Source organism: Cygnus atratus, chromosome 2 (genome assembly GCF_013377495.2).
Source record: "Cygnus atratus isolate AKBS03 ecotype Queensland, Australia chromosome 2, CAtr_DNAZoo_HiC_assembly, whole genome shotgun sequence".
NCBI lineage: Eukaryota > Metazoa > Chordata > Aves > Anseriformes > Anatidae > Cygnus > Cygnus atratus.
In genome coordinates, this window is record NC_066363.1 from 97,085,522 (window position 1) to 97,373,307 (window position 287,786).

Here is a 287,786-nt window from a genome sequence, read left to right on the forward strand (position 1 = left end):
TATCCCTCAGCATTATTTACAAACAGGAAATGAAGAAACCTAATGTCTTGTTCTTAAAGGAGAGAAGCACAGAACAAAAAGGAGAGGGATGGAAAGGGACTGGTCACCTCCTGGCAAATGAGGCACAGGACAGGGTGGGCAAATTCCCACTGGTAGGACAGGCATGTTGGGCTGACCCTTGTGAGATGCCACCTTTCTGCCATGTGCCATGGGGTGGAGGCACAAGTGGCAGCTTGTACTGTAGTCAAAACCATGCAGACGTCACTTCTGGCTCTGCTGAATTCAGTAGAAGTCTTCTTAGTCTGCTCTTAGCAAGCACTTGTGAAACAAGGGGTAGCACAAGCTTAAGCTGACACTTTAAAAAGTGTTATAGGCCATATCCTGCTTGGAAAAAGTGGGCACATGGAGCAAACGCTACAGGTGGCATTTTCCCAGTTACTCTATGTGTTTATCTGTGGAAAATCTCCCATTTGTACAAGAAATGGACATTTCCTTGAGTGCCCCGAGACAATCACAGCTGATTTCCTGATTTGTGGTTTCAAATTCTTGTTCGCACGAGGAATCGTGTCTGCAGGCAAGGCAGCTCGAACATGCAAGCAGAGGCTGCTGTGCATCTGGGACTGAGAGTACTGGCAAAGAGCAACCTCACCAAAGCACTGAAAAAACATGAAGCTTGAGAGAGATAGCATGACCTTTAAGCGACAGCATTACTGACAGAAAGCATAAAGGGAAGGAAATGGGGAGTCATGTAACTTGGGTTGATTCTCAGATATAATGTCATCCATTTAAAGTTAATTTCATTTAACGTTAATTTTCATTAGCTCACATCTGTTGCCGAGATTTAACCTGTGAACTCTAGCTGCTTTTCCTGGTGGTCCTTTATATTGATTACAAAACCCCACCACACCAAACCACGGCAAACCCAATTGCTCCCAAGAGAAAGGCTCGGCGAGACGATGAGCTGTTCATGACAGGCATCGGTTGCATTGGTGTTCAACGTAGAGTTGCAGGTAGGTTCTCAGCTGACAAGAGGGAAACAGTTCCTACATGTAGAAGGAAGAGCCTAATACAGCCCAGAGCTGTAATTTGTCTTAATATTGGCCCAGGCACAACTTTATGTAGAAGTGAAGATGTGAAAACGTTTCCATGAGCCCTGGCTGAAATTTAAAAGGGCTCCAGCCACTAGTCTCAGCTGTTTCTCTTTGTGTACTATTACAGCTGGCTGAAGTCTGCCTTTGACACTTGGTTGAGGTAAGTGAGCTTCAAGACTGTGAAATAGTCCGCGCTGGAAAATTGCCCTAGGGACTCAAATAAGCCAGGTGAAGATGCAGTCAGGTTTTTCAAAACTGGTGTTATGAATTGTTTTGACTTTATACGCATGTAATATTGTAATTTACAGTAATGTCAGCAGAACTGAGATCTGGATGCTCTAAGTACCCTTAACACCACTCTAAAATGAAATGTGCAGCGATTTAAGATAAGCAGTCACTAATTTCCCTCTCTTTCAAAGAACTCTCTTTACTGTAATAATACTTCCTAAAAAATGCATGTACATGAAGCTATTTATTTAGTGGCTGGGCTTAAAAGTCTCAAACAGGACCATTAAACCAGACAGGAACAAATGAATGGTGCAGCTACACCCAAAATGGGCTCTGGTAGCTGTGTGAATTTGACAGAAGAGAATTAAATGTTAGCTCCGCACCCAAGCACCACGTTTTATAGCGCACTCATTTTTCTAAGAGGGTTGCCCAAGGCAGGCTGACACGGCCCTTAAAGAAAGGCTTTGACATTTTAAAAATTTCCATTTCTTCCTAGATTGAAACCTAAGCCTGGCAGACTCATGGGCTAAATTAATTCCTTAAGCCCTCTACCCAATGATAAAACTTATCTGAAGCAGAAAATGGAAATGTACAGCAGCGTGCTGTATAAAGCTGATCAAAGATCCCCAGGAAAGTGCTGGAACAATCAGAATGAACGATCTGCTCCTGTGGATGGAAAAAAATGGATATTTAATTGCATAAATTATTCACCACCAGTTATTCGTGAGAAGCCTTTTATGTCCTGGAGATTGAGAGGCCTATCTATGCTTGATAAAATAAGCAGAGATTCCTATTATTTTCCTGCGGACGCTGAGTTTGCAATGATGGTGAGTCAAACGAAGAGGTGGAAGGAGCCTCCCCAGGTCTGGAGCTGATGGCTGCTGTGTGGGTCCTTCCCTACCAACACTCTGAAGGAATAAGCAGTGTGGTAGGAAGCTGCTCCTTACTGAGCCAGCCTTCAATTTAAAATAAGTAAGAAAAAAAAAACAATAAGCAATCTCCTGAAGAAGACGACCACATGCTGTACTTTATCATACTAACGTGTCATTATCCAGCGGGCATGTGACACACACACACACACACACACACACACAGAGGATGCTAACACAAAACATTTATTTTTGCTATTCTTCCAGCAGGGCATCTTTGTCACCTACTATCACCCATCCCAATCCATCACTTGTCTCAATTCAGTCTTACCCACATACAGCAGGGTTTTTGGGACTCCTACTTCCCAGTGGTTTTGCCAAACCATTAGTTGCTGCACAGGAAGGACAGTGCCCATCTAGTTATGGGAAGGGACAGTTTTATTTGTGCTATAATGTGCTATAATTTAAAATGTGCTATAATTTATTAGAACCTAAAAGGGGTTCACCTACCAGGGACTTGTAAAATTAAGCAATTTCTAGCTTTTAAAAATCAAAACATAACCATCCAAATGTCATTAATTGTAAGCCAATTGCATCTTTTACTTTTTTTAGGTATAAAAAGGAATTCTCACTAAAAAAACGCCATCGTTGTATTATGCAGAGATGGTAAAAGAAATCCTGGAACAAGTCTTTAATACCGTCCTGACATTGTGTCAGTCACCTAAGGTCCTTGCAACAAGACATGCCTATTAGCTTTTTATGCCTTATGACACATATGCAAGTATCTATTGATTTTTATGTAATCTTCTTCCACGTGGCCCAAACCCAAGCAGATCACTCTCAGCCTAATGACCAGGAAATGTCCTGGACTCATACCCACGCTCCTGTGCACATTTACGCACATCAGGAAGGAGGAAACAGTTGCCTTTGACCACCTCATTAATTAGCTCTTAGGCAAACAATCAAGTTATTGTGGAGCACTTGGCAAGCACCGCACGCCATCCGAGCCCTCGCGTGCATGCTCTCTGCTTGCAGGAAGACATACAACAAAGGGTCAGCCTGGGCTTCGTGTGTGCTTGTGGGTTTGCGAATGGCCCCGACAGTGTGTCTGGAGAAGTCCCCGCTCTTCCCCGTGCCACAGCCATGCTCTGCAGGGCTGCCGGCTGATGCAGGGCTCACCTGAAGCTCCCCTGGGGCAGCAGGGACCTTGGCTCCTCCAGGCTCCATCACCCAGCTCCCCCTTGGATATCTCGCTAAAACAAAGAGATACTCTCCAGATACATCCTTGTCCCTCCTGGCAAAGGAAGCACTGGCAGTCTGCTAGCTCCTAGTTTTTGTCTTCCGGAGAAACAAACCTGATTCCTAAGGCTTAGCAGTGATAAATAAAAACTGTGTTTGGCCACACCATCAGAGTTAGACACACGCTAGCCAAACTAACGGATGACAACAATCTGCTCAAAAAGCAACCTGAATGGGATTTTTGAGCATATTTCTCTTTCTCCATCTTCCTCTTTATGAGGCGTGGGGAGTAATGTCTCACACAAGACTTTGCAGGGAAGCAGAGAACACGAACATGCTATCCTTAGCTTGAACAACTGCAAGGAACCCTTGCACAATTTGGTTGCATGAAGCTCATGGCCACATCTGCTGTCCTACACTGGCCCAGCTCCACTGGGGCCAGGTTGTCCCATCTGATGGCAGAGACCCAAGTGTTTTGGCAGCCTCATGCAATTTCTACTTCCACAGCCACATTAAAACCATGCTTTCTCCTGACTCCACCGTGACCCATTTCTCTCTCTTTAGGCTCTGGTGTTGATTATTTTACCAGGCAGCACCATGAAGAGTTGGCACAAATACTGATACAGACCTCATCTGGAGTCAGAATTAATTGAGGGCTTGAGTTTCACACATTCCCCTCCTGTAACATCATTATTTTATTGCTGCCCACCCATAGCTGCCTTGAGCTGCTTCCCTGGGCTTTGTCACCATAGTCTGCTGCAGAAGGACCTCAAAAAGTGGCTGGGGTATGCCCTGCAGCAAGTGGCTCTCATGCTGGATGTGGAAACCAGCCCTGGAGAAAGCAGCTTCAGCTCTCCTGAAGTTAGAAACTTGATGCCCATTATTTTAAATATACCCACTGCAAGTACCCTTCCAAACCAAGACATCTAATTTCCAATGTGTGGTTATGCGCTGTCATCATCCACAGCAGAAACCTTCTCCTGGTAAGGCTGAGCTGGTCAAAGGCACTTAAGCTTTACAACCATCGTGCGGAGCAGAGCAGTGACCCCACAGCAGGTCTTTCACAGCCTGAGGCAGGTGCCCATTCTCCAGGCTATGTTACCTAATAATAAATAATAGCATTAGTGGGCCAAAATGTGGTCTGTGGTGACTCTGTCAAACCCAAATGATTTTTTTTTTCCTGAAACATTGTATGAAGAGTTGCCAGATGAAAAAAAAAAAAAAAAAGAAAAGAAAAGGAAAAAAGGAAGAAAAAAACCAAAAGGAACAAATCCCATTTCTGTCTTGTTTTTCTTTCCCCTGGCCACCTGTGGCAGCCAGAGAGCTCATGGCTTACATCCTCTGGGGAGCGTGCCCCGGCCAAAGGATTGCAGAGTTGCTGGTCTTACAGCTGGCACCAAAAATTGCCGTATCCCAGAGCAATTAGTATGGAAACTTCCTTGTCAACTGGCTGGGGCTTTGAGACGTAGCCCAAGAATTTGCCAGTATGTTGTGTGCTGTGGTGCCAAACGTTCTCCCTGGGCAGAGACTTCTGCTCCATTTCTCCCATTACCCAAGCAAACTTGGGAATGGTTTTAACCCCTGGGACCCAGTGGGAGCTCCCTGCAGGTGCCTCTTGGCATTAGGCAAATGGTTCCCTTGTCTTTTCTCATAATTGGTGTAACTAGCACTCTTTTCCCCCTCCTATTCCCAAGTGCATATGTTCCTTAAAATTAGATGTAATCCTCTGTGGGTTTACTGAAAATACAGGTGCAACTAAGAGCCAGAAAATGGGAGATTTTCACTGTCAGTCAGGGTAGCCCTCATGCAAAAATGTCATTCATAGTTACTTTAGCCCGTGTAATTACGCAGCAAAGTCCCATTTAACATTTCACTACATAACGACAACATGCTCTTTCAAATCAGATTAATGCAAGAGTTACCCAGCCCTTTTAAGAGATAATAGCTGTAATTAAGGTGTTTCTCCTGATGGGTTACTATTATAACATGGCAGATGATCCCATGATAGTCTTGTTGGTTGCATTAGTAACAATTGTTTTCATTACTATTGACACTATTCTCTTGCCACACAAACAGAAAAGCAGGTTGATCAAAATATTGTGCTGGTTCCCTGTGCTCTGAGCCCTTTGTTGGGGCTTATGCTCAACTCTTAGCTCTGAGTAGGAATAAAATGCAGTTTTCATAAGAGATGCAGGCAGCTTCACCTACGTTGTTTAAAGCCTTGTGGTGAGAACAAAGGAAAAGAATTCTTTCACTGAAAATTGGAAAATAAAGCAGTGATGGAACTTAAATGTTATGCCTTGTACACACCTCATCTGGTTCCAGCTCCAGCGTCAATGATGTGAGACTGCTGCGGTGTGTTCAGGCTGGGGAATGAATTGAGCATGTATATTTGGGCTTATTATTCCAGGGAAAAATTGCACAGACCATGGGATGAGATGGGACGTGAGCAATGCGTGACTGCAAGGCTGGTCCAGGAAATTCTGTGTCTCCAAGGGCAGATCTCCACAGGGATGGCTTGGGAGGCGGCTTGTTGAGGTTCAAAGTGACAGGAGAAAAGATTGTGTCTCTATAACACCATTTCCAGGGAAACCAATGGAGTTAAACGAGGATGGATTTGAATTAAAAGCCCTATAAATGTTCATTTTTCCCCAGTATGAGTTCTGCACATTCAGCTGAAGCTGTCAGAGACAGCATCTCCTGACAAAGTTGTCATGACAAGTCATCCAGAACAAAACTGTATCAGGTGCTGAAAATGAGAAGGGTCCAGATGAGCAGGGAGCGTGACAGGAGACCAGGGCACCATCTCCAATAACTCACAGCTGGAGGGAGGCAAAGGAACAGCTAAGAAACACTGAGGAGATTCACCCTTTGATTTCCAGATCCAACAGTTTGCCAATTCAACAAGCAAGGGGAGAAAAAATGTAAAATTTTACATTTGGGAGCGTGGTGAATATTGACCACTAAGCTTGTCTTAGCTAAAAGTATTGGAAGTATACCTATTAAATATGATAAGTCACATAAAATTGATTTTGGCAAATTTGCATACTCCGAACAAAGAGAAAACTGTGAATCCATTACTCACAGTTTTCTAGAGAAAAACATGAAAATACCAAGGGAAAATATCTTGGCAAACGTTTTCATTCACTTTCTGTTATCAAATTCTGCTTACCAAGATGCAAGCTCCTAAACAGTGTGATACTGGCAGAATTTTGTTGGCAGAGAATATACTGATAAAACAGCCCCAAACCTTCCTTGCGTATCTTCAATATATTTACAGCACTGAAGGCATCATGGTCTGTAAGTGCCTTTGGTTTTGTAGGCAAGGTGTTTTCATGTAATTCATGCAAAACAGGTATTTTCGTGTAACTGTTCAACTGTGAAACTATCTCACATTTTGGTGCATAAGGGAATCCACGCTGCACATAAAAGTACCTTTTTTGTTTGCAGAATGGGCAATAGCAGTGTTTCATCAAAATGTATTATCTGTCCATGTATCCATAGCACTTCAGAGGGATGAAATCACCAGGGCTACCACAGGCAAGCCTGGGACCAAAGGGGCTTACAGATCATTCATTATTTAAGTGAATATAGTAATATAAAAAAAAAAAAACAAACCACAGTTCTGCAAGCAAGGAACACGTTTTTCTCCACAGGAAGTTTCGAAACGCCTGCCTCCTGTGATAACATTGACTTTTAGAGGGTAGAGGGCTATAAGGCCATGGCTCGTTAATAATTGCCTTGCTGACCTTTCTAGCCTGGGCTCGAATCCCACAGCATCACCTGACATTTTTCCTTGCTTCTGGGGGACCCGCAGCTCGCTGGGATGCGGCTCTCCCCCACGGTCCTTGAAAATAGGGCAGGGTGCCTGCCAGCCATCCCAATCCCTCCTCTCTGCTCTGGATACAAACAATTCCTTAGGGGAATGTGGAACTGCATACACTTACATAAAAAAATGCTTCCGAGGCCCTCATGTGAGGTTTTCATCTACCATTCCCAACTACTTTTTGATTAAGTTTTATAAAATACCCTTGTAAATGCACCCATTTCAGGCACTTAGCTAAAGCTAATAAAATGAGTTGCATGAACTTGCAGAGAGGAAGGTTTTTGCAGACTCAGCACTTTAAAAAAATCCACAGATTTGTACAAAAGAAGCAAAGTGCATTGTGACAAGAACATATCAAATTCATTACCACTTAGTGCCTGTCAGAAAAACTGTTGGCTAAGGAAGATGTGAAAAGCATAAGGTTTCAGTAAAGGTGCAGCGTTATGCAATGCTTTAAAGAAGAGCTGTGGTTGTATACAGTCCGTAAGAGACTCTTTGCATTTGAGGTTAAAATTTGCTATATTTTTGGTGAAGCAGGGCAGGATACTCTGAAACATTACTTTAATAAATGAAAAATAGTTCTACTCATATTGATAGGATTAAACAGGGGTGAAAAAAGTAGACCTTTTATCACTGAAAAGTGAAAATAGCATAAAGATCATACAAGTGGAAGTTTTCTGTAGGGAATGGTACAGGAATTCATCTGCTGTCCAAATTAGTAGAAACTGTAGTTTAAGAAAATGGAAATAACAATGAGAACAATATAAAGGCTGAAAGAAGAGAATGCAACAGAAGAATGTACTTAAAGGCATAATTAAATAATTATTATTATTATAAATTATTATAAATTATTATAAATAATTATTATTAGGCTGGCAAGTCATACCTTTTTGAGGTATGACAAAAAGATGTTTGGTGACGTCCCCCACAAAATTTGTGGCAAATAGTTCAGGATGGTGGTAACGCACGTCTGGTAAGCAGCAGCATGTGGAATTTTTCTGTTCGGCTTCCTCTCTGCCATCGTGCACTTCTGAACACAGCTCTTCCCTCAGATACAAGTGGCCGGGAGTAAAAGCACGTCCCTGGTGGCTTGTGGAGCTGTGGCTCAGGTCTGATTTCTTGCTTATGTATTTTCTGAACTGCTGTGAAGCTCTGTTATTGGGGTTGTGATTTCAGTTGCTGCCACGGGGATAAAATGCAGTTTAGAGCTTAAAGACCTAGTTCAGTGCTGTGTTTAAACACGCACTTAGCACTTTGTCTACGAGCTTATCATCATGGGTGTAAATGGAAAATGAGCATCTCCCTAAAGCTGTGTATGTTCTTCAGTGCTTTACTGAATCACCATCTCTGTATGTGTTGACTGAAGGCGATTTCTGATTAGTTTTGATAAAGGAGAATATAAAGGGAGTGTTTCATTTTGCCATCTTGTGCAAAGAACATAACCAGAAAGAAACTTGTAGTGTCACGTCTGGGTCCCTCATCTGCAGGAGACACAAATGCTGAAGTGTGTGCTAGTTTTGCTGACAGCCCTACCTCAGCAACTGTCTTTGGAAACGAAGAAAGTATTACCTGAGCATGACAGTGTAGGTGTGGCACTTTCTGAATATGTGGTCAAATCCTTTGGAATAAGAAAATATGTGGCACAAATGATGCTGATGCCATTAAGCTCAAGGATTACATTTATGGTCTGGGAGTGAGAGGAAGCTTCAAGTTCAATAAAGCTTGCAAGAATCTGCTAATTCCTGTGGATTTAAAAAAAACCATACACTTGTGTTTATGAGCTTTTCTTTAATTAGACTTCTGTTCTTCCAATTTCTCAATTTATGGAAACCTTGTTTAATACTTCAGTATTAAGAAAGGCTTCCTCCAGAAGTGGTGTTACTCTGTGACTTCATCCTAGAGGTAATATTAATTTCTGTTACGTGTGGTTTCTCCATGGGAAGAACCTACCGTGTTTCATTTGCTGGCAGACCTGAAAACCACCACAGATGATAGGCGTTGCAAAACCTCTTGCCATTTGATTGGTTTTATGTAAAATGGCTACTATGTATGGTCTGTCAGTCTGCAACATATGGCTTTCCATACATAACACATGAACTCCAGTCTTACTGATTTTCTGTAACTGTCTTTTTTTTTTTTCTTTTTTATTTCTGCACAAATACACTGTCAACCATCCAATATTTTAACTGCACAAACAAAAGCACAATGCTCACCAAAGTAGTGACTTCACACAGTAGGCAGCCATCAGAAACACAGAGCAGCAGCAGCCCAAGAGCACTGACATTAGGAGATGCTTGTCCCTACTCTAGCAGACAGGCTGGGCAGTGTTTCACGGGGGCAGGAGTAGGCGAGCAGCCCCTTTTCTGAGCAAATGGTGTGCTTGTGGGCAGAGAAGCTGCTGGAGGGTCCCACAAGCAGCGGCATCTACTGAATATCACCCACTGACACTTGTCACAGACTCACAGCATGGCTGAGGTGACCTCCGGAGGCCGCCTGGTCCCAGCCCTGCTCCAGCAGGGACACCCAGAGCAGGCCACCCAGGGCCACGTCCAGGCAGATTTTGGAGATCCCCAAGGAGGAGACCCCACAGCCTCTCTGGGCAGTTGCAACCGGCACAGCACAGAAGTGCTTCTCTTGTTTTCCAGTTTGTGCCCATTGCCTCTTGACCTGGCACTGGGAACCACTGAAAAGAGCCTGGCTCCATCCTCCTTGCACCCTCCCTTCAGGTATTTGTATGCACTGATAAAACTGTCCTCCCCAGTCTGCTGCCCCTTCATACAAATGCCCCCCTGCCCTACCACCTGCCTGCTTACACAGCACACTTTTACCAGGAGTAGCAGGCAATCTCACAAGGAAAACACAGCCACAAGCACCGCCACAGCTATGGGGTCATTTTAAGCCCAAGACACAAGGCCAGTTCCGATTTTTGAATTTTCCCGTCCCTGTTCACATCGCAGTGGTTGAGCAGAATCTGGCGGAATTTGTCCAGGTCCACCCCGCTGATGCTGGGCTGCAGGCAAAAGAGAACAATGTTGTTAAGAGGGAAAACAGCTCTGGATTTCAGCAGCTCTGAAAAGCAGGAGGCAGTGCAGCAGCAGGGAGATGCCCCAGAGGGCGAGCAGCAAAGTGGCCTGACCCCACATGGAAAATGAGCAGAGAAGTGGTAAATGAGGTCCTGCAAAAATGGGCATGGTTAGATTTATGGCACAGTGAGTCCCACAAGCAAATGTGAGATGGTTTTTGCCCTTAGTCAGGATCAGCAGTATCTAGTCTGCATCAAACAAGTGTCTGCGGAAAGGTCTGGACCTCTGCTTTCATTCAGTTTCCTCTCTCAGACCTGCTGCCCATGGAGGCACGTGTTGCATATGGCATTTTTGTTGCCAGGTCACCATTTTACAAGCCAGTCAGCAACCTAGACATTCTTTTAGTGGATCAAATGAATGCTAAAGGCATGCTTTACAGGCCACCTTGCCTCTGCCTGCTCTTAATGCTGTACCACTTCCCTGCTCTCCACTTCCTAACGAGGAGATCAAATGCATGCACACAGCTAGTGGTGCCCAGGAGTGATGCTGATGAAGAAAGGCCCCTAGGGCAAGTACAACCCTCACTCCTTTGCACACACATGCACAGAGCACAAGCCCAGTGGTCCATTTGTCCTCACGCCCTTCCCTACGTGCCATGGCTATAACATATAAAGACTCTCAGCTGCCTGCACACAGGTGCGGTCTTTGGTGTTTGCCAAATGGACTTGGGACTGTAGGGCGATCAATACCAATACAGGTATACTTGCTCATCATTGAGAAGGCAGAATTTAGGAGTAACAACTGTTTTTTTTTTTTTTTTTTTTTTTTTTTTATATATAAACCTTTGTACTTCTGTTACCACCTCCTAAATATGAATTGCCCTGTCCTCTCTAACAGCTGCTCCAGCAGCCTGAAGGCAGGATAACGAGGGAAATGATTTGCTCTGAGTCAAAGAAGATTTCTATTGCAGAGGCAGCTCTATCAATATCGTCCTCTAAAGCTGATTGTGTGGCCTTACAAAATCACAACCATCAAGGATCCTACGTATGAACTTCCTGAAGCTTCAGCCAAGCTTGATGATGCTCTGGGAACCTTCATTCTGCATCACTGTCGGCAAGAACTGAGGGCTCTCAGCTCTGACCAGCATTACTTTGCTTTGCGCTCAGATATGATATGAAAAGGCAGAGGCACGTATTATTCATTCCAATTTCTCTTTCAGCTAACTCAACACCCTTCAGCTATTTTATCCTAAATACTTGTTTCATTAGAGCAAAAACTATGTCAGTGTGGGTAGAGTAGGTGGTGACTAAATTTTCATAAACTCTTTGTGATACCATAATGTCTGCTCAGCTCAGAGCATGAGTTAGAATGAACTTTTCTTAAATATAACTGCTGAGTCAAGCTGTGTTAATTTGTCAGGCAGAATTTCTGTGATATGGTGAAATGCTCTACGGTGTTTATGCTGAGATGATGACTTTTGTTTCTGCTTCTGATCAAAATGAAATTTGACTCTGTGTTCCCACTACCCACTCTATTTACATAACCTTACCAGAATAAGCACTGCATTATTATAGGACATACACAGTGTTAATAAATAGTAAGAGCCATGAAGATACCTTGACCAGTTCCATCATGTCTTTGACAAACCCATCCACTTCTGGGCCTTCAAGTGCTCCCGTTTTACTCTGAAAGATGGAATAAACATCAAAACCCTCCAGAAAGTCAAAAACACAGAAATGTTTACTAGTCAGTAGGTCCACCTGGTCACTGAGCCCAATAATGTTAAGATCCTTTCCTTTTCTCCAAACCATCTCTTCCCCTCAGATGGCAGCAACATCTCCCACCATTTAGAGGCTTGCTGGTCATCACACCACACTATTGTGTGAATGGCAGAAGAGGCTCTGGATTGCTGTTTTCTAACCAATGGTTGGGCAGTTCTGTCTGTCCAGGGCCAGATTTAGAATTACTCTTGGCTCGGTACTGGAAGGGATTTCATTTTTCTGCAGCCCTTGCATCTCCTGCAGAGAGATATTGTTAATGCAGCGGTACTGGCATGGTGATTGAAAAAGTGAAAATGTGTCCTTTGTCACGTGGTCTCTGAGCTTCACCCAGCTCTGCTCTCCCCACCTGTACATGGGCACCTCTGGCCCATGGGATCTGGCACTGCTGCAACCCACAGCACCCACCAGGGAGAGGAACTGTTAGCAGCTTGTATCTAATCAGTGTCATGTAAAGACCACAAAGAAATGGCCTCTAGGACTCACAACATCGTAGTGTGCAAAGATTTTCTCAAAATCTCTTCTCCTTTCCTCTGTGCTGCAAGCCTATATGCAGGGAGGAGAAACAAATGAAAAAGAAAGAGAAAAGAAAGAGATTCAGGTTTTGGCCCAGGTTGTCTTAGCTGAGAGAGATGGGAGGAATGCATCAAAAATACTTACATCCATTTTAAATTGAAGAAGGAAATTTTCCTGAAGCGCCAGAATCCTGAACGGAGAGATTTAAATTACAATCTTGCCACTTTGTCATCTACACACAAACTGCTCTGAACTATTTCAGTTCATAAAACATGGGGATTTGAGATTACAGGCCTTTAAAATAGAAAACCTCCTGCAGGGTTATTCAAGGGTGCTGTTCAGTAAGCACGTGCCTCTCTCCCTGTCTGATGGGGAGCCGCAGGTCTTCCTCGGCTCACGGAAAACCATGTTTCTTAGCACTGCCGCCTCTCACAGCGCATTTATTCCTGGTGGACCACCGCAGTGGAGGCTGCCAGCCTCTGACACAAGAGCTGCCAGACTATTATTCCTCTGCGACTGGGTTGCTGTGCTGCATTACAGGAAATTGTAAATTACCACCCCCTTTTCGAGGAAGAATTGCTGGCTGGAAAAGGAAGGGATGAAGTAATGCTGGCCTGAGTGCTGAGGCCACACAAATTACTCTGCTTCCTCCACCTCACTCCCCAAGTCCCTCACAGCCCAGATAAAAGCCTTCATCATTCCAGCTGCTCTGCTTGCCCCGAGGCTCTTAGAGCCAGTAGTTTTGGGGTGTGCCAAAATGCTTCCACAAACTGAAGGGCTCAGGGTGCAAGAAATATGTTACATTCACAAGCATCTTTGCCTTATATCTCCAAATCCTCTCTTGTTGACGTGGCCAAACTCGTCAGCAGTGGTGCCTTGACTCCTCAATAAAGGAGCAAAAACTCTTTGCCATCCATGCTGCACATGGTGATATGAAACAAATGCTTGTCCCCTGCTGACAGGGACTGCCAGCCTTACGGACAAGCAGTGCTACTGGCTTCTTCACTACCTCCTGGGGAGCCGTGCTGAGGTGTCACGAGCTGTGACAGTGCAAATTCGTGACCGAGGACCACTCCTAGCATTGCTCAGTGTCATCAGCTCTAAGCACTCACAGGCTATCAAAGTGGGGACCACGTGTCAGAGACCTGAGATGCCTACATGAGAGTGCCTGATGTAATTTAGGATTCAAATGCATGTCCCCAGAGAGATATTGCTGCTGTAAGTTGTCACCTTGCCTAGATCTGCATTGCAAGCTGAAAAAACGCATCATTGTAATTGAAGCCTACCTTGCCAGGTCATTCAGGTCCAGCCGTCCATCCTTGTTTTTGTCAAAGATTTTCATCTAAAAATCAAGAAGACAGTGTCACCATGAAATAGATAGGCCATGAGGAGAAGACACAGAAAAAAACTGATAGACATTTTGCTGTGCCCTGAGAAAAAAATGGCTAGGATTGGGAAGAAGATTCATGCTGCCAATCTCAAGAGGTTAATTTGGGTGACTGCAGAAGTTATCCTTTCCTGAATATTATTTTTTTCTAAATGCAATCTTTTTGGTGAGTCACCACCAGATATTATCTGTTTATTTAATGTATTTGGTACTGTGTTTCCCTACAAGGAACAAATAAGAGTCAGTTATGGGGGTAGAGTGTAATGGGTTGCAAACATGAAAAACTTATGGCTCAAAGCTAAAAGGAAAAAATGCATTCAATATTGTAATGGGGGAAAAGTCAATATTTTACTAAGATGGATTGCCATTCTTTGTCAGATCCTCAGTAACAGAACATGCATTGGTCTTACTTCCATGAACCTCATTTCTTATTTGGTGGGTACAAGCAGCCAAATCACTGAAAACCTTTGGTGTGGTAACACACTGCTGGGGCAGGCACATGCCAGTCCTCAGCTCCATAGGTTCACAGGGACCATCCTTTGATGTTTCTTGGGGTGCCACTGAGTAAATAATATGCCTTTTTTTGTCAGCACTGCCTCCTCCCTGCCCTTTGCTCTGGTGCCTGTGCTGAGGTTGGTGAGTCTGTGGTAGCCCTCTGTTGTGCTGGGAGTAAATAAGATACTGCAGCAAGTTTTAATTAATTCTTCTGTGATTTACACTACTGAGGTTTGGATGGGAATTTTGATGAGCACTTGGTATGGGCCCACTTTTCCACCTATTGATTGAAAGTGTAAAACTCATATGGACAACTGAAGATCCATACTGAGATCTTTGGAAAAATCATGTCCTGAGATCAATGCAGATATTCAGTGGCACAAGGAATGCCACTTACCGACTTTTCTTTTTGCCTAGAGCTGGAGAGACAATTAAAGCTGCTGAACCATCCTGAGGACTTCTCTCAAACAGGGTCAGTCCACAATGTCCCTCTCCATCTTAGCTGACCACTTCCACCTTGCCTTCTGCCCCTTAGTTTGTCCCACTGCAATGCGAGGACATTTCCCTGTTGTCTGCTTGGGCCGCAACAAGGCAAAGCTGGAGGCAGAGTTGGGAGTGGGAGCTGCTCATGCTGGTTCCACTAAGGGATGAAATGTCCTTGCAATGACGGCACCCCACTGCCATCAGAGAGAAAAAGCTGAACTTTTGGTTCTTTGCAGATAAAGTAGTATTTCTGCAGGCAATAGAAAATGGTTAATGTTCCCTGTGGAGGTAAATCACCACAGATAAGTTTTTAAAAACCTCTTTCCAAATGGCCACATTAGTGGATAAGCCATTTTTGTATGTTGTATGAAGAGAGAGGGAGATAAACCATAATAGCTCCTTCTGCAGAGGAGCCCTCGCAGGCTGCCTTGCAACATCCAGCTTGCACAATTACTCTGAAAAATACTCCATAAAGGAAGTTTATGGAGATGAACTCCTATTTAGCCAGCTAAAGAAAGTGCCAAAATGTGAGTAGTAGGGATGCCATAGCCCCTGGGCTGTATAGTGACTCAACAGCTTTTGAAAACGTTTCTCTAAATCTCTCCATGTAGGCCACTGAGGAGCATTAGTGACCCCCACAGTATCCACAGGTCTGTAAGAAACCACCATAAGATGGATAGCCTTGCATGGTGGGAGAAGGCAATGTTTTGTGGATGCTCTGCCCCGCTGGGATGAGCTCAGCCTGCCCAGGACAGAGCAGGCCATATTGAAGGTGCTGGCCTAGTCCTCACGTAGAGACACAAGGCCCTTATCAGAACACGCTGGAAATTACTGCCTTTAGAACTCCTTGACCTCCACCCAGATCCTCCTGCATATGTTTTTTGAGTTCTCGAAGAAGTTTTTTTCTGCTATTCTCCGTGGCAATTTCAGAAGTACTCTCTTGAGACTAAAAGCCAGTGTTTCAGCCTAGATTTTGGATTCAAACAGAGTTCCAGATGTGCCATTCCCACTGTGATGCCTCAAGAAAGTAAACACACAGAGCTTCTGGGAGAAGCTCAGCTCCATGACGATGTGGTCCTGACCTCTGTACAATCACAATAATAAACATATATAAATGGTAACCATGATGGCAACTTCTGGGACCAGGACGGAATTGGTCTCCAGTTCAAGAATCAGACTTAGGCCTGTTTTTCATTTTACATAGACCTGTCTGAGACAATCCATGAGTTTCTTTTCCCATGAAACATCTTAAGTCTCATCTCATTTATCATAAAAAATAAGCACCCTAATGTAGCCATTTTTCTTGGGACTTTCAAGTGTCCCACCTGCCCTGCACTTGCTTTACATTGTGGGTACAAAGTATTTTCGTGGTTTCAGAGGTCTCAAATAGCTGTGAGAAGCTGAAGAGCTTTTTGTGCCCTTAACGAAACAGGCTAGATTAGAGGTGATGGTTTAGTTGTGAAAGCCTTTCTGCTTCATTATCAATTTTCTGAGCCAGTGGTTTTCAACTTTATCCATTTCTGAACCCTTTGCAATTTTCCAGAAGCATTGCAGACTCCATTAAAACAAATTTAACTACAGAGATAATACATCCCTTAGTGGAATGCTTACTGAAAAGCTACGTCCCCAATCAATTTGCTTCATTTGCACTCAATCTTTGAGCTTAACATTAAACTACCAGTGGTTTACCATGTCTACTTATATCTAACCAGCTCCCCTCTCTGACCTCTTTCATTCATCTCTGTTTTTGCAATAACAAGAGAGAACCTTAGCATTTTTAAATTCTTTTTTTTTTTTTTCCTGCAACAAACCTCCTAAATGAAGTTTTAAAACCTATGCAATGTTTTTGCTGCCCATACCAGTCAACAGAGAGCAAAAAACGTCTTGCTGGAAGAGCTAGGTTGGTCTAATTCTTGCATTGTGAATTCCACATGAAAGATTGGAAACATGTAGAGAAGATGGAATAGCATTCACTGAATTAGTTCAGGTACCACAGCTAACAAGATAGACCTAATCCTATTATTTGGACAACTGTAGCTCATGCATACACGCTATATGGCAATCTTGGGATGGAAAAGCCTAGGGAAATGTTCATTAATTAAACTTTCAAATTTCAAGCTTGCAGGTGTTTGATCTGATCTGCTAATTGTGTACATAAGTACACAAAGAATGACAGAGGGTACCCACCCCATATGATGATGCATACCTCATGGGAGAAGTAGATATTTTAAATTGTTATGAGATTGTTTCTAACTGAAACTTTTGCCGTTGCACACCATCTTGATATGTTAAACTTGATGGATTTTCAGTTTACATTCTTGAAAGGTGTATTTATGCTGCCAGGCTGATATGCAACATCTCAATGTGGTTAAGGATAAGGTCTGTTATGTTTAAATAACACTCAATTTCATTAAAAGCTTTGTTGCATTCAGCAGTATGCTTTACAAAGTGATGCATTTATTTTACTGTCAAGCTACCCAATGTTTGCACAAATTAATTCTCTGATGTTTTAATGGCAGTGCACCAGGGAAGTCTTAGCTCTGTTTGTCTGAATTTAGTCTGTGTACTCTGAGGCAGACAGAGTGTAAGTGAGATCTGGTTTCACAAAACGAAAGTTGCTACATCTTGCATTTCAAGTGCTAAATTAAAACTGCCATTGGCTTTGAATTCAGGAAAAAATATTTCTGCCTCCTCAATCAGGTGTTGTAAAGAAGGCCACTGAAACACCAAGATATGACAAGCTCACACATGCTTTGAAGAGCTATATAAGATTATAAACCCGAATTATTTTCTGTGACAGAGATAAGGAGAGAAGTAAACAACCAAAATAAATAGGTTTGTGATCAGTGGAATTACTAAAGCTGACTTTTAAACACTTTTCTGTCCCTTCTCTGATATGTAATGAAGTGTATTATCCCTGGGGGGAGACACAGAGAAAGTTGTCTCTTCCCTGACCATCTACCTTCTAAAAATGTACATCTCGACCACCTATATTGCATCAGCTATAACTAAAATAGCCAAGGAGTAAAAAAAGTTACTGCATGTGAATAAACAAAGACCAAAGACACACATCCAAGCAGTAAGACTGCCTATGTCTTGTTTCTGTGGGGAAGGATGGTGGCCCAGAGGCTTTTGCAGAGCCCTGGAGGGCCCTGTGGGACCCCTGTGACAGAAGTTCAGTTCTCTGCCCCACCAGATTGCCTATATAACCTAGGTAAGTCATTTAGTGCAGGACTTCAAAGAGTCTTTCGGTTCTTGAAAGACCAAACTGTTACCTGCTGGGATTTTCAAAAGCCTGCAGGCACCTATGTTTCACAGGTTTTGATCTTTGGAAGTGAACTTTGAGCTGAAATGTGATTTTCTGCTTCTGTTGGCTTATGTCACAGCAAGCATGGTGCAAAACTGGAGACGACAGAACCACTGGGATTAAGTCTAGAAGTGACATAGGAGCCAGATTTCTCTCCGTGGTGTTCATGAGGTACGTGGGAACCCTTCAAGAGCTATGTGGGAACCCTCTCTATCACACACAACAAGGCAGACTTTTTGCAGCAAGAGGAGTTGCACTGACTCAGAGCCACGAGGAAGCTCTCAGGGAGGGCTCCCAGTGTGGTGGCTGGCATTAGGAGGCTTGATGGCTGCAGTGCCAATGCAGAACTGGAGATGCAGTCTTTTGGAGTCACAGCATTCATACAGAGCAACCTGGGCTGAAGGCCAGCATGGACCACTGCTACGAGAAGGGAAGTACAAAGACCTCTCCTTTAAACCACCAGTCTTAGGCCATACTCCATCATCGTATTTCTAGGGCTTTGGGAAGTTGGATTAGAATGTGTTAAGAAACATAACAGGCTCTGTTTAGGCTTTCATCATCATAACAAAGATGTCTTTCCATTGCACTATACCTTTGGTGGTCTTAAAGGACTTCATTTATACGGATAAGCAAGCTTGCCCATTAAGGTGTAAGGAGGTAAACCACCTGGATTTTCCCTGTGTAAATACACAGGTATTGGCAAAGAACATGGACAGACAGACAGGCTTTCACAGATGAAGAAGTAACCACTTTGAACCTCCAGCACCGTCCTTGCAGAGGGGACAGCCAGCAACCACAAAAGCACCAACAGTCCATCCAACACAAAACAAAGGTAGTGCACAATTCACATGGACACAGAGTGTCTTCAGGGAGAAGTGAGACTGTTTCCCTTCGCACTGAGAAGACCAAGAGCCCTCACCTAGTCAGCTGTGGTTTCACATGTGGGGGCAGTGACTGCTCAGGATACACAGCTCCATCTTCAGAACTTCTGCAGATAAGCGTGGTTAAACTATGGCAGCATTATCGCTGGGAGGATTGCTGTATTGACTTCTCTGGAGATAAGATTTCATCCTCAGCCATATCCATATACTAATTTTCTTCAGATGTTGCAGTTCATGACCAATGCTTATTGAATTACTAGTCACTGCACTTACATTTTTGCCTTCCTAGAAATTTAGTTTGTGGTGAGCAAAGAGTGTATTCTGCTTTGGTTATTTTTATCCTTTATGTTTTGCTAAAATATAATAATGCTCAAATTACAGGACATTCTAATGCTCAGCCTGATTATATCAACATAAAGCAATTCAAAAAGTGAGTATCAGTGTTCTATGTGTGACTATTTCAGCAGTATATGTAACATAATTTGCTGAACTGTGCCTCAGTATTGAGCTTTCCCCTGCATGTGGCTTGTAGACACTGGTATTACCAATTAGAGTAGTATGCTGCTATCTGGGAAGCTATCAACTCCTGATGTTTGTATGAACAAGGTAATAATATATGCCAAAAATGCAAGAGCTGAGTGTGAATTTTGTTCTTACAGAAGACAAGGGATGAATACTTAATTTCATCAAAAGCTATGTCTTAAATCTGGTTCATATTCAGGCATTTACAACATTCTGCTGAAGTACACAGCTATGTGCATGTATGGAAGCTGTCACTTGTGACAAAATGCTGGGAAATGCAAGCATAAGCTGGGTAGGCTTGGACTGAAACTTCACCAGGAGCATGGGAAAGGTTGTTAATACTACTGTCATCCTCCACACTCTCCTTCTCATGATGAATGGGGCAAGTTTTCATTTCTCCATTTTCTGTTGCTTAAAGAAGGCATAATATTCTTACCATGCTATTAAAAGCTTCCACTTTCAATTAATTCCCTCCTTCTTCCCCACCCTCCCCCAGACATCTTCCAATTGCCCAAGAGGCTCAGAGCAATACAAAGCTTTGCTTTTGCCTCTGAGCACCTTGCTCCCTTCCCACAACTCAGTATAGAAGTCATCTGTGGTTCGTCTCTTCTGGAAGAAGACAAACCCACAGACTTTTTTTCAAAGATTCAGAACAGCACATCGCTGTTTATATTCTCATGCAAATGCCTGTGTGTAAGTAAATATTAATACACCCTTAATGACTATCAATACAAGCATATATTATACATATACCTATATCTTTAAGCAAAAAACTAACAGAAACCCTGCAAAAGGGCTTCCTCAGCACAGAATTGCTACTTTCATTCCCCTACCAAGAGCCTTGAGAACTCAGATGTTCTTTCACAACATTTCTCAGTGACTTTGGTGCTCCCTAAGATTTGATTTAACAAATTCGTGGTGCTTGTGCAATGCCAACAAATACCCTACCTCCTTTCTTCCCAAGGGTTCATTATTTGTTCATCTAATCCCTGATCTAAATCAGTGTTCTCTGAAGAAAGTATGTCAAGGTCACAAGGAAATAGAATAGTCTGCTAACAAATGGCTTTTAAGCAACCTGATAAAGTGATGCTACTTTCTGCAGACAGCCAATATACACGTGTTAAAAATGGGAAAGTGCTTCAAGTAACAGTGAAGCAGAGCAGAAGCGCTACCTCAGATACTCTGGTTTCACCTATGTCTGACTTGAAGTGGCTAGATAAGGAATGAGAAATGTGTTCATACATATAAATATGTAAATATATATAAAATATAACGTTAGAATGATATAAAAACATTAATATGTATGTGTGTGTATACATACATACATACATGTATCAGTCTATATATGTAAATGCATCTGAATCTGAGAAGTCTGAAGAGCCTACACCACAAATTTGGAAATAAGACTCGTAGCTGGGTCCAAAATCCAGTAAGCCAGGAGAGAGCCTTCACCAATGACAGTGAGCATTAATGTCACTCCCATCTTCTCTTCCCTATTCCTTCACATTTGCTCAGGACCAACATTTGCTGTGCTACATTAAACCGAGGGCAGAGAGAGAGGGGTACTTCTTTTTTGAGGCACTAGTGACATTTCTGGCTCCTCAAAGCAACAAACAAAAGCAATACTTTCAAAATGAATACTTTCTACCTCTTCCCAGCTGTTTCTTTTTTTTTTTTTTCCTTTGTTTGTTCATGCCCTGTAGGATCATTTATAGCAGCATAAGCAAATTGCAAGTAGTTGCCATTCCCTGGTTAGTGTGATACCTGTTTATACCTCTCACAAGTTAAGGCCACAAATACCCAGCACAGAATTGTAAGGGACTTTTTTTAATTTTTTTTTTTTTTTTTTCTTTTCATGCTTGGGCTATCTTCTTTACAATGATCATTTCTATCTTTTCCCCTTCATCCCTATTGCCAGAAAGCTCGAGGGCCTACTCAGCATGTCAGTAGCTGCTTAAGACATATGCAGCCAGCTGTGGAGTGCACGGAGAAGAGGACAAAGATCTGTAAATGCCTGTGGAGACAAATGGGATTACAGCTCCTTGGGATGCTGCTTCTTTCAGCCAAAAGTTATTAGAGTGGCACCTGAAAGCCTTGAACAGGATGGATGGGACACCATCAGACGCTCTGTAGCTGTGGTGGCAAAACCAGGTCCTCATCCTGAAGACCTTGTGCTCTAAACAAGGGTGGAAACAAAGTAGTGGGGAAAGAAATACAAGTATTTCCGTTCTGAAGTAAAGGAATTGTTGATGGTGTTGATGGTTGCTAGAGATGCAACAGAAAGCCTGTAAAAGCCTCAGCAATGAAATGTGAGGCTCTGGCTTTCCAGCCAAGTATGTCAGGGCCTCTATCACCCTGACAGTGGTGATGGAAGAAGTTTCCTGGCGGGACTTTCCTGCTCTGTGCAGAAAGCAGGAAGAGAAAGCAGAGTGCTCTCATCACCTGGGTCTTGGCATCATACCTTTGTTCTTGGCACCTCAAGTCATTTTTTCTCCCCTTTTTAATACAATTTTCTCTCTTTTTAATACACTGATAATATAAGACTGAATCTTTTTTCCCTCCCTATAATTTTGCACTGCTGCTTCAGACAACTTCCCATGCAATCACCTCTTGCAGTGCATCTGCTACTGTAGAGATACTGTCCATGTGGATGCTCTTACCTTGCCGTGATACACAGAATGCATACCCTCCAATTTACTGCAGGATATTGCAACACCTGTGATGTTACTCTGTGATTTCACATCCTACCTTAGCTCCTGGGATCAGGTGTGTTTGTAAACATCCTCAATCTTTATAACAAAGAATCATAAGGGGAAAAAGTCATCTGCCATATCCTAATTTTCTAATAACATCCGTGATCCTTTTGGCATTATGGCTTTGCAAACTTTTGTCCTCACGAGCCAGACTTGCATTTCAAGTCTTAGATTTTCCCAGATATATAAAGCATTCCCTTTCCCAGATCAAATCTTATTCTGCAGCGTAGAGACTAAACTGTCTCTTCAAAGACACAAAGCCAATGTATAAAAAATATGGGAATAGAAACCAGACCCCCTGGCTGTCAGCCCTGGACTGCATCACCACACCACATTTCTTCCCAACTGCATTGCTATCTAGCTGCATTGGGGTTGCAGAAATCACAGATATTTCTTGGGAAATTATTGGAAAGGGAAAAAAGTTGGAGGAAATGAGCCGCCCAATGTTTGTGAGCTTCAGATTGCCTATCCACCAGCAGCTCTTGGTCAGAGATGAGCCGCTGGGGAAGGGAACCTTAATGGAGCAGCCTAAAAGCTGTTTGCTACCTACAAACTGCTGGAAAGATTTTCGTTCTGGCTGTAGCTTCTGGATTTTTATTGTTTTCAAGCTCTTCCAGCTGGAAAATAATTTCTGCAGTCTGCTTTCCTCTCCCTTCACTGTTCTATAAATACGAAAAGACGTACACACTTTTGTACACCATTAGGTACAGTTTTTCACTTTGCTTTCAAGGGTCACATTTTTAGTCACTGACGCTTCATGCATTCATAACGTGGTATTGCAAAATATGTGGGCAGCTCCTCATTTGCTTGCATACCAAGCTTTTCTGTAGGTACAAACACAGATTTTGTGCCAAGTAGAAAAAAGTCCCGTGTGAAAATCATTTAGAAAATTGCAACGGTAGAAGTCTTCTGGTGGAACTCAAATGATACCCTTGATAATGACATCAGAAATGGGCTTTTTCTTTCTTCCTTGTTTTCAGATGGTTAGATAAAATAAGTTGCTCTGAAATCGAGGTGACTGATGCTAAATTTACACCAAATATTATGTTGCTGATGATTGCAGGATAAAAACTACATTGTGAGAAGGCAGGGGAAGAGCCAAAGCCTTTAAGCCTTCAAGCTCCCAGCCTTTCAGGGAAGCAGCAGGGAGCCAGCAAGACTTTCTAGGTTTTGCAGAGGAGAAGAGATGGATACCTGCATCTCTTGAGGGCAAAAGACTTTGCTAGGAGGAAGTGAGAGAAGGAGCTGGGGACCTGTGTGAGACTGAACCTCTCCCAAAGAAGGATGCATGCACCTCACCCATTTTTTTGAACAGGTTTAGGGCTTAGTTTGCTGTGGCACAAAGTCAAACTGTTTTCTCATAATAAACCATTCAACTCAAAGGAAAAATAACTGAAATGCAGCTCACGGCTGATGTCCAGTACAGTGAAAAGAAGCAGCAGCAGCATGTACTGCTTAACTTCCCACAGGGATCTCCTGGAGAAGAAGTAGCCTTTGAGAGGGCATCTGTGGCACCGTATACCAAGACATTTACCCTCAGGGAGATTTTTAGGCAGCACTACAATCCAAACAATATTATTGCTCTCTTTTCTTACCATCGTGTCAGTATATTCTTCCAGCTTTACTTCGGCAACCACCTTGTTATGCTGCAAAAAGAGATCTCGCAGGAAATCCTGTAGTCAGGAAAGAGTCAAATGTTACTCTTCAGAGGAAATTCAAGAAGGAACAGTAAGAAACTAGATCCAAATTCAGCAGGGGCACATGAATCTAATTCCACATTCCTGATTAGTACCAGTGCCTTCAATTTCATGTAAAACTCACATTTTAAGTTGAAGCATGTTTTTTACAAATAAATTAGAAAATAACCAAATTTCCACTGAGCAGGCATAGCAGAATCAGTTGTAATGAAAAAAAATCACCTGCAAAGTACGTAAAAGATAACATAAATCCTGCAGTATTTGCTAACTGATGTCAGATGAAAATAGTCTCCATTCAGCAAAACACTTCAGTATCTGCCTGTGTGGGGCTGCACATGGAAGCTGCAGCCCAGGGACTGCTCAAAGCGTGTGCATGGTGGTTTCTGAACAGGCATCTGCCTCAAAAGCCATAGCTTTAAAGCAAAATCAGCATAGAGAAAATCCACAGATTCAGAAAGAGGTTATGAAGAAACCCCATTAATAAAAGACAGCTCTGTTCAGCAAGGCTGGGAGAGGTGCACGAGCAAAGCCAAGGTGAGGCAGCTCCTCAGGGGGGCACGGGGCAGGGCAAGGGGGCAGTGGGACAGCAGGGGTGACAGCAGAGCCTCCTCCAGCCCAGCATGGTGCCTGCAGCTGTGCCAGAAGGCTGGAGGGTGCCCTGCCCTTAAACTGGCTGTGAACAAGCTAGAAGTGCCATTTGTCATCTGCACAAAAAGGCAGCCAATTGGTAAAGGCGACGGAAGGGCTCCCGTTGACATCTGTGAGCTGTAGATCAAGCCCAAGGAGACTGGTTAGAATAACTTACTTTGAGCTCGCCAGCTGAAATAAATCCACTGCTATCAGCATCGTAGCTGCGCCAGATCTGGATGGGGATAGATGGATACAACTGCATAAATATTGCAATTAATCACCTAAGCTGGAGATAGTAAAGATCTGAATCGGGACTTCCCTAACGAGCAAGCTGTTGTGTTACCCAATATTTAACTAATTGTGGACAAAATAAAATAAACTTTCCACACAACAGCGTTTACTCTCATTTGGATGCTGTACGTGTGACACGCTGCAATCACGTATTTAATGCAGACATGGTTTCTATAAATGGAAGAAAAGACTGAGCCACTGGCCTGCATTTCTTACCTAATTTGTACACGCAGCTTCTCAGTGTGATTATTGCCTTGCCTATAGGTTGGTACACAGCTGACCATGGATCTGCAGGAGCCCCCAGTTTGAATGTAAAATAAAAGCAACTGCAAATAGTCTTTGAAATGTCAAAACTTTCAACTGAAGGAACTTGCGGAGAAAAAAACAAAAAAGGAGTTTGTATTTCACAATTTTTCTTGCGCCCATTCTGCCAAAGATGAGTTTCTCAGTGTCCCTGAATAGGGCAGGGATGCGTTTGTGTGCCTTCACAGCCTGGCCTAACTCTTCAGGGTAAGGTTGTTGGTGTGCGTATATTGAAGAAGCTATTGGTGTGCAAGGGGAAAGGGCAAAGGCAGAGATACAGACCCGCATGAACTCCACGCTGTTGTCCAAGGGAGTTTCTCGGCGGAAAAGCAGCAGGAAGTTTTCATCATCTGGCAAGATCATATTTGCAAGCTGAAAAAACAGGGAAAGTAAAGATAAGGAAAGCTTGGATGGCTGCAGATGCAGTATGAGAAATAGAAGCTGCCATGGAGATAAACTCCAGAGCAAGAGATCTGGCTATGTAGTCCCTCCGTGATTCACCCCCTTGCCACCCAGCTCTGTCTCCCACATCTCCCAAGTCTGCTCCAGGCCCTCATCCTCCCTCCTTCTGTAAAACAAACCCTGGGCTGGGGGTGGGGATAGATACCTCTTGGATTTGCAAGCGGCCATCGGTGCTGACATCGTAGGCGGACATGAACTGCTCCTTCATCCTCTGAACTTTTTCTTCCGTGATGGTGTCCTGCCATGGGGAAAACAACACGTGCATGCAAGTTGCTGAGGGCACTTCCAGTGCACTTCTAGCCTCCTGGAGGAAGTCTCACCCGCAGATAACCACCAGGAACACTGCATCCTTGCAGCTGGGGACTAATGCTTCTAAAAGTCCACAAACACATCGCCTCAGTCGAATATCTGGAAATAAGTTCTACTCATAACTTTGTGGTAACTAAGTTATCAGTTGGGAGACCAGTGCTTGGAGACCCTAAAACATTTCAGTGATGCCGCTTCTTTAGCCAGCTGTTCCCACTGTATCCCCGGGGTTTGGTTTTGCTTGGGTTTGTATTACAGCAGTTCTGATGCTGCTCATTCTCATCTTGTTTCATTCAAGAAGACACCCTTATCCTTGAAGAACATCTCTGTAGTTCATTAGATCATCAGCCTTGAAAATTGTCTGTGGGGCAAGATGGCTGCTTATTATTGCTTATTATGCTTATTATTATTGCTTATTATTGCTTATTATGGCACTAAGCCCTGTCAGCCTTTCTGGGTTAACAACATAGGATTTCAAGCAATTCATGTTCCCTTTGCATCTGTTTAACCCCATAATCAGTTCATACGTAATGAGGAGTTTTCCGGATTTGTCAGGTTATATGTTTTGACAGGCATTGCTGTGACAGGTGAAACACAACGTGTAGGTTAACCAGGCATGACTTCTTCTTAAAACAGTAACCTTTAGGGTATCTGGTCTGACTTGGCTACACAAAGCCTGACCTCTCCACCGTGGGGAAAGCCTTCTGGTGAGACAAGCTTCATGGCTGGGCTGGGAAGCCCAGCTGGCAAATCCCTCAGCAGCGGTCACCACGTCACGTTGCCCTCTGCACCTGCACGGGCCAGCTCCTGGCTCCGATCCCAGCCTTTCTGGGAGGAGGAGAACCCCAACAGGCTCTCTGCATACTTTTCTATCATTTTTACAAGAGCATAAATTAAATCCTTGCCACCTCTGTAGAAAAGCCCTCAAAAGGTTTTATCGTCTCAACATCTGGGTGGAGTTACGGATATAGCAGTGTCGTTCTGGGTCTCCTAACCCAGCTTCTCTTTTTCGTCTACTTTTGGAGCCCCTCTGAGCAGAGTAACAGCGCTGCCGGTGCAGCTCATCTTCTCGCTTGAGATGGGTGTTTGAAACCACCACAAAGGGTACTGAACATTCCTGATGTTCTGAAACCTTCCTGGCCTTGCCCATACTCAGTAGCAGCCAGCTGACAATGCCATTCCCAGCTGCTCTCAAGCAATTCTGCTGCAGGGGATTTGTACAGTGACTGGGCTGGAGAGAAACACCAGGATGTCACAGATGAAGTCATTAGAAAGGCAGTGAGATATCATATCTTCTGATTAAGCTCATTAAGCTAAGGCTTATTTTGACCCCCACGTTGTCACCAGCTTTTCCCACATGTTTAGGTGTGACTGGTATTTTCCAAAAGCCTTAATTTGCTGCTAGTAATAACACAAAAAAAGACATCTAGAGTTAAATGGGTAGTCAGATGTTATGACTGATCGTTTATGGTATCATTTAATTTGCCTTCACCTTGCTTCAGAGCAGACTCAGAGCTCAGGAGCATCTGCCTGCACATGGTCATTATAGGCTCACACAAAAACCTTTCACAGCATTGTGTAATATCAATCGCTAATCGCATGATCCACACAGAGGATCCTATGTTGAAATCAGGGAGAAAATGTTAATTGGCTTCAATTTATAAGTGTCAAGTCAAAGTAACCGGGAGGGGGGGCCCTGCTTAGAGCAAGCGAACCTCTTTTATCTTGTCACTATCTGCAATAATGGAGGATGAGCCAGATGAAGGAAAATCTGGGGATCTGGGAGGGGGAATGGGAGGACGGGGCACCCAGGTGGCTCTTTGTAGGGCAGGTGGAGTGCGTCCCTTGGGGCAGAGCGCCGCAGGGGAGATGCCCCGGAGGGCCATCCCCTTGGCATTATAGCTCGCAATCCTCGTGCCATTTAAATTGCCTCCTGACTGCACCTTGATGCTTCCAGACACTTCCCAGGCATTAGGCAAGCCTATCAGTTGCTGACTTCAATAGGCTTGCAAAGTACTCTGAAATTATCCTCCTCCAGGCCCAGTAGGATAAGTTATTTCTGAAACTATAATCAGAGCTGATATTTTACAAAATGTGCTGTAGAGTTCAGACTAGTCATTTGTTAAATGCTCAACTTCGTGTCAGCTTTTAACCACTACTTCATTGAACTTTGTGTGGCAGGAATGTTATCTGCATGAAAATAAGACTGCCTCCTTTTCTTTTGTTTTGTTTCTTTCTTTCTTTTCTTTTTTTTTTTTTTTTTTTTTGTTTTAAACTGATTCAAGCTATAGAATACATTGAGTAAATACCCCAAACCTGGAATGTACAGAAACACAGCTCCAATAGGTTTTAGTCCGAGAGATATAGTGTATTTTTGATATTGGACATGTTATATCATAAATACGCTGCTTATGAAACACAAAAGGTAGTGGCATCTGCTAAAAAGCAATTTTTGCTTTCAAAGAATAAAAGAGAAGTAAAATATGCTGTACAAATGGGCTTCCCCAAGATGCACACTCAAGGCAAAATAATTTTTATATTACAGATTTTTTACATTGTGTATGACATATCTTCTCAGAGTATGACCATTAGGTTTCAAAGGTGATGTTCACAAACCAAGGTAGGGAGCAAGCAGAGCAGTAGGTTGTTCCAATTCCCTCTCAGTCACAAAAATGGTGGAAAAAAGCCTGCATATAGTTTGCATGACTTGTTCCACTTGTCCAAGCAAGGACAGGAACTGCAGACTCCTGTTGTACTTGCTCACTCTGAAATCTGACTTTGGAGGTCTGTAGGTTGCTGTGGGGCAGCCTGAGCAGGCTGCAGGGAAAAGCCAGGACCATGGATGGAGATGTCAATCCCTTTCTTGAAAATATTTGGACAAAAGTATTGTCTGTGTTATATTCCAGTTGCCTTTAGGCTCCTACAAATATTTCCTTGCCTCCCAGATCAGTGCAAGTCTTATAATACAGGGAGAAAAGGCAGAGACTGAAGAGCAAGAAGGAGAGCCCTACAGACAGGCACAGGCAAGGATGGATGCCATTTACATATGTGCTGCTCGCAGTGCTATGGCCACCAGATTCCCCAGAAAGTTTGCATTTCCTTCCTTCCTTCCTTCCTTCCTTCCTTCCTTCCTTCCATGTTTCCTTCCTTCCTTGTTTCCTTCCCTCCTTCCTTCCCCTGTAATTATTAATTTGCTGTTCAATTAAAGGTTGAGGCAAGTAGGAAAGCCTAAGCCAAACACATGCTTGTTGCAAATACCTCAGGCTCACACTCTATTTATTCAACCCTCTATGGATTATAAGGCGAGTGAGGAAAAAAATCCAGTCTCGAGGACACCATTCTCTGAGGAGTGATTGCACTGTAGTTGAGCACAGACTTTTTTTTTTCTTAAAAGCTAATGCTGTCTTGACCATGTTGCCTGTCTCAAGCATCATCTCCATTTTAAGCATCTCTCCCTACTTTCAAAGGTTTGCAAAACTTTTGGAAGTGTTCAACGCTTGGGCTAAAATTTTGCCAACTTGTTAGCAGCTTGATAAACTTGTGCTTTTGTGAAAGCTTGTGAAAGCAAATGCTGTTGCATCCATGGGGAGGCCTTCCACAGAATGCAAGCTGTCGTTCTGTATTTTCCCTGCTGTATGCACCTCTGTGAGTTTCTGGAAGAGAGTTTTATGAAGAGGTAATAATCCTAATTGACAAAGGAGCACAATTTCGACCTGGATTGCTGCCCACTTAAAGCAGAAACAGCTATAGAGATTCTCACATTTAGCATCCATCCACACTGTAATGAAGAGTGGAAAACACATCTGAACTGGGACTGGCCTCCGGCTTTGCTCAGGGCTGGGCTGAGGAAGAGTGTGGTTGCTGGGAGAGCAAGTACTCGGCTGGGAAGGGAGGAAGGGCCCCTCAGTGCACTGAGTGCCCTGCAGCAGAAGGAAACCTCCAGCAAAGTCCTCCCCCATGCTCACCTAAGGGGGAAAAAAAAAGCAATTCTCTGATAATCCCAAGAAATACGATCTTCATTGAGCTGTAATGAGGATAAAAACTAGCCTGGAACAGAGGGATGCTCTAACCCCTTTGTAGGTTGCTTCATATGAAGGAGTATAAAGCTCCAGCTTTATATAAACTAACATATATATGTATTCCTTATACATACGAATATCTATTCTATATGAATATAAAGTCCCTCACAGGTTGGATGCTGCGTGGTTTCCAGGCTCTGTTGCATGCTCATGCTTCCCGGTCAAGGAATAAATCCGTACTATGCCCTATGAGAAGGAGGACACATCACTTTTTTCCTCATAAAAGTACAATTTAAAATATTACTGTGACTTTGTTCATACATATCTCAGGGCTGAGCAGCAAATTTCTTTCTACGGATGCTCTTCCACGTAGTTTTGCAGACGAGAGCTTCTATAATTGAAGTTGCTATAACAAATGAATTTTCTGCTTTCTCTTTTCCAAGTCCAGTCTTCTTCTTTTGTGGAAACCCTTTAGAAATATTTAGCATCACAAAGGTAATTTAATCCTTAATACAGTTTGTAATAATGGAAAGGGCACGTTCACATTTTTTTAATCCACGCAGCATTTAATTTCTTTGTCATGGTTGATTATGATTCTTCAGAAACCTGGCTGTAATCTGTCTCCTTCGTTAACCTACTCCTTTCATATTGTTGTACCCTTGCCCCATGCTTTCTGATTAAGTTTTTACTCCTTAAGGGATCCATGTGCTTGTCAGCAGCTTTTCATGATGAAAATACAGCTATGAGTCATTTCTTTTGGGGGAGCAAAAAGCGAATGCATGGAGCGCTAAGGAGACTTGACTATTTGATGAAAGGGGCAGCCTCATTTAATCCCTGCTGATCAAGACAGCCTTGTAATAAGTGTTTTTTTTTTCCTTCTTGACATGATTTTTGGAAGCCAGTCCCTATACTGATAACAGTATAAAAAGCAAGAAGAAATTAAATGTAAGTGACTATTATAGCCTGTTTCTTGAAAAAAAAAATGAAGCTTATCTTAAGCACATGTTTCTCCTAACAACATTTCAGCCAAATTTGACAGAAGTGCAAAGGGTCTCAGAGATACCAAGTTCCTACAAGATCTATGAAAATAAATTACATCTGCCAAGAATGATAGTTGGAAAACAACCTTGACAATAATTACCATGCCAAAAACCACACAGCAATGATGGCAGGCCAGAGAAGACCAGACGAGACATCAGAAACATACACTTCGACTTTAGAAGGAGAACTTTTTTTGGCCAAACATTTGTTCTTTAAATCCTGTAGTGTTAAAAAAGTATATATTCATGAATGATTTCATTTCATCCATGCAGTTGTATGCTGGACCATTTTGTCTTCGCTGGCATGTGATTTCACCCAAAGCTACCAAGCTACCGGGCCAATCTTGCTTACTGACCTGCATTGTTATTGCTGGAGGACTTGGCCCTGTACTTTGGTTAGGATTTACTACAATCCTGCATGCTACAATAGATGAGCACTTACACTGTCATCCCTTGCAGGCTTTTGTTGCTTATTTTGCTTTAGCTCTCATCAGCACATATGTGGGAAATGTTTTTTTCACATAGAAGACACCAGCATTGAACAAAGGCTATTGCAGCCTTCCCTGTGCCATCACGTTTCTGTGGTTAGGCTTTGGACAGGTTCTTTGTTCTGCCCTTTCCAGTAGGCTGAATGTTTTTTGACATGCCTTTGGGCAATGAAAACACATCAGTTTTGCCTGTTATTCCCATGGGCGTGTTGAGCTTGCAATTATAGATACTTCCAGGTGTTTGCAGTGCTCTGCCTTAACTTGCAGGAACTGGAATAGGAATTGGTCGGGATAATCAAGGCTGACAAAAGCCACACCTAAACAAATCAACGTATTTGGGCAATTACCAGAATTGACTCAGGGTTTAGATTTCTGAGTTAGCCTGGAGGAGGCTGCAAGATGAATGTTTTTTGCTAGGGGTCTTCTTGCTCTTACTTGACCTGCTGGTCATGAGAGACCTGCTCTGTGACCCTGCCATTATTGGGGTGGTCCAACATAGAGGCAGTCTGCTTTGGGTGACTCTGAGGCTGGCTGATATTTTGGACATTAAGTTTGGTTTGAGCAACTAGCTGTTCCTGACGATGTCATCTGACCACCAAGTTAAACACACGATTGAGACAATACGTTGTGCGAGGCGAGGCTGACATGCACGAGAGGCTGGGGGCTGTTCATTTCTGGTAGTAAAAATCAAAGACAAACCCTTTACAGCTGTTCAGGCTGAGCTCCTGAAGATTAACTTCAGTCCCTCCCAGTCATAACTATCTAGGTGGTTTGGGGGAGCGGGGATTATATCAAGGCTAATACCTGTCTTACCTGAACAAACTTGCACTTCGAAGATTTCCACGCATGGCCTCTTACACACTTCCAGTTGGGTGATGGCAACAAAACTTTCATCTGAAAGTCTGCTGTTCCTAAATCTCTGCCTAATTTTACAATAATTTAAACAAAGAGCTTTGTGTGAAAGAACCCTGAAAGTGCAATGGTAATGTACAATTCTTTTTGTATCTGCACAGATATAATGGATTTTATAGAAATTTTCAGTAAAAGGCTAATCCGAAATTTACAGCATTCATCTAGAAACCTCTCCTTATCTAATTATTAACAGAATATACATAGAGCTTCAGTAAAACTATAGAAAAGAAGCAAGGAAGATCCTAAATAATTTCTATAAAGAAAGATGCATAGTGATGTAAGAGAGAAATATAGGGGCGGTACTTCCTGTTCCAATAAAACTTCTTCTTCAGTGCTGCAAGAAAAGTAAATTTTCACTGCAGGATAATGGATTTTACAAATGGAAATGTGTCCATAATGTAGAAGAACGAGGTTTACGAGCAAGCAGGAGAAGAGAGCACAGGCAATGGCACCCATACAGTGAAGCTGGAGGCTGAAGTGGTTCGAGAGAAGTCATAGGAGTGATAACAGATAGCAGCTCACAAACCTGGGCTGGTGTTGGGCTGAATTGTCCCTCATACCCTGCAAACAAAACAACCCACTTCTTCAGAGAAGCCCTGCCAGCTGATGGAGAAGTTACACCGACTGGAGTACATCAGTGCCATAAATCCACTGTGTTGCACTGACAACTTCTATACATGTAATGCACATCTGGAAATCAAAGGCATTTTCTTAGAACTGCCCCTTGCTGGAGGGGGAGAGACAGAAAGCAGCATCTGGGATTCGTGTCTGTTTATTATAAGGTTAAAAGGCATTGGCAAAACTCAGGTCTACCTTTGCCTCAAAGTTTTCCCTTTCTCCCCAGCTTCCTGATGGTTCAATAAAAGACACTGCAGTAGCCTCCCTCGCTGGATGGCATTTCAAGTTTCCTTCCTTGCTCAGCCCTGTCACCGAGAAATCTGACTCCCAGATTGCTGAGGGCTCACTTTGCATTGTTTTCCCAGCTGCTCTGATCCCCTGGCATTTAGTGTCAGCTGGGGATGCTGCGGAGTAGCTGGGAAGAAAAACAGAGCTGAAGGACTACAGTGGTCATTAACAGAAATAACAGCTTAGAGAGTGCAGGCTGAAAAAATATAATTATGAGACCATTTGCTATTCAAGGAGAGACAACTTCCAGAGCTGATAACATTATTTATCACTTGTAGAGCACTTCAGACGCAGTCACTAATTAATCCTTGCGACACATCTGGAAGTTAAGCCAGTACATATTACTGTCTCTCTCTTTTACAGTGAAAGAGAACAGAGATGTCAAGAAGCCACAGAAGAAATAAGTGTCAAAATGAGCACTAAAGCAGAGGGATGCTCAGCCCCAACTCACTGCTCGTATCACCAATGCCATTATCTTTCTGTAGGGCAGTGAAAAGCATTGCAGGGGGGAATCTTTACCCCTCCCGCAATAACCACAAGCCTGCACAAAGTAAAGCATGTGAAAAAGAGCAAAATGGGTGAAAAATCATTACAAAAACTCATCATACAAAGCAGGTAGAGAAGTATGCTCTATGCAATGCTGCAATCTCATACACGGGGCAGCTATCCCCTGCAGGCAGAGCAGGAGGCAGGCTGCTCTGGTGCTGCCTGTCCCCAAATAAAACTGTGAGGACAGCAAACAGGCTGTCAGCAATGGGAAGAAGACAACAGGTTGTCTTACTGCCCAGAGTAATGCTGCCCGAGTGGAAATGCTGACAAACGTGTGACAGAAGACCAAGGGAGAACACCAAAAACACTTGAGAGCCTGTCTGAGCGCCCTGGCAGCTAGCAAGCACTTTATTCCAGATTTAACCTATTTGTTTCTTCCATTTAAGAGGAAGGGGGAGAGATGGTTATTTCTTCACTCCTTTTGCGCTAAGCTTTTTCTTTTAATGGTCAAACCTAGAGAGCAAAAGTAAGCGAGGTGCAAGCTAGGTGAGCCCAGTATAGCACAGTTCACGCTGACAGCAGCAAGGCTGCCAAAACTGCTGTAACGCACCAGGTTTGCACCCAGCTGGTGTGAGGTTGCTGCCAAAACCCCACATGGGATGCGATTTGGAGACGGGCAGCTATGGGATCGAGCAGGGCTGGGAGATTCCTCTGGACCTCTAATTGTCAGGAAGCTGCCTGCAGTTTGGCATCCCTGTCCAAACCCACCATGAGGTTTCCAGTTTCTCTTCAGAACTGCTTTTCTGGGTCCCTAGTGATTCTTAGTGCTTACCTTTGAGTCTTTTCTGATTTGCTTTAAACTCTATGTGCTTATCTGTTCGTCTAACCATCTGAGCTCTGGAGAAACACTTCTGCAGAAACTGCCAATATTTCAATCCACACTTACTTGCAAGTTAAACAAAAACTTGATGAAAAAGTGATTTACAGCATCTTCTCTTATTGTAGCCCTGAAGACCCAAGTATCCTACTCAGCTTGTAAGTGTAATTTTGATTTTACACTTGATATTCATGACTTTATGCCTTTCATTAGCTACCTTTTCCCTTTTCATTAATTACTTGTTGCTTAAATGTCTGGTTTTTGGCATACCCTTCCCTTCCATTTGAAAGACACTTACTCCTTTTCTCTTACTGGCTGACCATAGGCTGTATAGTGAAAATGGTAGGAACATTATCAATATATGTCCTTCAGATACTTCTGATCAGACAACCAAAGAGGCAGGATTTGTGCTTAACTGGCAGAAGCAGTCAAAGGCAAAGTATGGTTGGAACCAGGAAAACCAGCCCCTGTAAACTGTTGTGCAACCTCTGGTAGTAGCACAGAGAGTGAAAGGGGGGAAGGCTGCCACAAGTAGAAAAGTAAACCAGGGGAGAAAATCAGAAACACTTGAGAGCCGGGTCTTGACCTTATGAGCAAAGTAATTGACTCCTATCTGGCCTCTGGCCGTTTTCAGCCATGCAGACGTCCTTCTTCTTCCTAAGCACTATTTAAAATTAATGACAGAATATTTGTTAAGACGTGACCTTGGAAACAAACCCCTCGCATTAACAAATCTCATCAGCACTTGCTGGAATAAAACATCACCTTTGTGCTGCCCCTCGCCCTGCCAGGCTGCGTGTCACTGCTTTTTCACGTGTTTCGGCAGCAGTAAATGACTTTCTCTCCACGCTTCCTATCAGCGTCTTTAGCTGGTGCCAGCTGCAGCCTCACGGCGAGAGCAGACGTAGGACCGAAAACAAATGCTCCAACATTTTGCACTTGTTGCTTTACCTGCCTAAATGCCACCTTGTTGCTAAGCGAAGAGCTCTTTACCTCAGGGATTGCTAGGGAAGCTAGCAACCCGAGGACAATAAATACAAATAACCTCTAATATAACAGCCTTTTGAAGTGGTGCATGACGAGCATGGCACGGTACTTACTTCTGGTCCCAGTTTCTCCAGGAGATGATGAAAGAAGTCGTCGAGCTCCTTCCCTTCTATGTAGCCGTTGTCTAAAGGCAAGTAAAACATCTCAGCAGTGGAGCATTACGGGGACCGCTTGCTTTGCCAAGGCTGCGGGGTGGGGTCCCCTTTCCTGCCTGCTCATGGGATTTCACCTCACATTTGATTGTTTCGGTCCTATGGGGTGGTGGGCACAGCACCGCGGGGATCCCGTAGGAGTTTTCCTTACAGAAAACTTTTCAGGGCAAACGCAAACGGGGAACCCAAGAGCCAACAGAGCTGGAGGGGTGGGGAGGTGATGAAAGAGGCGAAAACTTTGGGGGCGAAACGGGGGAAGTTTGGACACGACGTGGGGGAAGAGGGAAGCCAAACCACCCACGGGATACCATGAGTGATGCTTGGTGGCACTGCTCACCGACCACTCATGCTCCCACCCGGGGGGACACCCACCCAGGGGGACACCCACCCCCTCACAGGCACCCCCCCACCCGTCGTGGGGTCCCCCCACGCGTGTCCCCCCTTCCCCAAGAAACTTGCCGTCGGCGTCGAAGCGGCGCCAGGCGCCCAGGAAGGCAGCGGCGTCCAGGCGTCCGGCCGCGCCGCTCTCCATGGTGCTGCCCGGGCCGCGCAAATGCCGCGCAAGGACCCGCGCAGGCTCTGCCCGCCGCCCGCCGCCCGCCCCGGCTTTAAGGACGGCGGCCCCGCCCCGGGGGCGGCCCCACGGGGGGGCAGGAGGAAGGTAGAGCCCCCCCACCACGCTTGTGGTGTGGCCCCGTGTCTAAATCACGGCGTGGGGTGTGGAGGGAGCGAGCCCGGATGGGTTTGAAAGAGCCGGGCTACGCGTAACGCTGCCTTCAAACTCTTGAAAAGTCTCCGAATGGAGGCAGAGATGATGGGGGTTAACGTGGAGAACTTCCGAGAAGAACTGACGTTTCGGGAAAACAATAAATAAGTTTGCTAAAAATTTGTAACCCTCTTCCTTGGTTTATGAAAATGGAGAAGCAGCAGGCAGGGATCTTGTGCATCCTCATCCCTGCCGACAGCCAGGAGGGTTCCCCACGCAGGAAGGAAGAGCCCCAGAATGAGGAAAGCTGGAAATGTGCATCCTCTTCCTCCCATGATACAAATCAAAGGAAGAAACCTTGGTGTTAGGGCTCTCAGTGCTGGTACAGAACGGCTGGCATTTACACTCCTTGGGACTACAAGTGATCTGAATGCCACCTGCATGTCGGTCTGCAGCAACTTCGGCTGCGTGGGGCTGGACTTTAGCGTCACGGTACTTTAGCCTGCTCCCCACATCATCTCTGGCAATGCCATTCTCTCCTCCCAGTCGTCTTACAGAGAGTTTTTTCCAGGCTTATTTTGGTTCGTGTCCTGGTTTCAGTTAGGATAGAATTAATTTTCTCCTGGTAGCTGGTAGGGTGCTATGTTTTGGATTAGGATGAGAAGAGCGCTGATAACATGCTGATGTTCTAATTGTTGCAGAGCAGTGCTTACACCAAGCCAAGGACTTTTCAGCTCCTCACTCTGTCCTGCTAGCGAGCAGGCTAGGGATGCAGCAGGAGCTGGGAGAGCAAGGTGCAGCAGGAGCTGACAGACCCAGGACAGCTGACCCAAACTGGCCAAAGGGGTATTCCATACCATCTGATGTCATGCTGAACAATATATAGGGGGGGCTAGCCAGGGTGGGGGGGGCCGGCTGCTCGGGGATAGGCTGGGCATTGGTCAGCAGGTAGCGAGCAATTGCATTGTGCATCACTTGTTTCGTACACATGAGTAGTACTATTATCATTATTTTCCTCTCTTTTCTGTCCTAAGAAACTGTCTTTATCTCAAGCCACAGGCTTCATTTTCCCATTTCTCTACCCCATCCCAGAGATTCCCCATGTCTTTGCTCCCTCAAATCCTGCCCCCAACATACCCTGTAAATGTAGGGGGGAATGCTGCAATGGACTTGGGTGACAATCCAGTATGAGAAAAATACATGTTGTTCTTTAAAGCATGAGCAAGTACTCAAACACCCCTCTGAAACATCAGTAGGTCCTTCTAAATACAGGTGGCACTGAAACAATCGGCAGCAATATCTATTAAACTACGTTAAAGCTTAAATTCTGCATGGTTAAAATGGATTTAGGCTTCTCCAGCTGCTTTTTGTCACCCAGTAAAGCATGAATTAAAGAAAGGGGCTCAGAGCAAGTTTCACCACTTGGGCAGGACGCTGTGCAGGGTACTGTAAACTTGAGGAGTGTATTGAACTGTGGGTTTATTGCCATTGGCATTAAAGCAGCGAGAGGAACATGCCTTCTGCTGTACGCACAGCTCATGTACCAAACTCCCATTGCTCTGCCTTGCCTTACTTCCTTACAGGAATAAATAAGAATTAAAGGTAGGCAGCATTTTTAAAAGTGGGGGATGATTTTGATTAATGACTTCTTCAGCTCTGGCTTTGCACTATGCAGGAACTCTTGAGGTAGAGGAACTCAAACCCTTGTTTTGAAAAGCTGAAAAAATAAAAATAAAAAATTGATTTTTTGTTCTTTATAGCATTATAGATTTTTTTAAGATACATCTTTAGAAAAACACACCACTCTTCTTTCTTTTTAAGTTCAGAAATGGCTTTAATCTAATAATATTTGACGGGATTATATTTTCCATTAAGCCTTTGTGATGGCAGATCATTTGTTCAGATGTTTCTTTCATCGGTTTATTTTCAGGTTATGGCAATTACACATCAAGGAGTAAGAAATGCCTCTTTTTGTTTTTTGTGTGAGCCTGGGTGTATAAAATAGGTTTCAAGCAGCATAAATGCTATTTCCTAGTAAACTCGTTTCCTGCGTGGTTCGCGAGGCTCACGGAAAATGCAACCATCAATCCAAATGTTTCGGGGAGGCACAAGTAAGATCCGCTGGCAAGAGGGAAAGAGAGAAGGCGGTGGCTGCTGCGTGGCCGAGCAGGGCTGGCTGCTGCCTCCCTCCCTTCCTGAGCACCCACCGTGTTTTAACACAGCTCCAGGAGAAGTGAAGAGCAGCATCAGTCCTCTGGATGGAGCAGAGGATGATCTCCAGAGCCAGGACACAGCCACTGCCTACACCAATGTTGGCATCCTCGTGCGTGGGGAAAACCAGCACTTGGAAGAGGAGCAGAGCCTTTCTGGTATTTTCTTAGAAAAATAATCCTTCTCAGCAGTTCTTTTCTGTACAAGAGGAGAGCACAGCCAACCCCGCATTAATCAATTAATAAGCACACGGTATGCAGTGGCAGCATGAGCTAGCATTGATGACAGCTCCGTTAAGTGCAGCGGTCGCACAGAGCACGAGGGCTGCAATTAATGGGCCACGCCAATGCCTGAATCAGCCCAGGGCGACTCTGCTGGAGCAGGGGGGAATTTAAGGTGATTGCTGTTCTCATCTGAGGAAGCAGATATTTGCTGTTGTTACTGCTCACCATGGAGCACTTGAGAACACTCAAAATCCATCACCTGGACTTCAAGCTGCTTTAGCAGGGAGCGGGAAGCAGGTCCTGATGACACGGCGTGGGGCTGGTGGGGTTTGCAGCAGCCACAATCCTTCCCCAGCGCATTGCGGGTGCGGAGGTGCTCCGGCCGCATGCGGCACCGGCAACGTTCTTCTCTGGCAAAATGGGAAAAGCAAATTCAGGAGCAGAAGAGCCCAGGTCAGCTCCCTCTCAGAGAGCTTCTTGACTCTTTTTCCCCAAGACGGGATCAAGGAGGTGCTGATCTGAGCAGAGCTTCTGGTGCTGGTACCCCTTCCAAGCAACAGCGCTCGTCTCTGGTGGTATGGCTGGGCAGACTTTCTGGGCTTTGTCCACCTCCAGCATTGTGCCAAGCACTGCCTCCTACATGTGCGATTTGCCCTTCCATTCCCGAATTTCCTCGGGCAACAAGCCATCCTGCACCCCAGCACCACTGAGACCCATGGAGTTAGAAACTGGTGTCTGGCAGAAGGATGGAAATCTGCTCGTGGAAGCTGCTGCTGCTTACCTGAGGCCTCTGCAGCTCAAGATACTGGAAATCAAAGTTGGGATTTGTTAAAGGATGAAGAGCTCCAGTGAGGTGCTCTGGATGCACCACGAGCTCCTTGCAATCAGGCTGACAGTGCCAGGCTTGCCAGGCAGGCAGCACAGAAAGGAAAAGTGACCTTCCTCCTCATGCCCAGACACACGCACACGAGTCCCAGGTCTCTGAGAGCTCGCTAGTGCTCCCTTTCATGCTTTCCCCACCATCCAGCCTGCCCAACACAACGATGTCTGGAATAAATGCTGGAAATGAGTTACATCATGAAGAAAAAAAAGCACTGCTGTCTAATGGAGCCTCTATGCTACAGCAGACAACTCCTGTAGTACTACAGCTTTTCTTCTAACACACACCCTTTCTCTACAGCATCTCAGAACCCCCCCTTCTTTGGTTTACTAATGCTAGGGCGATGCGCACACGCTACTGCCAGGTGCCTCGCAGCAGGAACCGTAAACATGTGGATGGTTGGTAAGGGCTGCAAGCTCAGAGAGGTTCTCGGCAGCTGAAAGTCAGAGCCTATTGTTACTACTTACTAACACAAACCTTGGGGTTCAATAAATCTTCTTAAATTCATGAAGCCCGCAAATCAGGAACCCTTCTTGAATACTTACATGCATACAATTGCCTTTTCCACATCCTGTGTGAATGACAATTGCAGCAGACTATTCATGAACTGTTTTTCTTTTCTAATATAATCTCAGGTTTTTCAGAGAAGGATGTCCAACAAATAAAGACTGAATGTCTGTGGAAACGGATAATTTCTCTTAATGATTTTAGATGGGTGCGGAATTCCAAAACAATGCAAAACCCGTGGCAGGTAGGTATGAAACCCCAGGCTTTACAGCCTGTTTTCCACTCCTACTTTACTTTGAGATGTAAATCTCTAAAAAGTGCCTCTGGAAGGTCTTGCTATAAAAGACCAGTGTTTTGCTGTAGCAGCCCCTCTACAGCAGGATAGCAGGGGTAGCAAGAGTATGTTCCCAGGGGCAGCAGAAAGCTAATTTGAGAGAGGCACAGAGGCATCTGAGCCCTTCTACCCATGCAAGAGGCCACAGCAAGCTCAGGGCAACTGCTCTTGGGAGCAAGTCACCGACCCAAGTTTGCTCTGTCCTATGGATCCAAAACAGAATGAGGGAGCAGACACCTCTGGCTCACGTGAAGGCTTCTTTGATTAAAATCACAAGTGAGGAGACTAGCAAAGAGATCTTCTTTCAGCGATTTTATGAAGTTGATGTCTACGTTGATGTTGATGACCCTTTAAAGAAGAACAGACTTTTTATCATGAGCAGAAGACGACGGACGATATGGCTTTTGTCTTGACTGCATGCTTTGTCTATCAAAAATAGCGCTACAAAAACGAGGAGTTACATTTCAGTTGTAAAATCATTTTATTGTTACAAATATACATATGAATAAAATCCCTTCAACCTGTAACGTAAGTGGATACCTGTGAAATCTGCGCCCCCTCCCCCCAAAGCAGAAATGTTTTTACAGATGTCAAACTGTTCTTCTCGGAGAATTACACATTGAAAGGAAGCGAATATGCAGACAGAACTGAAGAAGGCCTCTAGAAAACACCAATATTAATAAAATTTCAGTTGCCCTCATTCCAACCAACTATGTACATTAATATATGAATGTGGAAGCATAACAAGATTATATATCATTCAAATCCTTCTCTCTTGTGCTTTTTGACAGTACACAAATGTAAGCGCGGGAGCTTTATGTACAGTACAATAACAGGAAGAAAGAAGCTCCCGGTGGGAGAATGTAAAAACCATACCCAAGCATTTAATATATATAATCTATACAAATTATTTTATTAGTGTGCTCTCTTAATATAATTACAATGTGCAATTGCATACCGCAAGGATATATTTATAGGTCAGTCACGTGCAGATTTGACACATTTACATTCAGCAGTACGACACATTACCTGCTGTACAGTGTATTAGTGTACGACAGTGTCCAGTTAATTTGCTTTGTTTTCTAAATGCCCTAATGCAGGGCACTTCTTTGTAGCTGCTTCGGAGAAATTCAAGTAGAATACACGAAGGAATTGCTGGCTTTAGCAAAGGCATGGGAAGGAAGGCCTGAACTGTACGGGACAGAGATTAAGGGCCGAATCAATGCCAACCGATTGCACAGTAATTCGTGTTTGGAAGATCAGCTTTTCTGCATGGGAGTGTACCTGTGGTGACAGAGCAGCTGGCTAGGAGGGCTGTCGATTGCTGTACCCTGATTGTTATAAAAGCTCTCGCACTACAAAGCGCTTGCACTGATTGCTAAACAAAAATAAAATCTTTATCTGCTTCTTCGCCAGAGTCACTGGACTTGCTTCCCTGATGGCCGTCTTTACTCAAGGACCTCTGCTTCAGCTCCTGGAACTCGTGAGGCTGCTGCCCGGGGCTTCTTTTTGCAGCTGCACAAAACACAGAAATAGGTCTTACTAAAGACTGTAGAAGGGAGGAAGGGCAGAAAATAAAGTCACTCATGCATGTAGGACCTGCTCCCACTGAATTAATTCGAACTAGTGGGAGTAACACAAATTTGTTAGTTCTTCAAACCACAAAAAGGTGAGAGAGAGGGAGAGAGGGAAGGAAAAAAGTGGAACAAACTTTACTCTGCCGTTGGCTGGCAAGCAGACAAACCTGGAACATGAAAACCAGCACTTCAGTGTGACACAGATTACATTTCTGTTCTACATTACAAGTAGAAAAAGGCCTGGAGACTTCCTTCTCATCACATCACTTCAAAAAACAACAGCACTTTTTTCCAGCTGAGCTAGGTTACAGGTGATGGCCACCTGACTGCTTGGGTATCTCAGCTGGGCACTTCTCAGATCAGCAGGGCACATCCCAAGCCTTTCTCCCCTGCCGGACACCGAGCCCGACCTGCATCCTTCCAGCCGAGACCACGGCTCTGCACCTCACCTTCCCTGCTTCCCTTGATCTAAAAGAAAGCAGCACCCATTCTGTTCACCCAGCACAAATCAATAAGGCCAGTGAAATGGAAAGAAAGGTTTTCAAACCTTGTTAACATCTCTGATTGGATGGATCAGTGGTCTAAAATTGCTATGGAAATAAGATTCTTATTGCACACATCAGTTGGAGTGAGGTTATGCAAGGGTTGATGGCTTTGGAAATCTCATGCTTCTGATCAAAACAAACCTTTACACACACAGTGATCCTCAGATGTGTCTTCGCTGCAAGTTGTGTTAGCTACAAGAGTTTTGCTCCACCGCTTCAGGTGAGGATGCCTGGCTTTGGTCCATGCTGGACCTTATGGCCACGTGTGCACATCGCGGAACAAGGTGCCACCAGCCACAGCGGCTACAAAACACCTCCTGTCCCTTCCCCTAGCCCCAGCCCTGCCCAAGAGGCCATGGGTCAGGCCTCAGGGCCACCCAGATGTGCCAGAAAGCTCCGTCCGATTTTCATTTGGCACAGACCTCGTCCAGCTCCACATCTCTGCTGGGACAAGAGCAGAAGGGACGCGTCCAGCACACATCCTGTGAGACCCACCTCTGCACACATGGCACACTGCTTATCCAGATAAGCCTCCTGACTCCAAAATAGCAGATCCTTTATTTGTGCTGGCCAAAATGAGGGATGAAACAAGAGCCAGCAGCTACAAAATCACTGCTTTCTTATTCTTGCTTTGCAAGTTGGGAAAGAAGAGAAAAGGATTTTGAGAAAGTTTTTTCTTTTAAAGCTATTTAGTTTAATTTGACAATTTAAAAATACCTAAATTCTGTAGGAATAAAATAAAAATAAAAATAAAATAAAAGGCATTTCCATCTCCTCAAACACCACTGCTGTTCAAAGAAATAGGTGCCTGGTGGTTTTGAGTCATTTTTTATAATTATACCTGCTAGTAATTACCTGGCTGTTGTTTGAGCTTCCATTCACTCTTCAAACAAAACCCACAACACATGCTGCAGCAGCTGTTCTATTTTATGGCCTAATAAAGCAAGATGGGTAGTTTGTCCCCCCAAAATGCCTGAAAAATACATTGGGCATTTAAGTCCACATACTGCAACCAGGTTTTTGCCAGCAGTGCTGCCTTTTGCTCATGTGTAGTCCCCATGAAGCCACAGAAAGGGGACTTGTGTATATCTGTGGCAGCATCTCAGCTTTTGAAACTTACTTTATCAGTGTGCTGTCTTCGAATTAATTAAAATAATTTGATTATGGTGGTGAGTAGAGATTCCAAATTTCAGTGGGCTAAGTTTGATTCAACAATATGAAAATAAAATCAGTTTATGCCTTCTGGGCTAAGGGTAGAGAAGGGCAGATGGGGTGTTTCTTTCCTTTTCCTCAAAGAGATGGAACAAATGATGGGAAATTTACAGAAGGGGTACAAATTGCCTTGTAAATAGAAGAACTGGCTGTAAACACAATTGCATTAGATATTCAAAACACCTCATTTAAATGCTGTAGAAAAAAGAGTAATATTGAATCACTGTTTAAGCAAACTGGTTAAGAGGTAAAGAAGAGTATGTAAACACATACCATTTGGGAACAAGAGTTTTTATATTTTAAAAACACACAATTCAACCAATTATTTTATAGTTTTCTGAATGAGTTTGCTGTAAGTCAAAGCTGCTCATCAGGAGGTGCAGCACAGCGTTGGGTTTGGGGTCTTGTGCTTCTTTGTGGTTTTGTCGTGTTTATGCCAACGAAGGACAAGGTGCTATAACAAAACAAGCTGATTTACCCAGTTCTCAAATGGCCGTGTGAGTGACTGTACTGAAGCTGGCACTAACAATTTGGAGGCTGAAATGTGGTTTGAAATACTTCAGCAAATGCATCTTAAGAAGGAATTACACACAAAGAGCAGCAGAGAGCCTCAACCTGGAGAGGACTTACAGAACAGCATGCCCCTGCCGCTGTAATGAGCAGTAATGGTTTGCAAGGAGCCCTCTTCCACAGAGGGCCTGCAGGTGCTACGTGGTACTGGTAACTGGTGCTGCCATGAAGGTGAAATGCTAACACATCTTCCATTAGCAATTTTTTTCAAATCCTTAGGTTTTGAGGTTTCTACCCTTATCATACTTCAGGGACAGACCAGCACCATTTCAAGGCTTCTCTGCTATTACCGTATCCTCACGATTGCTAGTGCCAGCTGTCGAGCACCGTCGTGATGAAAAATGAAATAAGAAACTGCTAACCAGGAGCTGGCTGTGCCTTCCTCTGCCCAAGCTCACTGCCTTCCTCTTCTGCACTGGCAGAACACTGCCCCGCAGCGGCTCCCCCTCCGCCAGGCGGCTTTGCGCGGTCACGGTCTGCATCTCTCTTTTGCCCATCTCCTGTTTGCTCTAGCAGGGAAAAGGATTCGTTTATACCCCTAAGCTGTAGGGCCGTATATGGGAAGTAATGAGTAGTGTAAACAGTTTCACTTATTCATCCCATTTAATCAATTATTCAAAGAGTAGCAATCAATACGCCGGAGGCTTGCTTAAATTTAGGCCAGATATTTGCACGTGTTGGTAACTGCAGCCCAATCTTACAGGTACTCTGTGTAAAGAGGAGCACTTGGAGATTGTCCCATGCAGCACAGTTAAATCATTAACGTAAAGCAATTTTATAATTAAGTATCATCTAATGTGCAGCTTTCTTTTGCAGTAGATGTAATTTCGTTTACTAACTTAGGCAGATTTGTAGTGATTTACCACTTGCAGAAGTAAATTGAGCATGGCAATCTGAAAGGAAGCAGAACGCAAGGAAGGAGGAATGGCTACAAGAGAGAGGGGCGCAGTAACAAAGAAGGATAACTTGATGAAGAATAACAACCAAAAGAAACAGAATTTAGCCTTTCCCAAACAACATTATGCAAAGCATAGCAGCTCTGTGAGGACCCAGAAACCCAATTTTAGCCATTCCAAGCTATTATTAAAATTCTCACAGTGCAATGCAGCAGCAACTAGGAAACTGAGTCTCAGCTTGGCTGAATCTGCTGTGGAGGCAAACTCTAAGTGAGCAAGGAGTGAGGAAGGCACAGCATCCAACCCCCTTTGCACAACATTTTGTGAACAGCAAACAGATTTTAAAAATTAAGTGACGGTCCCTCTTCTCACGTGACAATCACAAACAGCAGAAACTTGTCGAATCTCTGCTGTATTAGAGGTTGCTGTAATACAAAAGGCCAACCAGATGTGAAAGCACACCTGCAACAAGTCCCACTATGTTGTTTATCTCCAGCTATGTAGCAGCAAGTTCTCTCTCTGATGAAACGCTGGCCAGAAAACAAGGGCTCTAGCACATGTATTTATCAGACAGCAACTGGAAGAGTCTGTTGTGGCTAGAGCCTTTGATTGCAACCATTCTCAATGTGATGGCACCAATACAGTGAGTCTGGTGCCCAAGCTGTGGCTCAGTTCACCTGTCTCAGCACAGGCTCTGATGGGACTAAAGGCAGCAGCAAAACCAGGCTCTGTCCTGCCCTGCAGCCTTTATAACGCCACAGCTGTGGCACATAAATGCCACTTTAGACACCTTGCTGTGTTTTTGGGATCCTGAGCCACAGACTGTGCAGATTTTGGCAAAACAGACTGTCCAAACCCTCAGCCCTTTCCAGGCACAGGGGAGATCTTTGGGTGTGCCATGTCCTGCTAGCTCTACACACCTCAGCAAGACTGTGGTCATTCTGCTGGGCTACCTTTACACCACAAGAGCAGCCCAACAGATGGCTAAAGGGAGAGCCAAAATCTGTAGACAGACACGCCGCAGCATGGTCTGACATGTGGTCACCAAACTGGAGCCACCACACCAACAATTTTCCAACAAGAGCATCAACCAGACTGGGAGGTAGATTGTTTCATAAAGGAAATTATAGTTTTAGGGGAGAAAGGGACAAGCTTCTCAAAATATACCTCTGGACACTCCCGTTCTGGGGATGGCTTTGCCCCTCCTCTCATCTAGAGGGTAATGGGCTCTGCAGGCAGCCCAACTGCTCCCTCTTCACAACCCAGCATTACATATCTGCCCTGACTAGTCAGCCCCTATCCTATACTCCAAAAAATTGCTGGCAGAGTACTGAAAGGGCACCACTTCATCTCAAGACTTCTGTGATTTTTCCAGTCTGGATGTGATGGGAATCATGTTGGGATGGAGATGGGGCTCACTGTCTTTCTTGAGAACAGTCCAGGAAGGAGGAGGTCTCACACCCAGATTTCCAATATTGTTTTTGTGCCAGCTAACACCACGCTGAACAGTATTTCTGTGACTATTTCTCCATATGTTCTGTGCTTTCAGAGGAAACTTTAGCTCTTCTGAGAGTCAACTGTGGTTCAAGGAAATGCACCAGTGAAATTAGAAATCCAGATCAGATACAAAAAGCAGCGAAGAGATGGCAGCAGTCTATTATCGTGCGTAAAAGGCACCAAGCCCTGCCCTGGCACACAAAGACAAGGGTGAGTTGAGCTCAATCATGTGCATCGATCCCACGGAAAGAAGGAATACACACAAAGCAACAGGCTGGCTGCAAGGAACAGGCATGGCTGCTCCCCTGGAAATCTGCTAATCAACAGAGCTGCATTTCACATTTACGCACGACCAACACCAACCAGCATCTCAAATCAGACCAAACTAAACTAATAAATAATAAACTAATAAATAATATACATAATACAAGAGGTCCTTAATAGTTCAAATACATTATTAATAGCAAGGGATTCATCTTATTTCACTTGGTTTGATGAAAGGAAGAAAATGTAGAGCACCAGCCCATGGGTGAAGGGGGAGGGAGGATGGGACCAGATGATGGATGGGGGGCAGGTGACCAGATTCACTCTCCTTCCTCTCTTTTCCTCAGAATGAATAACCCTCTTCCCTTTCAAGGGGAAACAAATCAGGGAACAATGACACACTGATTCCTAGTAGACGAAAGGCATGCTGGACCAACAGTCATACCAGCACTCCTACCTTCTTGAGAAAACGATCTGATTGTGGGGCTGCTCTGACCATCCTTTTCTTTATCAGAAGGAACCTTCTTCAGCACCGCTGGAAGCAGGGCAACTTTGGGGGAACTGGGGCCAGAGGGAGACTCTGGAGCATCCTCTGCGGAGTACCATGAACAAAAAGGTGAGAAGTGTTATTTAGTTGACAGAAAGGGCACTTTTATGACGGGGCTGAGGCTCAACATAACACAAAAATCAAGCAACAGCTAGAACCTGTGTCAGAAAAAGAAGGAATCAGGAATTTACATCATGTTAAGAGAACACATGACGGCTCTCAGTCCAGCTGCAAGAATTTTAATAGCCAAAGCAAAGATCTCAGTTTCAGCATTTTTAATGTATGTTACTATTGCAGCACAAACAGGAATCTGATGGGACCAACTGAATTTCATGCAAGATGTAAGCATGCAATTTGTAAAGAACAGCTGAAAATTGTTTGGATTTTTGGAAATATTTGTTCTATTCATGTTTTTATTTTTCTCAAACATAATGAACTGATCAAGTTAGATGTCCTGTTTCACAGTTGTAAGGCATAAAAGTGAATCAGTGGAACAAATTCCATAAGTAGTCTACAGAAGCCTACACTTCCAGGAATAAATTGCCAGTATATATAGCATGAGAGCATCTGTAAAGATTTTCTAAACAGAAAAATAAAATAAAAAGCCTGCTAGACTCTCAGGAAATCTGGAATTTAAATTCAAATCTATAGTTTAAACCATCTGGATATGTTGTTTCTCTAAAAGATTGGATACATTTATATATGGCATATTGACTACCATCTTTACAGTCCTTATAAGAAGACCTTTTCAATCTTAAAGCAGACAGGGACTTCCCTCCTGTCCAAATGAAGGCTATAATGGGTCCCTTAAACTGCTTGTATGTTTTCTTTCCCAAGGAATAAACATTGGCATGTGTATCCCACAGAGCAGCTGGGAAGCTACATTAGTATTGACAGGAGAAAAAAGGAGCTCGCATTGTCGAGTAACATATATTGTATACTTGGAACATGAGTTAATTCAGTTGCATATCGGAAATTAGTAGGGATCTATCTCACTGTCAACATAAATCGGCCATCACAAAGGAGTCAATCATTTTAATTTTTTCTGAGGGAAGCAATGACCTTCCAAATGCAACTTGGTCTGAATGGACACACTAATTCTCAGGACCTTCTCCACACATTTGACGTGCCTGTGAGGCCACGTGCTTTGGGAAGCTTGGTATCAACACGTGCATGAGCACCATGCTTGGCAAACACAGCTGTGTGTTTCTGAACTAAAGCTGATATACCATGCTTTAAAAGCTGATATACCATGCTTTACTGAGGAACCACTCTCAGTCTTTGCTAATTTGAAGACATCTGAGCTGTGCTCCTTTGCCCTCAGATTACTTTGCTACCATTAGTTTGGCCACATCACCATAAGCAACAGCAGGAGCAAGAATGTAAATAGGATTATTGCTTGGCTTCTCCATCACATCCCCTGGATGTGCTTAGCCAGCAAGTTGATACAAGCACCAGGACTGAAGTTAGACTGCAGCAGAGATGGTGCCGCTGTTGCTGCCACCTGAAGAGCTGGCCTATTACTAGCAAATACTAATTGTTCTCTCTGTTAAGCCCACAGTATGCTCTCTCTGCAGGAAGCATGAGCTGGCAGAAATAGATAGCTTAGGTCTGTTTGACACAAAACATTTTGAGATAACATGCTGCTTATGTTACAGATTAAGCATCACCAAACAAGCCACGCTTTCCTATTGTATTCATCTTCAGGAGCACCTCGCCCAACACCTCTCACTTCCGTGACCATTTTTTAAATGACCAATAAAATAAATACCCACTAGCATGCAGAGACAGACCAAGTAATGCTCAGGTACACACCAAGGGCAGGGAAGAGGCTGTAACATCCAGCTGCCCCCTTACCTCCAGCAAAAATAACATCTTTCTAAGGTCAGTGGTGAGGATGGGAAAAGCCTGGAGGTCTGAGAGCTCTTACAAACGGCTGTGCTCCCATTTTTCAGTCAGCAGTAATTGATAAGCTCTATTGGCCGTAGCCACTGGGAGAGTGAGTAACTAGCATGTAATTCCTCTCTACTGCAGTGGTTATGCTTTGGAAAGAAGGGGTTGTGTCATTGGCCTATTAAATAGTGAACAGACAGCATACAGGAAATTGCCAAAATATTTCATGCTACTGGAAATCTTCAGGTAATGTCTGGGCAGGAGGTTAGGAAAGAGCTGAAGTTAACAGCCATTCAGCTGGCAGCCTAGTAGGGTTATAAAAGCACAGCTACAATTATTTCCAATCAAAAGCAATAAGAAAAGAATCACGGGCAAAACAAGGGAAAAGAGAGTGAGAAACAGTAGCTTGCGTTAATTATTAAGAATAACAGGCATTTTCTCAAGGGGCTAAAACCAGCCTGCCAGAAAACCCCTAAGGACTTCAGTATTTAGAGCCAGGTGTTATCACAGGCTAAAACGTTTATTTGAATTAGGACAGTGGGAGATGGAAAAGGAGGAAACAAGTCAAGAGCAAGTGACGGAAGAACCTCTCCCTCTACATTTAACTCCTGTCCAGGATGTGGCCCTGGGTGTCTCCTTCAAGGCCCACCCAAACTCCACGCAGAAGTACCCAGCTGGGGCTAACGAACGCCCAGAAGAGCTCCTCACCGGTACGAGAGGCAGAGCGTGGTTTCTGTGGCACCGTGGGTCGTCCTGCCAGACTGGGCTTTGCGGACTGCAGTGGGGGTTTGGGGCTGGTTGTGTTGGAAGAACCTCTTGCTTTTGCTGCAGCTTCTGCCTTTGGTTCAGCTTTTGCATTTTTTTCAGATGATGCTGAGACAGAGTCACCTTTATTGGAGGCAAACCGACTCTCTGGAAGGGTCTGCTGGAGTTTAGGCACTAAAATAAACAGAAATGTAAATTAAAGTTTGCAGCATGGAAGGCTCAGTGTACGAGGTACTGGTACACAGAGCCTTCACGTAGAAAATACCTTTACTCATTCACATACGCACTCACACAGCTGTGTAGTGATTGTAAAGTGACCCCTCATATCTCATTTAAAATCACCACAAGAAGAGCATCTAGACACACCAATTCTACGCATGCTAAACTTCATAATTCAATTGCCTCAGAGGCGATGGCACCTCCAGCCTTTTTAATACATTTAGGTTGATGGCTGGCTGGACTTTACTCTCCCTTCATCTTTGTGGGAGCAGATGGTATGGCCTACTTGCTGAGAAAGCAGCATTGGATCAGTAGAAAAGGCAGCCCTTGGCTGTTTCGCACCTCTACAAACAAAAGGTTGGCTGTCCAAAATCAACAGAGAAATCCTGGCCCAGAAAATTAATCCTGAACCTGTGAACTGCAGGCTACGGCTTGTTATTTGTTGCTTTTAGCAAGCGCTAGAGGAGATTTTGAAACTTAGTAGAGATTAAAGTATTCTTTAGATAATATTTTGATTAATGTAATAACACAGTATAGGGACTATAGTTCCTACACATTAGCAGGCTTATCAACATATTATCCCAAACAAAGACCTAAGTATTTATGCATAAAACTACATTCACTTCCAAGAGATAAATCAGTTTTATTTAGCTACGCCAGTTGGTAGAAAGCCTGCTGGACATCAGGTTGCAGACAAGCAAAATGCCTGCCCCACTTTCCTCCTTTGCAGCTTTGAGGACACCGAAAGCTTGCACATCTCAGCTATAACGATGATCTTGAAACTTGTATGCTAGCTTGGGACTTTCAACAACTGTCCCATCTTTATTCTCAGGAACAGAATGACGGACTAACTGAAATGCAGACTGGTTGCCTTGGTACCTGGCAAAGCTCACAGACTTCCCTTGACCTACCTACCTGCTATTCCCATTCAGAAACCCTGCTTGTTATGAGAGTGCTGAGCACAGACATTTTAATGGCAATGGGAGGGGAGCATTGGATGTATTTTGTTGCAAGCCAATCTCCAATACATTCTTCTAGCCTACATGACTGTTTTTCAGCCCGGCCGGAGTTAAACTCTTGCTAACCAGAGAGTTGTGTGCTTACGCATACGTATTTGTGTGAGCGTGTGAGAGGGGGAGTTCATGTCTGCAGGCATGCAATAGACCTTTGAGCTGCCAGCAAAACAGCAGGATGCTTTCTCCACCTGTGTCTATGTGCATACAAAAGAGCAGGTGATACCCAGGCATGAAGAAAGGAATAATAACAACTTATTCTCCTTCTGAATCACGATCTGTAGTTTTCCTGTAGCAACATCCAGCAATTATCCATTAACTCTCTTTCTTGTCTTCCTAACCTCAGGCCTGTTAATATTATTAGAACCCAGTAAGTTGAAATAAATTAACCCAAGCCAAAGACAAACTGTAGCCGCAATAGCGAAGAGCAGCCTTGGAGAGCTCTCAAGCAAGAGTGGTAAAGAAAGGACTGCCATTCCAGGGCCCAGGACTACAGCTTGACAAGGGCCCTCAGCCAGTACACAGCAGGCCTAGCTGCAGAGTGCTTCAGTGCTGTAAGTACCAAGTTTATTTATGTTATTTTCTGCATGCAGGCAGTGTCCCTGGGCCTCCACAGCTTTGCAGACAGCCCTGGCTTTGCTCAAGCCACTTAAAGCCTGGGAAGAGCCAGCCTCCATTGCCTGTGGGATGTGTCTTCCGATAACCAAAAGCCAGGACTACTCAAGCAGGTACCTACACTGACTACTATTAACCTTGCAAACTGGTCATAGTGAGGTCTTCAGATGTATTCAGGAGTTTCACTTCTTTGTGTGCAGACATTTTTGCTGGCTCCTGGGTTCAGCTCCAGCTTTGCCAATTCTGTTACGAATCAACACCCGTTAGAAGGAGCCTCAGGCACGTACACTGAGTCCTTTCCCTCCTTTGCAGTGTGAAGCACAGGAGTAAAACAACAGCCATCAACACAGCTCTGGAGTTGACTTGACAAGCAGTGCTGTCAAACACAGTACAAAAGCGAGCTTGTTTCTAATCTTGTTCACTTAGCATAAGTTTGTGTTTTGCTTAAGCAATTGTTAGGTACACAATTCGGAGAGGAGAGTGATTTTGAACTTTTTTTTTTCTTTTCGCATTTTCCAGAAAGAGGTTATACCAGGAAACCCAGACTGTACCTGTACCACTTCCATCCAATCGTTCTGAGCTCATCGCTGTGTCAGAAGACTCCCTGGAAGCTGTGTCATTTCCAAGTTTCTGAAAGAGTGAGAAAAGCTCTCATGTTAATAATAGATCTACGATTAATACAACTCGGTGGTTCTGCTAGAAAAAAGCACCGATTTGGAAACCCTAAGGCAAAGAAAATTGTGCAAGTACTGACTGCTGAATGCACTTCCTTGTTTATTCTTCATGTCCTGGAAATCCAAGTGGAAAATAAATTACACTGAATTGATCACTAGCATTGATGTCTAGCAAAGCTGCAGTGACACCTTGCCTTCTAAGTGACAGGTCTACTAACGTGCAGGAGTTGAAACTAAAGGCTCAGATAATGGACTTGAAACTAACAAAGTCTTTTCTCCAAAGACAGCTCCATATTTAAAAATTTCTCATTTAGGTTTAAAAAGTATTTTTTTTTAAGATCTGCATTTTGAATATAAGATTGCTGTGATGGATCTTATGCTCTTCAGTGTACAAAAATAACTTTGTATTTTAAACTTACAACTCCAGAAGTAGCAGCACCCATGTGTTTACAGGATTGTTTTAAAAACAAATAGATCTTACTTTTTAATAAATGTTTAAAGCGACACATCAAAAAGGCTGCTGGATTTTCACCATCTCTAAAAAAAGTGAGGGTTCTTGTCCTTTGGAGCTTATGACCTAAAGGTATCCTATTTGTAGATAAAAACTGGACAACAGGAAAGGCAGGAAGGAAGAGAACAGCCACAGTAGCAGGAACAGATTTAGAGTGAAATAGTATTGTAAGTATAAACATAAAGGAGTGATGTCTAAATATCCCTGCTGGCCATGTGTCTTTCCCCTAGGGTGGCAATTCAGCACAGGCTTTTTAGGAGAAGCAGATTTTGGGGGGTGATACAGAAAACAGCACGGTTGGCCTTACAGATTTATGGATACCTCCATTTTGCTCATATAATCGCCCATCTCCTAAACAAAGCGACTCTTTAATACAACAAAGAAAAGGATGGAGGTGCTGAACACCTGCAATTCCTGTATAGGATGTGTCTGTCTTCCTACCTCTCCTCTAAGAATAGGTGCACACTTAAATGGCACACTGCATTAAGGAGGATGTAATTAGAATCAAAATTAAACTTCCTGTACTGTAAAATTACCTTGACACCATACAGCAATCCAGTCTAAGGGACTGTACTACAGGTTTTAAATATAAAGTCATCTGTATGTTAAAAACCATGTGTAAGCAAAACAAGTTGTTTTCCCATCAGAAGCACTCTAGAAACACGATGACTTGAAGAACTAGAGTTGTAAGCTACAGCGCCTGTATCAACACAATAAAGTCCCATCCAAATCTAGCAGGAATGTTATGCTTTGTACCACCAGGTGAGAGCTCCAGGTTTATTTTTATTCCTGTTTCTTTTCTGTCAATGGCATTTTGGCTCAATTCTCACCCCTCTATCTCCTAAAGCTAGGTATTTGTAAGACAATCTTGGCTATATATTTTTGAAGGGAATGCCACTCTCCATTTACTGGATCATTTTCCCACACCTTAGCAAACAAACTCTCTGAGAACTGAATTACTAACAATTTTTTCATGGAATATGAATTCTCATGAACTTTCACCAAAATACTAATTTTTCAAGGTACATATTGAAGATATATGCTTAAGGTTTAGCTACAGTAAGTGACTTTAAGAGAGCTTTAGGACAATATGAAAACTAATTTCTCTATAACTTCCCTCTCTAGTTATGTGATTGCTGGGGAAATACTACCACGTGCAGAGACGAATACAAAAGCCAGTGCTTGCATTTAACGTAGTACTTAAAAAAATGCAATGTCAGCATGTTTGGCTAACTAGTGTACACACATTACAAACTGCTTACAGTCCTGAGACAATGCTAAGCACTTACTGCAAAAATACACCCTGAGAAGCTGTCAGTCATGTCAGATAAATGCAGGCAAATTTATCCTGCAAATAAATAGTAACCAGGCTCTACTTTTATGAGGTACGTGCGCAGGATTGGGAAATACTTCTGTTGGGTGCAGCGGCGAGTGAATAAACAGGTTACAAATGAGCTTGGTGTGCTCGCAGGTCTTGCTCAAGGTATTTAAAAAGTCAGCCTGTAAACACTAGATGGAGCTAAAAGATCTTTTTAGGCGTGCCTAGCAGTTACACTAATTGCACATATTTATCTCCACCATTAATGCCAATTCTCACGTTGTATTCTAAGCAAAAGAAAACAAAAAAGCATTTACCATCTTTCCATCTACTGTGCACCTGCTCATCACTTGTATCTGTAACAAGACTGCAGGAGGGTATGAATGGAATAGTAAATTCCTTCTGGCTTTGTTTTCACGTAAAAGAACTCAGAATATAAGCAGCCATCTGCACCTTAAAGGAAAATACAATTTTCTGTGACTCTAGAATTCTGATAAATTCGAAGATATTAGGGAAGTTGGTGTCATACCCATCCTAAGCAATTTCACAGTCGTGGGATGCTTTCTTCTGCAGCTCAACCATCAGGATACTGTATGATTTTCAGCTTCACGAATGTCATAAATGAAAGTGCAAAATTAAACTGGTTGCTGTTGCAATCTAGGATGAAGTATGTGAAAAATTCTTTTGAACGGCAGTTCAGTTTTCTATGGTGGGGGCAACCTTGAGAAATGGCAAGTCACTACCCTGCTGTGTAGAGATTCCTATTTCAATTCAACTTTCTTGTTATTATTTAAGAAAAAAAAAAAGAAAAGAAAAGAAAAAACACAACCCCAAATGATCTACTTCTGAATTTTATAAATATCATTTTTTGCAAAAGACAACAAAAATAAGGTAAGTTTTGTGTTTTGGTTTGTTTTTCAATTCCAAAACTACTATTTTCTTAAATTTCTCTTTTTTATATTCATACACTAACATAAAGAGAGTGGGAAACTAATGATAAACATGAAAGGAGAGGGGTAACCTTTCCAAGCTGACAAAAAAACCTCAAAGGGTGAAAAACATACTACTGGGAAAAGGTAACAGATTTCCTTTTGGATAGCCGAAATTCAGGTTTTCAATCGATGCTATGAAAGCTAATCAATGGAAGCAGATTTTTACTCTCTCCACTTTCAAAAAAAAAAAAAAGTATGCCTGTTAATAGCCTACCTCAACCACATCATCCCAGATGTTAAGAAACTGAAAAGCACCAAGCAAACCATTTATGCAATTATAATATATATATATATATATATATTATCTGGCTTAAGTGTTTTAAGCAGACTGTAACAGTCTTATTTACAATCATGTAGCATTTTACTTGAAAACTTGGTGTCTTAGAAATCAATGAGGCTATTCATGGGCACTACTCAGCACCAGAGAGGTGGGAGTAGGTCATTTCCTCAGAAAATTCATTTTTATGCAGAGGGTCACTTCAACGAGCATATAGCTTGTTAGCCATAGCCTGAGGTCTTATTATTAAGACCTCAGGGTTTGCAGCAATAGTTCAGACATGACAGCAAGTACTGTAAGAGTGAGAAGAGATGTAAAAATAACATTTGAGTGTCTTGCTCAGATCCAGTTAGATAACTGCAGCATTGTAAAGGAAAACATGGCAAAGCTTGCAGATGAGCTTTGCCATGAAGTGATGTCTTCCAAATTGTTGGGGGATAATGGTGGGGAATGGGCAGTATGTCAGAGAGGAAGAGTGAAGGAGGAAATCACTGATCCTTTGGTAATTTTAGAACATGAGAACTGCAGCTGGGAGAAAGCAGGGTCTGACAGCGGGTAAGGTCAATGGGAAACGAGCATCAGGCAAAATATTCTGGTGCAAAATCTTTAGAGTTACATGAGGATATTACAACATGAGGATAACATGAAGACTGTGGAGAATAGGTTGTGTTTTGTGTTTTTTTTTTAAATGTATTATTGTTTTGAGTATTAGTATCTGAAATACAGAAACCCAAGGCATAAGAATAATTAGGCATGGTACAAAAGGACATAAAATTAATAAGTGTAACAAAAAAGCATGAGCTGGATAGCTATAAACAGTGTCTGGAAACCAGATTTACTTCTCTGCATGGGATGTGTAATTTAAAATATGACACATCTCTCCAACTTGCTACATCACCTTCCAAAAGAGAAGCGTGTAGTGGTAGTCTGCCAAACACCTGAGGGTACAGTGTGCAGGGCACCACAGTAAACAGTCATTCCTGGCTTTATGCTAAGCATGCTTCCATTACACGTGAACAAACCACACATCATATAGAGTGCAGACATCCAAACTGTGCTCACTAGTTGCTCCCAAATTACTCTGTAATATGTGCAAACAGTTACGTGCCCTCTTCTGAGCTTGTGGTGGCCTGACATCAAGTGCAAGAGCTGGTGTCGCCCCCTCTGCACGAGGAGAAAAAGTGCAGGCTTAAGGGCATGTCTTCTCTTGTGCGCAGCCCGGTCCCTGGCCAGGGCATTCACGTTCAACCACCCCAGCACTGAACAACCCTCCTTCAGGAACTCTGTAACCCCTGGTGGAAAGCAGGTTGATACGACAAGCCCCAGCTGCCAGCCCCTGTAGCCCCTCCCCTGGAGACACCTAGCTCTTGTCCATTTTTTACAACAACTCAAGAGAAATCAAACTGCCTTCACCTTCTGAGCAGAGGCTGCTCTCTTCTCCTGCTTGGCTTTCATTTCTGCGAGAAGTCCACTGCCCATCACCTGCACGCCATACCTCCGGCCTCCTTGAGGGCTTCCTTTGCTGTCACCCCTCTCAGCCTTTGCAGCATCATCTGGCTGTGCCTCCTCCAGCGAGTCTGGTGTCTTTAATTCCTCGGATCGCTCCGCACCGCCATTCTGCTCTGCAGATTTCGGCTCCTTCTTATTTGTATCCACAGCTGGGCTTTTTGCAGCAACCTTGGGTGAGGAGGGCTCCTCAGCCGCCACCACAGTCTGAGGACGTTCAGATTTGGAGCCCCTTGATTTGATTAAGTTAAGGAAGCCGCTCTTCCTTGAGTCCCTTTTCTTCTTCTCATCACCTGCTTCGCTGGGCTCGCTGCCATCTGAACTTTTAGTCGACGGTCTCCTGATAAAAGACATGGACATTTCAATCTCTTCGTCACTCCCCTCCCCCTTCTCTTTTAAATAGCACAGAATGACTTCTCCTGGGCAAAGCCAACCTTTTGTATGATCTGTGTGTTGCCCTGGGCTCAGTCATTAGCTGGTGCATCTAAATTTAAAACTGCATCTTACAGGCAGAGCATTCATGCTTGAGGGGAAAGCTGAGCACAGAGCATTCCTGCATACAAGCACCCCAACTGGAAAGAGCCACCGGTGAAGCAAATGGAGACAGCTAATGGGGGCTGTGAAAAGATCCTTGAGCCACGCACATGGCCAGGGATGTGCAAGTTCACAGGGACATCTGAAATGAGCGGCTGGCAGGAGCCCAAGGGAAGCACAGGAGGATGCCGCAGCCTGCCAGTACCCTGAACTTAACCTGGCTAATCCATTTTTCAAAGCTACCACGATTTTACCACTACACAGAGTATGTCACACATGGCTTCACATGTCACTACAAATATTTGTAACACACTGACTTTAAAACACTTGCTTTTCCTGCCACTGCTGTCCACCAGCTCACACCTACTATTTTCCTTAATGGACATCTCATACAGTACAGAAGGGGTCACTCCAAGCTGTCCAGAATTTGCCCTAGCTTTCTCATTTATTCATGGAAGTATTTATGTATGCATTTATGTATGAACCCAAGCATGCATTAATGCAAGAACTTCTAGATGCATGCATCTGCAAATATACAACCAAGTACAAAGCAATTGTGTAAGCCAGAATTTTCCCCCTATACAAAGCTAAAGGAGACATATCTTCCAGACAAACATATTTCCTAAATCTGGAGTACTACAAACTGTTTAAATGTATCTTTAACATATATTTCTAAAACAGCATAAATCTACTGTCATTGACCACAACAGTGTGCCCGATCAACCCTTATGAGATAGCCACATCCATGTGTGCACTACTGGCACTAGAGAGGAGAGCCTTGACCAATACACTGCTCTGCTTTAGCTCTAATGAGCTCCACTGAAGGCTGGTATGAAGCCAACTGAGTTATACAAATACCTGCTAGTCAATAATTCTCTCCACATGGCATACCAAAGCAATTTATTTCAAAGTAGTCATTTTTAATGGAGGGTAATTGAATTCACAGTATCTTAGACTATTAAGGTATTTTCTGACTTTTACAAAAGCAAACCTGAATATTGGGAACAGAAATCAAATACAACTTAGAATTGCTATTTTCCCAGCTATCAGGATAGATTATTTTAATTATTTTTTTAAATTAACTTACTTTGAATCCATTTTTGTGACTTTCTTAGTGAAAAATTCATCCACACCTTCATCCACTCTTCCCATGAGACCATTCTGATCCCCTTCTGGAGGCACTCCAGCAGATACCTGACAGAAGAAAATATCTCTCTAGCGTAAAATAATTCAAGTGCATTTGTTTAAATGATAATTATTAATAATTAAGATATTATTAAAGTTGCATGTGCCAGCCAAACCTCAGTCAATGGAAGCACCAGCTCCTTTACTCAGGCCAGTTGCCCCACTATATCAAACACAAAGTAACACAAAACAACAGTGGCAAACTGGGTAGTGCAACCAAATACTGGGTGAGACTAGGAATTGAATGTCTTGGGCTTGTGAGAGTAGAGCACTAATTAAGATAGAAATGAAAAAAGCAGTTAAAAAAAAATAAATCCTACTCTGTGTGTTTGCAGTGGTCACCTGCAGAGAACATATTTTCAACAGCTATTTGGTTCCCTGTTCAGAGAAAAACTATGTTCTGGATTTGGAGATTTAGAAACAGAGCTCCAGTGGGCTAAGAGAGCCTTTTAAAAATCATTCAATGCATAACATCCAGTAGCAGAGAGTCTAAATACAGAATCCGGTGTTTCACTTCAGAAATCGAACACAGATTTTCGCCGAGCATCTAAAAACCTGCCCCCTTTCTTTGGTTTCAGCATCTATATTTTGAACGTGGATGACTAAAGGCATCTAAAAAAGCTGAGTTAGCAGTACCTGCCAACCACCGAGGCCCTGTGAAGATTAGTCGGTGTCTCTGTAGCCTCCCGAAGATGAAACACGCCATCTCCTGGGAGGAATTTGCATGTGGTCTAGCTCCTGCATGTGGCTTTGATGAAAAGCTCTATTACGAGCAGAGAAACTTCCTTCAATTTAAAGGACATATGAAACCCTTTCAGGTGACTACAAAGGATGCCACAAGACCCAGCCCAGTTGTATTCTTGGTAGTACTGATGACCAGGAATTAGTCTGCCACAAAATAGTAGGATTCATGATTTGAAACAATTTTAAGTCAAGGAACCCGCTAGCTGCCGCAGCAGTTCAGAGTAACCCTAGCTTCCCTTTTCAGCTGGAATACAGACTTGTTTCCAAGCCTCTAAAAAGAAAAACAAACACTCTAAAAACTCACAGTTAACATAAAACCCAGCCTCATTAACCCAGGATGACAGCCTGCATATGAACCAAAGCTTTGACACGTCTGTTAAACTTTTTAGCTGCCAGTGGCTGAATCTTGTTAGAAGCCTAGTATTTACCTGGCCACCAGAGACAATAATTAATACTTTATTGATTCTTGCTGTATTAATGTAATTCTAATCAGACAAGAGGCTATCTGGTAAAGACTGCTTTATTACCTGCATGTTTTCAATTAAAAAAAAAAAGCATGATATCTATTTAAAAAAAAAAAAAAAGTTTTTTCCTAAGAAGCACAGTGATTTCTCAGACTTCCAACTCTTGTCACTTTTGTTTTTTTTCCAGAGAACTTGTTTAGCTGAAAGATGTGAAACTAGGCAACCATGCATGCCCTGACATCTGTTTTGGTCATATCAGTGCTCTTTGTCCCAAGGTAAGTGTTTGACTTCCCTCACAAAAAATGGTTGACACTGACATCAGCAGAAATAAGAAAGTATTTGATGGTTTCTAAGGATGAATATTAAACTGTTTCTCTAGACAGTAAGAAAAAGCATCTGTGTATCAAAGGCAAGTCCATTTCCCAGAGCAATGCAAGAATCCAATAATCCACCGCAAATGAGATCTACCTCAAAACAGAAAACATTTTGCAACTGAAAAAGCAGCAAGTTCCTAAAAATGTACTAAGGATGTACACAAATTTTGGGGTCTAATAAGGTATGCAAGGCACAGAATTTTCTTATAGATGTTTACTGTAATGCCTGTTAATGTTCAATGTTAAGGTAAAAGACTAAGCTCTGGTTTATTTCATCTCTTAGGCTCCTAATGCTAGAGGAAGGGGAAAGAAAAGGGGAAAGGGAAAGGTGGTTAGTTTGTGTTTGTCACATTTCTTTTAGCCTAACTTTAAAGGTGAGCCCTCTATGTTCTTCACTAAGGAAGAATCAGGCCTGAAAGAAGAAATAAAGTGAATCACAGTCTGTTTGTTACATGCTCATCTCTTTCTTGTACTAGATCTTCACACGTGATTGAAGAACCCATCAGGTGAAGATCTCACCAAAAACTAAATTATAAACAACTGTTTCATCATATTGTGTAGAAGCTTATTGGGGATGCTGAGTTCTTCTTTTCTCTCTCTCTCTCTCAACACTCATTTCAGGGTATACATTTCAGTATATACCCTGACAGAGCTATAAAGCTTTCTTCTGCCCATCCACCCCAAGTTAAAAATTTATATTTTCTCCTTTTTAGCTTCCAGACTACAGCAACTCACAGAATACAAGTCTGTTTTTCAGCAAAACCAGAGAAATACAGCTATCATCATTTGAGATTCCTTAAATTACCCATTGGAAATAACGGGAACAGGAAACAACCAAACAGTCCTGCTTTAAGCAGTATAAAAGTTTAAGGAAAAAAAAAAAGCTATGCAAATAGTTTAATCTTTTGATTCAGTTAACACACCCCCAAAATATTTGCTCTGGGTGGACATGAAGCCGTAAGTTTTGGCTAAGAAAATCATGGCTTGCAAAGGGAAAAAACAAACAAACAAACAAAAAACCTTGACTGAAATCCCAGATCCATACTGGGCAAAGCGGGGATCTGAGATTGTGCCTCTTGCTTCTCAAGTGCTTCTCCTAACCATTGCTTTCTATAGCATCAAAGTGGCAAAAACATCAGCAAATCAGCTCTGCAAACAATGACAGAGTCCACTCGTGGCTCTAGACTTGAAAATTTGTCTGTCTCATTTTTGGAAGCATCGAGCAAACATCTCGAGTCTTTTAAAGTTTTGTTTAGATTTGTTATTAGGTCTGAACAACTAAGGAATTAAATGGTCCATCAAACCAGACAGGGACAAATGAGTTTCAGTAAAAAAAAAGAAAAAGTTTGTTTCAATTTCTGCAACTATTAACCCCCTGTTTCCTAATTAATTCAATATGGATGAACGTTCCCAGAGCATTGCATTGTCATGGGAAGTAGCACTTCCTCTTAACAAGAGGTAAGCTTTTTGTATCTGTCAAGCACGATATTTTATTTTCTGGTCACCAGCCTATTAGCAGAGCACTTGCCCTCCCATGCCCCCACTCCTTCCCCACGCTTACGCAGGTGGCACAGGATGCGCTGAGTAAGTTCAGATGGGAAGCAAGTGTAGCAACTGGGAAAACATGTGCATTCTGCAGAGTTGGAATCAGATGGAGTAAACACAGATGCGTTTTCCCTACAACGTGAAGTCCAGTCTGTCCTCCTGCTACCTCTATCCTTCTCTGTAAAGGGCAAGGGAATGGAAAGTTGGCTTGCATTTCCCCCTTTGCTTCAAGGTTTCTCCACTCCCAAGTGGTATAAAAAACCTGCCTTATGTGATCCTTCCCAGCATTAAGGAAATCTTCAAGGGTCCTCTCTTCCAACAATCCTAAGGCAGCAGACGAGGCCACAGACATTCATTACTAGGCATTATAATTCAGAGAAGCAATATCTGCCCCTAGATAAGGGTTATTTTATCATATCAGCTCTGCTCTGTTGCCAGGAGATAGCTCTGTAACTCCTCCAGATCTGTCCTTATATACCCTGAGGATATACCATCACAGAAATAAGTCTTCATTGATGTGGTATGCCAAGGAAATGGAACTGTGGGAACTCCACACACGTATACTTGGGTTCACACCAATGCCTTTCACAGACAGACAGTGCTCTGTTTTGCTTTTCTAAGGCAGGCTTCAGCATGAAAAGCAGATCTGTGACTATGCAGATTTGCTGGCCCAAACATCACCTTCAGCTAGGGAGCTGTGGGAAGCTGGGTGTCACAGGGTAGCTCCTCTGAGAGCTGATAGAAATAGGAATCCATGCCAAGTTACCAAGTCTTAAAGCAGGCAGAAAAAAAAAAGATTAAGACTTAGCAAACCCTTGCAATATAATTGAAATCTTTCGTGGTATTTCATGAGTTTCCTGTGAAAGCTCCATGTACTTCCAGAAACTGCTTCCATTAAAGTAAAATAAGTAAAAAAGTAAGTAAAAAAGGATAAAACCAACCCTGAGTTTAGGCTGTGTCAAACAAGACAGAAAGCTTGTAATAGGGATTGCACACTGAAATACATGAATACCAGAAGAAAAACTAAGAAGTTGCTAATAGCTTTTAAAACTTTAACATTTGTCCTCATTACTTTGCAAGACATGACTCATGGCAAAAAGCAATCAACAGACAACATCGCCAACAGGATTTCGATGTAGACTCACTGCTGCTTGGCTGGGCTGCTGCTTTTTATTCCTTTTGGGCCTTAATTTTGTGAAGTGTTCGAGTTTTCTCCCTTCTTCTGATGGCAGCTCTGAAATGAATCCAGACGTTCGTTTGTCCGGCCTGCTGGAAGGAAACGGTGGGTCTTCTATATGGATAGGTACTTCTTCCAGTGCTTTATCTAGATCAAATTCCATTTCTAAGAGAAATCAAAACTTTCTAATTAGACTTAACATGCTGTTTAAAACAAAAGACAATGCCATTCCTTTCTTTTGTGGTAAACAGTTATGAACACGTTTAGAGAACGTGTTCAGCCACAACACGTTTGTGAGCAGACAGAGCATTGTGAGCAAGCACTTGCTACCAGACACACTAGAAGATTCACGAAACAAAGCAAGCAACATGGCCTCAAATGCACTCCGGAAGGAGGGACAGTCTTCTGTGCTTCTGAATAAAGAACTATCTAGAAGAATCTCAGCAAGCAAAGAAGTGGAAAGATTTTATGAAATCCTCACTTACCAAAAGCTCTGGACACCGGCCGGAGCATTCTACTGTGGATGCTTTTCCTTTTTGACTTAGGAGTCATCTGTCAATATAAAATAAAAACAAAGGACTTCAGCGGACAGAAGAAATAACAAGGAATACTTTTTCCTTTCTACACAGCAAATCTGTTCTCGAGATCTGATTGGATTTAATAGCAGGAAGGAATGTTTTTTTTTTTTCCTCCCCTTCTCAAACATTCATAACTTTTTCTAAATTGGCATTTTGTTGAACTGACTTTGAAAATGAAGCAGGGAGGCAGTTATTCTTCCCATTAAAATCTTAGGTTGTAAACAGGATAATTAATTTAATCGTCCAACCATTAACTCATTGATTCCCAACTGTAAAACAAGGTAGCTATTAAAACCACACCTTTGCATATGGGATTACAAGGCACGGAAAACTTAAGTAATTACTGTGGCCTCTGTTACACAGTTAATGACAATACAAGGGACCAGTCCTTGTTTTGGCTTTTACTTTTGATATAAAATACACTTCCTCAGCTAGTGACATGCCTCTGGGAAGGATTAAAATCCAGGTGTCTACGCTTCTGGATACCATCACACAGCTCACCAAGCTTCCCTAGGAAAATATAGTCTAGGAGCATGCAGCCCTTCAAAATACCGTAAATACCATGCCAGGGTTAGCGATACCACCAGGAAACACACGACTTCCCTGGACTTTAGATACGCTAAGGTGTAAAGTTACCTTTACATACATTCAATGTATCTACGATAAGTTATGTGCTATTCTTCTTCTCACCTTCACATTACCAGAAAAAGGAATATGTTGCCTTTAGAGCACAAATACCCAGACTTAAGACTCAGTTTTGTTAATTTTGGAAGAAAGCTGCCCTTATTTTCTTGCCTGAACTCTTGTCTGCGTGGCAATTGCCTGAACTCTTCTGAAAGCTTGCGTGGCAATAAAGACTTTTTGCTACAGGAAACTGTGCATTGACAATTCTGAACCTTTTAACTTAGCTCAGCATTTTAAGACTTGTAAACCAAAAGCTGAGCTGCATGTTTCCTAAGGAGTTAATTTAAAGTTACTTGGCTCCTGTAAAGATAGGCTCTCTTTGTGGCAAAGTCATATTTGCTGGCTTCAGTGACATCTGTATACTTCCAATACTTCCACTCACTTTCTAGCCCTACCTAACGACTTCGAATGTGGAGTGCCAGTCAGGAAGCTGGATTTTGTTATGGCTCACAACTCATGAACAGAATTGTTAATCAAGTTTAGTATTATCAATTTTAAGAGAGCCAGAAAAGGCATAGTTGGCACTGAAACTTCAGACAACATGAATTTTTAAAGTTAGGCATTTAATAGTTTTTCCTTATGGAAAGTTCAGTGCCCACGCTCACACGTACTAAATTTAGGCTCCCATCCAAAGTAGTGAGAAGGATTATTATGTCACTATTCGCAGGGTTTTGCTCGGGGTTTTGACAGATTTTTAGAACAGGAGAGGTATTACCTGTCTTCTCAACGTCAGAAAAGGGCAGCCAGATTACAGAGTGGGCAGTGATAGCACTGTCCATGCAACAGAGCTGTGTTTTTGCTGCCATGAACATCACCGGGAGAAAAAGATACCTTCAGCTGCAGGTTTCTATGTCCACATTTGACAAGCATCAGTTCATGGTAAAGTAACTTTGTGATCAGACAGGAAATAGCTTGCTACCTGAGGAGACGTACGATGAAACTAATGAGCAGGCAAAGTGCTACTGCAGCAAAAGGTCAGACGCTACTTTGAGAGCTAGCAATAAACCAAATGCAGGGTTTATCTCATGATAAAACTGGGCTCATCCAAAACTGCAACAGCCGAAGGCATTTGCACCTCATGCGATGGTGAGCTGAAGCAGCTCAGCATTTGGGGTACAGCAATTAGGAGCCACCACCAGTTGCACTTCCAGCTGCAACCTATTTCTCCTGGTAATGCATATTTACACTCATTTTGGTCTGTTTGCAACTTCTTTCTGGTAGTGCAACTGGAAATTACGTCAGGATAATGCTGCAATTCATGTGCTGAAGAAGATCAGGAAGGAAGACAGGAAACAAGGCTGACGGTAGACTTCTGATAGCTCAGGAACTGCATGTCCAGTGTCCACAGTGCTCTTGGATGAACACAGACAAGCTGAGAGCCCTGCCTTGGCCCAAGGCACCAATGCAGAACAGCACAGGTTAAGTTTTGAGGCTCCTGTGCAGTGACTTGAACACTCCAAGATACCCCTGACAGCCAGGAACAGGATGACTCCATCTTCTTTCCTAAATGAGAAAGAGCCCCCAGATGACCCTGCAGAGCTTGTGCTGGTGCTCAGAACCCTTTATCATCGCTGTAACTTCCCGTCAGCCTGGCACAATCCATCAGCAGCTTGGATGCTGGGGATAAAGGCAGAGGGATACAGATGCTTGCCATTTGTTTTAACAGCATGAATATAACAGCTACACATACACTTTCATTGGAAAACCTTCTGTTTTCTAGCCTGTTTAGGAAGTGCACAGATGAAACACGTCTTGTCAAGTGAACTTTCTAGATAGCACTCAGAACAAAATGGGTCAAAGCACTAATTTAAATAGGCCAGTGTGCTCTTTCTACAAAATACTAGACCATCTCTGCTTCATATCTCAGACATTGAACAGCAGGCTACAGCAGCACGGCACGTCTCACTACCAGAGGAGATGTCTGAACTCCTAGGGAAGGATCTTGGCCCTCTCCAGCCTGAGCTCCATTTCCCATAGTTGAGGGAAGGAGCTCAGGTTGGGCACATGCACACCTTGTGCCTTTGCACCACCTCCGGCCACACAAACGCAACTCAGCTCTACTGCCTCACCTTTCAACCCAAGGCCTATACAGGGGAATAGCTGTTGGCATCAACCTCCCCTCCTTGACTGCTTCCACATCTTCCAGAGACTTTCCACCACAGCAGGCCACCTCCTGAAGTTTTTCCTTGCTTTGCCTACTTTTCTGTGAGCACACTGCAGGCTGCCTGGCAAAACAGCGAAAAAGATTAACCTGTGTACCTCTATTTCTTGGAAGCCCTCATGGGGGTCTGCATGCACGCATGCCGCAGCTCTCTCTGGAGATGGCTCCATGAAGTTATCCCTCAGGCCACTTTAGAGTTAGGCAGTTTCATGTGTCCAAGCTACCTTTAAACTCTTAGGATCTCTTCTTAAATGGATCGCTGCTCACAGATTTCTTCTTGACTCCCTTCTTCACAAAGCTATCTGAACACTCTTGAGTTTTCTTAAGTTATCTTACCAAACGTGGAAGAACATCAGTATCTCAGGGATTAAGAACAACAACTAAGGTCACATTTTAAATGCTTGAAGCTTTGTTTCCAGTGCTAGAAACTTACGTGCCTTTAGCAACAGAGTCTTACACACTACATTCCTTGATTATACAGATAACGGGAACTACTCTCAGTGCTTAGGGATGTGCTCATTTCCATCTTTCTCTCCTCCTCCTCCGGAATCATTTATATTCAATCCTATTAGAGATGCTCCATGACTCTCCTGTCATTCTCCTCTTGAAAGACTTACATTAATGAACAACTTCTCCCTCTCTCTCAAAATTCGGCTCCCCAACCCATCTCTCCCCAGCCCTCCTTCCTGCAAAACTACATATGGATTTTCAGCTTTGAGAAGGCATTAGGAGTGACAACAGGTGAGAAAAACATTCAAAATCTCAAAGCGATTCAATCAGACAAAGAAAACACACCTGACCAAACTCAGAGATAACCCATGACATCTCTTCCACCTGGAACTTGCTATGTCAAGAAAACCCTAGTTTATGCTCACTCTTAAGCCATTGTTTCATCAAGCTGTGTGATGCTTGAACATAAAACCCAAGCGATAGATTCTCTTTCTGAGCAGTAACACTCCTGCTTAGATCTCATCAGCACTCTGCTTTGGTTTGGTCTCACAGTCAAGAGATGCTTTAAATTCAAATGCTGTGCTGGCTGAGCCTTCTTGTAAAATCCAATCTCATTCCTAAACTACTGCCTATTTCTTTTTGTAAGTGCAGATGGATGGCACTAGAGTCTCCCAGGAGACTAACACAGTAGTACAGAGGCAAATGGAGCAGAAAGACGCAAACAAGTAGGCCAGAAACAGCAGAGCTAAAAAAATACTTACACTTGTACAGCAGAGAGTCTCCATGCAGCAAAAAAGAAAGAAAAAAGAATATGAATGGGGAAGACAAAGCAATAGCAGTTTTCAGGAAAGGAGGCAAAACCAGAGCTCACCAAAATAAAGAAAACTAAAGCCAAAACACTTAAAAGTCTTAGCAGGAAAGGTGACATGCAAGAATGAGGTAAAAATCCTTTGCATTCGGAGGTGCTATACACTTCGTGTTTCCAGGGGCAATCAGAGACGGATGTGATTTCTCTCGCTTTATCTATACTGGGACAAACTCAGATTTTCAGATGTTTGTTTCCAATATATAGCACTCACCAATGGTGCCAACCTGCCACCTGCTGTCCTAATTTACTGTTCTTTTTCAATTTGCTGTAACCAGTGGTGAGAGAGGTTTTATTCTGATACTTCCTAGTCTGAAGGAGGCTTCTAAATTACAGATTTGTAGTTTGTTGTGGAAAGTGGGAGACTGTGGAAAACAAAACAAAGCCTCTCTTGAAATACTGAAAAGGAATGTGAGTATGTTTTTTTAAGGTTGAAATAACCCTACTATAAAAAAGAGGTCCAAAGTGACAGTATTTCTCCTTTCCATACGAAGGTTTAGAGGTGCAGACCATTCAAGCACTTTTGGCACATTAGAATGATGCTATGCCATTAATAACGTGTGACCTTTCCTCTCCCCTCCAAAATTTATAAAGAAAAAAAAGCACAGCCATCATATGAAATGAAGCGATCCCATAGCCCATCTCTTTGGTGGCAGATTACACATCCAGTCACACTCCTTCTCAATTTAGAGTAAAATTGTAAGAGGAAACAGTTATTAGGAGTGTGGCTTTGTCTTCAAGTCAAATGAGAACTGCAGATATTTGTACAGCGTCTGTGCTAGAAGTCAATATTCGTGCTCTGGTTTAAACTACTCAGCAAGGAAGCGCTGCATTTTTAAATGTATATTGCACTGGGGTTTAATTACCAGCACCAAAAACAGTCTGCTCATAACACGAAGTTCATCATTTAGTTGTTGAGGAGGCACTAAGGTCAATTATGCGATGCTTTGACATTTTCAGCAGTAACGACCAACTTGTCCCAGTTCATACTTCTAAGCTTAGCTGCAGCTAGAAGTTTTAAAGATCAGATGGCAAACTTTGAATGGCACGAGCAGCACTGGCACACAGAACCAGTCAAAGGACTTTTTTTCCAACTGTCCTCAGGGTTTTTATTTTTATTTTCTCTTACCATCCAAAAATTTGTGCAGAAATTCTCAGCTAACAGTGATTCAGGCAAACCTCCTCATTACTCCTTTTTTTGTATGCTATCCTCTCTCCCTCTCCCCATCTCCCTGCCAGACCCCACGTTCTCTCTCTTGCCCATCTTCTACACTACCATTTACTAGGGCTAGTCTGAGGCTCCCAGAGAGACTGCAGAATTGAGAGAAACATCTCTGAAACCAAAACCATCTTAAAAATAAATCTCCAGCACACTTGAAAAATCATTCTGCAACACAGCTTCTCTTTCAGGCAGTGCTCTTGGTAGTACTCCGGTATGTTCTGTGTAGGTAATGCACAGGCAGGGAAGTTATTTACATTATACAAGCAGCTGGATGTGAGATTAGGACCAAAGTGCAAAGCTCTGCACATACCAGGAAACAATCCCAGGTCTGGGGGAGTTTGCAGCCCACGGTCCTGGTCCTAGCAAGGACCTATGGAAGTTCCCACCTTTCAGGCTCCGGTGATCTCACCTGAGCTGCTTAAAAGCTAAAAGGTGCTAAACAGCTTGAGTAAGGAGGGAGAAGGAGGAGGGAGAAGCACGCAGCAGGCAAAAGGCTAGACAAGGAACACCATTAAGCAAAGCAGAGGTGAAGGGACTTGCCTGAAGCCACCTAGAAGTCTGACGGCACCGCAGGGAGCCTACTCCCAGAACATTTTAAACCACCGCTAAATTATTTCAGATGCATGTGTTTTGCAGGCCATGTCTTGGTAACTGGCATCTCGTCAAAAGTCCTTGTTTTGTGTTTTGTCTTTTTTTTTTTTTCCTGTAAAGAATCCTGACCTGCTAAGCTGCCACGATACCAATCACCATTTCCCACAGTTCCTCTAGTAACTTCCTTTGACAGAGATGTCACACATCTGTTGTCTACTTCAGAAACATAACAAACAACCTTCAGGTGCTTGTCATAAAACAGAGCAGTAAATTGACCAACTTTGCTTTTTTGCATCTCAGTCTTTGGACACACAGGTACTTTACTCTCCCAATAAAAGTCTTAGAAAGTTGCTACTGCTTGCTTCACCCACTGAAGGTTTTATAACGTGATTTCCACGGTAAAACCCTCAGCATAGCTTGCAGAAATTCAGCGATGTATTTTCCACCGGCAATGCTGATGTCCTGAACCACCACCATCCCTAGAATCCCTCCCTAGAGTGCCATTGTCCTTGGGAAGTTAACTGCAACGCCAAAACACAGGACAGCCAGCTGAGTGTTTTAGAGGAGGGAAGGGTTTTAGAGGAGGGATGAGAGCACAGCCACAAATAACACAGTTTGGAAACCAAGGCCAACCTGTGACTGGCTGCTGTTTGTTGGCACAGTTGTCCTGAATGCACGGGCTACGGCATTTTTACACCAGCAGAGGACCCAGTCCTGACCTTTTATTTCACGGTTTCGTCTTTTGTATGGAAGTACTATACATTTTTATATAGAGTAGATAAATATGGCATACAAATAATCCACGCATAAATTTAAGGAGTCTGCTGCTTTTCTTTGCCCTCCCTAAGAGTTAAATTTCTAGAGAAAGAGCTGTGGTTCAAGATTAATTCAATTAGTCTCATCTAAACCACCCTGACCTTTAGAGTTACTTTGTACAGTAACATTTTCTGAAAGAAAAAGCGTAGTGCTGCAGTAAAATAAGCTCAATAGACTCAGCCTTGAGCTCTTTCATTTTGCTAGCCAATAAACCCTTTTTTTTTTTTTCTCCTACTTGCTGAAATGTGGCTTATGGACTGTATGATATTTTGCCAAGTATTTCCATGTATTCTTGTAATTAATAATTTTGCACTTTCATCTTTCAAGTCGTGTAAAATTTCTGCTAATAAATATTCCCGCATATGGATATCCAAGGCCTTTATTAGGAAGAGTAAAAAAAAATGGTGCATTAGTTAAACTGAACAGTTCCTAAAACTATTAAACTGAATTTTTTATTTCTTGTTCCGAATGATTATCCCACAAGGAAGCCTGCCTGCATCTATGTCACCTGCAAGAGAAAAAGCAATTCCCAGCATTATCAGTGCTGTTTTCCAGTTCCTCATGAAGAGGGTAACAGCATCTTCTGCAGCAGTTGAAAACAAACAAAGGGGATGGTTCCAACTGATTTACTTTACTTAAAAATTAAGTATGGGGAGCTGATGCAGATCAGATAGCACAAACCGTTTTTTAAGCCTGCTCGGTTATGATTGTTCATTACCTTCAGCTAGCAAATGCTAATGCAAAAATTACTTGGTTCATGGCCCAAACTTCCGTACAATAAGTAAAAAGCACTTGATTTCAGCAAACAGTGAGGCATGGGCAGTTGTTTCAGCTATTCTCAGGCAATTCTTTAAAGACAATGACCATATGCATATCAGGTACCCTGGGCAAGAACATCTTTAGAGCAGGTTTGAGGCAAGGTCCTACTGAATGGGAACTGTTGTACCTGGCTGCCCTACAGCTTCCCAGGACTGAGAACCAGCATGAATTCTGTACCTCTCCTTTTTCTCTACACCCTGAAGTGGACAAAAGCCTCCCAAAAGGATAAATGTTCACCCAGGCAAAAACCACCAGTCATCTTTGCGCCATCATTAGACCCGTTGGGGGCAGATGATGCAACAGTTTTGCTTGCTCTGCAGCAGTGATATTTCAAAGGAGAAACAGTAAAGGGAAGAAAATCATCATAAAGAATCAGATGCAGATTACCTTGGATGGAGACTAGTAGCCTCTCTGCTCAGAATTATGATGGACTCTTTTTCCCTCAGGCTCACTTGAGCTGCTGCTCCTTTCTCCCTGAAATTTGCCTCAGACACCTTCCTAGGACACAGTAATTTTTAATGTCCTTCAGCCACTTTTGAGATACACTTTGTGAATATAAAGATTAAAAAAATATATCTTCTCAATTTTAAGTCTTGTCAGAAACTACTATATCGAGATATCTCCCTATCAAGATGGGGAGATGTCTTGATAGAGAACAAAATCGAGATACCCACCCTTTTTGACAGGGAGATATCTTGATAGGGAAATACCAAATATTCTATTCCTTGTATGGAAGGCAGAAATATTTGAGCAGACAGACATTTTGTTTCAAAACTACAGTTTCTTCTCTAAAACAAACTGACAGACAGGGTCAATCATAAATATCAAAGAGAGGATGGCAAAACTCGAAGGCTGATCTACACAGAGCTATCACGTAACTGGGATACATGATTTTAATAATGGTGGTTGGCCAGACAGTCATGGGAGAGCACGCAAGCCTAGGGGAGACCGAAACACCAGGCAAGAAGAGGAAGATGCCTACCATGTAAAACAGAACTGCTCACCTGCATGTGAAGAATTAAAAGCTGGCTAGCAACAAACCAGCAGATTCTGCAATTACCTGGAGCACATAGGCACAAATTTCCCCTGGAACATCCAAATACCAGGGTGTTGGAAACGACCCACAGCTAACATGTACAACATAATGAAGCTATCCTGACTCTTCAATCACTTTGTCCTCCTTTTCTGCTCAATGTTTTTAGTTTTCTTCAACGTCTGCTTAGAGGGCTTTTTTCACCACTTTATGTGCTTTTGGTTTCAGATTAGCATTCCAATCCTGTCATCACTTCTGACTTCCGAAATTCACAGTAATTTAATCTTTACTCCCATGAAGTAAGATCTTAAAGCAGGGAGATACCCACCATTTTGCAACGAGGATTTAGCTGACCTGAATAACAGAGAAAAAAGAATCTATTTACCTCTAAGTTTCCCTCTAGTCTGAGAGAAATGTTCTGAGAGAGAGCATGATAAATTTTTATATAGGATTATGTGACACAGTTGTCTATGATAGCAGGGATGAGATCTGATGACTCAGAAGCTCTCTCCCAGCCTTCTGGCACTATGCACACCTGCTTTATTTTATAATTTCTGATTCAAGTAATCTAGTTCATTTTAGCCTCCTTTTTTGATGACAAAATATAGCAAAATCTAATAGCACTCTATAACTGCCCTCCTCAGTACTGAGGCTCTCTCTCTTCTTCCTGTGAGCAACTGTTCTTTACCCCCACAATATGAGGTCTCAGTCTTGCCAAGCAGAAAATCACAAGCTTCCTGTTCTGCATGAAACAGGAGCAACGAAGCACTCTCAGTAAGACAGAATTGTGCATGTGCTATTTTTAGGAGGCTTTCCAGATTTCAGAGTAAACAAGCCTGCTCCACACAATGCAGACAAGTAACCTGGGCCAACCTATTCATTTGAGACACTGGTGGAATCAAAAAGCAGCAGAATCTATACAGAAAGCTCCTCAACCCCTTGAGAAGGCCAATTTGCCAGGTATTAATTGAATCAAGAAGCACTAAGACTGCAGACAGATGTGTGCTATAGGAGCAGCACCACCAGAGGTTATTCTCAAGCTCTTTGCTACTGTCCCTCTGCCGAGGGCTCCTTAATCTAGGTTTTGCCAAGAACTCCTCCAAAGGAGCTCTCGCTAATCTGCCACGGGAAATACTAAGCAGTTTTTTTTTTAAACAGGGGCTGTGGAAAGGTGAATTCTGGATGGGACGGAGCAGCCGGGGGTGGCACAATCTGTAGATTTCACAGCTACATGAAGAAGACCTTTGTCAGCCACAAACTAACTTCTTAGCAGTATCTCCCTCTTAAAACCACAGCAGGAGAGCAAAACCCTCAAGTTTCAGTGCATGCTTTAAACGTTCCTTTAGTGTGACTTTTTCACCACGTGAAATAAAATGATGGAAACTCAGTAACTGCAAGACAACTACTGCCACAAAAGACAAACCTACACAGCCTCCTCTCCACCCTCAATATACGTCTGGGTCTATTCATGTAAAACACAGAATCACTATTGGGGGAAGACAAGCTCACGATAGAGAAGTGTCATGATGCAAACTGAACTCCCAACAGCTGCAGTTCATGATATTCGTTTTAATCTAAGCAGAAAGCAGTCTGCAATTTATTTATTTATTTAAACCCAAACATGTAGTGCCATTACTAGAAGCAGTTTATCATTTCCTTCCTTTAGTTCACATTGCAGCAACAACGTTCCCTAAATTGTGAGAAAGAACTCTGGACTCACTCGGAAATCTCCGTTGGTTTAAGAAAAATATATTCTATAGCAATTATCCATCACCTCCTTCCACTCAGAGACACCAAGAAAAGGCAATGAAAGTCAGTAATCTTTTAAATTGTTTCAGCTCGGAACACATAACCCCTCATGAGCCTGAAAGAGACTTTAGTGTGTGTTCAATACATGTAACAGGCATTGAACCACCACAGACAAGGACCTGTAAGGGTTGTAAGGTCACTGCAAAACTATACGTAAAGGCACTCAGGAAAAGATAACAAATATTTTTGGAATGGGTAACAAATATTTTCAACTAAAATTAATGTAATCATAATAGTAATGGTTAGTCTAACATACAAACACAAACTTGCAAATGAACAAGATACTCCCAGATTCTGCCAAATGATCACGCCAGCTCCCTTTGTCTCTTGCTTTCTCAGACTTGGTGCTGTATATATAGGGAAGGCTTAGTCTGTGCTACGTGCCTCCTGGTGATGTTTTCATATGCTGCCCTAGTTTGGGCTGAGTCAGAAATATTACTAGTCTCCCACAGAGGTAGATTTTCTTGCAGGCTTGTGATGGATCCTTTTCAGAAGCCAAGAATACTCTCATATGCCATTATGCCAATTCCTAGCTCCCCACAAAGTACTGTATTTGCTGTACATAAATGGCCCTTTTCTGCTAATGTATGTAAGAGAGAAGCTGAGGTGTCCCCATCGATTCATTCTGGCATTCATCCGGGCTGCTGCCATTGCCCTCATCCCTGGCTGCTTGTTTCTGCCGCTCAGGATTAGTTCTGGGCACTCAACCAAAGGACCAAGCACTCTGCAAACTAACCCAGGAAAGGAAACCTCTGGAAAAAGCCTAATTTTAAGCTGAATCAATTCCCACACCCAGTTTGTAGCATGGCTGCATGAACTCTAGTACAAGTGTGCATGTGTGGGTTGGAAAGAAGAAACTGTGTACAGTGGAAATGCCCTTCACAGCCAGAACAATGTTTTTTGCTGGATTAAGCTGCTTGTAGTGCTAAAGACTTTTTTTAGTAAGGGAGAACATAAGGAATCCAACAGGAACTTTTTTTTTTTCTTTTTTTTCCAGAAAGTATTTAGTCTTACTTCCAAAAAGCTGCCTATCTATGCCTGAGAGAATTCTGCTGCAGGCAACAGAACATCAAGAATCGGATGTGGTAGTAGGTTAGGGACCTACATATTTCAGTTTTTCTTCCTACAGTATCAGCACACGTGCACATATGAACACGTCTTTACCTTTTCTCCTTCCTCTAGTGAAACTGACCAGAGGGATTGCTGTTGCTCTAATTTGTTTTAACTCCAATTTATTTTGGCTTTTGGGGATGGGGGCTTTCAGGTAGTGCTTTGTGAGTTTTCTGAATTTGGGTGTGGTGAATGAAATTTCTCTCTTCGCTCTGAAAACACTGGGATCTATATACACTTAGTCTTCCTGTACCTGTGGATCGATACATCTTCATCTGGATACTGACCTCACATGCTAAATTTTTAACAATGGATTGTTAGCCCATTTCCAGGAAAAAAATACATGCCACCTCCCTACAAAAGTTCTGTTATTTCTGCAAATATCTTTTCTACTGTACGGGTGAAACCTATTGTTCAATAAAAGCTAAAATATTAATATAATGCACATGGGATTTTTGTTATTGTTGTTTTGTTTACTTGTGTTTTGTTTGTTTCTAAAGAAGCTTTCCTCCATTAAAGCCCTAGCACCATTTCTACGGTTAAAGTTAGAAATCGATGAGACATTACTAAGATTCAACATTCATCACATGCAGACCTTTCCTACTAGCTACCAGCATTTTTGCAAATACATAGTTTACTGTTCCAGCATCTCAATCTTACACTGAAATCCTTTAAAGAAGATTTATAAGCAGACTTGTTGTGTATTATTATAACCTACAGTTCCTCTTCATTTTTCAAACAACTTCCTATCATGCCCCTTCATAATGCAAATAAAGTTACCTCTGCTTTGCTCTAAAAAAAAAAAAATACTTAGCGAGGCTGTATGCTTGTCACTGACTATAGTAATAACAATATAGAATTGAAATGGATATTTTAAAGAGGAAGAGTACACAGATTTCTAGTAAAAAAGCTATGGCCCTCAAAATTTTTCTTTACATGGTGGCTTAGCTCTGATGATCTTCTTTTCATATTCTGAAAACCAAATACTGGTATGGAACCTCAGATGATGGAGATACAGCCAGCTAACAGGGAATGGTCTGTTTTAAAGCCTGCCTCAAGCTTGAGAATTTAAAAGCAAACAAACAAAAAATGAAACAAAAACAAAAAGGCCTTTACAATGCAACTGTTAAAGACAGTCTAACAAAGATGCACTGTCACTTTTTGTTGAGGAATTAAGCACTATTCAATAACTCTTACTTCTGCAAAGAACTAACGTTTATGAAAGAATAAATTACAACTAGATACATTACACCCAATGAAATCAGCTGGTATCTAACTAAACAATTACATGTACCAAGACACATGATATTCAACCTCAGTAAAAGGGGAGTTTTGTTTAGTTTTAAAATGCATGAATTATTTTAAAATGTATCACTTGCCATATACACACAAACATTCTGAAAAAATCTACTCTTTTATGAAGTTAATTCTTGATTGAGTCTATGCTTTGAAAAGCAGGCCACAGTTTTTCCTTTAATCTGAGAAAAACAAGTAATTTTTTTGCATAAAGATTTTGCATTCCATTTTATTTGCATGCAACTTTTATCTAATGACTTATTACCATCGATGCAGCTCTAATTAAATGTTGACAACTAAGACAGCTGTAGATTATGGAAGCATCAGTTTACTGCACTGTGGCTCTGGGAGATCAGAGGTTCTTGAGTCAGTAACATTCAAGCTACTGTGTCCCACACTGGACCACTCAATCACCCTCAGCGTTCTTCACAACTCCTTTAATGGACTAGCAAACTCTGATACAACTGACAAGTCTTTCATATCTTGGGCTCTCTGGACACAGTTAAAGGCAAGGATGAGAACCAAATCCTACATTAAAGCTAATCAGCTTTAACTACTCAGTTACTGTATGCTATTTAGTATGTCCTAATTCCCACAACAAAAAATAAAAGCAGAAATAAGCTTGAAAAGTATTTTTTCCCCCTCCCCAGTGCTACATTTTAAAGGCATAGTTGTGATACTTCATTCTGTCTTATCAGTTGAGACATATCAAACTCAGAACTGAATGGATGGCAACTCTACTCTGGCATGGATATCCCCTGGGCTGCATCCAACTGTCCACCCTGCTTGAAAACATGTGGGTAGGCTTTATAACAGACCAGTACCTGTTTGTTTGCTTTATCTCCATCATCTGAAGTTTCAGACCAATACTCTGGCAGTCCAACTTTTATAAACAAACCTTCCTGTCTTCCAATTTCAATTAGTGTATAAGAACAAATAGCTCATAAGCATTTTATTCCAAATACATCTACCTCACTCAAAATTATTCACTTAGTTTCAGAGCTTCACAGTCTCTCTGTAACCATCAGACAAGCCAAAAATCAAAACTGAACCCAGAACCAGAATTTCTCCAATTTGTTCAAATACAACTTCAAGGGGGGCTGGTGCATAACAACAAGCTGTTGTATACATTGCCTCAGCCAGGAAACCAATCCTCAAAAGGCTCGTTGAAGAAAACAAGAACAAAGAGAACAACAGGCTTGCTAAAAATAATGGACTTGCACATGAATCCAGTTTTGCAATTGAGGAAATAAAAACCTCTTCCGCCAAAATGATGGTCCAAGCTCAGCACCTCTCCAACAAGCCCAAAATCTCTTCTTGCCCAAACATTTTGGCAAATAACTGGGGAAAGTAGTAAAGATTTGTGGAAAATGAACTGCTCAGAACAGGAGAGTTTTCCCATCCCAGCAACACAATCAGTCTCATTGCACATTTAATAATCTTTTGATCACAGGAGATAGGTGCACAAACATGCAGAACACCAAGCTGCAAATCAAGGTTTCACGTTTGAGGTTTGCAGAATACACAGCCAGCTGCACAAGCTACTCACAGTGCAAAGATGTGCTTAGGGATTTCCAGTGGCTAAACAAGACAGTGTTCTGGACTAATGCCATTTTGGATGTGGGCTCTAAATAGCTATTTCTCATTTAAGATTAAAAAATAATCAAAGGAAATTAGGTTCATAATTCTGGTTCATAAAACCATATACTTCTCTTTCTAGTAAAATCTTTCAGGAGCATATCCGTTTCCTGCACTGACCAGCTCACAAAGCATTTACTGCTATCCCCTTCAGAAGATTGCCCATTTCCATGTAATCTGCATGATGCTTAAATGCCACAAATCTGGTGAATTTTTCTAAGACAGTATGTGAAATCCATACAAATTTCCCATAGCTTAAATACATGACTTGTAAAGTGCTATCCTTCTGGGTGGAGTTAGTAACTTCACGTAAGGAATCTGCCCTTAAGATGCTTTTAGTAGTAAAAAGTGCACTAGCTCAGTAAAAATACCTGTATTACTCAGCCTCCTGGGGCTATCTATTTATCTGTGTATTTTTACAACAGCAACCAATATCACTTGCACCCAGGATGCAAGAAGTAGCTCTTAAAAAGTGATTGCAGATTTAAAAAAAATGGACTCTTCAGCACTGGCTAGGATTACTGCCTCGTGTTTATTTGATGCTTCATTCTCTTTAGAAATTAGGTATTGCTGAGAATCTGGGTCACAGAGGTGTTTGAATCTCTGTGCGTGATGAGGGCAAATGAAGAGATATATAAACACTTCTCAAGGTAAGTACAGTTAACATCTAATGCATCTTTTAGAGTGTAGACATCATCACATTTCCATTATTTTAATATGACCAAAGTGAAAGATAACAACACAGCGATATGATTCTTTCATATAACCATGGTGATATGAGGTAGAGACAAGAGCTATTTTTAAAATTTTCAGTATGACTGTTTTTTACAACCTGCAAGAATAAATTTAAAGGGGGAAGGCGTGGGCCAAAATGAGCGCTTAGTTTATTTTTCTATATACGAAGCCAGCATGCAGAAAAATAACTTACAGATACAGGGTTCAGATGCTAAATATTTTACTGGAATATCTCCCTCCCACAGGATTTAGGGTTCCAAATGATTACTGAATGTTAGCTACAGAAAAAATATGGAACTTGATTGTACCACTGATGAGCCAGCTGATGCAGTCCACAACACACGTCTCACAGGGATTTGTGATGTTCAGACAAATATTGCATCAAATCAGATGTTGGTAAGGTACGAGATTTAGAAGGGAGAGAGAACTATTTAAAGCTGGTATTTCCAATGTTGGCATGCTTTCATTTTGTACCTAAGCCAGGCTGACAGACAGCTGCTGCAGAAAAGAACAATCCTGCTCCTTCCCTTCAGCTGTACTTGTCTGACTGCAGTTAATCTATTCAGAGAGGTGAATCAACAGAACTTAATCTACGAAAAGATGTAACCCATTTTTCCTGCTATTTTAGCTTCTTGTGAAAGCACACAACCAAGGAGCCAGGTAGGAGGGCAGAGGAGAAAGACCATCACTTGCAGCAGTGACCACCTATCAGACTGACTAAGTTATAATATGGAAGTGCTCCCTCAGATTCCTGTTTGCAGTAGAATTCCACAACAGACTGAGCTGGGTGGAGGGGAATTTGAGGTTGAAAACAGTTAGCAACCTATTTATTTGGAATTCCGTGGGTTTACATCTTGTAAAGGATGGCAAGGAGCATCTTTACTATAAAGTTACAATAAGATTTTATAAGGCACTTCAATGATCTGTTTTCAGCATTCTTACTAAATCTCACACTCCTAACTCAATTACTTTTGAAAAGCTTGCCCTGTAGGATCACTTGCAGCCTGGTCTTAAGGTTTTAAGACTTCCATGCATCCAAAAACTGATTTAAAAACATCAATTTCTGTTCATGGCCAAAAATACGACTTCCAGGCAGAAGCAATTTTTGTCATGGCTCACATGAATCCACCTCAAGTAGAATGAAGACAAAAGCAGAAAACAGCATGCTGTCAAAGGATAGCATGGTCCAATTTATTCCTGCAACTGAGCCTCTATGAAACTGTGGCCAATGAAAGAGATGTTTATTATATTAGCGTTATTATAGCACTTCATGCAAGAGAATGACCCTTGAATAGGTACTAGGAAAGGAGAAGTAGGGGAAAAAAAAAAAGCTTTTCCTTTGCTTAGCAGCAATATGTAACTCAGACAAAGTGTTCACAAGCTAACATCTTTTTTTTCTTCCAGAAGCCAACTCTTACCTTCTGTTTCCTGATACCATGAAACAGCCAAATGGCGCTTTAAAAAACATTTTTCTTCCAGTAATTTGTATGTTTAACCAAACAGGCTGAGGAAATGTGTCTTACCATACAGGTGTCCAGATCCTCTAAACGTTCTACCTCTGTCAATTCCTCAACCGTGATGATCGAGCGTTTAGTTGGTTTTTCTTCAGCTAACTCAATTTCCATTGATTCCTGCTGTGGAAGCGGTTTGCCACGTCTGGTCAAATGGTCAGCCTGGATCAAAACGGTCAGTCAGGATAAAGACAGGAACATATCAATCAAACTTAAAGACGACAAACCAAACCAAATCAGAAAATGTGGGGAATGAAAGCGATCAGAGATCCTAGAAGATCATTTAAAAGCTTGGTTGTGTCTGTTCATCTTTACACAGTTTTGGGGCGAGTATTTTTTGAAGGAAAAACCCTTCCATCACACATTCCAAGAAGGAAGAGAAGAAGCCTAATCAGAAAAGTAAAGTAAAAGACATCGTACTTTTGTCTTATAATAATATTAAGGGTCTTCCTCAGCATTTATCCTGTCTTTATAATAAAGAAAGCAACAGGGGAGGAAGAGAAGCTTTGTTGTGTGTCCTTTTTTATATTAAATTGTACAGAGACGTACAATTTCAGTTAATGTCAAAATTGTAAGCATACTCCATACGTGAAAAAGCAAGGTAGAATAATTTGTTCTCCACGTAATATGTATTATGTAAAAGAGTTACTTCCTATTGGACGAAGATGAGTTGTCACTGGACTGGAATGATGGCTATTCAGAGACCAGTGACCACAACCCAATTACGGTCTTTATTAGCAAGTACAAATTGTACTCTTGGTTGGGTACAAAGATTACTCAACCAGGAGTACAAATTCCCACCCCAAACAATAAGCATCTTTGAGCAGAATACTAAAGCTAAGGCAAATTATCAATAGCCTGATGGCAAATGATCAACACCCAGGTGAGAGTAGTATGGAAGAAAGGAAAAAATAAAAATTAAAAAAAAAAAGGATTGAAGAGCAGGAATTCTTTCATGATCATTAGACGGCCAAAATGCTATGACGCCCTATTCAAAAAATGGGACAGCCTCAGTTCTGTTTCGCTGAAGAAATAGGTAGGGGTTAACACAGGGAAAAAAAAAAAAAGGAAAATATTGATAGATCCATTTTTTTTTTTTAAAGTATGAGAGAGAAAAAAAATCAAACAATAATAAAATGCATTATCAGACCTGCATAACCAAAAATTGTTACTAAGAATATAGAGAATATTATATAGAACACACTGGACTGTGATTAAAACAGAGTGAGTTCATGTATTCAGTAAAATCATGAAATATTTTCTAGTTCTGTTGGTAAAGAGAATACTACATAACATTCATTACAAGCAAGCGTTTGAAGACCAGCTGACCCAAATTAGTTGGTTACAGAAGCTTTAGAAGTGACAGCTAGGGAGAGCTGTAGTCCACTGCTCAGGATCAGCAGAACTCCAGACAAACAGTGGATTGTAGTTCTGTTTAACATCAAAAGGGTAAACAGATGACCTGAGTAAATTATAGCTCATTTAGTCTAGCATCTGTATAAGCAAAAACAATTGGAGAGCTGTTACGGATTTTTCTTTAATCACACTAAAATAGCTGGAATAATAACAAATGCTAATCATCATCACTTTAGGCAAACACGGGTATTGTCAAGCAAGGCTCATTTCTCAAACGTGCCTCAAACACAACTGTGTCAACACAGCACACATAGATGTTTGTAGGTGGCTGAATTACTACTGCGTGACACTCCAATTTAAGGAGTTGTTACAGAACTGTATCAATGCATTTAATCTTTGCTTTATTAAGATTTGGCTGTCAGCTCTCAATTTGCAGCTCTCAATTGGAGATTAACACTGACAAATTCCACAGGAGTTCTTCACAAGCATTTTTGAGATCCATACTCTTCAGCATTGTCATCAGTGGCACTACCCGAAATAATCTGCAGCTAGCAGAAATACAGGACAGTGCTAAACAGTAAAAAGGGACATGCTACTAATGCAGGCCAAAATGGATCACATGCTAAATCAACTCAAATCAAATGTACAGCTCCTTAAGAACAAAGAGCACTGGCCATTAGCTATAGACACCATCCTGAAAAGAAGGACTGACAAGCATCCAGAAGCCATTGCTGGGAAGGAAATCAAATCCTGATCCAAACCCAGTCCTGAAAATGAGCTACCACTGAAACTCCAACAAAAAGAAGGGTTTGTTATGTCCTTAGCTGTATAAATATGAGGATAAAAGAACATCAGGCAAAAATAATTTCACTCCTCTATTCCCTGTTGGTTAAAACCCATGCTGGAATAGCCTGTCGGATTCTGTATTTTAAAAGAAACTGCTAAACAGCTGAGAAAGTGCAGAGGATTGTCACTGAAGAGACTCAAAGGCTGGAGAAAATGACTTACTGTGTAAGAGTCAGGGTATGCCCAAGTTGTGCAATGCCACAAGACAGAGACAGCCCAAAGCTCCTGCCAGCTGAGCCTGCTCCAGAACCACCCGGAACTAATGAACATGCCGCTCACATGTCAGCCTGATGCTGTTACATAGCTCCTGAGGCCAGAGGTTGTATCTTTACACAATGCTGCTCTGTATCATGGGGACACGCCCTTAAATAACTCAGACTTTTAGTTTATTTAACTAAAAAAAGTTAAAAAGAGTGTTTTGATTGCTGTGTAGAATAGTAGAGAAGAAATAAAGAGGAATTTATGGTTCTCTAATCTTATGGAGAAAAGCATCTGAAAAACTCATGACTGAAAGCTGAAGCCAGAGAAATATCAATTGGTAAAGGAAAGCAATTTCAATCAGGAGAATGACCACCCACTGGCTTCTTTAAAAAACAGTACTGGACTCTCCTCACAGACTCCCATTGCATAAGAAATCAAAATGTTTTTTCTGTGGATAAAAATTGTTTATTTCTCCTACTCTTGTTAAAGCAAGTACCTTTATCACAAATAACGGTGCCTCCTGGCAGCTCAGTACCTTCAAATAACACCCAGAGCATTTCCTTTCCTATGTTTCCATTCCTTTCTCTTGAAACTTGATACCTACATTTCTAAAGTAGTCTCAAGATGTATTCATTCAGGAAATAAGGTCTCAGCAATCTCCCTCTAAAGAATGAGATTTCACTCTAATTTCAAGAGCAACCAATCCCCATCATCTTGCCAGGACAACTATGGGCACTTAATTTAAGAGTCAATCTTACATCTCAAAGGCATTTTTAGCTTTATATCTGATAATACTGAAAAAGATAATAAAGCAAATATGTGACACAGCCTTTTTGAGGTTGTTTCCTCCTTAAAGCAAAGCGGCATGAATCCCATGATTATTTGTCAAATTATGTCAGTGATACCAGTGAAAATAAGACCAATTTCAAAATGTAACCATGCTAGAGAGTAACTGTCATGAATGTAACAGCACTGTTGAGATACCTGGTGTATTCAGATATTAGCCATGCAAATACTCACCAGTTTGTGATGGCAGTGGGAAAGTGCATCCAGAATTTCATCCACAACTCGGTCAGACAGGAAAGAAGCCACTGTCAGCTTTACTTCACTGTGTGAGGATTAAAAATGAGACAGAAATTTTTAATTCACGCAGGAGAATTTTGTCTTTATGACACATTCAACAGTGCAATGATTATCCCTAGTGTTGTCACTATTTGAAATAAAACATTAGAGGGTGTGAGGATACATGACTACAGGTTTCAGAAATAAACTTATGAATCACACAAACACACGAGCCTCTGTACCATATTTAACCTTCTAACATTCTTCTAACAGCTGAAACGAAAACATCTGGGTACGAGCTGTACAAAAACCACATATGAAATGCAGTAAGAAAGGAACACTGCACCGCTGAAGTCAGAGAAACACAAATGTCAGATGAACAGGAAAGTGTTGCCTAACACTACTACACTGAACAATTACGATCCATTCAGACACTTCCTCAACTTCTTTTTGTATTTGTCACTTGAAGGGCAACTGTACAATGTTGATTCTCCAGTCTTTGCCATCACAAGTTGGTTACGCATTGCTTCGTCTTTTTGCCCTAAGCAACCACTTTCTGTCTTACAAGCTTCATGTCAGCCATTCCTATTACACCAAACTGCATGGGACACCAGCACATCAGTACACTTGACTAATAACTTCCCATCAAGGAAATGTGTGCTTTGAATTACTCCCTTGGGGTCCCTTCTTTGGCCAGAGTACAAAAGGCTCAGACTGTAGAGGGTGGTTTTACAGCTGACAAGCACGTAAGCCAGAGCTGCAGCCTGAAACTCCATCTCTCCTGAGCCTTTGGTTTCAAGGTCTGCTGCTTCAGCTGACCCTCTTACGTACCACAACTTCATTTTAAGATTCTTAAACATGAATTGAGTTGCTTTGGAATAACAAAGCAACTTCTGTCTGGGGCTAGAATTATTGCTGCAGAAAGCCTGGGGAAGAAAGGTAAGAAACTCCCCTTCAAAAGGTGATACAATACAACAGAGGTAGACTAGTAACCAAGCCACAGTGAGAAGAGAATGAGAGTGGAGAAGAGATTTCCCTCCATTATCTTCACATTGATTTTAGATATTATAAAGCAGGAAAGGTTACTGTGTGACACCGTCACCCCACTGACAATCTTAGCTTTATAGGTGGAAGGGGGGAAGGGACACTTACTATCTCAGGACAGATTTGTTTGATAGGATTAAAGTGAAGAAAAATCACTCCCTGAACCATTTTAAACACTCTGAAGGCATAACTAAAGTCTTTAACGCGTTTTCCTGCCAATTTCGCTGCACCCAGCAAAACTAAATTCTAAGTCTTACTGTTTTTAAAAATAAGCACTTCTTCCTCTTCTGCAAATATATCTGCATCTCCATCCAAAATGACATGTGTTTCCATCGTGTAGAAAGGATTTCTTAGTCAACTGATGGCAACCGCAAAGGTCTAAGTACAGGCTACCCATGTTATATGGCATAAATATGTACTCTGATATACATTTAATGTGAAAATAAATATGCATTAGAGGGTCAGATAAAAGCCACTCCTTTCTCTCTCTCCCTCTTTTTGTTGTTAAGAGGGAATTGTAAGCTGTTTAAAGTAACTTTCTGCTCCAGGTTGAATATGCAAGTTTCTGTTTTTCACGTCTGTCTGCTGCGCACAGCTCCCACACAAAAAAGGTTTAAAGTGATTGCTATAGCTACAGGGCAAGACCAAATGCAGCAACAGGCAAAGCACTGTCAATACTAAAAGTAAACAAGTGCAATTTCCTTCTATTACAGTAATTTAGTGCTACCTGAGGACATCAACAACTTAAAAAAAAATGTACCAGTCATGCAAATGTTATTTGTGCAGCATAAACCCAAACTTTTATTAAAGAAACCTGAAACACATGCATTAATGCTCAAGTTAACATCCCTGTAGATTCCAAATATTTGAATTTCCTGAACTAAATTCACTGGACCCATACAACAATTTCCTGCTCTTTGAATGTCTTAATACAGTTTCTTGTGGCTCAGAAAAGCATTCCAAAAATCTTCTACTACACAAACACACACATGCACTCAAAATAGAGTCTTCTCCAAACTATATAACCAATTTTGTTAGTTTAGCCTTTTCAAGTACCTGATTTTATTGAGGATATCAATTCCAGATTGCTCCAAAAGGACATTTTTCACAAAAGTGCGTGGGATGGAAATCTTCTCAGTGCTAGCCTCTATCAGGTCTTCACGGATATGAGCTTTCTTCATTACATTTGGGCAAAGGTTTTCAGCTGCATCCACCATAGACTCAAGGAGCGTCTGCAACACAGTAAGCAAAACTTAACATCACATACACAGGTCTTCATTAGTTGGAAGATCACACCATTACTCTGTTGCACAGCACTATGATACTTTTAGACTTGCAGTTTTTACAATTTTGCTTCCTAAACTCTAATCCCTTTTGCAATCCAGCTGCAATATAAAAGGCCTTTTACAAAATAAAGCTAAGGAAAAACAACATACTTGTTTTGAAAACTACCTACTACTGTACTTGTTTGCCTTTTCAAATCTGAAACACTTAGATTTCTGTGTTTAACTGCCAGAACAATAAATAGCTGCCCTTATGCACCCACCACTACTGCCCCTGCACGTTGTACCATGCTGTACCAGCCTTTGTCCTAAACTCTGCCCTGAACTGGCAAATTTAATCGGTGCTCTAGACCTGCCCTTTTTTTCAAGGGGCATCTGTTTATAAAGAAAGGACACTCACAAGAACTTGGCATGCTGTACAGGCATATAGATATATACTAAGATGTAGCTGGAGGTATGATTTGCAAGGGGCATAAAACTTTTAATGTATGGATCTCACGTACTTGGAATTCCACAATGAAACAGATGCAGTCAATAATATATATATATATATTAAATAACTGATCAAAAAACCCAAACCAGGACAGAAAAAACAATGTGTATTCTGGAAACAGGACTATGTAACCCTTCAACCCTCTCAACTTTCTTAAAGTAAGGTCTCCCCTGCTGATGGGATAGAACCAATTTCTTCTCTCTCAGACTCTCTTTTAGAAAAATCTTCCATATGTACCTCAATGAAGCTGAGTTATGAAGCACTTTTTGACTACACTGGATGTATCTACTTACTGTTGGATTTATCTCATCTACCCGTGCCTGTGAGAAAAGGTAATTTTGGTTTAAATCCAGTTGTATCACCTACTGGTTCCCTTTCTAAAACCCAGTTCTGTCTAGAAGATGAAAGAGCCCTCACAACAGGTGCAGGTGAGGGCCTCACAGTCCCTCACACAATCATCCACATATGAATCAAAAACTGCCTTTACAGCTAATATGGGGGTTAGTTCTGGGTCCCCAAGCTCTCTGCACTTCATGGACTCATCCCACATTCCCTCTTTTGATCCCCAAGCAGATTCTGGGGCTGTAACACTAATGAAGGGCCTTTCAAGCCCTTGTGACCATATCTGCATGGAGGATGATGAATTCCAATGGCAGACACAACTGAGCCAAATAAATTACTAATGAAAATTACTGACACATCCACTTTTTCACATAGTATTGCTTAGTCTATCCTGTAAAAAATAAATAAATAAATAAATAAATCACACTGACCCTCCCCTAAAGACCACAATCATGAAAATTATAAACACCTGCTATATTTAATTGCATCTGCAGCCTAAGCATGATCTTTCAAAATGGATCATGTGAAGAAACATTGCTTGAAGGTGTAAGTGGGAAGTAGGACGAAAGACCAAAGTTACTGATAATTTCAGAATAAATTTTTACTCAAAATACTCAGAGAATGTGCCACTTAAGAAATTAAAGAGAGTTTGAATGTCTTTTTTAAGTACAGAGCTGAGCAAAATTTATTCATTGGTGGATTTCAACTGCTGACTTATCACATGGCTATTACTAATTTACAAAAAAAAAAAAAAAAACAGCTTTCCCTGCTCACTATTTCCATCCCCGAACCTCTCAGTGATGGAAACTCACAGCTAACAGCATTGACTGTGGAGTAGCAAATATTTCAGTCAGAAAGCCACAAGTGTCAATCAGCAGGTGTGCAGAAAGAAGAAAATGAAGTCCTGATCACAACTAACACCTCAACAATCAGAATAAAAAATAAGGCGAATACAAGGACTGAAGGCTGGTGATGTCTAGAGAAAAAACATGGAGTGTGGGCAAGTAATGGAGCCAACAAATCCATTGCACCAAGATGAAACTGAGGAGAAATAGTTCAAACACTCATTCTGTCCTTACCAAACAATCTTCTCTTGCTTAAGCACCATTTTTCTTGCCTAACATTTTTCTCTTGGGCTTTTGCTTACTGAATAAACCATCTTTGGGTTCTGTATGTCAACAGTGACACCAGCAGGGGAAGAGAAATGCAAGAGCCTTGCTATTATTTCTCCTTTGGCCAAACTCAACTCACTCCAAGATATTGTTTTTCCTTATTCTACTTCTCCCTTCCCTTCCATTCTTTGAGATTTAAAAACCTCTTATTTGCCTGAAAAGTGCTCCTTGACTTTACCTAATTTCTAAACAATCTTTTCCAGAACCAGGCTTTCTGGTTGCTATGGAAGCTAAAAATCAAAACTCCACTTACAGCATATAAAAAGTTTTTTTACCCCCAGCACATATATATAAAACCTACAAAATGCTCTGAAATGGCCTAAATAAATGAAAAATAATTTAAAAAAAAATTCTATTCTGTGTTCAACATTTTTTCCACCATGCAGAGTGGATCACTTTGCATCACCATAGTAGTTAAAAGAAAACCATTCAGCCTCAGGTGTAAAATTAATACAAATGGGTGTTCCAATATACAAAGAGCATTATGACCTTACAGTTTTTTGTAAGGCACTTAAACTTTGATGCTGCAAATCATAAAAATAAACGAAGTTTAAAATGGTAGAGCTAAAGTGCCTTTTGCTGTAAATGTGTAAAAGCATAAATCAAAGGCCCGTTAACTCAGCCAGGAAGTACAAATAACATTCCAAATGCTGAAGAGTTCATTTATTCTTTAAGACTCTCCAAAATGCACAGGAATTATTTAAGTGTGTGAGCCCTATGCAAAGGGCAGACCTGGCTATGCCTGCCCAGTAACAGCCCAGAAGCAACACTGGGAAGAATCCTGTAGCTAAGTTGCTTTCACGTCCACAGAAATTAAGGAAGTGAAAGAGAATCTTCACCTTATTTCATATAATGGAGAAAAGAGGAAAATACTAAAAAAATCCGCACCATTTTCTTCCTCATTAACTTTTTAATTTAGAAAAAGTAATTAGTAATGTGTTATTATTATTGTTCTTCATTACAATCCCACTGACTAAAGCATTTTCACGTTGATTGAACTGAACAGTTCAGTCTGTACTTTCAGACTCTTTGACAGTCTAAATACAGCAAAACACAGGCAGGTAGCTCAGTCATAATCTTAGGTTGCTTTGAATTGACTCAGAACCATATTTTTAAATTCATCAGCTTCTATAAAAATACCATCAGTTGCTCAAGTTGCTCCACCCTGCCTTCTTGCTGGACTGATGCCTTTTCACATGCTGTATGAATGGCTCTTCTTTATTTATTATGCAGTAAGGCCTAACATAACTGAACATACAGGTTACTGCACAAGTGCTGGCTGAGCTCACAGATGGGAATATTTACAGATATTTCAGGAACTGATGTTTGACAGGAAACTTGTGAAAGGATTTCCTGTAAAGCCGCCTGTAGTATTCTTGGGACACTCTCAATACACACACGTTATCCAAACCCAACAGTTAAAGTGGAAATTCTGCCCCAGCTTCAAAAGTGGTCACTGGGTTAAAAATTCTGCAGTGGAAGCTACAGAAAAGCAGCTTTCACTTCAGTGGGATACCTTAACTAGGGACTACTTTTCTCCAGGACATAAGACTTTTTAGGGTGCTTGAGAAAGCTTTATTAAGGGTCTAAGGAGCAATCAATAACACTCCCTCCCCAAGAAGATTCCCAGAAAGGACATGTGGTGCCTGTGGTCTGTTGTCATGGAAATTCCATTTGATATAAACAGTATATGCTCCTTCTGCTACTGCAAACGCTAAACTAATTTTTTCATTCCAACTGGGCAAGTATCCAGATAATAAGGCACAAACCTGTACGAAACTAATAACAAAGAGATAACTTAAGTACAAATATATATACTGGGAGAAAGGGAGAGAGGAAGGAAGGGAGAGATGAAAATTTATATGGTATATTTGCATTTTAATACAAACAGAAGATCTCAGACAGTTATTTCTGTGTGTGAGAGACAGTAAAAAAGCTACCCACAGACCTTAAGCTGCTCATCCACAACCCTTGTGACTTCTCCAGCCATGGATTCAAGCGTCTCTTGGATTGGATTGGAGAGTGAACCATTTGCTCCTGCCCAAGAAGCCCCACCGAGGTGGTACAGATTTGGTAAGAGCTGTAAGACAAAAAAGAGTATCTTTGGGAAGTAGATTCTTTGCTACCTGTCTTCAAATCTGGACAACAGGATGAAACCATTCTGGTAAATCCAAGTCTTTATAAATTAGAATTATTTTGTTACTTTAAATACCACCTAAAGCTGATCATCTAAAGAAAACACACTTTCATGACACACTGTTACTATAACCTCCTGAAAAGAGAAGGCTGCAAAGCACACATTGAACAGCATTCAGTATAACCAGTATGCTAAGAAAAGCTTACTGTTTTGGAGTTCTTAGCATCGCGCATAAGCCTTTCTGCAGATTTGACATCTTCCTGTACAGCATCCACACCACAGTTTCTTAAAGAGTTGAGATGATCTTGCACTTTAACACATATTCTGTCAATCATCTACTTGAAAAAAAGAAATAGGAAAGATAAAAACATCAGAACGCTGCTGAAACGCAAACTGAATTCAGTCCGGGTAGCAAATCAATACTATCACGATGAGATTTGCAGTGACAATATAATGATCTGGAAATTCATGATCATTGCTCAGAGGTACATCAATGCTACCGAAAGAAAGAAAGCATCATATCTCTTACAAACACACCTGAACAGTAGAAAAATAAATAAAATAAAAAAAAGTATTCTTTGGCATATTTCTCTCATGGTCATCTCCAGGATAACTGCAAATAACCAACAAGTTACCCAGTTTAGGTCTTGTTTGGCTTTTCGGAGCAAGTTTAATACTGCAATTGTTGTTATATCTAAGCTTTAGCTTTGATGGTTGGTGAATTGTTAAGAAGTTCAAACACTAAAAGAAAGCTCTGTCACAATCCATTCAACAAACATCAGCAGAGATTTCTTCTATCTAAGCAAAATTCTGTTGTGCAGGCTTTGAGGGATTTCTTTCACTACGTGAATATTCCTAGTTTTAAGGGAAACTACAATTGCCAAAGCAGAAGTTTCCATCAGATCTTTCACAGTGAGATAAAATGAACTTCATCTGCATTGGTATCACATTTCATTCAACACGCTGCAAGTACAAGGCAGGTGCTCTATCTGTATCCTTACAAGAAGGACCATAGATTGGCTGACATATATAGACAGTTTTGAATAAGAGATACAGGGCAGGAACATATACTAATTAAAAGTCTTTATTGGCCTACATAGTATTCAGCAAAACTGTCAATTTGACATTTTGAAGCAACATCTGTGTGCACATTGTCATAATCATATAAAGCCTCGAGTTCTAACATCTTATATCATTAGCAATAGGAACTGAAATAATTTCACGGCATGCTCCTTTTCTGCTCCACATGACTCTTCCTCTTCAAAGAGTTTTGGGTGTTTTTTTGTATAAGTACAAAAAGCTAATTAATTATTAGATAGTGGAAGGTCTCACTGGGACATCTGGACTGAAAAAAAAAAAACATACTCTGGGAATAATGTAATTCCACTATAGTAACTACAGAATCTTTTCCAGCTCTCTTTTAAAACTGTTCGCAAAAATCAATCCATACCAAGCACAATTTAATAAGAAATGAGTAATTTTACTCTACTTTTGAAACAATAATAAATTACTGAAACCTGCTGTGTGTGTGATTGTTGAGAGAAAAGCACAACTAAATCCACCAAGCTATAAAAAGATCTAAACTTAATTGATATGGAGGTTACTAACACAGGAAAAAAGATGGCATTGGAACAAAAAAAAAAATGACAAAATAAAATAAAGTGATGCTGCTCTTGCAGTTTTTACTGCCAGTACGTCTCCATGAACCATTTTCTCTGCTGAGAGGTTACAATATAATTTCAGGCTGTAGTAATAAAACTATGTCCCATTAACTTTTAATGATGCAGGTAGAAAAAGGTACTTTGAATTAAAATTCACCTCTCATAAAATGAAGACAGCACAGAAATTTTTTTGACTCAGCTGAAGAGCAAAACAAGCACTGCTCTCATTTTTTCCTCCTCCAGTATACTGGAGTCTTCCATTTGCATTGGAACACAACTAGTGCAAACACGCGAGTAAATTTAAAACAAAGGCTGTGACAAGTTTTATTCTGTTTACATCACCTTGCTTTAGAAGTGTACTGGAGCTGAAGAAAAGCCCTGAGGAGTACTGGCAAAAAATGTACTAGAATGGAGAGAATGGCGAGTTACCACAGAAAACTCTCTCAGTCCTCTCAAGAGGACTACCAAAAGGGGAAAAAAAGAAAGAAAAAAAACCCCCCACACATACAAAAAAAACATGTTGCACTTCAGCAAACTTAGAATCAAAGAATCATAGAATCATTTAGGTTGGAAAAGACCTCTAAGATCATCTAGTCAGCCCAACATTTAACCCAGCACTGCCAACTCCACCCTTAAATCATGTCCAAGCTCTACATCTATGCTTTTTTTTGAAGACCTCCAGGGATGGTGACTCAACTACTTCCCTGGGCAGTCTGTTCCAATACTTCACAACCCTTTCAGTGAAGCAATTCTTCCTAACATCCAACCTAAACCTCCCCTGGCAAAACTTAAGGCCATTTCCTCTTGTCTTACCACTTGGTGCTTGGGAGTGCTTGGGAGGTGCTTAGGTAGTGATGTGGTTTGTTGACAAACCAAAAAAGTTTCCCAACTTTGAGCAGTATTTAGGGCTGTGTTAGACAGGAAGCCTTTTCATTTGTCCACAATATAAAGAGCACAGAAGACTTCCACTTTCTTTTGCTTCATTCATCTAAGTAAATCTTCCCATGATACTTGAAATTTTGAAGGTCTAAGGACAACATGCTCTCTAAGGCTATTTGTTCTGGTGGTATCAACGGGCATATATACATGGTAGCTCAGTGCTATGCAGAGACACTGGATCTAACTCAGGCACCAGAAGTGGCAGAGCCTTATGATGATACTTGCCACAACAATGAAAGCCTGCTGAAGGTCAGACTCCTGAGCACAAGTGAACTGAACTATTCCTGGTACCAACAGTAGTTTACTCAGAGATAGCTTGGGTCTTTCTGTACACAGTACCAAGCTACTATGCAGAAGACTTACCTTTTCCAAAAATATTATCATTGATCATTATTATTTTTTTGAGCAACCAAATATCATCTGCAAAGCACGTTCTGCTTTAAGCTACTCTGAAAGAAGAGCAAGAGAATTCTGTCCCCCAAACAGATCTTAAAACCAGAGAAGTACCAACAAGGAATGAGGTGCTCACCTGCTGAGTGGTACTAGTGACAATGCCTTGCTGCAACCGGTATGCTTGCTCTTGTAGGTACTTTCTGGTCTCATGATTACGAAGCAAGTAGTTTTCTATCTAAAAAACAAAGCCAGATTAGGAAACTGATTTGACTCTGGATTGTAATTTGCTTTCACGCTGTGTCCCTTATTATGCCTTCAACAGTAATGCGGGGTTTATGCAGTTCATCCACACTGTATCAGAAATGGGGACTAACAGTAACGATTGCTTCAGTATAATTTTGTTTGTTATCTGCAAACCTTATTCTATGTGTCTCAATGCTGGATAATCACATTGGCAAATATTCACTCACTCAGTGGTGAAACTTTGTTAAACACTATGCTTTTGCCAGTGCTTTCTCAGTTAGTCATCTCTTTTGAACAATTTAGTAAGCTATGTTGACAAAAGGAGTAGATCCAGATTTGAGAAATATCTAAAGGGAATCTATCCTTCAAGTGTTGCTGTAGAGACCATGATGACACAAGACAGATGATGGTCTTAGATTCATTTGGCCCACTGCAAAGAGGCAGGTTTAAACAGCACTATGGACTTGAGAGAAGACACATTACCTAGAAGTGCCTAACTGATCCAGAAAACACAGTTCAAAAGTTACTTAGGGCTAACCAGTCAATGAGTGCTGTTCAGGGAAAAGCGATTTCTACCCACAGCCGCTGTCCCCAGTCCACCACAACTATCACCAGCAGTCACCACCTACTGTCAGCCAGCTTAATGGAACATGGAGTAACCGCCTAACCCGGTTCTGTCAATATCAGTCTAGTCCAAAACCCAACTAGTAAACTGTTTCAGGTCCATCTCTGATGATGGACCTGATCTGAGAGGAAGCAAAGGGAAAAGGACAGATGTGGTAGTCAGCAGGTTGTGAGGCACAGACTACCAGGGGCTGACAGGAACCTCTTAACCTGCATCAGCAGCAAGGACTGGGGCAGTCTGACCGTGCCCCGTTAGGCCTTCAGCAGTAATACAAGGCTTATGCAGCTCATCCACACCATAAGTAAAGCACATGGTGGAGATACTAGAGCTGGGGAGGTTAGCTACTATGGCTGTCTGGTGGTGGACCAGGGTCAGAAGCACTCTCGTTGTATTCAAGCTGTGGTGTGCTGAAGTTTGTGGACCCTCCTGAGATGCCAGGTGGTCAGTTCAGGCATCCCTACACTGGCCTCCACAGTTCAGCTAGTGCGGGCAGGTGTTACTGCCTGAGGGGAATTGGCAGCTTTCACAGCACCGCTCCACAAACCTTTGTCTTTTTTTTTTTTTTTTTTTTTTTTGGAGAAAACTGCTTTATATTGTATAAACAAAGCTTAAACAGCACAAGTTAAAACAAACTGAGGTCCAGAATGCATTAGCAACTTTGAAATGAACAACATAAAATGCTCTTTTATGTAATGCCTAATTAACACATAGAATTTATGATATTTTTTAGAGATGCATCTATCATTCCAGACATGAACTTATCAATAATTACATTAAACAAGATGCAAGAAATATAACCATCCCCCATGATCCAGATTTGTTTAAAGCAGAATTTAGATAATTTTCATGCATCAAAGAAAAAGGGGCTAACTATCAGCACTTTTCGCTTTGGGAATCACTTTACTGATAATTTATTTTCTAAAAAGGATCATAGGCATTTGCTTTTTAATCACAACTGTCTGTGAGAACCATTTATAAGGTTTTTATGACCCTACCCTGGCTGAAGTAAAGCTACTCATTAAAGACTTGTGAACTGTATGTTTTCTGATTGAGCAGGAGGCTCATTTGGAGCTTGCAAGATTTACTGTATTAAAACTCAACTGGGAGTTGTACAGCCCATGCAAGTGGAACAGCTACACATACTGTCAACACCACCTTCATCCAAAAGAACATGTTGGTGCAGTTGTTCATTTATGGCAATGCAGTGTGTGAATTTTATATGTACAATATAAAACACAGGCAGTAAATGTTTTTATCCTCCCCCAGATTTAAGAGCATCCTTTGTCTTGTGCTGAGCTGACTGCATTTCTTATGCCCCAACAGGAAAAAATGCATACCATTAATTCTATGCATGTGGAAATACAAACAAGCACATCTGTTACAAATATGGCAGTTTGACTCTCCCTTAGATGTACACTTAGATGTACAGAAATAAAAGGTCTAGTTTGCACTGGTTTGGTTATGACTTTCTGATAATACACCTTTGCATTCCACCACCCCTTCACTTCAAGCACTTTGGAACAAAAAGATTTACATGCCTTGCAGCACTTGATTACCACATATATGCCCATGCAAATCAAACAATCAATGAAACTAGCCAAGAATTCTTATTCAGCCAGGCATGAAATCACAGCCACTTAAAATTATTACTTTTTTTTTTTGGGGGGGGGGGGAGGGGGATTGGCTTTATTTCTATATGGGGGTGGTATAGGCAATACCTTTTGCAGTGCCTCTTCTGTTTTCTCAGGGTTTGTTTTGAGTGCTTGGGAAGCATCATTCATAGGTATAGGCATGAATCTCAAAGTATAATTCCTAAATAAAAATAAAAAATAAAAATAAAGTTTTTTATTAGTAAAACGTAGCCTAATTACTGCATCTCTTCATGAAGAATGAACTAGGAGGGGAACAGAAGATGCATCTAGCCTGGCTGTAGAAGGTACTAAGACTATTTTTCGTATTTTTAAGTGGGCTATCTGGAGGCATGCATGCTCCTTTTTTCTGCTTATTCTTTGCCACTAGATAGATGTGGAGATTTAAAAAAAGCACAAAGTACAGTTAAATGGCCAGTGCCCAGTGGCTGCCAATTAAAGGTCACGCTGTCCGCTGTGCTTTTGCCCACAAGGTTGGATTATTTTTTTTCCTATATCAAAACAGAACTGAATGTCTCAGTGCCTACTAGCAATTCTATCAGATCTAAGTCTAAATGGAAATATTCAGTAACAGATAAGACAGTGACCAAGAGACTGAGTTTTGAAAATTTAGTATTTAATTGCTCCTTGTGTTTACAACAAATTGCAGACACTTGCTGAATTTTTAATAAAAGCTGGCAAAACAAGTGTAACACTGCTTTATGCAAACAATTGTTCCCTGTATTTTGCTTATTTGTTTGCAAAATATTTCCATAGCTTCATCCATCTGCTGCAATACTAGAATACAGATAGGGTTTTGTCTTGAGTCAAAATTGTGTTTAAACCCTGAGAACATAACTTGACTAGCATGACATGGTTAAGCCTATAATGTTATATGCAGTGGTATGTCCGTATACTTTTAGATTTCAATAAATAAGAGCAAAAAAAGCAAGCAGTTCTTAAAAACTGGAAAAGAAATTATTCTGCCTGTTTTCAATTAGCCTTCACTGTTTGCAAACACCTCTTCCTTCTCCTTCAGCAGTCTGCAAACATCCTGTGAACTGTCTGTTTCTATTCCATCCAGAGCTCCTTAAGTATGTTGAGAGGCCTCTATTTCTGAGCACCTTACAGATGACAGTTTCAAGTGAGCCTAGTCCATTGACTTCAAAGGACCCATCCCTCATTGTATGCACTAACTTGAACAACAGACACCTTAACTACTTAACTAGCTCCAATATTCTTTCAACTCCTATCCCACCACTTGCTTAGCCACATGAAACATCACTCTCTGAAGGAGAGTGACCTTTCGAACTGCCCATCTCATTGATTCCTCACCGATACTACTTAACGTTTTACCTTGCATGCTTATGTAAGGCTTCCACTTTTCTTCCCCAATGTGAACACCTTATTCATAGCAAAACAACAACAACAACAACAAAAACTTTTATTTCTAGTTGTCTTCTCCTTCAAAAGGACTGCATCTACTACACAGACACTGCTGTGTGTCCCCATGTAATACAAAACACAGAATAACTGGCTGACCGCCAACATGGAGACTAATTTTCAATGTGTACTGGTTTTGGTTGGGATAGAGTTAATTTTCTTTGTAGTAGCTGGTATGGCGCTGTGTTTTGGATTTGTGAGGAAAACAGTGTTGATAACACAGGGCTGTTTCAGTTGCTGCAGAGCAGCGCTCACACAGAACCAAGGCCTCTTTCCTGCTCCTCGTGCTGCCCTGTTTTGCTTTGCTTGCACCCATGGCTTTTTCTTTACCTGTTAAGCTGGCTTTATCTCAGCCCATGAGTTCTTGCACTTTTACCTTTCTGATTCTCTCCCCCATCCTACTCAGCGGGAGTGAGCAAGCGGCTGTGTGGTGCTGAGCTGCCTGCCAGGTTAACCCACAATGAAATGTCAGAGAGAGAGAATAATTACACAAGTTGCTAATTGCCTGACACTACCTGGCAGGTGCGGTGTGCATTTATTTGTTTAAAAAGAAACAAAGGTAGATTGCCAAGGATCTATGCAGCTGTTTGACATTTAATACATCACATTCATTGAAATCTATAATTGTTAGCTCTCATGCTAGTAATCATATGCTAAATTCAATTTAGTCAAAAGCTTAGTGCTCCCTCCCTCTCCCTCACACACAGAAATGAAAGACAAGGAGACTTCATGGACACACAGTCACAGAGGTAGAACTTTAAAAGACCACTAAGGAAGGCTCTATAATGGGTCCTTTGGACAAGCAGCACTGTTCTGGAATGCTAGCCTGTTTGCATCTAAAAATGAAGCAGCTCTTAGGGACAAATATCAAGAATTTAAAGCTTGCTTTCAACTTTGATCACTAGAGCAATCTTCACATTCCATTTTTCTGTTTCCCCAAATATTGTTCCATTCTTCTTTTTCGTAAGACTCCACTTCTCTCTTTTTAATGGAGCACATTTCTCTACCAACTCAATAATCCGGTAATTTCCTAACACTCAGTAATTCCATTAATACTCTCAGCAAAATACTTATATAAAAAGAACGTTACATTTCAGGGAAGCACTCAGTGACTGGAAAGAATGTCTTAAAAATTCCCGTTTCTTCCTTTACATACAGCATATGTGACAATAGTCCTACATTTCATCACATTACTTCTGTAGTAACTCCTGCTCCATTTGTGACGTACATTCACTGCTGCAGCATGATGATTTTACTGCCTTTCTTTTTTTTATGGGAATAACATCATCTGTTTTGCAGGCTTGGGTATGTGAATTTTGCATCACTGAAAAAGGAAGGATTTCTAGCTCTCTACCAAATTCCAGCATTTCATATCAGCTTTTAGAGCCTGAACTACTTCTTCAGTCAGTCCATGCAAACAAAAGTCTCCCAGAAATAAATATGGGGCAATATCGCACAGTTCTATGACAGAGTAGGCTCTAGATTGCAAAGCACACAAGCACATACTAATTTCCATATCAAAATTACTGAGATACAAATCCATATTTAATGGCCAGGCTGAACAGGATGTACACTGCTCTCCTGAATAAACACTTTTAGAGGACTCTACAGAAACCCCTCTCAGCTCAAGTCAGCTGACTGGGATACCCTTGTGGCAAATCTGTTAATGGCCAAGCTCCTAAAATTCCCTCACAGGAATACTGTTTTCAAACAACTTTAAGATGATGAAGAAAAGCTGGGGGGGAGGAGAAAAAAAAAAACACGTTCAGATTACTTCAATCTGGTTAAAAGTTTATTATAATCCCTCCCAGTCCTCAGCCTCATACTCTGGAAGCCTAGTTTTCTTCTCTTTTGTGGTTTAGTATATGACCATTTTTGTTAAGAACAAAAACCAAAACAGACACAACACACCCCCAAGCATCTTCAATATATTTCACTGCATCTTGAGCAACAGTTCTTTGCTACAGAATATTGCTGGTTTCGTGTATTTTTAGGAAACATATGGTATAGGATGTTCTGAATATGTCTTTGAGATGGATTGCTTAAAGGCTAATTGTTTTCAGCCAACATTGACAGTCCTTCTCTTGCAAGATTAAACCTTTGTTGCTTGTGACTTAGGTTACGATATTATCAATGATTTTGATAATTTTTAAATGTTAGCAGAGACATAAAATGACCTCAGCTTACAAGCTAAATAAATGAGACATCATCTCAACAACGTGTAATGTCAGAGAATTATCGGTAACATTTCTTTTCCTGCATAGATTATTTGCTTTTGCCTTAGGATGTCTCCCTTTTTTGTTTACTTATCCAAGCACTTCAGAACAGAAAAGTAAAGTTGATGCTAACCAGAAAATAAGCATATATTCTTTTCTACCAGACTTTCTCATAAATGTACATGCTATTGCTCTCTGGAAATGTCTGCAAGCTGACAAATAACCTTTGCAAATTCTTATTCACTACTATCAATGGAATCACTCCAAGATGATTTGTTTAATTATACATCATTTATATAATTTTCCCCATCAGTGCAACTGAATTCATTTTGAAACGAAGTATATTAACTACAGCAGTTTCATAAACCAAGTAACTTTATAAGCTCTATAGAGCTATGACCCCTGAGAGGGTTAAGACGCTCCCTATAGTACTTACACAGTTTTGCAAGACATTTTGTCTAGAAACTAGCAATGGCATATTAGCTTCACCTTCTAAAGAGACCCTTTGTTCATGTCTGAGGGATTTAATGATGTGAAACAACTGCAACTGCTGCTTAATTTAAATCTGTAATTTTTCCCTCTTCAGAAAAGTAATAATCACATATAAAGAAATGTGATGGAGACAGAGAGATGAAAGTCATTTAGCATCTATCACTGCTAACTGCTGCAACTGCGAGAGAGCTCAGGGAAGCAAGAGGACCCAGACCACGGAGACTACAATGAACAACTGCATTTTCTGAGATCATCACTACTAGTTTCGACTTGCTGGGGGAATGAAAAAAAAAGTCAGACCACAAAGGCATGCTTCAGTAATTTTCTGTTATTATAGACAGCTTCATTCATTGACAAGAATAGAATTTCTGCATGTTACCAACACAAAAGAATGAAGAAAAGGGGAAAATATTCTCAAATGCTAAATTTTAACATCAACAGCAGAACTCAACGGTCTTAATGCTGACAGCAGTGTACGCACGAAAGAGCCACTGAGCCTCTTCTCATCCTTTTGAGGAATGTGAAGTCATGTCTGCCTGTAGATTAAACACTCTGATGCTCAAAAATTGAGAGCATTCAGTATCTTCAAATCACACTGGCTGCAGTGAAAACTGCAGCTGCTCAGATCACTCAGGATCTAAGTGTTTGACCTCTTTCTTCATCAGTCATTCAGTTGCTTGAGGACTTACTTTTCCAGTGCCACAGCTATGTCCTGGAAGCCCTGTGCAGTGATGTTATTCTTGTCCCATATTACAGTTCTGAGAGGAAGAAAACAAATTAAACAATAACAACAGATGAGCCAAATAAATCTATACTGAAACACTGCATATTGAAATAACACAGAGTTGTATGTCAAAAACTGCATAGCACTAGCAACATTTTTAAAAAAAAGTCTCTACTCATACGCTAAAAGCTTAGAATGACTGAAGTGAGGGACAAAAATATTACAAAATTGAGTTCCCGTTTCATCCAAGGGGACCCTGTACTATATTTTCCATTATTACTGTCTAAATATAACTTTTCTAAAACACTGTTAATAGAAAGATTTGGAGATAAAATTTCAGCTTTTTCCAGGAATGGCATCAAAACAAAGTTCAACTGTCTGCTCTGCAGGGCCATACTGAAAACCAAGAAAATTAGAGTACGTGATCAATCTCTGTTCCATACAGGTTATATCACCACAGTTGCAGAAAAAAAATATTTAAAAAAATCATGCTGATTGCAGGTCAAAATTTTCAGGCTATTTTACATTTAATCCTGTACCAGCTCACTGCACAGCTCCTATGATTCCTCGTGGAACATAACTAGCTGCCAGTATATACCATTAGGTTAGGTGCATGAATTGCAGCTCTTTTGAATACAAAACTCTGTGATAGGAGTGATAAAGTCTTTCCCCTCCTCCCCCAATTTAGACCACTCAGGCAGACTGCCTGACAATTTGTGAACACATGTTCAAAGATCTCATTAGTAGTCAGAAGAGACAGTCATGCAGATAAATCTTGCTCATGCAAGAGCTCTAGTTGTAGCTGTTCTTAAGAAAGAAAGACATAAACAAAGAGTTCTGGTGTTCGAAAAAAAAGTAGCTGCAGGATTTCACGGGTAGTAACACCCTTCTGCTATTGCAGAATAATCCCTTTGGTTTTTTTGAAAATGCAAAGAAAAACGTAAGGAAGAAAGGAAAGTAGATTCTACACCTACCTTCCAAAGATCAGAAATGTCCAAGGCCAGATATCGGATATTTCTGTCATTTGAAAAAGTATTTACATTTCTACCAGGACATAATTTTATAATATTTTAAGCACAGCCAGTTACCATCACATTATTCAGTTAGTAATCCTACCACAGAGTACAGCTGTAACATTCAGTGTGCTGTGGCACATTTCAGTCTGCCATCCTGAATGCCTTCAATGCTTTATTTCTTCAGGTACTGGTGGCTATTTCAGGTTCATACATTGAACAAACCTCAGCCACCTCTCCAGCATTTCCTTAACATTTTCACTATTCAGTCTTGGGATAGCAAGGCAATGCCAGGATCTCTGTATCTGAGCAAAACAGCCAGGACTGTTCTGGAGAACTTCTTATCCTGCAGGGAGCAAACTCTTGGAGGCCAAGCACACGGTGGTCTCTTCACACAGACAATACACCGTGGAAGGTTCATCTGCACAGTCTGACAAGAGGAGGAGTGAGTATTGATTTTCCTGATGATGGTGACATATTTAGAGGTTCCCATCAAGATACATGTTGACTGAAGGTTTACCATTTGCTAATCACACACTGGATAGAAAAAATGTGATACTCTGTAGTCATCAGTGCCAGCCATGTGCTAAAAAAACATTGAAGTTGTCAGGTGGATGAAGATGCAGGGAAGTGATGCCAAGGTCCATCAGAGCTAAAGGGGGTGGAGAGGGAAAGGAAGGGATGGTCCATAATACTAACCCTTTCTGAATTCCACAAGCTCTTAATTCTCCTACAAACTGATATTACATTAGAGAAAGAATACTTTATTTTTATTTCCCACCCAAGTATCAGAATTTTCTCTGCTGAGAAAGCCTCCAATAGAAAAGAGAGAGTAGAACAAGGTGGCTAAGCACTGGAAGAGGTTCCCGAGAGAAGTTGGAGAATCTCTGTACTTGAAGATCTTCAAAGACTGCCTGGAGAAGGCTCTAAGCAACCTAGCTTTAAAGCTGGCCCTCCTTTGAGAAGGAGGTTGGATTAGATGACATCCAGAGCTTCATAGCAATGTAATCATTTTTATGATTCCAGAAAATTTAGAGCTGCCTTGTCACAACAGAAAGATACCATCTCTTCAAAAGTAGGCTACTATGAGCAAGAAGACTTAAGTCTTTTTGGAGCTGAAATTGGATGAAAATGGGTTTGGATTTTGCCTTGAAAACAGAAGGAAAAGAAAGGATTGTGCCTATGCACTATCTGTCAAAACCACATCTTTCTCCCCTAATTGTGAAGTGGATGAGCAAATCAAATTCTGTACCTAATCCTAAACCATGAAATACCCTTCTAATTGGATGCAGTTTTGCTCCAGTTTCAGTTCTGGAGATATTTTTGCAGAGAAAATTTCCATCTTTTTTTTTTCTTTTTTCTTTTCCTTTTTAAAGAAAAAGGGATGAGAAGCTTTCCAAATAGATACATTATGGCTTGGCTTTTTCCAGTGGTCCTGAAGAGAAACAGCTTGATAATATGTCAACAACATTATTATTAAGCTATTATATCTTTTAGTGCAAATATGTTTCCCTTACCTTAGCTTGGTGTTTATCTGTAGGGCTTTTGCCAGCATCTTTGCTCCCATATCTCCCATGGCATTTCCACTAATATCCACTTTAGTAAGAGAGGTATTGCTGCCCAAAGCATTAATAATGATGGTGACCTCAGTCTTCAGCTTGGAATCTGCGAGGGACAATGACTGCAGAGGCTGTGGAGCACAGAAAAGGCACGGATAATAGCAACTGATAGCGCATGCACATCCACCAGAAGAAGTTCATGAAACTCTTGAAGATAACACTGAGCATCAACGAGCTATTTCTGTGTTTGCTGCATGTGCTGTACACACAACAATGTAGGATTCAGCAACTACAGCACAGGTGACAAAGACACAGAGATTAAGTTACACCCTGAAAAAAAACATTAAGTGACAATGACTCCTATTTTCTGTGTCCCACTAAGTACTGAATACAGCAGGAACCTGAAAAGAGGCAAAACAGCAACAATCAGCTTCACACCACAACTTCTGGTGTCCAGTGAGTTTTGCTTAACCAGCATGCTTCCCTGCCAGTGAGAAATAAAAATACCTAGCACCCACTTCTCTCACTCAGACTGGGAAGTTTACCCCAAGGGCAAATTAGGACCTGAGACATTAATAAAACAAAACCAATTCTTTTAAACTGTTTTATTATTGTTACTTCAAGGAGTGATTTTGCATATCTGCATATCTTCAACTAAGGACATGGACATTTGGGAGGGAAGAGACAAAAAGGCATAGCAGGTCTGAAATTAAGAGCAGTAAGAAGAGTATCTAGTAACATGAGTAAGCCAACAGATATTCACAGCAATGTTCTGACACCTGTGATTACAAAATCTTTATGCAGCTTTTTATGTATACCCCCCCCCCCCAAGTTAACCTGCAACTAGCTATTGGGTTCCTGCAAATCACACACTAAAGCCTTAAGAAAACTTTTAAAAACACTGTTGTTAATGATCTTATGTCTTCCCTCCATTCTTAGTGTCCCAATACTCAAAAGCAGGAGCTTAAGAGCTAGTCTATCCATCACCACACCTTGCAGAGCTACCACAGTTGCCAAGATTGTCATTTGTCTTTGCTGATATACAATAGCTCCACAAAACATTTTCCCTTGCTTAAGTGTGAGCTCATATGGAGAAGAGCATTGTCACTATATACCAACTTAGTCACGTATCAAGAGGATGAATTTTAGAAGACTAAAATCTCCAAATTACTCATATATGGGAAAATCCTTCCTCAGAAGGGTGAATCAAAGCAACTAAATTAGGTGCCTGAGGCTTAGATTAATGTAAATAAACCAACTGAGCTATATGTGCACACTTTCCAGGATCCAAGAAGCTTGCATGGCACCTGCTATACAATGGGACTATAGCTTCCAGACACCACTGGATGACAGGGATAACCAAAAAGTTTGCAACACTAAGAAATGCGTTTATAAGCGAGGAAATACATAAAAATTTGGAGGCACAGCAGGTTTATAATTTAAAAGTCTAACAGTAACACGAGCCACATGCTGATTTTATTTTAAATGGAAGTTATTAAATTACTACGTTAATGTCCTTAATCTGTCTATGTTCCCCTGTTTCACTACATTATGTACTCTAAAGAATATTAACATTGCATTAGAAAGGTATTTAATGTTCTTGGCACAAGTCTGAGAAGACCTCCCGTGACAGATTCACAGAAAAGCAGTACCACACAGCAATCAGACATAGAAATCACCAATAAGTTTGTGAAAGAGAAGTTTCTTCTGTTTCTTGTGTGTCACTTTAGAAAGGGCCATTCTAGGAACTTCACTGGAAATGCTCACTCCCACATATCAGATTTTCTAAACCTCAAATACCTTCTCAGGAAACGATGTCTCATCTCACTTATTCCAACACTCTGACAGAAAAATATATACTTTGGAAAGACTTCTGCACTATGTTCTGCAAGGACTGATACTTATACACCATTATTACCACCTAAGTGGTATGTACACGAGAGTAAAAAACCCTGCTATGTTGGCAGTGTCTCTGAAGTGGTTAAATTGCTAATTTTCTTGCATAACTACCCCTATTGTTTACTGAATGAGAAAGGAATAACACTTCTGGACTGATTTGGTGGTCAGAATGTGAACTACAATCAGAATGTGACTGTGTGATTAAAGTAACATCACTGCTAAACACTCATGAAACTACCTGACCATTACATTTAAAAACAAACAACTAAAACAAAAAAACCACCCTCCCTCCCCAACACTAAAAAGCCTACAGACATTTACTTCTTGTAAAATCAGAGTTTTATACTTTTAGCTGGATATTAAGAAACCAGGTGTCTGACAAGCACTACAGTGGCCCTGCTGCAGAAAGCAGATAATCTGCCAATAGCACTGAAGATGTCTTAGAATCAATCTTATTAAGGAGGAGGAATTCTTAAAATCACTCAAAAGGCCAGTTCTTCAACAGACAGTGAACTAAAAACTAAAGATACCCAGCACTGTAATAATTATCTGCACCTATGCAGGACTGACTACCACTCTGAGTAATGCTACACTGCACCTGCAGCGTAACATCCATTTTGGCACGAGGAAAAGAAACGGCACAGTAAGCATACAACTTCAGACACCTCCTGCTATACTAATAAGAACACATTATTATAGACTGCACTGTACAGCATGTAGCCAAATAAAGAATATATGTATTTTTAATCTCAATATTACATTCTTGTTTATATTAAACACCTAGGAAATTTTGCTGTTTAGGTTACTATCATTGTTTTTAAATTGGGTAGAATTACATTTGTGCCTGGCTGTATATTTTCCAGTTATAAAACCAAGCTATTGATTGTTTAAATCATTTTACTCATGACTCACATTAACACAGCAACAGATCTATTTTAAGCGTGTATAAATACATGAAGACGCATTTGGCATACAACTGTTTTAGATTAAAGCCTCTCATTCCAGCTTTCCACGCAGATAATGCGTGGTCCCCAGGCTGCACCAGCCTGCAGGCAATATTGATCAAGCACTATGTGTTCTGGGCAACACCATCCTCTGTTCTCTCCGGTTCCATTGCAACTTTTTAGTGTCCTGTGGCAGTAAATGCATAGTAGTGGTACAACAAGGACCTCCCCATTTAGGATTCAAACCCAAACATAAATAGCTATAAAACTTGAAAGAATTTTCTAAGACTTGCACTATCTCCAGGTGGAGTGAGGGCCATCCTAGGCAGCTATCTGCAACACATCTTTTTCCCACAGTGCTACATAGTCTGTTCTCCATTATTTAGCTGCTAGGAGATGTTTTTGATTGATTTTAGCATCAGATGAGACAGAAAGGCAACAATATTCTTTCACTAGAAAGGATTAACAAGAGACTAGAAAATGGGGAGAGAAGAGACAGGGTAACAGCAAATAGGCTACATCCCAAAGGTTAATGCAGGATATGAAGAAGAAACAGTTATTTTAAGCATAAAAAAAAATATCTTTTTAGTGGAATATTTCCTTTCAACACTTTGAAAACAGGATGAGACTAAAAAGCATGTTTGTGTAAGTTGGCTCAAAAAAAGACATGTTGAGTAAGAATTACAGGAGCCCACCTGATTGTAGAGAAGACAGAAAATGAAACAATGGCTAACGTCACCCATAAGCTAAAAAGAAAAGGAGCACAAGAAGCTGAAGCTGATGAGGCAAGGGAGGGTGAGCTGTGAGAACCATACATCCAAAATTTAGCAGCTACTTTTTGTATGACCCGGAGACTTCAAAATTGGAATTGGAAAGTTTTACCTTTGTGGACAGATATTATGAAGAGGATAGTCATATAAACAGAAAGAAACACTGCACATTTGAGAAGAAGGTTTGGATAATGGAAAGAAAGGATAGTGTGTGTTGAAGAGGTATTTTAGGATATCACCTGCATGGGAAGAAATGTTCACCTGCAGCAAAGTAAAAGGATGAAGGAAACTGTGAAAAAACAACATAAATTAAATGTGCTTGTGATTAGTCTGATTTTACACAATAGCCTTCGAGGAGAGCTGATAGGAGATACAGGGCAGGACAGAGACAAACGTCCAAAGAGAATAAGCAGATGTTATCTGATAAAATTCTGATGAAATGATACCACTCTCAGTACAGTATCAATAGGAAAAAAAGAGAAGGGGAAGAGAGCCCTGCAACATTCTGTTCAGAGACAGAGTAGAAGGAGGTGGTCACACAACACAAAATTAAAAGGCTATAGTTTGGAATAAGAAGTAATACAGAGATCTACCAATGCACTTCTTGGAATAATCCTCCATTCAACTTGTGCACACAAGGACTTACTGCATTCATTACTGGTGCTAACTCAATTAGAATTAGCTCTGGTATCCATATGCAGCACTTCACTGTGTCACACAGACATCTCATATTTAAAGAAGAAGGTAAGGAGGTAGGCAAAGAATCAAGAAAAAGCAGTACTACTAATCCCAATTACAGGGACACAGAGAGGAGGGAGGACTAGTTTAACAAATCACTTCAGAGTAGCAAGAAAAGATGAACACAGAATACGGGTCTAATCGTCTTGTACGGAAGGAGACATCAAAAACCCCAGTAAAAATGTTCCACTGAATTGCAGGGTACAGACACAGATGGCAGGAGAAAATATAAAAGCTGTTAGTGTGGACCATGAACTTGGAGGTGAGACAATAAAGACAACAGGAATAGCAGGTGTTAAGAGAACTGAAGTCTACAGTCAGCTATTTTTGGAGAATGAGGAAAGCAGAGCTTGCTTGGTATTTGCAAGGGGCATGAAGGAGAAAGAAAGGACTAAGAATGATGAATAAAATTTGACAAGTATGAGACCAACAGAGCCTCTTAAGACTCACTTCTAGCCAAAACTAGGATGCCAAGGAAAGGAAAGAAAGTAAACCCAACCACATAAGTCTTTCGGAATCAGGAGAGGGCATGGAAACGAAAAGAAGTGGGCAAGGATCCCAGCATGGCACTGTGAAAGAGTTTTATGAAATTGCTTCCGTGATAAATGTACCAGAAGTAAAGAATAGCATAGTGATTGCTTTACGTGCATCTTCTGATGAAGAAAGTAGTTCTGGGAGATCGCTGCAGTGATTTTGCATTTTGTCAAGAAAAAAAAAAAAGCCAAACCCCCCAAGAATAGTCGTCAAGAAATTGTCCATTTTATTAGCTAAAATAAATGAATAAATAAAGTAAAATAAAATAAAAAAAATCTGCTATTTAAGGAATATCACCACCCAGGGAACACTAACATTGTAATGTCCTATAATTTAGACCTAAAGCAAACAAGGCTATCCAACTATCTGGGTTATTTTTTCAACAAGCACAGATCCTAAGACTAAGAAACATTTACCTACATGCTACAAATAATTCAAATTATTATTTGGAAAAAAATATATACCATGAGATGTTGGATGTCATTGTGCAGGATCATGATCAAATTTTACACAGCAAATTAACACAGTGAAGAAAATTATCAGAAATAGACTGTGAAAGTACAAATACACGTGATGGTAGTAGGCAGAAAGATACTCACTGAATCCTCGTCTTGAATCATCTGAACTAAATTATCAAGTACTGGAGTGAGATTTCTGAGGGAAGAAAAGTTAGGAAGACGATGAAATCAGCAGCTTCTCCTCATTCATTCTTTTGTTATTTAAAAGAAGAAAAAGCCTTACTTGGATTTCATGTTGTTAAAGTTTTTGCCTAAAGCCAAGTGCCTTATCGATCGGTTTTTACTAAGCCAGACTACAAGGGTTGAGAGGTCAGATTCTAGGCCTGTAAAGAATCAGATCAGATTAAGAATTAAAACACTTTTTCACAAAAGTCCCAGACAGGGTCCAATTATTAAAGCTAAATTCATTCAAGTAATTATCAGTGTGTTAATTCAAAGAGTTCTCGAAAAAAAAAAATCTGTTCTTCTATTTATGCAGCTTTTTCATCTGTTTTTCCATGAGAATAAATGTGTTCTCTAAAATGAGCCTTTTAAAATACTATCCTAATTAGCCATTGAAAGCATCTCTCAGACAGACAGAAGGGAAATGTAGTCCCTTATCCACAGTCCAGTCACCCAAGGGTAGGTTCCTTGCGCTGTCAGGCAAAGTTCCTGTGAGGATTTATAAACCATGCTGATTTCTATTCAGTCTCAGCAGAGCTGTGTACCAACAAGCTCTCAAAGCCTGCAGGTTTTAAACAGGCTATGAATAAAATGATGTGAAGAAACAATGCAAACTTTATGCTACCCCTGAGGAGGAAAAATAACTTGCTGTGCTACTGTGTTCCCAAACACTAGTTTGGTGGAACTGAAGAGTCCGTTAGTTCGATTACTGAGTTAGGATCCAGGTTCATGAGATAATTTAGATATTAAATACCTTTATTTATTTAATCTCTTTACATAATTTGGATGAGTACCTCCTAAAGCTTTCCACCTGCTAATCCCACCATTCTGGTTTTTCAGTTTTACTGAGAACCATTTTCTGAAATAATTCTGTATTTTGCTGGCAAGCCCAGCTAAGTGAGTTCTTCCATTCCACATATCTACAACTGGAGTTTGCAAGACAAGAAGCTAACTAGTATTTCTAGCTAGGAAGCACAGAGCCTACAAATCAACAACGGTCCAAGACTTTTCCAAAGATACAAGTAGGCTTTCTATGACCTGAAGCTGGTTGACCACATGCTCTGAATTTCCTTCTCTTGCTTCTTCAGTGTCACAACCTCAGTTTCACTCCATATCTGGTCTTTCCTCTGCCTTTCTTCTTTCACTACACTTTCATTCCCCATTTAGCTTCTCATCCTCTCTTACTTGAACCCACTTTGAACAAAATACTGTAGATTAACATGATGCTTGCTGCTCTCAATTTCTTCTGCTGTGTTATACTTATTTCAAACGACATAAACCTGTGAGAGTAGAGTTATTCTATTAACATTTCTCTTACACTTTATAACAACGAGAGCCTTGGTCTGAGACTTTTCCATAACTTATATGGCAAATTATTATAAAGCAAGAGCAACCACCCTTGATTATATTGGGAGCTGAAACAATAAACATATCTCAGATTTGGGACCTGCATGGCCCTCCATTCCTGTTCTGTATACTTACCATTGTCTGAAATATCTAGGCTGGTGATATTGCGTATTTCTGCTATGCATCCTTCCAAGACTTGTGCACCTCCCGATCTTAACTAGAGACAAAACATCAACCATTTTTGCAAACTAGTTATGGTTTTGAGATCACACAGAAAACAGCGGTAGGAGCTTTGCAAATACAGAGGGCACTACCAGCAGCAAAAACAACAGCGACAAGTTACAGACATCAAAATGACTGTGCACACATTGCTACTGTTCTTATCCTTCACTCTCACTGTTTGCATATAAAATGAGGAAAAGGATTCTCTAGCTTTATTATTCAGCAGTTATATCAGGGAAAGATGCAAGTGGTGCAGACAAAAAAAAAAAAAAAAAACAACTCCTTTAGCACTTGTGCTAAGCAGTGACTGCAGGACTTTGGTGCAGGTTCTCCAGGACATTTTTGATTTCCAGAGAGAAAAATGCTTGTCCCAGTAAACAAACATGCAACACTATCACCCTTGAGTTCCACTGCAGTCAAGTCTTATAGCAAAAGCATGTTGCAAGCTCTATGTTATAGCAAGCACAATGGCCAGATGCCCAGTTAAAAGACGAGAAGCCAAATCAAAATCAATGAAATTATGTTTCCCCATCACTGAAAAGAACTTTAAAATAATCCCATTCTAAAATGGTCACAAAACACCATAAACAAGAGTAATCAGTAATTTACCTTATGTCTGACTTTAAAATAGGAATAAAAGAGAAAGCCAACAACAAAAATGCCTACGTGTAAGGTATTAATATATTATTAATCTGAAATACTAAATAAATATAAGAGAAATTTCAGGATTGAGTGAGAAAAAAAATGAGGTAGCTTAACGGAAAATATCAACGTTAAGAATCAAAGTTATGATTAAGAATCAAAGTTATGAAAACCTACATTCTTAGTTACTAATGTTACTGAATTGAACAACAGAACATAATTTTTCCAAGGAAGCAAAAACATTTTCTTATTTCTTGCAGTTACACAAGCTACACAGAATTTATGTCACTTTATCATCATCACCCAGAAAAAGACTTAAGCAAAAGAAGGAAAAAGTTCTACTAAAATTCAACTTTTGCAAGAACATTTTCCATTTTTGCTTTCATTGCTTCAAAGTAACACAAAGTTTTTTCAAACATTAAACAGCCACTCTACTACCTGTCCATAAAAAATGAGTAATATTTCACTTAGTTCATTCACTTGACCAAATATCCTGAACCAATCTGATGACATTTCTGTAAATAGTCTCTTTTATCAATGCTATAATTAAGCAACCTTCTGGGAGTATTTTCAATAAGGCCTCGATTTGGCACTTTTTAGAAAGTTCAACACTTGTGATTGGTTAGCAAATAGCTCAATAACTTGGTCTGAGCATTTTAAGAACAGCAGTGGTTAAAGACAACATATAAACCATAAGTCACTTCTGGAAGAGTAAGGGAATATAAGATGCCCTTCTCCTTTTGCATAAAACAAAGGCTACTTAGCCCTAACTTCTTTAGAAGTTGAATTAGAAATCCCTATCTGGGCCAAAACTAGTGCAGTTTTAACTCGTTGTTTGTATAAGAGCATTTGTAATACTTGCTGGCTTTATGAATGCCAAAATCATTCAGTTTTGCTCTCTGACTCTCTCACGGAGTCGCCCACTACAAGACAACCATTTCATACAGACTGCCACGTCAATTGTTGCAGCATCTCTGGAACTGGCAGATTATAAGTGGTCTTGTCACAGTTGAAAAGGTGATTTACATAAAAACTATTTTCACTGTGTAACAATTTGGTTTTCACTAGAGCCAAAATTCCAGCATGCCCTAGAAAAGATATACTGAACTGTAAAGAATACTAAGATCTATTTTAACAAAAATATTTTTATAATATTTGTACTAAAATTTCAGCATTAAAAGTTAGTTTCTGTGACAGAAATTTTCATTTTAAGATAATAACGATTATCTATAATCAAAAGGATTGTTTATGGGTATGGTAAAAGGTCTACACACAAAAAGATGTACATATATACTTCAACTGTTTAAGCGGACAACTTTTCAGAAGCAGCTTTCAATCTTGTACTGATAACACAAAATAAATATCAAACGTTCACTGTGTGCACATGTTGATATCTATCTAATCTGAGGGTGTGATGGTAACTACTTGACTTTTAGGATCAGATTTTATTGCAATTGTATTAAAATCATATATATAAAGGGAGAGTTTAACTGAAGGGCTATATGCCAATGAGGACTGTGATACTGAAAACAAAAGTGCAACATCTCCTATATGACACACTTACGAGTCTACAAATACAAACTTTTATTTAGAAACTGTAGAACAAGCCCTTCAACAGTTAAAAAAGCCAAGTGTGCTCAAAACTGTGAGGTATATGGGAAAGGGAAACAAATCTGTTTATTGATTTAAGAATTAAGGTAAAGCATGGAGGGTACTTACACAGTGACCAAGCTAAGGGAAGCAGAAGGGAAAAGAGTGAAATACATCAGTGCTGAGCAGGTAGAAATAAAAATGTAATTTTCATAATAAAAAATAATAAAAACAAACAAACAAGCAATATAAAATGATTAAGCTTGGAATTAGTATATCAGAAAATTATGGGAGCAAATTAAAAGTGGTGGGAGAGGGAAGGAACCAAGATTTATCCCTCCATAGTTGAGTGCAGCTTGCCCGGTGTAGGAAAGAGGGGGGCAAAGCTGAAGTGTCAGCTTTCTAGCCTCCAGGCAGCGTGTGCTTGCAGGAGCAGAAAGAAGTGCAGGGCACCAGCTCCGAGCTTCCTACTGCTCTGCTCTGGGTGCAGATCACCCCGTCTGGCTCACAGCAGGGCTGGGAGAGGTGGAGCAGAGGCAGGAGGTGCTGGGCCATGGAGAGTACTCCCAGCTCCTGGCACATCGATCCCTCTGCTGGTGGAAGCGTAATTTCCTCTTTCCAAAGCGTGTGAGAATGGATAAAGCTCAGTGATGTGAAAAAAAAATGTTGAGGGAAGGATCTAAGGAAGCGCTGGTGGCTTGGAGGGCCCAGCTACAGACCGTCTCTCCTGTGTATTCCCAGTTGTCTTCGGAAAAAGGCTGCCTACACCTAGCAAGTGCTGAAGCAACCAAATCACGGAGGGGAACGCAACATCTCGGGCTGGGTGTGATTCCTTCCTTTCTGCTATGGCAGTCAGCCACCACTGCTTTTGCTTTGGTGTCCAGTGCAGCTAATGACTCCCCCATAACCCATCCTGGGAGCTATTTAATGAACGGCACTCAGTTCCAGGCCCAGCAGACAGGCTTAAGCCTTCACTCTTGTCAGCCCTGCTTGATTTACATGCTAATTTATACTCTTATTACCTAAATATGTGTGCTATTTATTTATTTATTTAAGGTTATGATTACAGGACTCCATGTTTATTACTTTAATTACTCCTCCCTTTTTCTTCCTCCCTCTGAAAGAAACATTATCATCCTTCTGACCTATTTACTCAGAAGTCAGAAGCATGAATACCTGACTTGAAAGCTTTTCTATTTGGAATTTACATGTAATGTTCTTCAAAGTAAAGCCATTTTTTAAAAAAAGTATAAAATATCAAAACAAACTATGAAATGCATTCACAATTATTTATTTTTCCTTTGTAAGGAAATCAAGCACAGCAATCAACCACGAACCTAATGGAAGGATTACTACACCTCACCATGTCTATGACATTGCCTGCTTTCTATTTAAAGGGAAACCATTGCATTTAAAAGGCACTACCAGAAGGAGCTAATACACAAGTGATGGTCCTGGAAAGATCTGCCTAACAAGAGGCTTTCTTTGCAGCTTACAAAGGAAAGGGTGGCCACTCAGCTCCGGAAGGCCAGAGCTAAAGATTCATGTTGGTTTTGGTAAAAGTCCCCAGTTCTCCATGTAACTTTGCCTCACTAACTCCCAGGATCTTGGCTGATTTCTTGTTATAATCTGTAGCCATACAAGTATCATCCTGCACGAGTGTGGACAATCCTGAGAAACAAAGTGCACAGCAAAGTACAGAGAAGCAAGAGGAAGCAAGATAAAGCAAATCAAGCTGCTGCTGCTTCTTCCTTTTTATTTTTCATTTTTAATTGATAGTTGCAATAAACAAAGCCATTTGTGCAATGCCTTTTAAATTAATGGCATGCTTCAATCATCTCTTACAAAAGTTCCCTATTGGCCTGAATTGGTTAATTGATGAAAAAAGCAGAGTTTTTCCCAAGATTTAAAAGTGAACCTGCAGAAGAGGATTCATGCCTACAGCACAGACATTTTGAAGGAAGACATTCAAACCACAGACACACCTTCAGGGTATGCACCTTCCCGTGACCCATTCCAATCTGGGCACCTGGAAAAATCTTGCTCTGGGGTCCCCTATAATCACAGCCCCAGAGGGCAGAAGCTGCCCAGCAGTGAACAGCACTGGTGGCTTAGCATCCACAGTTGCTACTGCAAGGAGCATGTTGCCAGTGAGATGCTGCAGGTGCTCTGCCCTCTTTATTTATGACATAGCAACACACAGCAGATCACTTTACCATGACTCCTTATCTGATTTCTACCTTTCCCACAACTTCTGAGTGGAGAGGAAGAACATCTAGCCCAGTGGATTACATGACAACTCTAATTCTCCATCATTGCATCTTTTGAACACATCCTGATAAATAATCCTTACCTCACAGCTACTGAGATCTAAAGACACCTCCTTCAGATTGTGATTGCAAGCCAGGCCTAATAAAAGCGCTCTGAAAGAGATCAATAGTAGAACCAGTTTTTTTAAAAAAGCAGCTTTACAACATCATCATCATCTAAGTAATCACAGGTTAATACACCTAATAATGTGAAGAACCGTTTCAAAACAAAACCCCATCAGCCGAGCTGTTACTTGTTCAATGACAATGCAGTACAAACCTGCTGTGCCACACTATGAACACCCCAGCAGCATCATAAACTGCAGGGATGTGATGCAAAGAAGCAAATTGTAAAACTAATTCCAGATCAACATTTCATAAGATTCATCTCAGATGATTTGTCTTCAACATATGCTTTAACAGAACATCAAATGATTACAAAAGGAGCGTTCTATTTACAACCATACTGAGTCTCTGATTTTTCAAAAATTCACCAAAAATGTGCTTTTAATAAATATAAGATGCACTGCAGCCAGCCATTTCAGCCAGGCACAATGCCTATTAACACTCAAACACTGTATCATGTTGAAGTCTCCTTATCTGCATCCCTATAAATATTTACAGATTTCTAAACGATACTCCCAAACAATGGTATCCTTCATCCTTAGGCAGAACGGCAAACAAGCGTAGCAATGACCAATTAAAATCTTCATAAAATCACCTTTAAAGCCTTATAGAAATTTGTTCCCACGTAAAAAAGTTAGCAATAATATCATGTTCCTACTAATACTGTCAAACCAACAAGCAAAACAGTATGTGTCTTAGAGAAGGAGCAAACACAATCAGTGTATACCTTCTAGTGTTTTTAGAATAGGTGCTGCTTTGAATCAGTTGTTGAACAGAGAAACAGAAGGGCTTCCTTCTCAAGCTTCATTTCAGCCTAACAGAATCCAAACTACCAATGCATGGATGTAAAGAAAAACAATCAATTTTGCTGAGCTGTTTGCCTGAACGCTTGCTATGTAAGCAGCGTGTAAAAGCTGCACTTAAAAAAACAGGAAGGTTTTTCATTTAAACCTATTTATATCTGTCCTGCAGGTATAAATGATGATCAGACCTTTGCTGTTAACAAAAGAGAGTATCTTGTGCTTATTTACTTCCTAAGCTATTAAAATACAGACTTCAAGAAAAATGTGAAAGCTCTACAACAGTTTTTACAATTTTTTAGATCATTCCCCATCTGTATGTCCTTCCTGAGCATGATTTTATGCAAAGTTAGTGTGACTGATAACTTTGCAAGTAATTCCCTTAACATTTTGAGGGAGGGAGCTTAAAAAATGCAGTGCAACTATAAAAAAACAACCGAAAACCTTTTTTAAAAAAGAGACACATTGATGCTTCAAATATGCCTTCTTCAGAGGAAAAAAAAAGTTTTTTTCCCCCCTAACCTCTTGGCCTATAAACTCATCCTAAGAAACTTCTTTCTCCTGAAACAGCACCACCAAACAAAGGCACCGAAGGCAGACATATCTGTACTAAGTCATTAAGTTGAAATCACACACATAGCAATACTTGGAAAGGTCTTGTCAACTGTGGTGCGTGCAGAAGGCAAGAATTGGCCTTGTAATTACAATTTGGATGAGAAGCATATCAGCAACTTGTCTTGTTACAGCCCTGACAGATCAAAATAAAATTTCTGGCAACGTCAGTAAATGAACAAAAATGCCAACATATATTAAAACGAGGAAAAGAGCATATAAACTACTTTATCTGCTTAAAAAAAAAAAAAAAAAGTGTGATGGAACATAAACTATATTAACTATGTATAAGAACTAAAAGCAGCCTTTCTCCACCCACTAAATGGCATCCCAGCCGCACAGCTTTAATAGCAACCTTCTTCCCTGAGAGGCTTGGCTTATATTAATAGGCCCATCGCTTTACAAACAAGATCATCTCCCTCCCTGAGCGCACTGATTAACCAATATCATTAAAATCACTGAGTCAGCAGATGTGATTAAATACACTGAAACTTCAAATCTAAAGGAAGTTGATAAGAAAGGAATCAAATCAATCAAAGCAATCAGGCAATAAATTAACCAATTTATCCCCGAAAAGGAATCTGGGACTCGCTATGTCAGCTATCTCCATTTTTGCTTGTTGGTGTGTTGTTTTTTTTTTTTGTTTGTTTGTTTTTACCCCCCAGAGGCAAGCTTCATATTCAATCCTTTACTCCCCTCTGACTTCTGTTCTTCACAGACACAAAACAGGAACTCTTTCTCACAGGACAGTTACAAGGCCCAAGTTGTCAAATGCTTTTTGACGTGCACTGATCAAAGATGCTAAAGAAGTACTATTATCACACCCCGTATTAATTTTCCTTCTAGAAATCATCCTTCATCTGCTGTTGCTGTCTTGGCAATGACAAGTAAGTCTGCCTGAAAACCAATGTTTCAATCTTCTTGTCTTTAACACACCCCATGATCTTGACTGTTCTGTAGAAGTTTTCTAGTTTCTTACAGTTTAGATGAAAAGGCTAAGCAGCTGCCCCAGGTTATATGGCACATCCTCAGTCCCTTTAACACCAAATTAACTTCAAAAAGATGCTTCTGAAATGTATTAGTCAAGCCATACAGGGTTGCTTTAAGAGGGAAAGCAAGGTGTGCTGCAGATCATATTTCTCTGCAGTGTTGAGAGATACACTCAGCTCAGACCGAAGAAATGCTCAGGTCAGAGAAAAAGCACATCGAGGAAAGTACCAAACAACATTAACAGCTCCCTGTTAACCCCTAGGCAGTGATGAACATTGCTGTCAGGTCAAAACAAATGAAGCTCATGGCAAATTGCCAGCCAAGTGAGTGTGGATGGATATTCCGGGGGATATTCTGAAACCACCTGTGTCTAGGTGGATTTTGGACAGATGCTCCTTCCTGGAGCTGTCTGTGCTAGTGATGCAGGTTACTGTTCTCAGCTCACTCTATGCTACTTACCACTTTCTCTTTATTTCTACCAACAGCACTCATGCGAGTAACTCCCTCTAACCCAATTCAGTCACATTGAACCAGATTAGCTTAAACATTATCAACAGAGTAGCTTCTTGCTGAAAAGGACTAGGAAGATCTCATGTTTGCTGCACAATTGGCAGATCAAGTATTTGGGATATATTCCTGCAACACCTTCCATGAGCACAGACACCTGCCAAAACTCCTCACACCACAGGAGATACTCAACATGCCAAGGAGTAAAGCTGAATTTGAACCTTAGTGGCTGGGACTTCTCACCTTTCCTGGCCTCTCTAGATATATTCAATGTCCCATAGCATTCTTTTTTTTTTTCCTGTACTACTGATAAGATTGACCTATGTATCAGTCACGTACAGCCTCTGTTCTTCTAGCTTCATTAAACATAGTTCCCTGCTGCCCTCCACCACAGAATCAATATCCCTAAATTAATCAGCATCAACCAATGTATCTATCAATAATCATTTTTCTATGACCATCAGACCATCAATACTATACCTTCCTAATCTTAGCAAAGTCTAAGCAAGAAAGACTGCAACCAAGAGCATCATACAGAACACTGAAAGATCAGAGCTACTAACACTAGGCTCCTGCAGTAGAATATGGACTTCAATCCATTCCATCTTACTTTGCATCATATTGTGCTGTTCCTATCCAATGTCAGATTGCATTAAGAAAAAATAGCCCAAAACAATGCATGTTATTATTTTGAGTGTGGTACTTGTCACTTCTCTCTCCCTTAGCTTCCCCCAGACTTTACTGAAAGTTTTCCATCCAGTACTCACTAACTCCCTCATCTCTGATTTTGCCATCAACTCCCATTCATTAGTTAAGTACTTCCTTGCTGAGTTATTGCTGACTTCCCTTCCCTGTTCTTCCTCAGGAAGCAGGCTCCTAACCACACAAATATACATATGCAGATATACACACACATGTAGGTATATGCATGTATATGCTTATCGATGTCCAGCTTAGGATGTCAGAGGTCTATTCCCAAGAATGGTTAGGGAACATGCCTAGATTTCTACTGTGGATACTAGAAATGGTTATATATGTTTAAATACATAGTAGCTAACAAGTTGAACCTTTGGGAAAAGCCTTTCTTTAATTCAGCCCCCAAACTACACGGATTCTGCCAAAATCACAGAATGACCTACTGTGATTAGACCTATCTAGGCTGATCTTGATTTTAAAACACGCCTTTAAATTCCAGGTCAGGAAAGTTCACCACAGTTCAAAACTGCACACGTTGCTACACAATTTCCCTCCCCTGCATTACTCTATAAGAAGAATTCCTGTCAATCATTAGATGGGATTGATGGAACTGCCCAATCCACATAAACAGAACCTGTTATCCACAGGATGGGTGACATACAGAAAAGAGAAGCACTCCTAGAAATTGCTGCTATCATCTCTCCCACTCAAAGAAGGGCATAGATCTGTGCAATAGGTCTCTCCTCTCAAGCATTGCAACAGCTTCATTTGAACAATGGTTGTTGCAATACTGCAGCCTCAAAGGGAGGGCACTCACACAAGTACATAATCCCATTTAACTGTGAAGCAAACAGTTTTGTTTGTAAGCCACAAAGTAAGAAATATATCACAAAAAAGTTGATGGAAACAAAACAGCTGTGACATTCACACAGAACAAAATACGATTAACAGCCTTAACTGTGAGATGGAAACAACATTTCTTAACTGTGTGATCATTATGAAACTCACTCTTGGAATATCAATAACGTACAAATGGAAAAATAATGCAAATAAAGTATTTTTCTCTTACATTTTAAATTATATTTTCAATATAAAGCACTCACGTAATAACAATGTGAACTAGGTTTTAGGCAACAGGAGAAGATGAAATTAAATTCTTACTTTAGAGGCTCAGGAGGGAGTTTTGTTCCCGACAGATTAATCTGCATCAAAGCAAGTGAGCTGCTGAAAAACTGTTTGAAGGAGGGAGGAACTTCTTTTCCTTTTCTGAAAGTAAATAAATTAATTAAGAAGTAGTATCTACATATTCCTCATTCCAATAAATAGTGAATGCAAGCTGTCAGAATTTTAACAATCTTTTACGTGTTTAATTTGCTGTACCTTCAACAACTCTGTAACCAGTGGCTCTCGGTTAACTTGGAAATACAATGCCATCAAAATGCTGATTCAACAAACAATCCTCAGTTGCACTGCTGCTCAAAAGACATTGCTATCTACCTTTTGTTTGGTGAACAACAAGAAATGATCATTTAGACCTGATTAACAGTGAAAATACTTATATCTAACGAGCAAAAGATCAAACAATGTTACAAAAACACTGAAGTTGCCTTTTCACCACTATAAACAATTACTTAACAATGTAGTAGCTTACCCTCTATTAGCTGTCACCTCCAATATGGACTCAAGACATTGATTTGAAGAAAAAGGGAAGCTAATATTACTATGTCCTATGATGCAAGTACTCTACAAAGTCAGTGTTCAGTCTCAAAGACTTTCAGAGGTACTTCGTCTCCAGAAAAAGAATGAAGTAGGAAGGAAAAAAATATAATTTTTAACTGTCATCAAATCATGAAAAATAAGTACTTTAAAAAACAAACTTAAAGAGAAGTCAAGACAGACTTCAAAGTCTGATATTATGACAAAAGATGTATATGGACGTTCTGCTGCATCAGGATCACAAAAAAACATATTAGACAAGGTAGCTTATTTTACAGCTGTCTAACAAAAAGTGGAAAGTGAAAGAAAATCTTTTGCTTGGAATAAATAATACCTCTTTTGTAGAGGCCTTTTATAAAGTCTTGTGTTTCTTCTTAAAAAGAAAGGTGCAGCACAAAGCCAAGAAATTATAAAGCAAAATTTTGCAGAAGTTGAGAGAAATGACATTTAAACTGTACCTGTGAGAAAAAAGCGTCCTAGAGAGGCTAAGGACAGCTAGATGCTGAAGACATCCACGAAGGAGGGCTCCACACACCTGGTTTAAAATAAGGAAGATGGATTTTTCTAAGGACAGAAGGTGGGCAACATTTCCTTGCTATTTGAATCTCCACAAAAACCAGCATTACCATATCTAGAGCACACTCCGTGTTGGATAAATCCAGATGGACAAGGGCATTTGGTTGGGCCAAAAAATTGTACAGGCTCTACAATTAATGGAGAAAAAAAATGAAAATTATCAGTGTTACTTCTGATATTATGACACAGATTACTGTATCACTACTTCTCAAATACATTTTAGGCTTTTCTTATAAAATTGCACTACAAGAGTTGCGTCTGAAACTTCTTTTCACCCAATCAATACAACCTGTTTTACTTTTGAAGGCTATAAGTTTTTAGGAACAACAGGAAAAAACAGTGCCCAGACCACATCTGCCAAACAGTAATCTTAATGTACTTAATGTGAGTTACCTTGCAATACACTTTCACAGGAAATGATAATTAATTTAGTTATAAATACCTTGGAATGTCACTCAGATTGCCATTACATTTCAGAAGGGCTAATTGGTTTGAAAGTTTATGCTAGACCTTTTAAGCATGAGGGAAACGACTTATTTGCATCTGAAGACTATGGTTAATTCTTTATATCAGCGGTGCATTAGAAGTTTAAGGCAAAATACGGAACAACTAACCTAATAATACACTTAATATCGATGAATTAAGTACTACATAGACTATGTCATGAAAACATTAATGTACGTAAAAGTTCTTACTATACGTGCATTTATTTGTTAGTCTCTCAGAACAATACAGAAAGAAAAAAGGTATGACCTAATTCACAGAAACATGGAACACTCAACTCCACACAACATCCAGCCAAACAGAGAACGTTCAACATTTCTAAAATAGATTCATCTTTCTAAAATTAGATCATTTTGCCCATATACCTAACCATGCAAGAAAGGTCCCTACTCTAAAAATCCCTGTGCTTCGCTAGGGTTTATTTTAAATGCCAAATAACAGGATTTCTTTGCTCCCATTGGAAAACTGCTCCACAGATTAAGAGATCTCAGTATTAAGAATCTTTTTCTTTGAATCAACTCTCTCTCTCTCTGACAGACTAAGAAAAGACTTACTATATTTTTATTCCTTAAAATATAGTAGGTAAACTTCAGATATCTTTAACCATTCCCTACAGAAGTTGTGCATGGTCTTCTCTCTTTGAGAATAATTCATTGTGTGTGTCATTTAACTATGTGCTACCTTTTAAATCCTCTTGTCCCGCTGAAACTTTCATCTCATGTCTGAAAAGACTAGTTCTTTGAATGTGTTGATGAATCTGAAACTAGTAAGATTTGTGAAAAAAAAGTCACACAAAAGTCATAGGCAGATAAAGTCCTTAGACTTTAAATGATCAGATTGGGTGCCTCCAGTGTTACATATTTTAGACGCTTCACACTTAAAGAACTCAAAAACTGACAGTTACATTCACACAACTGTTGATGTAAGAGAGAAGTATGGATGTCAAAAATACGACTATCACATACCAAAAAAATATGTGATAGTCAAAAAACAAATACATACAAATTGAGAACTCAAGTGGTTTTTGTTTTGTTTTGTTTTTTTTTTTACACAGAAAATAGAGCTGCACCTCAACGGCAACTGAACTAAACAGCAGAATTTCAGAAATAATTAAGTTCGTTCAAACAATCATGAGTTTCAATAGCATGTGTCAAGGAGGTGCACAGATTTATTTATACAGACAAAAATAGACAAAACCAAAAATGAATCAAGTCTTTCCTAGTCAAAAGAATTCAATTGCTTTTAACCTTACAATAAAAAAATTGTAATATACATCACTAAAAAGAAGATGAGTCTTTTTAATAGAACTCCTAGAGCATGCTAAGTCTACTGAAACAAGAAACTCACTTGCAGTTTTCTCACTTATCAGTAAAAGCCAAGGACTAAAAGCATGAATGGATTATGGGGATCTGTTTAGTTGCGTGGGGAATTTAAAACTTCTGAGTATGTACTGAACAACAGAGATCAAAATATTTTCTATCCCTACTAAAACCGTATTGAAATAAAGGCAAAAGAGAACCTAAATAAAATGGCTTTGCCCTTCTAATAATAAATTAAAACATCCTTTCATTAATTCACAAATAAAAAGCATGTGCTTACTGAGAGATCATCCCCACGGAGAGCATTCCCTGAGAGGTCAAGATAGACGAGCGTGTTCGCTATCAGCGAGTTGGCACTCAGTGACTGGGAAAGGCTATTCACCCCTGAAAAACAAAACAAAACAAAAACCAACAACTCAGTATCCAACTTCTCCAACGCCATAGCCTGCAAGAGCACAGTTTCAGTGAACACAGTCATACATAAATGTTTAATGACCTCCTGTTACCATCACCATACTGCAGCAGAGGAGGACAGATCACGTGGGAGATACAAGACTTTTCTTTGTCACCGAAGACCTGTTTTTGCCTGGGCCACGTTTCATCATCTGCCTTGGAAACTGAGTGTTCTCTGTGCCTCTGATAAAATGGGCCACAGTGTGTTACAGGTCCTGGATCCACGGCAGAAATATTTTTGCCATGTCTACAGTGGCTTTAACGGTGCAACCATATCTTGAAACAGGTATTTAAAACAGAATTTACATCATAATGGTAAGGCAATGTCCTCTCTCAAAAAATAACATTTAGATAAAAGTATCTGTGGAAGTAGATTAAAGTAGCTGTGGAAACCAAAGTACATTAACAATTATAATTTGCCTGAACTTCAAAAGCGACTGACAAGACCTAGAAGTTAAAAATATTTCAATTATGCATTTGCCTGTAATTTCAGAAAAACAACTAATTAAAATATCAAGAGATGCATTAAGACTCACTTCCTGTTGAGGAAAAATACATGTTTTTCACATTAAAATTAAAAAGATCACATTGGGAACAAACCAGTCAGGGCTCTCTTTCCCCCAAGTCCTCCAACTTTTCCAAATACAAATTAGGATGTGGCTATTTCTGTTATCACCATTATTTCTCCGTTATCACCAGTGACAGGACCCACGGGAATGGTGTTAAGCTAAGGAAGGGGAAGTTTACGCTGGAAGAGGAACATCAGGAAGAGGTTCTTCACCAAGAGGGTGGTTGCACACTGGAACAGGCTCCCCAGTGAAGTAGTCACTGCACCAAGCCTGTCTGAATTTAAGAAGCGATTGGACTGTGCACTTAGTGCACTAAACTTTTGGGCAGACCTGTGCGGTGCCAGGAGCTGGACTTGATGATCCTTATGGGTCCCTTCCAACTTGGGATATTCTATGATTCTATGATTCTATTTCCAGCAAATCTAACTTTCATCCGAGGGCTCTGTAGCTTATTACCAAGTTCTTAATTTATTGTAGGAGCTTATTGCTGCCTTTCAAATGCTACATGTGTGTAATTCTTACGTAAGTGTCACTGTGTCCTTTAGCAAATGAATTGATTTTCTCATAAGTGCCTAGCGAAAACAATGAAGCAGGCAGGTGTTTTGATCTACTGTGCATTAAAGTGCAACTTCTCAAAGTTCCTGGTCAGTAAAAGTGGACTGGCATTCAATAGATGGAGCATATCCACTCTTCACTTAAAAACTATTATGAAATGGATTTACCAGCATGTGGGGGAAGCATCTAGCAAGTCACTGGAAACCAAAATATCTCCCCAGTCAGTGCTCTAGTTTTCCAAGCTTCCAAATATTAAGAAAGATTCCCATGGTAGTAGCGTGGCTGTTAGTTTCAGGAGATTTTTTGATACTGAAAAGAACTGCAGCACAATGACATCTTTGCCAAGTCTTGAAACTTTTCTGTTCAGTGTAATTTTTCTTTTATCTTAACATTGCATCGCTGAATCTGTACCCTACCCGTAAAGGTAAACAGCAAATTAAAACTTTTTGAAACTTTCAAAGATCTAAAAGGTCTATTTAACCTCTAGAGCTTCTTGCTCTGGATCCATTTTAGTGAGTCTTCTCAACAGCATTTATAATCAACACGTAGAAATGAATGTAATGTACTATGAACAGTTCAGCATATACTATCGAAATATAATTCTGAGAATTCAGGAATTGTCACTGGCTGGGGACAAAGAACAGCTATCAAACAATCCATACTGTTTATGCTTGTTTCATTTTTAAAAAGAGCCAACTGCCCAAAATCAGCCACATCTTTGAAGGCTCAGTGCAAATGATGTGAATGAGGGATTTTTTTAATTAGCCTTTGGCTCGGGTTCAGAAAATCCAGCCCTGTCTTTGAACGAGCATACTAAAATTTTCCATTTAACCAGAACCTTCACATCAATAAACTTTTGTTTGAATTTCACCTACCTCGTTCTATACTTTGACAGTAATCTCACTTTCATTTGCAGACAATCTATCATGCTCTTTTACTGCTCTCAGGAGGCTCAGAGTGTTAATAGCTCTTAGGAACCTTGAGATACAATATTTGAAGAAAGATCAGCTGGGAAGTTACCATCTGAACTTCCCTTCTCCATCTTAGAAACTTATCTTGAAATAAGGTCAAAACCAGTTAGGAATTGTACAGAATTTCTGAAATTAAAAAGCTAAAAAATAATAATAATAAAAAGTGATGGTGGTGTGGGCACCTCTCTGGAGGTGAGAACATGCTGTAAAAAAAATCCATGTACCTTAGAGTCTACTGAATCCAAGGTCAGTAACGAACCTCCCTAAACAATGTCACTGTCTCCTCTACAGCCAGGCTTCCCCCAGCCAAAAAGAAAACACAAGCAAACAAAACACTTCAGTATTACAAGTTCAAAAGTAGCCTTCCAAGTTACAAACAAATTCATTACTGTCTTCTTAAGTTGAAGGAAAACTGGCTAAGATAGACAGCTTTGCAGACAAGCAAAGAGGTGAAGCTGAGATTTTTCAGGTTCTTCTATAAGAATTCCAATTTTAAGATATCACCTATACTTTTTTAATGGAATTTTTAGGAGCTCCCATGTAGCAATAGTGACCTGTTGCACTCTGGAGAATAGATAGTTATGGGCTAGTCTGGACTAGGATTCACATAAGGTCGGCAGCAGAGAAGCTGGAATATATTTTCAGCTTTTGTTTACAGACTGTCTTTGAAAAGATCATTAAAAATCTTCCAAATTATTTTTAGAACTTCAAAATTCATTTTTACTGACAAGAATTTTGTTGATTAATTTCATCAAGCTGGCATTTGCTCTTTATAAAGGCAATGCAGCTAGAGGGTTCTCTTGACTCAACAGTCAAAAGCACTTGCTGAAATCATTCAGATCACATGAAGAAGAAAACAGGCTGAATGAACATACCAGAAATGCATGACTATCTGTCAAATTCATGACCATCTACACTCAAGAGTACCTGTAAGGTTAGTCAAGATTCTTAATCAGTTGCTTGTCACCAAAAAAAATGGAGCTAGCAATAGAATAAAAAACACAAGAGTTGAATAAATTCTTTTTAATTAAAATGATGAGTGAATAAATTCACTTTAAAAATATATGTATATTTCAACTACTATATCAAATTAGAAACATGCAAATTACAAAACAAAAGTCTCTACTCAGAGCAAATCACTTAACAGGCATTGTCACAACACTTGATTTCATGAAGTAGTCAAATGAAGCAATCACACGAAAAACATTTGAGCAGTTTTCCGAATGCTATTTCGAAAATTCCCTGCGCATTTTTGCTCCAGACATTTTCTGAAGCATAAAAGGAACATACAATTTATTCCAATTCTAAATGAAATCTTTCTTTACTGTACAGGTTCAAGCTCATATCTAGGACAAGCAGGATGTTTTTTTTCAAAGCACTGGATGGGATAAAGTACTGAACCCACAGCTCAGCAACTTACAACAGTAAAAAAGCAGCTGCACTGTTTAGAATACACTTATATAAAGTAATCCATTCTGTAATTGACTTAATCTTGTAACAAAAGGTATTATTAAGACGAAAGCCTGAAATTTTTACAACAGAAAAACAGGCATATTTGTAAAGCGTACCTTTAGGTGACAAGGAGGTTTTAGATAAATTTAAATGTTTCAGTCCCTTTGGAAGTTTGGCAAACTGGATGCTTAAAGATGATACACCTGGTGGGGAATAAAGAGAAAGCAGAATTTTTCAGGATATTTTCGGTTCAACCATGTGACCTCATATTTTCCCAGCCCTTCCGAGAGCAGCCAGCAATTACACTGGTATCAAATTCAGAGCAGAGCAAACACTGTTAGAGGAGGAACTGTACTCACCGTAGGGCTCAAAATTATACTTTTTGTGATAATAAAATTTTGAAATTACTGATTTTGTCAGGATCCCTTCTTTGCTAACCACTGAACACACAGCGAACTTTGTTGTCACTGATGTACTTCTTAGTTTAGAAACTATATAATGCACACACACTTTTGAGAAGGAGTCAAAGGCAAGATATACATGTCCAACAGTTAGTAACTGGGAATTCTGGAACCTTTATGGCTTGGCCAAAAAAAAAAAAAAAAAAAAGTAAAAAGCAGCTAATAAATAAATAAACAAACCCCAACAGTGGTAGTTCACATGAAACTTCAAAACTTTTTGTTTTAAAAGGAAGCAATATCAAAGCAAGAGAGACACATACATATTAGCTAACACTGACCTCTCTTCCTCAAGTAACCCCCCTCTTTGTTAAATACAGGAATAAGAGGTTGTTCAAAAAACACAGATACACACCAGTCAGCTGAAATAGTCCTGTGGAAGAGTATGCACTCCACATAAAAGAAACTATGATACAGGTACAGTGGCTGAGGACTTTCCCTGAAAACCTGAAACCTCCACCAAGTTATAATGGCCCCTTATCTTACTTCATTACAGCAGTCTGTAAGTTACCAGCCAGTACACAGACTTGGAAACATCACAATTGTTTGGGATCAAAAACAGTAAAAAATGATTAGGATGCTGACTACTTCAGCACAAATCCAGCAAAAGAAAAAATTGTCTTTTCATTAAAGCCCCTTCTCATGGTATCCAAGTTCCACAGTCCATAAATATAATCCCCAGTTTAAGAAAGACTGAAATTTGATTAAGAAAGCACATCCTAAATAACAATTGAATCACTTTATGAAATATTTATTATAGGATTAAATCAACATAGAAACTCAAGTCTTAACCTGAGTGTGAAATATAGTCCTCTATTGCAAATCACTTGGCACGAAAAGAGGAAAGAGAAGCAAGTAAAGCCTTTTACTTGCTCCAAACACAATTAAATAAAAAAGCTGATACCGTTCTCCACATAAGCAGACATTAAACAGGCTGGTGGTATGTCACATACACGTTTACTCTACTTTTACCATGTTCTACTATCAATAATGAAAGAGAACGTATATATATTGCTGACGTGAATTTTTTTGTTGCAGGGTTGTTGTTTTTTTTAACCTTCTGTGTAAAAGCATATTGTACATGCTGGTCAGAGGTGCATCTTCTATGCAGCTTAAAACAACATGCTGTACTTTATTTGTATTGCCAAAACACTAGATTGATGATGTCTTGGCATCATTTACTGTAAAACACAATGGTAACGATGTCTTTAACTTTCTGCAAGAATGCATCAAGTCATATTAACAGGAATTTCATTCCTAGCTTGCCTACTTCAATAAATAAATACATCTTTTTAGCTCCTCTGAAGGAGAATCAATCTATCTTAATACAGCCTCAGAATTTAAATTGTGATTGATTGTTTGTTCTTGTTCAACTGGTTTAGTCACAATACATAGTTCCAAACTCAAGGTAGAGTTCTGCTGGCAAAAGAAGTGAAAAAGGAGTACAACGAGAATCACTAAGGACATCGTAAGTGTAATATTTGTTACAAAGCGTTTTGGGTAAGAGGTGCAGCAAGTAATTTTACCTCTCCATCTTTACATTTAGCAAACAATCTACATACTTCCTGTCACTCCATCAAAGCTGAAGAATTTTAACATCTTACCAGCACTGGGGGAGAAGTATCTGCTATGTTTTAAGATACAGGAATCAGGTGCAGAAAAGATAAAGTCTGGTAACTCAGGCCCTAGGATGCTCTTGAAGCAAGCCATTTTTGTTAACCTAACAGAGCTGAGCTCTAATAGCAGAAGTAGACTTCAACACATCCAACCACATAGATTTGTTTTCGAGTATTTCCAAACTTTAGCTTGTTTTTGTATTATTTTTCAGAAAATAAGATCCTAGTAAAGTGAAAAGCAAAACTTCCATCACTTCAGCACGACTAGATTTTAAAGACAAGATTAGTAACAAACTTTCCAGGTATTCGCCTCACAAAAACTGACAGTATTGTTAAGGGAAGCTAATCACAAATTAAGAGGCTGCTCTCGGTGCAAAATCATAGCTTGTAAACACGGCTTTATATTTCAAGTGAAGCTAGGTCCTATGTCTGAGTTAAAAAGAACACACTTCTCATGCTATTCGAATACAGACAGCTGCACTAATATAATAATATAATGTCTTTTTGGTAATCAATAACATACAAACAGCTTAGTGGCTTGTGTTTGTTTTGTTTTGTTTTTTTTGGTCTAAGCAAGGGACAAGGATAGGTTCTTCTCCATTATTCACACAGATCAGTGTTGTTTTCCTCATTAACAAAATAATCTGGTTGTACTCCTAGAGCCCGAAGAGGTGACTTTTCTGGATATATTTTCTAAAATCCATATGTTTACATAAATCTTCATTATGCAAGCTTCTACCTGTGAAATGATCGCTGCCCCTTCGGCTTAATAAAATCAAATCTAATTTGCACTCCGTGAATATCAGATCAAAGGACATGAAAATCCGTCTTAAACTAGAAAACTGTAATATTTGCACATTGCAATTATAGTTAATTTCCTTTTAAGTACCCATATAACTTGGGTAATTCTCTAACTAAAAGGTCAAACCATAATTGGATATGATAGAAGAGACTGAGATAATGATAAATTTCTACTAATTTCTCCAAGTTGTACCTTCTGATTTTTTTTTTCAATCTTGTATGTGGCTACTCCAAAATTGCTTGAATAAATGGCTTTGCTGTAAAGAAAGTACCCACACTGATATGCTTAAAAAATATCCCTGCATTGTAGAACAGCTATTGAATGCTTTGGTCACTTGTTTTGCTTCAAGATTTAAAACAAACGAACAAAACAAAACAAAAAACATCAGAAAACCAACAAACAACAAAAAGCCCACCACCAAACCTAGTTCTTTTTAAAATAAACCTTTCATAAAACACAACCTAAATACACTTCTTTAAAAGTAGAATCAATAATATGACAGCCTTTTTTCCAACTTGCAAGAGAAAACATTGAATAATACAGTTAGGCCTGCAGCACACTGCAATAATAATGTTCTGCAGCAAAGCATTGGCTTTCACATGATATGGAGTTCTCAGGAATCAGGCAAGAGATATTCAGAAGAGTTTAGCAATTCACATGAACAATTTTAAATGAAAAACTACTCAATGTATTAAAAGCAAAAATATTTTCATACTTGTTTCTGGTAAAAAGGAGAAGAGATACAAAAGAGGGAGAGGAAAAATACCCTTTGCATCTTTTTTCCCCTCACTGAAATGAAGAAAAAGGAGACACTCCTACAAGACCGTGTTAACAACATTCTGAGTCAGTCAGGTTGTAAGCAAAATGAACAATTTTTCCATTTTGAATCATGTCAGCCAAGAGACTGGAAAATTTTGTCAAAACAAACCAAATAAAACAAGAAAAGGTTCACTGCATAAAATTTCTATTTTACTTCTGGCCCAACAGGAGCACACAAGCTAGTCTGATCCCAAGAACATGATGTGCTTGGAATGCATTAAGTGAAACAAATGGAAATCTCACGTGGGCAGCGCTGAAGGGTCAACGGCAGACTGAAAGAATGTAACCTTATTTTAAAAAATAAATGCCCTGGGTGAAAAGAGAGCAGACAAGAGAGGGGAATGATTTGATTTGATATGTACTGAAATCATGCCTAGCAGTGGAGAAAAAGCTGGACTATTCAGCTTGATTTTTCATCTTGCAGAGTCAACAGTATTCAGCTACAGAAGGATGCCAGCTATGTAAGTACTACAGAACATCGCAAAGAATTGGCAACATTATGGACTAGAACAAAGCTGAAAAAGAACAGCTTCAATACCAGAAATAATTATGGAATTATGGCTAAAATAAAAAAGCAAAACCATCAGGAAAATATAATCCAAGCAACAAAGTTGTCTCACACTTCAGCTTTAAAGTGATTATATTGCCTTTAAAAATATACATGTATAAACCATTTTATTTTCTCTCTAGCTCTAAACATTCACTGCATTCCATCTTCTTTTAAAAGAAACCTCTATGAAAGTGTAATGAAATCTAATGAAATCCACGGTTGGTTTAAGACATTTAAATACTTCTCCACAAGCTAATGGATATGTAATAACCAAAAAGAATAGCAATTCTCAGTCATTTGTGAACAACAGATATTTACAATGGCATTACACACAGAACAATAACCTGTTATTCGGGCAAAGCTGAATGGAGCAGCAGTAATCCCCTTATTACATTTGTAGAAAGAGGAAAAGAGAAATGTTACAGTACCTCGGTCTTCAAGCGGATTGCTAGCAAGGTTGATTGTATGGAGTCCTGAGTTGGGATTGTGGGCTAGGGCACTGGCTAGTTTCTGTGCAAAATCTCTGGAAGAAAAGAATACAGAGGGAGAAAGAGTTCTGTTGTCTCCTCTGTCAACAGCACAATCAGAGGCTTAAAAGTGCCAAACAACTAGCAGACAGAAGAAGCCAACTTACCCTACTGATTCTTCACAGTTTTAAACAATGCTTATCTGGCTAATTTGCTATCTTTCAAAGCAGGTTATATTATTATTTGTTTATTCTGTAATGTAAGAGACTGAAGGTCACTCTATCAAAGCTCAAGCTACTTTTGATAAAGATCTGATGGTATCAAATAGGAATTACACAGATTTCTGTCTTCTCCATGCAATGCATGGGTGGGACATATATGTTAACTTCCATACCATTATCTCCCACACTCACAAAGCTAATCCTCCCCCCTCCAAGCTTGCAGCAACTCTACCAACACTCAAACAGACAGGCCTTGCAACATATCGGAAGGTCAACAAAGCAAGGGTATTCTGATCTTGTAAAACAGTAGGAACAGCTCTCTCAAAGAACACCAGGACACTGAAACTGGTCTTCGCTTGTTTCTTTTTACATTGAGAAGCATCAAGATTGACCACAGACCCAGCAATGTGTGCCGAGAGAGACTGATGAGATGTCAGGTTGCATAAAGCCCCTAACAGCCAGGTCATTTAGCACAGATAGCTTTGAACTTTCAACTAAGTGTCATAGGTAGCTGTAGAGCATGACCAAAATCCACTTCCCCAAAATCCTGTTCCAAATCCACTTGAGAGGCAAGGGAATGTTACCCTCTCTGAGAGCATTCTGCTGTGGCTGGACTACCACTACTCACAGTATTAAGTTCAAGGCTGGCTTGGTTTTCCTACATGACAACACTGACAGAATCTGGTGGAGACATATTCCACACTTTATGTTAGAAGGCTGTTGGCTGTTATCACCTCTAAGCCAATTCCTCAAACCTGTCCTTGTACCTACTGGGAAGCATTCATGTATTAAGGGCCTAACCCTACCATGCAGTTATGTTAATCTGAGACCATACTTTCAATGTTCTTGTAGTTGATCTATGTTAGACATTGAGTTAAGAATCAAAAAATATCCCTTGAGCTTCCTTCACACAGCAACCTTCTCTCTCTTCCATGCTCTGGAAAAGAGTGGATATTGGACAGTTATAGCCTCATAGCTTTGGGCTCTCTGTTGTTGCAAGGTGTACTCAAGTACAGAGACGTTCCAGGAAAGTTTAATTTCCCTTCGAAACCCCATTTCCTTAGAGGGACTCCTGAGGGCAGAACAGGTTCCAGTGCTGCAAATGCAGGATGATGAGCTGCCTTTAGGACAAGCATATTCTTATCCTGAAATACAAGCAGCATGTAAATACAAACACTCAACAATAAATTCTGTACTTAAATCTGTGCCACCTGACAGGCCTCGGGGTATCCTGCTTTGCTACCTGCTGCTTCTGCAAAACACTATGCATCTCCTGTAGGTCCTATATTTGCCAGCACTCTGTAGATACCCTCCAGCAGTTCAAATGGCACCACATGTCTACGCTAAGGCAACTGAATAAAGCCCAGAAAAGCACATTGAGTTTTCAAGTTCAAATAGATTCTTGTCATTATGTTATTCTTCCTACACCTCCAGACTTGTTTACAAGCTCTGCTATGGCTATTGACACCAATATAGGCAGGGTCACCAGAACATTTTTGACAACTTGGGTGTGTGCGAACTCTGTGGCAAAGGCACAGCATATCCATTGCCACCAGAAAATGGTAGATTACCTAATTTAGGGTGCGTTAAGTTCTAAAGTTTTCTTGTTTTGAAAAAAATGACACTACTAAACCTCTCTCTGAGCAGCCTCCGCCAGCAATGGAGGGATCTGGGCTCTGCTCACAGGTTGACTTCATTGACATTCCTTCCCTCTGTCCACTCAAAGTCCTAAAATCTATTGATTTTTATTTTATTTTTATTTTTTGGCTGCAGACTTCAGCCAGAGTGTGTAATATAAGCCTGATGCTTTCTACAAAGCATCAAGCTCACCCTGCATGCATCACACAGCCATGCTTGCATAAACTGAGGACACTCAGGCTTGGAGATAAAGCTTAGAAAAGGTCCAGTATAACCATACATGTGGGAGAGGAAGGATATTTCACCCAAGGTAAAAATAGCACGGATCAGGAAATCTCAGACAGAAATTCCTCGAGATCTGTCTAGACAACATCTCCAGAACAGAGAAACAGAGGGTGTGTGGGGGAGGAACTAAGGTGATGTAAGGATACTCAGAGCCCATCCAGCAGGGGAAGATGAGCTGCATGCAACACCTCTCTCAGAGGCCCTCCTCACGCCACTACAGGCACCTCTGTTCCCTCTCTGTTGTAGCAGCCATTCCCCGTGGAACAGGGCAGCAGGGGTCAGTGTGGATGGCGGTAGGGACAGCGTACAGAGTACTTAAGCACAACAAACTGATTATTTTTACCAGCTCTTACAGACAGGCCTTTCCAGACTGGAGAATCTTGTTATTTCATGGAAAAAAATATTCTGGTTATCACATATTCCCCCATTCCTCTAAAGCAGCTCATGGACATGTAACTCTTTTCAAGCTCACTTGTTCAAGTCACCCTGAACTACTCTCACTGAAATCTGGACACCACCTGCCACGATTAGCATCCTAACAGTTATCAAAACATTACTCTTTATGCATTAAAGCCATCCAAAATAATCTAGATTGCATTATTTAAGTCTGCTAAAGAAATAGCAATTGGAATGATATTTTCAAGAACATCTGAACTGGCAGAAATCTTATCATACATGGGGGCTTCAGTTGACAGCCCACTTTTCCCAACAGCAAGTCCACACTTGCCTAGTCCTGTGTCCTTACTACTACTACTGTATGACAGCTTGCTGTCCCATCAGCTGGGAGGATGACAACTATTTATGGATCCTTGTCCCACCCCAAATCACAGACATGAATGCCTCGAAGTAGAAAAGAATGCAATCATCTTAAACTGACCCTGCCACCAGAGGAAACATGCTCTTGCAGGTGCTCAGGTGTTTCTGAAAGCATTGATCTTGGTAGCTCTTTCTCAACACTGGCCTGGCAGTCTGTCACAGCTCATTAAAAATGGCTGGTCGGTGAGCTATGTGACATGAAGAAGCCCAGTAACAATAGGATTTCCTCCTAGCGAGCAGATATGATAACTGGCAAAACTGACAAATCGTCCTTGACAAAAACAGACAGACAGTGCTGATCAGAGCAGATACACACCAGGGCAAAACGCCAAACACTGTGCATGTAGATGGAGGCATGAAAACCAAAGTCACAGGTTGATTATCTGTCAAGTCGTGTTAAAACTGACACCAGCTCCAAGTAATAAGTCACTGTAGGCAGCATGCAGATGTAAGTCAATATATCTTTTGATATTCATGATTAGCACTGTGTTTTGTAGCACAAAGTGCAAGAAAAACAAGATTAAAATCAGGTGTTTACGTTTGAATGACAGCTTTTAAGGACACTGTGATCAGGAAGTTCGGGTGTATTTCCAAACGCCACCACAATTTTCCTGAGTCATTTAGGCAATTCTCTTCTAAAGGCATTTCAGTGCAAAGCCAATTTTAAAAAAGGGTGAAAAAAACAACAAACAATGGAAGAGGAGGCAAAATAAATGATACCACAGCATTTCCCTGTGCTTGTTTGCCTTTTTTTTTTTCTTTTTTTTTTCCTTTTTTTTTTTTTCCCTTTGGTATAATGCTCTGCTTCTCCCACTTTTCCACTACTTTGTTTCTTAACACAAAAATTCATTAGTACTAGAGCTTACCTTGTCTACATAGTCTTGGATGCTACTCTAACACTATAACAAGCTACACATACTTCCAATGGGGCTAGTTTGTAACTTGAACTTCGCATCTATTTGCTCTGAAGAGAAGAAGGAAAAAAATACCTAGTAGCTATAACTTACTGTATTTAAAACACATGCATTAAACTGCACATATTACCTCAACATGCTTTTCTTTTAAGGCTATAGCAAAGGATTAAACAATCATCTACTTTCTTGCCTCTTTAAAAAAAGTTGCTAAAGTAGAAGTATTACTACATTTGAACCACAAATGTAATCCTCAAAAGATAAAAAGAGCTTTCTTGGGAATGAAATCATAATGTGTTATACAAGATGGAATGATACACTTTTTAACAAAACCTTGAGCACTTTGAAATGACAAAAAAGTTTTCATGCTTCTCTTGGTAAGTCTACTTGGAGAGGAACAGTGTGAGCTGATTTAGGGTTTATGCTCTTATCCAGCCCATTTTGCTCCACTTAACCCAATTTTCCAGGCGGAATCTTAAAAAAATGTCAGTTTAGAGGGATTTTCTGGACCATAAGGAACCGCTAAAAAAACTAATAACATGTTCGTGACTACAGACTCCTCAGAAAAAGCTAGACATTAAGCCTGAGCTTTTTTAATGCTTACTCTGGCTAACACACATCACATCCTTTTTGCTGAGAGTAAGCAGTATCTAATGCAACATTTTGAAGAAATTACTTACGTTCTAAGCCCGGCATTCTCTAATACCAGTTCTTCCAATCGATTGGACCTACTCACCACTCGCAGAATCTGCTCACAGACATCAGTGGACTGCCACAAAAAAGACAGAAGAGTGTTAAAGAACACAAACATAGAACATACGGTTAGTTAGCTAATTATAAGCTGTACATCATAACAGGATCCGGTCTATGAACTGCTTCTTGTCCTACATAAATAAGAATACCAGGAACATCCCAAAGACAGTCAGATGGCTAGAGAGGACATCTGGAAACGACTCTCAGAAAAACAAAGGGCAAACTAAAAGTGAGTCATTTATGAAACAGGCCACCTAATCATAAGGGGCAGATTTTTTTTAATTACAGTAGAATACATTAGAAAAACACCAAACCCAGACCCTGTGGCTCAGAAAAACACACTCATGTAATTTTTGAAGAAATCTTATTCATATAGATGCTAATACCACAGAAAAAAATTACACCTAGTGCAATGGAAAATAAAGCCTGACCAGGAACAACAACCGAACACTGAGAAAGATGTTTTAAGGCTGACAAAAAGGAAACAAAAAATTCAAGAGCAAGAGCACTCTAGCTACATGTCCTCCAAAGATTGCTTAGGGACTAGCGTTGAAGGGTGACTGTATTTCAGCATGAGTTCTGCCAGCCTACACAGAATAAATCACATCTCATGATCATACTCCTGCTAAATTCTGGAATTTGCACAGACATTTACAAGTACCATGATCCAAACATAATAAAATGGTTTCCTTGCTGTGCTCATTCAGACAGAGATAAAACCTCAAGGTTACAAAAGCTATACAGTGAGCTTTGTATCTCATCACCTTTTATTATAATTTCTTATTTTGACTCAGTCTTTTTTTTCACAGCACACACTATCTCACACTCAGATGAAGTCCAAAGCTGATCTTTAGTCATGATCATGAAGTGCTGAAACTATTCTATGTCATCCACCCTTAAAATCTGGCATTCATACTTGGGATATCTTTGTCTCTAATGACAGTACAGCATTTTTGAACACTCTTTTAAACTAGCTGAAACTCCTAAAAAGAAAAAAAAATGCTCTAGCACACAAAGAAATCTTATTAATCCTTTACACAGTAAAGGTGACAATGTTTTCTAAAGATTGACAATTCAACTATCTCTCCAATTATATCTTTGCCTTTCATATTTTAATAATTCAGAAGATCATCATGGTGTTTCTGCAGCAGAGTGATTGCAAGTGGAAAGTTTCATGCATGCACAGTAAAAACACTACAGATCATGTCTATCAAACACAATGTCAGAGTGGGACTCACAAAGCACAATACATTCAATGGCCTCTGGATATGTCTGACCTCACACCGACCCTCAGCAGTATCCCTGTGGCATGGATTTACTGTCCAACAGTTTGTATTTTCCTGTATTTTTGACTGAAATTTGAATGTATGGAAGATTAAGGTTTTGTTTTGTTTTTTAAGGACCGATGCATTTTCAAGATTGACAAAGTTTATTTGCTTATTATATAAAAGTTGCTAAAAAATCGCCCAAATATCTTATTAAAATAAATAATATAAGAGAAAACAGTTTCTCAAACCACTAATTCCACCTGTAACTATTAGCTTTCAGGTTTAGTAGAAATAGCGTATTTTCATATATTTAAGAAGTCACTTAATTACTTATTTTCTTGGCATTTCCTTCGGTTGTCCAACTTGTTTCCCCACTTTTTACTTTTCAGAAAGAATGCTGTTGGGGAGGAATATCATTGTCACATGTCACTACATACTTATTACTTTAAAGGGATAGTTTCAGGCAACTGGGAGATAAAAATCATCAAGATGCGATGAAAATTACAAGAAAAGCCTGCTCCACGATGTGAGGTTAAAAAAAAAAAAAAAAAAAGAATCTAGGTATTTTCTAGGTATTTTCCTTACACTTCCAAAAAGCAACAGATATTTCTACTTGCTTTAAAGTTAGTCTCCTGTTTAGTCACTTTGTATTGTTTGAGGGAGCTGGTAACACCTGATAGAGCAGCTTTACAAGCTACCATTATGGCCAAATAAACTTTTCAAACTTTATTCATGTGAAATTTTGGCAAGACCTGGCTCTCAGTAGTGTTTCTATGGCATGAATGAACCATCCAACTTTTTATATTTTCCTGATACAATTAATGGAGAAACAATTTTCAATTTTCAAATAAGACTGCCCAGTCGTATTTACCTAAAAAAAGTTCACCTTAAAAAAATGCAATGGCATCCTCTAAGGCACTGCAGATATACAACTTCAATTTGTTACTTACTAATTTCAGATCCTTGGAGGACAGCTTTGTAAACCACTGATTATACTCCAGAGCAGCAACTATAGGTATTAAGTCTCTAGAAAAAGAAAAACACTTTTACACACATTTCATATAACTGTCAGTTTGGGTCATTTGAAACAGCCTCTTAAGTGCTCTTCATATCTAATTCCTTCTGCTTTTGCAATGCTAATTGACTGCCATCACTATTACAGAAAGCTCTGCCTTCCGAAAAAAAAAAAAAAAAAAAAAAAGAAAGAGAAAAAAAAGAGCGGCTGTGTGTCTTGCCTGAATTTTAATACAAATTTTTGACTGGCCAACTGACATCCATTCTAGCATGAATTTTTAAACAAGAAATTTGTCTGTGCTGCCATTCCTACTTTTAGCATTACTTTTTCTTCAGCCTCTGACATATTTAAGCTTCTTAATCACCTCTAATTATAATTGAGCGTGACGCTAAAAAGCTTTTTGGCAGTCTGATGATTTAATATAATCCCGTGACTGAATGCTTCTAGAGAACATATCCTTGTCTCATCTCTATAGTTAAATTCCCCTAGGAAGCAGGAGACCTGCAAAAGGATAATGCGACTTTCAGCACAAACCCTCCTTAATTGTAAAAGGGATTTCACAAATGAAATTCTAAATTATTCCCATTTTCTTTATTCCAAGCCTCTTAATTTGATCTGCTCCCCCTCTGATAAATTCCGCCAGTAACAGACATTGACAAATGCCATGTCTGCATGCCACCCCCCAGCAGAATTATTCATCAAGCACAGGGAGACCACTTAGCAGCACTGCACTTGGGTCACTTATACACAATGTATTAAATACATATATACACCCACACTCAGACTCAATAGTTACTTAGAAAACCCTTGCCTTTATAACAAAACAAACAGCTGTAATGTACGTGAATGTACATGATCAGCAAAATAGTGTCATGTGTGCCTCAGTTTTTGCAGGGAGAAATTTTAAATTATTAGCTTTTATAAGCTAGTACCACCCCCAAGCGTTTCACTCAGGACATATGCAGGTAGGCACTAAATATGCAGCACCTTTCTCACATCTTTTCCTTCTTCCTCTCCTTCACTTTCCTCCATGAACATTCAGACACTTCAGGGTGATCACTAAACACATAGCAAAGCCAAGAGACGTGGCAACATCATATGGACAAACCTTCCACAGGCTATATTGAGAACCGCGGTTGCTGCACTTGGAAGTACACAGAGGTGACAGTAAGAAGCTGTGGCACTCTGCAGCAAAAGACTGTAGCCTACCAACTGTGAAGCTCCCAAAAACACTTGTAGAGGAGATAAAGTGTGGAGTGTGTGGTGCCCTTCAAAGATTAAGCCTACCTTCCACGTTGTTTGCAGCAAGCATCAAGTCTCATTGTGAATTCATTTCTGTCACGGTAGTCTTACAAACTTCATCAACTATACAGATTTATTTCCACTTACCACCTTTTTTTTTTATTACACTTACTCTCTTAATTTTAAAGAAGTGATTGACTAGTGAGATGTTAGGGTGGGGAAAAAAAAAAAAAAGCAGAGGTGTTTTCTCCTTAGGCTGTGCAGGCAGGAACTTTGCTATGGAGTCAGGAATGCCTACACACAGGTTTGTTCCTCCTTTCTCTTCCCCTGGAGTGGTCAGGTGAGAAGGTAACGAATTAGCAGCTTTGGTGCCCCTCTTGCCAGTGCCTTTGCCTTGGAAATGGAATGAACATGAGAGTCGGTTTTCAGGCGTAATTTGGGTTTATCCTCCCAGTGGTAACCAGGCAGCCACAGCTTGTGGTGGATGCAGCGAGGCAAATGCTGGACAGGCTGAAGGCACTGTCATCATCCTGGTGGAGCAGTGCTCTTCGTGCTGTGGACAGCCACCCCAAAAGGGGCAGAGAGCACCACCAGTGGTTATATTTCAGCAGCGGGCAGCAGCTCAGTTCCTCCAAAGGAACAGAGGGACAACGCGCAGCAATTACTGGCTGCATGTATTTACACTACCAGGGAGCTGGTAAGCCAGCTTGGGTGGCTGGCTAGAGCCCAGTACCTCCTGGGCAGGAGGGTGACTGCAGGCAGAGCCTGCCTGAGGCTGTCCCTTTCTCTCCTCTCCTTCCGAGCCTGGGATGAAAACAGCCAAAGGACAGGGGGTGTTTGGAGTTAGCAGAAAAAAGCTGCTGCACTTTCAAGAAGTTAAAGAAATGTTGCTACAGCAGGACAGGAATATTTTAAAATAAATCAAGCCTGCTGATTTGCAAATTCTCATCTTTAAATAGTTTAGTCTTCTGCAGTATTCAAGGCCTGTTTGTTCAAACTTTAGACAAGCACAGATACTGGCGTACTTCTAAAACACCAACTGAAGGAAAAACCAAAAACAACAAAAAAACCACCTCCCTTCTTCCACATGCTTGAAGACAGTGGAACATCTGCCTTTCCTGCAGTATTCTGTCTAGAAACTTTTGTCTATCAAATTCTTCTTCACTTTACCACCCAATTTTAAAGAGAAAATTTAATAGTTAAACAAAGTTAAAGGAAGTTAAAGTTATATAGTTTAATTTTATTTTTAATTTTGTTTAAATTTTTGAAGGTGTTTCTTACCAATGAGGATTCTTTTGGAATTTACCTCTACTCCTTCTCTTACTTTAAACATATCTAACCTTATTGTACTTATTCTTGAGTTTTCCTTTTCAAAATGGTATACTGCTTTTTTCACTTTATTTCAATTAAATTCTAGATGTGGTACTAACAATGATCAGAATTCTTCTGCAATACAGTAAGAAAGAATGCTAATGACCATTTCCAAAAGCAGGGACATCTCCTAACATTCCCTCACCAAGTTATATTGAATTGCTTACATTTATTTATTAGTCTGCTTGCTAAATTACCATCCAGAATAAAGTAAGATTTACAGAATGTACAAAATGTAAATCTGTGCCATCTTAAATGAAAACAGATTTTGTTCTTCTGGAATGCAGAAAATCTCTCCAAGCTTCAACAACATTCAAACTTTGCCAGTGCCTTCACTTTTTTTTTTTTTTTTTTTGACAGTTCAGTCCCCCAGTGTATTTAAGATGACAGGAAATCTAAACAGTGCAAAGAAAAAAAACCTAACTAATCACACTTTTCTGACAATATGTTTGTGAATGTCCAAAGTTTTGAAGGCTAAAACATAGATGAAAATTGTGCTGCAGACTTAACTAAGTGCTATTTGCCTTTTTTTTTTTTTTTTTTTTTTTTAATGTTACACAATTATATGGTTCACAGCACAACATAACTTCAGATAAAACCTCGGAAGTCGTGTTCCCAAGTGGCAAGCCATGTTATGCACTCTGAGTGTCAGACACTCTGGGAACTTAGATTCATCTATAATTCATGCCATCTTATGTTGACCTCTAACAGAAATACTTTACAAGGGAAAAGCACAAATTGTCTATTTTTTGCAATGCATAGCCCTTTTATCTAGATAACTGAATATTCATCCTATCTCACTTCAGAGCTACTCCACAGCATGAAGTGTACAGTTTCAGTTATCTCAAAAATCAGGTGGACAAGATATACAAGTTTCTCAAAATCAAAGAAACATCGGCATGTTGTTAACGTATACTATTCTTTGCTAAATATCTGACAAAACACTTGCATACACTCTTGAATTATTTGGGATCTCAGATCCTAATTTACATTTGTAATGAATAACATATGGTTTTCACTTCCTAAAAAAAAAATATTTTTTCTTGAAAATTTCAATCTAGAACCTTTTTCTCAGTTCCAGTCCCAATACTAAGAAATTATAATCTCAAGTTGGCTTCTAACACATGTAAATGGATCTAAAGTTGTTTTGAATCTTTAGACTTACTTACACAATCATGAGGCATTTAATAAAAACTTTAATTAACAACACAAATATATTTCCTTGGTGATGTGAATTTTGTAAAGTATATTTCAATGAAAACCTTCAGTGAAGCTATAACTCACTTGAATTAGCTAAGATGCTTTAAATACTTAAAACACTTCTATTTTTCATTAATAAGTAGTATTTTTCACTCCTAATAGCTTGTTCAAACATTAAATTTCTATTGAAGATGGGTATCTGCAAGTCCCTTTTTCAAGAATGCCCTATGTTCTTCTCAGCACAATACTTCTAACCATTCTTATGTTCTTGTCCCACATTTGCTTGTGCTAAACAGTACTCCTTTCCTTAGCTTCTCTCCGCAAGGCTTAAATGACAAAATTCTTTGGCTACACCTGTCATAAAGCCCTGCAGTCTGCCTTGAGCTACCTCTGAATTAGCCAACATGGGTACTAACATCACCATGGAATTCAGTATGGACAGTGAAAACACCACAAAAGGTGAGTAAATATACAACTAATTTTTTTATATTTTTTATTTTTTGGAGGGGGGTGAGTTTACACACTATGTAGCTTAAAGCTGCAAAGCACGCTGAGCCAAAATACTCTTATTTACCAACCTCCAAGTTCAGCCTTTCTGTTGCATTTTAACATTGTACCTCTGACAGATTCTTAATTCTTCCCTTGGGTTTTCCCAAAGAAACAAACACACTGTCTTATTTACAGTTTCTTTAATTCGGCATTTTTCTTGTATAATGATTGATTTTAATTAAGACTCTTTACCATTTCTTCTTACTTAAATATCTTCAGATTCAGCTTTCATAGAATCCAATTTTCTCAGCCAGATAAAATCAGTAAACCAAATACAACACTTAGCTAAGTTTCAGCATCTTATAGTAAAATTACCCTCAATAAATGCCTTTCTGGAAGTACACATTTTTGATAGCATCTTTTGTCAGTGGAGAAACTACTGGCTGGGTTTCAGTTGAATAACTTAAACCTTCAACTGACTTGCTGAAAAAAATAATTTCCTTTACTGTATACCCCACGAGAAAGATTCTGAAAAAATAAATACTACATAATTTCCTTTTTTATTTTCCCTGCCAAATGTAGTTGCATGTTTTCTATCTGCTATCTTTTTGGAGTGCTTCCAGTAGCAAAATATATTTATCTCCACAATGAAATGTGCTCTTTATGGGGCTTTTGTGTAAAAACAGCATCTTTGTGCTGAAAACTAAAAATGCTATAGATGGTCGTTTCAGAGGTCTAGACATTCAAGTGACAGCTATGGGAGTATCAGACTTTAGCAAGAACAGGCAAATTCTATTGGAAGGACAGGTTAAGAGACAAGGAAAATTTGCTAAGTATTAGCATGATTACTGCATATTGTTTACCTGTGGTCAAGATGGCTGAAGTCTTGCAAATTCAACTCTCTTGTATCTTGTGTCAGATAGATTGTGTCAACATCCTGTTAAAAATACATAACCAAATACATCTTTATCAAATGTATTTCCTCCCCTCTCCAACTATTATGATTTATCTGCTCCTTCATCATTTGTGCAGTTAGCTGAAATGAGCTCCAGCGCAAGACTTGTACTTACCCACTGTACTTCTTCTCTGTAGGGAAATCCAAGCCAATCACACACACATGCATACATCTGCGAAAAGCCTCCTAGAGACAACCCAAGAGAGTATTTAACATAATCGTAAAACAAACAAAAAGACATCTAAAAGTATATTTTAATACTTAGTATTAAAGATACACCCAGACTTTCAAAACTCACTCTCTTTTTCTCTCAGAAGTGTGTCCATCGTGCTGCTGAAAGAAACTGAAACCATCCTATCTTTGTAACACCCGGCAGGTTGCAAGAAAGCTTAAGATAGTTCTTTCACCTACCAATCAGAAGTCTGCTCCATACTAATTACACCTTAAAACTAATTACACCTTTACAAGCTTCTGCCAGAAATAGAATTAGACTTCCTGACACTGCAATTCCAACCTTTTTATATTTGAGCCTCTAAATTCATTCTCACCACAAGGTCCAAGTTCTGCCACTGTCTGACTGTCCCACAGGGCCTGGAGATTAGTCAGTCTTTCTGAAGGCTCCATAGTTACTTTTTTCATAATCCTCCTGAAAGCAAAAGGGAAAAAGTATTCATGACTTTAAAATATTTTTAAACCTGTATCACTATATGCACCCACCAATCTCATTTATTTCAAGTATGGTTTTAAATTTCCAGTTCCTGTGTATAAGTCTTACCATCTTTAATACAACTCAATTCTCTGCCTAAAAGTCAAACATATCGTGATGCAAGTAGCAGGAGTAACATTTATTTGTCTCTTCTTTCTTTCCAAGAATTAACTCTGACTTCTGGAACAACTGAGCCCTTTTCTGTGACAGGATCACTCAAGCTAACTAGACTTGTGCCCCCCGACTATGACGAAGATGCCTAAAATAGGAGGAAGACATGGTATTACTGGCTACCCTGAAACTACTGCCATCTACCCAAATGCTTTTATGCAGTGAAAGCCTCATGGTGTGAAGAGCTACAGAGCTCACTGAGTAGCTACCTACACGTGGCCTCTAAGCTGCACTCCTAGCTCTAATTGTTGTAATTTTTAGTGTTCTTCCTCTTCTACACAAAAACACACTTTACTTGGTTTTAAAAATTTAAAATATCTGCTCTTCTGAATGACAGAACAGTCTCAGATTCCAGAATTCCATAAAACAGAAGAAAAAATTAATAATAGATATTCATAGGAGAAACCTCTTTCCTCCTTGTTGCCTGTTCCCATCTTATAACACCTACATAACTCCAACATCCTCATTTTGGAAAGTTATGCCATTTGAGAAAAGAGTAAGAAATTTGATTTCTTTCCTAGGAACCAAGCAATCTATATACTGCTATAAAAAAATGCCCCAGCAATGTTCTCCAGAAAGCCCAGAAAAAACATGTATACAGCTCAAGGCCTTCACAAATGCTGACAAAAACATGCACAGCCTTGCGGCCTTCTTCATTCTGCTCCTTTTGCTTACATTTCTCACATAATTACTGCGGTTTTATGGCAACTCTGCTCACAAATATTCACTTGTATGTATGCTTTTTGAAGGAAGATCTCCATCTCCATTAGAGCAGTTAAAAATACTGCCACAGAGATAAAGTGGAAATAAAAAAGAGCCACCAGCTAGAGTTTATGAATTTAAAATTCCTACTTCACCTAAAGTAAAGGTGAATAATAAAGACATACACCCCAAATAAAACATGTAAATTTAGCCTGACCACGTACATTTAATGTCTGTTACAAAATTTCACTCAAAAATAAATGCATCCTGGAAGACTCTTACACGGTCCATTTTCTCTAATATTGCTAACAACCAGGAGCTGAAGAGAATAATAGTAGAGCTGCTTTATCTTGTAGACAGGGATGAAGATGAGGCAAGGGTAGAGAGAAGAAAATAAAATGAAGGAAAACTAAAGAGAATTGCTGCAATATAATAAAATTCAGAGGCAGAGGAGAGCACAAATACAAGAAAAAAATGTGAAAACAATGCAGAAAGAAGAAAGGCAAAAAAAAAAAAAAAAAAGCTAGAAAATCAGATATATGATCCAAGGAGCCAGTTATTCCACAGAGAGTATATAACAATGTCCAAGGCTTGGTGTTGAAGTGCAAGACTCCCAACCCTGCAAATCATTTCACAAAATTCAAAGTAAACAGAACCTCTTGCTCTACTTCCAACTCAGATTTACCTCTGGGGAGAAAAAAAAAAACAACAAAAAGCAAAACCCACTGAATATCACAACTGGTTATAGGGAAAGGAATACAGGAATACACTCAAACAAAAAGCTACAACCTAAGTTGTCTGAGGTTGGACAGACAATGTAAGGTAAAATAAAAACTTTTGACTCTTAACTACCTGTATTAACCCATCAAACTAAAGGCTCTTTTGGCCCTACAGAGCATCCCTGAGCTATCGTCTGCACTGTCTCACAGCTCTTCCATATACCTCAAAAGGCCTAATAAAGACTTAGCACTTGCCTCAAGGTGTTTCTTGTACCCTCAGGGCATTTCTGATGCAAGGACAAAAGGCAGTGGCTTGTCACCCTTACACACAATCTGCTCATGCTACAGTTGGCCTACAAGACACTTACACTGGAGAGAGTCCAGGGAATATCTTCCTGAGGCAGGTTCCGATGTGTGCCAGCACCTCGTTCACATCCTCCGAGGTCGCCATCTTCATGGAGATGCTGCATTTCTCAGTTTCCATAATCAGCTGTAAACAAGAGGGCATGAGGGCAGGAACTGGGTGTCATCTAATTCATATCCATCGAAAAAGGACAGCATTTTGAATGCCAGCTGAATGCTTTGCATGCAAGGATCTGTTATTCTGTAATACACGACATGACGGTGTTCCAGGCAGAGGTTCTGAGCTTCTTGCATGTACAAGAACTGCGTACTCGAACTTTGCTTTTCCTAAAAGTGCCCTGCTTCCCACGGGAATAAATGCTTCCAAGGATCTCGACCTCAGTTAGCACTTCCAAAACCAAGAACTTTTCACGGTATTGTCCTGTTTTGAACCACATCCCAGAACACCAGGAGAAGTGAGCGCAGCCTGACAGGAAACTATTGAACAAACAGGACCTGCTTCCTTGAGCAAAAAGGGAAAGTCTTTAACAGCTGCAATTCTCTGGAAAAGCTCTAATGCTTTGATCTGCGCTGTTTAAGAAAATGTTAGGGTAATACAATGTCCCAGTTCAAAGGATGCAGCAATTCAGCAAACTTAGCGGGCCCCCTGTCTGGGGAATACGTGCTTCAACTAGGGGAAGAAATAAAGCCTTCTGCTACCCTTCTCTGCCATATACATATATATTTATTTATTTATACACACACACACATATATATACATATATATGAGTGTTCAGAATACAACTGGATTGCTGTATGACTGACTCATCAGGTCTGCTGCTGCTTTTGGCCGTGTCACAGGAAGCCATGTAATACTTCTGTCTTCTCCAATGTGTATATTTAGCACAGCCAACAAATCCAAGTCAAACACTTTTAGGTTAGGTACAGCGTATACAAAATAAGAAGCCTGCTCCTAACATTAGCATTGTCTCTGTACATTTCTGTCTTAATCCTAATGGGGACATTGCACAATATGCAACAGAAATTATTATTTTTTAATTGAAACTGGTACTTGGAGCACTTTCAGTTCTCAGTTCACGTCTAGGGTCAGCACCGGGTTAACTCTAGAAGAGGCTGCTTTATCCCAAAAGCACAAGGAGAATTGTCACACCATTTGCCACTAATTCAACTCCTTTCAGAGAGTTGCTGTCACTCTTCAAAGATGAACAAGTGGGCAACCTCCTACTGTTTTTCATCACCACCAATATTACTACACTGCTTCCTACATCACTCTGTCTATTTGTTATCTTTTACTTGGAAGCCTTCTGTGAGATGCCTAGCATGAGATTAAGTCCTTCAGACATCACAAAGATAACGTGCTTCTTGCAGAAAAATTGCAACACCAACATTTGCCCCACAAGGAATAACCAGCGATTCCACCTGCCTTCAGCTATATGCCTTACATGTTTATAACACAAGCGGATGTAAACATGTAAACTTTAAAAGTTATTTTAGGAAAACGGTATGCTAAATGAAGCTGCTGAAAATCAGGACTTTCCCTCATAAACCCTGCTACAGCAATGATCTTCTATGCGACTAACGATAATTAGCATTAGCTACCATGGCATTTTATTACCTGAAATAAATAAGGTCACAAAACCAAACACAGAGTTTACTAAATGTCTCCCTATCAAAAAAGTAAACGTAGACTTGTTTGTTTCCCCTTTACAGAAGGCTTCAAAAGCCATGTTAAAAATACGATATGTTAAATACAAAGAGAACTTTTCAGAGTTCAAATAAAGTGCCAGATGCTCCTATTTCTGAAAAAAAAAAAAAAAAAAAAAAAAAGAAGCCAAATACACATGAACCACATGAAGACTTTGATAAAATTGGACTTCAAATCTTATCAACATGTTCATCTTATGAATGAGCAATGTATTAAGTGTTTTTCTTCCCGTCACCTTCTCTGACATTCACTTTTTTGGGGGCACATTACCTGCTGCCAAACATATTTTGTGTTATATACAGAGTGCTTTATAGAGTAAGTGACAAGAGAAGTCTGTCTGCAATGTATGCAGTAGCATTTGGTTTCACCATAATGGTATACACCACAAAAGTCTTTCAAACTTGAAAACTTATAATCATCCAAGTGATGACTGTAATACCAGCCACCACTGTTTTATTATCTCTGAGAAAAAATATGCACTTACGAAACAAATTAAAACTTGTTCTGCTTCAACTGAGCTATGAAAAAACAGTATTTCTTATCCCACCTGTGCAACAGGTTCCCAAAATTGACTCTTTAAATTCTTATCTCTATTGTCAAACTTTACTATCAGCACGAACCCAAGAATTCAAATGTACAACATGCTCACCAGATGGGGACACCTACATGTTAGTGCACTACCTCCTTGACTGGAACAGATTTAGCAATGAGCAAACAAGTGCCTTTTTATCTAGAATATTGCTGGTGGTAACACGTATCAGTGTGTCACAGCCTGATTTCTCTTAAGTCTGAAAACACTCACCTGACCAGGTTTACAGGAAGTTACTCCTTGGATTTCCAAGTAGCTGAAAGTTAGTTCTAACTGCAGTCAAAAAAGAAAATGCCACATTAGTACAAACACTGTCTGATTTTTAAAAGGTTAAAAATGATTGAGTGAGGCTACTGTTTTTTTACGTTGTTTTCTATAATTGACGTTAAATACTTATTAATATCTGATCACATTTTGTACTTAGAGAACACATTTGCTTGTTGCAGGTTCAATTAAAGGTTACAAGGATATTGCATTGAGCATTTTACTGCAAGCTATGAGCACTCTTTACATGAAACGTTTTACATAAAACTTTGTACATAAAACTTTTAACAAGTTTTATGACAAAACTTTACTTTAAAGGGCATCATTGTTTATACAATATCCTAATGATGAGTATTCTTGTGACTGAATAATCATGAAGTAGAATAGTTAACAGTATCACATATTACTCTTTCATTAGTTACACTGAGCACAGATGTGAAAATTTTACTGTGTAGAAGCTGAAGGGACATATGTACACTATTTATATATACATATTAAAAGATATATATCTACTATATACATATATATAATTATAAAAGTAGAAATGCTCAAGACTATCTTAGCATGTCTATAAGTTTGACAGGAAATAGTACATTAGCTTTTCCTGACTGGGTTATCCGGACAACATTCAGGATAGGCAGGGAAGAACAGTGAAGATATTTAATCCAAATGGACCTTTAGAAGAGGTAGAGGCAGGAAAACTCTCTGCTCTGAGGACTAATCTAAGGCTATGGGGAGTTTGCCAAGTTCTAAGTACACAGCCACATGGACAAACATGTTGACAGCTCAGATATGCAGAATGAAACAAATCTCTTGGAGTGAATCAGAACCACAGGGTAAGTCATTAGCATGGTCATTTCCTTTTATTTATCATCAAAATCATTGTGATTGTGCAGCCTGTTTGAATTGTATATATGAAGTCTCTCATACTTTATCTTATCCTAGATTCACAACCAGCGTGCTTGCAGGCTAACCAGCAAACACCATGTTATTCTACCTCTACATTGGTGGCAATCTTTGAAAAAAATCCTGAAACACTCCTGAAGCGTTCAGTAACCAAATGTAAGTCTAAAGAATGCCCCTGCACAAAGATGGCAAACACAAATCAGTTTCCAAACGTGACGTTAATAAAACATTGTTATTAAGCAAGTATCCACATAGGCTCATTATCGAAGAATTGAGGCACGTGAGACAGAAGCAATGAAAGCATCTTCTCCTTGCCCACACCAGTGTGTTGCATTTTTGCAAGAGTAAGACATCCACTTCTCCTCAAGCCTCATTGGTTCCTGATTTCCCAAGTAGGACTGGCATTTTTTCCTGATGACAGCACACAGCCCCATGCATTTCATTCTGACCAGAAAATAATTAAATAAAATCCATAGAAGCTCTTGCTTGTTATTTGTGTAAGCCAGACTACACATATAGAGTTAAAAGTCTCTTTTTCTCCAGTGCTAATTAAATTAAGCAATTAAACAGGAGACTATTTGACATTTATTTCCCAAAATTGAAATGAAATGTTAGGAAAAAGTCTCTGTGATTGAAATCCTTCATATTTGCAAATTATTTACTTACCAGATTGAGGGTTCTGCTTTTGCTAATGTGCAAACATATGCATACATACACACAATCAAAAATATGCTTCTACCCCTGAGAGAAGTTTACACAGATCCAGACACAAGAATGCATTCTGCAAGTCCTTTCAACTAGAATTAGCAAATACAAGAAAGTATGGCCACATCTCTATACTTAAGTTTCAGTTCATTTTTCTACTTAAACACATGGATTTATAGTCCTTGCTTTGAAGTAAAACACAGAACACATCTACCTGAAACTATGAAATCATTTTTACAGAATTTCACAATTCATAATCTTATGTATTACCTAAAATTATGTTCTAAAGACTCCTTTTAAAAGTGTGTCTCATTTAGAGACCCTGTAGTTACCAAGACAGCTGATTTCACAGCTTTCAATTTTTTCAATCATAAGGTACTGAAAACTGGCACTAGAAACATGTTTGCAAACAATTACATTCCCGCAAGTACTTCACACACTTATCTGTAGGCCGGATGACACATTCGACTTTCAATAATGTTGCAACTATGTTTTATATAGACTATAGCAAGAATTAGGAAGCTTTAAGGACTGCACTTCCTTTTCTATCAACCTATCTAGATTAGTGGAAAAGAACTGATTGGACCGCAGCATAAAGTTATGAGCTGACCATAGTAATATCCGTGCTCTAAGGATATTCATTAAGTGGATATTTCACTTAGCCAACCTTTATCCCTTTAAACTTTCATCCTTGCTTAGTAGATTAAAGCGAGGGCTCAACAGCGGTGTTTAAAGAAAGGTAAAGCTTGCAATCTGATGTAGTAGTAAGTCACTCCAAATCCACCATCTCTGAGTGCACTCAACTTTGTGAGAGTGCCCTGGAGGAATAAAGCATCTTTGCTGTATGTTCTCAGCTGTCTTGCTAGGAGTGACCATGTGCTAGTTGTAAGGAAGCTCTCAGGCTCAGAAAACTGCTGATGCTTCCGAGTATATGGCAGACTTTAGAAAATTCAGTGAGTTTGGTTAGTCCTTCTATAAAAGAAAAATATTTTCAACCATCCTAATAATCATTGAGATATACTTGTTGAATTTTGACATAGGATCAGGAACAGTTTCTTCTGATCATCTTTCTTCCATTTGTAATCACTAAAGTCACAATTTTGTTAGTACGTATTCTAGATTTCCATGAGAACAGAATGAAGTTTTTCAACTAAGTAACTCCATTAAAAAAAAAAAAAAAAAGGCGTTTTGAGAGGCACCTGTGATGCTAAACTGGAAGCACAGCTATTTCTTAGCATATCAAGTCCAAGCCTTCAATGGCTTTGTGCTGAATTACAATGGCTTTGCTATGGGTTATTTAACAAGGTCTGTTTCCGTGCAACCTGTCACCAAATTATGTTTTAAAACCAGGCTGTAAACCACTGCAACCCCAAAGCCAACAGACATCTGTGCCACAGGGACAGGGTGATCAAGAAAGGGAAATAAACTTCAGCAGAAATTCAAGCTAGAGGTATCCGATCTGTCAGTCAGAATCTTCAAATTATAGGTAAGGGTCATCACACATACCAGTGACCATAATTTAAAATCTTACGTCAATCTTTCCATTTATTGATCCAGTTATTTCTATAAAGCATATCTACGTATACACATACTTATGCACACACGTGTGTAACACACCTTTATACACATGTGAAACACAACATGGAATGTGTGTCGAATTCACATTCACCAATTCCAAGCTGGAAAAGTGATGATCTTCCACATCAGTCATTTTCATTCACGTGGAAATTTTCTCTCACTGCTACAACAATCATTACAAATTCTTCTAGGAATAATAATAATTCAGCGGCTTTGGTAAGGACAATTATAAAGATGCTTTTCAAAGTGAACTGCCATCTCCACAGAAATCATTAGAAAACAGGGGAATTTAGTAAAACTCAACATAATTTCTGTCTCCAAATCAACTATATTTCTATTTGACATTAGAAACTCTACAGGGCATAATGCCAATCAGCTTGTTTGAAACTGTAGCACTACAAAGGTCATCAGACTCATATCTCATTTCATCAAGTTGACGTTTCCAGCCTAATACTTCACCCACCTGCATTTCTAGAAGTTAAAATTCCTCTAAAAACGTTTACGTAAACTGACAACTCATTTAGGACAGACATAAATGGAAGCATCATTCTAACAAATTTAACACCATGCACCGTAACAACATTCCTTATTATATTTTTAAACATGTGCACAATGTAACTCAAATATGCTAAGTTTATGCAACTTACATTTATATCTAAAACCACACAATAGTTGTAGAAAAGAAACACAGTAGCTTTACCTTGGTGGGAATCCGAGATGTTAAAAGAAATGCCCGACATGATGCCAAAATCTGTTAAAAAAAAAAAAAAAAAAAGCAGAATTTGTAAGAAATACTTCATTTATCAGTAATATTATTGAAGAATCTCTTCTAGGAAAATCCTTAAACCAGAGGGAAAAAGCCTCGAGTGGAGTTAGCGACTATTCCCTTTGCTGTCATACACTGAAGGAAGCAAAACTGGGCTCCGATCCAGTACAGCTGAGCAAATAGACTGCTGCAATCTGGTCATCTACCAACTAGTTAGTATAGCATCAAACTAGAAGAAATTTATTTAATCAGTCTCTCGAGGACATCTAATAGCAATCTTAGTGATATTTTAAAAAGAAGCAAGGATAAGAAGTCCTATCAGGAACCGTGGTGCACTTAAATGTGACCAAAATATGCAACATAAACACGATGTTAGTAATATAAGAGACTATACGCAAATATTTTCCTTTGGATACACAGAGTGCATTTCTAGAATAACAACACAAAGATTTCTCGGTGACACCAACTGCATTTCTTCTCTGGCAAGGACAATGGAAAAACGCGATTAGATTAGTGAGAACAGTGACTCTGGGGAGAAAACACAATGAGACTGAAATATTTTAGAAGTTATTGCCAATCGAAATATAATGATATATAGAAGTACCACTTCAATTTCCATGCACAGATCTAAAGCCTTGCAAGAGCAATGAATCACTTTGCAAAACCACAGCACAGCTTCTGATTTACCCACCTATGGAACTAGTTATTGTCGCCTACATTTTTTCCAGCCAAAAAAAAAATCAAAGACCCAATTTTCAAATCTAGATTCAAACATGCAGAAGATGAAAACCCCACAGCACATGCAGAGGTTTCCACAGAGCTGGGACCTGCTACGTCCAGTCGTGCTAGATAAACATTTCTCTCCGTACACGGAGGTTAACACAACACGTCCCACTCAGCACCCAGCTCCTAACATGCTTTAGACGCTTTGAAGTTTGGATTTGAACCTCTGTATCTCAGCTAACCTGCATTACAGCAGGAAATGGTGCCAGCAGATGACAGCAGGGTGGCAACATGGCACGAGCAGTGCAGCAGGGACGGGTCAATGCTGCTGGTGTGAAAGGCAGGGTGAAACCTGGAGGTAAGCAAGGGAGCCTGCGTGCTTTGTATTGTTCACATCGGCTCCTGGTGGATTTTACATCTAGAACCCAGCATCTTTTTTTTTTTTTTTACAGTAACATACCATATCTTGCTAAAACCTAAGAGCACGAACACCACCACATACTAATGTTTGATGTTAGCAGAATCTCTCAGAGCTGGAGTGAACAGAGACAGTGCTCCAGTTACCACTAAGTTATGGCCACACTGCTGTGGAAGAGTAATCCTTACCTCCTGCAACACCCATCCACCACCTAAAGTCCCATTTTGCTGTCTGGCACTCCTCTGCTGCAACCCAGGGTGTTGAAGCATCCCGACCCTACCAGACAGACCGGCCTCATCCGCTTGCACTCACTATGGGGAGAGAAAAATTCTGTCCTGCTCACGTTCAAGCTGCACGATCACGAGCACTCCTTCCACAATCCGGCACACAAAAGATGGGGAAAGGTCTCACAGGATAAAACCTGGAGTCCTTCCACTCTTTCACTGCCCTTCCTAAGGACAGCTGCCCACAGTATTTGCATGCAACGCTCCTGGGTATCTCTGGGAAGGATGAAACCCTCAGTCACACCCTTGTGTTAGATAGTGCTGCTTAGAAAGGCTCCCTTTAACATGATTACAATAAATGTGATCAGCCCAAGTAGCAGAGGTAAATGCAAACCAGGTAACCAGAAGGCTGTAATACGGTTAATGTTGGAAAAGGATGTTCCAACAGAGCATACGTCAGCGCATCCCCATGTATTGGATGCACTGAGACTCCCGCAGTGATCCTGCCAAAGCCAAGCACCTATTTGCCTTAAGAAGATGTATTTACACACAGAGAACAGCTGTAGGATGATGCCCCTTATTCATCCCATAAACAATTCTTGAGCAATAAAACTGTACAAAAGCAGCCTGAGCCCTTTCATGCAGTAACACTGAGATTTCTACAGTTTTCATGCTTGGGACTGTCAGAAGCAAGTAAGAGTTTGATTTTTGCATGAGGCCAATCAGAGACAAGGTCAACTAGTACTGCAAAATTAACGTCCCATTTTGACAACGGCAGCACCAGGCTTCTTTCAAAAATGGTAGAATTGACCAAGAGGAGGCCTGGCATTTATCACAATTTCAGCTGCTAAAAGCCATGAATATGTATACTGACCTTTGACAGGATCAGCATTAGTTCACTGCTTTCTCTTTCTTCCGTCTTTTTTTCACAATTTTATGCAACATCTGCATTTTAACATCAACATGTTTGTTCATGTTTGGAAACACAGTAGCCTCTACCCCAAAGCCGCTTGAGGCTCTTTTGATAAGCTGAGAAACATTACCAGGTTTTGGTGCCCTCTTTCTCCTTGATCCGGCTGCAGGGCACAAACAAATAGAGACTATCAAGATCCCGGCTCGCCCCTTTCTCTGTGAGTAGGGCTCTGCAATATCGATACTGCTTGCAAGGGCAACACAACACATATTGTGGACTACTTACAAGAACGCATCGCCCCCTCTTCCCACTCTGTGAAATGCAATGCTGGCGCCAAATGCAGAGGCACCGGAGGTGTTTTCACACTCACTGTTCACGTCCCCGTCGAAGCACAGAGTTATTTTGCGAACGAAGTCCCAGGTCTCCGTGCATTCCTCTAACATGAATAATGAATGTGTGCTTAATTGCATAATTGTCTAGGGCTTTCCGAAGTATCCAGCGGCGCTGGGTTTTATGAATAGCTAGATTCTAGATTTCCTGGAGTTTTTAATTTCTTCCCATAAAGAAAATAAAAAGCAATAGGTAGCCCCTAGCTACTCTCCAGCAGTTCTCAAGCATTTTACTAAGAGGATTCTGCTACCATTATGCTTATTTGGCATTTGAGGCACCTTAATTACAAAAGAAAGAGCGTCTTGGTCAAAGTCACGTCAAAAAACAGTCACTCAGAGGAACACTTATCCAGCAGCAGCACAAAGCATGCCCTTGCTTAGGCTGTGCCAGAAGCATTGGCCAGGCACGGTGTTTAATCTCCTTTTCCTTCAGATAAGGAAACATTCACATGTTCGGCTCACCAAGCTGCGACCCCATTCCCCCATAACCATATTGCTTGCTCACAAGTGGTATTCAATCATTAATAAAGTTAAAAGATCTTGTCAAAATATAAACATACGCGGTGTAAAGACTCATTCTCTAACACACCTGTGTGCCCAAAGACTTGTAAGTGACTGATGTGACAGGGATCGAAGCAAGCAAGCATACCCAGGCTGCTGCTGCGTGAAAGGGACGATAAAGGAGAAGTATATTTAGTGTGCAGTCGCTTCAGTCTGTCTTCCTACTCTGCCGTTTTTTGAGCACAAAGCAGGATTATTATTTGGATGTTAAATGACTCCTACTCACACATAGATACCCAAAAGTTGATGATTTCTTAATGTTTTTATCATTCTCAACTCTGAGACACTCACTCCACCTCTAAACGTATAGCAAATAAGTTAAAATTGAAAATTAATTTGGAAACATTCACCAAAAACATATCCTGCAAATTATTTCTGCAGAGATTCACGGCCTACAAGGTCAACTTTTATTTACCAGAAAAAATAATTTGCTTCAGTAAATACAGTTTGAACACAGATCCTCAGTGAGTGCATCAACAGAACAAATACACAGATGCATCTTGAGATTTATTGACAAATTCTAGCCATATTTTGGCACTGTAAGTTTAATTACCAGGGCTGCACTGGGTTAACCCAGCAGACTACCAGTCCATCAGTCTTGGGAAGGTCATTATTTGCTCTAATGCATCTGTTTTGCCAGACAGACCACAGCAACTCCAGCAACCTCATCTATATTTAAAGTGGTTTCAAATTCTTGAGCAAATGAAACAAATCTTTTAAAAACCACTAGGCTTCTCAAAATGCCTTGGAATAAAGAGTACTGGAAAACTCAATGATGATGTACACAGTGATCATATACACGGCTTTGTGATGAAATAAAACAACATGAAACAACCCCAGCACTTCACTGGCCATGGGAAGGGGCGTGATGATCACCCCATTCACCCCATGGTTGGAAACTGCCATTTGCTGAAATGTTTATGAATAAATAAATAAGTAAATAAATAAAAGCCAATTTCTTTTCTCTTGCTGAAAACTGATTGACAGACATCTAAAAAAAACTTTCTAATTTTCTGATCAAATGTTGTAGTTTTACCTTTTAAAATACACTCTCTGATGCCTTCAGATCCTTTTCCCCCTAACATTTGCCATTTTGTCTGCCTCAAACTGCTTCAGTCTCTTCCATCACAATTTACTTCATGAAAGAAGCATTTGTGACAGGCTTTCTTATTTAGAAATATATCATTTAGAGAATTCCTTGAAGTCCAGAAGACAGTCAATCTTTTTTATATACTTCGCAGTTACACCATCCCTGTTTTTGTCATTATTCATTATCATAATTATTCCAGATGTGATTATTTTTCCAGTTTCCATGCTTACTAGCTGCTCTATGATTTCTATCAGAAGCTCTCCATTACCGCCACTGGTTCAATATCTAATGCATACATAATAACGTGAAGTAAAGCAGCAGCACTAATATACGTTTTGTTTTGTTAATATATGGATGAATCAATACGTGTTAGGCCATCCAGTCTCTTTCGGTCCCTCTAGGATGGCCTGTTCATTTCCTGTGCTGCATGTCTGACTTTGTAAATGCCTCCATCCTGAAGTGACCGGAGTTCGATCAGATAAAAGGCCCTTTCCAGCACTGTGTCAGAGGGATTGAGAGAGATTTGAGCTAGTTTCGACCAAGGTAATTTCTGCTAAAAGGACCATGTCTCCCTGTACGAACAGGCTAGCAGACGTCCTGGAGGCCTTTCTGAAGGGCTGCCTAGTTCAGGCTCTACAGGAACACGTGTGTTACTTCAGGGATGGTTTCCCTGTGCCCGCAATGGGTTCCTCTTTGGAGCGCTGGCTCCAGCAGAGCAGCTCAGCTCAAGGCTGTCCCAAGGGCTGTCGGCAGCACCACCTTCACCTGCAGTGCTCCGAGTCCTCCAAGCCCAAACTTGGCTCTCATCATTTGGGTTTGGCTACTTTTAAAGTGTCATCTAGGATAAAGCATTGACAAACCTTATTTGCTCTTGTTCCAAGGATGTACTCATTTATCCAGCAGCACTAGAGAGGTTTTTCTGAGCTGGGGAACATCCGGAGCATGTGTTCTTGACATTTACCTCTTAGCATTCACTTGCAAACACCACAATTTCTCCCTCCTTCAGTCCACCTCAGCTGTGTTGAACATACTCACGCAGTTTGTCTACAACATTGATGCCTGTGTAGCTGCCCAAATAACTGTGCAAAACATACCCCAGAGCAGCCCGTCGGTAAGGAAACCTCAGGCACTCTGTACAGGGCACAAACCTTCACCGCTCTTCACTACTGTAGCACTGCATTAAAAACTCAAAGCTGTTCTGTTATGGCCCATCAGTTTTCCTTCTGTTCATATTTTCTGGACAGCAAAGATGGAGAACAGTTGTTAGTTGAAATGGGTTTTTACAGGAAAAAAAGTGGGGTCAGATGTCAGAACTCCTGGTAACAAATCCACTGTGTTTCAGAAGTGAAGCATGTTTCAAACTAACTTACAGAACAAGACAGGGAACACCACAAGATGGCACAATGGAGTGCCTCATTCAAATTTACCTTTCAGGCTAAGTTATAGTAGACCAATTTAAATAGAAATGCTTACTAAGCTATTGGAGAGCTGTTCCAATATCCAGAATAGTTTCTACTTCAGAGGCAACAATGAACAAGTCCTCCTCAGAAGAGGAGGTTAAAAAATACATCCTTATTTTAAAGCTCACAAAACGAGGCTTGAATACGAATAAACAAAAAGGCAAAATAAGTAGCAAAGCTTGAAAGAGAAGCTTGAAATAAACCGCTGCTAATTCTGGCCTGAGAGAGGAAACAATGGGGCATGGCGGTTTGTCAGCAACTTAAAACAAGGTCTCCTGGCGACAACATTTTTTTCGTTACCTTCTACAGCTGTAACAACTCTACTATTATCACCTTTAGGCAGCATCCTAGCTTCGAGAATGATTTGTAAAGGGTGCTTCTTTAACACCTGGAGAACAAATAAATATAGACACTCATATTTCATATAACCCTGTCTGCAATGTGTAACTGACCTCGCCACCCTGTACAGGTGAGATCCCAGAAGATGCTGAGACAGGCTCACACCTTTGGGCAGATTCCAGCAATGGCAGCAACGGGAGCACCCCAAGGGCAGCCAGGGTCAGTGAAGCAGCTTGGGTTGTGGTCACTAGTGGTGCAGACTGGATGCCCCGACTTGCACTCGAGACTTTGGTATTGTATCCTACCGTTTTTACTAACTGCAGAACTGCTCACGCAGTCATGACACGAATTTTCACCACATTGTGAGCGATGTCCAATACAGAGCGCTGGAGCCAAGGCAACCCCTACAGACTGCAAAACTTCCCTGCTGTTTCTCTCACCACACAGCCTGCTCCGAGCCATGAAAACAGGAAACGGAGAGCTGCAGCATTTTGCTCCATGGCTGGCACAGAGAAGGGGGGAATAACACACGTTACTTTTTAACTTACCAGTGAGCCATATAATCCGAAAGGGGTTTTCCTTCTGTGTCTATGTTACACACAAATAGCTCTCTAGCACATTAGTGTGAATATATGTTTATTTTAGATTTTTTTTCCACTTTCGCTCACCTCTATACACAGACACAATACAGATTCACGGCTGAGGTGCACCTTACAAAGCACTGTGTACCAGAACACATTTCCCACATATTAGCCTTCCACAACATCCAAGCCCCCAGTACTCATTTTAAATAGTAGGTAAAAAACATGCAGACGACATGGAACTTAGAAGACCCTGGACGCCAGCATCTTCTGTGTAAACATTTTTATGCTCTGGCATTATTTCTTTCCATCATAAGAAGAGTGCATTTTCTCTTCTGAAAAACCCCAACACTACCTACCCCCGGCATTAACAGCAAGTTTCCTTGTGCACTTTTGAGCACCTGCTTTTGGTTTAAGCCTCTGAAAATATAAGGGACTGAACAACACAAATGTCTGTACACCTTTCTTCTCATCCTGAGTCTCTTTCTGGGTTAATGGACAGCAGATAAGACTGGAAGCAGTTTGATGGGCTGCATATGATGCTGTTTCTATGCAGAGGAAGCTGGAAATAGATTTTGCTTCTGCAGTACTTTTATTCTTATCTTCTTTAATTTCATCTTGCAGAAATGCCATATTAAATATTTTGCAAACGGGGTTCTTTGGAGAGAGGGTTGCTGTCTTTGTAAGCATGCTATACACAACCCCTATGAAAAATGTTAAAGATCAGAAAGCAAAACAGAAAACTTCAGGGACAGGAGAATTGCAATTTGATCCACAATGCAAGCATTTTATAAGAAACTCTTCCATAACCATTTGCACTTGGCTTTTAGTTATCAACAATTATATGAAGATTTAATTAGTGAAGTGCACTTAGCTCCACTTAATATTAAAATATATTTTAGATTGTAAACTATGTTCTATTTAGACTGTAAGCCACACTTCCCAAAAGTAAAACAAACAAGCACGGTAAAACAATTTTCCTCAGTACCCAGTGCCATAAACCGCAGTCTCAACAACCTTAATCTTGGATAGCAGCAAGAATTAAGGGACAGTAAAAGATGTCTGTTTAATAAATCTGTAGAATTAAATCCCACCCCTCAATGTCCCAGGCAAACTGAAATACAAAACCAAACCAATGGGTGGAAAACCTCCAAGCCAAGACAGCTCTTTCCTAAAGCAGCCAGTGCTGAGGGTGCAAGACAACACCCTCTTCCTGAGCATCTCCAGAGGGGGTTACTGAGGATCTGCTCCTCTACGTCACTTCAGCAGCTTCAATGCAGTTCTCAGGTGCACTCTGATTTCCTTTTCCTGTTTTTGCTTCTCCACAGAACCCTTTTTCCTTCTGTATAATACAAAGTACACATTGGCACTAAGATGACTATGACAGCCACTCCATCCTTAATCATCTGAGGTATGCTGCAAATCTTCATCTCTTTTTATATTGGCATCTTAAGACTTTCAGTGTCTCAAGGGAGGAATGGTGCTTAGTGCTGGAACCAGACGCTTGGTCGTTTAAAAGCCTTAAAAGCCACCACTATACTCCCAACCCCCAAACCTGGATTTTTGTTAAACTGTTTCACATCTTATAAGAAAATCATTTTAGAGCTAGTTTATTCCTAGGGTGTCACATTTCCCCTCTGCTAAAGAAATCATTTATTTTAGAGCTTAAACGTGCCTTCCAGAAATGGGAAGAGAAGGAACTACTCCCTCTCCCTCCACGGGAAAGCAGGGTCCCGTCCCTCTCACTGCCCGTTGCCATCCCCTCACGCAACAGCTTTCCCACAGCTCTGGTACCTTATTTTTAACCCCTGGGAACTGAAGATGGCTGAGGCATCCTCTGCTGGCTGAACCAGTGCCGACTGCACTCACCCAGCAGCTTGGCCAGTTAGTAACTGGCGCTTCCTGAGGAAAACACAAAAGCTCCTTTGGCAGACCTGTCACCCTTACATGCACAGCAGCCATAAAAAACAGGTATGAGCAATGGCCCCACTGCCCCCACATAGGTCCAACCCTGTTGTACGGGCACGCTGTCATACAGAAGAGTTTCTTTCTTATGAAATTCTGCACCAGTCAGATGAATCCCAGTTCGCACTCCCTCCACCTGCTCTCAGCTCTGCACGTAATAGTTTAGAAATCTGCAAGCAGGAAACCTGGAGGCCAGGTTTGCAGATTCAGGCAGTGACACAGCTGATTGCATTTTCCTCCAGCTAGATGGAAATTCAGGAATTGCCACATTCCAGAAAAGCAATTTTGCCTCCAACGTCCTACAAAAAATGCTTGCAGGGTTTCACCCCAGTCCCTGCAGATACACTGCCCTGTCTGCCTGAGAAGCATTCACTGCATGGACTGGGCAAAAATCTCTAAGTAACTGTTGTCAGAGGGTTATTATTATATGTACTCATTTTTAAAAGCCATATACGTCAATTATCTAAGTGTTTATTATTAAAAATGAGTATGTTCCTGTCCCACATAAAAGATATTTTAATGCTTTCTACTTTTGTAAGGATTTTTCTTAAATGTGTCACGTGTTACCAGTGCTTTATTCATACAGATTTTTATAGAGTACATTGACCTGATAAAATGCATGTAATAACAAAATATCCCTATTTATTTTGGAAGAACATTGACTTATAATGGCCAAATGGAGATTAAACTTCCAAAAGTGGCAGAAACCACTCTAAAACTTTAAAATTACAGTACATCAAATGCAAAAGCAACAACTAATTCTGCTCTTTGACCTTAGAAGTCAAGTAGAAGGTATTATGCTTGTTACCCAAAAAAATCACCAGAGCCAGCTCTGCCAGCTATACAGAGGACGCTAATGCTTTGCAAACTACCTTTGCCTCTGAAATTAAAAAAAAAAAAAATCAGAAAAAAAAAAACACACCAGCTTTCTTTCAATAAAATCTCCACAAGACTCCGATGCAAAGGTCTTTTAAGTCAAACTGTCTCTCAGATCACTTCTGTGGGTGAGGAGTTTTGGTTCTGTAAGCCATGAGCCACATGCTTGATGCTTCTTAATCTTTGTTCATTTCAAAACCATGGCACAAGAGTCTCGAACAAGAAGAGAGCTATTTATTTTAAAAGGTTACTTCACTACAGCAGCCTTAAACCACAGACTTGCCCTGTCAGTACAAGCAACAGAAGTGTAAGGAGAACTAGATCCTTCCCGGCTTGCTTCCTGCATGTCAGATGCTAATTTCAAGAGATTGCTCCTGCATGCACCCTAAAATCAATCCAGGGTAGACAGCACGGATTCAAAAGCGGTAACTAAAAAGCTGACACAAGACCACAGAAAAGAGGTGAGGGTCAGGACCCACCTGGCTCAGCGGCATGGTTTGCGCTGTGGCCACTGAGCCCAGCTGAGGTGGGAGCAGCTCCCCCCAGCCTAGGCCCCGCGTGCCACCAGTGCCACAGGACGGGCCCAGCACAACCACAGGCCAGCCTCGCCTGTGGGCAAGTCAGTGATCCCAACAGACCTAGGTTAGCTGAACGAGACAGCTCAGCTACCAACCAACAGCAGTAGAGCCACAGGAGCATGGTGCTCTAGATGAGCTAACTGTATAGAAACTCCCATCCATGGTCTTCTAAGTGAGAGCGAGCTCTGCCCTGCTTGAAGTCATCCTGGTTTTTGAGATACAAGCTAGGAAACTTGTGGCTTCCTGGAAGATGACAACACAAGTGACAAGGCATCCTGACAGAGTTTATAGCCTGCCCTTTCTAGGCTCCTGTTTTTCCAAACAACACACTCCTGCTATCGACACAGCTCCACTAATGATGAAAACAGCGAATTCATACAGACAAAACTCCAAGAAGCCAGGATCTATAAAACTTTAAGCACACGATCCCTAGGACTGTTTTTGCTGGCTGTTTAATAATATGGCTAAAGATGCTGTTTCTCCTACTATGGGAGAGGTATTGCTTTCAATAAAGCTGGGAAGTGTTCACATGAAATTCAACACTCAATATACAAAGCTTTTCATGTGTTTTTTTTCAACGCTTTACTTTTTTTACAACTCTGACATGGGACATTTACACGCACCATTTGTGTCTTTTCTTTGTTCCTGAGGTACACAGTTAACTAAACCACTGGTGTAAAAAACACAAAACAAAACAACAACAAAACCACAAAGGCCATCAGCCCACTATAGAGAACCTTTGAACACAACTTTAACCCCAGCATGTTATCATCGTGGCTTCAAAGCCAATGTAAGTGAGAGAAAACCAGACAAGAATCATAAGTATTGCTGTTATTCCCCCCCTCCCCCTTTTTTTTTTTCTCTTCCAAGTTGAGGTTTCTTTGATTCTTAATGCTGGTGAATGGGGTTTCTTAACTGCAAGACCAAAACCAAATGTTGGTAACAATATTCCACAATAATGTGGAAATGCTTTCCCTTCAAACCAAATGAACTGCAAATGTTCAGTTTTTAGTGTGGAGGCCATCCAGTTGCTACTGATGCCTTTTCTTGTCATATTTTATTTTCAGGTGTGATTTTTATACTTAGTTTAGGTAGAACAAGACCTCATGAGTAAAGCTATAGTTTGATTTACAAACAATCCATCTCCACCTTCAAGACCAATGCCTGCAATTGCAAGTTTAAGTTTACACCAGTTATAAAGAGTGGTACTAAGATACACACACCAATTTAGCTAAATTTGCTTCTAATGTAACTATCATACTTAGCCTAACAAAATTCTCAATACCATTGATCAGCTATTGCTGGATTTATAAATCATCCATCAATTAACGAACTTGACTCAGTCAATTTTGTTCATCTTCTCACACAAGTCAGAAAGAAAATGATAATTCATTCGAGCTGTCTAAATTGCTGATCAATATATGTAAGTTATGACTTCTCAAACCACTTAATTTTTTCTCTTCTCAAGATCCCGTCTAAAATTCTAAACATTTTTGTTGTTGTTGAACTTTGATCTTTCCATCAAGAGAGAAATATTGCCCAAATAAAAATAGAATTTTAAAAAATAATAAATTTTAAAAGCCTTTGAATTACACACATCAGCTTCCAAACGCACCGTGGATGGAAGATCCACAGTCTATGGACAATCCATGGTCTCATTAACTAGCTTGCAGAAAATTGTACCCGGCAAAGCACCAGATACACTGAAGATTTGAACTCTACCCACACACAAACTCTTACATTACTGAACTATTAACACCGTTATTCAGATAGCACCATCAGTGACGTCAGTAAAATACAACCCCAAGACCTTCTACAACACTGGAAACATGGAAACAAAAACCCCACTGCCTTGTTCTGCCTTCTGTTTCTTCTAGGTCGGGGTCCTGTGATCACTCTATTTGTCTACACCAACATTTTTTATTTTCTTGCACAGACTGGATAGAGATGTCTTCTCTCTCCCTTTCTTAAATCCTAGCATTTCTTACACAGAAAATGCACTAAGAAATGAAGACAAGAAGAAAGTACCCATGCCAACATGTCTGTAGAGGCATTTTGACTTTCAAAACTCCATCACATTGCAGAGTTCCCAGTAATTCTGAAGGGGCCACTATTTCCTGTTGGCCATTTGTTAGAAAATAAATAAAGAGATCTTCTGCCCCCAGGTGCAAATTTTTCTTAAAGTAGAGGTAAGGGAGAAGGAACCAACAGGACACTCTATTTACATCTACCTCACGCTGAGCAAGGAAGCTCCAGGGGATGTTATTTTGATCAAGCTAGGGCACTACCCAATGTACTTAAAAGAATAAATAAAACTGTCTTTTTACCTCAAACTTAGCGTACATTATCACGATCATAAAGTATATAACATAGACATGATTAAGGCCCGAATTTAAAAATGCAGATGCCAGAAGCAGGTAGGCATAACCCTTTGAAGAAAAGATGCCCAATACCAGGATTTTTACTTTTTCTGCATAACAAGTTATATCTATACCTTGAATAGATGTGACTGTGAACTCTACAGGTCCAGGATACATTTCAGAGACATATTTTCAGCTGGACCAAAATAGACTTGGAAATGAAGGAGAAACACACCAAGCCTTCAATATTTCACTCAGATTTTTTTTTTTTCCCAAATGAAAACAGATAACATGACCAGAGAAACCAAAACATAATATGGGTTACAGAGACTGAGTAAGGGGGTTCTCAAAAGGGTTAATCTGTGCCAAGTCAGACTGTCCTGATTTAAAAGCTGTGAACACATGACATGTCCTAGAGACTCAGCTCTCTCCCAAAGGCAAGTTTACCCCGGGCTAAATTTGTCACCTTTCATATGCCTACATTTCAATCCCAGTGCACTCAAATCTTACGTTTTCAAATGCACAGCCTGCCCTTTTGTCTGCAGCTGTTTCAGCGCTATTTGCACCAGGTTTATGCCTGGAGGTTCACCCCCCTGTTCCTGCACCCCTAGCTTGAGAAGCCCATAATTGGCAGATCTGGGACACTAAATAATTCTTACAGAAAAGCCAGGAAGCTTCTAAAACCAACAAAACCAACAAACAAAACAAAAGAACATCTGGGGGGGGGGGGGGGGGGGGGGGGCGGTGGGAAATGAATGAAAATCAGAGACACAAAAAAAAAAAAAGAAAAGAAAATGAAATGTTTATTTCCTGGTCACTTTAACTGGGGAACATATGATCCTCTGAACTGACTCAAGTTAGAAACATACTCCTTTTCAGTAGCAACCACAGCTAAATTCATACCTTGTATTAATACATAGAACTGCTTGAAGCACAAGGAACACTAAATACGCCTCAACATCCATCTTCTAGGTCACACATGAAGCAGTGAAGGAGCTAATCAAAAGTTCACATGCCAATATGCAGCCTTACCATGCAGTTTCATAATACATCTCATCCAGAGTAACTGCAGGGCTATCAGTAAAAGAGAAAATCCTACCACTTTGCTCCAGTACCAGCAATGACACCACCACCCAGCCACCTACTCAGGTCCGCTCATCTAAACAGGAGCTATCATATACACGTACACCAAATCAGGTCTCCGTGAGAGTTAAGCATCTGCACTTGGGATTGCAATTAATCCAGATTAAATGTGGCATAACAGTGCATTGTGAACTGCTGTGGCAGTTCCAGATAGAGCCCAATGCAAGTATGGATGCCCAAGTCAACGTCACCCACCCTGTCAGGGAAGCAGCAACCTCTGCCAAAGGGGAAGATGACAAACAGAGTGGACATTTCCAAAAATTAGCACCATTAGATCATCCAGAGCTTGGCCACTTTGTATTGGAGGGAGGGTCCTTGCTAAGGAGCTGGACAAATCCAATGATTTTAATTGCCACCTTTTTGCTTTTCTACGTGTTGTCTTCAAGAGGACAAACCCACAAAGAAAACAGACAGCCTAGGTTCCTTTTTTTTTTTTCTCTTTTTTTTAAGAAAGGAACAGATATGAGGTGGGTATTTTTATTGCAGAAGAGAGCAGAAGAGGGAGGGTGATGCGATTGCACGTCTAGATAAGCCAGCAATATACCACAACTGGATGACTTGGAGTCTTTCTGTGATTTAGGTACATAGACCAAGCCCTGGCAGCCCTCCACTCTAGTAATTATCATCTGGCAGCTCATCCCCAAGCACTGTAACAGACACAGAAGCCTCATTTGGAGATGTCTCCGCCGATAAGTCTGGCAAAGCTCTTGCGCGTCCAAAGGGCTGCAGTAGAGGAACCATGGAGGTCCCGGAAGGAGTAGCAGAGGCTGGAAGCTGGAACAGCAGGTCACGAGGGCACTGGGGAGCACAGCAACAAGCCCACACAGAAGGGTTCACATATTTGTTCAACCACTAGAACAGTCAGTACCATTTGGGCTGGTTAACTTTAAAAAGAAAACAAAAAGTCACCCCTTCCTACCAATGGATAGAAGATGAAAACGCTGTATGAATTTACACTTCACGTTTCAGAAGCACCAGAGTGAAATCCAGCTCTGCTGACGCTGTGCTACCACATCACATTCATTCTTTCCGAGCTAGCAGCCTCTTATCCTAATTTACTGGGTACCTGCTCAGAGTATCCATAGCCTGAGCTCTGAATTTCAATTCGAGAGTTAATTTGAATGCAGAAGTGAACACTTGTCCTGTCAGCCCTTGCCCGTTCTTCAGAGAAAGGAAGCTACTCAGACATGTTGCATAACTGCTCATCGGCATAATCAAAGAGATTGGACAGTAATTGGAAGGCTAATACCACTTCTTCAAATAGGTGCAAAAATATACTGTGAAAAGCCTATTAACAGCATAGATGAGGAGACATTCAACTCCTTTCAGTGTCAGAGCTTCTGCATCGTTCAGAATAATTTAGTGCAGGATCCAAAAAAAATGTCCTCCCATGTGTATTGATGCTAATTCACAGAATTGAAAAGCAAATTCAAGAAGACTGAAGAAAAGAAATGAGTTAACTGTAAAATAACCTTCAAGCCTGGGCTAATTAACCTGGTAGCATGCCTAGTTCATATGCCCTAACATACATAAAGCATGTCATCTTGGTCAAGTCGGTCGTAACGCTGGCACTCCTGACAGTTCCCAATACACAAGTGGTTTATGAAGTGTGCTTTTAGCTTCCATTTAGGCTATCACTTCAGCCAAGACAAGTACATTCACACTTAAGGCAGTTTTCTAAAAGGTTCATGCTGTTTTTTAAAAAAAAAGAAAAAAAAAAAAAGAAAACAAAGATGCTTTTAATCAGAAAAAATGTTTGACTATGCTCACACAAAGTTTGTTTTGCTTGCAATGGTCACGTATATGGTACCCTCAACAGCATCACGGAAGAACACATTGTTTCCACTGAGACTATGAGGCAAAAACTTGTCTGATACAAGAAGTATAGCTTATGTATTCAGATGGTGAAATAGAAATGGAAAACATGAAAGCATACAGCCTGATAGTCCTCTTACTTCTAATGTAATAACCAAATAGCGGGAAAATAAAATCAAGGCATTCTTCAGATTTCTTTTTTCTCATAGAGTTACATTCATAGAAAAATACACAATGGAGGGTGAAAATAAAAAAAAAAAAAGTGTACATTTTTCTACAGGACTTCTTTGGTACTAAGTACGCTGAAAACATCATCTAGTTTTTCTTCCAATATTCTTCACAACAACACAGGTAGCAGTCCATTTGTTAGGTATACTTAGCAACTCCTTGCAGATTACTAAAATAAAATTAGCAAAGGCTCTTTCCGTAAAAGGTAACAGGCTTGAGTGCATAAAATCTTACAGAGAATGCAATAAGAGTATTTTAGGTGAGTCTCAGCATGTAGTACCACTGCAGCTATACTGCTTTCTGATGAGAGCAGTGCAAAAACACACAGCATCTCTCCCAGAACTGCATGCAGCAATGAGGTTTCATTTTATGAAAGAATTTTCCCTTTCAAGGACCCAAATAAACAGACTCCCACCCACCAAAACCAACAGCTGACTCTCCTCTTCAGCAAAAAATTCTAATAAATTGCAACCTAAAAACAGACATTTTAATACACAACATCCTACAGGGGTTCCTTTTGATACATCCATAAAGCAGCACGTAGGATGTTAACACAGGGGACATAGGGCCCTGACTGTGAGAAGCCCCGTGCTGCACACCCCCAGCAGCACCCTCTCCCTCCTGACCGCTACCAGCTGTATTCAACTCTTCCACCCAGTATTTAATCCTACCAGTAGAAAGCAAGCATGAGAGAAATAAGGCTTTGAAACAAGAAATACACACCACAAACCCAGCTTACCTAAATGACCATCAACATCCAGTGCTGGAAACCCAGGTAAGATCTGACCTCCTCCTCTTCAAGGCTCTTCCCCAGCAGCTGCCTGAGCTCTGTCAGAAAGGCTGCTTTTAACCATTCGTAAGCCTTTGGCACACCGAGCCTTGCCGCTGCCAGACAAAACATGTTTTGTAACCTGGCCAGAGCTGACTTAACAGCTAAAAGCTCAGGAATTGTCTATTAACCGCCCCTGAGGCTCTTCAGGATGTATCTTCTATCTTCGTGCAAGCTATTGTTTTGCTACTGCTTCTCCACATCCACCCCAATAGTTAACTGACAGCTGCAATGCAAGGTAAACAAGCCTCACTGCCTATTCTTAATTACAGAGCAGCTGTACATTACCACATGCATTTAAATAAATAAATTAATAAATAAATAAAACAGCTCCAGGGTTGGGTTCATCACCAGAGAAGAGCCTTGTATAAATACAACAAAAATACACAACTACCTGATATCCCCTATTGCCCCGAACAAACTGTAGAGGTAGGTAATAAGAATGGCAATGCACCTGCTGAAGAGCAAAGATGGAAAACTGCAAGGTTTTCATCGCTGGAGGTCAAGGCAATGACACAAGTCATACCCCAAGGCCTCCACCGTATACAACAGGGCTGCACTACCAGTTTATTTTAACAATCCAGATTTTTTCCTTGTAGATACAAATAACAACACACTAATCGTATTACGTAAGATGTTAACTGTACGCCAAATGAACAGGACAGATTGTTATATTACTTTTCATCGCTGTAAAGGAGTTAGAAATTCAGTAGTGAGCATCCATGCAGGTAGATGAAATAAGGAATAACTCTGGGAATTAATCCTGCTCTGCTCCCTAGGCAGCCGTCAGACTGCAATGACGAGCAATTTATCTTCCATCTACAACACTGTCAGCAGATGAGAGGAGCCACTGGGGAAGCCGGCTGCAGTCCACATCCTTCATGAAACCAAATTTGTGCCTCTGAGGAAGGAGACACGAGGGAACGCAGTCATTTGCCCAGCTACCCAGGTATGGCAAAATTCTTGCACTCCAGAGGCTGGCCAAATTCTGCCCGTTTGCTAAGTTGATGCCTGTTGCCCTGATGCTCCCCATGAGGGAGAAGTGCCAAACAGATGCCAGCTATCGACTACACCTTCCCATCACAGCCTCTCAACCGGCTGTGACAGCCCCAACACCGTTGAATCTAGGTGATCCCAAAATAGGAGAAACCACATGAAGAGCAGCTTGAGAATCCAAACCAGGGTCCATCCCTACAAAAAAAAAAAAACTCCATCCACAGAATGACTGCATCCCATTTACCTTTAGAAGCACTACTGGCATGCTTTTCAGCCATGAATCACTGCCCAAAATACAAAAGAAATTGCTTTGTACCCTTAGGAACAACAAAATACTTCTGGTTGGTGGCCGTGAGTCATGGGTATGTGAAGTTTTGTCTGAAACGAGGCATCTGCTAAAGCTGAAAAATTCAGGAACGGGCTTGTTTCAAAGTTGTTTGCCTTGGGTCACATATGTATTAAAACCCCAATTTTCATCAGCAATAATTAAATTTGCTCAGCAAGGATATTAAATAACGTTCTTCTGCAAATTATAAAAAGTTATCAGCAGAAAGTTTCAGCTCTTTGCCTTTTTTGCATTCTGTAAAGCACGATGGCAAATTTACCTCAAAACCTTAAAGACTTCCAGAAAAATCTTCCAGCAATGAAATCTCCTTCCTACAAAGAGATGGGCATTACTCCACGCAGCACACCAGCTCTTCCTCTGGGCATGCTTCAATGTTCTTATATTAAATATACATTTCAATTCTTTCGTTCATTCATTTTTGCTGAACTGTTGTGATTCCCCCCTCAGTTCAGCAGGCATACATCTAGACAGCAGTGGTATTTGCAATACCGAAACGGTATTAGTGGTGCCACTAATAAATAAATAAATAAAAGCAGTAATTTACTGCTGGAAACATTTTTTTTTTGCTTTCATTTAGACACTGTAACCAATATTAGAACTACTGCTGCTCATTATTATTGCCTCTCAGAATAAAAAAAAAAAAAAGGATGCTTTCTTTAATAAAGACATTACATTGCCAATTCATTAATGATTGGGGGTGTTTCCACTTAAAGTAATTCCCAGCCGATTCCTGTAGTTGTATCTCCCTCCACAACTCCAATTTGTCATGAAGATGGAACCATTAACAAACAGGCATTGGCTAATCAGAACTCCTCCGTGGGTTTACGCAGCCTTTCTTGCAGACAAACTTGACTCTGACAGAGCTCTTCCCCACTCTGTAAAACCCCTTTTAACGGTGGAAATACCCCGCCGATGCAGTGTGGGACCTTGCTGATGCCCAAGTTTGTAAGATGCCACTGGATCACCTCCTTTCCCTGCTCTGCTCTGAAGAAGGCAATGCCAGTTATCGACTCAGCTCCAAGCAGCAAGCAGGAGAAAGGGAAGAAAGCCAACAGAAAGCAGTAAGCCTGCAGAGAAATAACTGCACTATATTGTTAGAGGGGAGGGAGACAGGAAAAAGGGAAGAGCACCATTTATCCCAAACACCACTGAAAAAGAGCCATCTACCAAACAAAATGCAAAAAGTAATTGCAGTTTGCTCTGTAACTCATTGAGTGGGGCTGTGGATTGTAAGCCAAAACCATCTTTCAACTACAGACATGTCACCAGCTGTTTTATGGAGCTCAGACTCTGCTCTCAAAGTGCTTCTGGCTGTGCGTAGCCGACTACCACCAGGATTCAGCACTTCCCATTTCTAGGCTTAAACGCTGCTGCTTTCCCACACTCATCCTCGGTCAGCGAGTCCCACTGGCCACCCTCCAGCAATCCCATGGGCACCAGGATACCCAGCTCACCTGGGGATTTTGTTTGGCTGTAGGTATATTTAATTTAAAGGGAAAAATATTTAGTTCTAGCAGTGTTGAAAAAGTTTGTGCACGTGGGAAAGTAGCAGGTACCAAGCTGTACAAAACCATCCCGCAGCGCACAGCGTAACAATTCCCTGTCTCATGTTAAACAAGCAAAGCAGACATAACAGCCAATTATTTTTGTGAATGATCAATCTGCCACAGCTTAACCAGATTCCGTAAATGTTTAGCCAGGCATCTTAGTCACCCTCCTGTGATTTTATCTCGCTGGGACAGCGCAGCCGGCACGCACACCCAGCCACAGAGCAGGACACACCGACTGACGCCTGCTTTGTATCCTGCACACCAGCCGTAGTCTGCTTCCGCTCTGGCTTCAGCGCGACCTCTTTCACTTATCACGATGCCTACTCAAGTGTACGTAATGCCTGGGTACATTAATTTCCTAAAGTGCTGGGGAGAGGTGGGGAACCGGTGTGCGAAGGTCTTGTAGCAGCAAGAGGCTGTTAGTCTCAGAGCACACAGAGAGCACAGCAGCAACTCCCTGCAAGTATACTCCAAGTGCAGCTCTCAAGCATCTATTCCTTTTCATCACTTTGTTTTTGAATAAATTGTACTTCTGTATGTCTTCTGAATACAGTACCTGGAATTACAACAAGAAGGATCAAAAGAAAAACCTGTAAGATGCCCTTTATGCTATTTTGTAAGTGCGGATAGATAGGAAGACATAAGAACCTTGTATTTTCATAACCAGGTAAAACCAAACATGGAGCTCACATTCCAGAACTAACATGAAGTCAGCTCTTGTACAAAGCTTTACCATTTGTCATTTCTGCTGTTCTCACCTTCCTAATCTGGGAGCTCATCGTATAAAATGTCAAAAAGTTGGTTGGAAGGGGTTAACTGTGAACAGGGAGAGGGCAACCTGAGCAGTAAAGCTTCTTGGATTGGGTTTGCCGCCAGTATCGCATCCTGGGCTATGGCCTCCTGGAGAACAAGGGTGGCATCTGCTCTAAAGCACTGGACACACAAGTACGCGGCTTTTGTCTCCACAGAAATATTCCTAGAGCAGGAACAAACCAGTAGATACAGTATTTCATTCCACAACGCTACTGCAGAGATGTACTTTATGAAGGTATGGACCAACCTGGAAAAGAATGTGTAAATTGTAACACCTGAGAGCAAAGCGAGGTGGGAGTATGACCCAGTGAAAAGGGGCTTAGAAAAAGAAAATACAAACCACATTGGGGTTTTATGCTCATACCATAGAAGTACTTAGACAGCTAGAGTTCACACCATCAAGTTTCCCAGATAATCTAAGGAAGAAAATACAATACCCAAGAGGCAGAAAATGATGAGCCCTCCTCTATTTTTTCTTTCCACACTCACCCTTTTCCATTTAACATTATCTCTGTACTTTGCATAGCTGGAGAAAAGCACAAATCTGCTGTACCTCATCTTAGAAACCGCTTTTATGAAAACAAAAAATATTGTATTGTGTCAAGCTCTTCACTATACGAGGCACATAAAATTTAAAAATATGTAATCGATTTTTGGTGTGCTTTAAAAATGTATTTTAAAGCATGTCAAGATCGAAACACTCCACTGACAGCTATATCTGCAGCGTATGCTTCAAACGGCAGACAGAGAAAGATTGTCTTCGTGTGTCACAGGGTGCACAGATTTGCAACCTCTGATAGATTTGTTGGGGAGAAGAGCAAGGGGGCTTCTGGTGCCCGGACACCCTCCTTTCAGCTTCATGTGCTGAGTCATAAATCAGCCTTTTCAGGTGCCTCGAGTCTGAAATGCTGGGAAGACCCTGAATACACACACACTTTTTTTTTCTAAACACTCTAAATTTAGCATCTCAATGAAGTTGCTATTCCCTCCCTCCTTCGCCTTTCCCCACGATAAAAGAATGCACTGAAAAGGAACACACAAAAATCAACCAATCTGGCCCATGAAACATGAGCCACATTCACAGGACAAAAATAGAAAGCTTTCATCTTTCATTATCAGACGCTCTACCACACAGCACAGGAAGCCACAGCTTGAGGCAACTATAGGTTTCAAATACTCTTTAAAATGTGAGCAAGGCTTTCCTTTTCTGCTCTGTGAAAGACTAAAAGAAGTTGGCTTGACAATGACAAAAAAAAACATTAGAGTTGAACAAGCCTCTCCAGTGGCAATCCAAAGAGAAGGGTCCCAGGGCAGGCAGTTGTTGAAGCAATAGCATCCCTCCCACTGCATAACTTCTAGTGTTCAGAATGACAGCCCTTGCTTTCTCATGTCTGGTGATTTAAAAACTGTACATTTTAAAATCAAGTTCTAAAATTTTCATCTGTATGATTCAGTCCTAGCCCCCAGAGGAAGAAAAAGGAAAACACCGTCGCTAGAGATTTGATGTTGCGTGAGCTTCAAAAACCTTCCTTGCCCAAAGCCCCCCAGCTTCCCTCTGAAAACAGCAACCTGAATTTAATGGGATTTGTAACTGCTTTCTAAGGTTTGGAGCACCTTCAGTCTCCATCTTTACAGTCTCAGCAACATATGTGGCCATCTGCTGAGCTTCAAATTTTTATTTTTTATTTTAAGAGAAGTAGTGAAAGAACCACCATGCAAAGTCACAATCCTTCTTCAGGATTTTTTTCTGGTGGCTTCATTTTCTTACCTGCTTATGCCTGCTCTACAGTTCTGCAGTGAAACTGGAGACCATCCAGGTTCCCTCACCTCATTAGAAGGGGAAACACTGCTTATGAACCTGAAAGGACTTCAACATGCCATGAACAAAGCCCCCAATGGAAACCTCATGGACTATTTAAACTCACCAAATTGAGTCAGTCTGGCTTTCCATCATTCACATCTCACCCACTCCTAGCATCCAAAGGGCACGTTGGGGTGAGATGGAGGTAATACTCACATTGCATTCACATTTCTTAACCCAGCCATATGTTTCTGCCTCTTTTGTCCTTGCAAAATCCTGACAGGTAGCAGAGAAATCGTTTCCTTTTACACTGACGGAGTTCAGCAAAGCAGCTGTGCGAGCACAAGCCTCTTCCTGGGCAAAAGGACACGGTGCCTGGAAGGGTCACCTGGAAGGGGGCAGTCCTGGGAAGAGGAATTGCTGCGGCTTTCAAAGCACATTGCACAGCACAGAGGCTGGATGAGGAGCGGGAGAAATACTCTACCGGGGTGGAAAAAGAAGTCAGAACACAGTTTTCGTTTTTTCTACAGCATCACCGTGTCTTTTAAACAATGAAATGAAAATTTCGCTTAGGCATCCCGTAACACTTGCACAGAGAATCTGACGTCAGCGTGTCCTACAGGCAACTTTCAACAGTCTCCAAATGGAATTATCCTTCTTATTTTCCAGCCTGGGAAATCCAAGATGCCTGTGAGGCACAGAGCATGAAAACAGAAGCAAGACCCAGAGACCTTAATGCACTCAAAACCAGATACACCTCAGTAATCACCATCTATGGATTCTTAAAGAACTGGCAAATGAAATTGCAAGGCTAGGTGCAAGGACTTCAATGAAACTGTTAAATATAGGGTGATATATGATTTTAAAGTGTTCAAACACTCAAAAAAAATCCACTAAACAACAACAACAACAAAAAAACAGAGGAAACAGAAAACAAAAACAACTAATCCAGGGAACTGCTGCTAATAAAAATCACCTCAGTAGAAGCATATGGCATTGGAACATGCTGTAATGGGAGGCGTAATTAAAGAAAGAGGTTAAAGGAAAACAGAATAAAACACAGCATCAGTTTGCCAGCACCAGGAAAAATGAAATAAAACCAAATCACAGACCAACATGACGCTCTTTTTAAACACAGTAGCTCATTTTTTAGGCAAAGAAAATATGTCAGTCCTAACTCAGCAGCATGCAAGACTGTTGGAGTGGAGATGGGAATTAAGAAGAACATTAAGGTGGGTAGGGCGCTTGCTAGGAGGCTCCTACAAAGACCAGACCACTGCACAAGTCAACTTTTCATTCTAGGACACTGAGACAAGATTTGCCAGCATATCCTCAGCACTAAGTCTAAAAGTTTCATCAAGAAGTGGTTAAGGGGAAAAATAACTACTCGTGTGCTAGGATACCAGAAAGAGCGTGGTGTATTTGCACTCCGAGATGGCTCTAAGTGTCCCTCATATGTATTCAGTATGCCTTGAAAAAGAGAAGAGCTACTTAAATTTGATTTAAAAATGATTTAATTTGGCACAAGAACAAGTATGGCTAAATTGACTGTTAGTGCATCTGTGCCTGAAATTAGAAGGTTCCTCACACCAGGAAAAGGAGACATCAGATGGGAGTGGTGGAGGCAGGAAGCCTAAGGTGGAGCTCGGCTAATACATGAGCCCTATTACACGGTGTGGGGTGCCTGTAACAGCAGGGGACTGACTCAGTGAACCAGACCTCCCTAGCAAGGGTTTCTTTCATTCATAAATATTTTAACAGATTTTGATATAGGTGGATGCCTCCTATTCCACGAGAGCTTATTCAAACAGGTACTTGCATAGTAATGCTTGCCGAAAGACTTGAAGATTGCAGTTGCACTAACTTTCTAGTTAAATATTTTCACACGGTGACAACGCCATGAAAACACCACTTTCTGGAGGGGAAGGGGAATTGCTTTGTTCGTTTTAAACCATATTATGCCTCCTGGCTCTGAACAAGCCTAAAAGTCCCTGTGGGAACAAGTTCTGGGACTGGCTTCAGGACAGCAACACCTGGCACATGTCCTCCACACGGGACAGAGCAAAAAGGATGTGTAGCAACAGTCCAGCTAATGTTTTATGTGGCTGAAATGTAACCACAGACTTAACTGAGAAAAAGTAAGGCTTAATAAAAGTTAGGAAACGCGAACTTAAATAATGGCACTGTAAGGTGGGGATTTTCTTGCAAGACAGAGCCCAAACTAGACTCTGCTTACACACCCATAGTTATTACTCCCTACTGACTGGCCTTTCCTATTACTATCTAGCTGGCTTTCTTCTAACTTGTCAGAGGAAGTCCAGTGGAATTTGGGCTGTTAAGTTCCTCCTAGACACCTGGGATTCTGCAGGTCTTTAATATAAGTGGGGATAGCCTCAGTTTGATGTAGGCAGGTCCAGCAGCACATTCAGTCCTCCTCTCTCAGCCCACAGAATTTATGTCAGATACCTACAGAAAGCAAACATCAATACTCCAATTCAGTTCTATGAGAATGTTCCTACTAACGCATCTCATTGGGAAGATGGAGAAATGCAGATGCTATGATGGGAAAAAGATTTAATATGAGCCATGAGAAAAAAAATAAAAAAAGGCCAGCAAAAAACCTCCACCCACAAACAACGGATTCAGAACAGCATGATAAGAGACACAGAATTAGCTGCCAAGATATGAGCAGTAATAAATAAACAACAACAAGAAAAATCCACAAAACAGTTGCTTGATTTAGAAAGAAGAATCAAAATATCCTTAAAATGAGTCAGTAAATCAGATCTTATTTCTTCCAGTAAGTTGCAGTAACATGAACAATAACATTCCTGAACTGGAAGTTATTGTTTATTTTATATAAACACCAAGCCCAAAATTCTACACAGAAAGATTGTGTACTTTAGAAGAAATTAATTATTTTTATTTATTTATTCATTACTGAGATTTAAAACAAAACCCAGCCGTACTTCTAGATTCCTCTGCTGCAGAAAAAAAGGAAATTAACAGAATGAAATGAACACCTACAAATCCAAAACAGTTCGCAGAGAGGACGTGAAAAGACAAGAAAGTAAAGAAGGGGAAAATCATGCTCATCTAGTAAATCAAAGTAGGTTTCTATTTCTTAATAGTCTTGCTAAATAAAACTCCTGTGCATTTTTGGACAGCACAGAATTGTGAAATTTAAGTGCTTCTGCCTACACAGAAATGCTATAAAATTACCTATAAGGCTAGATATATACTGCGCTTCCCCCTATCCTGCTGCAACACTTGAAGTCTGGACCTTCACCCATATTTAGCTGCATTTGGAATCTCACAGAGTGAGCTCCCCTTTCCACAGTCTACAATGCTGCTGCATACCCCAAAAAACAAAAGGACAAAGGAAACTCGCTTGCTGTTCCCCAACTGCTATCCACACCACGCTGTCAACAGGCTTATAGCTTTCTGCTTTTCTCTACCTCCATTTAAACTAAGAGCTGCTCTTCATCCACTGAATGACCAGGGAACAACCTACAAAGAGGCTGTCCCGGCCAACAGGCAGGACCCTGATGGAGACGTGTGAGATCTCAGCCTGTCCAAGACCTTGTCAGGAAACCCAAGCAAGTCCCCCGTACTTCAGAGTACCCTCTTATCATCCTGCCTTACCTTGCCTATTTTGTGGAAGGGATAATGCCTTGGGTAATAAGTACGTAGTTATGTCTAGATGCCACAAACTGTAGCATACAGAAAACCCCGAACTAGCTCAGGCTCCTGGAAGCAGCCCAGCCACGGCATGCCGAAGCCACTGCTGGCTGCTCTCAGCTCCTCCTTTCTTTGCTATACAACTTCCTGTATCCAACCTAGTGTGGTCTCTCCCCATCACATTGAATCCTGTGGATAATTGCATTTGAAAATTGCATTTAGACACCATTATAATTATAAATAACAGACAGAAGAACAGGTTGCCTTGAAATATCTTGGGTTTTCCAGGCCAAAGCAGAACAGAGCTCAGAGCAATGCCCCACTTATTCTCACCTACCAAAGAAACAGCCTCACAGCACTCAGGCACGGCTGTGATTCCTCCCAGCAATTCAGACTGTGCTGCCTTAGTTTATGACTCCCGCTTACCTGCTTTGAGTAACCCATGGCAGCCACAAGTCCTGCTTGGGATGAAAAAAAGCACAGCACAAACACAGGACAGTCTCCATCAAACTGTGTACTTCCCACAGACACAGCTGCTTCAGCATGACAGCGTTAAAATATGTCAGAGCTGTTTCAAGACCCTGCTCTGTGGGAGGAGTTGCTTTTATTAGTATGGAAGAAAAAAGTTTCAAGAGGCAGTTTTATTTATCACATCTTCAAATTTTGTTTTCCTCATTTGAACTTTAGAATTTTAAATACAGTCCAAACATATATTTACCCTTCTTGAAATCCCTGTTCAGGGGACGTACAATTCATAGCAGCACATCAGAACATACCATATATACGAAATCTGACTAAAAAGCAGAAACAATTGTTTTTTTTTCTGTTACTTAATATCCCTTGGGTTTGGTTGATACATTATTCAACTGAAATATCAGGACATTTTTGAGAAACGCTGATTCTGCAGAAGGCTCAAAGCACCTCCCATATTCATAAAGAACCCATTTAAAATATGGCATCAGATTCCTTAATATTTTTATCCTGAAGAACTTTCAAGTCCCAATCAGGATCATTGCCACATTGTGCTAAAGCTGAGAAAAAGTATATTTAGATCTGATCTATCTCCAGTGCTCTTGCAAGAAGACATGCAGCATATGGCAGATGAAAAAAAAAAAATGGGGTGGGGGGCAAAGGAGAAACTGACAGTAAAAAATACTTCAAATAAAAACTTTACATTTTCAACTAAAATAAATTAAAACATGTCATTTCTGTGCCAATTGTTTTGCCTTCCATCTCTTTATTCAGAACAGTAGTCGCGTGCCTTATTTCTAACTAGTACCTTAAACTATTAATTAAAAAAAAGTTTCGCATCATTATTAAAATTTAACATTTCAATGGCTCCCCAAAAATAGAATCACAGGATCTCAGAATGGTTTGGGTTGGAAGGGACCTTAAAGCCCACCCAGTTCCAACCCCCTGCCATGGGCAGGGACACCTCCCACCAGACCAGGTTGCTCAAAGCCCCATCCAGCCTGGCCTTGAACATCTCCAGGGATGGGGCATCCACAGCTTCTCTGGGCAACATATGCCAGTATTTCAGAATTCTCATTTTGAGAATACTTTCCAAAATATTGGTGCCTTTTTATTTTTTTTTCCTAAGTTTAGATAAGAAAACATTAATTTCCTGTCATAATGCTAGAATTCCCAACAGGACAAAATATGACTAAACTACAATATCACAAGCCAATGACTCATACTGCAACCTGGTGACCTTTAAGAGGTAACCGAGAATTTACATGAGCTCACTCCAGGCAGAACTGAGAATGGAGGTTAACCTACCTTTCCTCATTCTACTGCCAAGTCTCATAATATCGAGTGCTTTTGTAAATTCTCTAAAGCCTTCTGAGCATGAGACGTCAAGCTTACAGAGAAAAACCTGGATATGCTACTGAAGTTCATTCTAAAAGCTAAGAAATCAGAACACAAATAAAAACCACCCACTGCTTTAAGAACAAGTGCAAACACCAACAATTTTTCAACTCAAAACTCAGAAAATTATCAAGAGAAAATGCACAGTTCTGGAGGACGTGATGCACAGTCTTAAAACCTGAGCTCCTCTGTTGGACAGACTGGCTCCCAGCACAGCTCCACCTGCTCTGCCAGAAGAGCGGGTGAAACGTGGTGTCTTTGCAATGCACACCTCACATAAGGACCTACTGCTTAGGGACATGGTTTAGCGGGCGATATCGGTAGTAGGGTGATGGTTGGACCAGATGATCTTGAAGGTCTCTTCCAACCTTAATGAATCTGTGATTCTATGACAGCCCTCTCCTGCAGAGGTACCACAAGACCACCGAGGAGCCAACACCACATCTTGACAGCAAATTACCCCTTGGGGCTCTTCTGCCCCTCAGTTCCACCCCAATGGGGCAGGCATAGCTGTTGGTGGCCCTCAAGCAGGTAAAGACTTTGGTTTGCAGCTCCGGTGGGCAGGAAGGAGGACAGGCAGAAGGGGTGACTGTTTACTTCCACCCACCAGTGGCCCCGAAAACCGATTGCTTCGATCAGCACAGCAGAGGCAGCGTGTCCTGGGGGTTAGGAGAGTGTAGCTGATAACCTGGCATTGGGAAGATTTAAATGGTGAATATTCTTAGCCCTCCCTCCCCTTTATATTTATTTATATGTTTCTTTTGGGTTTAAGCTATCTTAAGATACTTAGGGAGATGGTGGCAACTACCTCTCCCAGCAAATTAACCTGCAGTGGCCCAGCTAGAGGCCAGGCCCTGCTCTTGGATTAATTCTCCAAGAGGGCAAGCTATGAATAAACTACAATATTATCACAAGCCAATGATTATTACTGCAACCTAGAGACCTTTTAGAGGTAGCCAATTAATTCTCCCTGCCCTCGCTGCCTCCACCCCAGAATCAAGGGCAGCAAGTGAACTCTGAAAAAGGAGGTCTTCCCCTCCACCCACCTGCTAAAATGTAATGCTCTGTTAAATACTGCATTGTTTGTTTGTTGTTGTTTTTTTTTCCAGTCAAGAACTGCTGTGCCCACCAGGCAATACCTGCAGCTGAGTGCGCCCTGGGTGGTTGCAGGAATCCTCTTGAAAGTAACAAAAAGTAGATTGCATTCATCCAATGAGAAGTTACTTCCCAAAGGAAAAAGAAATTGAAGATGCATGTGTCAACATGCCCAAGAAACAGAAATTATTTGTGAATTTCCTCTCATTTTTTTGGCCTTCCTCATCCCTGTTTGATAGGTCTTTTTGGGTAGGTGCAATGACCACTAGTGCTCCACGTGTCTGTGCGCCTGCCCTCCCCTTGTTATTTATCGAAGTCTCACTTCAGCACACATTCAGCAAGCTGTTACACTAAGCATAAAAACAAGCAAATTATACAGTAGATAAAATGCCAAGCTTCTCTTGCACTGCCAGCTTCGTTAGAAAAAAAGTGATGAAGTATGCATGCATATAATCACAGTAATTAGATGATCGTAGCCAGCTGAATATCAGTGTGCATGCATGCTTACATTAAAGTAGTAGATTTTGAAAACTGTAAACATGCAGGATCTGCGCAGTCCAATGCTGCAGAAGAGAGATGGAATATTTTTTGGCTAATTCATCTCTTTCTCAAAGAAAGTGCTATAGCGTTGTCTTTACCATCGATCGCTCACTACAGAAGAGAAGTCGCGTTTGCTGTACAGCAGCGCTCTTGTTGTAAACATTTGGTGCATAAAGGAATTTAAAACTTGGCTGTGATTGTGGGTGGCCAAGCCTACATTTGGCCAATTTAATAACGCTGTGTATTTTGGTCTGCTTTTTTCTTTTTTAAAATTTGATTCTGCTAGTATTAAAAACATCTCATTTCTTCGCATATCGTTTTTCCCTTTGCATGTTGTATAGCCTCTCACTGAGAAAGCTACTCGAAAGTTGGCATTTAAATATGGATGAAAAGCCTATCAGTTGGTTAGTTTTTCAGTTTAATAGCAATAAATGCATAAATCCACAACAGAATCAGTCTTCAATATTAGCACGTCACTTAACTTAATTCCTTTAAAACCGCTCATCTGAAAGTCTGCTCTGTTCCTAACTTCAAACATCAAAGTAACCCCTATTTACAGGGCTGAAGAAAGTTAATTTGCCAGACTGCCCTACCTTCCTTTTCAAAAACTTCATCTTTTAATGTATTTTAAAACTGCATGTCTTGGAGTCTTCCCTTTCCCTGCTAGAGTAATGATTTTAAAACTTTAAGAATATTGCTTGCTTTTTGGAAAGACGAAGAGTAGAGAATAATGTCTTCTGTTTAGAATGATATAGTGACTAACTTTCTCTAGACTGTCAGCAAAGTTTTCCAGCAGTTACACCTAGGAATAAAGTTAAGAGCATTCTACATTCATGTTTTGCAATGCAAAACAACTGCTTTTTCACTCTTTGTATTGATACATTATTTTTCTTCCATCTCATTATCAGAATGTCTTGAGCCTACAACTAGGCTTGTGAATCCACACGTGTGCTTAGCTTTACACAGCCTATAGTGAGCCCACTTTCCTCTCTCCTCCATTCACTGAGATTTTGTGAGACTAGTGTTTGAAATAATTTCAGTCCTATTGAATTCTGTAGGAGTGAGCCAGTACAGTCACAGAATAACCAGAAAAAGGTGGTGAGAGAGACAGGAAGGGGGGGGGGGGGTAAATATTTGGGAACGTTATATTTCACGTTGTTGTACCTCACTGTGTAAACATATCAGAAATTATTATGCAAATTTACTCTTCAAGAAGTAGAATAAATGCAGGATTTCTGTCACGTGAGTACTATAGGGTTGAAATTATTAAGACATGATTAGCATTATCATAGCTGTTCTTGCTCTGCTGTAATCAACTCAAGTATACAGTTGGTGTTACAAGAAACAAAAAGATACCATGAGCATATGAGCATCATGACTTTTTTAGAATGTATCTAATCAGTGCCTTGTTTGATGAAGCAAAATGAAAATGATTACTCAGGACAGATATTATTCATTTTATTCTCTCATGACAACAAAGGACGGTTTTCTCCATAATCTTATAAACTTTACCATTGTTATGACATAGGCAGAACTTAAAGGCTCTTCACCTGTTATTAGATATTTTGCAGCATATTTGAGGCTTAACAGGGTGGTATCTTGCAAGCACTTATAATTTACATTTCTTATGGAAAAGAGTAGTTTTTCTAATGTCTGTAAAGGAATCTTTCCCCAACGGTGAAGTTACCCCTCAGTTGCATCAGGGAAAAGTTCTTGATACCAATTATACTTAGTTATTGTTCTATATTCTTTCTACAAGTCATTTACTTGATATTTTACCACACTAATTGTTTCAATAAGAAGTTTCTAATGAACAGGTTATATGACAAGATTTTCTCCTATCACATAGAAGGAATACTTTAACATGCAAAGACAAAAATTCAGTCTGAAATACTCAAAATACAATTGCTAATAAAAGTCTTTTTTAAGGATCAGTTAATGAACCTTGCAGGTCTCCTGTTTGCTGAAGAAACACAACTACAGAAAAGGATCTCCTTGTTGAGAACGGGATAATACTAAAATCACACTGGGTCCCTCACACTGTTGCATACAGCAAGGGCTACAAGTTTCCTTGTCAGAAGTCATAAAACACTTCAAAAAGCTTGGCCGCTGGAGAAGACGCACATGGGAGAGACATCTGTGCAAGAGATCCTAGCCAACGCATTGAGAGTTGGTTTCGAATGCAAAGTGGTTAATGAAACAGCTGTGAACAGGCCCCACCCTTGGCTGACTAAGATTTGGGTGAACATGGCCACGTACCTCATAAATGGTTGCTTTGATGAAGCGTCCAAAATCCAGAGCTGCTCAGCACGTGTCACTGTCAGGATGAAGTCATTAGGAGCTCCTATTGCCTTCTCTGCCCTGCGGCACTGCCCCGAGGACATCGCTGGCAAGCTGTCATTTCTACTGTGCCAGCCCCTCTAAGATGGTCGCTCCCATCAAGGTTTCTGACAGCAGAGCACGACTTTCCCTGTTCACACAGCTTGTTTACACAATGAGACATTAACATGTCAGGAAAAGAAGTGCAGAGACAGTAGCAAACAAGAAAAGCTTTGTGCTGCTACAGCAGCTGCACCACACACAGCACTAAGGGCGCAACACAGGTCTGTCAGGCCTGACGCTGCAGACACCCCACAAACGGGACAGGGACGAACACCACAGACTCTGTAAGCTAACGAACAGCTTTGGTAACTACTCTAGACACAAACGTTGAAAAGAAATCATCCGACTACAAAACACCATCCATCAGTGCACCCCAGACCGAGACAGCTCCTCGCTTCCTGCAAGTTTCTTTTCCAGGCTTGCCAACAGCCACCCAAAGCCGCCTGCTGCGTGCCAGACAGCAGCCCCAACAGACAAAGCTCTCTGGAGCCCGTCTCTTTACAAGTTATCCCGGGACACCATGGGATGCCCGCTTTTCTCTGGGTTTATGCCGTGCCTCAGAAACGGCTTCACTGAGGCAAAGCGGCTTTGTATAAACCCACAGCCCCATTACCCTCTGCTCTGAAACCACCACTCTGGTCCTCTGGTAGAGAACCACAAAAAAATCCTCTGGTTGCGTGCTGTTGTTTCCTCACCATCAAGAGCCCAAAGTAGATGGAAACACACTTCAGCAAACATTACACAATATTTGAACGTTTCCTAATGCCCATTGAGCAAGCAAGGTGCCGGTGCAGTACCACTTGACACATCTTTCCTTTCCATCCCAAAGCAATTAAGCAGGCACGTCCAAATGGCTTCCAATGCTTAAGAAGAAAAATGTTACTTTACAGCTGCCCAGAAACAAGTTCGCTCAATGTCAAAATATCAATTATTAAATAAGACTTCAGACTGCTAATGTTCAGTTTATAGCAGCACAGAAAAAAAGACTGCCCCCAAACACACACTAATTACTAAGATAGCAAGAATAAACCTAAGCCGATTCGTAGAGCACAGTTAAGTCTCTAGTCACACAGATGCTTTTCAAATAAGAATAAGAATAAAAACACTTAAAATTCTTTCAGTCTTGACCGAAAAGTCACTTGAACAGGCAACTCTACAGGTGCTACGTGAATAGCTGGATTTAGGCACGTCCTTACCTACTTTGCTGAAATGGTGCCCAGGTAACTTATTAAATTTTTATACAACTGTCTGGCATAAAAGCCATGTACTTCATTAGACACCCAAGCTTACTGTTTTGAGACCTAAAAGAGACATCTGCATCTATTTAAAAAACATCAGCAAACATTTAACTTGCCAATGATTTACAAGGTCTGCAAGGTATTTGCACTCCATGAGGTCGTGTGCTTTTAGTCAGAGGCTAAAGGAAAAGCAACGAGGAGGGATATGTATCACAATGTAAATCATATAAACTTGTTCAGGAACTTCCTCTTACAGCAGCACAGAAAATATTGAAAAACAACCTTCAAACAAATGATGGAGGTCAGCCTAAGGTCATTTAACCATTGCTAGCAATAGCAGGCATTTAAAAAAATAAAAAAAAATCCCACACATCAAAAGAAATACCTTAAAGGTCTGGTCCAATTTTCTATTCAGACAGCTCAAGGTTCATCTTGTTTTCAGACTTCCCTAAATCATTCCTCAACATTACTGCTTGTTTAAAAAACAGAAGTGAAAAGACAACCTAGGCTATACGGAGAAATGTAGCATAAGTCGGTGGGAAAAAATAAAAAATAAAAAAAAAAATCAATCTAATGCCACCATTCCAAAGAAAAGACCCCAACAATTCTTGGCAGAAATACAGTGCTTTAGACTCATGCTTGGAACGCTGAGCCAGAAAAAGAAGGACACATGCCTGAAAACGGTACTCAAAGACAGAAAAGCAAGTTTAAGAATTGCTGATTTCATGAATTATTTCTACTTCAATAAAGTACCCATGTACTTAGTAATATATTTCCTGATTTTTTTTTTCTTTTTACCTGTCTGCAGGGTTAGTTAATACGCTCTACTAGCTTGCCATTCAATGTACAATTGTGTAAGGATTTTACTTAACAATATGGGAAGGCAAGCAACACCATTTCCAGCCCAGTCCTCCCCAGTCAGAAGGAGGATGCTTTCCTTTCTATCAGCTACGTTCTTCTTTCAGAACTTTCTTCTCAATGATCCTCTCTTCCATGCCCCCCTCCCAGGGTTTCTTCTGGTTTTCACTCCTCCCTGTACAACCTCTCTAATAATTCCTCTAGAAATTAAGACCACTGTCTCTCCACAAAATATTTCCCCATGAAGACAGACAGCTTACAGACTCCTATGAAGGTCAGCTGCATTGCATGTAAGAGACATTATCCAAACTAGGGGAAATAAAGATCAATCATCATTTACTCTTTGGGATTCAATATGCAGCCATGCTGTAGGTTAAGGCCATCCCCAGCAAATTAAACTGCACAGTCTGTTTGCATCCATTGAAAAGCTTGATTTTACTCTGAAGAACACTAATGCAAAATATTTTCTCTTATTCTTATAGTGAACAATCTGCTAGTAACTGGGATTATGGAATAAATGTATATATATTTCACTGAAGGCCTATTTGATACATTTCTTGAAGCACCCTTAGCCCTTGGTTGCAAAAATGAAAAACCTAAACAACACGACACATGGAACAGTTGAGAAAAACTTGCTTAAAGAGTCTGGGACGGCTTTACAGGGACATGCAAGAGATATACTCTTTCCAAAATAAACTGCAATAATTGTACACCACATCACCCCAGAATTGCTCCCTATTTCTGCATTAGCTTTGTACCATGTGTTCCAAGTAGACATATACCTTCAGGTCTTCAGGTATGCAGTAGTGATTTGCTCTTTATTATCCTACATATGCTGCCATTTTTCCATTCTGAAAATATGAAAATGAGGTCCTGGAGCAGAAGACTCACGACCGTGTTCGGGCTCCCAAGGACAAGAGCCCGGAGCAGCAGTGAAGAGGAACACCGTGTCCCGACACCCAGTCCTCCCGTGCCACAGCTCCACCTCTCCCCTGTCACTGCTGGCCCTGCCAGGATAAAAATAACCTAAGCCCTATTTGTCTTCGCTCTGCTCCTGCTGCTTTCAGAAAAGCAGACACTGGATGCTGGTGCAGAGAGTGTAAAAAACAATAACAGGAAGAGGGACAGAAAAAAAATAGCTTTTGCTTAGTATTGAAGTTTTCCCAACTTAAGTAAAATGTGTAAATCAAATCTTCATTAAAACAGCTAACAAAAACTCTCTCTAAAGTAAGTACTAGTACAGAACGGGAAAAGAGCTGCAAGGAAGAATTTAATTCCGAAAATAATCATAATTATACAATACTGACCCAACAACAATGCTTTTATTGTCACCCATTCAGTAATTTAACTTTAGCAAGAAAAGAAAATTAAAAAAAATGCTGGACAGACAACATATCACCTTATTTCCTCCATGGAAAGCACAAAATTATTAATTCATGAATTCTGCTAACCATACAAGCCCAGTAGCAGAATGCCTAATTAATTCAGAAATCAAGCATACCAGTGCTGACACATCAGCTTTAGGCGGAAGGCGAGACTGCTGGAGGGCAGCACAAGCCTGCGACGTGCTGCAGATTGACACCTATAAGCTGCATGGCTCAGACAACTTCCCATAGAGAACCATACTGCAGATTAAGCATGTTCAGCACAGCTACATCATACAGGCTATATTTAAAAAGAAGAGGAAGAGGGAACAGGGAACAACTAGAATTATTGTGGATTTCTCCCTCTCTTGATTACCGATGGCAGTAAGCATTATAATGATCATGAGAGAGACCGACTTCCTAGGAAGGCTGGATAGTACTGTCATCAGCTCACTGGGTTGAAGAGGTCTTTTCTTTGATGTAGAGGAATGGTGACTTGCCAATTTGCAAAATATTCTTTCTTTGCAGTGAAGTCAAAAGGATCAAATAATGTTCACGAGGAACTTCCGATACAATGGAAATGAACAGAAAGGCTTACGTCTTAATCCCAAAGGGGAGGAGAAAAAAGTACCACTGCAGTAAATTACAAAAGGAAGAAAGGACTCCAGGGTAATCACAGAGCAGAAACAAATGCTATTTCACAACCAGGAGACGGGAAGCATCTAACAGATGGACCTCAACCACTGCACAAGGCTGACACTTTCCAGAAAATTTCTGTCAAGAAAAGCCTCAGATAGACCCTGCAAATTAAAGCAACAAAACCATTTCATTTTTTTTTTCAGCAAGTGGCACATACTAGGTTCATTTCAGGGAGAGGAAAAAAAAAAAAAAGCACACAAAAAAGTACAGTATTTCACACAGCATTGCTTTTTTTTTTACCCCAATATATCAACATTTTATAGGACAATTTTCAAAGTCACTGTGTAGTTTATAAACTTGGAAAAATGTCTTCTTGTGCATCTGACAAATTTGATCGCAGTCTTTTCTTTTTTAATTGCTGACATGTCTAATTTGTCTGATTTCTATCAAATTAATTTTAAGGCTAATGCAAATCTTAATTTGAACTCTAAGAAACTCTTTAATTGCGCTTTATAGAAACTAATTCTTCAATGCAATTACAACTTGAAATCTTTTACGCTATAGCAACACTCAACAAGGTTTGCTTATCTCACTTTGTGTCCTCCATAAGGCATAAATGCACTCAAAGTCTTTGAGAAAAAACTTTCTATTATGAAAAAATATTAACATGACATTTTAAAAGCCTTTTAGTAATGACTAATAAAGTGGCAGTAACTATGAAAAGGTCAGTTAAGCACATAAGTCCAAGCACAAGATTATTTAAAAAAAAATAAATGAGTTACAGAGCTGTCTTTCCCACATAGCTTAGATATACTTCACAGAAATATGCTTGGCTTTTTTAAGCAATGCTAGGTATCAGTGGATGTATTATGCACACGTAAGAAGAAACTGATTCTAAAAACTAACAATTTGATGTCAGATTTGAAAATGAACTGCTAAGGAAAAGAAAAAGTAGATTATGAATGGCAGAAGCCAAGACAAGGCACATTTACAGCACCAACTGGAAGCTCATTTCTGTGCTATCTCCGGCCTCCAGCATGTTGCCATCAAGTGCTACAGCTACCACAGAATTTGCTGCAGAGATACTGGGAAATAAGTGTTTTGGTGTTTATTGTACTGTTAATCTTTACAAGGTTTATTTTACACATTCAGAACGGACGAGCAGAGGCAGTACCTAAACAAATTTCATCTCACTTTATTACAAGAATGCTTATCTTGGCTTTGTTCAGAGAGGCATTCAAAGCCTCTGCCGACACCAATAAAATGTGTAACAGCCCCCTCAGAGGCAGGCTTGCCCCACAGTGCTTCTTGGTGCTCCTTGCTCCACACCACACAAGAGCTCAGCAAAACAGCAGCAGGAATTAATGTAAACGGGACTAAAACCTATTCTGGTCAGCCCACTGGAGGGGCAGCAGGGACATGTGAAGGGAGGAAGCCATGAGAAATCCTGCAGGCTGGCATGCTCTGCTCCAATGGAGAAGAACAACAGAAGCTCCTCCAGCCCCCTCAAGTGAATTAACTGCTTTGCTCTGTTTCTTAAGTGATCATCCCACTCTACTCTGCATTGGTGCTGTCTCACCTCAAGTACTGTGTGCAGTTTTGGGCACCACAGCATAAGAAGGACATAAAACTATTAAATAGTGTCCAAAGGAGGGCTACAAAGATGGGTCTAGAGGACAAGACACATGAGGGGCAGCTGAGGTCCCTTGGTTTGTTCAGCCCAGAGCAGAGCAGGCTGAGGGGAGGCCTCATGGCGGCCTGCAGCTCCCTCACGAGGGGAGCGGAGGGGCAGGCGCTGAGCTGTGCTCTCTGGGGACAGCGACAGGACCCGAGGGAATGGCATGGGGCTGGGACGGGGAGGGTCAGGGTGGGAGTTAGGGAAAGGTTCTGCTCCCAGAGGTGGTTGGGCACTGGGACAGGCTCCCCAGGGATGTGGTCATGGCACTGAGCCCACCAGAGTTCAAGAAGCATTTGGACAACGCTCTCAGATATAGGGTTTGGTTTTTGGGTGGGCCTGTGTGGAGCCAGGAGTTGACTCTGTGATCCTTGCGGGTCCCTTCCAACTCAGGATATTTTACAATTCTGTGATTCTTCATCAGGGACTCATCTTTTACAGTAACGAAACCGCATGAGGTTACCACGTCTCAGCCAAACCTTGGTATCCTTGTCACTGCCCTGGATAGCATTTCCTTGTCACTCTTGTCACAGAGGCGTGAAGCAAGCCCCAGTAACACAACCCCACAGCCGAGCCCCAGCCCTCGCTGTCAGCTGCAATGAACATTTACAGTGGAATAAACTTGCACAGGCAGCCCTTTGAGTTTGTCGAATCAGCATTGCCATGGACATAAGACTCAAGCTCGAACAGTAAACTCTCTGGAAACAGATCCACGTGCCTGCAAGCCCTGTTTGTTTACTTTCCATAAGAGGTATTTTTGGTGAATGTTTCTCAGCAGACAATGGGAAGCCAGTTCTGCCACCCTGGGGCTGGCAGCCCAAGCAGAGACAAAGGCAGCGATTCTCTGCCTGCTTCCTGAATGCTCCCAAAGCCCTCGGCTTTCTATTACTGAGGGAAAAGGAGAACGAAACACACCATTTGCTCTAAAACTGAGAAAAAGGAAAAAGTCAGGTTCTTTAACTAGGTGGCTGCAGAATAAAATTAAACTTTGTATCAGGAAAAAAAATATACAGAGAGATATGCTAGAGTGGATTAAAAGACTCGGCCTCACATTTTTTGCTGTCTTGAGTTCTTTCCAGCCCCTGAGCCAATTTCTCCAAGTCAGCTGAAGCACACTGCTTGCTCTCTCTCATCCTGCTTAGCCCAGGCTCCTGAAACCAGCCTCCTAAGCTTTACTCTTATTTTCCAGCCAAAATTCAGACTCTCAGGGGATAAAGAGGAAGCAAGATTGAGATATCAGGCTTGTAACTGCAAGAATTGAGCCGATGAGACTTCTCTCATCCATGTTTTAGCTTGTATTAAACACATACAGCTATTATGTCCTACAACCACTCTTCCCTGATGTTTGGGATGCTCTCTCTCATATCCTCACCTTCTGCAGGAATATTTCACCTCCCTTCACTTTTGTTATGCTGCAAAAGCTTCTGCATTATTTTAAGAAATATGTTCAGTTTTGTCACACAAGACAAAGATAAATGCACAGAACAAAAAGCATTTGTCATAACTCTTTTCCAAAATTCGTCCAAATTCTTCCTCAAAGTTGTAATATTACAACCATATCTTCTCAATAACAAGCTTTATTTAAGCTTGCCGTATGCATTTTTCTGCTAAAAAACTCCCAAACTGTAGTGATGCATAGAATTTAGCACACCACCATCTCAATGCCAAACAGGAGAATTAAAAGTAAATCATTAGTGTAAGCTTCTTCTTCCTTTTGCTTTATTCCAGCTTCAAAACAGAAGATTAAAGTTTCAATGAGTGATACTACCAGTCATGTAATCCACCAAAGCCCTGGATCCCTCAACATCCTGTCTGCTCCTATAGTATAGGAGTTCTGGATTGTGTGTTCTGGAATAAGTGTGCTAAGAGTTTACTAAATGGGCATCCAAAGTGTGTATCTCAGTTTAATCCAGAAGAAATTATGATTTCCAAAATGAATGGAAAGGGACCAACCAGATTTCCAGACCCTCCAAAGGGAAGTAGCAGCACCCTAAAAGGCTGAAGCACTTCATGTAGGAAGTGCTTTGTAAAACTCTAATGGAAACCCTATTCCTGGACATGGCTTGGCTGTCTAAACCTTAAAATAACTTGTATACATTTTCAGTTTCTGCCTGTATGTCCATGGCATTTGTTTCCTTTACAGATGCTTTTTTGTTTTCTACAGTTAAGGAAGATATTTATGCGTTTAAACCTTTCCTCTCAAGGAAATACTCTATGTTAGCTACGCAGTTAATGGGATTATATAGTTACCAGTACACTGTCAGAAAATGAGATGTTTAGTTTTGTTTTCCAAACACTAAACTACAGCATACCTGTATCTAAAAAACAACTTGAAAACATTCATGTACAACACTGCTATATAGCTGTATCTTGCTGAGTGAAAAAAACAGCTGTTTTCCCCAAATACCTCAGAACCATTCAAAGTATATTCATCAAAGTCATTTCTTGATTGTACAGATTTAAAACTCGCTGACACTGTAGCTTCTCAAACTGCCTCACAGACTTACAAAGTCTTTTCTAAGCTCTCCATCCCAATCACTTACAAAGCACCCAGGCAGGATGCTAAGTGTCTGGGCTTTCAAAGAATGACCTCATCATTACCCTGTCTCACATCATAGGCAAATAAATGCCTTGTACACTTATTGAGTACATTGTAAACTGATTAACTACTTACAGATCAAATCCTAGAAGACATTTAACCATTTATTTTGTATGTACCACATACACTTGAACACAGCATGCACGCACGGCTCCACAGAGCTCAATATATTAGTTTGGGGAGTTGCATTTGGGACTCAAACATGTAGAAGCCGTGTTTCCTCACGGACACGCAGTTTCCTCTGAAAACATAGCACTTTATTCAGCAGCTCACTGCAAGAGTTGAGGATAGGAAGTGAGCACTGCTGCTGCAGCAAAAACTGCCAAAAAACCTGTGAAGCCAGGCTGGCCATGAACAGCCCATCACGCTCTCCAAGAGGCAGCACCACATCCCTGTAACCCTGTCACCAGCCTAATGACTCTGAAAGAAGTATGACACCCAACGAACTGCCACTCTGGCTCCTCGAGCTGCTTGTCCATCTCTAAGGCTAGCAGTAAGTTGATCTTAACCTTCCCAACATGCTTGCTGACAAAACTGCAGCACAATGCAGAATGCTACAATTGTGCCTGCTAGGTAGAGCCTAATTAAGAGTAGGCAGTGTCAGTATGGAATTTATTTGCTGTCATTGGCTTATTTCAGACCCTCTTCTAATGTACATGACATTTGCAAGCCCAGGGCATAACTGTGTTTGCTGTAAGACTAGCAGTAACTGTAAAACAAAGCAGTCCTACTTTTCATTTTTTATTAAAATGTACACATTTTCTATTTTAATATGGTTTCAGACTGCAAAAGCAGAAACTCCTCATGTATTAGGGGGGAATACTCCTGCTGATTTATTTCAAATGAGCCTCCTTTGCTGCATTCGTCTCTACCTCTCTCCCTGCCAGGCTGTAAAATCTACCCCTGCTGTAGGACACAGGTAACTGCCTGTTCTGTTTTAAGGGCTCTGACAATTTAAGCAATCAGCTCTTCCTATTGCTTTTGAGTTGACAGTATTTCTGCTGAAGTCTTCTAAATGTTTATAACAATACAGCCTCTCACTTGAATAAGAGTTTATCATGTTAATAACGAGAAAGCACTGTCCTCCTTCGGGAGCCTTTCCTTTAGGAATTCCTGCCAGGTTATGAGATTAATTTTGGCTAGGATACAAACTACGTACTGCTGGAGAATGCATGTGCATGAGGAGGTGGAGGGCCCACAGGAATGTAGCTGCAGAGCAATTGAGTCCAGCGCAGAGAGACCTGACTTTTGGCATTAACAACCATTTTGCAAAGCTCCATTTCTGACTTAGGTTGCTACTATACTTTCTTTCGTCCAGTAACTACCAGTACCACTCTTTCTGCAACAATGCTCAGTGGTGACAAGCAGTTATGATATTGGTTTCTGTGCCTGCAATGCTTGCTGATAAATAATATTCTGTCGGAGGAAAAAAGTGGGGAAACTATCTTACTAAACAGATAGAACAGGTAAAATACTTCATATGTTTTGTATCGAAGTCAGGAGTCCAGATAGCAGGGATTAAGACATTAGTTCAAAATACAGAACTGACTCAGACCGCCTCCTTTGTAGCAATAGTCAAGTCACTTACTCATGCCACAATTCCCACCCGCAAGAGAGACACTCATCCTTCCCTATTTCACAACAGTTTGCTCTGTCTCGAGGTGCAAACTGAGGTCTTCCAGTCCCACCTTCTACTTGTTGACCTGGTCTTGATGCCCGAATTCTACTCTGCCAGCTCATTCCTGGGCAAGTCATTTAACCTCTCAGGTGTAGTTCATGTCCCAACAACATCTGCCTGCCCCACCAGGCAGCTGGACTGAATAATGGTGAAGTGGCAGCAGCCATACTACTTACATGGGTTAGATTCCCATACAATTTAAAGGGGGGCAGGGAAATCACGTACTGTGCAAAGCTAGGAAGGGGTATGTTGCACTATAGGTTATGCCATTAGTTTCAGCTCTACAGTTGTGATTTAAGAAGTTCATAAACATATGACTTTCACTTTAGAAATTTATTGTTGAATGACTGCAGTTTCTCAGAAGTAAAGCAATGCTATCACTTTAGTCCTGGTAAGTTAGTTACCAAAAAAATGGTCTTGGTAGTGCTAAAATGAAGCAAAAATGAACTTCTCACTGAGTCCCATTTTAGATATGACGCCAGTGAGCATGAGAAAACAAATATAAGTTTATTTTCACTTGGTGATTTTTATGTGTATTCCAACAGAAATATTTAATGAGGCAATTGCAAACATACAAAGTGGAAAGCCATAAAAATATGCATTACTTTCTAAGAGGAAAGTAGTGTCTACTGTTGAACAGCAGTTGCAAATAAATAAGTAGTGATTTTCACTGCAATGTTCATTAAGAATGGGAAAATCACTTGAAATAGCTTTGAAATAGGCTTTTTGTAAGAGCACCGTGCATCCATATTACAAATGTGTGGAAAACAGAGAGTTGACTGCCAAAGAAAGAGTAGACTCACTTGGTTTAACATGCTAACGAGCAAAAGGTAAGAAAATCAGAAGCCAATTCGGCAATATGAAGACAAAGCATAAAGAGAGACCTGCTTTCAGCTGAGTTACCTGGCAGTGAATGAATTAGTGTCTACCTTACTGATATATTTTGCTCCCTTGTTGGGGCAAAATTCATCCTCTGAACAAAGCGTTTGGATTCCTCATCGTGAAACTGTTAGAATTGCCCGTTTCTTAGATGGAAAGTTACAATGACGGAATTCCCATTCTTCTAGAAAACGACACCACCTAATAAAGCAGTAGGTCAGTTTTAAACAATAGAGGATAAAACCCCCAAAAGTAGGCAAGTTAGTGTTCTTTCGTGATCTGAACGTCCTGTTCTGGCAGCCCGATGATATTCACAGACCTGCGTCACTTCCTGGCCACTCGTGTGCTGCGGCAGCGGAGACGGCATTTCTGTGCACGGCTACAGGGAGAGGTGGACAAACAAGAGCAGACGTGATTTGGGGGGATATTTTCACCCCAAATCAAAAGCCTTCAGAGTAACCAATTCACTCGCTTTTAATAGTATGGAAAGAGAGGTCAGGTCTGCTGATGTGTATAATACTCACCTGTGCAGTTCTTCCCAAGATCAGACTCTTTTACTCTTAAATCTTTGCATACATACCATAGGGCGGTGGTACCTGACACTATACATCTCTGGGGCCCAAACTCACAGGTACTAACACAACCCATGCAAACTTTTGAACAAACACCTTTTCCAGAAGTCTTGTAGCACCAACATAGTGAAAAAAACAACCTCCTGCCGAATACAAGCCAGTAACCCTAAAAAATGCAAGCCAGTCAGACAGGTATAAGACAAGAGTCACATTAAACAACCCCTTTGTAATGGGCAGTTTTGCACAAGCCTTATATATTTAGCATCACTGTTGGCCTTGATATCACCTGAAAAAATAATCACAGAATTCCTGGATAGCATAGCTTATCCTTATAATTAATAATCAGGATAAGGAATCGTCCTTGTAGGATGAGCCTTGATGATTTCTTGATAGCATGACACTTTTTTTTTGTTTTTTTGCTAACATCTTGTAAACAAAGCCTTACAGTCTTGATTATTTCTGCACAGTAAACCGAGAATGTGCTGTTAAGCAAGAGATGCAGAACTAAAGGTCTGCCAGGAAGCGGGCTGGTTTGGCAGATATTCACACAAATTAGGAAAGGCAAAGCCTTGGGAATCAGTGGCAACTGCATCATATTCCTTTTAACAACCATTATCCAACCTTTCTCCAATCAGATGAATAAAAATCTCAACAGTAACACTTTTTAAGCACATACTGTTTCTCCCTGCACAGGTAAAACAGCCATGGGCAGAGACCATGCAAGGTACTCTCCTGCAAAACTCTGTTTCCCTGTTTCTCCCCATGGCACATCTGGTCCCCTTCACAGCACGCTGCTGTCCCCAAGCTGACCAAAGGATTCTGGAGCTGCTGCTAACACCCTGTCCTTTGGGATAACTGCAATACTCCAACCTGTTTTCAACCGTGCCCACCATGCGGCAACCCGCTGCTATCTCCCAGCCATCATCTGCTCCACTTTCTGAAAGCACATTTTTTATTGCTCCCATTTATCATAATTTCCCCCCATTTTTATTAACTTCTCTAGTCTAGAAATGTGTACTGTTTCAAGGCTTACCTATAACTATGAAAATATGGAAAGAAAAAAATAAAAGCATCGCCCTCAAAAAACTGCAAATCCTTCAGTTCCAGACAGCCTTTATCAGATGTAAGCAACAGCTGCCATGCCTGAAAAAGACAAGCATCTCAGCTGCAAAACAAGAAAAATTCCTCTGCAACATCCACTGTAGCAAGCCAGCGTGATGCTATCCCTGTGCATAGCCCCTGAGAGGCGAGGACACAGCAGCACACAAACTACCTGGTCCAGGGATGAAATTTGTTCCAGGGGCCCTGAGCCCCACAGGTCCTGCTGTAGAGGCAGGAAGACCCTGAAACCCCAAGGGAGAAAACCCACCCTTCTGAAAAAGGCACGTAAAGATTTTTGGATACATCCTACAGCACGGCTTTTTAAAAATACCTGGGTTTGGAAGACTGAAGGGGACTGCTATGGCAACTGAGGGTCTCCTCCAGCTCTCAGTGGCTCTGCTAGAGCTCAACGACTGAGAGCGTCCCAGCAAATTTTCTCTTAGAGCACAGCCATACAAACCCCTCTCATACCTTTGGACCGTGATACAACTCTTTGCAAGACGCTGCTTTTGCAGGGCTCTCGCCTTTAGCCTGGCAGTACTGCTAAGGTAGTGTGCAGGGTCTACAGGGGATGCTGGAAAATACTGGCCTGAATGCATTATGGCTGGGCTGCTCCTCGGGTCATCATTAGGTAAGCCTCCTTGATTTATACAACACAGGGAGCTCCACCACCTTCCTACAACCAGAGAGAACCTGCCTCTGTTAATTTCATCAGCCACGAAACAGTAAATAATCTTTTGTGCACTACAGTTTAAGGCCAAAGATACATGACATGCTCATCAGTAAGGATAAAAATACATAATTAAATGTGAGCGCAGGTCCCAGGGAAGGAAAAAAAAGGGGGGGGGGAGGGATGCGGTGCATTTTGGATGCTTTAACAGCTTAATCTCATTTCCTAGAAAATACCATACTATGAATATTAAACAAGGGCCTATCTAGCTATTATTTTTTTTCATTATAAATCCACTGAGCCAGTTAATGCTGTTTACATTTTAAATTGTAAAAAAAAAAAAAATAATTAAAGAATATAATAAAGTAGTAGGGAAAAACAATATTTAATATGCTATGAAGATACATTATATACTCTAGGCTGTTTGGGGACTAGTACTTCAATTCTTAACACAACACATGAAAATGGGATACAAGAGTCACCTATTCCTCTTCTGTTCTGAAAATCCTACATTTCTGCCCTTGCTAGTTAGTGAATAACCTTCCCCCTGCCATGCAGTGGCATTCCTCTCTGGTGCGATCACCCAGCAGTAGACTGACAAGTGACTATTTCATCATCTGTAAGTGCAGCGCGTGACAAAACCACTCACAGCCCCTCGCAACATTTCCTGGAGAGGACCTGTACTCCAGCACGGATTTGGAACAATAGATGCCTTCTGGAAGCAACGCTGAGCGGCGTGCAAAAGACACACTTCTGTAACAACTTAATGAGAGAGATTTACATGGATCCACCAGGCAGTTTCAGAGACTGAGAACCACGCTTACCAATATACACCATTTAAATTACACAGATAGTTTTTATTCTAAGAGTAACGAATAGAGTCTTCATTACCACACCGACATTTACGCTGCCTGGGTTCCTGCCAAACCTGGAGCAACACAACTAATGAACTGTCAAGGCAAAGCATTCCAAGGGAAGCTTAAAGCCCCTGCCCTTGACACCGTAGGAAATGTTTGCACCTATTCCTCACACTGTACCTTAACTTCTGTGGTGGCAGAGGAGTGTGCTGGGTGTATCCCCTCCCAAGCCACCTCACCCCTTCCAAGTCTTTGCTTTTCAGGTCATGACAGCAGAGGAATTCCTATGGCCTAGGTGCAGCTGGGTAACTAAGCATCTAAATTAATGGTAAGCCATCAGCAGCAGAAAGATACAGCAATCTCCACGGCTGGGTTCAGGAGAGCTTTATCTGCATCCTCTGAATCGCTGTTGGGAGAAGCTCATTTATCTATACATTGATAACTGAGGGAGCTTCATGAGATCAATTCCAGTGGCTTTATTTACCCTCCTGCTCTAGCCTTCCGTCACAAATACATTAATTTTCTCTTCTGGTTTTTGGTTATCGCAACCACTTTGGATATTATGCTTCAGGCTGAGGCAGCAGCTTTATTACTACACTTGCAATATTTTTCAGAAAGATGCTCTAGATTTTCAGCATAAGTCAAGAAGTCAAGTAACTGATAATAAAAAATTTTGGTTTTCAAGTTCAGAACCATTAACTAAAAGCATCCTTTTGTGATGTTTTTCCCCCCAAACTTTTCACATTATTGAATCTCACAAATAATGCAAACAAATGAATTTTCTACTCTAATTTTCTAGTAGTTATAAGCTTTCAAGCAGGTTTCCAAAGGTATTCAGAGGCTTATAGATGCAGCCATGAACCAAGCTGGATTTTCAAAAGATCTAGGCAAGTTAGGTTCATAACGCCCTTCACTTTAAGACCCTGAAAATCTCACCCTTGTATTCAAAAATTATTAAAGCAGCAAGAAACATGGAATTGTTATCAGTCATATCCACACGTAACTGCACCTAGTTAATACCACTTAGTTAGCAGCCCTACAAAAAAGAAAGTGACTTTCTTTGTTTGCTGTACTATGGTATACAATAAACCTAATATATGTACCTCTTGGAAATATGTCAATAAATTGGAAAAGTAGGATTTAACCAGCAGTTAGAGATAAGGTGACAAACAAGAAACCACTTTAAGGCCTTTCCATGGGGTGAATGTTGACATTTTAATGGAAGATGTGGCATTAAATTATTTCTCTATTATTCAGCTCCTAGCTGTGTTTTTCTGAGGACGCAGATGTATTCTCTTCCTGACAGTTTTCTTCCTGTGAGAAATCCCAGAATTAAAACAAAATGGGAGGTCTGTACTATGTTTCTAACCTGAGTTTAAAAACAGCAGTTTTGTATACAGCCTTGAAAGATGAAATTTGTCATCATGGAAGCCAACAGGAGGTGGGACTGTATGGTGCTACACACGCCAGAGCAGACACGAGCCCTGCTAACCCTGTATACTTACATACATATATATATACACATATATATATTAATTTAGCATTGCGTAACAGCCCCAATCCTTGCCCCAAGTTGCACTCCCATGCCAATAACCCCTCGCTCATTTAGGCCATGTTGGCTCTACCTGTAACAGGGCTGCTGGACGCTCAATGCATCTGATGGAGACTTTAGCAAAAGCTCCCTTTGCCGTTGCTGTTTTGTGCAGTGAGCTTCCTTCTCTCATCCTTCTCTCACCCAGCCATGCCAACACACTTCCTCAACACCTGTCCTGCTGGAAATACGTTAACATGTAACAGGAATACAAACACAGGATTACGAATTGTCAGAGCTGACCTGCCCACAGAGAGGCAGGTACATTTGTAACCACACTGAAGGGGGGTACCCAAAGCTCATTCCTATGGAGTGCTTACACTTTATATTTTGATGAAAATAGTTCTTCATTATTTCAATTTGGAACTGGCTACAATTTCTACTAAACTGCACCAAGCACCACTTGCTGCTTATGTCTGTTCAAAGCTATGTAACATAGACAAGAAATACAGAGAAAGAGGAAAAATGTTGTGAGAAAGGCATCTAAAAATCAAATCACCCTAGGCAGCCTCAGGACAGGGAATAAACAAGCCATTACACATCTACCCTTTAGAAGTCATTCTCCAAAAGAAAAGGAGAAAAGCAAACCAAAAGCTTCTTCATCTGACTGCAGTCTGGCTAGGTCAAAGGCCAGGCAGAACCAGCCACGAATCCTGCATGCAAACTGCAAGCTCTTTCTCAGCAAGGGTTTTGTAGGGCTTGGAGTGGCTTTTTTGGTGGTCTTCATTTGCTTGTGGGGTAGTGGGTTTTTGTTGGGTTGGTTGGTTTTGATACCTGCCGATTCTAACCTAAATCCTCTGGAAAGTGAGACAAAGTATTGGAACAGCACTCACTGAGATCCCACATCTGAGATATAAATGATACTGCTGAGATAGAAAAGGAGAAAGGAATAGTGCTATCTGCTACATAAGTGTAAACAAAAAGCAAACAAACAACAATCTTAACAGCCTATTAATGCAGTAATAAACTTTTCTGTGACAAATGCATGTATACAAGAAAACATTTGCAAACTACTTATTGGTACGCCCACAGGAACAGACATTTATCTGAAGCTCTCAGAAGAAGCAATCTAACATATAAATGACCTACCTATGTGGCACCCTTGCTGACCACGTCCATCCACGGAAAGAAGGATCATTGCTCAGGTGCCTCACGTACCCAGAAAGCATCACCCTTGACCCTGAAGACTTTCCAGCACGCTTTGTTGTCACCCTGATCGCCCCAAGCATTGTGTTACCATGTGCATTCATAATCCTCTGGCTTGCTGCAATTTGCAGAGGCTCCCAGTCCCCTCGACTTGCCAATTGTCTGGCAAATGACCATGGTTGCCCCATTCACCCGAAGACTGTGGCATTCTGGTTGTCACCACCGCATCTGTCAAACGTCTCGGACAACAGCAAAGCTTAAAGCCCATTTTTTGGTGTTGATGAAATATAAGCAAGAAATGTCGTATACAAGGAAAAAATGCTCTGGATTCCAGACATTTTTGAGTTTTTGCAATGTTAGGATTTTTCAATAGTTAGTCATTAAACTTCTCTCTTTTTTTTTATATCCCAAACTAAACACATCACCACAAACACATCACATTTTATTATTATTTCCACTCAAACAGCACATACAAACCCCTTCAGGGCTCAGAGTACACTGTCCTGCTTGAAAATCAGCATCACACCACACAGCTTTCAACATTTCAGACTGGACACTGCAGTGCAACAAACAGCAGGAGGTTCAAAAGGAGGGAGAGAATACTGAAATAAATCCACATGTTTACAGACAGTAACTGCACAAGGAGCCCAGAAAAATAATTAAAGTTCTTGGGGGAAGGGAGAAAGACTAGCAACTCCATTAAGTAAGGCATTCAATGGCTATATCATATTTACAATGGATTATTAGCCTTTCCAGGATATTACATTTAAGCAAACATTCGGTGAATACAAAATAGGATCCCACGGTTAATAAAGTAGACTCACAGCTGGACTTTCAAAAACTGCCAGGATAATGCTAACTCAGAGTGAAGCCAGTCACCAGTTCAGGAGCTGCATTTCGAGAGGCTTGCCCGCTACCAGCACAGAGGCAAGAAATGACTGCATGAGGAAAGACGACGACAAACATAGGCCATTCCCTGAACCAGCTTACCTGCTCTTGCGAGGCTGTCCCCTCACAACTCTTGCTATTCTAGTAAAACTGGGTTTGGGTGATGGATAAGACAACATTTCTCTCTGTTCATCTCCGATTGAGAAGCATTTGCCTCAGCTCTTCTAAAAGCAGTTTGATCCCCATAGATGATCCTCACCCAATGTCTTGCTTCCTACCCTGAGTCACACTCCGTGGCCAGCCACTCACCTTGTACACAAGAGTCTTAAAATGCTTCCTGTTCTTTATCAATCCAGGTTTTACAAGGCTGTTTCTACAGCATTTCCCAACCATATTTCTTGTCCTCACTACCAATGCGTGAGGCATCATTCCTTTTATCTGGGCTGGGATCCGTACTACAGTACTCTAGCATTATAATTCGCCTGTACTAGGCCTCTGAACGCGTTTAACTCATGTGACCAACTAGTTCCTGCTTGCCTCTGAGCTACGGAGAGAGAAAAGCAGTGCTGGACACACTTGAGGGATCACTAGGAGGTGAAAGGGATGTCTAGCGGACTCCACAAAACATTTGCTAACTACACAGCCACAGGCCACAGAAGGCTTCCCCGTCCACCATTACAGGCTTCAGCAGAAGACCAGAAGCCACAATTACAACATGCCACGGCAAGATAAATGGAGAGATGAACGATGAACAGCACAGCCGAGTATCGCACATCCATGGACATCTGCTGCAATAAAGGCATCCTGTGAGCAAGCAGGATACACCACTGGAGGCAAAAGAATTGTTATTCTGCAAGGCAGTGCAGAGCAATTCTTCCGTTTCACAAACATAAAAGCAGAGCACAGAGAAGCAAGTTGAAAAACCATTTTGTTCAACTTGAGTCACCTAAAAGACAGGCGTTTAGCCTAGACTGAAGTCTAGGTGACCCCTTCAGTCCCTCTATAGATAGAGGGTGATTCACCCCACCTGCCTCAGATTTGTGACTTAGACAGCTCAAATGACACCCTTTGCTTTGAGCTAGCTAAACGTATAGCAGGTTTTACCTTGCCCAAATGACTAGCAAAGAGCTGAGCCGTGGTCTCTTCATCCAGAGGGAGATGTAAGCCTACAGTGCACACTACAAGACTGCCGCAGGAATCTGGGCACAGCACACAATCCACATGCAATGGCACATCTGCCCAGCATGGCAGGAGGAACGAAAGGCTGACCACTGGACTGGGGAGGGCACCAAGTCACAGAGTAAGAGCAGGCACGGAGGCAAACACCAGCTGTAGCAGCTATGCCAGAAATGTAGCATAGGCAATTGTTTGTGTAGGCCATAGCTGTCATTTTTAACCTGCGGAGTTGTGCCTTGACATTCCTGATCATTCTGAAAGAGAAACGATTTTTAGAACAGAAGCATACCCAGGGAACAGCTGCTCAAGACCCCTATGCAAAGGGAAGAAGAGAAACACAGGGTCCCTCTTTAGAGCCTGATCCTGACAGGCGGTGCAGAACTCCCCCAGCTTGGGCTCACGCTTCTACTCCTCAACATGAAATGCAGGCACCCAGGTCTTGTTGAGACAGGGGTCTAACATAAACGTGGTGCCAAGCAATTGTTTTACTTGGCTCGGCAATCTCCTGGTTTAAAAACCTCCCATTCCCCACATCCTCCTTTTTAATTGCAAATTGTGCAATGGTTTATTTGCGCATTCTTCATACACATAGAAAAGCCTCTGCCAAAGCAAGTATTTCTAAAAAAAGCAGCTGGGTTAACTGAGGCAGACTGAAAGATCTTTTAGAAACGAGGCTCATTAGGTACTTCACACTAGCGCAGTATAAGCCGTTCATTCAAAACTCAATACACAGACTTCCATTACTAGCGGAAATAAAAGATCCAAGAGACATGGAAGGGGCGAGAGGAAACACATTTGAACATTTCAATCTGTTTTTTTCCTTCCTGGCACCATGAAGCCCGCTAGTTCCAGCTTGCAAGAGCTATTCCACCATGTTCTGATTTCCTACCTGGCTTTAGTCTACACAAACAGGTCAGACTGCCCTGCAGGAGTCTTGGTTTAGTCAGCTCGCTCACTGTCCGTCCCTGCTCTCATCATGAAATCCCACTCAGGAAAGCAGAGCAGGCCACAGGAACAGGCAGCTACTCCAGCTGGAAAGCCTTTTCCCCCTGCCCTCCTCTGATTTCCAATGAAAGATGAAAGCCCACCACAAGCAGCCAGGTCTCTTGCACAGGGCTAGAAATAACAAAAAGGAACTTCCAGGGTAAGGAGAGGGTTCACACTTACACTTCTGTGGTTTTATTCTTTCAAAAACATCCGCAGGTTGTTGCTTCTCTCTCTCTCTTGTGGGGGGATTACAAAAAGATTAGCGCTTTTCATTTTTTAAACAGGTAAGTGAAAACCTGCAAAAGCCAAGTGTGGCTTGACATTAGGTCACTCATTATTCAGTCGAAAAAATATCCACCTCAGCACCAATACCACATGCTTTTTCCCCTCAATAAAACATCCTGTCAATTTTGTCTGAGTGCGATGCCTTGCTAGAAGGGACGGTGTATTCAGAAATTGCAGTTAAGCAGATGAAGGAAAGTGCAAAGGGAATAGTTCTTTACACAAAGAAACACGACCATTGCATCAACTTTTCAGGGGATCAATGGATTCCCCAACAGAGGAGAATAAATCAAGTGAAGCAGTTGCTTCACTATATTACACTGAAAAGATAAAACTGTCAGAGAGCCCAGGGAATTTCGTTTAGCCACTCATCAGCTGCTCAGCAGAACAACTTTGACAGCATACAATTTCCCAAAGTTAGTAGCAAACAACTTTCCAAATACATTTTTAAACACTAATGACCTTTTAAATTGAAACTTCTAGAGACGGAATTATACTACATGTTCCTCCATATACGGGAAAAGTTTCCAGACTGAGCAAAACTTTAATCCTGCTCAGTACTCAACAAGTCATAACTGAACAATCTCTTCTTACAAAATCACACATGAGATTCAAGGTCAGTCAGGTTATTCAATACGCACACAGACAACTGAGATGTGCAAAGAAATTAAAGCCTTCAGCACTGATGACCATCCAATATAGCCCTTCTCTACCCTCACCTGGTGGCAAAGCCCTATCTATGCACATAAATATTGTCTTTTCTTTCTACTGAATTACACCACATGAAGTTGGTAGTCTCCATCGTAGACCTCTTCCATTTCAGGAATCAATCCCAAAACTACACTGGGGCTAAGAAATTAGAAAACATGCAGTTTCTCCAACAACAATTTTAGTAGCTCATATTCAGTGCTTAATTATGAGGGAGCAATGTCTGCTTCTTCAGAAGCTGCAGTGTTGCTTTCATGCTGCTTTTCTTGGCAATGATACCCTTTTCCCTCTCTGATCAGTCAAGACCAGATAAATACTCGGGGATGATTCCCAAATCCTAAAACATCATCTTAAAGTCTGCTTCAAACCTCTAGTTCTTCCCAGCTCAGTGCAACCAGATGCTAAGGTCACCAGTTACTACGTTCAGGATTTTTACTTGCAAGGATCTGAGCCAGCCCCCAAACTCAGGTTTTTCTAATAAAGGATTATTTACTGTTAGTTTAACAAGAACAACAACACTTGCATATTCTCAAGGTCACTTGAAAAACTAGCAGACCTGTAGTGCTATAAATATTTTTTCTTGTCCTTGCGTACTGTTTGTTTATTAAAACCTGTTAAATGCTTGTGCCTCGCAATATGTTTTTTTCCCTACTTAATAACAATAAATCTGCATGGAGTTTCACTTCAGGGAAGACTTTTACATCTCAGTTGCAGGTGATATTCCCTAGAGCCAGACGCTCTGAGACAATTCAATTCTGGTTGTTTTTTTGAAAAACAAGTATATTGCAAAATATGAAGTTTGATACTATGTGCAAGCAAATCATACAGGTCTGATAAGAAATATTAGCATTTTGAAAACAGAGGAAAATCCTACATTAGCGTAAGAGAGAAAATTAGTTAACTATAGATTGTTATTTATTTGTCCCAGTCAGTGGGTACGTCTGCCTTGAGCACCCCAGGATATCACAGCTCATCAGAACAGTGCACAGACGCTTGAAGTTTCCCTGCAAAGAGAGAACACAGAGCTTATCACATGGGCTTCACTGGGGAAGCACAGACTGGGAAGTACTGAGCTACACCACAATCACCTACATGATGAGAGCACAGACTTAGTGTTGAAAGAGGAGTATTTAAAAAAAGAGTTGGCTTGTCAAGCTCAACTCAAACTGCATTTTTGCTTGATATGTGTTTTCCCAGCTGCACAGTAAGAGTCTTTCCAAAAGAGTTTGCCTTCTTATGAAAATAAACAGCTGCTGAAAGTTCCCAGTATCTTCTATGTCTCTAGGACTGAAGATCTTATCCCCTTGTCACTAAACCATCCCCCTCACTCCATCCACCTAATCATGTTTTGAATCTGGTATGGAAAAAAAGCCAGCAACCACAAAATAATATATTTTTTGTTTGTTTGGGAATGTGGAGAAAGACCCAAGGTATACACCCAGCATGAATGGGTATAAGAGGATTTATGTGATGACTACAGTAAACTGACAGCGCCATTTGATTATTGGATGCTACTGGCTAGAGATTTTTGTGAATATATATATATATATATATTTGTAGATATATACATCTTCACGTAAGTATTTAATGCTATTAAATAATCTTACTTATCATCCTCTCCTTTATCAATATACTTCTCAGAGCTTATGTTCAGGCATTTTTATTAGCATTAAATCCAAAGAAATGAGTGCAACAGCAGACATGACTGCCAATATGACCTGAGGTAACAGATTATCCTTCTGGCTTTCTGTCACTAGAAACAGACATTATAAATGACTGCATGACTGGTCCTGGCTTCCTAAATCTTCAACCATAAACACAACTGCTAAAACACAGTATAACTCAAGAGTTAATGCCATCCTCATGTACTCTGACATAACAGCATCAGAAGCACAAAAATAGAAAAAAGGTTGGGTGTTTTTTTCAAGTTTCAATTTGTTCACGATCATTTCCCACCATGTGGAAAAAAAAAAAAAAGGCAGAGAGAACAGAAGAAAAGCAGCAAAAATCTCAGCAAAGGCTCATTTTTAGAGAACAAGGCTAAGCCAACAACCACACACCATTCTCAGCAAGTATCAACAGCCATACAGGCTGGTATTCTCACACAAGCCCACACTCCTTCCACAAATCTTTGAGAAACAGCATTCACTGAAAAAGTACTGGCAGAAACGACAGTGGGGCTTTGCCCATATGAGCCTTCACAGGAGACGAACGCTAATATTCACAGCAGAAATGCTTCCAGCATCAAGTTTGGGTGTGGAAACGAAGTTCAGACAATTATCCAATAAGTCACAGTCAGGCATCTGAACAGTGGGTTCTGCACATATGTCTGAGATTGCCAAGGAAGAGGTGTTAAATCCACCTGAAAAACAAACACCGTGGCATTTTTGTAAACACATAACCAGCTGGAGGAAGTAAGGCTACACGTCTATCCAATCCTTTATCCGATGCAGATGGCGCACACGGTTCCAGTTAGAGCTCCCAAACCTTGCATGGCTTTTGCAGCACTAAAACAAAAAGGAAAATTTGATCCTATGCCTTGGAAACAAGGCTTTGCAGTAGATCTAGCAAAGAGAAAAGAGCCTGCACCCGACAACTGTGCTTAAGGCACTGAACCAGTATTCCTTAGTAGACAGAGGTGATGGTAGATCTGGTGCCTACCAAAAGCCAGGGTCCTTAGCCACACACTTCCCCAGGAATCCCACAATGCTTCTCTAAGGAGACAGTATGACCCAGAAGGAACCATCCAACATCTTCAACACTGGGTGGGGGACCAGAAGTTTACCACTCAGGAGAAGAAACCATTTTCTGGTGTCCAGCATGGTTTATAGCATTTTGGGGAGACTTGCACACTAGCACACCACCTGCCATGCTCATGGTTTATCCTGTGGCTATTTCATCAGCTCTTTCACCAGGACTCAGCCAGGTAAGAGTGATGCCATGGCACAGCAAAGATGAACACAATGGAGACGGGATAAAACCCAAGTTTGAGGCATGCGGAGACTTCATTCCTCAGACTTCTTTACTAATAAGGGCCACAAAAACATTTAGCATGTAGCCCGATCAAGCTCATCAAAGCCACTTGAGCGCCATCACCTTCTTTTCAGCTTCTGTTAGCCCAATTAGAGAGACACTAGTTGACCCCTACTCTGAAAAAAAGGAAAGTATGCCTCTCCATCCCGGCTGTGTGGAGAAGGACAAGGTTCACAGCTACAGTCTGTCGAGTACAGAAAACAAGAGGGAGACTGGCTCGACAGTGAGTAATTCCTCTGGCCTTGATCTCCCTTTCCTTGGCCTTTTTTTTTTGAAATATTCTCCAGACAGCCTCCCATCTGCTTCTTTGCTCTTTTCTGGGGAACGAGTCAGCTCTTCCACTGCTAGATATTCTGACAACAAAACTGCTGTCTCAGGTCACTGCTGGTGTTATATCCAACTGCATGGGAAGTCCTGAGGCTACCTCTCCTGACCCAAGAGAAGAATCTTACAAAAAGGTCTCGAATGGGATATTTTAAAGGCAAATACAAACATGCATGTGAAGACTGAGCTAAATTTACCACGGCTATATTTTCCAAGAAAAATCAGCACCAAAAAGTCTATATTTAGAAAGGTATCTTCTCACAGATTAATGATTAACCCTGTTCTTCCCCCTTTAGATCAAAAGCTGGTGCCCTGGATTAGCATCAGGTATGGTTATTGCTCCCAAACACTGGAATGTTCATCTAAGAAAGAACAAATAAAAAGGCTCTGTATAACGCAAGAAAAATGAGTCACAACATGCTCAATAAAAACAGAAAGACAAGCTAGAGCTTACACAAGGTAGAGTTTAGGAAGGAAATACAAAGCCTCCGTTTGTTGGTCTCAATCATAGAGGTTAAAGTAAATCAAAAAACTGTAACACTGGATGTCTAAACCGAGTACTTCAAAATTAAAATTTCAGAAAGCTCAGACCTTTGTAGCTCGTGTCAGTAAAGCATGCCCTTTAGTTATATGCAGTGCTAACTTAATGGGGATTGCATACAAGCTACTTTAATACAGAAGTACATATACCAACACATACTACATAGTAAGAACGCTCATTTATCATATAGAACCAATATATTATCAGACCTCTAGGAACATTTTCAAACATGAGGTATTCCTGTTCCTGTGCTTAATAGAAATCTGGAAAAATCCAGGACTTCATTTTTACATGAATTCACTGCTTAAAGGATGGGGCAGAGCGACTCTCCCAGCCTTTTAAGTAGTCTGCTGTGAAGAGCACTTCAGTGGAAAGTAGAAATACGCAGTATTTGCATTTAAAAAAAATAATAACAACCCTTCCAGACTCTCAGTGGAGGTTCTTGAGTTCAGCCAGAGTGAAAGGGATTTTATAGCACTTGTCAAGCAGAAAGCATGTGTTCAATAATGAATAAACGAAGCAGATAGAGCTACAAGAAGTCAGCAGCACAGAAGGTGAGCCAGGCTACGGGATTTCACAGCATGTGGCGACAGGGGGCTGTGCTCTGGCTGAAACAAATGGGCAATCCAGAACCTGCTGACACGCTCGCTGTCTGTGGAAACCACATGTGTAGCAACCGAACGTCATCTTCATGCAAGAGGCAACATGCCGGGCTCAGAATATTTTATTGTATTGCCTCTTATTTCAGTTACTCTATTGATCTGAAAATAAAATAAGAGTGTAACAATCTTTGAAATGTGCATAATCTTTGTGTGTTTGTTGGCTAACATATAATAAACTGGCTCTTTAAGACACCGTCCAATCTAAAACACCAGTATGCATAACATTATGTGCATTGGTATATCTTCACGGGAGGGGTGGTTATTAAGCACACTTAGAAGCTCAACATTAATTTTACGCATGAACTCTGCCTACAGGAGGGGAAAAACATCAATATCCCCATTTCAGATGTTTGAAAGCAACCTTGCCACACAGTGATAGACTGATAACAGCAAACCGTTAGGTATTTTTACCTCCGTGTAATGCTAAAATCAGCTCAGGACAGATTTTCCATTACATGGGATTTAAAAAAAATAAAAAAATAGAAAAGGAGTATATTCTTACACTAGCAGCTTAATGCTACTGCCAGAAGCTACTGTAACCCAGATAATAAATTTCCTCCTGTCAATGCAGCCACAGTGCCCTAAGCATTAACCTAATGCCGAGTCCAACTGGCTTGGCTCCACCATGCACCAACAGATCCACTAATCCTCCGGCTGTGCACAAAACCCTGAACAGAGCAATCCGATCCACTCCTCACCCTGCAACTCTGGACTCCAAACGCCACCTGGGAGTGCTCTAGACTTACACCAGGAGAGATGAGAGCTAAGAAACCAGAAGTGGGTTTTGGGCACATCTTGAGCAGATGCAGTTCACAACCTACCTGAGCAGATGGGTTACTCAGAAACTGCAGAAGTGCAGAGGATCAGCATTTAATGGATTTCCACTGCCCAAGTTTAAACGATGGCAGGACAAATTCCACGTGACCACATTTTTTTGGGGGGGAGGGGGGGGTTTGTTCTCTCAGACAAAGCAATCAGATTATCCAAAGGTCAATTATGAAAACCTCTCTGCTTCCCAAGGGAGGGCCATCTGATAGCAATGACTGTAAAGCTGTAAACTTACTCAGTGTCCTTAAAGATACGAGGTGGCAAGAACTGCGCTGTACCAAACAACCCAGATAACTTCCCAAAGATGCATCTAGACCCTATGCATTTTAGGGATTTTCTCATCATACTTTGTTATTTTAATAAATAAAAAATAAGAAATTTGTTATTTTGGGGGTGTTCAAGGAAAGGTTGGAGCTGGTGCTTAGGGACATGGTTTAGTGGGAGACATGGGCAGTAGGGTGATAGTTGGACCAGATGACCTTGAAGGTCTCTTCCAACCTTAATGATTCTGTGATTCAAGACTTAATGCAGAGAGCAGGACCTCAAAGTTAATGCCCAGTTTCAAACACAGTTTTGGGGGAGGGAGGAGCAATACCTGCGCACTGTACCAGGTCTCTCATGTATTTTGAGTAGTTCTGCAATCCTCTCTCAATTTCCTCTATTTACCACAACCGTATTCCTATATGAACAAAGGCCATGCAGTTCATCATACTCACAAAAACTTTTCTTTCAAAGGTAACTGTGATGCTGTAAATAAATAAAGGTATAGAAATAACAGCTTTTTATCAAAGGATTTCAAATTATTTTACTGAGAACTAAAGCCCTGTGAGAACGGTATGTTATTTAGAACCAGTCCCTTTGCCTGATCCATGGAAAACCTATTTCAAGAGCGCACAAAAACACAAGAACAACTGAGGCGACTTGCTTAATTCCTGCCAGCCTGAAAGTCTGATGTCTGTGCCAGCTCTTCCCCTGTGTTCCAGGAAAAGCTGCTATTACCACTTCAGAAACAGTGACACAGGGAGGCAGAGAAAGTTATTCCTCTTCTTTTTGCCAGTTCTGTCAAGCTGTATATCCCCTTTTGCACAAACTGAGACTTTTTTTGTTTGTTTGTTTCCCAAAAAAAGAAATTACTGATAAAACTTAAAAAAATAAAATCGGATGAAGATTATCTGGCAAAACACTTCTGATGTTGGCTCCCCATAGGGTATGCACAATGAAATGGATGGTGAGAAAATGTAGCCCTTCTGATAAAACTCCCTGACTTCAGTTCCTTGGTGCTCTGAAAAAGCAGCACCGCTAGCGAATGCCTCATTCCCATCCAGTCCTGAAGTCAGGCAGCACCATGCAGATTCGTGCATCTGGCAAGAGAGATGTCTAGCAGCGTTATGGAAGGAATTGTGCAAGCAGAGACACCTCCTCCTTCTGCACGGCCCCATCTCTTCCACCTCCCCTGGGCTCTGGCACACAGACAAGGTTACACAAGGAGTGGCTGTGAACTTACTATACGTGGGTTACTCCACAGCAAAGCTTCCTCTGTAGCACATCTCGAGGTATAAGCATGATGGCAGAACTTCTCTCGTTAGGATCTGAGCAACCCTGACACCACAGTGCATTTACTCAGCTGGAGAACTCCAGGTAACATTGGCTACAGCACCAGGGAAGGCAAGGAAACGAGGTACTTAATGCTCGGTGTCAAGCACAAATGCACCGACCTCCTTTTAAGCAAGCTCAATGCTGCTTATGGCAGAAGGGAGAGGCACCATCAGCACCATACAAATCACATCCTGGGGCACAGGGGAAATCTGGAACGCTGGCAGAGGTGAAAAAGGAGGCAGAGTAGCTGGCTTGCCAGTGTTTCCTTAAATCATGCATATGTCCTTAAGGCCAGTCTCGATATCAAACAATTGTCGGCAACATTTTCTTTATGGCAAGAATAAAAAGGTCCCCCCAAAAGAAAAGCAACATAATGAATACCCTAAAACAAACAATGCAAGATAAAAATAGAAAACAAAGAAAAAAAAGACAAAAAACAGAACAACAATAATTTGGGTAAACTTGTTAACCATTCAGGTTGAACAAAGACCTACTAAAATTGCATTAGGGCTACATTTGTGATAAATTAATACCGTACAAAAACCTGCGGGATTTTAATTTCACACAATTTCACGCACATATAAACAACAGCGGATCGATTTAATCATGTTATGGGAAGTACTTAGGATAAAAATTCAGTAAAAGGATAGCGTTACACTGGAAATAGCTCACGAAACTAACTCAATCTTCAGCTGTTGTATTTTGGGCTGTTTTCAAATTATTTAACAGGGAAAACATATTCAAAAGGCTTACAAAAAATATCTACTAAGTTTAATAAATCTTTGTCTGCCGATAAAGATCACAGTTTAACAATGAGAGGTCCAAAAGGCAAGGCGTTTTCGGTGTTGGCAATAATCCTGCAGCCACCTAAGATCTGATTTGAATATGCAAATATGAAGAGTTGAGTCCTGTGCATCTTACCATTTTCAACAGTATTCAGAGCAGGCAAAAAAACAGCAGCAGTTTCCAACTGAAACAAAACATATGTCTCTGTTGGCCATTTCTGAAGACTTTTCTTAGCATTTGGCTAAAGACTGAACACCACTCTTCCCCAGATAACCAGCTTTTCCAAGCTGGTTGATGTACCTATAAGAAGTCTGAGTGGCATTCAGCAGCTCTTGCAGTTTGCCTACATGGTGCAGCCAAGCAAGTAAGTGGCAGAAAAGTGGCTGTGAAATCTTTTGTGAGGGAAATGGTACAGACTGCATAAGGTGCAGTTAAAGTCATTGTCAAAAAAAAAATTAGAAAAATGTCTTCCCAAAGCAAAGAGAGAACTATAAAAATTGGGTATCTCAACACTCTACTCACAGAGGAAACCATTTTAAAACTATTTTACAATATTTCAGACTGCTGTGGCTCTGTCAGTATTATCTCTGTGACCCCAGCATTATCCCTGTAAGGAAATGAAACAGAAGTGGGGAAATACACTGCTGGGAAAATGGTGATACTAGTGTAAGTGAAGGGGCAGGCTAAAAAGCAAACATGAGCCCTGAGAGTAATCTACACATATAAAAGTTTTCAGGGACTTGCTGAAGCAGAGATGGAAGGACAGCAAAGAGGGAGATGGAAAGGGAGCATAAAGATAGCCGTAGTGAATGCAATAAGTGTACACAGCATATAGTGATATGCTTCACAAAATCTGGAGGCATTCCAGCACCTTTGTGAGATGAGAGAACAGAAAGCCCTGAGCCCAAACATTCCTTTTCTGATACTTGCAAGGTGCAGATGTGAATAGTGATGCAGTCAAAAAAACTATTCTTTATATTTAAAATACATTTTTCATGTTACACATTTTTAAAATAAAAATAATATAAAATGTGTAATTTAGTTTTGGAGTATGAATAAACTTACCAAGATGTCAGAAATTATTTCTCATCGAAGCATCAGCGCCTTCCAAAGTTAGCATTTCCTCAAATATTTACTGGCAACATTGTAAACACCTGAAGAAAAGATCTTCAGCTGCAGTTTGCTGCACTACTAATCCAAACACTGTCCTACCTTCACTGCTCCATACCTAAGCCTCCGCCACCTCTGCATCTGCAGAAGCTCACTGGCTTTAAGACAGTATCATTCTTAAGCACCAGGCTCAAGTGCTTGTTAAGGGATGAGCCTTTGAAAGGTTTCCCCTTTATCAATAGCTCTGTATGAATAGTTTCAGTCTTGCTAATGGCCTTGGAGGCAGAGAGAGAGAAGCCTTTTCATTCAGAGGTCAACCCTGAACAAACACAGCAGTGCCCTGTCTCCCGACTCAGATAAGGGTCAACAGCCATTCATTTCCCCTAATCAGATCCGAGTAGAAACTTGCTCTGTAGCAACTATATTACCTTCCTGTTTTCCTCCCAGGCCCCAGGAATAAGTAGGTATTGATAGCTGAGCTCAAATCCACAACGTTTCATGAAGCACTACAGAAGCAGTGGATTGGCAAAATGTTACGCACAAGTGTGGGATGCTGTTCAATCAGAGATCTGAGGATGTGTTTAGAGGAAGAGGTACATACCTGAACTGCGTATTTCATGTATATCTGCCTCTGGCATGCTCCTTCCAGGCATTCAGGAGCATGACATGGAAATGGCTTGCTCCAGGTGACCTCAACCTCTTAAGCAGCAGCTATTAGAGACCTTTCAGCTACCCTAAACGCCCTTGCAGGCTGCCTGGTGCTAACCACGGTGCTAACTGCACAAAGGGGAAAAAGTTAAATGCAGTTATTGACCTATCTAAAAAGAAAAGCATAGACACCTCTCCGGAAAACAAAACAAAACAAAACAAACAAACAAACAAACAAAAAAAAAACAATGCAGGACAGAACTCCTAAAGAGAAAGCAGGCCCAGGTCCAGCCTTTATGCTGTTTTTTTCCATCCCCATATGCATACCCTCCTGTCATGCAGGCCTTCTACTACATGCAAAGACACAAATGTCATGTGTCAGCCCAAGGAATAAGCTGCAGAACATCCAGTACACAGTTTTCAATTTTTTACAAAAGTCACTATGCAGAGAAGACACCAGGGGAGGTTCAGGTTGGAAATGAGAAGACATTTCTTCTCAGAAAGAGCAGTCAGACATTGGAACGGGTTGCCCAGGGAGGTGGTGGAGTCACCGTCCCTGCCAGTGTTCAAGGAAACGTTGGACCTGGTGCTTAGGGACACGGTTTACTGGGTGACAGTGGTAGTAGGGTGATGGTTGGACCATATGATCTTGGAGGTCTCTTCCAACCTTAATGATTGCGTGATTCTAAGACCCAGAAATATAACCCATCCAAGGAAGAGCCGTTCCTCACTTGCTTTCGGTTTCCATCCTGCAGGCTGTGACCTTTTATCCTTGTTTTGCACCAACCAGCAGAAACTTGCTTCATTCGCTAACGTTAAAATCCCAACCTGCAGATATCTGGACCTTATTCTGCTACCCTGGCTTCCCAAACTTGAGCAGGCCAATTAATTTTGTTAAGCCTATTTCAGGAGTGCTGGGTTATCAGGCCCTAGCTTTTGTAATTAAATTTTCATAGCAATAGCTTGTCATCTTAACTGTTCGAATTGAGGAACCTATCATTAACCAAAAGATACCACTCACACGTTATGGCAGAGTGGGTGTTATGGAGATAGAGAGCGATTAGAAAGGGCAAAAATCAGCTTGGGGACCGTGGCAGCAATATGGAGCGCATTTAGTAGCAATTATATTTAACAAATAATTTTACATCCTGGGCCTGTAATTACTTTACACAGAACTAAATTACCATCACCAAGAGGACAAAAAAAAAAAAAAAAAAAAAAAAAAAAAAAGAAGCAGAACTGTAGGTGATCCAAAGTAAATATTTTAATAATCAGAAAAATTGGTGATGTTCACCAATTCTTCCACCACAACAATGGTTGAAGAGAGGGGCTCAGACCAACAAGAAGTATTTTTCACCACGTGGTGCACTAGCTTTTCAATTAGCAGTCTTTCTAGCCTTTTTCAAGTTTACTGCATCCTCCTCCGCTCCGCTTAGAGTAAAATGAACCACATTCCATGTGCAAGATGCACTTTTCTTTGAGTAAGTATCTCCAGGCAGACTAAACAAGCCATGAGGTATTTAAAAATACACATACCACAGACAAGCTTTTTGCATTTGTATTGGCCCATCTAATTACATACATTCTGTTCCCTTCCAAGGCTTTTCTTTCTTGAAAAAGCAGCCATCAGTAGAGAAGAGTGACAGAGACAAGAAGTTGACCCTAACGCTCATTTTCTATTTTTTCATTTCCAGCTTTTTGGAAATTATCTGTAATATTCACTCTTCTGCCACTTTTATGCACAGATTTCAATGCAAATCCTTGCTTAGAAAGATTCCATTTCATAAATAATGGTGGCAGGGAGTCAGGCACTCTAGAAACAAAAGTACATTAGCAAACCACTTTGGTACATTACATATTCAGTGAAAGACGTAGAAAGAGTATGATGGTTTAAAAATCACATTGGTTTACTGGATTATGAAAAATTGATAGAAGAAGAGATCCTATGAACCGTTCAGAGCCATAGTGGAGTCCTGCTTCCCACCACTCCTATTCTCCCGACAGCTGGTAGAGCTGTGAACTGAAAACCAGAAGCCACTGAAAGTGAGGCGATCCTCCTTCCAGGACACAGATAAGGGCATATGCATGCAGGTGAGCACAAAGTACCTGAGACAGAACAAAGGCAGCTGCTTTCTGGGCAGTGGAAGCTGAGTAACCTTTTCTTACCTTTCCCTATATGTACCAGTTGGCCAGCATTAAAGACGATGAGTGCAAGCAAGCTGCTCTTCTGATACAGTCGTAACACTATCCTCGCAAAGCGTGTGCTACAGAGAGTATAAGAATACACTATACCCTCAATGTGGAAGAAATCTATGCTTGAACAAGTGTAAAAGAAAGCATACAACTCTAGGCAGAGCTGCACTCAAAAGGACAGAAGTGCCAAGACTGTAGAAATCCACATTTTCGCTTGGGTAGCCAAAGAAAAGGGACTGTTTTAGTTTGGTCAAAGGCCAATTTAATTAAAAGAGTAGATTGCACCTTACCCTTAAGGCAGACAGACCTGAGGGAAAGGAGCAGAATGTCCAAGCACTGCCTCACATTTTATTCATATTGTTACTATACTAAAAAGCTATACAAGTGTGTCAACACTGATTTAAACACAAGACAGACTGTTCCACCTGCAGTGGGTGTTTTCAGTGAGGGAGAGGCTAGAAATAAGGAAGGTGAGGAGGGAGAACAAAATTGGAAACATAAACAGAGACTGAGGAGATAAATGCAATTCCCAGCCTCACCAATCCAAAGCAAAAGTCAGCATTCCTCTCCACTTGGTTAATTGCATTTACTGATCAATTTCCGTTCCTACAAGTGGAAACATCTCAAGAAAGATTATTTTAACATTTTCATGCACTATCACAGCATGAGAATGTTGCATTTGTAAAACCTCCCAAAGGTTAAAAAGGGACATTGCAGATCAGTGTACAACGTATACGTAGATTTATTTAAAACTTAGACAGAAATGATTATTTTTTAAAATATTTCCTTTCTCGGGACTATGTACAACTGCATTAACGAATGTATATTTATTAACTGCATTAATAAATAAACTGCGTAATAATACAACTGGATTACTAAGTTCACTTTCCAGAGAACTTTACTCTTATTATTTCAGTTTTCTGTAGCAATCTTTTGAATTGAAGACAGTTCAACTGCTTTTGAAGAGGCCCCTTATAAATTGATTAGAATATATTTTCATGTATTTTTGATTATTCTACCTCATTTTATTTAGATTTTCTGACATAAGGGATGTACCAACACCTACTTCATGTCATCTTCATAAAAACACACTTAAGATATGCCATAACACTCAGTGTTCCAGGCACAGAAGAGGAAACACCATTATTCTTCAAGAATGTCCATATTTAAGATCATTATCACACACCAGCTGTCATGATGTAACATGCGAGATCGCACACATTTTATGTAAAACTAACCTTGGACAACCCTGTAAGCTTCATGCTCTTAGTGATTTAATATGAGTGAATATTTTAAAGGCAATACACCTAGACAGATATAGAATCTCTATTCAAATAAATTATCATTGATGGATCAAGACAAAAAGATGAGCAATGGGAAACAAACGCCAGAGCTTTTCATCCCAAAATAGTTTTGGCAGTGCAAAACATTACTGCCTCCACGCAGAGATTGCTATCCTTATAGCTTGTATGAGCTGCTGTGCCTGTTCAGCTTTTCTCAGCTACTTCAGTAAAGTCAGCTAAGTTGTTCAAGCAGCCACACGGACAGTGCACAAGATGCCCGTAATTGCTCCTTTAAAAGTAAATACAGGTACATCTTTTTAATAGAATTTCACTCTGTACCAGTGACTCTTTAGAAGAAGAACATGAAATCTTAGGTCCTGTGCACATAATAAATATAAACCTATTTGACAGGATTCAACTAGAAATTTTGCTTTAGAAGTCCATGCCAACATATGCCCCAAATAAAGTGACAAGGGCATACAAATTATTGTCAGTAAATCCATGTTGGGCATACAGAACATTTCAAGGAGAGCCACCTGCCAAGGCAACTGTCATAGTTCCAGAAGTAGCAATGCGATATTTTAACAAGGAGAATGCAAATGACCTGGGGCAGCAGTGTAACTGAGACTCCTCAATGGGATTTCCTAATAAAGTGCTCTTGGTAACTACATCACATCACACTACTCTGACCTTAAGGTTAGGAAAACACTGAAAAAAGAAAAAAAAAAACACACAAGCACATATACAACAGATCAGCCATATGGGGAGCATGGTCATTTGCAGTATGTATGAAATGCCAATATGTTCTTCATCTTTAATATCTAAAATAATTTTATTTTGGAAAGGAAAACAAATCTAAAATGAAACTATGCTACAATTGTTCCATTTTATTAATAGTAAAGAAAGAAAAAGTAAAAGGGACCCTGGAATTTTTACCTGTTATGAATCCCTCCTAAAAATGTAAGTATTTTATAATGAGCTGATCAGATGTATCTAACATACTGCCTTTATCTTACAAGTTCAACTTCTCACTGATTGCTATTAATTACAGTAAATGTGACAGGAACAAACTGCAATGGGACATATCCAGCAAAACACTATACAGATATCTTTGGTTTTGAGGGGGAAAAGAGTAGCACCACGAACAGTGAAATTAAGAAGCCCCATTTCCTACCAGGGTTTGCGTGTGGGTGATAATCCGATAAACACCAAAGCCTCTGGATTAAAAAAACAACACAACACTGGAATTTTTTCTTATGGACAGGGCACTCTGCAAGATCCCTTAGAGTGCCAAAACATGGGGCCCTCAGGGTAAATAAGTGTGAAGTTTCTCTTCTTTTTCTGACTGCTTTTTTCCACAAAACCCACAGTGTTATCATCACAACTTAGACCTCTACACACCCACCAGCTTTGGTTGAAACCAGTCACCATGCCCAGAAGTTGTCAGTGTGAGGAGAAACACAGTAGCCACTCAACATGACGCCTCAAGCTTTGTTCTCAGAGAAACCATGTTTAAACAAAAGGAAAAAAAAATCCCACAAAACCAAAGCAATCATCAACCTGATTACAAGACGTTATTGATTTTAACCTAGAAAGCCTACTTTGCAAGAACCCTATTGACCCAGAAGAAGCGATGGCTGCCCTTGCAACAGTGCTCAGCCTTACAAACAGGGCCGCACAGGTTATTTCCTGATCCTCCCTCTGGGCGGCTTTGCTCTATGAGAGCAATATAAAGAAGACTTGTAGAGGGCTGGGGTTTCACCCTAATTGCTTGAGGACTGATCTGAAGCCCATTCAAGGTGGTTGTTGGTTTTTCAAGTCGGTTATTGACTTTTCAGGGTTGGACTCCAGTTTGCGGCCTGCACACCTATGGCCAGACACAACGCCGCAGATCAGTCAGTTAAGCCGCCTGCCACGTTTATTGGTTTGTATCATTATGACTAACTGAAAAAGTAAATAACTGCACATTGAGATTACTGAGGCAGCAAGCTTGTTGTGCAGTGATAAATCTGTCTTACTTCAAAACTCCCAAGTCATAAAATTCCAGACTCTGACACCCAAAGCTGAGATCCCAAAGCTACCCTAAGGCATGCATGGACTTTATCCACCAACGTCACCATCTTAACATAGGAACCTCATTTTAAACAACATCAATTTTCTTTTTGCACTTTTCTCTTTAGAGAAATTTCCATCTTACTGATCAGAGGAATTTGCTAGAGTAGAGTGACTTGACTGGATGGTTATATCCATATTCTACAACTTTGCATCTTGAATACACCATGAACAACAGGGCCAGAGGCCAAGTGTTTTTACAGGTACCTGCAAAAAGCAGCAATTTTTAAATAATCTCAAAGTGTCAGTGATTTTGCTGGAGTTTCCTAGGAAGAAAGGATGAGAGATCACTCAGCCTCTATGATCAACCTTTTCTAAAGTCTTGAGTACATTCCAAAACAGTGCTGGGGTTAGCTAGACCAAGAACAACTGGCGTTTTCTGCTTAGTAAGTGCTGGACCCAATGCATGCTAACTGATTTGCTTGTAAACACACAGCTACTAATACAATTTAAATCTAAATCTTAAAACAATTAATTGCTACACGTGAACTCCAGAGGCTGTGCTCAGAAGAATATTAACAATTCAGAAGTAAGCTCCCAGGTACCAAGCAGTACTGGCACGAAGGTTGGCCATGGAATCACGTTTGAGCCTTGTGGTGCATGCACTTAAGGATATAGTATTTAATCATGGAAGTGCTTTTGCTGCCAACACTTTATTCAGCATTCAGTTTGCATGCTTGGTCAAGGCACAGCATTCAGTAGTCACTTTTACCTGCTGAATAACGCAGGCCATATGCATTATTTGCTGAGTACTGTTAAATCCTAGGTTGGATTACAAATCTCTTAACTTTGTTAGGTGCTTTCCAGTGGTGTTTAGCATTAAGCACCCACATATTTTTGAAGTAAGGTTATTTATTATAAGAAACTTTTGAGGAGAGGAGGGTCTATCTTCTCTGTGTCACAGGCAAGGAATGACAGTCTGTAGACACAGTAAGGCATAAAAGTTTCCACTAATTTGAGGTACCCAACTTAAGGTGTCACTGGTGTCATTTTTTCAGAGTGCTCCGCATCTCAGAGAACTCTGTTCTCAAAAGAAACCATAGCCTCTACTGGCCTCAGCCACTACAGAGAACACTCAGCACTTCTGCAAAGAAAACCACGTAAAATAAAGATGCACGCATGCAGTCAAAGAAACACTGTAAAAAAAATAAAAATGACATTAGTGATTTGTATAGCTTCACACAGGGACTCTGTAGCAGAAGAAAACATGAAATCCAACCCCAGCAGTCAACCGTCAATTTCCCTAACCACGAAAGCACTCTCTTTTTCCTTGCAACACAAGTCCTCTGCATGGTTGTATCAACGAACAAATGGTTCTACTGGACAACAACCACCTTCATATTCTTGAAAGACTTATCCTGTACACTGGAGGCAGCATGCAAGCACACAAGAACCGCTCAAAAAACTTGTGAACCCCTTAAAGAGGTTTCTTCCCTTTCAGTACCTTTCCAGCCATCAAAGGTTAAAGTCTGCCACCTGAGAGCTTAGGAGATGACTGAGAAAAATGATCTGAGTCGTCACTTTTAGGCATTTTACTGCTGAGTAGTACATCCCTCAGAAGCTTCACTGAGGATTCAGAGCTTGACATTCTTTTGGTCCCATCAGATTGGAACAGTACTACAGTATTTCCACAGTGTATTTCACTATTGATATCAGTAATGTTTCAGGATAAGCCAAAAGTCAATCAAGTGTTACTGCTTCAGTGAAACTGTCAGCCTTCCCTCTACATGTGGCTTTCAAATAAATAGAAATGATCAATCAACATTCAAACACTCGACCTATTTCCAGTACAGAAATAAACTGTTAACCCAGGAGCTATAAATAAAACAGGTAGATATTACGCAGAAAATATTTCAAACTCCATAAGTAGCTGCTCTCATGGAAAGATAGACCATTATCAACAGTCTTACTGCCCTAGGATAAGCAACATGCACTTTTTGAAGATAATTCAGAACTGATTAATCAGTTGTGTTTTTTAACAAGAAAACAGCATATTGACATGGGGAAGGTACCTAAAATCTCAAACAAAGTCTTGGCGACAAAACTTTCAAACGTACAATAGCATTCTTATTGATACTAAGCACCAAATTTCAAACATCTTGCAAAATATTATAGCAGCATTGTAGTTATTTGCATTTGTTATTCTCCTGATAGAGAAGTATCAAAGGAAAGAAGAAATGAAGTTCCATCTCTTTTTGCATACCCAAGTATTCAAGACAGTATGCACGCATACCAGCTCATTACTGCAGCTCTCTTCTTATCAAAAGAGGCCAGCAAAACTATTCTTGAGAAAACAGGAAAGCATACTTCAGTGAGATTAATTTGACACTTTCCCCCACTACAGTTTCAGGAATGACAATGGAAGATCCCACACAGTAAGCATTTCTTTTAAAACGCAGATAATGACTCAGAGAATACTAAAAAGTACAAATAGTCATTTGAGTTTAAAAAGCACAACAGCTTTACAATTATTCTTCACCATGTAACAGCTTCAAGAGACTCTCAAAAGATAAATAATTCTACATGCTTCATTTTGCATTTCTTGTCCAGTTAAAATTCCTATTGATGTAGATGGGAAACCTCACCAGGAAAGGCAGCAAATTATTGTAGAACAGGTTCTAATAATAACTAGTCTTAGCATCAATCCACAACACCATACCCTAAACCCTGAAGAATAACTCAGTGATCAACATGTGTGCATACACGTGCATACCACACACCAACTTGCTATGCAGGTTAGCAAGAAAGTAAGAGGTATGCAAAACTTATGGTACAACAAAAGTTCAAAGGATATTTCAAGAGGAGAATTGACGCCTTCTGAAAAGATATTGGCTGTTCCTCCATAAATTGAATCACTCAGTCTACTGTACTCACCAATATTTTGTTCTCCACTTTATCTCCCTTCGTTTCCAGCTTTACCTTCTTCTTGACCGAAATTTTGATTTTCCTCCCAATAACATCCCTGACACTTTCTGAAATAAAAGAAAACACCTTGATTAAATACTTTTAGCATCAACATGAGAAGGAAACACCATAGTCCTATTTTCAGGAAGACTCACAGCTATGTTGCTCAACTGCTTGCACTCACAGAAGTCTCATGCACGTGTAACAGTACTAAACACCAACGAACACAACTTTTGTAAGAAGTACACCATCCACACAATAATTTACTTCTATTATGGTAGGGTTAGAGTTTTCATATGCCAGCATTCTAAACACAATCTTATATTTCTTTCCAGTGCTAGTTACACATCAAAAGCATTCCCAAGACAAGCCCCAGCACCGCTTAGCTCTGCTCAAGGAAAAGAGAGCAAATTCCTCACTTGCTATTATTCGTACCTGAAAAGCTTGCTAAAGCCAATTAACTCCTTGTACTGCAAAGACGCTCACCTTTTATTGTTACTGGGAGAAGGGGGATGATGGATAAACCTGGAGTTTGCACATTTTGTACTTGCACATTCAAGATGCAAAGCCAACCAGTCAGACTTCCAGCCACTAACACCTGACAGCTATGCAGCTGATGCTGTGGAAGGCAGTGCTGGTCTCAGCCCAAGTCGCTGTAGGCACCTCACAGTGCCAAAGTTGCATTAATTGCCATAATTTTTTTTCTACGTACAGGCATACACACATATAGACAGTCTCTGCCAAGCACCAAATGAACCAGCCTTTTCCCTAAAGGCTTGAACCCTGTCCTGAAGGGAACGTATACACATGGAATCGTGTCAGAAAGCTTATACAACTGATGTAAGCGGTAGATAAACAGAGGAACTCATCTGGATGAGCCAATTTGGCACCTTCCGCACATTTCACTCCCCAGCCCCCCCAGACAAGAGCTGAGGAAGAAATCTTTTAAACACATTAACCTATTTCCCACACCACTACTGGAACCTTTAAATGGCAAGTCTCCACCCTCCCCAAATGCACACACTTCGCCCTCGTGCAGACTAAAGTTTAAAGGCTAAAACCGAAGATAGTAGGCTCTTCGTAAGGCTTTTAATTACAGAATGTTACTTTTTCCACACAATTTTCATCCGTTTGCCCGAATGCCTTCGTTCAGGCAACACATCATTTCTCCAGCCTAGGAGCTCTGCCTGCAAGGCAGAAGGGCGCGCGGGTCACAAATACGCCCGGTCAGCGCGACTCTCCGCCAGAAAGCGTTCCTTCTGCAAAATCGGAATTATTCCCACCCCCCCCCCCCCCCCGGAATTTCAATTTTCCTCTCAGGAAACAAAAGCTCCTGGGCAGCAGCGAGCAAGCCTGGTGAAGGCCGCCCCGAGCGGCGGCAGCCCTGTGGCAGGCTGCCAGCGCGCCCGGCTCCCAGGGCAACTGCTTGGTAGGGAGCCAGGCAGCCAGCTCCCTGAGCAGCCAGGTAAGCAGGGCCCGGGGGAAAGTCCAGCCCCGTCCTCCCTCCCGAGGCGAGCTGTTTTTCCAAGGCTTCCTCTTGCATGAATAACGCCCAGTCCTGCTCTGTCAGTCCCTGGGTGGGAGCTGAGGAGCAAGCTGACCACACAGCCCTTTTCATAAAGGAAAGCCCGCTCTCCTCACGGAAGGAAAGGTGCTGCGGAGGTCGCTGCTCCTGTACCTCCGCCCCCAGCCTCTGCCTTTTGGTTTCTCCTCTCTGGCAAGCAGGGGATTTCCTCCTCGGGGGAGCAAGTCCTGCTTCCCTCACCATCCCACAGGTGCCACGCAGCAGCGATGAAAAGGACCACAGGTCGACAGCCCTGGCATGGCTGGGGAGAGGCCTGGGACCTGTGGCTCGGCCTGGCACCAGGACGCCAGCTCACTCTATGGCTGCACCTGCCTGAAAGGGCTGGGGACATTTCTGTACAAAATTAAGATTTCAGCTTCACGGGTTTCTCCCGTGTGACTGAGGGCTCCTCCGCACACACTGGCGGCAGGTGGACTTGCAAAGTAGTTTTTCAGATTAAGGAGCACAAACTTAAGGCTCTAATTTTCATGTACTCACTCATTTTTAATACCTGTGGCTATGAGTGCCTACATTCAAACACCAGCACCTTTGGGGTGCAGATCCAGGTAAGCCAACACTAATATAGGGATTTTTTATTATTTTTTTTTTAATTTTTTTTAAAGACTACAACCTTCCTGACCTAGTAAAGGTCATGCAGGAAGTGAGTAACAACAAAAACCTGCAGCTCTGCCATTCTCACTCCCGGTTTAATCTCCACACTGTAATCACTATGGTTTAAGGCACATCCTTCCGTCCTGTTCCCAAAGCATAGGGTTATTCCAAAAAGTCTGTTTATCAGGTTACATTTTAACATGCAGATGCCAAAATGCTGGGAGAAATCAAACCAACCCACTTGAACGGGCCCACAAGCCCCCAGAGAGCTCTGACAGAGTGCGGTGGGTGGGCACAGGGCGCCAGGATTGGGGGGGCGGGGGGGGAAGCATTTCTTAAAATTGTCCAAAGCCACCAGAGGATGGGATGCGTTGGGATGTTCAGCTTTGCCTTTCTCCTTAACATGCAATACACCCCACCTACGGTATAGTAGGGTACAGTGCAGATGCACAACACTTACTATCATGTATCAGTATCTCAAATGTATTAAAAGGAAAAATCACAGTTTTGACCATAGCTCATCGCTTCTCAGTAGCCAAGCTATACGCTAACGCTAGTAACCCCCCATGGTTTGCACATTAAAAGACCACAAAATAAAGCATTTTTTTCTATATAGAGGGAAAAAATATCTGTGACAAATGCAACTTGCCATCCAGATTTTTACCAATATTTTATAAACATTAAAACTAATTCCCAGCAAAAGCACTGCCTGAAGCAATCAAAGGCAAAGCAACAGTGTAAATGAACTAGGTGATGTTTGTAAGAACTGTGCAACATGTACCTGGTTGCATGACAAATCTGTTTCCATCTGTCATTAAGGCAATACTTTAAATTAATTCCAGTGTAGGTGAGAGCTTCGTATTGCCCTTCAACAGGCAACCCGGTATCTAAAAGCAGAGGACGCCTGGCCTGAGCAGAGCAGCTGGATCCTAAAGCATCAGACCTGTTATCCCCAAATGACACCGGTTGCCAGCAGTCCGTATCACCATTTACTGAAAGCTCCCAAGTAGCGATGACAGCATTTTCAGGAGGTCCTCGCCATCAGCCAGCATTGCTTAAGCGGAGACCGTGGAACATGGGGGGGGGGGGGGGGGGGGGGGGGGTGTCACCGCATGCAGCCATGAAACTTTAATTACAAATAGCCTCTCAGACGTGCGTGCACACGGAAAAAAAAATGAGTTTTAAACAAGCCCGGTGGGGTGGGAGGGGGGGGAAAAAAAACATCATGTAAACTCCCCCAGGGCGCAGCTCAGAGCCTCGGCCCCGGCTGACAGCAGGGCTGCTACCGGCCCTTCCCCACGCGCGTTCGTGCCCCGGGGGCACCCTAAGACCCCTCCAGGACCCCCAAAACCCTGCACCCCCGCTGGAGAGCCCCCCCGGAGCCCCCCACGGCGCGGGTCCCCGCAGGCAGCAGCGGGGCCTCGCCCCCCGGCCCTCCCGTCCCCCGGGGAGCCCGCAGCCCCCCCGAGCCCCCCCGGTGGCCCCCGCCCGGCAGGCCCCGGCCCTCACCTATCAGCTCCCGGGGGAGCTCGGAGCTCTCCTCGGCCATGCCGGGCGGCGGGGCTGCTTCAGCGGCTGGCCGCCCCTCCGCAGGGCCGGGCGAGCATGCGAGCCGCGGGGCGGGGGAGGAGGAGGAGGAGGAGGAGGAGGAGGACGAGGGGGGGTGGGGGCCGGCCCTGCGCCGGGGTGCCGTGCGAGGGCGGAGGGAAAAGGGGGGGGGGGGGGGGGGATGTTCAGAGATCGGCCGGGAGGGGCATTTCCCGGGGAGGAAGCCAGCCCCGAGGCAGGCAGGGAGGGAAGGAGGGAGGAGAAGGAGGGAGCCGGGCGGGGGCTGCCCGCTCTCCTTCCCCCTCGCCGCCGCCGCGGCAGGCAGGGAGATGGAGAAGGAGGGAGGGAGGGAGGGAGGGATGGATGGAGGGTGCCCTCCCCCGGCCTCCGCACCTCCCAAGAGGGGAGCCGTGGCGCCCACGGCCGGCAGGGCAGGGGAAGGCAGGGAAATGCAGCCCCCCCAGCCCCCCGGTAGCCCCCCGGGGTCAGGGGAGGGCGGCCGCGGGGGCCACCTGCCGGCCGCCGCCGCTCCCACCTGCATCCGCGGCCCCCGGGGAGAGCGGCCATGGTGCGGCCCCCGAGGGCCTCCCGCCCCCAGGCTCCTCTCTGGTCCCTGCTCTCCGCCTCCGTCTCCCTTCAGGGAGGGTCTGGGGCCTGAGGGGGGTCGCCACTGAGGCCTTGGCCTTACTGAGGGGCTCAGGGGGCCGTGGTGACAGCCCGGGCACGACCTGAGTGCAGGTAAATAAATAACTGCGACAGCACCAGCGACATGAGGGCTGAGCTGCACGGTCCTGGGCAGTGGCTCGCAGGAAGCCTCTCGCATGGATGATCCATCTCCTTTTCCACAGTTTGGCTGCACTGGTGCTGGCTGTCGCCTTAAACCCTGAGCGCCAAGAGGAAGCATTGCAACACCGCTACAGCACCAAGTGCAGATGTTTGCAGCCTGCGCTCGTCCACCATGAGGTCCCGCAGGACGTGGTGCTCCGTGGACGTGGCCTCTCCAGCCAGCACCACTCAGCGCAGGAGCCATGCAGAACCACCTACGGCAACGAGGTCTCAAGGTCTCGATGCTGGCCCTCCTCAATAGGTCCTCATCCTTCAGCAGATGCACCCTCTGGCCTTGCCCCACAGGAGTTCTCCTTCTTGTGTGTTTCTTTAAAAAAAAGATTGACGTTGTAAAGGGAGTGGTTGTAACCATCAAGTCAGCCCTCGCTTCCTGCTGCCTGGGAAAGAGATCGCCAAGGCCGGATCGCTTTAAACCCTGGTGAAGGATAAACTCTGATCCAGAGCTCATCCGTCTCTTCTGCACTCCCCCACCTTGTCTCCACAGGGATGTCACCTGTTCTAAGGTGATGCCCTTGTTACAGGTTGTTTAGCAAATGCCTTATGAGGGGAAAGGCAAGAATCTGGGCTTATGCTAGACTGAAGGAAACCAGAAGTATGCCTCCTTCCCCAGGATCAAAGAAAAAAAACACAAATAGCAGTGTTTTGCTTGTTGCGCTGTGCCGTTGAGCATTTTTGTTATGTGTAACAGACACGTTATAGAAACACAGCACATGAGCTGCCTAATTGCGCCTATAAAAATAAGGACAGAAAGAAGCTTATTGGATGAGAAGAGAGGAAGAGGCTAGACAGCTCTGGAAATACTTAGGCTTGCTTCTGGTAGCGATGCACAGTTTCAATGAGAAGATCATTTTCACTGCAGCAGGACTGTGATTGGTCGTCCTGCATCCTGAAGGGGTGGATTACTGCATAAACCTCATATTTCAGGCACTCTACAAGTGAGTGACGGATCTGGAAGATCAAAGTCATTTATGCCTATTTAAGACGCCTGAAATGCATTCAATGAGAGCAACATCACAAATCCAAGAAGATGACTTACTTTACTGGTAAAATGCTGTGCTGTTGCTCTGTGTATCTCAGGGACTACACATGCCCTGGTCTTCAAAAGAAATATGACTAGCAGTTTGAAATTGTTGCGACTTGTGAAACAATTTTATGATTCCCCACAGCAACAACCATCTCTCTGAATAATTTCAGCTATTATTTTACCAACATAGATACAGTTACTACAGAAATAGCTACAAAATTGCTGCCTTTCCTTTTTGTTGTTTAACTACATGAAGCAAATAGGGACATTCTTTAAAGAAAATAAATGAACAGTAAATATAGGGTATATTAGTAAAAGAAGCTGTGTGCTTTTAACACACAGCACTGCCAGTCAAACCTTACCTGGACATATATGTGTATAGAAAGAGAGCTCTATACCTGTTTGTTGATGGTCCTCTGCTCCCTCTTCTTCACTGGATCTGCATCCCTTTCCTTTCTCTGCAGAATACCTGCTGACTTCTTCCTCCCTGACAGTCTTTCCTCATAGCTCAGCATAAAAACTGCATTTTTTGCTTGCTGCACATAAGCAAGTTTACTTCCAACTGAGGAATATGGGCATCTTTGGGTAGAAAACAAAAACAAAACAAACAAAAAAAAATAAGGAATTCAGAAGTTCACGTCTTTTCTAATACCCAGGAGGGAAAAATCAGATTATTAGGTCTGCATAGGAAAGGATATGTAATTTCATGCAGTTACTTCTGTATTGAGTCTAACGCCCTGTGTTTGACTAAAACTTCCAAAAAAAGATACCTTCTCTTCAATCACTATTCACTTGCTCTGCAAAAATGTACATTTTTGTATCTATGACAGCTCATACATGAAGCAGGAGCAGTTTCATTGCCTCATTTCTATCTGAACCAGTATTTGAAGCATGGACCTTGCTTCCCTGGCTCCTGCCAGACAACCGTAGGCCTCTCAGTGTGCACCAGCTGCAGAAGCGATGTGCTCCTTCCAGGCCTGCCTGCAGCATGCTGCTGGATACTGCGAGCACCCCTCCATCCCTGCTTCCTTTCACGTGAGACGGCCAGCACAGCAAAGCCAGGGTATGTACAGAAAAATAAAGACAAAAACAACAAAAAGAATGATGGTAGCAGGCAGTGTTTGTTCTGTTCTGTTTTGTTGTTTAATCACCGGCATAACAGGCTAATGAGGTAACACTGCCAAGGCTACTGTATAATTTCTTTTTGGGAGCCCAGAAGACACTGGACCTGGTTCAAGGGAGGGAAGGTACAGACTAAATTTGGGTGGGCTAATGACCCTGAGGTCAGATTCAATCAGCAGATTGCATCGTTTCCCATTCCTTATTCCCCAGAGAGGAGGCAGGAAATGGTCATTCAGGCAAGCTGCTGCCTCTTGCTCTTGCAGCTGTAGTGACGCCTGGATACTGGTGCTATTGCAACATCAGCAAGCCCTGTGAAAAGAAGGGTGTTTCCACCTCCCGGAGTGGAGAAGCCTGGACCACCTCCCCAGGGGTCCCAAACATTTGGCTCCCAGGGCCTCCCAAACAGAGATTCTCCTCTACAGCTTAAAGGAAAAGCCACATCACCCCCGACAGAGACACTTCAGCACAGCTGAGAAGAACGGAGGTTCCCAAGTGAAACTGGGGTGGTTGAGGCAGATGGAGCTGGGTTTGAGCTCAGTGGTATTCCTGTAACCCTGAGGTGCAGCTCTTATCCTGAGCTGCTCCTGAGCCAGCATTGCTATGTCTGTCAGTGGGCTCTCCTGATCTCACGTTACCTGCAGTGGTGAAAATGATCACAGCTTGGTGTCCTAGCTAGGATCACACTACAGTAGTCATGTAGCATTTGCATATTGTGCATGCAGCAGGCCTACTGAAAAGGAAGGAGGTTCCATTTTCTTCCACCAGAGCAGACCCAGGAAGTCATTTTAAAACAAGTCATTCAAAGGATAACCAACTTGCCTGCCACAGAAATGGGATCTGTGGTTTGCTTGTAGACATTTTTTTCCTCTAAAAATTGTTCAAGCTACTGTAGTTTCTGGTGTGACAAAAATGCTGATGAGAAAAGTGGGTTGGATCGTGTACCAGTTAAATAGCTGGAGGGAGCATAGCAGCATCCACAGCCTATGCTTAACTGACAGCAACAGAGCAGAAGAGAACTAGGGACATCAGAAGACACCGAGCAGGGAGACATTTGAGACAGAAAAAGGTGGTGACTGGGGGAGGAGGGGGATGTCCTCAGAACCGCATGTTCATGTATCAGATTAACCATAAATTAAAAGAAGTAGCTTGCAAAGAACTTCTGACCACCTCTCACAGGTCTCTATATTAGCAGGACACCTCACACCCTGTGTTGACACATAGTCTGTTGTATTCCCCTTTTCCAGCCTTTCTGCTGCCCTCATCCTCCTTCTCAGACCAAATCCTGTCTTCTCCTGCAGATCAGGCAGGTGTCAATGCGAGCCGGTGCCAAGCTGCACACGCTGCCATAAGGTAGGCTACTCGTAGTCTCAACTGCTGAATGTCCTCCCTGCTATCTTCTCTGCCACTTGGACTGGGGCTTTAGCACTGATGAATCTCAATCTTTTTTCCTTAGGAGCATGACGTGAACAATGTTATGATGCGATCTGTAGCATGATCCTATTCCTGCTGAAGCTGATGGAAAGACTTCTGTTGCTGACAGCAGGTGTCAGACTGACATTCGAGTCACACCATGGAGTCATCCTGCTGCAGAGCAGCAGCGTGGTAGGAGGAATCAGGTGATTAAATCTGATTTGCAAAGCTGACTCGTAATGTGCAGCAAAAGCTCATGTCTATGAAAAACAGGGCAGAAAACAGCTCTAGATATAGATGATCCAGCCTTTCTAGTCGCATTTCTAAGAATAAATTCAAAGGAGTGGGTTCTTCCCCAGCTATGCCCTCGCAACTCCACAGGTATTGTATACTGCACTGGGTGAATGCAGTCAAATTGGGCCACACGGTGTCATCTGCCACCGTCCTAGCCAGTCAGGCATCGCCAAGACAACATCGTTTAAAGAAGTGTTACTTTTCAATCACTGGAATTATTATGGGCATTTTAAAGACCAAGAGGCAGCTAACCTGCAACTGTATGGAAGTATAGAAAGTACAATTAAGTCACATCCAATTATGTGTGAGCTCACAAGTTCATGAAGTCTACCAATCCATGCCAGCCTTATTTCCACCCAGCCTAAAAACGACTTATAACACTTCTAATTTTGGGCTCTCTCCAGATATTTGGTTTTAATTCTTTTGTCCACTAATTATCTTTACATTCATTGCCCATGTTTGGTGACACTATTAAATGTGATATTTGAGTCCTGGATGTTGACCACATCTGTTCAGAAACCTGTAGATGATCCAGGATTTAGGAATATTTTGACATGAAATGTTTATTAGAAAAAAATAAAAAGGCAGAAATCAAGCTGCTAGCTAATTGCAAAATAATAAAGGTATCTTATATTGCTGAATGATTGGATGCCTAGTATTGACTTCACCAGTTGTGGCAAAATCAATAGGGGAAAATGCACATCCTCCGTCAATTACTAGCTCAGTAAAGGAAATGACACACTTGTAAGTAGTCTCCTGTTGTTATCTGTGACTGAGTCTTTTCAAACCCTTTACTCTGGGCTGCCATGTTGTACGCTCTTACAATTGTTTCGGTACCCTGCATCAAAAAAAAAAAAAAAAAAAAAGTATTTTGTCTCGATTTTAAATAAGGTGACTATAAATGCAGCAGCAAAGATGTATATTTTGATAAGGCATACTTTGATGGTAATGTTAAGAAAAGAATTACAAAGAGCAGCTGACGCCTCATGAAAATCTTAATAGGAGGAATCTATTCAGAATAATTCTGGTTACTCTACTGTATTATTATCATCATCTATTTCCATATTCCTCTTCCCTCATTCGCTTTTAGCAGGCCTATTTGCATAAAACCGGGATCATTGTTTCTTAAGAGCTCATCTGCTTCTGCTACTTAGCTCTCACGTGAAAGCCTAATCCTTTGCATATCCCATCACATTTAGTTAGAAACTGTTACAATTTTTATGACTTCAGATGTGGAACTGGAGAGCAAAAGCAAGTGATTCTTAAACACAGAGCCTAAACCGGGGTCCTAGCTTTCTCTGTTCTGCATCAGGCATAACTAGTGATGCTTGGAATACACTTAGCAAGATCCTGAATGGAAATAAAACATTTTAATCCATTTAAAACAGGTCTGTGAGTGTTGCAGCTCCTCAGCTCATCTGTCACTAAGTCAAAGTGCCCCATTTTTGTGAAATCCCTATTCTCCTCCAGTACAGGCCTTCATGCCTCCAGTGTCTCAGCAAGCTCCTTTTTCTTACTGTTGACTCCAACTTAATCAAACAACACGCCTTGATTGGGTTTCCGTCAGCCCTGCGAGATTAACAACCCCTTGGAATCATGGTGGTGAAACGTGCTCCATACGCATTGTTTGTACTGTCTGAAATAACTGAAAAAGAAGATAGATTTTCTTCGTGGCCAGTGAAGCAGGTGAAAATGAACCTGTACAAAAATAAATCTGGAGTAGTTCTGACCTAGATTTCAAACTGAACGATTCTTTCTCTCCCTTTTAAAAGTTTGAACTTCACCCTCCACCTTTACTATCCTTATTTCTTCCCCCACAGAAAGTACTAACAGTCTTTCTATCAATACCAATACCATTCATTCAACCTAAAAACCTCTGCTGCAAAAAAATATGTTCTTTAGCTCTAAGCAGTACATTCTGGAGAGGTTATTGACCACGCAGTTTGTCAACAAGAGCCTCTAAATGCGCATGTTAAGCCTAGATGGGTTGACAAATAATCCTCTAGCTCACAATGTGATGGCCCTAGAGACAGAGAAGGGAAGGTGAGAAGTGTGGATGAAAAATTATCTTGAACTATACTGCCGAAAAAGCAGAAAAAGTTGACTTTATGGTGAAAAGAGAAGACTGACAGCAATTACAGGTGAATTTTAAGTATCAAAAAGCTTTCTAAATACACTGAGCCTTCTGAATTTTATAAAATCCATGGGTGCCTTATTGGCCTCAGGAGAGCTCCATGTGAGAACTAGATCCTTCTAGGGGATCTGTGCCATTTCTGTAGTGTCCAAAGTTGTCCTAGGTGTGTTATAAAATAAAGTAAGGAAAATCAGTCATCTTGTCATCTGGACAACTTATGAAAGTTTTACAAACATATAGAGGAATCAGCACGCAGGGAAAGTGATATGAGCAAACAGAACAACCTAGCTGCATGTCTCTAATATAAAACAACATCAGATCTGATATTACAACATAATAGGAATTTACTGGCAAAATGAGATTGCTGTTTCTGGGCCTGGCCATAACAGGATGCTAACATAAGGGCTAACTAGCACAGTAAATTTGAGTTCACACCAGTTTTCTGGACACATATATGTCACCAATAATTTTGGGCAAATTATTTTTAAAAGTGCTATTTGAGGTTCAAATAATCGGTTTTCAGATCTGAAAAATCTCCTGTGGAATAAGATTATCACCACACAACTTCTTTTCACCCATGTAGATTCATATGTTCCTCTGTGTAGATTTACCTCCACCTAAAGCCATTTACTCGGTCTTACTGAAAAAATATCTTCTTTAGGCTGTTAATTCCAAGCCCCATGTCTAATACCTAAAAGTGTCCAGTATCTGGGGGCAAATGCCATCACTGAGCCAAATGCTGTGAGAGGTTCTGGTTTGATGAAGGGGGATAGAAACTGTCCTTGCCATTCATCATGGCCCTTACAGGGTACAGCAGGGAAGAAATTGTCCTCACCTCGCAGTCCAGTTAGGTGTTGTGCTCTTCAGTGAAGGAGAGGAAGATTCACCACATCGGGAGAAGTTCATCACATCAGTGGAACAGTTTTTTAGTGCAGCCCCTTTTCAGGGGCTGGGCACAGTTGCTGGCATGGTTTATTTCAGGTCAATATAGGGTGCTCAGAGGACTTCTTTGGTGCAATGAAATCATTGGACATTTTGTCGGAGAGGCAACGACGTCAAGGCAGAGGTGCCAAAGTAGCTCTTCGAGAACAGCAGAAGGAAAAACACTTGTAAAATTCCTGAGATAAGCCACAACTATGACAAGGTCCCAGAAGGGAAGCCTGTGTTGCAGCTCGCTGCAACCCCACCAGCAAAAACACCCTAAGATGTTTCTGCATTTCACAGCCGCTTGACCAGGCAATTACAACTCTTTGCATGGTGTACTGCAAAGCAGCTGAGAAGATACACATCAGTACACTGTGGTATTAAGATCATACTTGGCAAGAGCAGATGCTCCAGTAAAATCACAATTGAGCCTTTAACTTGCTGTGAATGCTTTAGTCTACTCTTTCATTCCTCTAGTTGCAAACTACCTTTGAAAAGATCACAAACTTACTGAACGTTTTGACTATTAAAGAACTACTTCACCAGAAAATCGTTGCTGAATTGCAAAATACAATTTTATGAATAAATATTTGCAGTTTATAATCTCCATCTCACATTTTGATCTGTTAGACACCTCCCAGCTAGGGCAGCAGAAACAAGACTATTATTTAGGTCAGGACATAGAGATGGCAAATATGGAACCATATAGCTGGCTGTAACATTCACTGTTTGCTATCTGCTCTTTTCAGTCAGTGACATAGGTCAAATCATATCATTTCTGTTCCCCCTCTGGATTATTTGCATAATAAAGCAGCACAACAAGAACAGTGTATTTCACAATCAGCCTGAAGTTTGCTTTTAGCATACGAGCACCAGTTCTAATCAAGTTCAAGTGCTCAGATGATCTCTGAAAACAATTATGGAATGGTTACTCCCATGGTGGACTCAAAATCTGCTCGTGGATTTGATTAGAGATTTTTGGAAGCATTTTCCCCAGTCACCAGCCTTGGCTGTCATTTCCTCTAACGCAATTTCTCAAAGCACCAATATATCAGTTTATTATGATTATGTACAGTAAAACAAAGCAGTGTTGAGGATGACTTTGGATACATTTTTTTTTCCCCATCTTCATTTCTACAGAAAGGATCCAGTAGAGTTTAGCAGCCTTCAGTCCACCCCAAGTGGTTAATTTACTGTTCAGAACAGGTTTCTATTACCCTTTCTTCCCTCCCTGCCTCACTGCAAAAGTGCTCTTCTTTTTTTTTTCCTCCCCAACTTGTTTCTTTTGGTTCCTTTTGCTGTGTATTATCTGCTGCTGGCAGTAATCTTAGCTCTTCAAGTGACAGCAAAATTATGAGGTGCTCAGTACGAGATGACAATTTTCTTCCCCTCATTCTAATTCATTTGCAGCCCCATCAAGGAATCAGCGTCATCTTTTCAGTGTGTTAACAGCTCTCTGCTGATAGAAAGCATTAGCTCCACATTCTTCAGCAAGAGGTCAAAAACGATTTTTGTTTTGTAACAACCCATTAAATTTTGTGCTTTGGAAAATTCCATTGCTCCCCAATGTCAAATACCTAGGCTGTTACCTCAGTTAACACGCAGCAAAAGAGGAGCTTGCTGCAAGATACCGAATGAGTCAGGCAGCAGAGAGTATTTCCTAGAGAGGATTGTGGTTTACCACTGTCCATGCCCAGTTTATTATTATTTAGCCTACTCTTAAGAAAGCCTCTTTGTTCTGTGCACACAGAGGCTCCTGAAATCATTTTATTACCTTAAATAAAAGCAATGGCTAGATGTTCCTGTAGGCTTCTACAAAGAATTTACTTCTTTGTAAGACACCTGGGTCAGCATTATGCACACCCTCATTTACGATCAGCATGACAGAAGCCTAAAATCTTTGTCATACTACCTCCATTAGATTATTTGGTGTGTTTCTGATGGGTATGCATGCAGATTACAAATCTGACTGTAAGCATGTGGCAGACTGAGGGGTCCATAGGAAACGAGGGGCCATGCTGGCTGCCACCAAGGTCCCCAGGCATCGATCGGAGCAGAGCAGGGCTGACCTGCTCCATTCAAGGCAGCATGAAGGAAGCAGCAGTGCTGCTCCGTGTACTGCAAGCAGACAGATGGTCCCGTGTTTTTCCTACCACTCTTTCAACTGCAGCACATTTAAACACAAAGGGTAAAGCTTGCAATAACTCAAAAGCAAAATCTGGAGAGTGACAGCTGGAAACAATCTTGTTAAAAATAGCCCAAACAGTAAGTCGGCGGTACAATATACATACTGCAATATTTGCACGTGGGGTTGGAAGGAAGCAGAGGTAGCATACTGTGGTTTTGGCTGAAAATAAAAGTTGAGAAGCTAATTCAGCATTCAGCTCAGCACAGTCAGGGCCCTGGTGGAGAAACCAGCAGGGCACCTGGGCTCTGCAGCAGTGATAGCAGGATGCCTGAAGGACGAGATTTGGCAAAGAGAAACCTGTTTGTTTGCGGAAAAAGGTGGGCTGCTTATTACACATTGAGACAGTTTGCATATTGGGGAAAGAAAACAAAAATTGAAAACATTGAGGAGATGTAGCATTCCTCTACTCCAGCTGCAAATAGAGCAGCCACGACTGCCACTATGGCTTCCTCCCAGCCCAGGGGAACAGAAACAGCTAGAGCCTGGTGTGAAATGGGCTGGCTGCAGTGCAGACCTGTCCGAGGGCAGTGCTGTAGGCATGCTCCCCAGCAAACTAGCAGCTCCACCAGCCTGTACTTTATTGCTGCTGCTCTGGGAGTAGCTGTAGCTATTTTCAGTTCTGCATCAGACGGCATCTGAAATTAATGTTCTTTAATAAGCGGCAAAATGAGCATTGTCAGCATCTCAGTGTGAACACAGACACATGTAGACCTTTAGCAGATCTTAGTTATGCTTCACCTGCACATAGAAGCGCTCTTCAGATTTTACCCTATGTCTGTCCTGGACTGATTTATTTATACAGCCCTGATTCAACAAAAAGAGGGGAAAAACGGCCACAGACACAAAGGATTCACTCCTCCTCACTCTTCCCAGTTGCACACACCCAACCGACTCATTTCCTTTCTCAGCAAAGGAATTGGGCCCCCGTGATGCAGTATTTCCAAAACAAGGACGTTCAGCCACAAAACCTTCGCCTCAGTGTTGGGGAAAATGTGCCAGATGTCCTTGCCACATGCGGGAAGGGGAATCGCCCAGGCGCTAGCGCACAACACACGAGTTAGCTTGGGGAGATGCAACACGCCAGAGCATTTAATGCAATATGTGCCACAGCTTTTAATGCAATGAATTCAGTATGTGCCAGGGCTGCTGAGCTGTGAGGCAGCAGGAGACACTCAATCCTTCAAGGACAGACACTGTGGCTAGATAGGGGAAGAGGGAAATGTCAGGGGGTGGAAGTTGCCTGGTGAAGCCCTTTGAATTCACCGTAACGTTTACGCGAATTAACCCAGCAGCTTTTAGCTTCATCAGATTTAGGAACCTCCTTGCTTTTTCCAAGGACACTAAATTATATTTTTTCCCCCTCATTCCCTTGGAAAACCCATCTAGTTTTTGTTATTTCCCTTCCTGAATTGCAGCTCTGTGCTCCCCAGAGACCCTTCAGAGTTTGCAGTGTTTACCGTCTAGTGATGATTTCCACATGAAACAGGCTTGGGTTCAAGGAGAAAGTGTTTTTCTTGAGCTGCCAACTCAGCCAAGTCTCCAGCAGTTGAGCTGGATTTCTTCCACCTTGTGCATCATCACTGGCAATCAAGAGTCCTGTGGGCAAGCTCCAGATCCTGGTTGTGCAGCCATCATCTGATGCTCTCAGCAAGGGGACTATTTTGCAGTGGACTGGACAGGAAGAGTTTTCTTCCCTTTCCATTTTTTTCAACCCAGGAAAGAATCCTCAGAGAGACAAAAATGACTCCCTACTCCCCAGAAAGCAATGTGACACCATAGAGTGTAAATTCATGCATGTTCACACACTACTCAAATCACACACACTTACTCATAGTCAAAAAATATAGCAGAATAGAAACAAGCAGTTCAAACCAACACTAAATTGCACATGCAGTGTAATGTGTGTTTTCCCTCTTGGGCAAATCAGTGCTGTTCTCCCATGCTAGTACTCAGGGTGAACACGTGCATGCAGGACTGCTACTCAGAGCAAACAATGCTCACCACATGAACCTGCAGGGAATACAGTGTCCATTAGCCATGGTAGAATTGAAAAAATCTTTGATATATTTCAGTTGCTCCTTTAGGATTTCCAAAGACAAAATGTTCTTTATACAACATCAGTTGGCAAAAAGGTATTTCATTATTAAAGCACTGTTGAAAACCTGGCTATCAGACATTTAGATGGTGCCAAACTTTTTAAAGGCCTTGCTTTCCCTTTTATTTTTTCCTCACTGTTTTTTTCTGTGACTTGTTATTCAGAAGTGTTAGGTGTTTTCTGGACACATCTCTAAACTTCTCCTTTTTGCTGACATTTTTCACATATATTTTAAATAGAAATATGTTCAGAAGAGTACAGCTACTTAATATCTCATTGCAAAAATATAACGGAATTGAGTTTTGATTTAATCTATTTATTAGCTATGTAGGTGCAGCTGCTTATTTAATACTACAAAGCATACGTGTGATGTCCTTACAAGATGAAGGGAGATTTTGCAGTTGAGGTCTAACTTCATTTTTTGAATCCACTGTCTTTTCATTTTCTATTTCCCCAACTGCCATTGCTCCCAGAAGAGCTTAAGACTTGCTACAGCTCTATTTCAGAAAAATGTACCAGCCATTAGTTCTTCTTGTGAGTAAGGATTGACACCTTGTGGCCAGAAAGTGTTAGAGAAAAAATAATCCTATTACATTTTGATCATCTGGCAATTCCCTGTAGGCCAAAGTTTTCTTTAACCTCTGTTTATTTAGATTTTTAAAGAGCCACAGAAATATCAGACTATGGTGATTTTGTGCTTTTTCCTGAGTGTTTTTATATGGTTAGGTATGATTGAACTTCCTTTCTTCCAGGAAGAGAAAAACGCCTTCGGATGATTTGCTCCTCCGGCAGCTAGATCGGGGATTTCTGCTCCAGCCAGACTATCCTTTAGAAAAGGGACAGCTCAAGGGTCATCTCACTGGGAGACTTTGGAGAATATTTTTACTCTACTGAAAGTATTTGCAAGAGGTGGGCAAGCACAAGTGGTGTGATCTCACACTGGAAATTGCTGGGACTGTCAGTCATGGGCCCCTAACCATTTAAGATCAGACCTCAGGCTGGGGAGCAAGAGAAATGCATGAGAAGGGCACCATAATCAGGGGACAGGATGTGTTTCTGCTGATTCAGGATTTTGTTTCTGCTTCTGACATAAAAGTTCCGTATAAAGTTTGTGATTCTGTTAAAATCTCTGGTTTCTTATCACATTAGAAATAAATGAGTAGAACAGGACTCAAACCTATTTAGTTCAAGGAAGTGTAAATATAACAGGCTTGAAACGCCTCTCACTGAACCCAGCATTTCCTCCTATGTGGAGAAGTATTTTTATCATTTAAATTGCACTAATCCCCAGGAACACAGTGTGCTAGATATTATAACAACAAAATACTCAAAAGGTAGTTAGACATTGCCTCATACCCTCACTTGGTAATAGACAAGAACTGACAGCTAGACAAAACAGAATAAAGGCGGGATGTGAGTTGGGAAAAAAAACAACTGAATGAAAGGAAAAATAATCCAGACATTCTTGCTCATCCACTGAGTTTGGCTGATGTCAGATGCAAAAAATTTGTACATCAGCTTGGAAAAGGTGAATTTCAAGCAGGGAGATCAAAGAGGATATGTCTACCTTCTTCAAATTTTGGAGAAAGGCTTTTCCCAAGAACAGAAGACAGTGATGAAAAAAAAAATAATCAAAGCATCTTTCTGCTCCTTAAAAGTTTACAGAGCTAGTTCAGAGGCTGACAACAAAACTGTTATTTGACTCGAGGACAACGTGTTTTGCTTATGCAGAGTGCACAACTTCTCCCAAAGTATGTCATCTCTTTAACGGAAGGAAAAGCCCTGGAAAAACATTTGCTCACTTTTTAATGGGTATAGTGATTCAAGCAACTGTTTGCCACACTAAATGCCAAAGAGACTTCACCCTGTGCAACATATTGCAGTGTTACATATTCCCAGCTCTGTTTCTATATGGGCTGTAAGATTACTTGTGTGAGAACCTTTATGAACTTAAGAGCTGACAGGCTCATCCATACCTGTGTCATAAGTGAAGACTATCCACCCCGAAGAGTGCCCCTTGTGCAGCCGGGCCTCCAGCCCCAAGGTGCCTCAGCCTGCTTCTACATGAAATGAAGCCAAAGGGGGAAAAAAAATGATTAAAAAAAATAAAAAAGGTTATCTGTTTTGTAGGCCTTGGTAGTTTGTACCAAGCCACATAGGGGAAGTCATCACTCCTGATGACTAGTCCAGGGAAAATGTCCTGATGTGACTTTGGTGCACAGCTTCAGTTATGGCCAAACCTGAAGGGGAAGGAGCCCCAGCATTTCAAAAAAAAGTGGATCTAGGAAAAGAACTGGGAGTTTTTAGTTTGCATGACTGAAGAATTGGGGGGAACTTTTTTTTTTTTTTTTAAACAAAACAAAACTATTTGTTTGTTTTATAAGAAGTAGACTTAGAACATTAGATACTTGGTGCTGTTTTCATAGCTTAAATCCTTAGTAAGCTTACGATGCTCAGCTTGAGAGGGCTGGGAGAAACCTGATTTGATTTTGAAGCTCACCCTACTTCGGGCACGGGGCTTGATGAGATGACCTCCAGAAGTTCCTTCCAACCTCTATTTTTATGATGCTCTGAGTTATGGTTATCCCAGAAATCCTTGCAAGATGTCAAATCTAGCCTCAAAGTAGAAATGTTCTCAGAAAGCCATGATCAGGGTCTACACTCTCAAGTAAAGCTCTAGCCTAACTCACAGTTTATTTTCATTTTGCAGCCCTAGTCTCTCTTGGTCTAAAACCCACAGCTTCGCTGGAAATACAGGATGCCCCCTTTCACAGTTTTATTACAAATATTTAGCATATAATTTTCAAGTTTCAGCTTTGAAGCATTAAAATTTCAGAATCTCAGAAGAAAGTGAAGGAATCTATGGCTTATGTGATTGAGTTAAAATATTTTTGAAAGATGACTTTGCAGACTTTTTACACCTTTCTTTGGCTTTGAATCGTGCCGTTAGCACCTCTATCAGTTTTACAAAGTCAGAAATCATGAAACCAAATGATTGCAGAGGAGTCTACGTTATATTAGTTACAATAATAACAGTTCTTGTTTATATCCATTCCAAGAGGTGATCCAAACCTTCCAACAAATTTATCAGAAGGAATTATTTAATTTCCTCTAGCCTTTAAGATAAGTTTTAACTTACCTTTAAAAAGAATATGAAAGTGATTATTATTATGCTTCAATAATTTTAATAACACTTCATAGAATAAACAATGGTTAGATGTCACAGAACTATCTTAACTCATACCAGAAAAAGAGGCAACACTTAAACTAGCAATAATTTTTTTAAAGGTAAGTTAATATGAAAATATGAAATATGAAATCAGAATCCTAGGAAATAAATTTACTTACAGAAAGCCGGTTGCAAATATTGAAAAAACAAACAGGATATAATCTTGCCTTGTGATATGGGGCTATATATCAAGGGGCCTGTAAATGCATAATGACACTACAGGAAATAATGTTCCAACCTTTGTAGCCCTAGCAAAGCTCTTGGGGTGTTGTGTTTGGCCATGAAAAATAGTGATGTGCATTAACACAATTACATATGTTAAAAAGAATAAGAGAAAAAAAAATTAGAAAAATATCAAGTATTGTTAGTACTCATAAAAATGAGATTAAATTAATTAAAAAAAGATGATTAAGAGGACTATCAGAAGCAATATTTTAAGTAAGCAACAGAAGTAGGCTTGAAAGGAAGAGATAAAAAGCAGCTCAGCAAATCTGAGAAGCAATATCACTTAAAAAGCATACTTATTCTTGATTAAGAGGTTTTCATAGTGAAGCTTACTTCTTATCTAATTAAAGCATAGCTACAACATCACAGTAAAACATTCTTACCAGATACAAATCTTCTACGTACTTTTTGGTGTTTTGCTTGAGTGCATCTTTTCAAGGAGGAATACTACTCCAAAGCCATACAGGGAGTTTCTACACAAGCTCTGCTTTCACAGCAGATCCCATTTTAGGCTTTCTCTTTTACAGAAGCACAGTCCTATTCAGCCTGAGTTTAATCCATCTGAAAGGGCTTAGCAGGTGGTTTAGCTCTTACACCTGTTTAAGTTTAGATTGCCTGAAAGCTTACCTTGACTGAATTGGCTTTACTGCATAAGGCAGCTGTCTGAAAGCGAGGATATGGAAGTTTAGGAAAATATTAAGGAAACAACAGAGCTGTGCCTGAAGTACAATATCTGTTTGTTGACCTATAAGTGGTGCAGCTGTATTTTCAATGTTTGATGGGAAAATGCTGAAATAAATATTTTAAGAAGTATGGCTTTTATTTCTCCTGCTGTTAGTCTGGCCCAGCAATAAATTTTGAAATCTTTTTATTTTATTATTTATTTATTTATTTATTTATTTATTTATTTTGTCTGAGGTGACCTTCCTGCAGTGTTTCTGACTCAAATGTATGTATGCAAGTGGATAGAGTTGGTTTATCTCTAAACCCTAACTACTTGATGCTTTGTGGCAGACTCTCTCTAGAGTGGATACCTGTGGAACAGTTGAGTACAGAACCAAAAAAAAAAGCTGTCAGTTACTTAAACTTTTTTTTTTTTAACAATACAATGCTGTGCCAAGTTTATTGTTAAGATAATCCACACGTTTGTCAACCTCTGAAATTATTTTTAAAAATATTTAGTAGATACTTAGCCTTCACATCAAGATTTCTAGAATGATTAATCCAGCTAATTTTAGAAGAGAATACCGACAATCTGGATATTTTCAAGCAAAATGCAAGAAAAAGAAAGTAAAGTTCAGTATGTGCTCTTTATTAAATGACTTAAAAGAAAATACTGTGATCCCAAACACAAAATTAATGTGTGTTCCCTTTTGATTTTGTCATCCCTTTGAAAGACTATATGAAATTTCTACTTTGCTTTGTATTACTGTGAAGAAGGCTGTCATCCTGTATTCCCATTTTTTACCTTTCTACCACATAAGGAGCTGTAAGAAGCAGACCATTTAGCAAGGAAGAAAGCTGAAAGCCTGTTTTGCACATATTTTCAAAAGTACACAAGGAGATCATAGCCCCACTGAAGCTTGCAGCTAGAGAGCACCAGCAGGAGGTAGCAACCATGTTCTGGAGGAAGCAACTTCTCAGCGTCACACTTTGGCCTGACGAAGGCAGTTTTGGCTGCAAAATGACCACTTAAGACCATGTGTAGAAAAGGGTGTTGTTCTGATCAACCTTTCATCAGACTCACAGCATGGCTGAGGCTGGCAGGGCCCTCTGCAGCCTGGTCCCAGCAGGGACACCCAGAGCAGGCCACCCAGGGCCACGTCCAGGTGGGTTCTGAAGGTCTCCAAGGAGGATACCCCACAGGCTCTCTGGGCAACCTCTTCCATTGCAGCGTGCTTCATCTTCCTTACAAGAAACTCTGGAAGCACTACCTGCTTCCTGAGCAGCCTGTATGGTCCAGTGATGCTGTTAATCTGGAGAAATTTTTAATTGGTGCCGCAGCTATTTAAGACTCCCAGTCCCAGGCTTGTTACATACATGTGCCACTCTTTACTCTTAAAACAGGCCACTGGCAGACCACCTCAGTGTCAGGCTAGGCTTCCAGTCTGTGTTTTATCTACTCACAGTAGATGTGAACAGGTAGCTGTAAAGCTAAAATAGGGCTTTCCACCTTGTATGAACTTCAGGAATGTCCCAGGGTGGACACACACGTCCATTTAGTGATTGCCCTGACTTTCAGTAACAAAGTTGAAAGTATTTTCTTAGTTTTGCAGGCTAGTTCCTGCTTTTAGGGGGTTGGAAAACTGAAAGAAAAGCACTTCTCCATTCACTAGCACACCCAGTGGGTGAGGATCTGCAGCCTGCATTTCAGTACCTCCTCCTGGTGAAGGAACGAGAGGTCAGCCCCTCTCTGTAGCTCAGCCGTATCAGGAAAAGCTCCTACTGACAGAGACCATACTGTCCAGTGGTTCCTGCTTTTGAACATCTGTGCAATCAGAATGATTTCAGTCGGGAATTCCATATTTAAGGACAGAAAGCACTGTCACATCTGACATGCTGGATAACACTGACCACATCCAGTTCTTGTGCTGAGTCAACAAGTGCAAGATAGGTAATTCATCTCTAAAGATTATTGCCATGACACAAAGACTGACTGTAGTAAGCAGCTATTAACCACTTGGGAAAAAAAAAATCAAATATTTGGATTTAAAAATAAACTGAAAAAAATTGTTCAATTTAGGAAAGTGATGAATTAGAAGTTGCAAGGAACTGGTCAGTAGGTGGCACAAGAACAGCACAGGACTTGGCTGCAGCTGAGCGACTGGGTTTATTTTGTGCCATTAATGCTGGCTTTTTCTTTCCCCAAGTATTTTATAAAGTATTTTATAAACCCTATTGCCTAGTGATTTAACTAACTAAAAAATCATTGCAGTGAAGCCCACAGAGTAGGTGGAAATTCTCCTCTAAACAATAGCTACTGCATCCCTGAGTGCAGTGTACTCTTGACATCCGCTAACATCATTATACCTGCTTTCAAGCATTAAACAAGGTTGATTTCCACTGTACATCAAAATAGACATCTGACATGCCAAAGTGCAATGCTCTTTTTAGCAGACTTGTGCTTTGTTAACCTGAAAAAATATTGTTTAAATTGCCATGAGAGCATCTCAAATTCTGCAAGAGAAGTGGGGGAACATAAGTGCACAATAGGCCCTGTCTGCTGATGGAAAAGGTTCATTAACTATGTTTGTTTATCAGTAGCATGCTAGGAAAAAGGTAGCAGGCCCACATGTCAGGGCTTGAGGCACCAATTTCTGGCCACTGCCGTTTGCAGGGGGACTCTCTAGAGGAATAGCAGCCACTAGAAATTACATTGGGCTGAGAGGTCAAGGATGAGCACTGCCTTGAGTGATTACTTTTAATTTTGGAAACTCTGATGACTGGAGGCTGTTGCCCCATTGTGCACCAGAATGGCTCTTGTTGATTGGAGTTACAGGAGAAACACGACTGGATGTAAACTGGCTCAGTGGTTCCTACTTCTACTGTGAAACTGCATGTCTCTTCCTCTCCACAACGGTTTTCAAGTGAAATGCAGGAAGGTATGTACTGGGTGCTCCGCCATGTGACTCTGACAAGTCAGACACAGACACAGACACAGACACAGATTTCTAGGTTGGAAGAGACCTCAAGATCATCGAGTCCAACCTCCGACCTAACACTAAGTACTCCACTAAACCATATCACTAAGCTCTACATCTAAACGTCTTTTAAAGACCTCCAGGGATGGCGACTCCACCACCTCCCTGGGCAGCCCGTTCCAATGCTTAATAACCCTTTCGGTAAAGAAGTTCTTCCTAACATCCAACCTAAAACTCCCCTGGCGCAACTTTCGCCCATTCCCCCTCGTCCTGTCACCAGGCACGTGGGAGAACAGACCAACCCCCACCTCACTACAGCTTCCTTTAAGGTAACTGTAGAGAGCGATAAGGTCGCCCCTGAGCCTCCTCTTCTCCAGGCTGAACAAGCCCAGCTCCCTCAGCCGCTCCTCGTAAGACTTGTTCTCCAGACCCCTCACCAGCTTGGTCGCCCTTCTCTGGACTCGCTCGAGCACGTCCATGTCCTTCTTGTAGCGAGGGGCCCAAAACTGAACACAGTACTCGAGGTGCGGCCTCACCAGAGCCGAGTACAGGGGGACAATCACCTCCCTAGACCTGCTGGCCACACTGCTTCTTATACAGGCCAGGATGCTGTTGGCCTTCTTGGCCACCTGAGCACACTGCTGGCTCATATTCAGCCGACTATCAACCAATACTCCCAGGTCCTTCTCGGCCAGGCAGCTTTCCAACCACTCATCTCCCAGCCTGTAGCTCTGCTTGGGGTTGTTGCGCCCCAGGTGCAGGACCCGGCACTTGGCCTTGTTGAACTTCATACAGTTGACCTCAGCCCATCGCTCCAGCCTATCCAGATCCTCCTGCAGAGCCTTCCTGCCCTCGAGCAGATCGACACACGCACTTAGCTTGGTGTCATCTGCAAACTTACTGAGGGTGCACTGGACGCCCTCATCCAGGTCATCGATAAAGATATTAAAGAGGACCAGCCCCAGTACTGAGCCCTGGGGGACACCACTTGTGACCAGCCTCCAACCAGATTTGACTCCATTCACCACAACTCTCTGGGCCCGGCTATCCAGCCAGTTTCTAACCCAGTGAAGCGTACGCCAGTCCAAGCCCCGAGCAGCCAGTTTCTTGAGGAGAATGTTGTGGGGAACGGTGTCAAAAGCCTTACTGAGGTCAAGGTAAACCACATCCACAGCCCTTCCCTCATCCACCAAGCGCGTCACTTTGTCATAGAAGGAGATCAGGTTCGTCAAGCAGGACCTGCCTTTCATAAACCCATGCTGACTGGGCCTGATCGCCTGCTCGCCCTGCAAGTGCCGCGTGATGACCCTCAAGATAATCTGCTCCATGAGCTTTCCTGGCACTGAGGTCAAACTGACAGGCCTATAGTTACCCGGGTCTGCCCTCCGGCCCTTCTTATAGATGGGCGTCACATTGGCTAGCCGCCAGTCAACTGGGACCTCCCCCGATAGCCAGGACTGCCGATAAATGATGGAAAGCGGCTCGGCCAGCTCCTCCGCCAGTTCTTTCAGTACCCTCGGGTGCATCCCATCCGGCCCCATCGACTTGCGCACATCCAAGCTTCTTAGCAGGTCACCAACCATTTCCTCATGAATAGCAAAGGCCACATCCTGCTCCCCATCCCCTTCCACCAGCTCAGGGCACTGGGTATCCAGAGAACAACCGGTATTGCCGCTAAAGACTGAGGCAAAGGCGGCATTAAGCACCTCAGCCTTTTCTTCATCCTTAGTAACTAGGTTTCCCCTCGCATCCAGTAAAGGATGGAGATTCTCCTTAGTCCTCCGTTTCGCATTGATATATTTGTAAAAGGATTTTTTGTTGTCTTTGACGGCAGTAGCCAGGTTGAGCTCCAGATGAGCTTTGGCCTTTCTAATTTTCTCCCTGCACAGCCTCGCTACATCCTTGTAGTCCTCCTCAGCGGCCCGCCCTTTTTTCCAAAGATTATAAACCCTCTTTTTTCTGCTAAGCACAAGCCGCAACTCTCTGTTGAGCCAGGCCGGTCTTCTTCCACGCCGGCTCGTCTTTGGGCACGTGGGGACGGACCGCTCCTGTGCCGTTAAGATTTCCTTCTTGAGGAGCGCCCAGCCTTCCTGGACTCCTCTGCCCTTCAGAACCGCCTCCCAAGGGACTCGGCCAACCAGCGTCCTGAGCAGCTCAAAGTCAGCCCTCCGGAAGTCCAATACAGCAGTTTTACTGGTCCCCTTCCTGGCCTCGCCAAGAATAGAGAACTTTACCATTTCGTGGTCACTCTGTCCAAGACAGTTTCCGACCACCACATCTCCCACCAGTCCTTCTCTGTTTGTGAAGAGAAGGTCTAGCGGGGCACCACCCCTGGTGGGTTCACTGACCAGCTGCGTCAGGAAGCTATCTCCCACGACAGTCAACATTCATTTACAGAAAATGGGTTGGAGAAAATGACTTGCATAGTTAAGCTTTTCTGAATTTCTCTTTTGCACTTTGGTGCCACACGACTGCATGCAAATCACCCCAAACGTTGTGATGCAAATAACGAATTGGAACCAATCAAGCACAAAAATGTTGGCTTCTGCCTGCTCAAGGGTAAAAATAGATCTACAAGTGCCTTATTCTAAGCTTAGATGAGTTTCTGATTAAAAAAAAAAAAAAAAAAAAAGGAGGACAAACATCAAATATTCAAGAAAACAAGCTATCATCAGCACAAATATACTGTCATTGTAATGTATTTTCCTTAAACAAGCAAAATTGAATGCTACATAGCTAGTCTGTAACATTATTCTTATTTATTTGTCTGCATGATTATAAAAATACAATTATAAGCACCATTTAAGCATAAAGTGCACCAGACCTGTCATACCCTTCTCATTGCAGATCTAATTGCTATCTCCAGCCCACACATACCTGCTGTTATATCTCATTTATTGCTCTAAATTATGTGCATCAGAATCACTGGAAGGAACGCATGAAACTGAGATCACAGCTGTGCTGAATTCTAATCCCGAAGTGACTTTGTACCACTTTACGTCACCTCAACTAGTATTCCCTTATTCCTCAAGCAAAGGATGGGCAAGGGGGCAGGAAGCCTAATTCTGAGACATAGGCTGGAAATATTCTGGGACTGCCTAAAATGTGCTGACCCAGCAACCCCTTCCAGCCTGGTATAGCAATGATTTCTGCAGAGCCAAAACATAGCACGATCAGCCCTTCTTGATGGGAACAGAAATAGATGATGGTGCCCATTCAAATATCAGAAGCACGTTGGTGAAGAAAATAATCTAGGTCAGCTGCTCCCTATGATGCTAGTGGTGCTGTCCACCACAGTTTGTGGCTAATTCACTCTGACTGGTCTCAAGATGAAGTTATTGCACAATAACTCAAGACTAGGAGCAAATTCTTCATGGTTTCAGAAGTGTTTTTACACTACCCATTACTTTCATTTCTGATCAACACTGAATGAATAATCTGATGTGACTGATGTCTGACAAAATTAAATGGAAGCCTGCAGAATTTTATAGCTTCCCTTGACAGTGATTTGGGTTTTATTTTTTTTAATTTCCAGACTGTTCTGGGTTGTCACTCTGAATCCTGTGTGAATTCCTAGTGCGAATGAGGCACACACGGTCTTTAATGCAAATTTCAGGTGCAAATATCACAGAGATTTTCATGTTCCCATCGGGGATTCAAAATAGCACTTTTAGCCCAGACCAGGATGAATCCAATGAACTTTAAAATGAAGCTCAAAGGCATCTGCTGGCTATTGTCTATCATTGCAATGGTTACAACAGTCCACAAAATTGTCCATGGCCCTTTGGGTGACCCTACAACGAGATTCACATTTTGATGATCTCGAAACTCAGCCGGTCACCACTCTCCGGTTACACTGGGTGCATTTGGCACAGCTTGAAGCCCTTCTGGCCACTGTTCAGTACTCTCACAGCAGGACCTTCAGTCTGGAGAGGCTCCAGAGGTCCTATGGGGAGAAAACTGCCTGTGAGCCTACAACACAGCTCGTGCACTCCAGACCTGCTTGCTAGCTTTGCTCTTAGGATGTGCTGGTGTGTGTGAATGGTGCCTTGTTTCTTGTGATCTAGGGAACATTTATGGTAAGAAACACAAACATATTTGTTGATGGAAAGCTTATAGATATGGGATCACATGCTTAAGTTATAAACTCATTGGTGCAGAGGCCATTTTGTTGTGGTACAAACAAGAGTTCCTGCTTCCACACACTGCCAGGGATGCGCAGCAGCAGGGCCTCAAACACAGGCCATGCTTTTGTGATGCAGGTTTCTGTATGGCATCCTGATACCTCAGGTTTTGGACGAACTTTTGGATGAACTGAGTGGCCCCAGAAGGGGCCCATTCATTCTCCATTGGTTTCCTTTCCCACCATGGGAACACTGCAAGGCCCCTCAGGGGACTGAGGTGCTGGCTGATGCTCTGTCTCCCCTGCGTCATCGCAGGAGCTCACGTACACAGTGGGCGCAGAGAATTGGGATGAAATTACGCCCCGTCACCTTCATGCATAAAACATGGCGCGACGACGACGCTGGGATGGCAGGGCCTCAGCAGCTGCCCATCGCATCCTCCCCTCTGCCTGGGGCTTCTCCTGGGGCTGCCGCCGGTCTGCCCAGCTGGGAGCAGGAGGTCCCGGGGGGCTCCGGGGATGGGCACTGCCCGGAGCCATGGACCTAGCCCTGTGCCTGCAGTGGGTGCGGACGCGGCTCTGTCGACGCGGGGCCCGGCGGCGGCGGCTCTGCAGTAAGTGTGGCATCCGATCCCTCCTCTCACCGTTCCCTGCTCTGCCCGATGGGTCGCCTTCGGGAGGAGGGTGGCTTGGAAGGGTTCCTTCTTAATGGATAGGTGCTTCTTCACATTTCTAACAGAGTGTTAAAGAGGGGATAGTGTGGGGGTGGGTGGGAATACAAAAAATGCAGAATGATACCACCACCACCCTCTTCTTTTGATCAGCTGCAGGAGTCAAACAGGTTGGATTGAAGGGAACATAACCAGATTGGTGGCTTCTGAGACAATGTAGAGACAATGTTGTGAGCTTTCCCTCTTCTTCAGCTGGTAGAAGCTGTGCACATCACTGAGCTAATATATATATAGCTTTGCTGGAAGTTGCTGCAATACATTGTTCCTCATTTCATCATGGTTTTACTGGAGGTATCTCACTTGCCTTCCATGGCAGATCCTGTAGACTGCTGTGGGTGCTGTGGTGCACTTCTACCCGTGCACTTCTAGCTGGTGTACTCAGGCTCCCGTCAGCTGGTGTCCTGGAGAGAAATGCTGCCTGTGGTTCTGTGGAGACTCAGCAAGGGCAATGCATCCCTGACAAATGGGGAAAAGAGAGGGGATTTCTTTGGTTCAGGCCACTGTAGTGTCTAGTCTGTCAAAAAGAGAGGCAGCACAGTGGATCAGAGGAGTGGGGCATGTTGGCTGGCAAAGTGATGAATCCACTCTCATATCAAATGAGAGATAGATTGTAAAAGAGATTTGGAAAAAAGATGCCATTCAAAGCACTTTGCCAAAAGATAAATATGATAAAATGAGTATGCTGCCTGTCAACACCTCTACCCAGAGCTCATGTCGTTTTCCTTCTCTAGTTTAGCCATGTTATCTGGAGATACCAAGATTGGTTGGAATCTTTCAGTCTCTTAGCATTGCAGCACAGGTATCACATTATCTTAAATATTGTTTTGTCATGAATTCAGCTCCAGTTTGTCTTTCAGATTCAAAATATTGTTGGTAGATGTCAGAAAGACTGATTTTCTTAGTTGTTGGTTGATTGCACTCAGTTGCTCACTGGTTTTCAACGTCTGCTTCTTTGCGCGTTCTTTGGTGTGACACAGCTTAAGGATCAATTTTCTGGCTGTTAATGAAGAAAAAAAAAAAAAGAAGCAGTTCTGCTTCATGTCTGCTTAGGATTATATTTACCTTTTCCATCTGAGGTTCCCTACTCTTGACAAATACGTATTTGGCAGGTAGTTTGGGAATGTATATGGAAACTTGTTACCACAACATTAATCTTTAAACATTAAATATCCTATGAATGCATATGTACCTTACTCTGGCTGTCCTCTGAGTTAACAAGAACTGCTGCCAAAGGCGTGCAGCACCTCTTAGCTCAAGCTGTAAGAATGAGAAATCTGAGAAGGGCAGACACTGAATAATTGAAGGAGGTTCCTTTGGTTGACAATGGTGCTGTCTCTGCACATCTCCCAGAGCCCCTCTTTTGTCTTGCCTCTAGCTTTGGGCAGCAGTGCAGTACCGAAGAGAAAAAAAAGGATCTGGTGCTTGTGAGCTCCTTGTGTCTGGACTTTGTCCTCCCTAGATGCCTTCTGCTGAGGCACTGCAGCAGGACTGCTGATGTTCCAGGAGATGGGACACTGTTCTGCTTATAAAAGTGCATTTTAGAATTAAACAAACAAAATAAATCTAGTAAGGAAGCTACTTCTGGCTGGTTTCTGTAGTCCCTGTGAGCACAGGCTGTCACTGTACCTTCTTGTTAAAGCAGTCTTTCAAAGGAACAGAGGGAAGATTTTGCAGTACTTCTGTGCCTGCCCCTGTGGCCCCATTTTCCAGCTGAGTCCCTGAAGGAAGCTCCCTGCAGGCACGTGCACTCATGGCAGAAATGCCTCTTTGAACAAAGACATGCTTTCAAATGATGAGTAAAGCTTTCCTCACTGTCCTGGTGGATCTGGCTGTGCCTTCCAGCTGAGGGAAAGCAAGTGCAGCTCGTGCCAGAGAAGCTCTCTGACATTCGCAAAGCTTACTCTCAGTTTTCAACTTGCAGCAAGAGCTGACTCCATTAACATGGGAGAAATTGGAAAGAAAGCGTAAATTCATGATAGTGCTGTAAAAAATGATAATGGAACTAATGGCATCTGCTTTCTGCTGGATGCACCAGTGTCCAAGCAGACAAAAACTGTTGGAAAGCTTCCCTGGAGGAGGTCATCTATGTATCACCCACTTTGTGGGCTCTCTGGGGTCTTGTTCAGGTTGAATGGCTTTTTCTTTTTATCTTCACTTGCCCAGCCACGTGTGTTTCAGGAACACTGTAGGAACTTGAGGTTTCCAAAGCTGTTGGCCCACTGCTTTGACTGAAACTGGCCAGTGGGTTCATAAACATTGACGGAAAGACTGAATAGTGTCATCACATGTACAGTGTTTCCTCAGGAAAGCAGGCTAAAAAGCTCTGCTCATGTCAGTGTTGGAAGCTGAGACTGAATAATGCTAATAATGCACTGCAGGAGTGGAACAAGTCTTAAAGCTGCATTAGGAAGAGTCTGAAAAACAGCTGTTTGCTGTTGTTCCCCAACATGTACTTGGCTTCTGGCCACTGAAACATGTCAAAACCCTGGGGAGGAGGTTTCTCTGTTTTTTTCCTGAAATGTAGCAGATTTGGTTTGCATAAAAAAAAAAATCACATAGAGGAAGTCTGACCCTTGGTGTTACTGCCTGCCACCCCTGCAAACCCATCCTAGGGCATTGCCATGTACCAGGGGGCCAGCCAACCACAGCATTTGCACATGGAATATATATATATATATATATATATATATATATTTGCCAGAATATCTACACCCTTCTGCTGCTAATGCAGCTCGGACAGCCTGTAACTGTTAGGGAAATGAACAGATGGCAGGCAAGTTTTCTCAAATCTTTGGTCAAATGTCTACACTGAGTTTTGATTTGCCTCTCAATGGGAAACAAGCACGCAAACAAGCAAACAAAACCACAAAAACAAACAAACAAAACCCCTACACCAATCAATTTCCACCAAAATAAATAAATAAAATAAAATAAAAATAGAGACAAGCAAGAAACCAGGAGCAAAAAAAAAAGTCATCTGAAAAAAAAATGGCAAAAGCTCAATTTGTACGTGATCTGCATAGCTTCACATGATATCAAAACTTACTGTATTTCATGGTACATGTAGTTAGTTCATAGGGAAAAAAAAAAAGAAAATGTTATAGAAGTCAATGGTGTAAGAGAAAGCAGTGCAGATAGATTGTTTATGCTCACAAATGGAAACAATCTTCTATAGGCTAATAGATGAGCCATACTTTAAACTACCCTTAAATGGCAATAAAAAAGAGCGCACTGTTTGTCCTACTCATTCCTGGCAATAATGCAGCTTTAAATGGTGTTTTTGTTTTGGGAAGGGAGGAGGAGATTGCTTTCCTGTAGACAAGCAGGCTTTAAGCAGTATTGGATACAAGAGCTATATTTTGCCTGCTACCTCGGGAAAATGTTCTTTGGAAAGCATGCTGTAACGTACCCGGCACTGTGATACGTGTGTGGGCAAAAAGCCTTTCCACTTCAAGGGGCCCATTGAGAACCGACTAAGACTGATGGATTTCAGAAACGTCAAGGGCACGGCTCTTTGTCTTTGCAGACCTTTAACGTGTGGAAAGAAGAATATGCAAGTATGACTAATGCTCAGCCATTGCTGTGCAAAACTTCTTCCCACCGAGCCTTTGTTAGAGTGGTACCCATGTGATGCTTGCACTTGGTTCTTCACCAACTGACAAATCACAGTGGGTTTCCGGGTACCTTTTGAATCCAAATTAGCATACTAAGAATTTCACGTCAACAAGCCTTTGAATGCAACCCTAAAGACATTTCCCTGTTTTGATTTGTTTTTTCTTAACGTCACCTCAACACCACTCAGTGGTTTTAGGTGTGTTTCAGAAAAGCTGGAACTGCTTTGTTATTCACTCATTGCAATCAGGGACTCTGACAGCTTAATGGTGAGTCTGCAGCAGCCCCCTGATAGTACAGCTGGCAAAGAAAATGTACTAGATATATTTGTATAATGCAATAATTCACACGTGCTAATATCAAGAGTTCCTAGGAAACAGGTCATAATTGCAATTACCTGAACATGACAAAAACTTTGGTAACTTAGAGTAGTAGGAACAGTTATTTTGCTTGCTTTTGTTTTCCCCTCTTTTGGAGGTTATGCTCCACTTCATGGTTTTAGACTTAGCTTATAAACCTCCCTCCATTTCATCCTTTTGGATGCAACAAAGCTTCTGCAATTCTCAGGTGAATTATCAGCAAGTATGAAAATGTACACACAGAGCAATAGTGGTCTCCTTCTCTCCTTCAGTTTGAAAGTATAGTGTTGATGCAATAGTTATCTTGTTGGGATGGCACTGCTGTTCCTCACTGATACAACACAAGCTTGCCAATGTCCTCTGAAGCCTTTTCAAAAATGTCTGGGCCTTAGGAGGCAGGTACCAAATTAAAGGAAGGTGCTCAGCCACTCAGCTTCTCCCACCATGTGTGTGACCTACAGCAAGTTTCATCTAGGCTCACTTCTAGGGCCAGTTCTGTTCATGATTTTTATGAATGATCTAGACGCAGGAGTGGGGTGCATCCTCAGCAAGTCTGCTGGTGATGGTAAACTGGGAGGTGCTCCTGGCTCTCTGGAGGGACAAGAGGCCTTGCAGAGGGATCTCGATACCTTGGAGAACTGGACAATCAGCAACAGCATAAAGTTCAAAGGTAACTGCTGGGTTCTGCACCTGGGGCAGAGCAATGCCAGGCACAGGCACAGACTGGGAGCCGAGTGGTTGGAGAGCAGGGCAGCAGGAGGGGACCTGGGGGTGCTGGTCAGCAGCAGGCTCAGCACAAGCCAGCAGCATGCCCTGGCAGCCAGGAGGGAGGACTGCATTTTGGGATGCATTAAACACAGCACAGCCAGAAAGAAGAGGTGATTCTCCCGCTGTATTTAGCATTTGTGCAGCCTTATCTTGAATATTGTGTGCAGTTCTGGGCTCCACAATGTAAAAAGGATGTTAAGGTCCTTGAAAGCGTCCAGAGGCAGGCAACAAGAGGAGAGGCTGAGGACATCTGGAGCAGTAAAACCATTATATTCATAAGAGAGTACTTGACAGTTCTGCTGAACATTTGGAAAACCCACGCACCTCTTCACAGCAGGTTACATTACTTAATGCCCTGGGATAAATAGCTTTGATAACTGCTTATATAAAATCCAAGGGAATTAAATCCCCCAGTGGGCCAAGGGCCAACCTTACTTAATTCCCACTTACCGTGTACTACCAGAAGTTACGTACACCTTGAGTTACGCAGGGGGGAAACTGCCCCAGAGCATCTCCTGGCAAGTGAGGCGTGCAGAACACCTCCGGGTCTGAGAGTAGCACGGCCCCTCAGGTCTTCCTCTGAAGATGAAGGGAGGGGAGCAGCCTGGACAATTTACATGACTGTATCACTGCCTTCTGCTGAGCACAGCCTGCTGGATGTGCCTGAGTGATATTCGGGTGTGCAGCTGTGGCTTGCCACAGCAGACAGAAGGAGCCCAGCACAGAGTCCAGCAATAGGCAAAGGATTGCAGGGATTTGGTTCATTTTCCTTCAGCCTGCTAAGTGCTAGGTATCTCTTTTAAGCTGCTCACTTGTGCTCCTTTTGTAGGCAACAGTGAAAAACAAGCTCAGGCTCTTCCAGGAAACAACTCATCCGCTGTAGTGGGGAAGGGCTGAAGATCCTAGGTTCCTCCACTCTCCTCCCTGAGAACAGTGAAGGCTTAGTCTTGTCCCAAAACTTTGAGAGGGATAAAATTAGTCAAGGTAAATCCCACTCATAGTGATCTGCTAAAGAGGATTTCAACCCTAACTTTTTTCAAAATAGGTAGGGGATTAGCAGTCAGCTGAAGAAAATAATGAGCTGGTCCGGAGCTGGTCATTTAAACAGAGTGGTTACAATGTCCACAACGCAGGCACCACAAACCTGTGCCAAATATAGCGAATGGCTTACGTAAGCTTTTTAGCTCTGTTAATCCTTTTGATCTGAGTAAGGAGTGACATGTTGGAAAACTAAGCTGGAAAGCAAAGAGAAAGAGATGAAAAGGAACAACAGATTATGTCTGAGCAGAGCAGAGGATGCCAGGGCTAAAGAAATGCAAAATACATTACTGCTTAAAAGCAGTAGTGCAGTCACCAAGCATGGAGTGGATACTAACCTGAACTATGGTTTGGGAAGTCCAGATACAAACACGAAACTTATTTTTTCTAAAGATCAAAAAGAACCAAATTTAGATCTTGTCAGAGGAAGACTCAAACCCAAGCAGGATAAATGTGTCATCATGGTAGACTCTAAGGCATGGTGTTTATGCAGAAATAGTTTTTAGCCCCATGCATATCCTGTCCCACGGGCAGCAGATGCACTTGTCAGAGCTTGTGATGCTACTGGATCCTGAAGTCCTCTTTGCAAGTCACCTTCAAAAACTGACATGGGCTGTAGTTGCCCATGGCTGAGCTCTAGTAGTTTCAAGAAATAATGGAATATGTAAGAGTTTTCATTTTACTTAGAATTGTCCTTTTTTTTTTTTTTAAGTGATCTTTCACTTTTAAATTTCTTATCAATTGTTCTCCAGAACACCCACCAGAAGATGCTTTCCTATTTGTGACAACTCTCCACTTTCAAAAAAGTTTACACCACTTGTTCTGATCTGAGTGAAATTGCTGGGATAAGTTCTTTGGACGCATGCTAGCACTTCAGAAAACAACAATGAAATTTTCAATTTTGTTTGTAACATCACAATTTTAGACCACTAAGACAATAACTGAAAAAAAGATGAGTGTATTCTAAGTATTAAGGAAACAGTGCGCAATAAAAGAATAGCAATAAGCTTGTCACCAAGTTTGCAAAGATGCTTAGCAGGAGTATCTGTTATATCTAAGGCTGTAGAGCTGTAGAATGCTTTTAAACAACCACACTTCAGCAAAACTGGTCCCTTTTATTTAATAGAAAATCTGAGATCGAACTTGAACTTATGTATTGAGACAATGGCTGTTGCATTCACCAAATCACAGCACAGTAGTGGATGGACCCACAGTTAGGGAGAAGAGCTCCACAATGCAGAAGCATCTCCATTTCCCACTCGTGGTCTTTCACACAACACATGGAGATCAGCATTTCCCGACAGGAGAAAACAGCCAGGGACCTGAGAGCCCAGCCAGGTCAGAGGAATCAATGTGATGGTGGAAAATATGGAAGATAAAGTAGCTCCCACAACCAGCTTTACCCTACTTATGCTTTCTATTTAAAAACTGTGCTGAAGGGAGTTTGGGATCTGAGAGGGTTTAGTTTTGGGGAAGGGGTGGGCTGGTGCCTAATTAAATCGCTGCTTGTTTGGAGCGGTGGTACAAAGCCAGGCTCCCGCACGGAGTGTAACCCAAAAATGTCAAATCGACTTGAAACAGAGAAAAAAAAACTTCTAAGAAGAACATAGAACAACTCAGTTTGCCTGTAATTGCTTGTATTTCGTTTGCTTTCCTGGTGCAAGAATGGTGGATAAAGTCACTATGGTTTAAAACTTCAGTAATTAATATTTTACCTGCATATGTATATTGGTTCTTTTTAATACATCCGGATGTTCTCCAGAAGCACCAAAGTACTTCAGCAAGTTTTTCAGCAGTTTTTGGTGTTGAGAAGAGGTTTAGCTGATGACGCATCAGTAATTAAAATTAACGTTATATTAGAAACCCCCACTGAAAGGTGACCAAGAGCTGTAGGGAAGGGAGCAGATGTGAGGGAGGAGCCCCCCTGGGGGACCCCTGGTTCCTCAGTGCCACCTGAGCCCCAGGCAACAAGGGTTTCTGCCCTTTTGACCGATGACCCAGGTAGAGGAGGGGAAGGCAAGGCTCCTCCAGGATCTGCTGCTCCTCACTCCTTTGGGAAATGCTATCTGTTTAGGCCATTTTCTGGGAAGCATTTTTAAGTGTGTATGAAGTGGTCCTCTCCCCATCGCAGCCACACGTTGCTGTAGACCACAGGGCAGCAGGAAGAGGATCACCGGGTGATGACCAGGAGCATCTGTGTTGACCCCTCGCTCAAGGTTGGGCTCATAGCTTGGGCTGATGTTGCTGCTTGGTTACACTCTGCGAAAAACTTCACAGTTCACTTTACAGTCACAAGGGTAAGAGATTTTGAATACAGATATAAATAAGAGCTGAGATTCCAGAGAACAAGTTAGCAAGTTTTAAGACAAAAAAATGCACATAAAACTGAATCCCAGCCAGCCTAAATAAGTCCCAACCACAATACCTGGAAAAACACTTGTAACCTCAGTGAGATTGTAGGGTCTGATGACACAGGCTTGGTCAGAAGATATAGCTGAGCTGACAGAAGCTGGCCACCACTCGAAACCACATTAGTGCTAATGTGAAACCACATTATCAGGTTTAGACCCCCAAAATATATCAAAGCACCAACCCCTCTGTGCAACTACCAGCAGAGGTACCTAAGTACCTTTGGTAAGCATGAGGTTGCATGCTTCCCCCTCTTGCAGCCCTGGAGGACCAAGCCAAGACTCGCTGCCAGACGGGGCTCCCACTGCAGAGCCAGCTTCTGAGTGTGCTGCAGAAACAAGATGATGATAATCTCTGTCCCATGCTCAGGAAAAGGATTCAGCAACACCTGCAACTACCATTTCAGGTGTTGATGCAAGAAATGCGGTACTAGACTGAAGCTGGAAAGGTATCTGCTAATAGCTTTGCTTGCAACAACCCTCTCTCACTTTGCGTGCCATCAGTGCAGCTATCACCCATCTCCCAAATTCTGGCTGAGCAGCAGAAATATCAGCCTGTGTAATGAATACTTTTCTGTTCGTTGGCAATGTAAGAGTAGTTTAAGTTTAAGTAAGTTTGGGGGATGTGCATGCTCTTGGTTGGGTCTGCAAAGGCTGCATCGAATCCAGCTAAAATAGGAAAACAACAACCAAAAAAATTTTACTGTAGTTTTATCTGCCCTTCCTAAATAGCCCTTACCACCTCCCTGTTTGTTATGCCTCTTCATTGTCTAAGAAGACCACAATCACCTATTGTTTGTCAATCAGATCACTCCTTTTGGATCAGTCATTACTGTTGGTGTTAGTATTTTTACTGACTGAAAGATACATTTAAAAAAATGCCTTGGTCTTTAGTGGCATCTTTAACCTGTTGTAGTCATTTTGATACATGAAAATGATGGAAAAACTTTGCTTTAAAGAATCCGGATGCTATTGCCATAATGCCGTTTGTATTCAAATTTGTCTATTCAAGTACCTATCAACAGAGCCTCAGAAAAGGTCAGAGGGAGGCCTGGTAGACTGAAATCAATCATTTACACTGTGCTACCCTGATGAATTAATCAATTAGAGGTCTTTCTGGAGTTCTTTTGTGCCACTTCCAACACTTGTGTATTGCTAGGCTATATATTCAAAGCGTCAGGCTGCATGAATTAGCTTTTGTGGAGGATTTGACTTTCTGTGATTCTTTAAAAAAAAAAAAAGACTATTTGGTACATTGCAGGAAACCAGTCTTGTCATATGAGACCTTCCCTTAGCAAATGGTGGAAAATGTATCTAAATGAAGGCAATAGGCAAAGAAAATCCATACCAACAAAATTACAGATTGTGATATTTCTACATACAATGAAGATCTGGGAAAAAAAAAAAAAAAAAAAAAAAAAAAAAGAACTGAGGAATATGACATTATTTGAAGCTGATTATTACAACCTTAAAGGTTAATTGTGTTGAAACTCTAAGAAAAGGGACCTTTATGATCTCTTTCTGCATCTTTAAGTGCCATGGTACGCTGCACCATGCATCAGAAGCTACAGAGTTCTTCTTTGTCACATGAAGGTTGAATTAAGCATTGTAAAAGTTAGAGTAAAGCATTGTCTCTTCTGGAACTATGACTGGAGGCCATTATCTTATTTTTCTGGCATGGAAAAATGCGTGCATTATTTTTGTTCCATGACACAATTATTTTGGTATTATTCTAATTAGCAACCACAATTGCTAATTAAAATGAAAGCAAGGTACTTTGTGTCTCAGATATTGTCATTAAAGGTAATTTACTTTAAAAACGCTGCAACAACAAAAGAACAAAACAAAACAAGCAAACAAAAACAAACAAACCACACACACACAAATGATAACAGTTTTGCTACATCTTCTAAGCTTAAGTTTTCTTCCAGCAGAGGCTCCATGTGTATGAGAGCAACATGAGCATGCTGGATGCTCAGGCAGCAGGCTCTGGGTGCACCTTACCTGCATGGGAAGGGAATGGGAGAGCTGCACTTGTGCATGGCCCCAGTGAACCCCTCTCCTGAAATTGCTGTCTGTTCCATCAAACAACTCATCCTGCAGCATGAGTCACCCTTGGAAGGCCTTTCTCTGACTTTTGTTGTTTTGTGGGTTTTGCTCTTGCTGTCGATGAAAAGCAGAAGCTTAAGACCTGCTTGCTCTGGTGGCAGATGGCATTTAGGGGGCCATTTATTCCTTGAAGGCAAAAATGTGCGTCCAACTTATGACCTCATTTGCACGGTGATCTTACAATGTGGCTGTGGCAAAGACACTGAGTTGCTCATGCCAGACCCCTACTAATTAAGCTCTCCATTAAAATAGAGTGCCAAAAATAAGGGGACATTTTTTTCGTCTCAGTTACCTCATGAGGGTTGCTCAGTCATCCAGAAACAAAGTACATCTCCACAGAAATACTCAGGTTGATGCTGCAAGTATCCAGCTGGAGGCAGGATAAGCCTAAAGAAATGGAAATAAATGATGTGCCTAATACATCTATACACCCTGGTAGGTCCACTTGCATTACTAACACAGTATAGAGCAAGTACCTTGGTCACAACTCTTGGTGGCACATTTTTATTACAGCAAACAATCAGTGGCTTGAGAGGTCCATGTTCTGTGAGATAAACTTGACTCCTGTTCCTTCCAGTCCTCGTGGGTCTCACAGGAGGCTGTGACTGCTTATGTTCCATAGGAAGGGGTGCAGAGCACTGCCCGCAGCCTGTCCTGCCCACCCTGCACCCCCCAAACAGGGCTCATACCTCCTCTCCCAGGCACTGGGTCTGAGGATCACCAGTGGACGTGCAGTCAGCTCATCAAAGATCCAGAAAAATTCTAAAATCTCCCAAGAGAACGTTTTCCTCTAGATGTCCTGAAGAGAAGAAGTCACTCTGGAGGCTGGGGCTTTCAGCAAGGTATGCCTGATGCTCAGCTGTCCAAAATTATGCAGAATTAGGTAGAAATTGCCAGGCATTGAAAATGAAATGACACAAAAGAAGCAAACCACCCTGTAAAGCTGAGGAAGAGCAGAGCAAGTCTCCCATCATTGGTTTAGATGAGTGATTAAAACACAGTAGGAATTTCCTTTAAAGACCGTAAAAAGACTAAGGACTAAAATTTCATCTGCCTAAGGTTAAGCTTACAGTGGCCTCCTTAGGAATGGTCCTACCAGCTCAGTCTGCAGTTCTCTATTGCCAAGGTCACCACACTCAGTTGGGTGTATCTCTTGTGCAGCCACACTACAGGAGTAATTAAAAGGAAACAACCTCTCTCAAAACTCACATAAACTCTTCTTTTAGCCATAGGTCTAAGAGAGATCACCAAAGTTTAGTTTCTACAGAAAGCACTCTCATTACAGACTCATCCCCTGTTGGGCTCAAAACTTGTCCCCACGCCTTCATAGATGGCATGTCCTCGCTCCTTTTAATTCAATGAGGTACCTTTTGCCTCTGTGTTATTCTTCCCGTGGTTTGGGGAAAACAAGAGGACAAGTCAGCATCAGTCTACCCAAGAGAGAACCCCTGAGCAACTCTGCTCAGGTAGATGGTTCCTGGCTCCCTCCACCCAGGAGCTCTGTCCCTGGGCCACCAAGCACAACTCGAGTGCCAGGAGGCCAACAACACCCCATCAGCCTCCTGCCTTGGGCTCAGCAAAACCCCAGCAAACGTGTCATGTTGTGGGGAAGACAGTGAGCTCAGAGAATTAACAGCTCTGACTGAACGAATCTATGTCTGGCAGAGCTTGTGACACATGGAGCTTTCCTGAAAAATTCATGATCTGTTGTACGCTGCCAGTTGTGACTCTATGGAAGTCTTGCCTGGGGGAGGCGAGACCCAATTTGCTTCTCATTGCCATGAAAAAATAGTAATAATGGAGCATTCATTATCAATTCTGTCCAAAAAGGAAGATTTTAAAAAGAGAAGACATAGGTAGAACAGAATTTCCTGTTTCTTCAGAGAAAAGAGAAGCCTGCCTCATTCACAATGCCTTTATGTCTGTTTGCTCCAAGGAAGGCAGCTGACAACCATCACAAAAGGATTTCCTCATAGTGCTCATTCAACATTTCTGTAATACACATCATAATGTGACTGCTTTTTGCTCCTAAATATTGTGTGGCTTTATTTAGAAATAAAAATTAGCAAAATTATCAGCTGAAGCCAAAACAGTCATGCCGAGATGTTGCAGCTCATAAAGCTAAAATGCAAGATAAGACAAATGAATATGTTTTTGTTCAGATAATGTGGCAGACTGTAAGGAAGGCATGCCTCATCCCACGTGAGATGTTTTTCTGAGACTTGTGATCCTTACAAGACAGCAGCTCCCTGCTGGAGCAGAAGCGTGGTGATAGCTGCACCATGGACGCTCCATGCATGGATGCTCTGTGATACCCATCACCACTGCTCAGACATTTTCCTGGCTGTGGCAAAAATAGAAAGACCAAGAGGGAAGCAGAGTTACTTTCTTGCAGCAGTGAACAACCCCAAATACTGCAGGAGGGTCAAGGTCCTCCTGTTAGCACTGGCCTGAGTGTGCACAGGGAAGAGTTTTTTGCAAAGGTGGAAAGTGCATGCACTGAGGTGTGTAGCTGGAGGGTTGTTTGCTCTACGCCTCCTCTACATTTATTTGATTTGTGTCTCATCAGTAGTGTGGTCAAGCTTTGGGGTGATTTGGAGGAAGCTGACTTTGTTCTCATTACCTCCAGTTCCTGATTTCAGGTTAATCAGCCGCAATAGTTTCATGCACTTTAAATGGCCTAAAACTCTTCTTTTCCTACCTTTTTTTTTCTTTTAAATGACTTGCCACTGTTGTTTCTCTGTGAAATATACAGTGATGCTATAAATATAGATGCTGATAGAAATTAATTCTTTAGCTTGTGTGAGGGATGCTAAGCACCCATGACATTCATTAACATTCATCTCCATTTCCCTTTTAGACAGAGCTGCTGGCACCACCAGGCATGCCTGCAGACACCTATAGTTTAGAAGCACTGAAAAGTATTTTGAAAATGTTGCTAATTAAAGCCCAGAGCCATAAGAGGATTTAGGTGCGGCCAGCACCGCTGACAATTGTGTATTTTGAATAATAAAGTGACACAGCTGCTTTGTGCTGTGCCAAACCATGTGCTGGTGCATATGCTGGGAGTACCATGAGCACACCCAGGAGACCCAGCTGCTCTGGGGGTTTTTTTGTAGGTTGGGTTTTCTTGACTGGGCACCATCAGAGGGGTCATGGTGGGAACAGATGAGTACTGGTGTCAACACCAGGGTGGGTGGCAGCACTACAAGCCCCTTGTAAATGACAATGCTGTGAAATAGCTTCCTCCTGCTGCCTGGGGACACCTGGCCACTGCACTGAAAGCAGCCTCAGGTCTGAGAGGTGCTGACATCCTTGGTACCCTCTCTGGGAGTCAGTAGTGAGACTTCAGATGCACGTGCTTACTGGTGAATATTTGGTGCCTATTACCTTTGAGGAGCTTTGGTTAGACTGGGTCTCAATGCCATGGGTGGACTGAGGCGTCCAGGTCCAACCTAAGTTGCACTCTAGGTTCAGGCATGCCTTTTTCTTTTCTTTTCCTTTTTTTTTTTTTTTTTTCAGCTTGTCCTTTATGAATAAGCAACCAGGAGCACACAAGAGAGTCAGTGGAATTCTAGTTTCACATTTTCTGAATCCTTTTTGACAGATTTCCACTGCACTTCACTCACCGTCTTTTGTTGTGTCTAAACTTATGTTTGTAACAACACACAATTCTGAAAAATGTCCATTTTCTTTCTTCCCTCTGCAACTTTTTTATCATTGTAACAATAGTCACAAAGGATTCAGGATTGGTAAAATTAACTTTGGAGCTGCTTTCAGTGTGAAGGATGGTATAAAGATAGCATCACTGGTAACCTATGTATTTTCTAGTGACCCACTACAAGTAGATCAGTGGATGTTAAAAAGCATTTTTAAATTGTCAAGAAAAAGGCCGAAGATTTGTTTTGGACTGGAAAACATTCTGCTGGAATACCATTTAGATGTGAGTGGTTTTACTTGCTAACTGCTGACATTTAATATTTAGCAATAGGAACACTTAGGGAGGAAAACACGGGAAATCTATGAAGCTACATTAAGTTACCAGAGCCTGTGGGAGGACCAGATGCCACATACGAAGTACCAACTTTGCAATTATGTCTAATTATACAAATTGTATAATGGAGGGGTCAGGAATATAACCCAGTTCTGAATTTCAGCATTTTCTAAGTCTGTTCTCTAACTGCAAGGTGGTTGCTCTGCCTGAAACGAGACTTCTCACAGCAGTCTGTATTGTTAGATACACACTCGCTGCTTTCCTCAGTAAAACTGTTCAGTCAACAGCTCAAAAACCTCTGACATTTGTTGGAGAAACCAACAAATTAATAGTTGCAGTGAGACCAGACCAAAGGGGACTTTCTCTTATTCAATTACAGAGGTAACTGCAAATAAAAAGACATGTCTTGGGGCCCAGAAGCTCTTCAGGTTGGAAGCAACAGGCTTTAACTCCAAGACAAACACACTCAGAGTTAAGCAATAGCTTCAGAAAATTGCAGCTTATCCTAACAATGCTAATCATTTAGATGTCTCAAGGGAAAACAGTGGCTTGTGACTAGTGGGGAATGCTAGACAGAAAAAGGGAGATTAGGTCATTAGCCCCTGCAATAGGGACAGAAAGAGAGGGGTAGTTGTAAAGGAATTATCTGGGATAAGACATAGGGGAATTACTATGTGTTATGGAATCAAATTTTCTGTTGCATTTATTATTTTTTAATATTACTAGAATTAGAAATTTTAGTTTCCACTCTAGTCTTCAGAAATATTTTGTAGGTAGGCCTACCTTACTTTTTTAGGTTTAGGGTCTGTCATGAGATACAGCAAGAAAGTCCCTCCAGGATGAAAGCAGAACTCAAGCACGGAGAGTTGTTGCAGCACTGGGAAGAATAACCCATTACCTTCCTTCTGTGCCCTGGACAGGCACACAGCCTTTGGGACACTTCTCTATTTTATGTGGGCACCCAGAAAGAGGAACTGATAGTGCTACTTAACACCCAATAACCTGGTTTCAAGAACAAGCTAGCCCGCAAAGAAAGAATAGCTCCTGAGTTCCTGCTATGGCTGCATCTTATACCTCAGTCCCAAATGCCCTGAACTTCGATGTGTCAGAAATGAAACATTAAAAATCAGGTTGTTCTCTCCTAGCTTCTAGAGGCCACTGCATGCCACTGTCTGAGAGCCCAGGGCCAGGAAGAGGTGTGTGCTAACTTAATGGGATTGACCAGGAATTAAGAATAAAGTAGGGAATTTATACAAAAGCAAAGGAGGAAAGCCTGTCAGACCAGTTAAATCTCAAAGAAACCATCACTGGCTGTGATGGTCTTAAAGAGATTTTCTTCTTGGCTACAACTGGGTTTCTGTAAGCACAGATTGCTGTTCGATGGGTTCAAGGAGGAAAATGGTGGCAGGGGGAGGAATTCTTGAAAAATGCCTTCTCTAAGCATTGAATTCTACCACCACATATCTTCAAGCAATGGGAAGATTTCTTTCTTTTCCTTTTTATTTTAATTTACTTATTTTTTTCTTGGAAGAGGGTGCTGCCAATGGGCCGTGCTATGGAAGCGGCGTCCTGCAGTATGTGATTTGCTTCCTTCCAAATCAAAATATTATGGAGCTGTTATTGCATATCCCTGATGCAATTCTGGAAATTTAAGCCCCAGCATTTGAGGGATCACACTACTCCCTGCCATGTAAACTTTCTAAGCAGATTTTCTGCCAATTTTTAGAGCGTTCCAATTTCAAGTTATTTTGATCTTGTCTCCATCATGTTTCCTTAGAGTATCTTATCGTTAAAGATTCTTTATTGCATTCAAAGATTGTACTCAATTGCAGCCAGGCTCTGTGAGCACAGGCTGTGCTGTTGTGGAGCTCCCACGTTTAATGAAGATGAAGCAGAGCACAGCTGGGCTGTTCCAGTAACTCAGCTTGAGGAGAGCCACAGGCTTTCCAGCTTCGGTTTGAACTGCTGGTTTTTGTCTCACCTAACTTTAACCAGTGTGGATGTAAAAATGAAGGAGTTCTGAGTTGTGAGTAGCATCCCTAAATGATACAATAACTCAAGTATGGCTTTTTAGAAATGTACACAGCATATTTCAGATCAATGAAACTGAAACACCTCACCCACAAAAATGGTGTATCGTGCATGAAGTGTGCTGCAGTAGGTAGAGGCACAAACTATAACTGAGGAAACCTATGGAAAACCAGATTTAGGTGAAGAGTTTTGACACTCCCCACTGTCACTGACCCACTGACAACAGGACATCAGTAGCTCCACCATACCATACACCAGTGAGGAAAAAACTATTCGCATAACCCCACAAAACTGGGCATCACACCCTTGTGAAGCAAGCAGCAGAAACATGCAAGTAGTGACACCAAGTCCTGCCTCTTACTGCTGATATCCAGGAGTGGCTTTAGAGAAGTTTTAATAACCATTTTGCTTCATTCATGATCTTGATAACACAGAAAGAGTTTGTTCCCATCAAAAAACCCTGTGATACTGAGGAGGCAAGCAAAACATTTCCTTTGGAGGGTTTTTCTCCTCGGGGGGCTGCTGGAGTTGCTGGTCCGTGCTTTGCAATTTTTGGTGAGCGTTCCCTTGCTCACGCCCTGCGTTCCCTGGGATTTCAAGCCCTGCGCAAAACAGTGTTCTCCTGCTGAGACAGTCATGCAAATAAACAACTTGCTGCAATTTTATGACTTTCCTCAATTTTCTCAGCGAGACATTTCTAAGCAGCCGTTAATGAGAGCAGTACAGCACAGCATCATCTGTTTGCGCTGGTGGTTGGAGGGCTCTGGAGCTTGCAGCTGGGCATTGCACATTCCTTAATGTGTCCTAACTTAGATATGAACCTCCCCAGCTTTCATTTGCTTGATTACTGGTTTTAATAATCCTTTACTTATGCAAAGCACTTCCTTTGCTTGTGAAAATGACCAGCAACAGATGATGTGGGATGCTGTTTAGCTGAATCAACCCATTCATTCCTCACCACACACAGCACAAGTTTTGCCCCTCTTTGTCATGTACCAAAGGAGTTTTCCCACCTCGACCGACTTGGGACTGCTTCACTCAGACCGTCTGCTCTCCACCTTACCCTGTACCTCCCGGCAGCTCGTTCCCTGTTGCACCTCGTGTACGTGCACTATCAGATACTTGCTAGCATGAGTGGCCGGCAGCAAGCAGAACTGAACCAGAGCCAAGTGTGTGGGCTGTGGCCATGCTTAAACATCCGAAACCTCCCCCCTCCTGGCAGCAGCACAGATCAGGTGTGGTTCATTTTGCTTGTGCAAAGCCATCTGCGAGGTCAGAGCAGGACGGGGCGGGAGGAGCCCCTGGCAGGGCACGCAGCAGGCGCCGGGGCGGGGGTGAGTTCCTGGGAGCTGGGGGCAGAGCGGGGCTGAGGGCCAGCAGCACGGGCTTGGTTTCACAAGGCAAGGGGTCTGCACACCCACGGGAGTCATCATTTTTGATTCCTGAAACAATCTCTGCTCTTGCGCCATCCCTCAGGCTGCCGACTGTTTTTAACAAGGAATTCAGGGGAAAGGCTTGAGCTTGTTACGAATAAAGGCTTCCTAAATACCTTGCTCAGGAGAAATAAAGGAAAATACAAATCCCTAATCAATATATTTCCTTTAAAATGGATATAAATACAAATTATTTGCTAAAAGCTAAATGCTGAATTGCTGTTTGGTCCTAAACTGCAGCAGGACAGATTTGAGTTAGACTTTAGGTTATTTTTCTCTAACAGTAGATGCCAAGAAGCAGTGGGACAGGCTGCCTGGGAAAGCTCAGATCCCCAGCACCAAAGATCTTAGGGAATGATTGAGACAGTATCTGTCAAGAGTAGCCTTGCCTTGGGGCAGGAGAATGAACTTCTGGAGGTCTCTTCCAGCCCCATTTTTCTATGATTTTACTTTCTACACTTTCTCCTCTGTAATTCTGTCCTTAACCTGATGTCCCCTGTCCACGTTGGGTGGCTGTCACTTGTAGGTCCTGTCCTGGGGCCGAGAGGCAAGGTGGGTGTCCTGCCTATTCTCAGAGTTTCCATGGCCGGGAATCTGCATAAAGCTACCAAACAGTTGGATCAATAATTTGTAATTATTTTATTTTTTTATCTTTCAACATTTTTCCTGCTCTTTAAAGACTGACTTATTGTCGACCTGATCAGAAGGAGCGTTTGCTGTGAGGCAGAGGGTTTGCTGTCCTCCTGCCGATCGCATTATCAGAGGTGACACTTGGTCACAGTCAGGTTCAGCTCTGAAAAGATGTTTTGCCAAGCAGTTTCAGCAAACTCTTCCATTCACTTCCCACAGATTTGTTGGTTGTCTTTGGGTAACCATTTTCCTAGTTGGTGCCTGAGCTTTTCAACTCTCAAATGTTTATGAGAGTTATGTGGCTGCTGAGGGTTTTCTGGTGAAATGGACCCTTACAGACACCCCCTCCCCCCCATGACCACAATTTTCACATTGAATGGAAATTATAGCTGATGGTCATTTCTGCCTCTACCAGAAGTTGCGTAACTTCACTGAGATAGTTTTGCAAAATGCCCTGTGAGAAAGTTGCTGAGGATCATCTTGAACAGATTTTTAACTTCAGGTTAACTTCAACTTTCATGTAGGATTTCAGCATCCCTTTCCGGCAGGGAGTGGCTCTCTGAGGCTCTCTGGCAGGGAGTGGCTCTCCCACCCAGCTGCTGGGTCTCAGCTGGGCCAGAGGCTTTATATTTAGCTGATGCTAAATTCCAGTTCCCCAAATTCTTTTCTTCTTTGTCCCTTTTCTCTTATTCCTTTCCTTCAGTGAAAAATGTGGCTCAGAGGTACCCATGCTGTAGATCTAGTACCCATGGCTCTATAAGACTCTCCTTGTGTAGTTCTGCAACCCCATCACTTATCTATAACTTACAAATTGTCTTCACGACAGCAGTGCTAACAAGTTAAACGATGTAAGAAGCTGCCCTTGACTCTGCCAGAGCTGCCAGTGCTTGTAGGCCCTACCCAATGTGCCATCGTTCACACAGCCTGATCTGATCACTGGGGCATCAGCCAAAGCTCTGCCAAACTCCCAGCCCTGAGGGCATGTTGATTTCATGGGGTTTGCATTCACCCTACAGTGTATTGGAATTGTATTAATTACTTGACTCTATTTTTTTTCACTTTTTTTTTTTTTTAATAGGAAAAATGTCTTGCATGCTTAGATAAGAATTTCAACTCCATAGAAAAACATCATACAGCTATGTATTTCCACTATGGATATTTTGTGGGTCTCTTTTTTTGTTGCATGTTAATCTTTATTTTTGTTGTTGTTGGCATTTTTTTAAAGCATAGCGATAGAAAATCTGTCTTTGGATCCCATTTCCTGCCACTGAAATCAAAAAACAGCTCCCACTATTTCAACAGCAAGGGAGAGACCTAGTATCAGTAAACACGTGCTTAGAAAGCTATACCAATATTTTTTTATTTCACATATAGTTTGAACTTTCATTGCTTTTAATAGGGCTGACTAGACTTCATTTCCCAGTTGCTCTGTGATGATTAAGTGTACACATATCCAAACTTTTTGTGCTCTTCATCCTCCCCTCCCAACATAAAGAGAGCCGTAACAGGAAAAGCTGTTTCTCCGCCCACCTTCAGCCTGTGGTTGACCACTAGGCTGTTTTGTACCCAGCAGCTGTGGATGCTCCAGTCGAGGGTGTGATGCTGTGAATTTTCACAACTTGCTCTGGACATGCCGAGATTGATAGCATCATTATCTGTCCCCAACACTTGGCAGCCTCGCCTGCTCCTCGCTGCTGAGGGTAGTGGGGCTTCACGCTGCTGTCTTGGCTGTCACAAGGCACCATTTAACCACTGGACTGTCCCAGGAAACATCACCAAGACTTGCTGAAAGCCTTTGGATGAGAGATATTTGCCAGCTGTGTTCTGCATGATCTCTGTAAGCACCGGTGTAGGATCCTGCAAAGCTGAGAGCAGGAGGTCAGGACAGTGGCATAGTGCTGCCATGTGCCAGAACAGCTTCCTTGTCCTCAGAAAAACACCAGGCTAGCTCAAAAACAACATACTGATATCCGTGTGCAAGGTGCATTACTGTTGGCAGGACTGGTGATGGCCGCTATCCTGTTTTCTGGAAAACAAAGAAAATAAATTAATAGGTTCTTGAATATTAGATTGAGCATGGGTTTCAGTCTGCTGTGCTTTGTGTCTGATGGTTCTTTGGCTTACAGGTGGCTTGGGAGCCCCTAACCCAACTGCCAGTATTGATTTTTGGTATATCAGGCCTTTATAAGTAGGTCTTCCTATGCAGCATGGGACTCCCAGCCTGCAGGCTCCCTGGCCTTCAGTGAGCTACCAGATTAAGGACATGTTATACCTTTGGATCTCCCTGTTCCAGCCCTTTCCTTCAGCACTAGATACTCAGCAAAAGTTACATGCTAAGAAACAAAGTGCAATAATTCGTCAGAGGGAACATTGCGAAGGCGATCGGAAGTGAAACCATGCAAGCTGAGCAGAGGAAAGCTTTGTGCAAAACTTTTGTGCTGTTGGCTCTTGGAACACGTTTCTGCCAAAGGGAGGTGATGGCTGACCTGTGGGGTGTGAGCAGGGGAAGTGTGGAGGGAAACCCCTGGGCGTTTCCTAGCCAAGCAGGTTTCTGCCACGCTTCCAGCAGTACATCCACGCAGACTCCCCAATAACACCTTCAGTGTCTCTGAGACCACCATGAGTGACTACTGAACCGCTGTCACATCAACCATCACCACCACCCATCTGAAGGACTGTCTTCTGCCTCAGAAGGCCACCATCTTCTGTCTCCTTGGGCATGCCCATCGGACTGCTCCTCCCATCTCCGTGGCTTCGAGCTACTGGTTGTGCTCCGGCCATCACCATCTTTTTCCTTCTTTGTTCCACATCTAGATAAACCTCTTGGTGCTGGCTGCAGGTACCTATATCCCCCCCCACTGAGGAGCATCAGTGCCGTTACTGTGATGTGTCTGTGTCTGTCCTCCCTGTGGTTTCCTGAATGACATTCACATGCCTGCTTTCAGAAAGGGCTGACCTTTCTTTTTTTCTTTTTTTTCTTTTTTTCTTTTTTTTTTTTTTGTTCAAGTTGCTGAGGTTTGTGGTTGTTTTTGTTTGTTTGTTTGTTTTTGGTTTGGGTTCTTTTGCAGTAAGGAAAGGGTGAATCTGTAGGGCTATAAAAAAAACAAAAGGATGTCTTCACTTATCCCCTTTTAAACTTTCATGAAACCTCTGACCCTCTCCCCTGTTTATTTTTATGGTCTGTACTTCTGTCATAAGCAGACACAAACCTCTGAGTGAGAACGCTCCCAAAGCAGGCGAATTTGAACTGTACATTGTCTAAACCCAAGCATAATCTCTTCTAGCATTTCATTTGGATTTGGGCAGTAGATCCTAGACAGGAAATCAGACCCAGGTCTTCAAGGTAAGGCTCAGATTAAATCTTTCATTTTACGCTCTATGCAGATTTTATCTCCTAAATATTTAGTTTTATCCCTTAACTGCAAACTTCCTGGCCCTTCATTTTGCAAGTGATGAGAACAGGTCTAGTCTAGCAATTGTGTATCTTCTGAACAGATCACGCTGTGTGCTTGTGCTGGCAGTCATCGCTTCCTTGATGGAGGAAATTAAAGAAATCAAGTTTTTTACCATCTCAGTGATAAGAGAAATTCAATACCTTCCTTGCCTACGCAAGCAGAGAGTTTCTTTTTAATCGCACAGTACAATGAGCAAACAAGTCTACTTCCAGGTCTCTTATCATGGATTCACTGCACCTCCCACATTCATCACATAGACTACATGAATAAATAATGTATGAAAAATACCTCCTAGCTACGAGTGGCATCCTTATTATAGGAACACGCAGCACTTCAGACTGGGGAAGACTGAGGAAACGTTGAAGTGAGCTCTAAAACGGTTGCCATAAGAATTCACAGAACGCCGGTACAAAGGAGAGATGGCTTTTTCCTAGCAGAAACACCACTGGGCAATTAGAAATGTGGACAAAGATGTTATAACGTGTCACCACAGGTGGCAGGAATGGCAGAAGGTGCAGCCAGCCCTTACTCTGAGAGCACTGGGGTTGCCATCTTGCTTGTAGAGCTGCTGCTGAATCTGCTGGGAGGTGGTTTTGAGTGCACCCTGTTTCTGCAGCCACTTCAGTCCTTGCTGCAGGGCTGCAACCCTGTTGCTGGCTGTCAGTCATGCAGTAGTTATGGCTTTGTTACTGCACATAAATTGCAGCACTCTCAGCAAAGATGAACCTCCCCGTCTCCAATTTCCACACCCTCTGGATAAAGCAGTGAGGAAATACCAACCTCACAGGAAACCTTCCTGTCTTGAACCTTAGCTGTAACACCAGGAGCTGGTGTGTCTGGCTTCTATTTGCATTACTAGGCTCTAGCCTGGGGCTGGTGCAGCCATTGCACCTTCTGGATCTGGGGCTGCCCCTCTGCAAGTTCTGCCCACGTCTCCTCAGGTGGGGCAGAGCCAAGGAAACATCACAAGGAGAGACTGCCCTGTGGGCTGTACCAGTCAACATACTACCCTGGCAAGATTTATGAGCAATGACAAAAAATAACAGTCAGAGTGGTATAAAACCCAGTTGCAAAAGAAAACGACATTAATGCAGTGCATAGGGTTGTTCATACGTCTGCTGTTGGGTTTTGCTGCATGCTCATGCAGAAGCACGGCTTCTACATGTTTGAGTCCCATAAGTGTGCATGCATGACTGTCTGGACTAATATAGGTGGTTTAGAGGTCATCCAGTCAGTATCCTATACACCCTCCTATTGAGAAAATTGCTAAAAATAGCTGGCACTGTAGCAGTTTCTTACACGTGGGTTTTTTGCATCTTTAGAAAATCTCTTCTGTTAGTTCTTCTCTTCTGCTAGCTATGTCATATAGGCACCTCATCTTTCTTACACAAGCATAACGGCCTCTCTGCCTTCTGCCATTGAAAGTGCACATGAAAAGAGTTATTTGTCCTCAGCTAGAGTTACTTGAGTGGAGCTGAGTTATTTGAGTTATTCATCCTGAGACTGAGTCCTTCACGAGCTTCCATTTGTATCTCAAAAATTCATCAAAGGAATTATTTAGCTGTTCACAATACATTCGAAGCAGCACTGATACAATATATCAGCCCTCCCTGCCTTAATGTACTTGAAACGCTCAATTTCCCAAAGTACCAGTGTGCTGTATAGGAGCAGGGAGTAGCATCAGGAATTAGCAGAGTTCACTGCTGATGGAAAAGAGTGTCACAATTCCCCGGGCTGGTGTAATTCTGGCACTTTGCAAAACCATTTCGAATTGCAAAGTAAGATGAAAGGACTGAAAGGGGATCTGCTGCTCGATACTTCTATTACTGAGAAACAGCACCGAAAATTGAATTTGTTCCTGAACAGAGTCAGGATGTCACTGCGTGGGGATCAGATCATGTTGGCTTAGCCTCTTTCACGACAGCCTTTGGATTGAATAGTCTCAGCTTTTCACTTACAGGTGGTGAGAATACAAATGCTTTTTACTTTGTTCTGGCTGAAATAGAATTTTGTCCTTGCTGAAAATTAATTATTGACCATTCTGCTGCTTTGTAATATATTTATGTGCTCTTGGGGACACCTCTCTTTTAGAGCACAGGAAGCATCATCTTAAACACAGCTCAGGCAAGAGAAGTGCCCAGCTCTGCTTTGTTATGCCTTTCCTCCAAGTAATTCAGGGCATGCTATCTACGGACAGCACTAATATGTCCATTAGCAGAGCTTCTGAGCATTGCCAACAAAGATGACCCCAATCTTCAGGATGGGCCACTGTTCTTACACAAAGATCTTTGCTTAAAAGGCTTTCCTCGAGTTCAGGTGAAACGAGTAACAAGCAAGCCTGCATAGAGCTAAATACCATTTTTGGCTGAGGTTTGGGACTGGGCTCAGGCCCATGACAAACACAACCTTCCAGGGACAGGCTGGGTGGCATGACTGGTGTCTGCCATAGCTCCCTTATTTTCCTACCCCCGATGGTGAGCTGTTTGCTTCTGGGTTGTGAGGTTTGTTTAATGGATGCAGTGACACTACTGTGTGTTAGGAAACCTGGTCTGAAAGGCAGAGGCTGTCCCATGCAGCACAGCTTTGCTCTGCCTTCCCTGTTCTCAGAAAAGAGGGCTTGAGCAAGGGCTGCTTGCTCAAGCGTGCTAAGGCCAGGTGGAGTCACTTGGCTTTGACTGAGGGTGAGACTGAGATGAAGGAATGGGAGAATGTGGACTAAAAGCTCAGAGTATTGCTATTCCAGTAGTTCCCTGGAGAAAGAACAGCAATTAAGAAAGTAAAGCCCACAGATTCATAAGGCTGGGTCAATCCTTCAATTGCTGTTATGCTGTTAACATATTTTGTGGTCCTCCTACACTGAGTTACTTTCTTCTCATACTTAACCTTGACCACTAAGGAAAAAAAAAAAAAAAAACACAACTGGCAACATCCAATTTGGTGATTCATTCCACATGTTACTGCAGCTTCTAAAACACAATCTACTCCAACGGCTTAATTGCAGGCTTATGAACTGCCTCAAAAGTTGAGGTTGTGCCTTGAAAATGTAAAGAGCCTTACCCAGGCACACTTACAGAGATAGGCCTGCATCACAGCAGTGGTCAAATGGTCAGCAAGCTGACCAAACTGCTAAAGTAAGTGGGGATTCTTGGGGGTTGTATTAAAATCTTAAAGTCAGCATCCTTTTTCTTATTTTGATCAGTCACAAGGCCCCAGACCCAGCTCAGGGATAAGTGGGCACTCTGGGAGGGGATGTTTGGATGAGCTGGCATTATGCATCGTCCCAGCCTCATGGAGCAAGAGGAGAAAAAAGAGGCAGACTGTCAGTCAGACGAGGCACTCAGAGGGAAAATTTCAATGAAGGTGAAGGAATGAAGAGAAAACCTCTGTAGAGAGTTCAGTTTCAATATATATATATTGCCGTCCGGATAACCTCTCCAGAAAGGCGTGTTGTCTTCCTGGAGCATGTGTCAGAGGCATTAGGAAGGCTCTGTCGCAGCTCATTAAACCAGAGGACTACTATCCTCTCATCATCATTCAAGCTGGAGGAAAAGCCTGTTGACATAGTGTACCTAGACTTCAGCAAGGCCTTTGACACAGTCTCCCACAGTATTCTCCTGGAGAAGCTGCCAGCCCATGGCTTGGACAGGCACACTCTTTGCTGGTTTACAAACTGGCTGGACGGCCGGGCCCAGAGAGTGGTGGTGAACAGAGTGAAATTCAGCTGGCAACCGGTAACCAGTGGTGTTCCCCAGGGGTCGGTGTTGGGGCCCAGCCTCTTTAAAATCTTTATTGATGACTTGGGTGAGGGAATTGAGTGCACCCACCATAAGCTTACAGACAACTCCAAGTTGGGGCGAAGTGCTCCTCCTGTCCCTGGGTTATATGCGAAATATAACAAAATATGCAAAAGAACTTCTTCACAGTGAGGGTGACGGAGCACTGGAACAGGCTGCCCAGGGAGGTTGTGGAGTCTCCTTCTCTGGAGATATTCAAGGCCCGTCTGGACGCCTACCTGGGCAGCCTGCTCTAAGGAACCTGCTTTGGGAGGGGGGTTGGACCCAACGATCTTTTGAGGTCCCTTCCAACCCCTTCAATTCTGTGATTCTGTGACTCTGTGATATATATACACATTGTCTTTGCTTTTAGGAAGAAAAACACAGCAAAAGCAGAAGGACTGGATTCTGTGTTCAAGGTACAGGTCCTGTGATTGTGTTCAGAATACAGATACAGGTCCTTGATTCTGTGTTCAAGATCCAGGTCCTGGCTAACAGCTCATGAGCGTACCCAGGCTCGGTTTGTGGCCAGCTACACTGTGTTTCAGTGGGGGGGTCTTTGCCTGTCCACCCTTAATGTGAATCCCATGCAGGGGGCATGCTTTCCTGGAGGGGCACACAGGGCCATGTCCCACAGCAGTCCCCAGCCTCACAAACACAGTGCCCCAGGCACCCCTGATACCTGGAAACCCCAATGTGAATTTATCTGACCTGCATCTTTTTTAGCCTCCTCTAAGCCTTGAATTTACCTGAAAATTTGCTGTCAAGATTCAGAGACCAGAATGAGATCAATTTAAAATGTGGCTGATGAACCAAGGCTCAGCCAGCACTGGCTCTGCACTGGATATATCGCCAGCTGCGTTTTTTCTCTGTTGCACTCTGCTCCAAAAGATGAGCAACTTCAGACAGGCAGCCTTCATTTTCCACGTGTCTCAGATGTTTCTGAACAACTCAGTTTCACTGATCCGCAACTTGGAGCTCTGCTTGGCATTTTCCTCCAAGGGCTGTGAGAAGGAGGAACACCCCTGGTGAACGATGCTGCCGTAGCATCTTTCACTTTTCTCACATGAAATGCTTGTTTATTAACTTAATTAATTAAATTAAGTTAATTAATGGTTGGGTTTAATTACCCATGGACTGGGCTTCTCTAGCTCGTTACTTTTAAAGTCTTTCCACACTTTCCCCATCAGAGGCCTGGAGACAACAGTCCCCAGGGATGGAGGATTTTTTTGGTTTGAAAATGTGAGACCTTCTGGGCAGCAACTACCATCACAAAAAGCAGGCGGTTTGGGGTACTTACCGAAACTGCTGTGGAGGCAGATCTCCGCAGGGAGGAGAAAGACTCAGATACTGCTCTCAGTCAATTTGGTCCATATGGTGCAAACCCTTGCAAAAATGCAACAGACTTCATGTGTGCCAGTTTTGACATTGCCATTCTGTCTCCTGACTGTGCTTCAGCATGCTAATTGCTTGGAAAGGGGTGAGGAGGGGGGTAGGCAGAAGATCTTACTCTCAGATCTTCGTGTAGGTGCTGTTGCTAAGAAGCACAATGAAAAAAAATAACCTTTTTTCCTTTTTGGAGGAGGGGTTGTAGGAGAAGGCTTTGAAGGACAGGGCAGAACAATCCTTTCAGCCTCATCTTGCAGACAGTGAGGGAGATGTTATTGCACAAAACGAGAGATATCAGGAATGAAACGAGCCCTCCAGCCTTCTAGTGGACAACTGTTGCCACTTACTGCTTTGCAATAGATGCCATTGCAGTGTGGTAGAAAGCAGCAGCAGCCTCAGTAATGAGGAAGGGGGTGATTAGCCTGCAGGTAGACCGGCTAATCCACCAGGAGGCTGCAGCTTCTGTGGCTAAAGTGGGGTGTCGTTCATGTTTCTCTCTGCCTGGTGTGGGTCCCAAATGAGGGGCTACAGGAGCCCGCTGAGAGGATGGCTCCCTGCTCTAGGAGCCCCTTGGTCCCACATCAGCACCAGAACCTGGGCTCCTCCATCCCTGCAGCAATCCCTGGGCTGTGACCTTCGTTTCCCTGCCTGGCTTCACAGCTGGGTGGGCAGCAAGAACCCACACTGAGATGAAATATTCTCTTCCCCTGCACCACCCCCTAAAGCTGTTTCATAGATTGCAGCACTCTCCATGCTCAGAGCATTAAGTAGGGCATGCCGGTGCGTCTCCCACAATAGCTGTTTTGTCATTTGCTGGAAGTCGTTACTTTGCTATCACTTTGCTATGTCTTGTTTGTTCTGCAACACCAAAGCTTGTACCAAGGTTGTCAGATCAACCACTGTCCTGTACTGGAACAAAGAGGCTGCCCGTGGAGATGAGCTAGTTTGTTTCGGATTTTCCTTCTGGCCTGCTTATGTCATTTTCTGTCAGTTGGGAATATTATTTCTGAACTGCCTCTGTATAAAACACTAACACCTGTTAGCACTTGTACTTCAGGCTGAGCTGCTTTATATTTACTTTGAGAAGCCAACTCCATGTTCCTCCGCTATTTGGGAGAGTCTGTCACTAGCCTAAATATGTTGGGAGGTGGGAGGGTGGCCTCTACACAAGAGTTAAGTCAATTATAAAAAGAAAATTCAGGAGTTGCAAACGGGAAAAAAAAATGCATGAAATGCCGCATGTTGCTGAAACTCGTGTTGTTATTTTTATTCTTCTGTGCTGTCAGGCTCTCTCTGAGGTAGTTCTCTCAGCAAACAAGGCCAGGATGAAAGAAAGACTGATTAACAACATCAAGGCTGCTGAAGAAACACTGATGCAGTGGGTAGTTATATTATTCTGAGCCAGCTATATATTCATGTAGCAATGCAGCAGGATGGGACCAAAACCCTTGTCATGTACCACCAGTAGAAAACTTTAGGTGCATTTTACAAGTGAAATTCGATTAGCATACCAAGGTCAACAGAAGGCAGTGTAAGTACATGCTAATCCATCCTATGATGGTGGGAAAGCTGTTCTTCATGTCCTATCTTAAACTACTGTACCTTTGGGGTATGGAATTGCAGATGCACGTACATGATTTCAGGGAGTTCCTCATTCAAAGAGGAGTTCCTCATTCTATGGCTATTACCATTGCTTGTCCACTCAGACGCCAGCATTTCTTCCCAAAAGACTTGGACGGGGGGTCTTCACTTCTTTCTTTGGTGGTCACCAAATCTTTTGGTAGAAGGGAAGGGAGAGGTGTTATTATTCACTTAAAAGCAACAAAAAACACAAATGCTAAATTTGTCTGCTGTGGTCATTACACCATTTCTGAGCTGCTAATCACTTCAGCAAAAGTGAGGCACTGCTAAAAAAATATATATTCCTCTTTCCTGTCCTACTTTGTAGGAGTAAAAATGAAGCAATCCCTCCAGGAGAGCTATTAAGAGCCCTGTGCACATCCAGCCCTGCGCATGCCCTATGGGTCTTGCTCAAGGAGGAAGGCAAGCAGGGTGGGGATGCCTTGCGGTGAGGTTTCCTTTACCACAGGTTCCGTTCTCAGAGATGCTTTTATTCTGGGGCTGCAGAAAAAAAAAACAAAAAAAAGAAAGAAAAAAAAAGAAGTAAATCCTGCTGTTGCAATTATTCGGAGAACTCGATCCCAGAGTGGCACCGATGTACCAAGAGGTTGCAAATACAAAGCAGAGACATTTTTCAGAAAGAGTTCTCAAAAAAATGGGCTGAGAGCCAGAACAGAACATCCTCATTTCAACTCTGAGTACTTAACAAAAAGTTCTCATCTGCTACCACATTCACTACATGCAATATAGGAGAGCTTATCCAACCTTTGGAGACAAATGTTTGGTTATTGTTCTAAAACCAAGACAAGCTCTGTGCTTTGGTTTTAAGACAACCACACAGCTAACTGTGCCATGGTCACCTACAATGCACGGGAGGGAACAAGCAACTGCAGAAGTATATATATATAAAAAAAATGTATCTTGGCTTTACCACAGAATTTGGAATTAAATGCTCAGACCCCCTGGGATCATGGTATCAGGTGTGAGTGACACATGGCCTGGGAATCAGCACCTTTTCACAGGAACCAGCAGCAATTTCTTACATCTGCCAGGCCCTGCTGGTGGTGCTCTGCAAGATAGCTCCAGTCATTTTAAACAGTCATTTATAGCATCTTAAGAGACTGATTAAAAAATGCATTGTGGGCAAGAGGGGAAATGCTGAGACTTGAGACCATCAGTGGCCTTGTGATGGAAGTGGCTAGGTCAGACTCTCTTAGAAAAATGCAACTTTTTCTAGCTTCTACAGGCAAGGTCTGAGCCATCACCCAACCAAAGCTGCCCATCCTAACTATGGTTTGCAAGAATATGACAAAATGTCTTTAAAGATTCCTTTGGCAGAATAAATAAATAAATAAATAAAATAAAATGAAATAAAAATGTCTTGGAAAATACCTGGGGTCAGCACTGTGAAAAACCATCTCATAGCAGCAGCATGCTGTGCTGGTTGGAGCTGAAAGAAGCAGAGGAAGAAGGCTAATTCCTGAACTCTTTCCAATGGCTGGAGAAACTGGAAATGGGGAGTGCACAAGGAATGGCAGTAAAGGCCCCAAAACTGATTTAATTTAATGTGAGGGAGAAGCATTCATCTATGGACACCATTTGTTTGACAGTGTGACCTAAGCGTCCAAAATAAATGATCCAGGGCTTTCACTTGATCTCTCGTAGTTTACCTGGAAGGTGAGAAAAGGAGCCCTTATCTGTTGGAATTTACCTTGCCTAAGATGGAAGACATGTAGCTGAACAATGAGATGAGTTTTTCCCCTGTATTTCCTCCAAACCCCAAGAAAATTAGCATTTGGCAAAAATGTTTGATTAACAAATGTTATGATACAGAAAATTGGGAAAATCTTGTGGATTTGGCAACAGCATTGCAGTATGGTGTAGACCTCTTTGGTTGATTTTAGAATTTGTTCGCATTGGTAGAAAGATTACACGGCTGATATGTAACCCTTACTGAGAAATAAGGTTTTGATGCTTACAGAAATAGAGCATATTTATTGGTTTTGCTGGGGGTAGCATCAGATAATTTGCATGTTATTATTGTATGCAGATTGCTTCTCTTTAACAATTTATGGAAACAATCTGAAATACTTCTGAGAAAAACCCATGGGATTTAATCATCAAAGGATGAAAAAATCCATCATGTACCCTTTGTTGATGAAAATGACCTCACTGGATCACAGAGGAATACGTATGAAAATAACTAGGAGGAAAGAGTGAAGATCCAGAAGAACAAGATCTGAAGATTTCTTACATAAAGGCAAAGTTGATAGGGTTACTTAAATTAGTTGAAACAGCAGAGATATTCCCATGCCAACCATAAGCCACTGGAATATGCTGAACCCTTCAAGCAGTGGGACAACATAGCTCTCAGCTAAGTGTCACTGAGAAAGGAAGCCAACAAGTAGAAATTGAACATTACTCAATAGCTGCTCTGTCAAAATAGCACTGAGCGTAACCTCAAGAGATCCCCTACTCCCACCACCCTTCCCTAAGGCAAAATCAGCTATTCTTATATTATTCCCGATAGCTACTTGTCTACTCTGTTCTTCAAAGCTCTATAGATGCTTTGCAAGTTTAAAGCTGTTCTGATTCACTCAGCACTGACTCACTCAAGGACTATTTTGCCGCTTCACTGCCTTTACTGTTAGAAAGCTTTTTCCTAACTTGCTTCTCCCTAGTTTCTGCTAGTTTCCTACCAAATTTGCTTCTTCTGTTCTGCAGTCTAAGTCCATGACTCCTTGTACATTCTAGAGGTTGAGAAGAGGTCTTCAGAAGTGCTTTTTGCTTTTTGTGTTTTGTCTCAATCTTCTCTCCCTCCAGCAAAGGGATTCCAGTTTCTCCTATATTTTCCTTAATTTCCAGGTTTCTAGCCTTCTGATCAGATGTTGTTCTTCTTGAATTTGTCACCAAATAGTCCCTATTCTCCTTGAACTGAGATACCTGAAGATGGCATCCTACCTTGTCAGAGACCTTGCTGACCTAGACCACAGTGAGAGAATTATTTCATGTTTGTTTTTGATCACACCTGATGGCACGTTGTCAGCTGTTTTCAGGTGTTAAAGCTGACTGACATTTGGCTGTCTCCAGCCTCTTTTCTGAAAAAATAAATAAAAATGCTACTTAAGCAACCACCCATCCAAAATGCTACTTAAGTTACCAGCCTGCATTTGTGAGGTTAATTATTCTTGCTTGAGCACAGTACTTCACATCTCTCTCTCTTGGATTGCATTTAATTCTTTCCAGACAACTTCTCCAGTTTGTCCAGATTAGCTTGAATTTTTATTCTGTCCTCTAGTGTATGTACACTCCTGGGAAGCCAGGCAAATGTGATGAGCGTTATCATATCCGTTCTATCATCAACAGTATTAAAGTATATTGGATAATTCCAGATCCAAGGCTGAGCCTTGCAAAATCACGCTCAGCCATGTTCTTTTTTGATAACGAACTACTGGAAACAGTGGTTCTTGTTCTAAGAATTTTTCTTATTGAGAACAATTTTCCAGGTTATGCTCATTCTGTAGGGGTTTCGTCCAGGCTGTCTTGCTTTCTCCCTTCAAATTGAAATAGTGTGTTGCCTTGAGAAGGTAGTAATTTACTTTCATAGGCCAAGTGATGCTTGACTGAAAAATGGGGTAAGAGAGCAGCAGAAGAAAGCCAAAGTTATCTTTGATGGGGCTGGTGGGATGTGGTAGGTGTTGTGAACTGCAGTGACACACCTGAATGGGCACACATATAAGTGACCTCCAGGGCATGTGACAGATTCACTGCATGCAACGTGGTGGGTACATGAAGAGAAAAAACAGGGCACCAACAACACGTCATGGTTTCTGCTCACTGCAATGTCTGCTGGGGCAGCAGCTGCAAGATGATGAGCAGACATCCCCCTAAGGCCTGAAACCAAGGTGTCTGAGATAGTTGTGGGCACTGGCTGGGCTAGGGGAGCCACACAGTTCTTCAGCCACCAAGACTTTTGCATATTTCAAGTGCGTTAAGGTGCATCCCAAACTGGCGCCATAACCTCCCTGGCACAAGAGTTTGGTTTTCCTGGCTCATACACTTACCTCCACTGTCTAAAGCAGTGCAGGGTTCCTCATAAATCACTGTCCTCTCCTGTGGGTGACCAGTTCCCAGAGCTTGCCCTTTTTTCAGTTTTCCAAAATACATGGTGTGTATTTTGTAACTTTATGAAGATCTGTGCACAGGTCTAAAGTTTGTAAAGATGTGTGGAGTCAGCAGTGTCGTCTACTGTCCTGGCCTGCTGGCTCTTCTCCCTCACAGTAAAAGGGAGCATTTCTGCCAAGTTTTCTCTGGAGTTGAATATCCCCATTTAAAAAAAAAAAAAAAAGTTTCAAAGTTTGGCAAAGAAAAAATTATACTAAGCTCAGTCAGTCACTGACACAGACTGCCTAAATATAATCCAAGTCCCTGGAGTCCCTGTAACTTGCAAATGAGTTAACAACTAGACATGATATTGTAACTCAATCCTCGAGGTTTCTAAGGAGGATGTTTACGAGAACTGACAATGCAGCAACATCCAGAGCAAAATTTATATAGGTACTTTAAGCCCATGTGAGCACTCCCTTTCCACAGCTGACCAATAACTACCCTCAAACACCTTTCCTATGGCCCTTTCATACTTTCTACAACCTTAGGGTCACCTGCCCTTCCTTTATCATCTGCCTTCCCCCTGCTTTTTTCTCCTTGTTTGCTGTGTACGTTCTCCCCCTAGGGCAATCTTCACCCCTTGATAGCCCCATAACAAAACAGAGCACTAACAAACCCTTTGGGGCATGACCTTGCTCTGTCTTGGGCCTTTCCCTTGCAATGGAGCAGGAGGGGATGTGCATAGAGCAGATGCTGTTGAAGACCCCAGGTTCAACCCTTCTCTCCTGCTGCTTGTGGACATGTTGGTAATCTAACATAAGGATGAATTAAAACAACCCCATCCAACAGTGATAAATGGCATACTTTTTTAGACCTTTTTAAAGAAAAAATGTCATGGCTTGTATTTGCAAATAAAATGCCAGAATACTGGATTTTTCTCCTGGGTCAGAAATCCTTGTTTTCACTCAGCTTTGCAGTCTGATACAGGTTAGTTGGTATTGTATCTCATACTTCTTGTAGAAAATACAAACAAGCAAACAAACACCACAAATGCAAAATATTTTCTTTCCCTGGTGTGGAAAATATCTTCCTTGGGAAGACCACCTACAAAGTGGTAGAAATGCTGTCCAAGAACCCGGCCCTTCACTACTGAAGGCAATTTTCCTGTCTACACTGTGGTACCGTACAAAATTCCACTCGCTGGGGCTGCACGTTAACCACGATGCAACTTCTGCCCTCTTTGCAAGTGCTAAATGGTTATTTTTATCCCGTATTTAGCACATGACTAATGCATCCCGCTCAGACCCGGTGTCCTTTCCTGAGGACACTAGTAAGACCCAGAAGTCTCCTCTGGAGAAGATGTGGCTCTCAGAACAGCAGACACATGGAGGTTCAACTTACACACCTCCCATTAGCTGGGGTGGCAGGACAGGTTGCTGAGCAGGGCATTGCTTAAATAAAGTTGCAGGGGAAGAGGAGTAGGTTTAGGGTGATTTAAAAAGAGCTTTTCTAAAGGCTGCTTGCTCGTGCTTGATCCACCCTTGTTTTTGACATTGCCCTTGTCGCCCCCACTCTTTGTTGACAGGTTCTTAGAGGATGGGTGGTGGCTTTTTCTGATAGCACGCATCAGATGTGGTTACATGAAAACCACATACATGAGGGTTTTACAGTGACTGCAGAGTTGATTAGGTTGTTTTTCTTTCTTTTTTTTTTTTTTTGGGGTGTGGAGTGGGGCTTCATTAGCCAACAGGTGAAAAGAAAAGTTACTAGGATTTGAAACAGCTCAACAGGCTCGAGACAGAAGTACTTCTCGTGCATACAGAGGGCAGAAGAAAAGCTGAGGTGCTACAAAATAAAGCTGGGAGGAAGCCACTTTGTTAGTTCAGATGGTTGGGATCACTGAACAGCAGAGACACGGGCACACAAGCCCACAGGGCAAAACTACACCTCCCTAGACACAAAGATGGGGCAGGGAGGAGGGGGCCAGGCACGACAGCGAGGAGGGCTTTCTGTCCATGACAAATTATCCCACCTCAAGGGAAGGAGCACAGCGATCCCCTCGGGGACGGGAGGAACATCGCATGCTGCAGGCGATGTAGGTGAGGTTGCCATCAGGAACCGATGTGGCAAACGGGAACGAATCAAAGCGGCTTGTCTTTGTGCATTAGCAATGGAGGCTGAGTCATTACCATTCATCACCAGCCCGGCTGGTGTGTTCATTCTGGTGACAGCTGTTTTGGGGAGAGAGGACAGCTTTTGATGTCTTTTAATTCCCAAAACTAAAAGAAAAAAGGGCTGTCAAGGTAACAGGCATCCAGAGAGGCTGAGGGAAAACAGTGGGTAAGGGAATAACTTTAAGTCTCAGGGAAATGCAGCACAAAAGGGAACTGCCACAATCGCCAGGATAGTGTGGCTCGCTCCTTCATCTTTCTGAAGGAAGCAGTAAATGGCTAAAACTTCCAATGCCCAATTTACAAATGAGCTCCCAATCCAGGGCAGCACAGAAAAGTTAGCATTTGTATTTTAGTGAGCAGAGTATTTTCTCCTGGTTTCTTCCTTTGAGGCTGGCTGTGGGGTTTGAGTGCTTTGCACCTGTATGTGCAGCATCGCTCATCTTAAGACTTACTTGAATGGAGCCTGGAAAAACTCATTAAGATCAGCAAAGCCTCTTCTGGCCCTCCCTAGTCCTCAGAGGCTGATGTGCTCCATGGCACCCTATATCTTTACAGGGCTGGAGGTTTCTCCCATCCACCTCCTGCTGTTTCAAGGAAATGATAGGGAAGTGGCCACACATTGCCAGGAGCAGCTCTTGCCAGGAAGTGCTTTAATGCAAGGTACATCCTGTGGCTGCCCTTCCTTCTGCACTTCTCCTTTCCCTTACCCCCAGCAGCCTTCTCACGGCTGGCTCTCACCACCCCTGCAAGCCCAGCATTTCCACCTCTGTCCCCGTGTGTGCTCTGGGGACACCCAGAGCGGTGCCATCCTCCCCCTCCAGATCAGTGCTTATTCTCTGCTCTCATTTCTCCATCTCTTTACTCCTGTTGTGACATCTCTCTCCTCTCTCTTACAGATCCGTTCTCCTGCTCTGTTTCCTCTCAGCATCCCATAGTGGTGCCTCTCTCTTTTTACCCCTTTCTTCATTTACTTCCCACCACTCAAGAGGTTGGAGAGCCTCACTGAGGCAGAGGGCTGCTCCCCTGGAGCGTGATAAGCTGCAGCCACCAGACCTCATCAGAGATGGTCCCCACCTGAAGAAATTGCTGTGGACAGACTGGACAGGAAAGAGACTGAGGGAGGAAGTTT

At 41.6% G+C, this 287,786-nt stretch overlaps 2 protein-coding genes across 8 annotated transcripts; both read right to left on the bottom strand.

Annotated features, from left to right (window-relative positions):
- Positions 1-9,568: 9,568 nt before the first annotated feature.
- On the bottom strand, positions 9,569-36,549 carry SCGN (secretagogin, EF-hand calcium binding protein). The gene is made up of 11 exons (XM_035550557.2): positions 36,477-36,549; positions 35,919-35,989; positions 25,927-26,019; positions 25,602-25,691; positions 24,901-24,957; positions 23,994-24,071; positions 13,857-13,912; positions 12,715-12,760; positions 12,541-12,600; positions 11,893-11,961; positions 9,569-10,263 (listed from the first exon to the last, which is right to left on the bottom strand). Exons 1-11 carry the CDS (start codon positions 36,547-36,549, stop codon positions 10,135-10,137), a joined length of 822 nt encoding a protein of 273 aa, XP_035406450.1. The 3' UTR covers positions 9,569-10,134.
- Positions 36,550-41,275: 4,726 nt separating this feature from the next.
- CARMIL1 (capping protein regulator and myosin 1 linker 1) lies at positions 41,276-228,088 on the bottom strand. 7 transcript variants are annotated; one of them, XM_035550589.2, is made up of 38 exons: positions 227,733-227,835; positions 224,018-224,115; positions 153,489-153,539; positions 149,549-149,608; positions 147,047-147,168; positions 144,929-145,026; positions 144,496-144,566; positions 144,289-144,362; positions 139,059-139,134; positions 136,768-136,856; positions 132,178-132,272; positions 127,621-127,707; positions 123,785-123,888; positions 121,732-121,809; positions 121,564-121,640; positions 120,551-120,655; positions 115,703-115,772; positions 111,031-111,112; positions 109,610-109,709; positions 109,468-109,522; positions 103,942-104,114; positions 101,377-101,445; positions 96,627-96,720; positions 94,177-94,275; positions 91,254-91,382; positions 90,859-90,990; positions 86,677-86,852; positions 84,535-84,622; positions 81,124-81,273; positions 64,279-64,345; positions 63,762-63,958; positions 59,392-59,498; positions 57,678-58,110; positions 53,044-53,122; positions 50,589-50,819; positions 47,898-48,032; positions 45,146-45,292; positions 41,337-42,394 (listed from the first exon to the last, which is right to left on the bottom strand). In XM_035550589.2, the coding sequence occupies exons 1-38, from the start codon at positions 227,770-227,772 to the stop codon at positions 42,258-42,260; spliced, it is 4,275 nt and encodes a 1,424-aa protein (XP_035406482.1). In that variant the 5' UTR covers positions 227,773-227,835; the 3' UTR covers positions 41,337-42,257. The 7 variants fall into 7 exon arrangements, with proteins under 7 accessions (XP_035406485.1, XP_035406482.1, XP_035406483.1 ...); XM_035550590.2 differs by lacking the exon at positions 227,733-227,835 and adding an exon at positions 227,005-227,075; XM_035550591.2 differs by lacking the exons at positions 224,018-224,115; positions 227,733-227,835 and adding exons at positions 200,875-201,021; positions 201,930-202,250.
- Positions 228,089-287,786: the final 59,698 nt, after the last annotated feature.

What these genes read in the sequence shown, in the direction of transcription:
- SCGN (XM_035550557.2), bottom strand. Translation starts at nt 36,549, where the DNA reads ATGGAGAGCGGCGCGGCCGGACGCCTGGACGCCGCTGCCTTCCTGGGC. An exon ending in GCGCCGCTTCGACGCCGACG is followed by an intron (nt 35,990 to 36,476) that starts GCAAGTTTCTTG and finishes ACTTGCCTTTAG; the next exon opens with ACAACGGCTACATAGAAGGG. An exon ending in ACAGCGTGGAGTTCATGCGG is followed by an intron (nt 24,958 to 25,601) that starts GTCTGTATCTCT and finishes ATCCCCATCCAG; the next exon opens with ATCTGGCGCAGCTACGATGC.
- CARMIL1 (XM_035550589.2), bottom strand. Translation starts at nt 227,772, where the DNA reads ATGGCCGAGGAGAGCTCCGAGCTCCCCCGGGAGCTGATAG. An exon ending in CATCTCGGATTCCCACCAAG is followed by an intron (nt 149,609 to 153,488) that starts GTAAAGCTACTG and finishes TTTTGACTGCAG; the next exon opens with TTAGAACTAACTTTCAGCTA. An exon ending in AGGACGCTTTTTTCTCACAG is followed by an intron (nt 120,656 to 121,563) that starts GTACAGTTTAAA and finishes ATTTACTTTCAG; the next exon opens with AAAAGGAAAAGAAGTTCCTC.